The sequence below is a fragment of the Molossus molossus genome, unplaced genomic scaffold, assembly GCF_014108415.1.
Source record: "Molossus molossus isolate mMolMol1 unplaced genomic scaffold, mMolMol1.p scaffold_m16_p_9, whole genome shotgun sequence".
NCBI lineage: Eukaryota > Metazoa > Chordata > Mammalia > Chiroptera > Molossidae > Molossus > Molossus molossus.
The window spans coordinates 9,507,770-9,796,127 of record NW_023425403.1 but is presented as its reverse complement, the minus strand read 5'-3'; the positions used below and the strand labels follow the sequence as shown (position 1 = coordinate 9,796,127).

Genomic DNA, 288,358 nt, shown 5'->3' with positions numbered 1-288,358 from the left:
CCAAAGTATGTCAGGTCAGTGATAGAAGGGTCTCCCCACCCCTGTCCACCCTACAACTTTGGCCTCAGAGGGTACACAGGGTGCACTGTAAATGGAAGGATGCTTCTGAGACGTTGTTTGGCTTGGGACGCATTTGCACCCGTTTTTACTTTTGCTCGATATCCTTTTGCTAGTATTTTATTTAGAATTTGTGCATCTGTTGTAAACGATACTGGTCTTGTGTGTGTGAAGGCATGGCAAGATATTTGCCAGATGTTGGCCCGAGGGCTATGTTACAGGACTAAAGAGGATCACTCACCTGCACACATCAAAGCCCGATCAAATGGGAACAGGGGTTTGCAGCCAAGAAAGGAAGTGAAGGAAGTGTTTATTATTGAGGAAATGGCACCAAGCCCGGAGTCACAGGTGAGTTGGGGTTGCCGGCTCTGCTGATGGGTTGGGGCCAGAGTAGGGAGTAGTTGATCATTGTATCAGGTCCTGATGTCAGCCAGGGCATTGTTCTGTCTGGTGTTGTGAGGGTGTGGTCTGCAGGGTCCGTCCAGCTTTCATGGGCCTGAGCCGAAACACAGGTGTTTGTTATCGTTAGCTTGACCAAAACTCTGCTTCTGTGGTCAACAGACCTGAGGCTTGGTTCATACCGACTAGTATCTGATGTCCTAAGGGCTGAATGATCACGGAAGGGAGTGGATGGGCAGAAAGGAGAAAGGGTCACGTTAAAGAACTGGAGTTTCTGCGCGGTTACAGTTATAAGACTTCAGGAAATAAACCAGGAAGCTTTGTTTTGTTTTTTCTTTCTGTGCACTGGAGCAGTCACAAAGCATAAACTGTTAGTAATCGCCTCTCGATCTGGATTCAGTGAGTTTGTGCAAAAACAGCTCTGAAAAGGAGCAATTAGAAATACTGCTTGGGGGTGGTCTTCTGGCCTGGCAGACAGACCAGCCTGTTTCCAGATGTTCACGGCATGAAACAGACTGTGTCTCTACCTTCCCAGCTGGCTGCAGAGGGGACCCTGCACTGACCCCCAGCTCGCTTGTCAGAGTTTTGCAGAACCCTCCACTATGTGTCCAAGCCACCTCCCCGACCGAGCGCTCTCGGGGCTGCACCCTGGCAGGCAGAGGAGCTCTGCGGGGCGATGGAGACCCGGCCTCCCAGGCCTTTGACTTGCTTCGTTTGCCAGGGTTGGGGGAAGGGGTGACACTGCCTCGGGGGCGGCAGCATCCGTGTGTGGAGGGCATGTTGCATTGTGCAAGTGCGGAGTTTCATTGCTGGCTTTAAAAATAATGTTCACAGCCTGTCTTTAAAACGGGGTGGGGGGGGGCCTATAAGATGCCAGGCAATTAGACTGAATCTAGCTTTCTTTATCTTCGCAGAAGAGGCGCTTTCATTTGAAAGGTTTTATCACCAGCAGGTTGACAGGCTGCTGTAGTCACCGGCTCCATCTCGAGTGGCTGGAAAGTAATAAAAACCTCTCCCTGTTTTATAGCTGCACCTGCACCCTCTGGGTCCGCGAGCTACGTGCTGTGCGGGTGACGAGAATACACGGAGGGAAGAATAAGAAGCCCCGACCACTGGCGATCACCACCCTCCAGTCTCTTCTCACCTAGAACCTGATTTTATATGTAATATATACATAAAATATGTAATATATGATATGAAAAATATATATGAGCGAGAGGACGTGCGTTTCATTTGCTAAATAAACACTGCGCACTACAGGACATTGAAAAAAGAAATAGAGGAAGATATAAAAAAGTGGAAGCACATACCCTGTTCATGGATTGGAAGAATTAACATCATTAAAATGTCCATACTACCCAAAGCAATCTATAGATTCAATGCAATCCCCATCAAAATACCAACGACATATTTCATAGAACTAGAACAAATACTTCAAAAGTTCATCTGTGCTATAAACCAAAAGAGACCCCGAATAGCCACAGCAATCTTGAAAAAGAAGGACAAAGTAGGTGGGATCACATTACCAGATTTCAGGTTATACTACAAAGCCACTGTAATCAAAACAGCCTGGTACTGGCACAAGAACAGGCATATAGACCAGTGGAACAGAACAGAGAACCCAGAAATGGACCCAAGGCAATACGCTCAATTAATATTTGACAAAGGTGGCAAGAGCATACAATGGAGTAAAGACAGCCTCTTTAATAAATGGTGTTGGGAAAATTGGACAGCTACATGCAAAAAAATGAAACTAGACCATCAACTTACACCATACACAAAAATAAACTCAAAATGGATAAAAGACTTAAATGTGACCCGTGAATCCATAAAAATTCTAGAAGAAAATGTAGGCAACAAAATTTCGCACATCATACGGAGCAGAATTTTCACTGATACATCACCTAAGGCAACAGAGTCAAAGGAAAAAATCAACACATGGGATTACATGAAACTAAAAACCTTCTTCACAGCAAAAGAAACAACCATCAAAATGGAAAGGCAACCCACTATATGGGAGAGCATCATTGCCGATACATCAGATAAGGGGATAATTTCCAATATTTATAGAGTGCTCATACAACTCAACAAAAGGAAGACAAAGAACCCAACTAAAAAATGGGCAGAGGACCTAAAGAGACACCTCTCCAAATAGGACATACAAATGGCCAAGAGACATATGAAGAAATGCTCAACATCACTAATCATCAGAGAGATGCAAATTAAAACAACTTTGAGGTATCACCTCACACCTGTAAGAATGGCCGCCATCAACAAATCATCAAACAACAAGTGTTGGTGAGGGTGTGGAGAAAAGGGGACTCTAGTACACTGCTGGTGGGAATGCAGACTGGTGCAGCCACTATGGAAAACACTATGGTGTTACCTCAAAAAATTAAAAATTGAATTGCCATTTGACCCAGTTATCCCACTTCTAGGACTATACCCTAAGAAGCCTGAAACACCAATCAGAAAGAATATATGTACCCCCATGTTCATAGCAGCACTATTTACAATAGCTAAGATCTGGAAACAGCCCAAGTGTCCATCAGTAGACGAATGGATAAAAAGCTGTGGTACATGTACACAATGGAGTACTATGCAGCTGTAAGAAAGAAAGATCTCTTATCCTTTGAGACAACATGGAGAGACCTGGAAAGTATTATCCTAAGTGAAATAAGTCAAGCAGAAAAAGACAAATACCACATGGTCTCACTTATTTGTGGAATATAATGAACATAACAATCTGAGGAATAGGGTAGACCCAGAGACGTAGAAGTAGGGTACAGACTGACAACCCTCAGAAGAGGGGGTGGGGGGGGTAGGGAAGAGATAAACCACAGAACTTATATGCATGTATGCATGACCAATGGACACGGACAACAAAGTCGGGGATGGGGAGGAGGGTGTCAATGGGGTAAAAAAGGAGAAACATCTGTAACAAAAAAAAGAAAAGAAAAGAAAAAAAAAAACACTGCGCATATGGACATTTTATTGAAATCACATAAAGGTTTCTCTTTCTAAATTTCACCTCTGGGTTGATCAATTAAGTGCCATTCTGACATGGTTTTAAACGACCAGATGAAGAATTGTCATCCGATTATAAGGTGGACGGAATAGTACTGACGGAAATAATTGCTTTTCCACAGATGGTCCTGCCGTTTTGTGATGAGACCTACAAATTCAGTGTCAGTGAGCCGTCCATAGGCAGCTCCCCTGGATCTCCATGGACAATGACCCACTTCTCTGAAACTCCACTTCCTCTGAACCGTGGAGATGCTGACAGCCAGGGACCGGGGTCCCCAGTGGGGACCCTGTGATCACCCTCCCAACGTAATAGCGCCCATTTAGTTCACCACCATCTTTCGATGGGCTTCAGGGTGAAGTGAATGTTCTTATTTTTTTCATGTAGTTCAAATGAAGAAACTATTAACAAAGTCTTGTGAATTAAGACAAAAAGTCTGAGCCGAGCTGCGACATGCAAGTGGCCCAGTGCTCTCCGGGCAAGCAGCATCCGAAGAGACCCTGGTGAAGGTCTGGTTCAAGGACCGGGCCAAACAGCCCGATGAGGTGCACGTGAGCACAGCACCGGCCCCAAACACTGACGACTGGGCTCTGTTCTGAGCTAGTGCAGATGTGTGGGGGTCCATTTCTTCAAGAAATACCAGCCGAGCACCTCCTGGGTTCCAGGCTTTCTTCTGAGGCAGAGAACAGCGCAGGCACCGGCCCCTGCTCTCGGGGTGCGTTGGTCCTAGCTGGGGGACAGACAATCCGTAAGATAGGGAGAACTTACAGGGTGTCAGATGGTGGTCTGTGCCGAGAAGGAAAAAAGGAGGGTAGGGAATGGGGCCTTGGGGGTGCAGGAAAGGCCTCATGGGAAGGAGACACGTGATAACGCCCTGAGGAAGGATCGCCTGGCCTGCGTGTGTATTGAGAGAGAGGAGCAGGCTGGGTACAAGCGGGAAGACCTGTGGGAGGCTGATGTGCTAATCTGGGGGCAAGAGGCGGGGGGTCTGGAGCAGGGTAGGGGCCACGGTGCAGAGAGGGGGTCGCAGGCATGCCTTACAGGTTAACCTGGCAGAATCGGCCCACAGGTCGGATGGAGGGCTGAGAAGCTAGACAAGAGGTTGACTATAAAATACACGGCGTGGGCCAAAGTAGGATGACAGTTGCGAGCATGCGAGACGGAGTTGATTCTTGTGTTATTATTTATTCGTTATTGTATTCTTTGCCATACACACAACTGTAAACCTACTTTTGCCCACCCCCGTATATGTTAATATAGTTTATATTATTTTAAAAGACACACACCTATATTTCTGTCGCCTGAGCCTCTTGGGGGGAAAAGCTGCTATTTCCTGGGAAGAGACTGTCCCAGGAGCAGGGACTTTGGGGGCAGGGGCAGTAGGGAGTTCACAGAAATGAATTCAGGGGTTTGAGTGTTTTACGTTTCAGGTGAACACTGGAAAACCGAGTGCAGAGGTGAGCAGGGGCTTGGGGCAGAGGTTTGGGAGAGTGTGAGCTTCAGGGAGGTGATAGAGAGTTGGAGCGATCAGACTGGTGACATCGCGTGAAGGACCAAATGTAGGTCAAAGGTCCATGGCTTCCTGAGCGTTTAAAGGAAAGATGGTGAAAATACAGTGAGAAAGGAGGGGCCAGAAGGGTGAAGCCACTGTGGCATCTGGAAGTCAAGGGAAGAATGTCTGTCAAGGAAGACAGGGCCATAACGGGCCCTCGGACGGCCGGTCACAGAGGATGAGGCTGAGCCTTGACCACTGTGTTTAACAGCACGGAGTCATTGGTGATCCAGAGTAGACCAGATGATTGTGTAAATGAAACCAAACACACGGAGGCAGAGGGAAGAGGCAGGTCACTTGCCTGTGATCCGCCCCCGCTCGCTGTCCCCTTCTGAGACCCAGCTCCGCAGACCCAGGCCACTCTCACGCTGACTCTGCCTCCCTGGGCTGGACGGGCCACGCGGTGGAGCGATGCCCCGAGAGGAAGGCCAGCGTTCGCCGCGATGATACCGGGCCGCTTCCTTGTCTCGGAGAGACCAGGTAACCCCTGTCCTCAAACCGTGAGCACCGAGCGAGCCAGTTGCCCGGATTCCTGAGGCTCAGGGGCTGGGTAGTATCCTTTGTCAAAGACATCCTGACGCCGCTACCACTGTGGCTGAGGTCGTTATTCTTTCCACGTTGAATGTACAAAATTCAGAATTTGTTTTGGCTCCGTACACTGGGGTTGACTATTAGCTGGATCACCCCCGGGACCAGGAAATCTCCAACCAAACCCTCTTAGGAAGGCTCTCTAGGATCCCTGCTTTAGGTCCGAGAACTACTCCTGAACCATGGACCTTAAAACATATTCATTAGAGTCTAGGTGACTTCAGTCTGATGAGCGGTAGCCTGTCGACTTTCGTTTTGTAGACTGGATTTTAGACTGCCGACAGCGGCGTGTGCTGAAGACGGCTCGGGGCCAGCTTGCCTCCAGCGTGGAGACGGCCCGTGGGGCCACGGCTGCTCTTCCGGGCACAGGGGCGGAAGCGACTCGGCCCTGCGTGTGCCAGTGCGTGTGCCGGGGCGTGTGCCGGGGCGTGTGCCGGTGCAGGCGCCTGGCGCTCTGCGGGGAACCATCCCAGAACTGCTCTGGCCCCCGCCCGTTGGCGTGACCACTTCCCAATGCAAAGGGAGTTTTATGAACAATTTACCCAGCAGGTTACATTAATATTTGCAAGATTCCGGAGGCTGGGAAGCACTGGGCAGTTCCTAGATGTGTCTTGTCAACACTGGATCTTTTCTAGTCATCTTGTGATCTCTCAGTAGTGAGCAGAAGTACTGAGTATCTTTCTCTTTTTTTTATAGAACCAATGGGCATCATGATCTGGTGAAAAATCGAAATTGGCAGAACCCTTAAAAAGAGCCAGGGAGAAACACATTGCTGCTTACACCTGCTGTTGAGCCCCGTCGGCTGTGGCCAGGTTGGCGACCTTGGGAAAAGCCCCTCTCCTGTCCGGGGCTGGCCCCTCTGCCAGGCGGTGCCAGCTGACCTGCCCTTACCCACCTCAGCACACTCCTGGGTCTGTCTCCTTCCAGCCTCTGCAGACAGCTGGGCTCCTTAGCCAGGTGCCCTCCTCCAGGGCTGGGGACGCCCTTCAGAGACTGCTGAGCAGGGCCGGCTCCGTCTGTCCACACCACGCTGCCAGGCTGCGCCTTCAGGAGAGGCGGAGGGGTGGGGTGGAAGCAGCCTAGGCTGTGGCGTCACCTGGCATCGCAAAGAACAGGCTCCAGGGACCAGCGGCAGAGTCCAGCTCGGTGTCTTCTTCGCTGTGTGAACGGAAGCACAAAGCTGACCCGTCACCCAGCCTCAGTTTCCTCGTCTGTGAGATGAAAATGTTTGCCCCAGAGGCTTGTGCGAGGACGGGGGAGATGATGCCATACAGCTTCGTGAAGTGCCAGCTCCACCCTCTTTGTCACACTCCATCCCTGTCCTCTCCCCCTGCTGTGGGCTGCTGGAGGTGGTGGGAGGGGGAGACAGGCAGAGCCACCAGGAGTGGCAGGAGGGAGAGACGGGATGGCTACCCCTGGGCACCGCAGGGCAGTGCCAGCTCCCGGCCAGAGCACTGCAGCCTCCGGGTCGCTGCCACTGCTGTTCACCAGGCCACGAGCTACTTTGTAACACGGCGCTTCCTGGAACTGGCATTTCCCAGAACAGTATTATCCAAAACAGAGGGACCTCTTCAGGGAGGTTTCTTTCAGAATGTGTCACCTGAATATCTGTGACCTTGTTTGTCCCAGCCCCCACCACAGGTGAGAAACCTAAGGTTAGACCTTAAATGCTCCAGGCCCCTGGCCCAACTAGCTCTCCGGTGGTTGAAAGACAGTCTGCGCTGAGGGCGCACCAGGAGCGAGTCGCTTAAACACTGCTGTCTGCTGAATTCAAGTCTCGGTCTGGGCCCCGAGAAGATGGATCTCGCACACAAAGAACCTCTGCTCCCAGAGCCCACACCCAGACCAGCGGGCACCTGGGCGCAGTGGGTGGGAACCACAACAGAAATTCAGGAATGGGCCACACCCAGCACAATAGGACAGTGTTGGCACAATCATTATGTAGTCCCACACTCAGTCTCCAGCGTCAGTGACCATACTTACCACCCCTGGAAGGTGTACTGTGTCCAGGTGCCTACTGCCTCACAGGACAATTAATTGAGGGGCTCATTATGTGTCTCATGCTGCTGTTCTCCCTGGTGGCTTTTCCCCCTTTGCCAATCCAACTGTTGGCTCTCTTGCCCCATGTTGGAGATTGTGGGAGATATTTCTCTTGGGGCATAAGACACAGTTTGAGGTCTTTGGAGAGGAGAGGTGGAAGGTGCCAGACTGATAGAGGTTTGGAGAAATTCCTCAAGGTTGGTGACAGAATAGAGATTTGAGAGGATTCTGCAGGTAATAAAAACAAGTGCTGTCCCATTACCCCCACCCCAAGCCCCCCTGGGAAGAGGAACTCAGAGGACTTGGCTGTCAGGTGTAGAGTCTGTAACAGGGGCCTGTGAATTAAACTGACAAACGACAGATTAACAAGAGAAAAGACATACAATTTAAAAATATTTAAGCCCTGGCTGGTTTGGCTCAGTGATAAGAGCTTCAGCTCATGGACCAAAGGGTTGCAGGTTTGATCTCTGGCCCTGATCGGGGTTGTGTGGGAGGCAGCCAATGTATGTCTCTCTCACATCAATGTTTCTCTCTCTCTCTCTCCTTTCCTTCCACTTTCTCTAAAAATCAATGGAAAAATATCCTCGGGTGAGGATTAACAATATATATATATATTTAAATTTATGTTCACATGGTTTCACAGAAAAGAAGTAAAAACCCAAAAGAAGTGATTAGACATGGGGCTTATATACCATTTTAACAAAGGAAGGTAAATTGTGGAGAAGTGGCTAAAGATAGGATTAGGGCTTGGAGGATGACACACTGGAACGGTGGTGAGGGAAATGGAGGGCAAGGGTGTAGTAAGGTTGGTGTATGTGGGCTCATCCTGGTGCTGGCCCTGCATCTCCTGTGAGCAGGGTTGATCTCCTTCCGGGACCAGAGTAGGGGCATTATCCCTGCTTCTAGGCAGTTAAGGGAAGGGCGGAGAACTCTTCCTGCGTTGGCTGGCTTTGCTTTCAGCTCAAAACAACCCTTACGCCAAAGTAGCGCACTTTGGGGTGGCATGTTCTGAACCCTTCAGGGGAGCTCACTAAGGAGGCCAGACCCTGCACCCAGGGGCTGACCGTCTTCAGGGACCAGGCTTGGGCACAGGTAGATCCTGGTAATGGCTCTGATGGACTAAAGGGAGAGGCCCAACCCTGGTTTTGTGGACACTACAGATATGCCAGGGATTCTTGTGTGACCTAGAGATGGGGAAGAGACCCCAAACATGACCGAGACTTAACTTCTCAACACACAGGCAAGTCGACTTGCGTGATTTAGACAAATTCTGAATGTGGCATTATTTTTACACTCCACATTTTAGAGTGAAATGTATGACCATTAAATATATATCATCTCATTCAAAACTCACAACACTCTTAAGTAGGTATTATCACCATTTTGCAGAGGACTAAGTAACTCAATTGCAGCTCTTAGGGTGGTGCTGCCTCCCTCCGCCCTCTACTTTGCATAATTGGTTATGGAGTTTTCATTTTTTGAATTTGGCTAAACCTTTATTTTGAAGCAGTTTCTCCTGAATTCCTTTATGAGCAATTGAATCCATCGTATAGCACCCCCTGTGTAGGTTCGTCTGGGCACCTCAGCCAGAGGGCACGTTTCCTTGGTGGAGAACCGGACGCTGTTTCTCCAACAGGAGGACCTGGGACCTTTGGGTGCCCCTCACACCGAACCACTAGTCACACACCCCTAAGCTCACTTGCTGTCAACCACGCAGGGAAGTGAATTTCTGGCTCAGTGTTATCTTAAAGCTTTTTTTTTTTTTAAAAGAAAAGAAAGACTCGTAAGAGAGGCCTTTGTGACAGTTGGGTGACCCCGACAGAAAAGCCTTTGATAACCCCCGGGAGAGCGTCAGGATTTCTCCTCTCTCACGGCCTGTGCGGACGGCTGCAGGTCAACCCTGGAACGAGGTGACCGCTCCCACCAGCATCAGTGACGCCCTAATCCTGTAGGAAGGAAGTGGGGTCTGGTTTCCACTGTTGCTATAAAAAAACCAAGGCTTTGTTTCTCAGGATTGCTCCTCTAATGGTTGGAACACAGGGCGGTTTGCTTTGGCAGGAAAATCACCTTCCGAAGAGAAAGGCTGATTTTACCGAGTCCCTGTGCGGGCGCGTGAGGTTCCGCGCTGATGCCACTGGGTGGCGCTGAAGGAGCCGGGATGGCGAGGCCCGGGCTTCCCGCTTCTGTGGGTCCAAACTGGACGCGCCAGTCACCCAGGCAATGAACACAGGTGAGCCAAGTGGGGCCAACCCCTCTCCCAAAGCCGCTTTTAATGGACAGTCGCTTTTTCTCCATCTTATCTAAAGAAGAAAAAAAAGATATTTAGAAAAGCTGTTTTTACTTGAAAATGCAAATGCTATTTTTATTGGTCTGCGAAAGACCATCTGCATAAGTGTGCAAATACAGCCCCTTGCAAATGCAGCGGCAAGGCAGGCCTTGGGGAGGGCTGAGGGAGGGTCCGCGTGCCTCCCCGGGCTTCCTCAGGTGCTGGTCCGCGGCCCATAACAACCCTTCCCAAAGCTTGACTGATGCCAGCATTGCGCCCACCGTGTTCCATGTTAAACAGCCGGCAAGCTCAAGTTCAAGTGGAGCACAGAGACCCCACCTCTTGCTAGGAGCGTAGGAGAATCAAAGAATTTGGGACCATGTTTTCCAGCAGCACAGCTAGGAAACTGGCTTTACCCACTCTCTTGCCTCCTTCCTCATCCTCCTTGTTAGTCTCCGCCTCCAGCCTTTAGATTGGGGTCAAGTGGGGACACTCACTGGACTTGAGCCCAGAAGGATATGGCCTCTTGCCCTTTGTCTTCCCACCCATCTTTAGGACTCCTGCCCTTCAGTCATGGGAGATGAAAGGAAGGCTACGTGGTCTGGACGTGGCCCCTCGGGGGTGCAGACGAGGGCAGGGAGACTACCTGCCGAGCTTCAAGCAGCCCAACACCTCCACCTGGGGGCCAGGGGAACGATCTGAGTGCCCACGAGAAGAGCTGGGCCAGTGAGCCCGTGTCCGAGCCCAGCCCCGTGCCCTGCACCACAGGAGGGCACCAGCGTCGTGGTTAGGGGCGGGTTGTCCTCACTGTATGAGTTTAAGCCTGTTTCTTGTTCTTCAACTGTGCTTCCAACGTCATAGAGGTCAACAGTCACCAGGCCCCGCCCGTCCAGGCGTTTTCCTCTGAGGTTGGTGACAGGAAATGAGATACGCCAACTACGGTGGGCATCTGTCTTCAGCAGCAGCCACTGATTTACCTTGCAAATGCTGCCACCGTGGGGGCGATGAGTCTCGCTCCAGACCCAGACCAGTTTTGAATTCACGACCGTGAGTGACATCCACGGCTGTTCTGTAGAGAGGAGAATGAGAGCGAGTCAGTGGGTGGCTCCTTCCCATTACGAAGGCGACGAAGGACATAAGTGTGCAAGTGCTGAGCCCTCAGGGTGAGATGCTCAGTGCCCACACCCACGGTGGCCTTTCACCACCAGTTTGCCCTGTTAGGTTCATTTTCTCGATACAATTCTTTCCTTTGCAAGCACTGAATTAACTTCTTTCACACATACATCCTTCTGCCTCCATCAGACCAGGGGTTCGGAGTGGCCTTCACCCATGGAAGATTGGGAAGGTACAGTGGACGAGGTGAATATTTATCTTAGCAAAGTTTCTACCCAAGTCTGGCCGGTGTGGCTCAGTGGCTGAGCATCGACCCTGCACCAAGAAGTCGCAGGTTTGATTCCCGGTCAGGGCACATGCCCAGGTTGCGGGCCCGATCCCCAGTGGGGGGCACGCAGGAGGCGGTCAATCGATGTTCTCTCTCATCGATGTTTCTATCTCTCTCTCTCTCCCCCTCTCCCTTCCTCTCTCTCTCAAGTCAATAAAGGGAAAAAAATTGATAAAAAAGAAAAGTTTCTATCCAAAAAGACAAAAGAGTCCGGGTTGTCCTTGGGAACCAGCTTGGGATTCAGGAACTGTTTCTTCGGGAAGCTCTTCCTTCTCCATCAAACGCCACCTGAGCTTGTGAAGAGCCCGCCAGAGGGTGCAGGCTCCTCAGCATCTCAGCCTGGAGGACTGGGGGTTCCCGGGAGTTCCAGCTGGTCCTGGCTGGCTGGCTAAGATGTAGATCACCAAGGAGGAAGGAAGGGGGAGCCCCAGGGGAAGACGGGCCGGAGCCGGAGGAGAGAGGAGTCGGTGGCTTGAGGCTCCTCCGGCGGTGGGAGAACACACACTCTAGAGTCCCACTGACCCGGCTTCAGCTTTCCGTCCCATTTTGCAGCAGCTTGGGCAAGATGCTCTTCACTGATTTTTGAGAGAGAGAGAGAGGCATCAGTCTGTTGTTCTACCAGTCCATGCATTCATCGGTTGACTTTTGTATGTGCCCTGAGCAGGGACAGAACCGCACCAAGATGCTCTTGAAACCTCAGTTTCAATATCTAAAAAGTGAGGATTAATATAACTACCCCAATGGAGTTGTTGTGAGAATGAAAAGAGGTGATGTCCATGGGAAGTAGGAAAAGACACTCTCAACAGTAATGACTGGGCAAGGGTGCATCTGGAGGGCAGGAATGGTCTGGTTGGAGCACAGGGCTTGTGTTGGGGAGGAGCAGGAGACCAGTGTCAAACAGGTGCAAGATTGGATGTGCCTCTTTCCAGACAAGTAATCTGAAACTTGGAGAACTGAAGTAACTTCTCAAGAGAACTCAGTGTTCACCATCTGAATATCTGGCTTTCTCAAAAATACGAGATCTTTGAGGGCAGAGACTGTCACTTCTACATCTTTGTAACCCCCTGCAAAACCCAGCGTATTATGTTGGTGCTCAGTTCCCACTTTTTGAATGGGGTGTTCTTCTCACTAAAGAAATTGGTAACTATACTGATGGTTTAGGACTAATATATAGTCCATTATCTAATCAGATCAAAACGCATCTGTCTCAGAGTGTTTAGGTGTAGACCTAGCTGAGTCAGGTGGCTGGAAGAAATGCCTCCGTAAAGAGCTCTAGGATTCTGCCCTGGCCGGTTTTCTCAGTGGTTAGAGCGTAGCCCACGGACCAAAAAGTCCCGGGTTTGATTCCGGCCAAGGGCACGTACCTCGGTTGCGGTTCCTCCCTGGCCCCGTTGGGGTCATGTGGGTGGCAACCACTTGATGTGTCTCTCTCACATCGATGTTTCTCTCTCTCTCTCGCTCCCACTCTGTCTGAATATAAATGTAAAAATATCCTCGGGTGAGGATTAAAAAAGAAAAAGAGCTCTAGGAATTTATCTGTCCTTGGCGCAGCCATTAGGGGAGGGAACCAAAAGAGAAAGAAACTGGAAAAAAATGATAATACCCGATGTTAGCAAAGATGTGGTTAAACAGGCACTCCGATGTGATTCTTATGACATTATAAATTGGCACACACCTGTAGGAAAGCAATTTGTGTTTAAAGAGCTCTGGCGGAAAGCAATTTGTGTTTAAAGAGCTCTGGCCTTTGCATCAATTATTCCACATGAGTAGATTTATTTTTAAATTAATGTCTGAATTAAAGGTGGGGGCCAAACAAGATGGGCATCTGCATGGAGATGACCTGTGGAGAATGTAGAGCCCAAGCGTCAATGTGTACGGGGGGAAGGGGCCAAGGTGTTAGCACCCACATGGGTGAAGGGACCCCCATGCAGGCAGCCGTGAGGCAGTGGCCAGCTCAGGGTATCGGGGTGCAAGCCGTAGTGGTGTGGGGTCAGCGTGCAGTGGGAGACTGGATATGTAGAGGGAGACCGATGAAATCAGTAAATATCGTGAGGGTAGAAGGAGTCAGTTCTTGCTACGGGAGAGAGCAGTTGTAACTACGGAGAGAGAAAACGCACGGAGCCTGGGTGTAGAGCTGAGATGGAGATATGGACCTGAACGCCTGGCTGCAGACTTCACAGTGAAGACGCTCTCCCTTTGCCTTCCTAATTCACATTTTAAAAAGTGTAAGTGAGGTTGAGCATCTTTTTCATTTGCTTATCATCGTCTTTTAGTTCCTTCTCTGTAAAATGCCTGTTTGTATCTTCTGCTTAAAGAGGCTTTAGAATATGTCAACTTAGCCATTCGTTCCCAGTAAGTATTATAAATATTTCTCCAGTTTTTTTGTTTTGTTTTTTGTTTGTTTGTTTGTTTTTGCTTTAAAGCCAAACAGATTTTAAGACTTTTTGTGTTAGGTCTGTCCGTTTCCCCCTTCTGTTTCCTGGGTGTGGTATCATGCGCAGAAACAGTTCCCTCTTCTCGATCCCTCTGGGACGAATCACCGATGGTTTTGTCGCGCACATTTCTGATTTCGCCCTTCACGTTTAGGGTCTGATCCCCTGGATACTCTGCTGGACCACATGCCGGGAAACTGGGAGCAGCCTGGCAGCCCTACTTCCCCCCCAGGGAAGGGGTGGAGCAAGTGGGAGGGGCGTGGCCCTGGAGTCGCTGTGTGAGCTTGGGCCCGTTCCTTCACCTCTCTGCGTCTCCATTCCCTTATCTATAAAATGGGATAACAATAGAACCCACTTCCCAGGTGTGAGGTAAGGAGTAAATGAGGTAACATCTAATGCTTAAAACTGTGCCTGGCCCAGAGCATATGCTTGGTAAGGCTTCAACACGTTACCATCCACCATGTGCCTATCTCTTAAGGACCTTCAAGATGACAGGCACAAATGAGGACCTCACTGTCCAGTGTCCCAGCGCCTGGGCAGTGGACTGGGCCGGGCAGGGCTGCCCCGTGGGCTGAGAAGCAGCCCCAGGCTCTGCCAGCCACATGGGAGGCCCAGGAGAGGCCGGCAGGGGGCAGGGGGGGCAGGGCTGCGAGAAGGGGGGCTGACGGCGCCGAGGAAGGCTTGAGCCACGGGAGCCGCCTCATCGCGGGCGTCTCTGGGCCACGAGAACCTTGTGATGTGGACTCCCTCCCCAGCTTGCTGGCTGACTCTCCGAGCGAGGTCTCTTGGGTGTCCACACAGCCTCTTTCCACTCGCGTCTCAGTAGGCTCCGTGCGCTTTTTTTTTTTTTTAATCCTCACCCGAGGATATTTTTCCATTTTTTGTACAGATAGAGTGGGAGGGGGAGAGAGAGAGAGAAACATTGACGTGAAGGTACACATCGAGTGGCTGCCACCCGCACGACCAACCAGGGCCGGGGACAAACTGCAACCGAAGTACGTGCCCTTAGCGGGAACCGAACCCGGGTCTCTCCGGACCGCAGGCCGACGCTCCAACCGCTGAGCCAAACTGGCCAGGGCTCCGTGCGCTTTTTTAATAAAGGAAATGCAACACGCACGCTCGCATCACACACACACACACTCTCTCTCTCTCTGTTTAAATAATTGACAAATGGAGAAGAAAGGATAGAGATTTCCTGGTTTTGGCTGGGTTGAAGCCAGCCACCTAAAGGACAGGGTGACGAGGGGCCACTGGAGGGCCCTGGGAGCAGGTCTGAGATGCTCGGGCCTCATTGTGGTGCTCAGGAGACCTTGGGGCATAGGGCGGGTGGCCCATGGCCAACTGCTGACCCTCCCTGCCAGTTTGGCTGCCCTGGGTCACAGCGGGGACCAGAGGCTCCATGTGAGGCCTTGTGGGTCAGTAGCCCTCAGCCTCCCCGCCTTCCTGTCACTCAGGCCGTGTGACCATGTTCCCAGCTGTGCTCACAGCCAGCACTCCAGCGTCTTGGCCTTCACCGCCAGCGGCCAGCCTGCACCCCCCCCCCCCCTCCCGTCTGGGTGGTCAAGTGCACCCTCCAGAGGCAGCGGAGCTGGGCTGGCAGGCTCTCCCCCAGGGGTCCCGCCCTAACTGCCCTCACGGCTCACGCCCTCTGGCTCAGCCCATCACAGAACCCACATTCCGGCCCCACTGGAGCCTTTATCCCTGCCCCCCTGCCCCCCTGCCCCCCGCCCCTCTGTCCTCTCTGCCAACCCTGTCTGCCCCTGCTCACGCCCTCCACCGCCTCTCCCTGTCCCAGCGTCCCCCCAGCAGGCACCCGGAAACAGTTCCAGGCTTGAGTGGAGGGGAGCACCCTCCCCACCTGGCCGCTCGGGTCCATCTGCCTCTGGCAGCTAAACTTTCCCCGAAACCTGTCCCCAAGCTTTAGCGGCTCACTCCTGCTGTGCGTATCCTCTAACCACCGTGTCATGACGGCAAACTGGCCGTTCCTGAGCCACGCTGGCTTCGCTCCCAGGCTCCGAGACCCTTGACGGCGAAGCTCGCATCTTGTTTCATTATTTTCATAAGATGTTTTAGTAATAGCTTACATGTCTGTTTCCAGGAACAAAGAGAACCTGATTAATCCCTAACTCCCTGACGTCGTTTCTTTACTTCCAAAGCATCCATTTTATTTCGTGTGTGTGTGTGTGTGTGTGTGTGTGTGTGTGTGTATTATATATTTAATCCTCACCCAAGCATCTTTTCCCATTGATTTGTAGATAGAGAAGGGACGGAGAGGGAGAGAGGGAGACAGAGAAAGAGAAACATTGATGTGAGAGGGATACACCGATTGGTTGCTCCCACATGACCCCAACAGGGGTTGGGGGTCAAACCTGCAACCCTGATGGGGAATTGAACCCACGACTCTTCGGTCTGTAGGCCGACGCTCTAACTGCTGAGCCACACCAGTCAGGGCCCATTTCTTGTATTTTATACCTCCCTTTCCTCCTGGGTCCTATTCCTAGATATTTGCTCGTGAGAAAACCCAATATTGTAAGGATTCACACTGGGAGTCCTGAACCCACAGGGATTCTCCAGCGATTTGTCTCTCTGTTTCAAGGGCACGACTCCTTGTTTATAAAAGGGATCTTGTCCAGCTCTTGAACATGTCAAGAGGGACACACCTAGGAGGATGGACACGGGGCCCGAAGCCCGTCATCCCACAGGCAGGACACCGGTCAGATGCCGTGCCTGCGATCAGTCCCAGCGGGCAGTGGCCGACAAGGAGAGCAGGAGGGAGTTTCTGTGACAGGAGGAAGGCCCTGCTGGGTGGCACTGCTTCCTTAGAACTCATTTTAATAGTTGCCTAAGGATATTGTCAACAAACTAAGAAAATAGAACAATGCATTTCAGAACCAAATATAAACTATTGGCTTAAGTAATTAAGAATTGCTTGTAGCAAGATATGATGAACCTGAGCCCTGGCGGGTAGCTCGGGTGGTTAGAGCATCGACCTGACGCGCCAGGTCACGGGTTCAATCCCCAGTCAGGGCACATGCAGGAATCCACCAATCAATACATAGATGGGTGGAACAATGAGTCGATGTTTCCCTCTCTCTCTAAAATTAATCAATAAAAATAAAAAAGGACATCGTTAGAGGAAAAAACAAAAGATACGATGAACCTGGACCAGGGCAGAGAACCGACTGATCTGAAAGGAGACGGTTAAGGCACAGGAAGTGGAAAGAGAAATGGGCAGGAAGTAGGAAGTGTCAGCTTCTTTAATCTGACACATTTTACCCAGGACAAATCTAACCTGTGCTTGGGGTAGATCTGGGTGTTAAAATGGACTTGAATATTATTTATAGGCTACCTGTCACGCGTCCTTTGAAACCCCATCCTGCCATAGGCCTGTGATATGGCGTCATGGAAAACCTTGCGTCAAGAATGGTGCTGCCTGCCCCACGCAGCCGGCCTGACATGCTGAAAGGCGGAGGATCGGGGGTCACCGGACTTCTCATCCTGAATGACAGCAGTTGTTGGTCGCCGGGCAGTTGCTGTCCTGTGAGGGGGGCTCATCTTCAATCTACAGGCTTCACTGGCCCTGTTGTTAAGCCAGTGTGCTCAGTGGTTTGTGTAAGCGGCCCGTAGGCCCTCACAGAGGTGTTCGAGAAGTTCCCCGGCACCCTTGCTCTAAGCAAAAACGTCCTTACGTAAGTGCTTCATTTAGCGTGGACCACCAGCGAGAACGTGGGCGACGGGAAAACAAAGGTGAAGCCAGGTCCTGTTACAGTGACATGAAATCTACAACCGGAAGTCCTTTTCAAAGCTGCGTGTCTACTCGTTCTGTGTTTGTGTGCTACGTACATGCTATCTCGTCTGTGTTTTAGAACTGTGTGAATATACTTGAACACACATTTGTATTTGTTTATAAGTCTTGCTTGCCAATCTGGAGGGTTGGTGTTAGGAGAAGGAGTTTCCAAATTTGAAAACAAGAATTTTGATATATTGTATGCTTTTGAAAAAAAAAAATCTCTATTTATGGCCAAGAGCTATGCTTTTATTGTGCGATCGAAATGAATCTTGGTTTTGTGGGCCAGGATAACACTAGGGTCATACTAGATTAAAATTCTCCATGTACTACTTTCTCCTTCCTGAGGGGCTTTATAAGAAGTGGGTATAATAAAGGCATTTCAAAAGTCTTAGTGATTCATGGCCTTGCTCCCAAGCCAAGAATCTAAGAGACCCTCAAATTTCACACCAGCCATTTGGAATGCAGGCCTTCCGTCTCCCTCTCGCCTTGGATACAGTCGTTTAGCTGCCTCGTGCTGCTGCCAGGACAGGGCTGAGCATCACTGAACTGCTGCCTGGGGATCGTGGCCTTTACCACGGGAGACGCTGGCCGGGCCAGGGCGGGAGAGGGGCTGTGTGGTTCTCAACGAGACAGGGGGAGGAACACTAACGAGATTGATGTCTTTCATCCATTATTTAGGAGGCTTTTTGTCAAACCTTTTTTATTGCTTCCCACTGACGTGAGAGACAGGCAAAATGCAGGTTGATTAGAACTTGGTGAACCATCAAAAATTAGTTCCGGGAAAGTCAGCAGGAAGGCATGCAGTGCACGGCGCTGGACATAAAAACTGTGACCCAGCGTGTCAGTGGAAACGATGACAAGCCAGAGGCTGCCAGTCCCGAGTTCTCCCAGGATCATGCACGTGGCGCGTCTCACGCCGGAGCCTCACCGTCGGGGAAGGGCAGCCACTGAGGAACTGGGACTGGGCAGCCCTGAAAAGGGCTGCTGCTCCCGCTGGCCTGTGGGGACTGGGTTTTCCTCCCGTCCCAGCACCACTGCGCCGCTGAGTCCTCCTCTGGGGACCTTAGCTCACCGACTTCTCACCCTGACCTCGAGGTGGGCACTGCTTTACTCTGCACTCTGTGGGTGAGGGACACTGAGGCACCGGGACGTTAACCTGTCCAAGGTCTTTTTCCTTTTGTTTTTGCTAATCCTCACCCGGGGATATTTTTTCATTAATTTTTAGAGAGAGTGAAGGGAGGGAGAGAGAGAGAGAGAAACATCACTGTGAGAGAGACACATGAATTGGTTCCCTCCCGCTCGATCCCAACTGGTGCAGGGGGTCAAACCTGCAACCCAGCTACTTGCCCTTGACTGGAATTGAACCCGGGACCCTTCGGTCCAAGGGCCGATGCTCTAACCACTAAGCCAAACCGGCCAGGGCCCAAGGTCATCTTACGTAGAAGACCCAGGCACTGGCCGCAGAGAACGGGAATCCCGGACGAGCCGCAGGAATGGCAGACATGGCCGGCGCTGGGGATAGACCTGCAGCTACAGGAGTGGGCTGGGCTCGCAGAGCGTGCTAGTTGGTCAGCACCACCCTGCTTGCAGAATCAGTTTTTCTCTCAGGTGAATTGTCTGTACATGGCCTTTGTCCATTTTCCAGTCCAGGGTTTATTGGCCACCTTAACAATCTATCTATTGTCTGCTCCCTCTGCCACGAGGGTGGGTGTTTCTGTCCATATTGTCTACTGCTGCACGCTCAGTACATAGACAGTGCCTAGCACATAGTAGGTGCTCAATAAATATTTGCAAACGAATGAAGGAACATTAACTCCTTGCCGGTCATTTTCTAGTTTGTTGTAGGGTATCTTAAATTAATTATGTGCCCAAGTTTTATATTTTTATGTAGTGACATGTATGGATCTTTTCGTTCATAAAAGATTATTTTAAAGTCCTTTCCCAGCCATGTGTCCTACAAATATTTAGCTTTTATTTTTCTAGTTTTCTTATTGTGACTTTTTTTTTAAACTGCTTTAATTCCCCTTGAATTTGTTTTCTCTTATGGTGAAAATAGTGTCCAGAAGTACTTTCCTTCCAAAGGGGTCTTCCATGTTTTTTCAGCACTATGTAGCAAATGAGCTCCCCTTCCATCCACTGGTGTGTCTGTGCACTGCTGTCTGGGTGTCACACCTGGAAATTACTGTGCATGTGTGTGTGTGTGTGTGTGTGTGTGTGTGTGTTTCACATATCATATACAGTTAAATGTCTTTTAATACATGTGGCCCTCATTATTCCTTTTAAAAATTGAATTGGTTGATATTATTATATGTTGTGACTACAGAATTCAACCTAAAAGTTCACGTGGGGTAACTGACGTGTTGTAATATTCGTCTGGAAACACGACTCGGGTGAGCTAGTGCTCTTAACCTGCACCGGGGTTTCCCAAGACGACCGCACGTAACGATGGCTGCCTTGCTCTCTTTCTGATGGTCCTGGAGCCCAAATCTGCTGGACTCAAAGCCCCGTCGCACGGCATTGTCCCCGGACTGTGGTCCAGACCCAGAAGCGGCTGAACTATGTGATTTGGGGGAAGTCACTTCATCTTTGGAAAATGAGAAGGGTTTCATTCGTTTCTCTGAAAGCAATGATCACAAAAATGATTTGAATGCTCAGTGCAGCCCAGACTTACTTGATTCCAGGGTTATCCCCCAAACTCAGCAACTTCTCAAAAGTGAGAGGTAACAGAGCGATGGGGGATGAAGCAGAGTCCAGGTGTGGGTGAGGAGCTGCTGCACCCACGTGCGTGCACCATGCTCGGTCTCCAGCTGCGAGCTGCCTGGGCCCGGTCAGACCTCAGTCACGACAGCGGAAAGTAGCTGCCCGGATCCCGTGTCTGCTGCTTCAGGCCCTGCAGCCCCAATTACGAATGAGCTCTTCTTATTATATTTCTTCGTACTTTCACTTTTAAAGCTTTATTTGCTTAAAAATTTTAAAAATTTATATGTATATATACGTGTGTGTGTGTGTGGTCTTTTTTTTTTTTTTCCTTTTGGCTGCCTTTTTTAAATTATGTTTTTCTAGGCTTTATTTGCTTTTTAAAATCACAGCCTCTTGTCCCCAGACATCAGTGTGTCCCGTACCCCTCACCTCTTGTTGGCTGCTCTCCTTACAAACGGAGGCAGCAGGACAGAGCCTGGTGTCCGGCACCAGCAGAAGCAGGAGTCTTGACCCAGAATCTAGCTGCCCACCACCAAGCTGTACACAGCGACACCTTGGTGGGGGAGAGCCCCAGTGTGGACGTGTGTGTCCGTGTATGCGTGTGTGTCTGTGCGTGTGTGTCCGTGTGTCCGTGTGTCAGTGTGCGTGTGTGTCCGTGTGCATGTGTGCGGATGAGCCCCCTCAGAGCAGTGCCTAGAACAGGAAGAACAAAGTTGCCAACGTTTACCATGCGATGATAAGAAGGCAAACCACATCCGTCAGGAAAGGAAAAGTTCACTGCAACAGATAAGGGTCCAGGAGATGAAACTGATCCCACGCTGATAAAGCCACAGGCACGACCACGGCCGCTGTCCTCCTGGTAAGAGCTCAACATTTCTGACAGGCAGACTGAGGGGCAAATGCTTAGCCATAGTTCTCTCTCAGAGTGGGGAGGTGTAGACTAAAAGGCAGGGGAATCCACTTCGACCAAGGCTTTTACTCTACAGTTTATTTACTCGTGAGAAGGAAGAACATAATTTGCCAGAAAAGCCAGAAAGAGAGCAAGGCAGGAAGAGAGGAAAGAGGAAAACAATGAAATTGTGGGCTGGGCTGGTAAGCTTAGAGAGAAAGTGATGTAAAGGAGAAGAGATTTAAATGCTAAATGCCAGGCCATCCAGCTGGGGAGAAATAACACTCAGGAAACACGTAACTGCTCACTGTAGACGTGAACCCGCAATACGGCTGCTGCAGCAAAGACTGGCCCCTCCTTGGCTGTGCGTAGGGAGGGTCCCTCAGGAAACAAGTGGGAATAAAGTTGCTTCGAACAGCTTTTGTCTGGCACTAATTTTCGCATGAAACGCTAACGCAGACTTGCAGAAAGAAAGGAATGCCCTAAAAACGACATAAAACAGTGTTGAGACCTGGCCAGGTAGCTCAGTTGGTTGCAGCATCGACCTGATGGGCCAAGGTTGCAGGTTGGATCCGCGTCAGGGCACCTACAAGAATCAACAAAATACATCTGTAACAAAAATAAATAAATTAAAACAAAATCCACCAGACTTCCGGTCAAGATGACAGGTAGGTAAACGCGGTATCGCGTCCTCCCACAACCACATCAAAGTTACAACTAAGCTACAGAACAACCACCATTCAAAACCGCGAGAAGAAGAAATCGAAAACCTGTTTGAAACAATAATGGCAGAAAACTTTCCTAACTTGGTGAAGGAAACAGACATACAAGTCCAGGAAGCACAGAGAGTCCCAAACAAGATGAACCCCAAGAGGCCCACACCAAGACACATCATCATCAAAATGCAAAAGGTTCAAGACAAAGAGAGAATCTTAAAAGCAGCAAGAGAAAGGTAGCTAGTTACCTCCAAGGGAGTTCCCATTAGGCTGTCAGCTGATTTCTCAAAAGAAACTTTGCAGGCCAGAAGGGAGTGGCAAGAAATATTCAGAGTGATGAAAACCAAGAACCTACAACCAAGATTACTCTATCCTGCAAAGCTGTCATTTAGAATCGATGGCCATATAAAGAGTTTCCCAGACAAGAAAAAGTTAAAGGAGTTCATCACTACCAAACCGTTATTATATGAAATGATGAAGGGTCTTTTTGAAGAAAAAGATAAAATATATGAACAAACAAAATGGCAATGAATACATATCTATCAACAATGGAATCTACAAACAAAATGAACAGGCAGAACAGAAACATTCTCATAGATACAGAGAACATTTTGTTGGTTGCCAGTTGGGAAGGGGGTTGGGGGAATGGGTGAAAAAGGTGAAGGGATTAAGAAGTACAAATTCATTGCTAGACTGACAAACCTCAAAGGGAAAGGGGTTGGGGGGTGGGAAGAAATAAACCAAAGAACTTATATGCATAACCAATGGGCACAGACAATAGTGTGGGAAAAGGTGGGAGGGGGACGGGAGGGGGGAGGAGGGGGGTCAATGGGGGAAAAATGTGGAACATCTGTGATACATTCTACATTCAACAATAAAGATTAAAAAAAATAAAATAAAATCCACCAAATAAATGGACTGACAAATGGATCTCTCTCTCTCCCTTTCTCTCCTTTTCTCTCTGAAATCAATCAATAAATATAACATTTTTTTAAAAGCAGCGTTGACTGCCGAGAGCAGGGCGCCTGGGATCCTGCGGGCACCCTGGGTGGCAGGTGCCCTGGCGCAATCAGGTCCCGTTTGCGGTAAAGACCTCGAGTCCAGTGGGGCCCCCGTTTCTCTCCGGCTGGCGGCTTGGCGAGAACTCAGCCCACCTTGAGCATGCCCAGCCCTTGGGCGGCGACGGATGTCTGTCTGATGGCCCTTTCATCGTGGGGCACTCTACCCGTCCCTTGTAAGCTTTATTTTCCTGTTTTTATTTAGTCACAGTCATTAAGAAAAATTATCCTGAAAGACATTGTAATATGAATGTTGCGATAACACAGGGGCCAAGTGATATTCTAAACTTAGAATCTTGCTTACCTTCTCCAGAAGATACGTTAACCACAATCACGAAAGGTGTGGTGCGCTGGACTTATCGGAACAGACCTCTGCGGCTTCATCTCAAAGGCCTGAGGCTCCGGGTCACTCTGACCACGGCCGCACCCACGCTGCCCCTCCCCAGGAGTTTCCCCAAGTCTGTGGGAAGGAACAGGGCGAGGACCCCTCAGCTTTTCCGCGTGTCCACAGCACTGTTCCCGTTCTCTCAACAGCGGTTCGTTCTGTGGGCATTCTGAGTGGGAAAGTTCTGGTAGGAAGGGACTAACACCTTGTAGGCTATTAGCAACCCTGACCCCAAACATGAAATGCTAGTTTGTAACAACCAAATGCAACTACAAAATGCTCCTGTACATGTTCAAACACGCCTGGGGGGACGTGCTGCTCCTGGTTGGCAACTGGGGAGCTGACACTAGACACTGCCCGTGGCGGGAGGAGGCGAAACCCCCCAACGTCAGTGGGGTCCTCCAAAGCCAGACTTGTGGAGACAGCCTGACGGCCGAGGGTCGCCCCTATGATTATCGGGTCATGGTGCACACGCTTCTAGCAAAATGCCGAGGCTAAATAGGCATCCATAAACAGTTGCTGATTAATTGCCATGTCTTGCTTATTATCATCCACTCACTGAGACCAGAAATTTTACACCCTCCGTGTTGTGAAAGCCCGAGGTGGACGTAATACAATGCTGGGCTACCAATACGTGCTCAGGAAATATTAATTACAATTGATGAAAGTGGTGACTGCTTTAATTTAGATGCAAACAACCAAAAAGAGCTAAATGCCTCTTGCACTGGGAGAGACCCACTGATACCGCCTTACAATGGATGACTTGTCCTTCCGTCTCTGGCACCTAAACCTCGGTGCCTCGGGTCACCGAGCAGTTGTGTGGGTGGATGAGAGGCTTTCTTGGGCTTTGTCCAGAGAGCTGGGGCATTTGCAGCAGAGCCAGACTTTAAAATATGGAAACATTGGTAAATATGCCAAAGGAGAAGACAGAAACCAGGCCGGGTCAGGCCAGGCCAAAAGAGGGGGCATCAAAGAGACGGGAGGCCAGGAGGGTGGCCTGTGCAGCCAACATCAGAGGCGGACTTACTTCAAGCTGGCAGAGGGTTTGGGGTAGGGCTGGGGTCAGGGTGCTGCTTCCCTTCCCGGCCTCCACCCCCTGATCCCAATCTTGCTGAGTGCAGGCAAGATACAATCCGTGAGGGCAGCCAGGATCCAAGTTGCTGTCACTCTTAGTAAGTCAGAACCAGGGGTTCTCGCTCCTCGCCCGTGGGTAAGTCATGAGAGTTTTACCTCCCAGAGGGTCACTGAGGTATGCTGGGTAAATACACAGAGATTTCTGCCCAGCAACAGGAGTCCCAGGCAGGACAGCAGCGTTGTGGAGATTAATGCCACTCTGAGTTTTAAAACAAAGGACACGCCCTGGTTGTCGTGAGCAGTCACGCTTACCTGTGCATGTCTCCGAGGACTAGACAATCCGGTTCATTTGCAGAGTTGCAGATCGTACTCTCGTTTTGTTCAGCTTTTGTACGAAAGACAGTAACATTTGCCGATGGTGTAGACTTACTGGGTCTGCCTCTCCTCAAACATCTGGGAAGATTAAGCCGTTTGTTATAAAAAAATAAAATAAAGGGCGTGAAGGGTTGTGCTTTTAGGACAAGGTTTACCTAAAACACAGTCTCCTCCCCTTCAATTCACTTCCCCCCAAGTCCAAACGGCAATTCTTTTTAATTAGCCAAGAGTGTTAAATACAAAAGAAAGCTATGTTTTCTTATTCTTTCCCCAGTGAGCAGGATTCGAATCAGTAAATTCTGCCTGTTCCTCTTTCCCGGAGATGGAGTGACAAGGACCCAAGGCAGAGTACTTTCTGGATTTTAATGACTTTGCTAGAGGTCACACGGAGGGTCAAGTTTCAAAGACAAGCCACACAGCAATGGAAGGGCACACTACCGTCTGTGCCATGTCCTGATGCATTCATGTGCAAATTTCTGCCCCACGTGAATTCATAGGAAATGATATGCCGCTTGTCACTACCAAGTAGAATGAGGGCACCTACCTGAGATGACTAGCCCTCTTCCCTGACCTCTTAAATCAGGTTCTCTAGGTGGGCCCTGGGAGGGTCATCTGGGAGGATGAAATATCCAGGATTGCCCATGTATTTGTAGAAAAAGGAAAATGCTTGATGTTTTGTTGTTGTTGTTTTTCCTCTATTGATTTCAGAGAGAGGAAGGGAGAGGGAGAGAGAGATAGAAACATTCTTGAGAGAGAACATCAATTGGCCATCTCCTGCATGCCCCCCACTGGGTATTGGGCTCACAACCTGGGCATGTGTCCTGACCAAGAATCGAATCGGTGACCTCTTGGTGCATGGGCTGACGCTCAACCACTGAGCCACACCAGCCAGACAAATGCATAATGTTTTAAATTCAGTTTGTATTTCTACTAGGACCACAGGCCATTTTAGTCTTGGTTTTTCTAATGGTTTCCTTCTAATAAAATAGACTTGGCTTTGAGTCTTGGCTCTGCAATATATTAATTATGAGATTTGGGGAAAATTGTATAAACTCTCAAATTCTCATTTATAAAATGGAGTGTATTAATTTCTCCTCATCGGATTAGGTCAGCATAAAGGATAACGCGCATTAAAGCACCCAGCAGAGCGTCTTGGTACCTAGTAGAGGCTCATAATTGGCAGCGAGATTGATTTTTGTCCCCCAGCCATGACCTCCGACAGCGGAGGTGCCGCTGCCACGTGGGAAGGAACATCTCAGAAGCTTACAGCAAAGAGCTGCATTGTGGATGGGGACACTCTGCAGGGAACAGGTTTCTTGTTGCTTCACAGGCCCCTGGGGTCTGCACCGGACACCGGGAGAAAGCAGGTGAGACAACACCCTGAAGAACAGCCTGCTCAGGAGCAGTGCCAAAAAGGGGAGGTAGTGCCAGGAGAATGACCCCAGTTACCCTGTAATGGTGTACCACAAAAGGTTACCCCTTTCCCCGTGTGCCCCTGAATGAGGGGACTGTGTCACTCACAGATGAATTGGCAATGCTTGCCACAGTGCCTGGCACCATCGTAGGTGCTCAACACCGAGTGATGACTGATAACTGAATGAATGACCTCCCAGCCTCCCGAGGGCCCACCTTTGCATTTTCCTAGCCTCTGGGAAGCAGTGGGCATTTTGTAAGGCGCCAAGCCCCAGATTGGTTTTCTGAGGCCCTGCCTGAAACCCTTGCAGAAGTCACTCAAGGTGGTCCTTGGTAGCAGAGAGGAAGAGTGGATGATCCCAAGAGAAGGTTCGATGCAGCAAAATGGTTTTCTAAGTGCCTTTGGTGGTGCAATTCAAGAACGCTTTCCCGCCCTGGTCGGTTTGGCTCAGCGGTTAGAGCGTTGGCCTGCGGTCCAGGGAGACCCGGGTTCGGTTCCCGTTAAGGGCACGTACCTCATTTGCAGTTTGTCCCTGGTCCTGGTTGGTCATGTGGGTGGCAGCCACTCGATGTGTCCCTTTCACATCGATGTTTCTCTCTCTCTCTTTCCCTCCCACTCTATCTGAACAAAATATGAAAAAATGTCCTCGGGTGAGGATAAAAAAAAAAGAATGCTTTCCCTACAGAATGAATATGAACAGTAAATGTCCAGAATCTCGGAGAACATCTCGGAAAGCCAACTTCTCTGCCACCTTCGGCGTTCGGCATGGCCCTACCAGCGGAAGCCCCGTTAGCGTCACCCTTCCATTCTGTTGGCGGAACGCTGACTTGTTTGAGCCTTGGTTTCAAGACCATGTTGCAGTGGCTCCCTCGTTACCAACAGAGCCTGGATGTTTTTTCTTGGACTCATCCAAAACATTGGTAAGCCATTGCGTTATCTGCAGAAAGACTGCGAGAATACAGGACTATTGCAACAGTTTTATTTTAAGTGACTGCCTAACTTATTCTAAATAATTCCTTACAATGTACATGTATACATTAAAGAACCATTGGACAGGCCATTGACAATATTTGAAAAATACAAGCCTATAAGCAAGTTTACTAAAAATAGTGATTTGTAAGACCCTGCGGAGAGCTCGAACTTGAACAGTGGACTTGTGCCGTCCGTGAGGGAAGGCCAGCAGGCTCAGAAGCGTGTGGGCAGCTGAGGCACCAGCCGGGAAGGGGCTCCGCCAGGGTCCCTGCTGGGGAGCTGGCCAGGTGACCGGGCGGAACTCCCTCTGCAAAAGCCAGGAGCTTCCTGGAGAGAGACTCACCGCAGGAAGAGGGTGGGCCTGCGTGTCGTGGGAAGGGGCCTGTTCCTCCAAGCCAGGCTCAGTCTACTTCACACACACGTGTGTAGAGATTGAGGAGAGAAGGCTGGGGAACGGGAAGATGTTTCAGTACAGTCCCGGGGCGGAAGCAATGGGCTCTGAGGTTGCCTCCCCTTGGCACAGTTTACTGTTCCACAGGTTGGGAACCACGCACGTCCCGGACACCAGTGACATCACTGGCGAGGACCAGCCATGCCCTGTGGACCAGCGAGATACGGCATGGTGCCTGGTAGCACAGTGCTACCCCAGCAGGAAGTGCTAACGCTGGTGTTCTTCAGAGGGGCCAGCAGAGATCAACAAGTCACGCTGCGTCTGCATTCGTAGCAGAAGGACATGTGTGACTCGTGTGTCCCCAGACAAGCCTTGCCTCTAGTCCTAATCACCTTGGTCAAAGGATCCACTTTTATTACCTTAAAAACATTACCTACTGAATGTTTAAAAGCCTGGAGTGTCCAGGTCAGTAGCAATGACTGTAATTGCTCTTAAAAGAGTAATTGCTAGAGTGCCTCAGTTTTAATTTTCTATGGAGAAGATTCTTTTTCTTTACAAACTATTCAACACTAAAAACAGCATCTTAAGGACAACACGTTCCAGGAATTCCCTGCAGGGTCCTAAGTGCCTGGAGCTAGTGTTAAAAAGATCGTTAAGACAAGAGCATCTCTTTCTTCCCTGAAGCGCCTGGTAATTTGTGTTTAAAGACCCAGGCTGTAGCAGAGTTAATATTTACAGTGAGGTAATATATTATTTACACGGACTCCAGACACCAAAACATCTATAAATTCACACGTAGTTAACCTCTCTCTGCTCCTTCCTTTCTTTACTTATTAAGTCAATTCAAGACCTGGTCTATTACCACACATAAAGTTCTTCCGATAATTTTACCCGCAAGCCCTTTAAAAGGAAAATAAAAAAGCAAAGGACTTGCCAAATCCTCATTTATGATGAGGAAACTTTGCACGCGTCAGAAGTGGGTTCTGGGTAAGGTAAATGATACAAACGTGAAAGCAAACTACATTATTGCCATTTTGTCCTTTGGAGTCAAATAAATTTCAGAGGAGGAGAGGGATGCCAGGGGGTGAAGTCTTCCTCCAGGACCGATCAAGCTACTCCCGAGCATTTCCAGGGAGAAAAGCAGGTGTATGCCTATGAACAAAGCTCATCCACAAGGCACATTATGCTGCTTAACAACGTGTGCCGAAATCAAATAATTACACGTTGCACAAGGATGCTTAAGCAAGAGTTCTCAACCAGTCATGGGATCCCACACCTACTATGTCCTTTTCTGTCCTCCTGCAGCAGCTCAGGGACTCCAGGTGCAGGCCGCATGAGTGCCCAGGTGTCTGGGGAGCCTCAAGATTTCACCCAGGCTTAAATCAGCTCAGGCTGCACGATCCACTTACCTCTCGGGGACAAGAACCAAGAGAATCTCACTTAATGACACAGCGATGAGGAAATGAAAGTGGGTGGTAATTAGGAAGGCCGGTTGGGCTCACAGTAGCAAATAATGTAACACTAGAGGAGTCCTCATCAGAACTTGTACCCGAATGTTTATAGAATCACTGTCTGTAAGAGCCAAAACATGTTAACAACTCAAATGGATACATGAAATGTGGTATGTACACACAATGAAATATTATTCAGCAATAAAAGTAAATGAAGTGCTGACATCTGCTACTACATGGATGAATCACTATCATCAGGAATGAAAGAGGAGTTATCACTACAGACCCTACGAACATTAAAAGAATAATAAGGTAATATTATGAACAATTTTATGCCAACAAATTTAACAATTTAAATGAAATTAGACAAACTCCTTGAATAACTTAGAAAAACTGACACAGGATAAAATAGGAGATTTGAATAGCCCAATATATATTAAGGAAATTAAATTTGTTATTAAAAATTATGAAGAAAACTCCAGGCTCGTATTGTTTCACTGGTGAATTCTATCCAATAGTTAAGAAAAAGATAATTTTTTTGAAAAAGATAGTTGGAGGAAACACTTCTAACTTATTTTGTGAGATTAGCATAGCCCTAATTATAAAATTCAACACACGTTACAAAAAAAAATTAGAGCCCAATATCTCTCATGAATATAGACACAAAAATCTTTGACAAGTTATTAGCTGATCAAATCAAGCAATATATAAAAAGGGTAAATATCATGACCAGGTAGGTTTTTGTCTCAGGAGTGCAAAGTTGATTTACTATTAAAAAATCTATTTGTATAATTTATTATGTTTGTGGAATAGAAGAAAGACACCATGTGATTATTTTAATAGATGCAAAAGAAGTATCTAGAAAAAAATTCAATACTCGTGATAAAACAGAAAACCAAACACTATCAACCAAATAGGGAGAAAAGGGAACTCTATCAAACTGATACAGAGAATCTATAAAAAACTTGAGCTAATATAACAATAGTGAAATAGTGACTGCTTTCCCCCTAAGATTAGAATCAAAATAGGGATGTCCATTCTCTTCACTTTTATCCAAGGCCCTAGCCCTTGCAATCAGGTAAGAAAAAGAAACAAAAGGCATAAAGATCAGAAAGAGAACTAAAATTATCTGTTTACAGATGCAGATGGTAGTTGCTTTTTGGGATACAAAATTACAAATAATCCATATGAATTCAAGTACAGTCTGTGGGAATCCTTTGCTGAGGCTTCTAAATCAGTGGCTAGCTGGTGCTCAGGCCTTTGAGGCTTCAATGCCCGCCCTGCTTGGGCACTGTCCTCCTACTACAGAGGAGCTGCATGTGTGTGTGCTCAGGTCCTGGCCATCATGGAAAGGGAAATGTTTGTTCTTTTCCCCATCTGGAGCAGTGTAATGACTGCTCCAGGTAGATAGTGTCAGAATTGAGTTGAACTGGTGTCTGAGAATTGAGTTGATGATGTGGACAACTTCTTCCTCACACTGGAGTAATTGGTGATCAGAATCTTAGTTGGTGTCAGAACCCTCAACACACCATGCACACACCACACACACACACACACGCATACACACACGCACCATCACCTGCAGCCCCACCAGCACCTACAGGGTTGGAGAGACATCCCTTGGCCATAGTCATTCAATTTTTCTGAATTCCCCGAAAATGTTTTTTGATATTGATGGTGGCTTCTCTTTCATTGTTGGTGATGGGAGAAAAATCATCAGAAATATTTTATTAATGACGCCGTTGTTCTGAATCTTATACTAAAAATATTCACCCAAAACAAAACCAGCACAAAAAATTAAAATGTACTGGGAAGTATCTTTCTTTTTGGGCCTGCTAGCTGATTTTTATTTTGAATGGATTCTGCTTAATTTTCCTCGGCATCCGGGAGTCGCTGTTGACAGAGGAGCAGCTGATAACCTAGTGTTCCCATTGCGACCTTTCCCTCATTTTCTCTGACTACATTTTTCTTTCCAGTTCATGTCCTGGGCTTTTAGCTCTGTCTCTTCAATGGCCTCAATCCCATCAATTGTCCCCCCACAGTTCTTTTACTGTAACTCTCTTATTTCTGAAATGTTCACTGCTCAGGGTTTCACACATCTTATGTCCCCAAAGCGATCATGACCAACAGTCCTTCCCTCCTGTCCTCGCCTTACTGAGGGGCCAGGAGTGTGTCCCCGCAGACCCTGCCTGGAGCTGACGGCGAGCTCAGAGCTCCCAAAGCCTGATTCATTTTCTTTCCAGTGAACCAATCTGTTTGCCCAGACGATTCTGCATTTCAGTTCTCATCATCCAAGAGAGGCCAGTACGTTTAAAGTAGAAGAATTCTTCATTGGAAATAGTCTTTTCTTCTCCTAGAGACATCACCGGAGGATATCAATTTTTTAAAGAAAATGTAAACAATAATCTAGGAAGGAAGTCGCTCTTATAGATTTTATGCCCTCAGTTTTCTGCCGCATTTGGAGGGCTCACATTCACCCCTCCCCTGATGATGGGAAAATCCCAATGAACAAAAAAGCAAACATTCCCCATGTCTTCAATAATATCTAAAAACCGTGTAATTTTGTTCTATTCCTGACGCATTTCGATGGTTTCATTGGTTAATGGATCTTATTGAATTATTGAGCAAAAGCCTTAAATAAAAATATCAAAGTGTCCTTTATCTTACTCATCCTCAGCCAGGGGACAGGCCAACCTTGCGGTCACTTCTCTCTCTGAACACGAACACCGGCTGATTATTCTCGCTGTGCTCATTCGAGCCGCCAGGGCCGAGGACCCCCCGGTGCTCTCCTGCCTGCACACCCCACGGGCCGGCCAGGCGTCCTGGGGGGATGCGTCCTTTCCCTAGTCCTGACCTCCAGTCCTTTGCTTTTCCACATCACACACTGCAGTGCTCTGACCATATTCTGATGCTCTGTGGAGACCCCAGAACCAGGCCAATGCTTTGGTTCACAAACAGTCTTCCGTGGTCTTCCACAGTATCTAAACTCATGTAACCGATCGTACTCCCGACTGTTGGACGGTTTCGTGGCTCAAGGCTCTTGCGGCTGAACTGCTGAACCCTTACAGCTTGCAGAGAAGGAAGCTCCTCCTCGGAGGTGTCGGAGAGAGCAGAAATCTGGCAGCGACCCGGGGAAGCAGGCCTGTGCGAACCACCAGCCTGGAAAATTCAGTTTTCAATCCTATTTTTTCGTGGTTATGTCCCAAGCTGGTTAACAGCTGCTAAAGCAGGTTGAGGATTGAGGTGACTTGAATTACTATGGTTGAGAGTTAGTTTTTGCAGTACACGCATAATCGCTATCTAATATCTGTGTTTGTTCCTGAAAGATTGTGTAAATTCAATTTTGGTCATTGCATAATTTTCTCATTTACTTCTACTATACCTTTTAGGATGCTTTACCTCGGCGCCTAATTATCTTTAAAAGGTAGTTATTTCCAACGTTTCTCTTTCTGTTTTTCAGTTCAGAGGCTTCTGATAAGTAGCTATTATCCTCTTAATACTGTTGACAAAGGCCTTGGAAGCGGCACTTGTAATAAGGCAATGATTTTATAAGGCCTTAATTTATTTCTTCTAACCAGATTTCTCACGTTGGAGTTTCTTGAAGCAGAGCACACCTCCACTGAGCAGCCACGGCAAGTCTGACTGCACCACGCGCACTAGGAGGCGCTACCTTCGAGGGTGGCCTCTCTTCTGGTTATCTGTTGCTCAGTGGCTTGAAACAACGGTGTATCCTTATCGCTGAAGCTTCCTGGCTCGGCTGGATGATCTCTGTGATTTGCCGGGGTGGGGGTGGGGGTCTCTCATGCAGCTGCAATCGGATGTTGACTGCAGTCCCACGAAGGCACTTGCCTGGACATCCAGAGGCTTCCGTGGGCACCTGCTGGCGCGGAGGATGAGAGACGGAAAGAGCTGGGGGCTGGCTGGCGCTTCCCGGTCCCCAGAGCCTCTCTCCAGGGCTAACACGGGCCTCCCTGCGACGCAGCCATCTCGGGGCAGCGCTTCTCTCTGGCTGTGGCTTCCCCAGGAGCAAGCCGCCCAACGGGGTCGCTAGATGCCGCGAGGGTTCCTCCGCCTGGAAACTCACCCAGGGCCACGTAGGGTGCCGGCGAGGGGCTGGCCGCAGGCAGGGCACTGACAGCTCACCCAGAGCCAGGGGAGGGGAGGACGAAGTAAGGGGTCGGTGGGAGATGTCGGTGGCACTTCTGGCTCTTCTCTGATTATTTCCATGAGATTCACAGAACAGTTTTGGGGGTCTGGGAAGGGGACTACAGCATGTTTTCAAATAATGTGAGTGATGTTGTTTAGTTGCAACTTTGATAGAAAAAAATCAGTTTCCATTGGGGATCACTGTGTGCATGGGGTTTGCGTGTTCTCCCCATGTCTGCGTGGGTTTTTCCTCCCACATCCACCCATGTGCACCTGAGCTGAGTTAGGGTAACTACCTGGCCCCAGTGTGAGTGAGTGTGCATGCGGCGTAATTGGCTCTGCAGTGGGAGGGCATCATCTCGTCTGCGGCGGGTCCGGCCTGGTGCCCTGAGCTGCTGGGAGAGGTTCTGACCCCTCCTGGTCCTGAACTGGAATAAGCAGGCTGAAAAGAAGGATCTTATTTGCTTTAACTCATCTTTCTACAGTGTATGTATAGCTCACGTTTATTCCAGTGTTTAACATTAGACGTGTTTTAAGATGTTAAGTGAATGCCCTGGCCAGTGTGGCTCAGTTGGTTGAGCATCGTGCCATGCACGGATTCCCTGTCAGGGCACATGCAGGGGTTGCAGGCCCCACCTCCAGCAGGGAGAGTCCAGGGGGCAGCCAACTGATGTTTTCTCTCATCCATGTCTCTCTCTCTCTCTCTCTCTCTCTCTCTCTCTCTCTCTCTCTCTTCCTCTCTCTCTCAAAAATCAGTAAAAACATATTTTTTTACAAAGATGTTAAGTGAGCACTTACTGTATTTGCAGAACAGCCATGAAGGAGGCAGAGCGAAGGCAAGCTCAGGAGGCAGGGCCCCAGCAACACCTGGGCTGCGGGAGGTCCCTGACCAGAGCTGTAGTGTTGGCAGAGACTCAGGCACGATGAGGGTAGGAGGCGGCAAGTCAGTTCAAGGAGAGGAAGAGGAGGGAAACAGAACTGGGGCGTACAAGGGACAGCCCCTGACAGGGACTAGGGTCCCAGCTGGTTGGAGGAAGGGGAGGGGTCATGAACGGGTAAAGGAAACAGAGTGGAGGGGTCGAATAAGGCCTCAGGCCACTGGAAGGTTCCGATCCAGGTCGTGAAGTAGAACCGGCCCACAGGGGAGGGTGTGAGCACCGGCATCCCTGCACCCTGGTGGCCATAGGCCTGGAGGGTTGGGAGAATGTAAGGGGGAGGAGTCACTGGTCCACCTCCACCTACTCAGGGTGTGGATCTGGGTCCCCGCCACCCACGGTCCTCTCTTCTGCCAGAGGAACAATGTCCCTGCCAACCCAGGCCACCCTTGATTCCACCTTCAGGTTTCAGCCCTGAAGACTTGCTCCTGGAAGGCTGTCCCGCCCCCTATCGGCGTTGGGGGTCCTGGCATGCCGGAATTCTCCTGTCCCTCTGGAGTCATCACACTGTTATCGCTGTCTGCTCACGTCTCAGTGGTGCCGACATGACCAAGAAGGCAAGGCCTCCATTCTGTTGTTCGCAGTGGTATCCGCAGTGCTTACAATCCCTCCAGCACACATGCACCCAGTCAAAAGGCACTGCCTGGAGGATGAGCCCCCACCCCGCCACAGAGCCCCCACCCCTCTTTCCTGCAGCTGAGGACTCAGGCTGACGGGCTCCGCGTTGCACAGACAGTGAGGTGCAGACAGGTACCAGGGTCTCCGACTTCCCCTTTCTCGCCTTCATCACTCTCCGGCCGCTGGCCCTCCAAACCCAATGAGCACACTTGGCAGGAGGGTTCTGTTCTCCGCTTTGCTGCTATGGACCAAGTTTCGGGTCCAAACGGCACTTATGCTGGTGGTGACCTCTGGTCTCTGACGTGTATTCTGACCTTTGGTGACAGGGAGCATGGCTTCCTGCCTCTGCATTTGATGGGAGGGCAAGTGACAGTGAGCTTTCAGCAGTTCGGGAGCTGGCTCTGGGCTGGCTGCGGTCAGCGTGCCGGTTGTGACGATGTCGCTGCTGTCCGTGTGCTCGGAGGGGTTAACAACGGGAACGTTTTTAGTCTAAAAATAAAAGTCAATAAACAAGCAGTCAGGATTGTCAAGCTACAATAACTCGCACACAATTGGATCTTTTTCTGAATCCCAGCAATCTGTTTCTAGCGCTGACAATAAACACTGAGCCGTGGCTGGGATTGTCCCCGGCCCCTCCCAGCCCTGGCGGTCTGCAGGGCAGTGTTGGCTGGCGGGGCCCCTGCAGCCCTGGTTGGGATTGTCCCCGGCCCCTCCCAGCCCTGGCGGTCTGCAGGGCAGTGTTGGCTGGCGGGGCCCCTGCAGCCCTGGTTGGGATTGTCCCCGGCCCCTCCCAGCCCTGGCGGTCTGCAGGGCAGTGTTCCCTGGCGGGGCCCCTGCAGCCCTGGTTGGGATTGTCCCCGGCCCCTCCCAGCCCTGGCAGTCTGCAGGGCAGTGTTGGCTGGCGGGGCCCCTGCAGCGGCTGGCCCAGGCTTAGGCCCGACTTGGCATCGATGTCCTCCGAGCTCCGCGTCCTCGTGCTTCCTGCGCAGACACCCCCACTTTCCTAACCCGATCACCCGTGAAAAATTCATTTACGAAAACACAAGGGGAAAAAATCAATAATACCGGAACGGTATTGAAATTAATTAAAAATCGGAGACATGGCCTTTCAGGTGTGGTTTGCGGCTGTCGGCATCAAGTCCGCTTAGGACAGCCTCTGTATTTTCTCACTGGGCCCTGTAGCAGAGGGTGTCTTGCATCGAAAGAACAAAGCTCTACTATAATTAAATCAAAGGATGGTATTATTCTCCCCTGAAATGTAAACATTCAGGGAGAGCTACGGTAAAAACAGTCGTTGGAGGTCCCTCTCTGTGTTACCAAAGGCTGGTTCCATCTGGTGGCAGCCCCTGGGGTCAGGGTTAAGCATAGTTTCTTGATGCAGTCTCAAGAGGTCTGGCCACGTCTCAGCTTGTCACTCTGCTGTGGGTTGAGAAAAGAATATTATTGTGTGGAGAGAGGAGAAATCTCCTGGAGTCATGGGGCTTTGGTTCCCCTGCTAGTCCTCACTGTGCTCAGGGGTGAGCTCCTCCAGCCCCCTCCCCCCAAAGAAGAAGTCTGGCCTGAGCACCCACTTAAGTCCCTTTCATTGGTGTCTCTCAGTACAGAGGAGACACGTTGGCATTTTCGAAAGGGCATCGACAAAGGAAGGCCAAAAGGAAACAGCCACAGAAAATGGCACTAGTATGTGAAAGTCAGATTTCCCAAAGACATATTTCTGATCCTTCACAGGACAATGCAAATCCTCGGGCCCCAGGACTGTCCTCGTGGGACGGATGCCCTCTTAATTCAGGTCACCGAGGAACCGGCCTCCCTTTGGGACTGACGAAAGCCCCCTCACAGGTGTTCTGCTACTGAGGTCTGGTTTTCCAGGTGAGAGATTCACCATATAGACCCTGGACTGATACCATGAACTGTTCACCCTTGGAGGGACCTCCCAATCCCAGCTACTGGAAAATGACTTTCCAAGTCTGCAGGTCCACTAATGTAACAATGACAGAAATATGTAAAAATATATATGATCTTCATATAATTATATACACACATTGTATCCTCAGACACAAAGCCTTGCACAGATGAGGAGCCCAATAAATATTAGCTGAGCAGATGAATGAAAGGCTCTCTATTTCCCAGATTACTTATAAAACAGAAATGGTTGACACGCCTGCAGCCCACAAATGGTTAAGTAAGCCTGTTGTGGGATTTACCAAGAGTCCGCAGGTTCTTCTAGACTGCATCATTACCTAAGTTTTTTACCCCTTTCTTTCTCTCTTTCCATCCACCCAAAGCCTTGTGCGTGGATGCATTTTGTGCTGAATCAAGAACAGATACACATCAGTGAGAAGGCCTCATCAGAGCTCCCCAAAGCAGTGGTGGGTATTCAGAGAAAGTCGGGCTGAGAGCAGCCTCTGAGTGGACGAAAACACGAGGGCCGGCTGCCAAGGAGCACAGTGAATCAGGGAGGCCTGGGCGAAGGAGGACACGGGGGACCATCTTCAACTTTTGAACAATTTGCTTGAGGTATGAAATTTAAGCCTATCTTTGGGAAATTAAGCAGTTAGCATTCTGAAACCATAGACACATGAGGGTAAAGTTGCTAAATGTCTTTTTACAAATGGACAATGAAAAAGTAACCAGAAACTTGTATATGTGACGAGTTGCTATGACCACGACCATGAGAAGTAGTTTTAGCCATTGGGATCGGCAACGAGGAAGAAGAATGTGGGTTCACAGAGGTGCCTGTGGAAGTGGGGACACAGGTACCTCAAACCTGCTGGCGGAGGCTGCGTTCACACGGCTTCTGGGGAAGAGATGGACTAAGGTGTGGCAAGAGACTTCAGAAAAGTGCATTTCCTTTGAACCAAGATATTCTGTACTTCCCCCATGAAAACACCCCACTTTATTTGAGTTCCTTTTTAAATACCTAATACATTCTCTACCAGATTGACAACTCTGGAGGCAGGACTATCTTGATCATCACTGTATTCCCAGCATCTAGAGAGATGTATGATACTAGGCACTCAATCCCCGTGTTAATGAATTAGTGAATACTTCCCTCTTCTAGTATGAATCCCTGGGAAACAACCGGACAGCTATGCAGAAATGTTGGTCAAAGGCCCTTTATCTCTTCATGGCTTCTAAAATGTCTAAAAATGTTTAATCATTTAGCTTAATTAAATAAATTAAGGGAATCAACCCAATAGAATACTGTGTAACCATTTAAAATGATGATCTGTATTGATTGACATGAAAAATATTCACAATACAGAGCTATAGAAAAATAAAACCGGTTACGCCAACTATACACTATTACAGAATTTTTATAAAATAAGAAACTATGTGATAGGAAATATGGTGTTTTTATTTTTCTCTAGGTTTCTGTATTGTTTGACAAAAATAATTTTTGTTTTAAAAATTCCGTTTATACTCCGGCCGGTGTGGCTCGGTGGTTGAGCGTCGACCCATGCACCATGAGCTTGCTGGTTCAATTCTCAGTCAGGACACATGCCCAGGTTGTGGGCTCGATCCCCAGTGGAGGGCAGAGGGCATGCAAGAGGCGGCCAGCAATTTTCTCTCTCATTGATGTTTCTCTCTCTCTCTCTCAAAATCAATAAAAAAAAAAATTTTTTTTTAAAAATTTTGTTTATAGTGTGAAAAGCCAAGAAAACCACTTCCATTAGAAAACAATGCAATTGTTCATTCCCACTTAGCCTTTCTCCATACAGGGGGCAATTCTGGGCACATTTGCAAAGGGAGGAAAAATGGCTTCAATAAGAGAACACAAGAAACTAGCACCTCATTAACTGTAGGAATTAAAAAGAAGGGATTGTGTGCAATGAAAGCATGCTCTAGTAGAGAAACAAACAAACAAAAAACCTGAAAAGGCACCTGGCCGGTTAGAGCGTTGGCCTGCAGTCCTGAGAGACCCGGGTTCGGTTCCTTCTAAGGGCACGTACCTCCATTGCAGTTTGTCCCTGGTCCTGGTTTGGTTGTGTGGGTGGCAGCCACTTTATGTGTCCCTTTCACATCGATCTCTCTCTCTCTCTCTCTTCCTCTCTTTTCCTTCCACTCTATCTGAACAAAAGAAATGGAAAAATGTCCTCAGGTGAGGATAAAAAAAAAACAAAAAAACTGAAAAGGCATTTTTATTTTATTTATTTATTGTTTTATCCTCACTCGAGGACATTTTTTGCATTTATCTTCAGAAAGAGCGGGAGGGAGAGATGGAGGAAGAGAGAGAGAGACACACATCGATGTGAGAGAGACTGATTGCCACCCACACAATCCCAACCAGGGCCGGGGACAAATTGCAACCGAGGTACGCGCCCTTAGCGGGAACCGAACCCGGGTCTCTCAGGACCGCAGGCCGACGCTCTAACCGCTGAGTCAAACCGGCCAGGGCTGAAAAGGCGTTTTTAAAAAGCCGAAGAAATAAGAATGCACCTTGGGCCATAGGTTAACGTGGTGCCCAGTGGAGACTCGGAAGGGCAGGTCTGGAACGGACGAATCACCAAGTCCTTTCTTTTCATCCACACACATAATCACGCCTAATTGTCACCCTACTTGTTCCAGCCTTCAGCAATTATTCCTTTCCTTTAAAATCCAAAACTCATTTGAGACCCTAGGCTGTGGTCTGGCTATAGAACATTCACGGCCTCCCCGAGATTCCTGGTGACCCCCTAGACTTGGGAGTTGAGCGTGTAGCTGGTGTTCCCAGCTCCCTGCGTTCCTGACGCGGGGTGACCTGGGCGTCTTCTCGCTTCCGAAGGCAGCTCTCTGTTCCCACAGCGTGTTTCCACCCCGAACATGGCTTTCTCTCTCTCATTTCCCAAAAGGCTAATAGGACCAGAATCTGATGGCTGTTTAGGGCCCAGAAGAGTCCTACAGCACTGCGCAGAAGAGGCAACAGCTTGCAACTAAGTATCAAACATCACAGCTTCCCAGTCCCTTCTCGGTCCTAGGTCCTCGCCAACCAGGACCTACTCGCTGGCTGCCCCTCGTGTGTGCGCTTCCTCTTCTATTCTAGAGCCTTCTCTTTCCATATTCCAGGATCACAAAGCTATTTCCTCTGGCACTGCCCGAGGACCAGGCCTGTGCCTGCCTTACTTTATTTAAAATTTTTTTTATGAATTTATTTTTGTTACAGATGTTTCTCCTTTTTCCCCCCTAAACACCCTCCTCCCCATCCTGCCCCCCACCCTCCCAGCATCGTTGTCTGTGTCCACTGGTTACTCATATATGCATAGAAGTTCCTTGGTTCATCTCATCCATCCCCCGTCCCTTTACGCTGAGGTTACTCAGTCTGAACCATACTCCTTTCTGTGTCTCTGGGTCTATTATGTTCATCAGCTTATTTTGCTCATTATATCCCACAAATAAGTGAGCTAATGTGGCATTTTTCTTTCCCTGATTTCCCCTTACTTTATTAAGCAGAGCAATTCATTCTCCCTCTGGCCGCCCTCCCCTGCCCAATCCCAGCCCTCCTAGACTGGACAGCGGCTTCATCTCCCCTGACCAAAGGGCCCAGACTTGTTTCCTTAGGCATATGTACCACCCACCTTGAGTGATGCTTTTTCTTCCTAGGATATGAGAATTCGATAGTAATTTAATTTTTTAAATAGTAATTTCTCCTCACTAAATAGACATAGATACTAGTCAGGAGCCTCTAGCTGCACGGGCATTTGTTACATTTCTGTATTTCTGGATATACATGTTTATACCTATACATTTTCAGTTTTAAAAATAAATAGGCACTGGTACATGCTTTACGAATCTGTTCCCATCTCTGTTGTACATGCTTTAGAGGCAGGGCAGCAAAACGAGAATGCATGGGAAGGTGTGTGGGGTTTGGCACAGACATTTTGTAAGAGATCTCAGAGCAGCTATGTGTGAGAATATCTGCAGAGTGGGGTCTACGCCCATGGAGAGCAGAGCTTTGGGGCCTCCTGAGGGCTCGGCCAGAGAGGTTTTAGCCGCCTGTTCCCGGCAGATGGTCCCCTGGAAGTTCTCCACTCAGCCAGGCTCTGCCTCACTAACCTCGCGTGGACAGGGCACCTCTGGACCAGAGGAAAGACGGTGTCCTTGCAGTGGCTCCAGGGTGCAGTTAGGGTTTCTCCTCGGCTTATTCCAAGCGATGAATAATTTAGGGTTGCATTTTAACCCCTGGTCTCCATTGACTATGCCACATACCTCTGCTTCCCTCCCTCGATGTGTCTTTGGTCACCCTGGAAACAGATAAGAAAGTATCTGGCATTGAGACCAAGCCTCGGCATTCAAGAAACACTGCTGAGCCCTGGCCGGTTTGGCTCAGCGGTTGGAGCGTTGGCCCGTGGACCAGAGAGTCCCAGGTTCGGTTCCCACTAAGGGCACGTACCTCCGTTGCAGTTTGTCCCCGGCCCCAGTTGGGGTTGTGCAGGAGGCAGCCACTCGATGAGTCTTTTTTGCGTCGATGTTTCTCTCTCTCTCTCTCTCTCTTCCTCTCTCTCCCTCCCACTCTATCTGAACAAAAATGGAAAAATGTCCTCAGGTGAGGATAAAGAAAAAAGCAACACCGCTGAGATTGCCCAGGGACACCACAAGCCTTGGCTGGACCAGTGGAAACACTGTCTCAAGTCCTGTCCAGGAAGCATTATGGACCTGTTGTTGGTAATCACGCTCTGAATGGCCATCTGTAGCAACAGCCAGAGGGCCGGCTAATGGCCCCATTTAGAACAGCCATTTAGTCCCATAAATACATCTCCTCAAATAAACCCTCTGATTACCCTGGCACAGCCGGCTGCTTTGCCTGAAATGCCGCAAAATGCCCCACCGTGGGTCCGACCACGTCAGGGACCTCAGATGAAGAAACACAATCGGTGGGCCCTTTTTAGAAACGATTGCACAAAACGAGAAAACAAATGGGGAAAACATTTCGCAGGAGTATTTATTATCTAGCCAGCTGCCCGCAAGAAACCATTACTGCTCAGGAAAAATCGGCCACAATTCAAGACCCAGACAAGGGTTACCGCAAATACTTCTGAGATGACTAAAGAAAAACACACGTTTTCTTTCAGATAGACTGCAGATAGTGGTGGGCAGTGGATGCTGGCTTGTTAACCCTTCAGGGCTCGGCTCGTTTAAAACCCCTTAGGGCAGCGGTTCACAACCTGTGGGTCGCCTAAGACCATCGGAAAACACATATTTCTGATGGTCTTAGGAACCCAGACCCCGCTCCTCTGTCCGTCTCCAGGCGGGTCCGCCCACGTGCAGATGCGCCCACAGACAACACGAGGACTGTATTAAAGGGCCGCGGCACCAGGAAGGTGGAGAACCACTGCTTTAGGGCCTCCCTTTGGCTTTTAGGATAGAGTTCAAATTCCTAGGATGGAGGAAAAGACCCTTCCTGGTTCAGTTTTGTCCTCTCTGCCCTTGGTAGTCCTCCACGGCCTGCTTGGACCCAGAACCACCAGAAAACGCCTCTGTGCTCTGGGCTTTTCTCTCCTGGCCTGTCCCTACCTTTCTTCACCCTGTCGAACATAGTGTCACTAGGAATCCGGTGTGCAGGTCATTCCCTCTGGGCCGTTGTCCTGGAGTCTCTTCCACCGTCCTGACTTGGATGTCCATCCTCCTGGTTCCCGGGCACAGAAGGCTGCCCTGGTCACCCTGTGCGGTTTTCTCGTCCCTCTTCTGGGAGGCTGCAAGAAAGGCCTGGGTCCCTGGTGCTGGGGCATAGTAGGTGCTTGGCAAGCATTTCTTCACTAATAAGAGACATGTATGTCTACTTCCCACCCTGTACGGGCACTGCTCCCAGGTCTCGCACTCCTCCCCGCAGCCTGATGGTGTGGGGACCAGAAGCAGCCTCCCTTCCCAGGGGGGAAACCAAGGCACAGAACACTGAGCCACATCCCCAGGCCAGTCATACAGTCAGGAAGTGTTGGGATCAGGATTTGAATCCAGGCCGTTGGACTCTGTGCCCCAGCCCCCTGCCTTAAAAAAAAATAGTTCATTGCCCTGGCCGGTTTGGCTCAGCTGTTAGAGCGTCACCCATGGACCAATAAGTCACGGGTTCGATTCTGATCAAGGGCACAGACATCGGTTGTGGTTCGTCTCCGGCCCTGGTCAGAGTCATGCGGGAGGTAGCCAGTCAATGTGTCTTTCTCACATCGATGTTTCTCTCTCTATCTCTGTCTGTCTCTCTCTCCCTCCTCCCTCCCACTCTATCTGAAGATAAATGGGAAAATGTCTTTGAGTAAACATTTTAAAAAAAGAAAAAAATAGTCTATTGAATTTAGAGAGAAAGGAAGGGAGAGGAAGAGAGAGGAACATCCACATGAGAGCACACATCGATTGGCTGCCTCCTGCACGTCCCCTACCAAGGATCTAACCCGAAACCCGGGCATGAGCCCTTAACTGGGAATGGAACCAGCGACCTCCTGATACATGGGACGATGTCCAACCGACTGAGCCACACAGGCCAGGGCTGATCCTCTGTTTTCAAATACCATGCTGGGCTGAGGGGAGAAATGGATGAAGGAGTATATGATGGGGAAACAGCTTTCTGATGTTATTCTTGAGAGTGGGGGAGGGGAGCTGAAGCGGATCCATGGGTGCACACACCAGCCAGCTCCGTGCTCTCTGAGCAGGGCCTTCTGTGGGGCCTGTGGGGAGACAGGGAGGGGCAGCTGCTCTTACAGATCTCGCTCCTTTGACTTCTTGCCATTTTGTTCCCTTTGAGGGTAAATAATTATAGATTATAGGAGTCGTATAGATTGTTACGAATAATAAGCTCCATTTTTCTTTATTACTCCTACTTAGACATAATATCTTAGAAAAAAGTCCCATCCCTCCAGCCCAGACATCTTCAGACTGAAACTGCTCCAGACCCTTCCCAAAGGCACCCGTGCATGGACTGAGACAGGCTCGCCCGGCCGCCACTCAGACTGGGCGGGGAGGACCGAGAGGCGGCGAGGATGGAGGGCAGGAGCCAGCCCAGGAAATGAGGCGGCAGCTGGGCTCCTCTGGTTTCTGTAGAGCAGCTGTGGCTGCTCCTTCTGGCAGGGCTGAGGGCAGACCTGCAGACCATGACCTGTGGACATTTCTAGGGCCTCTGCCCCCAGAACAGTGCTTGGGGCTTAGTAGGTCCATGGTAAGTGTTTGTTTGCCTGTGGAAGGTAAGAGGGAAGAGAGAAAGGAAGAAAGGGGTAAAGGGAGGAGGGAAGGAAGGAAGGAGGGAGGACGGGAGAAAGGAAAGTAAGGAGGAAGGGAGGAAGGAGGAGGGAGGAAGGAAGGAAGGAAGGAAAAAGGAAGGAAAGGAAAGGAAGGAAAGGAGGGAGGAAGGGAGGAAGGAAGGAAGGAAGGAAGGAAGGAAGGAAGGAAGGAAGGAAGGAAGGAAGGAAGAAGGAGGAGGAGGAGGAGGGAGGGGGAGGAGGGAGGGAGGAGGAAGGAAGGAAGGAAGGAAGGAAGGAGGAAGGAAGGAAGGAAGGAGGAAGGAGGAGGGAGGAAGGAAGGAAGGAAGGAAGGAAGGAAGGAAGGAAGGAAGGGCCAGGAGAACACAGATTTGGGTATTGAAGAGGTGAGAGTTAGACTGGGAAAAAGAAGAGCCATAGCTCTTGGTTAACTCACACCTGAGGGTGGGGGTGGTCTTTGGCGGGGGGTGGTTTTTATTTTTAACTTTTATTTCAACATCTCTTTCCTATAGCCTGATTTCTTTTAGGTCTTTGATACATGCTTATGGTCTTGTGTGCAGGACTTAGATTTTGTGAATAAACACATTTCTACCTCGGGATTTTTTTTTTGAGGCCTGATTGACATGCAGTGCCTTGGGGTTTTAAACAGCCCTGTGAGGTCTCAGCAGCTTCAGGGCGGACCCCCTCATCTCAACTCTTCTCTGTGCTCGCCCAGCACCTCATGGTTCAGATCTGCTTGTGAAACTTGACATGTGAGGTGAGTTTACAAAGGCGTGTTTTCGTTTCGGACAGAACTGTTTTTAAACAGCAGAGAATGAGTCTGAGACTCCGGCGCAGGTCACGGCGTGAGCTCAGGGCAATGCAGTTCCCACATCTCGGCACAAAGGCCGCCCGGTGGGATTAGATCTCGGCCTTGCAGAGTTGCTCGTTTTGTGTTTTTCCTGATTGGCCCAGATAAATGGTGGTGACGCACCTGACTGATCATTTCCTCACAATGATGTCAGCTCAATGAGAGATCTCATGGCCGAGACCCAGGAAATATCATAACTCACTCAAGATAAAGTCAACGTCACGGAGAAAATCACACACCCTATAGCTAGAAGCACCGTCCGTTTTCGGCGTGTTCTTCAATCAGAGCTTCCGAACAGTGCGCGCTCTGTTCGCAGGTTTGCTGCACTGGCCTCGGACGGCCGCGGCCAAGCACTCACTCACGTGCGCTGCCTTCGCCTCGAGACTGAAACTCCGTGACTGGAATCACCCTCCGGCGACCTAAACCGTTCATCACAGACTATTTCAGACAAGCCCCTGATAACCCTGCTGGTGAGGGGGCACCGGCTTGTCTTGCCTTTAAGATGCTTTTCCGCCTGGGAATCTCCAGTCACCGTCAGCAGCACGTTTCTTCTGTCCCCACGGTCACAGTGGACAGCGTTGAATCTGGCAGCCAAACCTGGGACCTCTGTCTGTGGGTCTCCTTATTCATCCAACAGGCTGATTAGAACTGGCGCGGGGCATACCCAACGGGTGTCCTCCTGACGGGAGCGTAGGTGCATAGAGTACATCTGGAGAGCCATTTTGTACCATGTATCAAAAGCTTTAGAATGAAATCATTAATAAAGAATTCCTATGAAATGCTAATTCATTATAATTAACATTAGATGCTAATAGTAAATAAATTACTAATAATTTGAAATAATTTGGTCGAATAAATGTTTGTCTAGAAATGTATTTTTTTTTATTATTTATTTATTTATTTTTATCCTCACCCGAGGACATTTTTTTTTTTTTTTGATATTTTGTTCAGATAGAGTGGGAGGGAGAGAGAGACAGAAACATCGATGTGAAAGGGACACATCAAGTGGCTGCCACCCACACAACCCAACCAGGGCCGGGGACAAACTGTAACCGAGGTATGTGCCCTTAGTGGGAACTGAACCTGGGTCTCTCTAGACCACAGGCCAACACTCTAACCACTGAGCAAACTGGCCAGGGCTAGAAATGTATTTTAAATAATTATGGCTATGTCAAATGATTTGACCATAGAGATGTTCACTGAGACATTTCTTATAAAAGCAAGAAACTAGAACCGCCAAAATGCATAATAATAAAAAATTTATTAAATTCTTTCATGGATTATAAATACTTTTGGAGGGGGTTAATCCCTACCAAAGGATATTTTTCCATTGATTTGTAGATAGAGTGGAAGGGAGGGAGGGGGAGAGAGAGAAACATCAATATGAGAGAGACACATCATTGGTTGCCTCTTGAACAACTGCTACCAGGGCCTGGGATCAAACCTGCAATCAAGGTATGTGCCTTTGACTGGGAATCAAACCAATACCCTTCAATCCTCAGACTGATGCTTTAACCACTGAGCCAAACCAGCCAGGGCTGGAGATGAATGTTTATGGCACAACTACACAGTGAACTACTAGTGTGACCATTGAGCATGATGGTGGAAAGGGGGGTTTAAGGCATGAAATCAGTCAGGATCCTGCACAGGGATCATCTAAGGAAGGCTTCTTTACAAGAGAGCTAAGTATGCAGGTGGGAGTCGTGACAGGAGCCACAGGGGAGAGGGCAGGAACCCAGGCGACAGCCGAAGAGTATTACCAGTCCTGGACCCCAAGGGGCATGGAGTGGGACAGATGAGCAAAATGTGTAACCAGAGAGGGCTGTGCAGAACCCAGAGAGGGGCCATGCCAGTGGTCAGGGACCTTCCAGAGCGGAGGCCAGGAGAATAAAGACTCTCCTCCCTTTCTCTGATTTCCAGCCCAGGCTCCTACTGGTGGCACTAGAAACAACCACAAAGGTGATGGGCCCTGCGGATGGCACTCAGAGGAGAGCAGGTCTCCAGGGGCAGCAGAGGTATCAGTTTCCGTGGCTGCCCTAACAAATCACCACAAATTTTGTGGCTTGAAACAGACCTTTATTCTCTCTGAGCCAAGGCATCCTAAATCAAGGTGCCTGCAGCATTAGTTCCTTCAGTGGGCTCTGAAGGAGAATCCGCTCCATGCCGGTCACCTAGCTTCCGGTGGCTGCCAGCAATTCTTGGCAATCCTTGGCTTGTAGACACATCACTCAAATCTATGCTCTGTCCTCACGTGGCGTTCTCTATGTTTCTCCTCCCTTCTCTATCTGTCTTTCTCTTTTTTTTTTTTTTATCCTCACCCGAGGACATTTTTCCATTTTTTGTTTAGATAGAGTGAGAGGGAAAGAGAGGAAGAGAAAGAGAGAAAAACATCGACATGAAAGGAACCCCTAGAGTGGCTGCCTCCCGCGCGGGGGACAAACTGCAACCGAGGTACATGCCCTTAGTGGGAACCGAACCTGGGTCTCTCTGGACCGCAGGCCGAAGCTCTAACCGCTCAGCAAACCGGCCAGGGCCTCACTCTTTCTTATGACGATATTTGTCAGTGGATTTCAGGCTCACCCAGACAATCCAGGACGATCTCATATTGAAACCCTTAAATCAATCACATCTGCAAAGACCCTTTTCCCAAATAAGATAAGACTCACAGGACTGGGCGGACCTGTGTTTTGGGAGGGGGACACTGTTCCACCGACTTCAGGCCGGCAGATGATGCCTGGCACCGCCATGGAAAGGTGCCCACGTAGACACAGAGGCACAGGGCCAAGAGAGCCTGGCGAAGGTGAGTTCTCACCCGTCTTCTGTAAGGAAACCATACGTATGTGAGTCTAGGCAGAAAAGGGTAACCGGACGTGCGTGCCCAGGAGTGTTCAGAACAGCTCTCCTTCCGTGGGAATTTAAGGATGACTTTTCCTTTTTATTTATCTAAGGTTTCTACATTAAAAAAAGATGGCACTGTATTACTTTTGTAATATGAATACACAAGCACGGGGCAGGGTGGGGGAGAGAAAGACCGAATGACCGATACCTGGTGATGACATGCTGCGCATGACAGAATGGAGGGACTTTGCCATGTACCCACATATAATAAATGTAATAAAGCCCAGTGCAATCACACTGTACGACATAACTTGACCCGTGCTGTCTCCTGACAGCATGAAAGGAAAAGGTATTCCCGCTCCATTTGTAAAGCCCCAAAGCAACCCTGCTGATGTCCGTGGGGTCTTTAACCGTTGGTTTCTGTCCCATCACAACAAAGAAAAGAGGCCGCATTCTGACTTCGAGAGAAGGGACTGAATTGTATCTGCTTACAAAAGCCGGCGCCGGGATGGTGGGTCACCCTGCCCACAGGTACGGAGATGCTCCGACATCCACCTGGCCTAAACCACAGCAGGGTGAGACCCTTCCCCGCCTGGGTCTGCGTCCTGGAACGAGGCTGTGACACTCAGCGTGCCTCCGTGGTCGGGTGGGGTCTCTAAGTGCTCCCAGCAGAGCCCGAGCCCCTTCACTGGGGCGTCTCGGGACATATTCCGCCCTTTTCACAACCTCTCACCAAGACCCGGGCTCCGGCTCCTTTGGCTGTCTCTGCCTCACTGGTCAGAATATCTCTGGCCAGCCAACCTTTGTGCGGGTGTGGTGGAACCGTTAAATTTTCTGCTTTGTATTTCCTTCACCATGGGGATAGATAAAGTAATTGTCCTAACTATGATTTGCAAGGTCAAAGGGAAGCTCTTTCTACTTCTGCATGGCTTTGCGGATTGGAGAAGCTGGGGGCCTCATGCATTAAAGAAACAGGTGCAAACATGGAAAAGCTGGGGTGTCTCTGAGCTGGCGGGAAGAAAAGGGAGTTGTTCTGAGCTCTAGGTGGGGATCTGAAATCCCCGGCGGGCCAGCTTACCTCCGTGACAGCCTGCAAAGGCCCACACCCCAGCAGCGGGGTCAGCTTCTCCCAAGGTGTGTTCTGTTTGCATGCGTGGCCATCGTGATTGAGAACCATCTCTTCATGGGTAAAAGTATTTCATTACCCATTAGAACAGGAAGGCATTCGGAAGTTATTTTAGTTTCTGTACTCCCCCTGCCTCATGTAAAATGAAAAAGAAATGGTTTTAAAAGTCTTCCATTTGAGCGGAAGGGCCACTTACCTTGCTCCCTGGAAGTCCCCGTGAAGAGGGTTGCAAAGCGTCTCCCACAAAATATGTCCATGCAGAACCTGTGAATGTGCCCTTATTTAGAAAATCGACTTTGCAGATGTAAACTAAGGATCTCAAGATGAGATCGTCCTGGATTATCAGGTGGGCCCTACGTCCAATGACAACTGTCTTTACAAAAAGAGGAGACCCAGGCTGAAGAGAAGACACGGAGGAGGAGGCCAGGTGAAGTCAGAGGCACAAAGGGGGGCAATGCCCACAGCCCCCAGGAGCTGGAGAGACTCGGAATACAGTCTCCCCTAGAGCCTCCAGTGGGAGCACAACCCACAGCCTGACCTCAGGCTTCTGGGCCCTGAACTGGGAGAGAATAAATTCCTAACATAAGCCATTCGGTTTGCGGTGTTTTTTCCTAGGAAACAAATACACAGATCTTGGCCCTTATCCATCCTCGTGTTTCTCAGATCACCTGGTGGCCCTGGAGGCAGTAATCTGACACCTGCCCGTCATTCTAGAGAGCACTTTTCCACCAAAAAAACAGAGGCTGTTTTGGAATGGGCACCCTCGTTGCATTTCAACTTGGCCTCTTGAATGTGCTTCTTCTGTTTCCGAATCTCAGTTTCCTTCTCTCCTTTCCTCTCAGACACTTCCCACTCTCCGGTACCCCTGGACTTCTGACACCTGGAGATCTCCAACAGCCGAGAGGCTCTGAGAGCCGGGCCCCGTGCTTCGAGTCCTCCTCGCGACCCAGGGTCAGGCTGTCGCCTGCGTCTCCATGACAGAGCTCCTCTTCCATCCTTCGCCCTCTCGTAGAACCTGGGTGGTACTCGATCACTCTCTGTGCAAGGGGGCGGGGTCCCTCTCCTAAGAAGCTTAGCCGAACTCTTTCACTGCTGATTTCTACGGGTTTGGGGGGAGCTCTCCTAGTTTCATGATGAGTGGATTTCCTGTCATCTCCCTGGCTTCATAGGGCTTTGCAGGTTGGCTTTGCAGGTTGGCTGTCAGTTCAATAGAAAACAGAAAGGGGGAAGCTAAGGAATTCAACTCGAGCCCGATGGGCGGGAGGTGAGGCAGACGAGGCAGAAGTGGACGGGAGCCTGGAGCCAGGAGGCAGCGGCTTGACCGCGGGGTGAGGTCACTGAGCCTAGTCCGCCCTGCGGGGAGTGCGCGTCTCACGCGTCCCTGTTATGTGTGCCGATACGCCTCTTTTTTCCTTTTTCTGATGAAGGTGAATCATGGTAGGCTTTTGTGACTTACAACTGAAAGAGTCCTGATTCCTCAAACAAAGTTACCAATGACATTCCGATTGTTAACTTTCTTGCTGAAGCCCCTCATAACTGGGAAGCCATGAGGGCAGGTTCTTGTCATCAGGAGTAGAACATATTTCAGTTTATCTCATACACCCGGAGCAAGCCACCTAAAAGAAGCTCAGTAAATGATGAACAACAACATGACGGCCAATCCATTTCCTTTCGTGGCTGGTCTCAACTGAGAAATTAGTCTGCCGAATGGTGGGCACATTTTTACCTGCCCCACATCACCAGAGAGCAAATGACAGGCACAAGCCACATGCTGCACAGAACTTGACATTTTCAAAAAGCGTTAACACGAGATAACCGGAGTGAAACCCACCGGGCACGCAAACGGGGCCTGCCCTGCGTTCCCCTGATGACTTTGAACACCTGCCATCCTGGGTATCCTCACACTAGCTCAGATGATTGAGTGTGTGGCTCCTGAGCGTCCTCGTAGTTCAGAACCAACCCTGCTCTCCTTGTTCTGTTACATCGAGACAGGCCCACACAGGCCACGGTCCAAGCCTTTTGCTTCTGCTGTTCTTTGGGCCCCTACTCCCTGATCTGGTCTTTCTCCCCACTTTCCTCTACAGTGCGTTCCCCCTGTTTCCACACATCTCATTCATTCACTCATCACTCATTCAGCTCACGTGTGCGTGTCGCCCATGTGTCGGGCACATTCTAGGTGCTGAGTTCACGGCAGTGAACAAAGCAAACCAAGGTGTCTCTGTACTCATGGTGCTTACACCCTCACTGGGAGGGGGCCGTGAAGCAGTAACTAAGCACGTCCACGACGGGCGGACACGTGGTGGAGAAAGAGCAGGGAGAGTCTGGGAAGGCTTGGGAAGGCTGCAGTTTTGAAGAGGGCAGCGAGGGAAGATCTTACTAGGGGGCGCTATTTGAGAAAAGCCTTGAGGATGAGGGAGTGACCCACATGAATCTCTGAAGGAAGGGTTTTCTAGGAAGAGGGACTTGCAAGTTGCAGAGGCCCTGAGGTGGCCAGAATTCGGGGGGAAAGTCACAGGAGAAAGGTTTGGGAGGAAGTGCGTCCAGCCACAGTGTCTCCTAAGGACTGGGAAGCAGTTAAAGAGTTTTGAACAGAAATGGCTTTAAACATTTTGATAGGCTTTATTTTTTTATGGAGCAGGTTTAGAAAATTGAGAAGACAGTTTAGAGCCCACACCCCGTCTCCCCCTGTCGCTAACAACTTACGTTAGTTCGATGCATTTGTCATCACGAATACATCAAGATTGACGTGTTATGATTCTAAACATGCAGTTTGCTTAGATTCCCACAGCGCCGGTCCCACTCAGGATGTCGCCTGTCACCAGCTGCCATGTCTCTTAGGTTCCTCTTGCTGTGGCAGTTTCTAGGATCTTCCTTGGTCTTGCTGGCCTGGACAGCCTGCGGAGTGGACATCGGGTCCTTTGGGGGATGCCCACTGTTTGCGATCCATCTTGAGTTTTCATCGGGTGCGTCTGCCTACAGGTGAGAACAGACTGAGGGGGCGGGGAGGAGGGCAGGCGTTCGGTTCGCCGCTCAGGAAGGCGAGGAGGAAGCCAGGGCGAGGGGTGTGTGAGCTGTGCGTGCGGGTGAAGGTAGGGCTGTGGGGCTGGCTCACAGGTGGGCAGGGTGCGAGGAAAGACAGAAGGCAAAGCTGCAGCCGCCTCTGGGCCTGAGAAACGGGAAGGGCGGGGTTCAGGAAATGGAGAAGCCCGTGGGAGGAGGGCGATCGGGCATCAGGGAGATCATGGCCATTGAGGTACCTGGAGGCCACCTAATAGGGGACGTTGAAAAGCAGCTGGATATGTGGACCTGGGCTTCTGGAGAGACTACCAAGGTGAGACGTGAAGTTGGGAGACGTTAAAATGTAGGGATGCTTCGAAAGCCGGGGATTAGATGTGATTACCAAATGCAGAACTGAGTCCTGGAGCATCCCAGTGTTGAGAGAAAAGAACCAGGAAGAGGCGGAACTCATTTCCTAGGGCTGCCATAGCAAGGTATCCCCAGGTGGGTGGGTTTAAAGCAACAGACATGTACGGTCTCACAGTCTGGAGGCTAGAAGTTGAAATCCACGTGTCAGCTGGGTTGGGTCCTTCAGCAGGCTGTTCAGGAAGAGTCTGTTTGATGCTTTTCCCCAGCTTCTGCTGAAGGCAAGTCATCCTCGACATTCTTGTCCTGTAGATGCGTCACTCCAATCTCTTCCTCCGTCGTCACTTGCCTTCTCTACCTGTAAGGACACAAGTCATATTAAATGAGGGCTCCATAGTTAAATTATGTACAATCGTATGACCTCATCTGAATTAATAACATTTGCAACCAACCATTTCCAAATAATGTCACATTCTGAGGTGCTGGGGGTTAGGATTTCAACATATCTTTTATTGGGTACCCAACTTACCCCATAAGAGACCGAGAAGGAGCTGCCAAAGGAATGAGCTGGTTGGAATGTAAGTGAAGAAAGTGATTCGGGGGAGGAGCCAGCTGCTGCTGCTGCTAGGTCAGCGGAGAAGAGGGAATTATCCATTTCAGGGGACCGGCGGGGACAAAGGCCTGATTAGCATGGGTTCAAGAGAGAGAAGGCAGAGAGACTGGGGTTAGCAAGGACAGACGAGTCTTTGTAGAGTTTGCTGTAAGGGGAAGGAGAGAGATGGAGGGGTTCTGAAGCAAGATGTGGGGTCCACAGAGGGTTTTGTTGTTCAGCAGGAGAAGTTACGGCATGTTGACGGGCAAAGACAGTGAAGAGGGAAAAGTGATGATGATGATGATGATAGAAAGGGAGAGAATTGCTAGAGGGTTTGGGATGGAGGGGTCAAGGGAAGAGTTGGCTCAGAAAGGGCAGCGACAGTCCCAGCATCCTAACAGGAGGGAGGCAGAGTGGAGATGCTGTGCATTTCCAGTAGACAGGTGAGATGCACCTGGGGAGGTGTGGCGACGCAGCACGGACCGGTTCTCTTCCGATTGCTTCGACTCACCCAGTGAACCAGGAAGCAAATTCCTGTGATTCTTCCGCAGCCCCGTGGATCGGCATGGCAGGCGGGAAGGACCAGAATAGTGAAAAGATTTCCTTTGAGTCCATTGGTTGGGGGACAAACCAAATTAGGGTTCAGGTTTCCTGAATCTCAAGGACAGGGCTTTTTACACCGCACCCCCCTGCCTGTGCCCACCAAAAGAGAATATTCAGCCTGGAGCTCTCCCTGCTGCCCACCAGCCTGGTGGATGGACCCTCTGGCCCTTCGGGGAGCCCTCGGATGGAGGATGCCACCGCAGTCAGTGAGCTTTGGCCCACAGGATGCTCTCGGGCACTTCACTCTCACCAGCCGAGTTGTGTGGTTGCCTAAAATTAGTGGTGTTTCTGTCCATGCCCGTCTATGCCATTTTTCCTTGGCATTGATCTGTAATGTTCTTAAATCTCCCGTAAACTGATTAAATATGAGTGGGAATCAAATTTGTCAATATGAAAACTAGTTGGAATGCTTTGGAAAAATTGACAAAAGTGAATAGCTCAAAACTGCTCTTAGATTTTAAAATTGAGACCACTTTATTTAATTTTTTAAAAATATGTTTTCATTGATTTTTAGAGACAGAGGAAGGGAGAGAGAGATAGAAACATCGATGTGAGAGAGACACATAGATCGGCTGTCTCCTGCACGCCCCCTACTGGGGATCGAGCCCACAACCCGGGTATGTGCCCTGACTGGGAACCCAACCGGGACCTCTCAGTCCGTGGGATGATGCTCAGTCCACTGAGCCACACCGGCCGGGCAGAATTGAAACAACTGTAAAAGATTAGGGGAAAGTCGTGGAATCTAGATGTCTTCTGCACCTGGAAGTTCCAGCGCCTTCAGTGTTTACTCCACTTTAACGAAACCAAGAGTGGAATTGGTGGGCGCTGCGTTCAGGTGCGGTTCCTGCCCAGACGTCGACGAGATGCTCTGGCCATGGACCCCTTCTCGTGGAACAGCCTGGCCTGACGTCACAAGGTACATGGACGAGTGGATCTTTCTGTCTTTGAAAGTAAAATAAGATGGTTAGGTGACCCTGTATTACTTTTCATGCTTCACCACCTTAAGAGACTGATTTCATTCAACGACTGACTACCAATGCTGACTCTGTCTGATGACAGGGCTCCTATGCTGCTCAGCAAATCACTGGTCCTTTGTCTCCCTCCTGAATGGGCCTGTGCACCCATCAGCAGTGGCCGCGGGCTCACATGCCTCCCTCTTAACCATCCTTGGCCGTCATTCGCCTCTTGAGTCAAACCCACACGCTCTTCGACATTGAGGTGATAGAGTCAGATGCTCACAGGGGCAGGCAGCTAACGTGAATGAGTCAAGTGGGCTAGTTGTAAGAAAACACACTGCGTGCCATTTTAAATGTATAAGCATCCTCTCTCCACCGATGAATCAATATACTCTTTTGTTTTTCCTTTTTAAAATGGGCACATGTGCTCTTCCCGTGCTGCTTCTGTGTTTCCGCTTTGGCTGAAGACACGGGGACCCAGCAGGGACAGATCCAGGTGTGGTCAGGCCTGAAGCAGATATAATTTTGAGGGTCTACTTTCCAAAAGGAATGGCAACATGAAGCACACTCATGAGCGTCTGAATTTGCTCTCTGCCGTGCTGAGCCGCACAAATGGGATACGAGGTAACTTAGATGAGGTCCTTTGGCCCACTGACGAACTGTGCGGCTTTGTCACTGGAGACACTTGTTTCTTCAGGTCATTTCACGGTGTTCGAACAATTTTCCCTGTTGTTCTGTCTGGAGCTGCTGGGCTTCCTCACAGGGAAAGATGTGACAGGTACACTGAGACTAGACGTGGTACGTGGGTCACACAAAACACGCAACTTCACGCACGGAGGTGCTTTCTGCTCGAAGAGCTGCCGGGGCTCTGTGCCCTCAAACACAGGAACTTGGATAAATTCCGTTTCACACCATTTCCCCCCAGAAGAACCATGGCCCATCGCAGTGGTGTACTGTATTATGAACTATATTTCAAAAAGGAGAGACCTTGCACTTGGACCCGGTGTCGATCGGAGCCGAATCCTCTGCTGAGAATTTTGTGCATCTGAAGAGCGGGAGGATTTTCCAGGGACCAGCTTTCGGCCCTGGCCGCCTCGGCCCCGTGTCTCCTCACCCCGCTGCACATCTCTGACGCGAGCCCTTGCGGGCCACGTCCGTACTGCCACCAGCCGCGGGCCAGCTGCTCCGGCCACGGCGCGGGGTGAGCCGGCACACGCCAGAGCGCTGCTAGGAGCATCCCACCGGGGGACGGCGGCCAGCAGCCTGGCTGGGAAATAACTGAGGGCCACCTAAACATTTCCACTAACCTCAGTTGAATGCACCCCAACTAATTTTGTCTTTAGTTGAATCCCCCCAGAAGGTGATGCTCCAATGCTGGGCGCTTGATGGGAGGGAAGGGGATGAAAGAGACCGTGGTCTTCACCGGTCGCAGTGACAGTATCTAACTCTTGCAAATTTTACCAAAAAAAAAGACTGTGTGAACAACTCGCTGGGCCCCCTCCCAGGGTCGGGAGCACACCTGTGCGCATGGGGGCCTGAAGTGGGATTTCCTCAGCATCCTGGGAACCTGCAGAGAGGGTGCCTACCAGGAGGCCACTGGGGAATGCTGCCCGTGGCAGCCACAGGCTCGGCCTCCTCCTCCCAGCCCGCCCAGCGACAAGAGCGTGGACCAGAGGAACTGACAAAAGTAACCAGCTCTGCTTTCCCTGTTTCCCAAGAGGCTTTGGAACCTTCATTGCCTGGCCATTGGCCACAGAAATCAGCAGCAACGGCGGCCATTGGTGCCGCAGGACAGACGTCAAGACGGGACGGGAGGGAGGGTCTTGAAAGCAGTCCGGGCGCCGTGCTCCCCTCCGCCCTCCTCGGTCCCAGGGTGAGCCTGTCTTCTCCCCAAGTTGCTTATTTAAGACTAGACTAGAGGAAAGGAGTTGCTTGGTGGGACGAAAGCACACAGGCGTGGTCGGCCGGGTCCGAGGTGCCCTTGACTCTGCCTGGGGCTCGTCCATCCCTCTCCCCTCCTTAGTGTCCCAAGGGGCACCCAGACTAGAGCCTGGCCTTCAGCCTGGATGGGCACTGCCTACAGAATGGCTGGTACTGTGCGGCAACGTAATCTGAGGCTCTGCGGGAGCAAAGGATCATAAAAGCAAACCAAAAAGTGGGACGACAGGTACCAGTCAAAGCAGAACTATTGGAACAGATGGACTAAGACTTTAAATACTTATTATTTATATTTATTTTATTAGAAAAGGAAGCTATTGGCAATATAGAACAGGAATAAGAAGGCATTACTTTAAAAGATCTAAATAAAACTGTTAGGTATGAAAACTTTTCCAGTTGAAATAAAGAACACAGCAGCCGCGGACGGAGGGCTGGGTGTCAGACCAGGGGCAGTGGAGGAGCCATGAGAAGCTGTCCACTCACGTCCACAGCCCAGCTGGTGGCAGCCACGGGGCAGGGTGGCCCTCTGCTATCGTAAAAACTTCTGAATCTGCAGCAGAAGCCAGAAATCTTGTTTAAAAAATGTGGATCCTCAGCAATTTTAAATGTTGTCTTGGTTTTTAAGAAATACGAGGCGAGTCCAACAAAACACCACAGTATCCGCCTATGGACTCCTGGTTTGCATATTCTTAGGCGCAGAGCCATGAACTTCTGATCAACCCGGTGGATTCGTCACGTGGGAGGTGCTCAAGTCTCCGTGATAATTCTTCTCACCGAGGATCAACTAGAGCATGAATAACTGAAGGTGGGATTAGCCACACACCCAACATACAATAGACGACCATTACTTAACACCTAGTATGTGACAGGTGCTTGCATATATTATTCCCTCTAATCCGCACACAACCTGAAAGGGAGAACGAGTAATTATCCCCACGTCGCGCGGGCGGAGGCTTGGGGAGGCCGAGCAGAGCTGTGCGGGCAGGTGCTGCAGCATACCGAGGCCTGCGCCCGGTCGGACGCGAACAGCAAACCGACCGTGGCCAGACCATCTGCAAAAAGAGAACTCTGCCCACAGCAAGCAGTCCAGGAAGCCAGCCTGCTCCCTCTACGTCGGACTGGTCTAGGAAGCCAAACAATGACCCCTGGGCCAAGCAGCCCCCAAAGGCTGGGACTTGCTCAGTAACTGACGGCTTCTCAAATGTTTATCTCTGCTTCTGACTGAGGACCAGCCAGAGAGAGCCCAGTGCGCACCCCAACCACACAGGACTCCTGGCTACTAGTTCGGTGGCCGCAGCTCCCTGGGGCCAGCAGCCTCCACCCAGGCCCACCCGAGCCTTCCCACCCCTCTGCCCACAAGTCTCCGCCCAGGGCGGCCATGGCTGCCGACGCCCTCGCCTGTTCTCCATTTACTTCCATAGGCCGCAGGTGGACGCCGGGTGGTTTGAAATTTTAATCCTCTCCAGCACAAAGTAAATATAAATATCATGGAGACATCCCTTGGTTTAAAAAGAACTCTCTCTATATATATTCATATGCGTGTATCCATACTGCACACAATCGTTACTGCTAGGCAGACAAAGCCGTTTCTTTCCCTTGTTATAAATCCTGAGGAAACTGGGCCTCCGCTGTCATGTCAGCTAAAACCGTCACTCAGGTGGCCTTAAACGATTAGTGAAGCTGTTTTCTCTAACAGGAAGTCAGGGGGTGGGGCAGCTTGGGACAGCTGGCTTGGTGGGTTCCACTTCCACCAAGCGCCCAGGTTCTTTCCATCCCCTCCTCCTGCCTTCCTCCCTGTCAGCTTCCTCCTCCTAGCTGAGCATCATGCCCAGACTCAGAAAGGGTCCGCCTCTGTCTGTGGATCTCCTTGAGGCCAGAGGAAGCGTTTCCCAGAAGCCCTTGCTGCTTCCTCCACTGCCGTTGGCCAGACTTGCCGTGTTCGCTCTGGATCCAAGCCCCAGGAGGGCTGGGCTTACTCAGTCCAGACCGGCTGCGATGAGGTCGGTCCGCCTCCTGTAGGCACATCGGTGTCGTTGGGGAGGGGTGGTTCGCCGAACAAACACTGAGTAGACTGGGTAAAAACTGGTTTACATCGAGAGAGATTGATCACACTGAAGGAAAGTGAAATGTGTAACTAGATGATTTAATTTCTGTTCCCTCATCTGGAGGAAAAGGGGATCTTGAAGATAGAAAGCATATTTCTTTTCACAATTCAGTTGTCCTGATTAATAGTGACATGGCTAACATTTTTTAAACATAAAAAGAAGTGTATACTTTCTATTCAGTATTTCTACTTGCTTTTGTGGGTATTCTTCTAAGCCAAGATTTAGAGATCTGTTTTCTTTTTTAACTACTTCTGAAACTCCCATACCGAACATTTATTTAATCACTCCTCTATTGATGGAGAGTTAGATGAGGCCTGATGTTTTCCCTTTTAAACAGTAATTCTGCAGTGAACGTGTTTGACGGGCCCTTCTTATGTAAGATTGGCGTCAGCCAATTCCTAGAAGTAGAATTGCAGGAACAAATGGCGTGTATGATTTAAATTTGAGGAGTACTTCCAACATCTTCTGATCCTGAGAGGGACTTAGGAAAGTTACTTAGAGGAACAACGGTGGGAGTCAGCTTGGGGCTCCCTGGGGAAATGTATCCTTCTGCAAAAATCAGAGCATTGTAAGTTGAAATTTCAGTGCATCATCATGGAGTCTATTTACAGAGTTTAGACTTTCAGAATCCAAAACTGGGATTTTTAATACGATAACAATATAGAAATTTTAAATTAAATTGAAAAATTTCACAATATTCAGGACAGAATGAATGTGCCTGTAGGACCAACCTCTGCAAGAGTCTTTGGCACACAAGCAACTAAAAAGAATAGATAAATAGGTCTTCATCAAATTACAAGCTTTTGTGCTTTGAAGGACACCATTAAGAAAGTGAACTGAGGACTTCCGGTCAGGATGGCGGGTAGGTAAGCGTGGTCTCGCCTCCTCCCACAACCACACCAAAGTTACAACTACACTACAGAACAATCATCATTCAGAACCCCCTGAACTCAAGCTGGATGGAAGTCCTACAACTACGGAATTAAAGCAGCAGCCACATCAAGACTGGTAGGAGGGGCGGAGGGGATGGGCTGGGCCCACAATCACGTGTGGCAGATAAAAATCAGGAGGACACCTCGGCTGGGAAGGACCTCCTTGAGGACTGATGGGGTCCCCGTCCCACAGCAGGCACCCCGCTCAGGGTTCCAGTGCCAGGAAGAGAGTCCCCATCACTTCTGGCTGGAAAACCAGCGGGCACTGAGGCTCAGGGAGGCTGAAGCGGCTGGAGCCCCAGGCAGCTCCTTAAAGGGCCCGCACACGGACTTATCGGACTCTCTCCCTCTAAGCTTGGAGGGGAGGCAGCTCGAGGGGCGCCAGAGACATACAGGGAAGAACTGAGCTGTTTGGCACTGGAGCGAGGGCTGGAGAGGGGGCTTTCTCCGGGACACAGGTGCTATCAGAGGCCTTTGTTCCTTTGGTGAGCCCTTCCCTGGGGGGCAGACAGTCGCCATACCTGGGATTCCAGCAACCTGGCTCACACTGGTAGCCCCGCCCTGGTGATTCCCTGAGGCCCCACCCCACCCAACTTTCAGGCCCACCCAAGCTGTTGCCAGTTGCTTAACCATAGGATTGGCTTGTCTTGGATCCTGCTTCAGGTTTTCCTAAATTCTTTCAAACAAGCAGCATCTGGTTTCAGCTAGCCCCATACCTCTCATTAAGCAATGCATATAAACAAACACAGGGAGGCAGCCAAAATGAGGAGACAAAGAAACAGGTCCCACATGAAAGAATAGAACAAAACCCCAGGAAAAGATCTAAGCAAAATGAAGATAAGCAACCTAACAGATGCTGAGTTCAAAATACTGCTTATTAGGATGCTCAATGAACTTAGTGAGAACCTCAGTGAACTTAGAGAGGGCCTCAAGAGCATAAAAAAGGACCAGTCAGAAATGAAGGAGGCATTAACTGAAAAAAAGAATAATTTACACAGATTCAATAGTAGAGTACGTAAAGCCAAGAAGCAAACTATTGATTTGGAATATAAGGAAGCAAAAAACGCCCAATCGGAACAGCAAAAAGAAAAAAGAATCCAAAAAAATGAGGATAGTGTAAGGAGCCTCTGGGACAACTTCAAGCGTGCCAACATTCGCATCTTGGGGGTGCCAGAAGGAGAAGAGCGAGAACAAGAAATCAAAAACCTATTTGAAACAATAATGGCAGAAAACTTCCCTAACTTGGGGAAGGAAACAGACATAAGTCCAGGAAGCACAGAGAGTCCCAAACAAGATGAACCCCAAGAGGCCCACACCAAGACACATCATCATCAAAATGCAAAAGGTTCAAGACCAAGAGAATCTTAAAAGCAGCAAGAGAAAAGCAGTTACCTACAAAGGAGTTCCCATAAGACTGTCAGCTGATTTCTCAAAAGAAACTTTGCAGGCCAGAAGGGAGTAGCAAGAAATATTCAGAGTGATGAAAAGCAAGAACCTATAACCAAGATTACTCTATCCTGCAAAGCTGTCATTTAGAATAGATGGCCATATAAAGAGTTTCCCAGAGAAGAAAAAGTTAAAGGAGTTCATCACCACCAAACCGTTATTATATGAAATGATGAAGGGTCTTCTTGAAAAAAAAAAGATAAAAAATATGAACAAACAAAATGGCAATGAATACATACCTATCAACAATTGAATCTACCAACAAGATGAACAGGCAGAACAGAAACATTCTCATAGATACAGAGAACATTTTGTTGGTTGCCAGTTGGGAGGGAGTAGGGAGAATGGGTGAAAAACGTGAAGAGATTAAGAAGTACAAATTCATTGCTAGACTGACAAACCTCAAAGGGAAAGGGGTTGGGAGGTGGGAAGAAAAACAAAAGAACTTATATGCATAACCAATGGACACAGACAATAGTATGAGAAAAGGCAGGAGGGGGGGCGGGAGTGGGGAGGAGGGGGTCAATGAGGGGAAAATGAGGAGCATCTGTAATACATTCAACAATAAAGATTAAAAAAAATAAAGAACAAAAGAAAGTGAAAAGACAACCCACCAAATGGGAGAAAATATTTGCATATCATGTATCTGATGAAGGATGTGTATCTAGAACACATGAAGAACTCTCAACTCATTAATAAAAGCAACCTGATTGCTTTTATTCATTAAAAAAGGTCAAAGGATCTGAAGAGACTTTTCTCCAAAGAAGATACACAAGTGGCCAAGGAAACACATGAAAAGATGCTCAACATCAGTCATCATGCAGATCAAGACTAAACGAGATACTACTTCACACTCACTAGATGGCTAGAATAAAAGACAGATGATAGCAAGTCTAGATAAGGACCTAGAGAAATGCGAACACTCACACACTTCTGGTGGGAATCTGAAATGGTGCAGCCACTTTGGAACACAGCCTAGGGGTTCCTCGAAAGGTTAAACATAGAGTTACCACATGACCCAGAATTTCTACGTGTGTCCACCCAAAAACTTGTATAGGAATGTTTATAGCAGCCCCAAAGTGAAACACCCAAATGTGTACCAGCTGACTGGTAAATAGTCCATACATTAGAACAGATGCGGCCACTAACGGAAATGAAGCGCTAACAGATGCTGCTACGTGGACGAAGCTGGGAAACTCTGCCGTGAAAGACCATGTACCGTGTGACTCCATCCACGAGAAATCTCCAGAACAGGCAGATCCACAGAGATGAAAGTAGATTCGTGGTCGTCTAGGCTGAGGGGTGCTGGGAAATTAAGGGGTGACTGATGGCTAAAGGGTATGGGTTTTATTTTCGGGGTGATGAAGGTGTTTTAAAATTGATTGTGGTGGTAACTGCCTAACTGTGAATAGATTAGAAACCACTGGATCGTACTCTTCATTTATTTATTTAAAATACATTTTTATTGATTTTTTTAGAGAGAGAGGAGGGGAGAGAGAGAGAAACATCGATGTGAGAGAGAAACACGGATCGGCTGCCTCCTGCTTGTCCCTCACTGGGGATCGAGCCCGAAACCTGGGCATGTGCCCTGACCAGGAATCGAACCAGGACCTCTCAGTCCATGGGATGGCGCTCAATCCACTGAGCCACTTTGGCCGGGCTGGATCGTACACCTTAAATAGGTGAGTTGTATGGCATATGAATTGTATCAATAAAGCTGTTAACAATAAAATAGTCTTTGGTTTGGAATCCAATAGTCATTCAATGAAGACAAGGGAGAACTGGTGTTGGCTATTTTCTGAAAGCCTATTTTTAGCAGGATTGGTGCCCATAAGCTCCTTAGCTGATAGGCCCTAAATATCCGAAATATCAGGTTGTGGCTCATTTACTTCCCTGTGCATAACTTCTTTACACCTGGGCACAGCGGAGGCCAGCCCAGCCGGCCCAGTTGTCCCGGGGGGGAGGGGACATGCCAGCATTCTCAGTCAAATGGAAACTTTTCTGCCTTCGCCTTGTCAATCCCTGCACATGTGATGCAGAGATGAGACGAGCACCGGGCTGGCTGCCCGCAGGGCTCGGGGGAAAGAGACGCAGGAGTTTGGGGAGAGGCAGGGGTGCCAGGACCTCGTGTAAGCTGGAGACCAAGCCACTTCCCAGACGGCCGCCTTAGTCCTCGCTCCTTTCCGTTATCTTCTGCAGACCACCCTTACGCTTTAAAAAATATGCTTACACTCAGACGTGCCTGGTGCTTTTACACGCCGTCATCGCTTAAGTATTCAGATCCGGACGCCTTGACGTGGTCCGTGTTCTTGAGGTTGCTAATGGCTGTGGGGTAGTTCATGTCACTGCACATCTTCCCTGGCTGTTTCCCTTACTGTTGGGGTCTGGGCTACTTCCAGGTGTAGTCTGTGTTAAATTGTAGCTGCTGTGTGTATACTTGTACATATTAGTGGTTTTTTCCTTCGGAATTATTTTCTTGTAGCACATCCCCCAGAGTGGAATTACTGGGTCACACAGTTCTGTAGCTCTGGTTACATGTCCAATTCTTCTCAAGAAAGAGAAGAACCACGCACAGGCCACCCGCAGTGTACGAATGTGCTTATTTCCCTTAAGTCTTGCCAACATTGTCCTTTATTCTTTTAAAAAATTGTGCTGGCTTAATAGCTGGGAGGTTGTTTTAAGTGGCATTTCTGTCATTGCTGGGGGTTTGGAATTTATCAGCTTGACATGGGGCCAGATGTCCACAGGTCTGTGTAAGGATCCCAGCACAAAAGAATGCAGCCAGCCGCACCCAGGGGACAGAGAGGGGTCACCTTGGAGGCAGGCCCACCAGTGCCCAGTGTCCTTGTCCCACATGGGTGAGGCACACATTTGGAGCTTGGCCACTGCAGACTCCACGCACTTTGTCTCTGGGGGTAGACTCCAAGAATTCTTGGTACTGGTCTGGACCTGCAAACTCTCCCCCAGGGGACTCTTAGTGTGATGAGTTTGCTTCTTTAAATTTTCTTCTCCACACCTGAGGATATTTTTTCTTTTGTTTTTTAGAGAGAGTGGAAGGAAGGGAGGGAGAGAGGGAGACAGAGAGAGAGAAACACCGATGTGAGAGAGACACATAGATTGCTTGCCTCCTGCATGTGCCCTGACGGGGCTGGGGATGAACCTGCAACCCAGGTACGTGCCCTTGACCAGGAATCGAACCTGTGACCCTTCGATGCACAGGCCCATACTCTAACTGCTGAGCCACACCAGCCATGGCTGCGTTTGCTTTTCATGAACGCGTGGACGGAAATGCTCTGTGGCCTTGGAGGGGTGCTCTGGGAAGCCACGTGGGCCCTGGGAGCGTGGCTCAGTCCTGCTGCTCCCCACTGCAGAAAGAGAAGATCTCACCTGTCCGTGAGCTGAGGCCGAGGCCCTAGTGCAGCTGACATCTCCCTCCAGCCAGTGATCACCCTCCACCCACTTGGAGCTGATGGAGCTCACTGAGCCTGGAGGTCCTCGCAGACAGAGGCACAACTTAACCCGGAGGGCACTCAGTTGGGCGGCCCGTCACAGGAGGCTGCTTTGGTCTGGGCACGTTCTTGACTGTGGAGATTCTCGAGGTCAGCCGAGATGGTCCTGCAGGGACAGCCGTCCACACGCTGCGAGGTCTTTGCCTCCCAGCCTCCAGACCCTCCGTTTTCTCCACCTGGATGCCTTCCTCCTGCTCACTGCTCTTGCAAATGCCTGTCACTTAGCTCTCACCTCTTCTGGGACCTCCGGTCTGGGTGAGAAGCGGCTCTGCTGGTTTCAGAGCATCCTGTCCTGGACCCTGGCGGCCGTGACCACGTCTGAGCCATCCCAAATACCAGGTACGGTGCCTGGTGCTCGGCTCAACTTGTTGAAAGAATGAAAGAAAGGAAGGAGGGAAGAAGGGAAGGAAGGAAGGAGGGAAGGAAGGAAGGAAGGAAGAAAAGATGGTATGAAAGGATGCATTAATTAACCCTGGTACTTACAGCAATCAGGATTGAACCAGGCGTCTGTGAGAGCCAGGACAGTGAACCCTCAGGCTCCAGAGTGAGGGAAGGGCTCTGGGGTCTGGTCCCCACGGAGCCTGCAGCCCTAGTAAAACTGGGATCATTGCTTCCAAACACATTTCAGGCTCCATCTTTGTTAGGTGATCTCAAAATCCCTTTATGGAATGAGGCCAGCAAATAAAAAATAAACAAACATGATCAATTAAAACGTTGTTGTGAGGAAGCAGCTTTCCCTTTCTTTTATGTTGATCAGCAAAGTCCTTACAAAATATCACACGTGTATCGCAGTCCACATTGGGTCTCTGGGTCCCCTCATTGCCACGCCCCATCCAGTTTTGTTCGCAGACATGAATGAGCACCTACAAAGTTCTGGACACACCACACCGGGGAACAGGGTGGGGCAGGGATCCTGGGGTGGGGATGGGTATAGAAATTCCCATCTGAGGCAGCTGCAAGGAATGTAGCAACCAAACAAATGCAGGAAAGGTGACCAGGGCAGAGACGTGAGCAGGAAGCCAGGTCTGCAAACAAGCGGGGATACCCAGGTGGCTCCAGCCCAGGCTCTGGAGAATTTAGGGCAGAGAGGACAGGGCATGGGCGTCTGGGCAAGGGGAGGCCGCGGGGTCAGGGCCTTGTTGTGCGTGGCCATGGCGAAATGGCCTCAGAAGAAACAAATGTGTTTTGAGTTGAGAAAGCTTCCAGAAGGGAATAGAACACATCATTGTCTTCAAGGACTTCCTGAATCATCCAGTCAGCGGGGAAGGCAGATGCAGAAACAGGTCCCTTGCCATAGCACACAGATCCAGCTGGTGAAGACAAATACCATTCCCCTCCGAGACAATGCAGACTTTTGACAAAGACTGTACATACGTTAACAATGCCTCCTTATCCAGTGACTGAGGTAGGCTGCACGTTCTCCGCGTAGCCAAAGAGTTTGCTTACTGTGTTTTTGATATCGGAGGTCATTGCAGAAACCAATCTTCTCATGTAATCTTCCAAAGTTTAAAGTTGCACGTACTCTGTGAAAGAGAGATCAGCCAGTACAACTAAAAATTCTTGCAACAATGCTGTTTTGCAATTTATAATTGTCTTAGTTGAGTGCAGGTTCTTTAGAAAAGCAAGTTCGGTGGGATCTGAATGATAAACTAATCAATAAACACAAAGTCCCTTGATTCTACTATTTTGCCTCTACCACTTATAATTAAATTTTATTTCATTTATTTTTTTAGTCTGTCACATAATTAAAGACAACAGCAACTATTCCTTCTCACATAGCCTTATCATTCAAAGTCCATTCATTCTGGGTCTTTTGAGCCTCAAATGAATGACACATTAATACTATATCTCATATTTTGTAATATCTCTGTGACATTAAATTAGTCCCTGGCTGTTAAAGGCCTACTGCTACTTTTATTTCCTTTTGTTTGTCCACAGCAGATCTTTAAATTTGCAAAGAAGATGTCCCCTACACTGACCTGCAGGGCTCCAATTTCCTCCGCTGTTCCGAGGACATTTCTACCTTCCTCTTCATAGAGCGAGAGGGAGGAAGACAGAGAAACATCGATGTGAGAGAGACACATCGCGTGGCTGCCACCCACACGACCCCAACCGGGGCCGGGGACAAACTGCAACCGAGGTACGTGCCCTTAGCGGGAACCGAACCCGGGTCTCTCCGGACCGCAGGCCGACGCTCTAACCGCTGAGCCAAACCGGCCAGGGCTTCTCTGCTGTAATTAAAGACTCAAGTAACAACTGCACAGATTCCACAGCAAAGTAAAACCTACTTCTCTCTTCCTTTTTGTAAGGGCTGTGGAGCCGCCCGGAAGCTGACGTTGCACCTTCACAAACACATTTCAGGTTTGCAGGGTCCTGTTTGCTGGACCGGCCGGCCCAGCGGGCACAGCTCAGACGAGGACGGTTGTTCCCAGGGCCTGACAGCTGGAGCCGCACCTTTCATAAGAAAATACCAAGGAGTAAGATAAAGGATTCCAACCTCAGTCACTCTCCACAGGCAGGGAACAAACACTGCACGTTAGTTTCCCCGTCCGGCCTCACTTCCAGCTGAATGCCACATGCCTGGTGACGGACGGACGCTTTCCCAGACCCGTTCTTCCTTCCCCTCCCGCCTCCCCCCTCTGGTGCACCTCCTTTCCTCTCCCCCTGGCCTCGGGACCCCCTTACCTCGGAGGTTGGTTACCATGTGGGTGTCTGGTCTTCTCTGTAAGATAGTCCACTGTCTGTTCAGGAGGGGCCGCATCCACCGCCCCCTGAATTCACAGCACACAGCACACATGCACTGGATTAATTAATGAGTACATTTTTTTTTTAATCCTCACCCAAGGATATTTTTCCATTTATCTTCAGGTAGAGAGAGAGTGAGAGGAAGGGAGGGAGAGAGGGAGAAACATCAACGTGAGAGGGACACATCAACTGGTTGCCTCCTGCATGACCCTGACCAGGGCCAGGGATGAACTGCAACCCAGGTACGTGCCCTTGGCTGGAATCGAACCCAGAACTCATTGGTCCAGGGGCCGATGCTCTACCGCTGAGCCAAACCTGCCAGCATGAGGAGCGCATCCTTGACTGTGAAATGTTACTCCGAACTCCGGAGGACCCCATGTGGCCATCTTTGTGTGAGGCAGACCTCCTACTCAGTGACCTCCACGTGCCTCGTTCTCAGGAAATGTCGGGTGAAAGAATGAATGGTAGGAACGGCAAGGTCACCACACAAACTTCACGAGCCCCGAGGTCACGCTGTGTCCCCTGGGCCGCTCATCTGGACCAGAACAGATGGGGCAGATGTGGTAACACCGCCGAGATTTTGTTTTACTCTCTGTTTGAAATCCACAGATAAATCTATTTTTGTTGTTGTTGTTATTTTTGTTTTCATTTTCTTTCTCTTTTTTTCCCTAAGAAGTTTAATTTTTGTTTTGTTTTGTTTTTTGGTTAATCCTCACACAAGTATATTTTTTTCATTGCTTTTTAGACAGATTGGAAAGGAGGGAGAGGAAGAGAGAGAAACATCCACATAAGAGAGGCATATTGATCGGTTGCCTCCCACATGAGCCTGACCTGGGTAAGGATTGAACCCGCAACCCAGGTATGTGCCCTTGACTGGAATCGAACCCAAGACATTCTATCTGCGGGGCAGTGCTTTAACCACTGAGCCAAACCGGCCAGAGCTAAGTTTAATTTTAATTTTTCAATCACACTTTACTTTCAATATTATTGGTTTCAGGCATAAGCACAGTCGTTAGACAAGCATAGACTTTACAGTGTCCACCCCAATATTTTCAGAACCTACCTGGCACTGTGCATAATTATTACATTATTGACTATATTCCCTATGCTGTGCTCGACATCCCCTCCACAGATAAATCTCTCCATGCCACCCCACTCCCCACCCCCAAGTCCCTTTCCAAGGTTGAAAATCCTTAGTGTGGCCTGACTCATTCACTCACTCACTCACTCATTCATTCATTCACTCACTCATTCATTCATTCATTCACTCACTCACCCATTCATTCGTTCACTCATTCATTCACTCACTCACTCATTCATTCACTCACTCACTCATTCGTTCACATTCATTCACTCATTCATTCATTCACTCACTCGCTCATTCATTCATTCACTCATTCATTCATTCACTCACTCACTCACTCATTCATTCAATAGAGCACCTAATATCTGCAGAGATGTGTCCCCGGAGGCTCCTGAGATACAGAGGGGAAAAGGCAGACGGACTCCTGCCCACAGGGAGCTCACACTCTGGTGAGGAGAGGAAGACAAAGAACACAAGCACGTCAGACCCCTAGTGGCTGGAGGAGGTGGGGCAGGAGGAGCTCACCCGGCTGGGCCAAGTATTTGTGCACGGGGAGTCCGCGAACTCCCAGAAAAACATTCTTTAAAATGGGAACTGAAAACAATTACATTTTCTACTAATTTCTAACTGCAATTTAGCATTTCCTTTCATTACGAATGTAGACAGCACACCGTAGTGGCTTAGCAGTGCCGGTGGTTTGACACCAATGGACACCACAGATAAGTAGGTATCACATTGTGGTTGTTGCAGGCTTGCTAAAGCAGTTACAGAGTCACCATTTGGCGACTAAGTAGTTACATAGTCTCACTGCTAGAACTTTATATAATGTGTTAATAAAGAACACATCTATTACGCTTCAAAAACATTTTGGTAATGATTTCAATGGGATTTGTTCATTTGTTTTATGCATTTAAAAGCATTATTCTGAAAAGGAATCCATGGGCCTCATGCAATGGCACAAAGGGTCAATGGCTCAAAAAAATTTGGGACACCCTGAGCCCAGCTCTCCCTGGTGGCTGCCACCGGCTTCTCCAGCCTGGGAATCTGCTATGGCCTCTGGCCTCTGGCCTCTGGCCCTCTCACATTCTGTTCCTTCTGCGTGCAGCGCCTGGTCCCCCTTTCTGCCCTGCTGGTTCCCACTGTGCTTTCATGGACAGGAAACATCACTCCCTCCAGGAAGGCTCCCTGACTGGGCAGCCCCAGCGTAGGGGGGACCCAGCAAATGTTCAGGTATTTCTCTCTGCCCCCCAGCCCCTCACCTCTCTCTCTCTCTGTTCCCCTCACCCCACCCTTATTACACTGCATTTAATTGTTTGTCTGTCTCCCTGAGGGGTCTGTGAGCTACTTGACTGTGAGGACACCTCTCTCCATCTTTGATACCCTGTGCCTCATTTGCTTGACATGCTTATTGTAGGCATCAACTCGGGGATATGTGATGTTGGAATAAATGGGTGGGTGGGTGGGTGGGTGGGTGGATGGATGGATGGATGGATGGATGAGTCGGTGGATAGATGAATGAAAGGATAGATGAATGGATGGGTGGGTGGGTGGGTGGATGGATGGATGGATGGATGAAAAGATTTGAGGCAGATGCAAAATTTCTCACATTTACAATCTCTTCAATCAAATTTTCTCCTCTTAGAAATAAAATTTTCCCTCTAGATGAGACTGATGGAAATCTCTGTGTTAATAATACCTATAGCCCTCCTCCCAAAGCAGGATCCCAGAGAAACTTGGCAAGAAACCCTGACTCTGGATCCAGCCTCCCAACCTCAGCCACAGGTGGAGCAGGTGGGCTGGTGGCCACAGGAACCACAGTTGATGACCAGGGTATCTGATCCTCTTAATCTGAAGGCAAGTGAGACAGTCACACAAAACAGCCATGGATGGCACAGCGGGGAGAGGGCCAGCCGGTGAGAGAACCATTCACTCGTGTCTGAGGAGAAAGAACAGGTTTCACCAGCAGGCCAGCCAAGCCAAGCCTGCGGCCAAGCCTGTGCCAAGCCTGCTGCCAAGCCGTTTCCAGTGGCACAAACCCCGACTTCAGAAGAATCCAATCGCATAAAGACTCTGGAAAAGGCACCTGCTTCGGCCGGTGTACAATCACCGATACCCCAGCACAGAAGAGAGCAGTTTCACGCCATCCGCTGAGCTGGGATTGAAAGACAAAATACAAAATTCAAACAGTAACATTTATCGAGAGCCTCCGGTGTGTGCCTTGATTTCCGTCACTATCTCCACTCCTCTCGGTCACCTTGTGCATGCTGGTGTGACTATATATCACCGTTTTACAGCTTGAGGGACCGGGGATCAGAGACGTGGAGGAAGTGGTCTCGAATTACACAGGTGTTTGCGGCAGAGTCAGGGTTCGAGCCCAGGGCTTCCAGGTTCCAAAGCTGTTCCAGAGCCCAAGCTGTTCCGCTGCCTTCAAATAGTCTTTGATTCATGGAACCGTTCATTCCCTTTGGAGGAAAAAATTCCATGTCGTAATTCTGAGACGAGATCATTTTTATGAGTATAAGGTGGGGTTTCAGAGGCTCATTATGTTGACTGGGTGAAGCAGTGTCCCCATGGGAACCGCCGGGAGCTTCATTCTGCCGGACTCCGTGACCTGGACTCTGGCCCACCCCCTCCCTGCAGCCAGGTGGCCTCGGAGTGGGGAGCAGGCGCATTCACAGGTACCGAAGACTCTACGAAAGACAAGGCCGTGACAAAGAACACAGCTGGGCTACAGGGATTTCCTCTGCAAGGGCATTTAGAGAGAAATCTCCCCCAAGCCTCTTAGCACGCTGTCTTTGGGAAGCCAGGGTGACACTACCTGTTTGGACAACAAAGGGCCGGTGTTTGGGGAGCCCTGTGCTTGGCAGCGGCAGGTGCGTTAGCGGGAGGCCCAGGGCAGGCTCAGCCTCCGTTAGACAGCGCCCGCGAGGCGTCGAGTTGGAGCCTCCGTCCTCCCGCGCCCAGGCTGGCCCCAAAGTCTCGGAGACACAGTCGGCTGCGAGGATCGGTCCTCAGGAGGACTCACTGATCTGGAAGGTGGTTCCCGCCTCTCCCCGGTGTGTCGTCACCCCGCCAGACCCGCACACGGATGCTTATAGGTATTTAACTCGTGTGACTGCTTTCCCACGAGGCTCTGGTGTGGGCGCCGATTCTGTATTTCCAGGCCAAGTCTCGTAGACTCCACGCTCCACGAGGGTCGGGACCGTGACTGCACTGGCACTAGATGCTCAATAAACACTTGCTGGACAAGTGGCTGAGAACGCTGCAGAATGGGCAGGTCTGAGGGGCTGCCCAGTTCCAGGGGTGACGATTCCACTGCATTCCGGTAAGTGGCACCCCCCAAGCTGTGCAGCGGGTGGTACAGACCTCAGGCCCCCAGCGAAACTGGGCGCAGGCAGTGGTGTAAAATCACATTTCACCTTTTGTTCCCCAAATTCTTCATTTCCCACCTGCTGGCCGGAGCTGCCTTGTTCCCAGAGTCCTCAGGCTGATGCTTGCTCTAGCAAGCAGGGCCGGAACCCCTCCGTTAACGACGTCCAGCGCTCCCTGAGTGGGGGACTGACACGCTGACCACGCGGAGCCCCAAACCTTCCTGAGGGACTAGTCAGGAGTCTACTCCTGCTGCTCACAGTCAGCCACAGAATCCAGAACCTGTAAGGAGATGCCCCCGGCACTGCCCTGGGGGGTAGCAGTCCCAACAAGCTCACGAGCCTGGAGGCTGGAAGAGTCCTGTGCATGTGTCCCCATGGAGCCTCTCAACTTAATGACACCCACTTGGCCCTTTGCTTCCCTTGTTTTTCATCTTCTCCGTGAGTGATTTCATCCCAGTCCAGGGCTTCCGCTAATGTCCACCGATCTCCATCTCCAACTCCATCTCCAACTGCAGCTTCTCCCTGAGCCCATGAAGCCAGAGGGGGACCACAACACGTCCAAGACGGACCTCTGTCCCCTGTCGCCACCCTCCTGCCTGTCCTCACCTGGGCTCCTCCATGTCCCCTCTTGGTTAAGGTCGTCACAGTCCACACACTGATACTGAACTATTTTCTCTTTGTCCTGTGGGTCACCAGGTTCTGGAGACTCTACCTTCACGAGCTCCTCCTGCCTCTCCATGTTGGCGGCCCCTGCCCAGATTAGCCCTCACGGCCTCGCCCTCACCACTGAAGAACCTTCTGACCCGTCTCTGCCTCCAGCTCATTCTCAACTCAGACCTGATGATGTCAACCTCTCGCTTCAGGTCGTTCTCGGCTCCCTCTCCCTGCAGCACCCAGCGCACCTCCTTCACCGGCAATGCGGGGTCAGGCCTGGCCACACAGAGGCGCCTTCTCGGTGCCCCTCTCCCGCCACCTCTCAGCCGCCACAGGAAGCTGGTCACATCCCCAGACCGGGGTCCTCCCTGCGGGCTCCTGCACCCACGCCTGCTTGTCCACGGGTGCTTCTCTCTCGGCCACCTCTGGGCTCCCCCCGCCCCCTCCCGACGCGGCATTCCTCAGGGCCCTGCATGGCCGTGCCTTGTCCTTGTGCCTTTAAACACCACCTGAAGGCCAACGCCTCCCGACCGAGGTCTCCAGCTCGGATCTCTGAGCACCAGACACCTCACCAGCCCCCGACTCCCACCCCTGTCCCAGTGGCTGACAGGGTCTCGAATGCAACTCAACCCAAAGAACTGATTCTGCTCATCCTTCTCCCTTCTCGGGTCTTTCCCATTTCACTTCGCGTTGCTGCTCAGACAGGCTGAGCCTCCCTCGGTGGATGGATGCTCTTCAGTCAGTTTCTTTCGAGGCTCTCCTGGGTAAGACTCCACACCAACGCCTCTGCCCGTGCTGACCGGTGCTGGACCGGGGCAGGGAGCTGGGGAACAAGAGTCTGCTCTATACCTGCCTGGAGAGCCCAGCCGGTTACCAGCCAGACCCCGGGGCCGTTCGGGGAGCCGCACTCTTCCGTGCTCAGTAAACCGCTTCTGTTTTGCCTCCTCTACTGATTTCTGTCTTGCAGGGGAGGGAGGTGGGGGAGGGAGAAGAACCCTTTTGCCAGTGTCATCCAGAGGCTGAAGCCAAGGTCCTGAGTGTCACCATCTGCTCCCCCTCTCCACTGGTCATCAGCAGGTGCTACCCACTTAGCCTCCAGAGAAACTACGTTAAAGGCTCCCACTTCTCGTCATTTCCACCAACCCCTCCCCAGACTGAGCTACGTCACCTCCAGGGCGGCAGCCCCTGTGCTAACCATTCCTCCCAACAGCCACACGCTGTTCCCGACACATAGGAGCAGGTCAGTGCCCCAAGCTGCAGTGAAGGGAGGCAGTCCAATGCCACCCAGCCCCTGTCTACACCCTGCCCCTGTCTACACCCTGCCCGTCTACACCCAGCCCCTGTCTACACCCAGCCCCTGACTACACCCTGTCCCTGTCTACACCCTGCCCCTGTCTACACCCTGCCCATCTACACCCAGCCCCTGTCTACACCCAGCCCCTGTCTACACCCAGCCCCTGACTACACCCTGCCCCTGTCTACACCCTGCCCCTGTCTACACCCTGCCCCTGTCTACACCCAGCCCGTCTACACCCAGCCCCTGTCTACACCCTGCCCCTGTCTACACCCTGCCCGTCTACACCCAGGCCCTGTCTACACCCTGCCCCTGACTATACCCTGCCCCTGTCTACACCCTGCCCCTGACTACACCCAGCCCCTGTCTACACCCTGCCCCTGTCTACACCCTGCCCCTGTCTACACCAAGCCCCTGTCTACACCCAGCCCCCGTCTACACCCAGCCCCTGTCTACACCCTGCGGCCTATGTGGGGTGGTCCCTGCCCCTCCCGAGCCTCACCTGGTCCCCACTTCACCTTGCTCACAGCTTTCCCATGACACCCCTTTACTTGGTTCCCAAAACACGTCAAGCATGTTCCCATCTAGCTTTGAACTTGTAGTCCCTCTTCCTAGAGTGGTCCCCCAGGTCTTTAATTGATTTTCATGTTGGTTAGTCATCAGTTCACATGGTACTTTCACAGAGAGACCGATATCATCCTTCAAAAACAAATTTTATTGGACTCTGGGACTATGTCATCCTGTCCTCTCCACTTGTCTGTTAGCTGTCTCCCCACCTGAGGGCGAGGACTATGCACGTCAGTCACTCTCACCTCTGGGCCTAGCACGGTGCCTCGTATGGAGTAGCTGCTCAATAAACCGTTGTCGAATAACTGAATGACTGTTTCTAGTGTCACCTCCTGCCAGCCCCTTGCCCACCTCATCTTCCCACTGGCTGTTCGCCAGGGTCCTGGAAGAGGGGCCACCTCTATGGTTCTGCCCCTGCTGCTGCCAACTCTGCCCTGAGTCAGGCTCTCCCAGCCCTCCGCCCCCTCCCCAGTTCCTAGCACAGCTCCCAGGACATGGCAAGTGCTCAGTTACTGTGTGCAAAGGGTCTGGCCTCTCATCCGGAGAACAGACAAATACTCTGAAAGCCAGGGTACCAGCTGCGGCGGTGCATTCCTGCCAGAACCCGGCAGCGGGGGACGGAGAGAGCCCGGAATCGGAGCCTAGAGGCCAGGTCTGCATCTTGAGCTGGTCCTGAACAGGTGAGGGGGGGCTCCAGGCCTCAGCTCCCTGTGAAATGAAGCCACTGTGGTGCCTGGGGTGTCATCTACCTTTGGAATCCCATAAGGTGCCCAGGCTGTTCCTGAATTACAGTGATTGTCTCTTCTGGTGCCTGGAAGTGGACAGCCGCCAGGTGTGTGAGCCTACGTTAATATTTAGAAAGGGTTTACAAAGAAAGAACCAGTTAATCCTGAGATAGAGGGTTTTTCATTTCTGTTTGTGTAGCAGGTGGAGACCGTGTCCCTGGCTGGGACCTCCCATTTTCCTTCCTGCAGCGACCTCAGGGCACGGAGCGGCCGCTGACTCTGGTCTGAGGCCCGTGCTCAGTGAATGGGGGGGGGGGGGGGCATAGCGGGCAAAGCCTCCGGACTAAAAGGGACAGGTGAGCGTGACAATGGCCAGAGACAACTTTTTCAGCATAAAATGATTACGCTCTGGACTTTGGTGTTCGGCAGTCTTGGACTCAATTCTCTGCTGTATGTACAGGAGCTAACTGGCTTATTTAAGCCTCCGATTCTTTATCTGTTAAATGGAGGGAATGAGAGTGTCTGCATCAGAGGGTTCTTGTGAGGATAAGATAACACAGATACAGCCCTCATCCTGATGCTGGAAAGCAGTCCGAGCTCAAATGCTGGCCGTTCTCGTCATACTTGACTCTCTCTCGGGCCCATGCGTGGCTGCTGCCTGACAAGACCTTCCCTTCACTACCCAGAGCTGAGAGCTCACCTTCGTTTTCAAGCATTGGTCCTTTGAAGGGTCGGGAGAAAATCTCAGCTGGGGCCTCAGACGACAGACACCTCAGATGGCGAGGCGGTCAGAAACACTCCCTGCCCCACACCTGGGTGTGCAATAGGGTTTCAAAGCTGCTGGAGACCCACAGTTCTCCAAGCCAGGACACAGGCCAGAGCCGGTCAGTACTGGCCGGGGTTCCCCACCGGAACCAGAGGGACTGTGGGAGGCGATGCACCCTGGGCGCACACTCGGACGCGCCTCTGGTCTGGGAGTTGGAGGGCAGCGACCGCTGACTCCCGGGAGGGGTCCCCAGACTCCGCTGGCCGCTGGAGCTCAGCTCCCGGCTGCAGAGAGCAGGGCTGGGCCGGGCTGGATCCGCCAACCCCTCTACTCCGCCACCTCTGGATCTCCGCCGCTTTGCTCAAGGTGACCTCTCTGAAACATGGATGTGTCTCTTACGCCTTTCTGTTCCAATCCCCCAAACACCACCTGCCGGAAGACGCTCAGGCCTCCAGATATTGAGGACATCGGTGGTTTAAAGAATTTGTTTTAAACCTCACAGCACGTACCAGTGACTTGAATTGCTGGGTTTGATTTACAAGTACAAGGCAGTCTAATAGCTGAGCACCCCTGAAACGTTCATCCGTGTTTTGGGGAGAAGGGAAAACAAAACATTCGGTCCTTGCCCACTGGAGTGAAAAAGAAAAAAAGGTGGGTGGGTTGGGGGGGGACATCAGAGACTGTGAGGAAGAATATACCAACAAATGTGAACTGACGCTGCTCCACAAACGGAGGGTTTTCCTCCTGACCTGACACGTTCTGTTCAGGACATTCTGGGGGTGAATGGATTAAAGCAAGTTAACTTTTTTTCTATTCTAACATTGATTTTTTTTCTTCTTATGAGACTCCCACATGGTTTGTAGAAAATATAATAAAAATGAAGGGAAAAACACCTCCGTCTTCATCACCTTGTGAACACTTGGTGACCCGCCAGCCGTCCTGTCTGGCCCCAGACCTAGAATATGGCCATCTCGACACCTTCTGCAACAGGACCCTCTTGTTTGCCAGCTCGAGACGTTTGGGTGGTTGACCGAGTTCTTTCTTTCCGAGTTCGTTGCTCATGCTCAGACATACCAGGCATTCTATACTTACACTCACCGTCGCTTAGAAGGACCCATCTCATCCACTTATTCGACAAGTATTTGTTGAGCACACAGTAGACACAAGGCGTTGCGCTATGGGGGTGGGGAAGGCAACAGCAGGTCTGGTTCTGCTTGCTGAGCTCATAGCGTCAATCGTGAGAACTACTATTCAGCAGGACAAGACCTATTAAGAAAAACGGAATAAACTGTGGATTTTCTATTCATCAAAAATCTGTGCTTGGCAGGAGGGGCCCGTCTTTGCACCCACATCCGAGTGGCAGGGAGGCCTGCAGCCCCGACAGGTGGACCGAAGGGCGATGCCTCCCGCTCCGCTCGTGAGGGGAGGCAGGGACTTGGTTTTTCTCCGTTAGTTGCCCCCGCCCTCTCTCACGGCAGCGCTGCTTCTAGTGTCTCACGAGTCAATGGATGTTTCTCCTACAAAGTTCCAAGCCAACTACCTCTTCGCGTGCTCAGCGCAAGGACCAGGGGAGACTCGGGCCGGCTGCTGGAGGGAGGCTGGGAGCCGGGCTCCGGGCGCGCCCACTGATCCCCGGACGCGCACTGATCTCCAGAGGCTCGGGGACTTCTTAAGGATAATTTTGACAACACGGAATTTGTGTGTTTAACGTTCTCAAAAGATATTTTGTGCCCCTGCCCCTATCTCTCCACCCCCCTCCCTGTGCACCTTGCCCTACAAGGCCACCATCACCAGCTGAAGGGGCGAGGGCCACAGCAGGCCATGCCAGGGGCCACCGGCCACTCAGCAGCAGTCAGGCTAAGGTGTGGCTTCGGGTGGCCTTGTCTGCGTGGCTTTTGTATTTTAGATGATCCAAAGAAGCTCATTACTGGAGCCACCAGGGATGCACGACGACTGTGCCACCCCCTTGCTTACAGTCCTTCGAAGGTTCTAAATGATCCGTGTTCCAAACCCCAGCTGCTTCAGCTGCGCGCAGCCGCGCCCCACAGCCTCGCTTTCTGTGGGCTCCTCCCTCCGCCTCCCAAGGCCGGATGTTGAAACCCTTTCCCGCGCGTCATCTCTCAGGACCAACCTTTTCTGTCAAGTCACCTTTGCCTGCCTCCCGAAATAGCCACCCCAGTGCCCCGTGGATGAGAATATGGAACATACCATCTTACTAGGGTTGGTCTCGCCTGCGAGCAGGTCTTTGAGCCCCGCGCGCCTCACCCACTGGCAGAGTAGGGATCTGAACGCAGGAGGCTGCTTTGCTGAGCGCCTGGGGACACCCTTCTCTGGTGGCAGCCTGGTCCCGCAGAAAGGGCGGACAGGCCGCTGAAGGCAGCAGCATAGGCTGGCAGTGGCAGGATGTGTGCCAAACCCGTCAAAGTCTGCATAACCCGGAGAGTTTGGTGTGACCGTCAACTTAACCTTAAGCGTGAAAGCGCAGCGCCAAGGAGAGAGAGAGGCCACCTTTTCCAGGAAATGCCTGCACGCCTCCCCTGGAATCTAGATGTGGTCCATGGCTTCATGAACGGGGCGATCGGATTTACTTTTTGTGCCAGATTTATTTTCCAAAAATGACCACAATAATATCTCCAGTCCCACCAGCTCTTCTAGAGCCTTGCCATTTCCTCTCCTCGGGTGGGGCCTCTTCTATGAGGGGATGGCTGGAGAGATTCCTGGTGACTTCCAAGACAAGGTCATACAAGGTGGCTCAGCCTCAGCTGACCCCACTGTGCGCAGAGGCGGATTGTCCCCACGGAGTCTCCCCCAAACTGCGGATTCACAAGCAACATACAGATAGATACATGACCACTGGTTAAAGTGACTAAATTTGGGGTGGTTCATTTGGGGACGTTTATCAGCCCTTGCCCTGGACTGAGAGGTTTCTCAGGATGAGTGGCTTTGGGTGAACTGGGACGGCTGGTCCCCTGAACTTTCGGTCTATCAGATATGTCTGTGATCTACTGACCTCTCGAGCCCTGTTTAAGAGGGTTCCTCTTCTCTGTATTTAGACTAAAGTTCCGGAGACAGATAATGTAGCCATGTGGTCCATGTTGAACACTGTGGTGGCAATAGTATGTGTGTTCTGGCTAAATCCGCCCTCCCAACCCCACTGGCCCAAGCAGGCAGCCCGCACACTGAAATGTGGAGGAGGGAGCCGGGGTGGGGATGTGGGTAGGGCTTTGTGCTCTCCAGGCTCAGGGTCCTTGTGCGGGGGCACCTCTGCCTGGGGCACCCCCACCTGCTCTTCTCATTCGTTTGGATTCTCTCGTTTTCTCGTGGTCTCATCCCACTGGAACACAAGCCCCACGGGCCCGGGAAGGGCCTGCACCCACAGGTCCCGGTGTGTCTTCAGGCCTTCAGCAGTCACGACCTGGCCAGAGGAGGTGCTCAAACACTTTTTAATGCTGAAAGAATAAGTGAGTTGAGAGGGCACCCAGGGTTATTCGGGTTCAGCTGTCACCACGGCGGAAACTTCTTCCATGAGAGCCCCGACAGGTGAGCACTGCCCTTAAACTCCTGTGGGACGGAGACCTCACCACCTCACAGAGCAGCCTGTTGCCTTCCATTCTTTTTTTTTTAAATTTTATCCTCACCCGAGGACATTTTTCCATTTTTTGTTCAGGTAGAGTGGGAGGGAGAGAGAGGAACAGAGAGAGAGAGAAACATCGATGTGAAAGGAACACATCGAGTGGCTGCCACCCGCACGACCAACCAGGGCCGGGGACAAACTGCAACCGAAGTACGTGCCCTTAGCGGGAACCGAACCCGGGTCTCTCCAGACCGCAGGCCGACGCTCCAACCGCTGAGCCAAACCGGCCAGGGCTTGTTGCCTTCCATTCTTAGTGAACGATTTCGAGGTGACAGGAAGAGTCATCTTTCTGTAACTTAGCTGTTGCTCTCCGGAGTTTTCCCCATCCCCCCCGTCTCCTGGAAGGGGAGTGCTGGCTTCCGTTATCCCCCCACCACCCCCGGTGACAAGGCGCCAGGCGGGTCTCTAGCCCTTCCCGGACCCTATGTCTTTGTGCAAACTGCAACAATTTCTTATTTGAGTCACAGAGGCCAGCAGCATGTCCAAGGGATTCTGCAAATCTGTAAAAGTTAAGAGAGAATTCATCTTCGAAATGGTTCAGAAGGCTGAAGCCATCACTGTTCATAGAACCTGACCCCTCTGCTGAACTTGGAGAGCAGGATGGGGCTCTGTGGACCTGCTGAGTGACACCGCAAAGGGTCGCCTCGGATGCTGGACTAACAGCCGGCGGGCGCTGGGTGATGGTCTGCTGGGGCAGGGTTTCCCAGGCGGCGGCTCTCTGAAGGGTTCCCCGCAGGCCGTCAGATCCTGCCTCCTCGCTGTGGGTGCGGGCGCCCCGGGGCCCTGTGTAGAGTTGTTGACCGGGCAGGACCTGGAGCAGCCCTGGGAACCTGGCATGGGGCCTCTCGTCCTGGTCTGCGGTATGTTCTCAAGGTGTGGCCTAAATAAAAAGCCCAGCCAGGTGAAGCCTCAAAGGTCTGCCCCCTGTGGCTCTTTTGTCCTGAGCTGGGGAGTCTTCATGGTGAGGCTGCTTTGTCTTGTGACAGAAAACAGGCAGAAAATACCTCTGGGAGATGAAAATGCTTCACCTCAAGTCCTTCACGGACGGAGGGCATCTCCCAGTGAACCCAGAGCTCCCCAGACGCCCCCTTCCTTCCTGAGGACCTTGGGCAAGGGCCTCCGTTGTTTCCATTTTAATTAACCCAGTGAACCAGCATCTACCTTTCAAAGGAATCCGAGGGCACCGCTCCTGCCAAGTCCCGGCTGAGTCCCTGTGACACTCGGGAACGGCAGCCAGGCTCTGTGTAGGTTGAGGAGAGTCCGAGGAGAGTGGAGATTATAGCGAAAGTCTGCCTTTCTTTACAGGGCTTGTGTTGCATCCTGAAATCTCAGGTTCAGCTATTACAATGAAGTCCTGTTATAGACAGAGCTGGCCTTTTATCACCACTTAAAATCTAATTAATCCATATTGAAACACAAAGATTTCTGTTGTCTTTTAGGGTGAGGGGTCATAGAGGCCTCTTTGTTCATCCTTACTTCGACGTAGAACCATCAAGCATTGGGATGTAACTTTACCAAGCAAATCGGAAGGCAACAGTTCAAGTCCTTATCGGAAAGTCTAACTCATGGTTTTCACAGAGCCTTCGTCCTTTACATGAAACACTATATTCAAGAAGAACAAAAACGCATTTCAGAGTGCCCAGGCAGTTAATGCCCAAAGCGTATATTCCGGCAGCATAGACCCAAGACCAGCACACCGCTGTCCACCACAAAAAGACGGTGACTCCTATAGGGGTGGCAAAAGTCACAAGGATTGTTGCAATGGCTTTAGTCTTGAGAGTAGTAATGCAATTCGTCGGACTTCTATTGTCTTTGCTGGGATGGGTTTTATCCATTATTACAACTTATCTGCCCCATTGGAAAAACCTCAACCTGGACTTAAATGAAATGGAAAACTGGACCATGGGACTCTGGCAAGCCTGCGTCATCCAGGAAGAAGTGGGGACGCAATGCAAGGACTTCGATTCTTTCCTGGCTCTGCCTGCCGAACTCAGGGTCTCCAGGATTTTAATGTTCCTGTCCAATGGGCTGGGATTTCTGGGCCTGCTGGTCTCTGGGTTTGGGCTGGACTGCTTGAGACTTGGAGAGAGGCAGCAAGAGCTCAAGAAGCGGCTGCTAATGCTGGGAGGCGCCCTGTTCTGGACAGCGGGCATCGCAGCCCTGGTGCCGGTCTCCTGGGTCGCCCACATGACCGTCCAGGAGTTCTGGGATGAGACGATCCCAGAGATTGTGCCCAGGTGGGAGTTTGGGGAAGCCCTCTTCATCGGCTGGTTTGCTGGGTTTTCTCTCCTCCTAGGAGGGTGTCTGCTAAGCTGTGCAGCCTGCTCCACCCCAGCTCCTCTGGCTTCGGGCCACTGCGCAGAGGCAGAAACACAGACTCAGTGTCCATACCTGGAAAATGGGGCTGCAGATCCGAAAGTGTGACTTTGACAAGGCCAGAGAGACTTATTTTCTGCACTAACTGTGATGTAGGGGTTTATAGGAGAAAGTGGCATTTGTTAGGTAACTAAATCTGTGCTGCTCACATTTTCTCATTTAATAGTTACTTTTCTATCCTAGATACGCCCTTCCCCCAAAAAACATCTGGAGAAGAGGCTATCTTAGATCTAAAAGAAAATCACTATGTTAAGCATTACATAGGTATGAGCAAAAAATGTCATTGATCTGGTTATTTAAATCAAAATGTGGTGGTGGGTTGTCCAATATAGTATGCATTAAGGCTTAATGTGTTTGTTTTACATTAGAAACTTGTTTGTTGGTAGCTGGAAATAATAATTACTTTGTTTCCTAAAGAGAAAAACTAACAACTGGAATCTTTTGAGCATTCTGCATTGGCAAAGCCAGAGGTTAAGCTTATCCCAAAGTGTAATTTCCACAACAATGACTTTGTTCTTCTTTGATCAGAGGTGGTTTGTATTTGGGAAATTACAAGGCGCCCTGTGTGAGTGGCGGTTTTATGAGGCTTAAAGGTTTTCAGTACATCAGGATGCTCTCAGGTTTGAAATACTGGCCAATCTCTTCTTGCTCTTCCCTGAAAACCTTTGTGTTTAACAAGATAAACAATTTAAAAATTTTGCTTAATATTGAGAGAGTGACAGTTCACTTGCCCTAATAAAAACTTTCCTTTGTTAATTAGAATTACAAACTTGGGAATGAATATACTTCAGTGTTGCAGCTAAAGAGGTGTTGATTCTAATCTACAAAGTCTTATTGCTTAGCTTTTCTACAGCATAGGAAGCATATTTAAGCAAAGAAAAAAAAACAAGTGTTTATGCACCTGTGTATGAATTTGGCAGAAAGAAATGTAGGTAAACAGCCCTGATATTTTGTTTAATATTGTTTCCTATGTTGTGTGGTATACATAGCCGAAGGAATTTTTAAAAAGTAAATCTGATTTAAAATCTGGAGAAACTTCTGATAACACTGATTTGGTTAAGAAGTACTTTCCTTGAACCGGTTTTTAAAAAAATGGTAACACTCGGTGTTATCACAACCCAGGTGAAACCATCACAGGTGAGAGCTGGACAGGTGCGATTAGCAAGACGGGGCCGTAGGAGCTGAACCCACACTGTCCAGGAAACATTCTGCATTTAGACTCCTTAGTTCTTTAACACGTTAGAAAGGTTGGGAATAACACGAAAGCTGTTTAGACGTTAACAATGAAAGGAGGATTATTACTGCCTAATGTTATTTCAGGGACAAACTGCTTACTAGAAAATTGATCTTGGCCACTCCTTGGCATTACTGGTTCGCAGAATTAGTTCCCTTTCCTTTTCTGAAACCCATTCAACATGGAATCAAACAATAGCAGCTCTGGCAAGAATCCTCTTATACACACAATGAAAAACTATTTCTGAGCTCCGCAGGGATAACACGAGCCTGTCACTCTCCACAGCAACTGCAGGACAGCGGCCAGTCTGCCCAGCGCTCACGGGGCTTGATAATGGCTTTAGCATTTAGAGCTGTGGCACAATTAGCTGGAATGTCATTATCTTTGCTGGGATGGGTTTTATCCTGTCTTACAAACTACCTGCCACAATGGAAAAACCTCAACCTGGACTTAAATGAAATGGAAAACTGGACCATGGGACTCTGGCAAGCCTGCGTCATCCAGGAAGAAGTGGGGACGCAATGCAAGGACTTCGATTCTTTCCTGGCTCTGCCTGCCGAACTCAGGGTCTCCAGGATTTTAATGTTCCTGTCCAATGGGCTGGGATTTCTGGGCCTGCTGGTCTCTGGGTTTGGGCTGGACTGCTTGAGACTTGGAGAGAGGCAGCAAGAGCTCAAGAAGCGGCTGCTAATGCTGGGAGGCGTCCTGTTCTGGACAGCGGGCATCGCAGCCCTGGTGCCAGTCTCCTGGGTCGCCCACATGACCGTCCAGGAGTTCTGGGATGAGACGATCCCAGAGATTGTGCCCAGGTGGGAGTTTGGGGAAGCCCTCTTCATCGGCTGGTTTGCTGGGTTTTTTCTCCTCCTAGGAGGGTGTCTGCTAAGCTGTGCAGCCTGCTCCACCCCAGCTCCTCTGGCTTCGGGCCACTGCGCAGAGGCAGAAATGCAATATCTCCATCAACACCTGAAGATGAGAAACACTCACCTGAAAACCTAAGCCAGGAGGGATCAGTGGCATCCAATCCTCAGGAGATGCTTGCTCAACCCCGGAATGGGTAGGATTTTCTGCTACACAGTCACCCCGTCACTGTGCTTACGACTTTCTAAAATGCATTTTCCCCTGTGGCTATTAGCTCCTTAAACTATGATTTCTTTCTAAAATGATAAACTACTTTTCTACTCTGAGACTAAAACCAATCAAGACTTAATAGTAATCATATGCATCTCTGTGGATGCGTTTTCTCAATTTTAAAACAGATTCAGCGATTGCACAGAACTGGTAAATAAAACATTCTATCAGTACTTACGTATCTCGGTGTCATTCATAGACATGAATCATTCTAGCAACTGGAAATGTTACTGCTAATCACTTACATCTTTCAAGTGTTTAAGATCACCTGCTATACAGAAGCAGTCTCGGTGCATATTTAAAATGTATGCCATCTGATTATATTTTTTAAATTGCTGGCTTTGAAAGCTTGAGAGGTGAGAGACGTGGACACATCATGTCTTTAATCAGAAACCTCAGGGCCTCCATGGAGCCTTCCCACGAGTGGGCCACACTCCTTCGTGCCTCTGTACCGTGAGGAGCAGAGGCCAGTCTTGTGTATTGGAAGGTGCACATAAAATCTACCCACAAGTGTGCTTTTGCATGTGTCCTGTGCTCTGCAGATGGCCACCACCCCCACGCCCTGCAGGGGGCGCTGCAGGTCAGGTCTGGGGTGCGTGGGCAGAGAACCTCCCGGGCACCCTGGCCCAGGTTGCAGAGACACTGCAGGGTAGGGGGCGCTGGCTGAGTTCATATTCTGGAGCCTGTGTTTTACTTGCACAGTAAAAATATTCTGCCGTAAGAAAAAAATCAGCAATAAATATCCAACCAAGAAGTATTCACAACAGATTGCTGGCTTGGGGAATTCTTCATGAAAGATTTTATATTTGCTCGGTACATGGTTCAAGCAAACTCTTGTGTTTGAGCCAATCAGGGAAATTACCTGAACAAATGACACAAATAAAGTCTTAGGTAATATGTATCTTTGTTGGAAAAAAACAAAACAAAAACAAACCACTGAACTTTTTCCCACCCACAAACACATGAAAAGTGCAGAAACCACTTAACCTATGTGATGTATTTGCACACTTTTACAAACAAGACAAATTAAAACAAACATATTCAGAATTTAACCTGATTAAATATTTAGTTCAGTCCTGAGCTTTTGATATTCAATACAATATAGATAAAGTAATAGCAAAAAAAAAAAAAAGATTTTAAATTTAGTTGATTTGCATGTGACAGAGATTCAGCTAAACTTTGTTCATTTGGCTAGCAATATGCTCTTTGTACCTGGAACACTTAGATTCTGATATACAAAATTGTAGTAACATAGTGATAATTCAAACTTGAGAACTAAATATTACATTCTTTTTACCCTGTGCAGAATAAATTCTACTTTTAAAAAATAGCATTTATAATATTAAAATTCATATTGTCCATATGGTTTTGTAATCAAGTTATTAAAATGTTTGTCACTGCGAATCATTTGGGTTAGTACAAATATGACAGGATTATTAAAAGCTGCCTATAAATACATAACACTATTGCTGATTTTTAAAGTGTGGAAAAGGATTATATTAAAATACATTTCTCTCTCATGTTAGAAATGAACAAATTTTGTAAAATAAAACTGAAAGCAATCTTGGTCACAACTGTTAATTACCAGCCTGAGACAGATTTTATTCTTTTATACTTGTCTGAAACTTTTTGTATCACAAAAAGCTAGCAACTAATCTGATGAAGATTTATAAAGCTGTAAATATTCCAATATAGCCTCTTCTATGTCAAACATTTAAAATGGCCAGAACCGAACTATATATTAAACAGAACATAAATAAGACCGTAAATAAATAAATGAAGAAAATAAAATCGTACGGTACAACTACACATAATTCTATAAACATTTTCATGGTCAAACTAAGAAGCTGAAAATAGCTGACCTTCATTTCACTCTACATTAAATAAACTTCTGTCTTTCACATTTGACCTTGACGAGGATGAATGGTATTCTTTTTCTAGTTTTCCGCAGTCATCTGATGGAATGAACTAGACAGCCCAAAGGACTGTGCTCAGTCAATCCACAAGGCTGGTCCTGCTCAGAGTAATGTCACGTCCAGTTATAGTGTCAAAGACATTTGCGTATAAATGCGGGACACTCAGAAGAAAATAAAGTTCTAGGCTCAGACACTGTTTCATTTGAATTTTGATTCTGATAAAATGAACTTTCTTAAATATGTGTAGTTACTTTCAAGAAAATAATTCTCGCTAATGAGGATTCTAACTTAGAAACAGAACTTCTGTGTGTGTTTTTAAAGGGGCCCATTCCTTTAAGATGATTTTTGCATTTCCTTTTTTTTTTTTGGTATGTGTCCCTAGCAGGAACCGAACCTGGGACTCTCTGGTCCGCAGGCCGATGCTCCAACCGCTGAGCCAAACCGGCCAGGGCTAATTTTTGCATTTCTAAAAAAAAAAAAATTAGTTTGTTATAAAGATGGCTTACCAAAAATGACCTCTCCCAGTATTATAGAGTAATAAGTATTATTTAAATTGCATAAAACTATTTATTTTAAAAGCCTTTATGCTGGTTGAGCTAGACGGGTTTCTTTTAGGAAGCACTTGGGTTGGGGAAGCTCAAGTTCTACCCTGGAAGACAGGACAGGTAGCCAGGCCACAGCCCTGAGCGTGTCCATCTGCAATGGCTTTTGTGTCTTAGCCTGTACTTCGAATTAATACTCTCCCCGGGCACACCTTCCTCTTTGCCTCCCAACTCCTTACCACAAATTACAGGTAGAATCCCCCAAATGAGAACTGCAAAGTAACAGCTACTAAATGTTACAAATATGTTTAATAAAGGATTAAAAAATTTTTTGGCAACTTTGATTCGATCAAGATACCTTCCTCTGTCCCTGGTTTCACCGAGGGCTGGTGCGTTCCCTCCAGGTCATCAGACGCCTGTCCTGAGCGTGGGGCCGCCGCCCTCACCTCGGACAAAACGTCACTGTGCGGGCCGGACTCACGCTGAGCGCTGAGCCCACGCGGGCCGAGCGGGCGGGTCCCAGTGGAACGCGGGTCACCCTTGTCACCCGCTGGTCCCAGTGCCCAGATACTCTCTCGTTTGCATTCCTAGGTGCTTGAAATCAGCATTTTGTTTTTGTTTTCTTTAGACAAACAAAAAAGGAGAAAAAATAAACTGTTGTTCCAACACAGGTGACGGTAGTGAACGCAGCAGCTGCCTCAGGGGACCTGGGCTCTGCGAGGGGCGAAGGCTATCGCTGGCGCCTAGGGCAAGGGCTGCTCGTCCAGAACACCCCGTGGGCCCCCTGCTCCCGGTCCAGGGCACCCCGTGGGCCCCCCACTCCTGGTCCAGGGCACCCCGTGGGCCCCCCGCTCCCGGTCCAGGGCCCCCCGTGGGTCCCCCCGCTCCTGGTCCAGGGCACCCTGTGGGCCCGCCCCCGCTCCTGGTCCAGGACACCCCGTGGGTCCCCCCACTCTTGGTCCAGGGCACCCCGTGGGGCCCCCCGCTCCTGAACACCCTGTGGCCCCCCGCTCCGGTCCAGGACACCCCGTGGGTCCCCCGCTCCCGGTCCAGGGCAGCCCGTGGGCCCCCCCCCCGCTCCCGGTCCAGGGCACCCCGTGGGCCCCCCTGCTCCCGGTCCAGGACACCCTGTGGGCCCGCCCCCGCTCCCGGGCACCCCGTGGGCCCCCCTGCTCCCGGTCCAGGGCACCCCGTGGGTCCCCCGCTCCCGGTCCAGGGCACCCCGTGGGTCCCCCGCTCCCGGTCCAGGGCACCCCGTGGGTCCCCCGCTCCCGGTCCAGGGCACCCCGTGGGTCCCCCGCTCCCGGTCCAGGGCACCCCGTGGGTCCCCCGCTCCCGGTCCAGGGCACCCCGTGGGCCGTGCCAGTGCCGCTCGCTCAGGGAAACGGGAGAGGCAAAGCCCCGCTGCGGTTCTCTCGCAACAGTCTGTCCAACCGGACACACCCCGGGTCCTGCCTCGACCCCGTGTCTACAAAATGAAGCCCACGGGCAGTACACACATACTGTACATCTGTGTGCCGGGCTATCCCGTTGGTTACCTGACTCTTGTTGTTGCTTTTTTGTATAAGAATTACATTCAAGGTACTTTACAAATTAACATGTCGAAATTCCAATGTGAAATAAAAGCTCTTTAAGAGTTGACAGTTATAGTACACCCCACCCCCAAACCCGATGTCCAGTCTTCCTCCCTAAGAGCGACCAGGGGAGAGCCCGCTTCTCCCGGGGGCTCACACGTCGTCAGCCGGCAGGGTCGGGATGCTTATCCTCGCTCGGGTGAAGTAGGCGATCTTCTCCCTGGCGTCGGGGGGAAGGAACCCACTTCACTGCGATGTCGAAAACACCCCGCGACCACGGGGATAGTCCCCGACCCCTGGAGTGCCCCGCGAGCCCCGACAGGAGCTCTGTGCTGAGAGAGAACCCCACTTAAATCAGGGGCCTCTGCCCTTCACAGCAGAGGCAAAGGAGACTCTGGCTCGTGTCGGCCACCCACAGACCACGGCAGTGACGGTGCCCCTTGCTGCAGTCCCAGCATTAGGCCATCAGGTAAACCAGCAGGGGTCAGCCCAGGGAGGGCGTTTCTAACCCAGGCAGGAGAGGACCCAGGAGGGCTGAAACCCTAGGAAAGTCAGGGACCTCACAGAAAGTTACGTGACACGGGGAAACTCGAACATCAGGACCAGGACTGGGCGCTGAGGAGCAATGACCAGATGAAGGGAGGAGCAGACCCGGGGGAAGGGAGAAGCTGCAGGTGAGTGACTGAAGGGTTTCCGGAGGTGGGGGAGGGTTCGACAGTAAGGGCTCAGGATCGTAGTTACCAGCGACAGGGCCAGTGTGTCCACTTTCCCTACAGAATCTTCACCTCAGAGATACGAGCCCATCGACACACCAGTACTGGGCACGTGTCTCAAACGGGGACACGCTGTCAGCCGAGAGCACGTGCTGACCCACCTGAGAACGTGACCGTCTAGCCGGGGAGGCAGTGCGGGCCAGAACCAGGAGCTGAGGTGGACAGACCCGGGAAGAGACAGAGAAAAGGAAGAGTGGAAGAATGACGGGGATCGAAACGAGAGTTGTTTTTGTGGTGTAGTGCCCTTGTGATTTGTTCAATTCCGGGAGGGATAAAAATAAGAATTAAAAAAGGCACATGGGTGTGGTCGTGATGTCACTGAAGACCAGGAGGGCAGGGCAGAAAACTGGGGACCCCTGCTGGACCACTTACCGCAAATGGGTTTCTGTGGCTCACTCGGTGTCATTTAAATGCACATCAAATTCCTGATTTCTCACTTCCCCTGACATACCAGAAAGCCAGGGGGCACTGGGCTCTTGGTTCCAAGGGACGTAAACAGCTGGGAGAGTCGCCCACAGGCCAGACCTGCGCTCCCCATTCTCACCACCCGGCCGGCCCCGCCCACTCATCCTTACCACCGGCCTGGGATGGAACCGGGTTGTGTGCTCAGGGGCATGGGGGTGTCTCTAAATATTTTGGGTTTTAGCAGGCAGCTGGGGGCGTGCCACACTGGACTTGCGTGCCTCAGCTCACAGCACCAGAGGGGACGGGATTCCTCTCACAGGGGAGTGAACCCAAGGAGCAGCTTTCTCTGTCACCAGAGGGAGCTGCAGCCTCGTGACAGCAGGGGAGGCCGGGCTCTTCACTGTGAGCTCCCCTGTTCAGTCTGAAGCCCACGATGCCTCCACTTCCTTCCCTCCATCCTGGGCTCACTCAGTCGGCACCGACCTCCAGCTCCTTCCTCGGGCTCCTGGCACCCAGGCCGGCATCTCCTCCTCTGTCCCCACTCCTCCCCGTCTGTCCCCACCCCTCCCCACCTGTCCCCACTTCTTCCCGTCTGTCCCCACCCCTCCCCGTCTGTCCCTACTTCTTCCCGTCTGTCCCCACCCCTCCCCATCTGTCCCACTCCTCCTCGTCTGCCCCACCCCTCCTGGTCTGTCCCCACTCCTCCCCGTCTGTCCCTACTTCTTCCCGTCTGTCCCCACCCCTCCCCGTCTGTCCCACCCCTCCCCATCCCCACTTCTTCCGGTCTGTCCCCACACCTCCCCGTCTGTCCCCACACCTCCCCATCTGTCCCACATCTCCTCCAGACTAACAGCATTCTACAGACTCCTCCATGTGACACACACACACACACACACACGCGCATCCAAACCGACAACCAACCAGTAAAACAAAACCCTTTCTGGTGCCTCCTCTCACTCATCTGAAATGGCCACGGGTGGCACCAATGGCTCCTGACCACCCAGTTGGGGGGGTGGTGATTTTCGGTCCTCTGCTTTCCTGGTGCATCGTCAGAACCTGCAGCCCCCAGCCCTCCAGCCCCAGGACCACATTCTCTCCCGGTCTCCTTGGACCTCTCGGCCCTTCCTCCCACAGCTTTTCGGTTACGTGTCCCGGTCAGCGGTGGACACCCACAGGGCCTCCTGTCCTGGCTGCCTTTTCTCATCTTCTGGGATGTCTGACTGTTCACACTGACGGAACCGCCACGTGTGAGACGAAGACCCCCATCTTCATCTCCCATCCTGACCTTACTCCTGGCTTTGGGTCTGGACTTCTACTTGCCCACTGGCCACAGCTGCCTGGGCTGTCCTAAGGCGGAGCTCGCTGTCCTCGCGATGGCCCGCTGCTCCTCCAGCACCTCGGTCCCCCGCGCTCGCCCGCCCTCGCGCCCCACCCCAAGCTGGCCTCCTGTCCCAGTGCTGCACGGCCCACCTCGGCCACACCCTCCGTGTCACCCCGCACAAAATCTATCCCCTTCACGTGCTCTTGTGCTTGGAGACCCTGCCGGCTCCCTCCCCACCTACACCCCCAGGCGAGCGCCGGCGGCACGTGGCACGCCAGGCTGTGTGGCCTGAGCCCCGCCTGCCCACAGGCTCAGCCGCTGGCGCCCGACCCGAAGCTGGGCCTGTCCTTTGGTGCCTGTCTGTGCCGGTCCTCCTGCCCTGAGGCCCTTCTCCGGCCCACCACCCGAGGCCTGAAAGACCTGCCCACGCCCCTGCCACGGTCCAAGCACCACCTCGCAGGACCTCTGCTGGCTTCTGCCCACCCCAGCCCTGTCACCTGAGGGCCCAGTGTGGCCGTGGCTTACGGTGGCACCCGAGGAATGGCTGTCGAATGAGTGAACAGGAAAACCCTGACGTAAATGCCTTCTGTACGTTTTTGTATTTTGCCTCGAGATGTGTCCATGAGATGCGGTAACTGCTTCTACGAGCGGGGACACCTGGGTCCTCAGGAGCCAGGCAGCTGCCCGTGGAGTCTGTGCCCCCAGCAAGGGGCTCACGGAAAGCTATTGGTCCCGTCTGGGAGGGAAGGGTTGGGTGTCTGCACCCTGATACTAGCGGCCCGCGCACTCTGAGGTGAGTTCCAACCCAGCGGTGACCCGGGCGGGGCCGCTTACCTGAAGGACTGCACCTGCCGAGGCACCTTCCGGCTCTGCTCCCGCAGCCGACACACATCCTTGGAGACCTGCCGCATCAATTTCTCCGCATTCAAACCTTGCTTCTGTTCTTCTTTGGACTGCTCAGCCTGGCCAGGAAATAAGAACAAAACCCAAAGCACACGAATTAGAAATGCCCGGACATGCTAGGTGCCCTCAAAGACGGCAAACAGGAGGGCAGCCTCAGTGTCACCATCGGGACACGCCGTGCCACTCTCGGGCTGAGCCACAACGGGGCTGGCACGGGCTCGTTTACGGGATCCCACCGCAAGTACCTTATTACTCAGGCAGCGTGTGATCCGTTCAGTACACCTGGAAAACCTTAGAACCCTCAAAAGAAAACTAGAATCTGAGAGCACTGTGTTCTAGAAATGCCTACTGCTAACATTTTGGCGAACACACTTTCAACCCCTTATTCATCTTTTCAACCCTTTTTTCTATCTATCTTAGTCATTTACAAAGCTGTTCATTGACACAGAATTTACATACCAAAAAAAGTACACATAAATGTATAGCTCGGAGAACTTGTACAGACTGAACACACCCAGGTCACCAGCACCAGATGAAGAAATGGAACACCCCCAACTCTTGCACCCCCAGGCCCCCTTCAGTGATCAGCCCAGGCGTTACCAGCACCTGCCCCCAACAGCAGGGCCACTTTGGCTTCTTCTGTCTACAGAAATGCAGCAGGTACTCTTCAGGGCCTGACTTCTGCTCAGCGTTGTGCTCGTGAGAATCTCACGCACCAGCGCATGTAGGTGTAACCTGGTGTACTCACTGCCGTATAATATTCCACGGTGTGAGTTCATCATGATTTGTTATCTGGGCTATTGTCTATGGAGTCAGGTATTTTACATGAATGCATTTAAAAATAAATGTAGAATAATAGATACTATGTTGAGCCCTGGCCAGTTTGGCTCAGCGGTTGGAGTGTTGGCCCGTGGTCCAGAGAGGCCTGGGTTCGGTTCCCGCTAAGGGCATGTACCTCGGTTGCAGTTTGTCCCTGGCCCTGGTTGGTCGTGCAGGGGGCAGCCACTCGATGTGTCCCTTTCACATCGATGTTTCCCTCCCTCTCTTTCCCTCCCACTCTATCTGAACAAAAATGGAAAAATGGCCTCAGGTGAGGATAAATAAATAAATAAAATAAATTAAAAAATAAATACTATGTTGACTGTTCCCTTTTATTCTTCCAACCAACAAGTACGTGTTGGTGGTCTTCCTTCTGAAGAAAGGCGGCACACGTTCGTGAAGAGCACACACGCTCTGGGGCCTTCCTGCCTGGGGTCCCAGTCCGTCTCTGGCATTCACCAGCTAGGTGAATTTTGCCAGGCTGCTTGCCATCCTATGCCATAACTTCCTCATCTGTAAACTGGGAATAAGTACTTGTTTCAAAAGGTTGTTGTAGTTTAAATTAGTTAATATACATAAAGTACTCAGAGCAGTACCCAAACACATCATTAAATCCATGATTTTAGTGTTTAGCTATTAGTTTAAAAAAAACCATAAGCCAACCCTGACCAGTCTGGCTCATCGGTTGGAGTGTCTATCCACAGACCAAGGAGTCAAAGGTTCGATTCCAGTCAAGGGCACGTACCTTGGTTGTGGTTCGGTCCCCAGCCCTGGTCGGGGTCGTGCGGGAGGCAACCAGTTGATGTGGCTCTCACATCGATGTCTCTCTCTCTCTCTCCCTCACACTCTATCTGAAGATAAGTGGAAAAATATCCTCGGGTGAGAATTAAAAACACACACAAACGACATGCCAGGCACTGTCCCGGGAGCCAGGGGTAGAGCTGTGAACAGGAGAGAAAACAGACCAAAGGCCCCGGGATGCAGATGGTAAGAAACCACGTCCCAGAGCATCCGGCAGAGAGTAGAGTAGCAGGTGAGAGTCACAGCACGGAAGCTTCCAGAGCGATGCTGGGGTCACTGTTTCCCCAGTGCCCCTGGTTAGAACTAGGAGGGAGAGTGAAGAGGAAAGTTACCCAGAACCAGCATCCAACATTTCGCCCAGAATTCCTGTTCTTACAGCAGCTTTGCAAACACACACCAAAGCCAGCGCACCTGCTTACGAGGTCTCACTGTCTGCCCGACAGGGACACTGACTGTTCAGACAACCACTTCCCTCCACTGTGCATGACGTCTGAAGGCGCCGCTCCACGGAGGGCCAAGCGCCCTGCCACAGGGCGTCCCCCCGACTTCGGCATGATCATCCCCGGCAGGGGCCTCTGCTTTTATCACCATCAGGACTTTGTCTGCCCCCTTCCTCTCCCTGTTTTGAAAGATTTTCGGTAGAAAAGGGGTCTATACATGTCAAGTAACAATTCTCTCGACTATTTGGTAATTGATGAGATAGTTAGCTGTCGCTTACAGTCTCTGAATTTATGTAACTTAAACCAAAAGGGACAAATGTGATGTTTTGTTTCCCTTGTGAAGTCTTGTATTTAGTAAATGGATGGTTTTTCGCTAGGTCACAGGTAAGGAACTACTGACTTAGCGAACACAAAGAAATTATTTCTGCCATGTCATGAACATCCAATGAGCACATCACTAACTACACTGAAGTACTGTGCCATTCTAATACCTGCTACCTTAGGACCAAACCATTCTTTTTTAAAAAATATTTTTCAATACTCACCCAAGGAAATGTTTATTGATTTTAGAGAGAAGAAGGGGGGGTGATAGAGGTAGAGAGAGAGAGAGAGAGAGAGAGAGAGAGAGAGAGCGCAATCAAATTCCCCTCATATGTGCCCCAACAGGGACTGAACCTGCAACCTAGATATGTGCCCTGACCGGGAATCGAACCCACGACCTTTAAGTGTACAGGACAACCTCTAACTGAGCCACAGAGGCTAGGGAGACCAACCAATCTTAAACTGGCCATCTGCTTATTGACTTGAACAATGGACAGATCAGCACAAGCCAGAGAAGGAAGGTATGTGCTGGATATACTCAGGTAAGAAAATCTGACCCAGTTGCCCCAACAAAGTGTACTTTATCAGACCAGATATACAACAGGCCCCAGGGATCCACCCAGTCGTTTGTCTCTTCCACATGAACGACACCGTGGTGGTCTGTGTCCCCTGGGAAGCACTGATACGGTCTCATGGCCACTGATATTTTCAACGGCCAGCATTTTTGTGGTGACTATAGAATCACTTCGAAACTTGGCTGTTTGCTGCCCAACAAGACTGACCGTGGGACACGGGGAGACCGTCCTCCTGATGACCGAGAAGATGCTTCACTGACGCCTACACTGGTCTCTGTGTTAATACTTATGTCTGTGCCTCTATCTTTCTCCAAAAACCCGAGTGATGCAATACATCCTAGTGTCTGTCCGTCGTTAATCATCAATAGCAGTCAACTCATCGATGAACAGCTCACTGCAGGCAGTGGTATTTTACTGAACGAGGTCTATTATTATCTTTGATGTACTCGTTTTCTTAGCAGATTCCAACTTTTAAAAAGGTTAACATCTGTATTAAGTTTTAAAAGAAGTGCAGCATCCCAGAACTCAGGTGTTTTGAAGGGGAGGTACGCTCAGGAAGAAACAGGAGGTTCGGCCTTGTCGGCTCCTTGGGAACACTCCAGCCTGGCCGGACACACCTCTCCCCTCCCACCCAACCAGTCACGAAGGGCAGCCTGGGTCCCGAGGATCGGGGAGAGTGCGACCAGCCTTCAGCTTGTGCCAGCGGCCTGCCCTGCCGAAGGGCCCGGCGATTCTCTGTGACATTAGGAAGCCAAGAGAGAAGGAACACGGCCCGGTCCCGCTGACAGCCCTCCAGCTCCCTCTGCGTCCCTGGGGCTTGGACAGCACACGAGGACACTCACTCTGACTCCATTTTAATTCCAGCTACAAAAAAGACATTCAGCCACCAAGGGGCAGGGTTATGGGATGTGACCCAGACACCTGACAGCCCCCCCAACAGGGAGGCAAATCCAGGATGCGCCGCTGGCTTCACTAAACTGCTTTTCTGGGAATTTTCTATTGTTTGTGGCAATTGGCAGGCTCTCTGCTCGCCGTGAGGCATTTTTTGAGCATCCTCCTGAAAATCTCACAGATTCACGGGGGACGGAGGGCCACCCGGAGTGCGGGCTGGGCGTCCGCATGTGCACGGGGAAGGGAGTGTGGAAATGAAGACCAGCGGAGAGCGAAGTCAACGGTCATCAGCAACTCCTGTGACCACCGTGAAGATGCACAGTGAAGCCATCCCCATTTTCCCAGAGCTGGCTGTCACACACTTCAGAGGTGACAAAGTAAAGCAGGAACTCCAATAGCCTATACGTATATACAAAGTTGGCAAAAATAAAGATAAAGACATCTGTACTCAGGGAAATCGACTGTTTTTAAAACAGTACAAATGCACCTTGTTTTTCAAGCCTTTTCTTCCCCGTTGCCTATGCCACGGGGCCACCAGGCCGAAGGGAACAAAGACGGAGGGGCAGTGGCTTGGTGCTTCCTACAGGTCGATAAAGACCTGCCCTGCGTCACCTGCGTCAAACTGAACTGTGACACCTGTGGGATAGCTGGAGGCATCTCCTCTCCCCTGGGACTCAGAATATCAAAGCACTCCACCTGCCCCGGAGGTTCGGTTCCTTGGGCCGTGCAGCCTTCAAGGTCCACACGTCAGCCCGGACCTCACCTATACTGAACGCATCCGGTCTGCTCTCCAACAGGCCGCAGAACTTGACAACCAGAAGCGCGCTTGGTGGCCATCTGATCCAAACCTCTTATTCTAGGCCGTAAATAACATCCTACTTGAGCACGACAGGAAGGCGCAGATGTGCACACTTTTTACAGCGTTTTTAAAGGCTGGTTTGTTTTTATTGCATTACTGTTTATTTGCTAAGAAGGAGGAAGGAGCTGTGAAGGAACAGGACGGGGAAGGGTAATGGCGAGATGCTGGCAGAAACGGCGGGGAGCTGGCTCCCAGTCTCTGGGTTATACCCCCTTCCTTTTCACCTAGACCCCGAACAAGGGCCTCCAGCGTGGGCATCACTGGGCTAGCGAGAGTTCTGGCCTCGTGTTGTGAAAAAAAGACAGCATTTTGTACGTGGTCGCAAGTCCCCTAACATGGGAGTTTCGTGCTGGACTGTTAATAACATCCGCATGTGGTGGTCACAGTGATGGTTTAGGTCAACAGCGGGACACAGACTAAGGCAAATACCTCAGGCTGTAATGACCCTTACTTATTTAGTTACATCTGTCTTCATGTTTAGTTTGGCTAGAGTTTTCTTCTTTTTTTTTAACTTATCTTTATTGTTGAATGTATTACAGATGCTCCTCATTTTTCCCCCACTGACCCCCTCCTCCCCATTCCCGCCCCCCTCCTGCCTTTCCCCACACTGCTGTCTGTGCCCATTGGTTATGCATATATGCATATTAAGTTCTTTGGTTTATTTCTTCCCACTCCCCAATCCACTTCCCTTCCAGGTTTGTCAGTCTAACCACCAATTTGTACTTCTTAATCCCTTCACCTTTTGCACTCATTCTCCCAACCCCCCTTCCATCTGACAACCAACAATTTCTCTGTATCTGTGACAATGTTTCTGTTCTGCTTGTTCATTTTGTTTGTAGATTCAATTGTTGATAGATATGTATTCGTTGCCATTTTGTTTGTTCATATTTTTTATCTTTTTCTTCAAGAAGACCCTTCAACATTTCATATAATAACGGTTTGGAGGTGATGAACTTCTTTAGCTTTTCCTTGTCTGGGAAACTCTTTATATGGCCATCAATTCTAAATGACAGCTTTGCAGGATAGAGTAATCTTGGTTGTAGGTTCTTGCTTTTCATCACTCTGAATATTTCTTGTCACTCCCTTCTGGCCTGCAAAGTTTCTTTCGAGATATCGGCTGACAATCTTATGGGAAAAACTCCCTTGTAGGTAACTAACTGCTTTTCTCTTTCTACTTTTAAGATTGTCTTGAACCTTTTGCATTTTGATGATGATGTGTCTTGGTGTGGGCCTCTTGGGGTTCATCTTGTTAGGGACTCTCTGTGCTTCCTGGATGTGTATGTCTGTTTCCTTCTCCAAGTTAGGAAAGTTTTCTGCCATTATTGTTTCAACAGGTTTTCAATTTCTTGTTCTCACTCTTCTCCTTCTGGCACTCCCAAGATGCGAATGTTGGCACGCTTAAAGTTGTCCCAGAGGCTCCTTACACTATCCTCATTTTTTTGGATTCTTTTTTCTTTTTGCTGTTCCAATTGGGTGTTTTTTGCTTCCTTATATTCCAAATCAATGGTTTGCTTCTTGGCTTTACCTACTCTACTATTGAATCTATGTAAATTATTCTTTATTTCAGTAGGTGCCTCCTTAATTTCTGACTGTGCATTCTTCATTTCTGACTGGTCCTTTTTTATGCTCTTGAGGCCCTCACTAAGTTCACTGAGGTTCCCACTAAGTTCATTGAGCATCCTTATAAGCAGTGTTTTGAACTCAGCATCTGTTAGGTTGCTTATCTCCATTTCGTTTAGTTCTTTTCCTGGGGTTTTGTTCTGTTCTTTCATTTGGGACCTGTTTCTTTGTCTCCTCATTTTGGCTGCCTCCCTGTGTTTATTTCTATGTATTACTTAACGAGAGGTAAGGGGCTAGCTGAGACCAGATGCTGCTCATTTGAGAGAATTTAGGAAAAACCTGAAGCAGGATCCCAGACAGGCCAATCCTATGGTTAAGCAAGTGGCAACAGCTTGGGTGGACCTGCAAGTTGGGTGGCGCGGGGCCTCAGGGAGTCACCAGTGTGAGCCAGGTTGCTGGGGTCCCAGATATGGCGGCTGTCTGCCCCAGGGAAGGGTTCACCAAAGGAACAAAGGCCTCTGACAGCACGTTTATACAAGAGAAAGCCGCTTCCCCATATGACTCTGGTGCGTTTCAAGCTGCCTCCCCCACGCTGGAGCCTGGAGGGACCGAGTCTAAGTAAGTCTATGCGCGCGCCCTTTAAGGAGCTGCCTGGGGCTCCAGCCTCCTCAGCCACCCTCAACCTCAGTTCCAGCTGGTTTTACAAACAGAAGTTATGGGGATTCTCTTCCTGGCACTGGGACCCTGAGCGGGATGCCTGGTGTGGGAAGGGGACCCCTCAGTCCTCAGGGAGGACCTTCCCAGCCGAGGTGTCCTCCTGATTTTTATCCGCCACACGTGGGTGTGGGGCCAGCCCATCCCCTCCGCCCGCCTACCAGTCTGGATGTGGCTGCTGCTTTCATATCGTAGTTGTAGGACGTCCATTCAGCCTGATGTCAGGCAGTTCTGAGTGATGGTTGTGCTGTAGTTTAGCTGTAACTTGGATGTGGTTGTGGGAGGAGGCGACACTGGGTTTACCTTCCCGCCACCTTGACCGGAGGTCGGCTGGGGTTTTCCTGAGAACACTTCCTCTCACTCTGAAACCTCCCTTGACCTGCCCACTGCCTTGGGGCCAGCTCTCTGAGGAGCCTGGGGGACTCCTGACGGCACAACTCGAGTCTCCCCTCATGTCCTCGCTGAGCCTCCAGCCCCTGCCACAGGTCCTCCTGTTGAAATAAAAAAATGTGCCGAGACTGCCCAGCCCAGGGCTGTGCACCGGTGGACAGTGCCTTCTCCGTCTGTGGGCAGCCGCGTGGCTTCCAGGGGCTGGTCCCGTGGCTCATGCAGCCGCTCCCTTCCTCCCCCGCTGTCTGCCCCTGGGCCGCAGGGCCACGCGTCAGGCTCCACGGTGACAGGAGAAACCCGCGGGGCTCTCTTCCTCGGAACCTTGCTGAGCACCCGAGTAGGAAACCAGCTCTGTGCTGAGTCATCAGGTAACACAGATCAGAAACCCTCATCAAGACAGAAACAAATTTCTAAGCAAAATCAATGCAACTTACGTAAGGATGATTATAACCATCAGCAGAAACCTGCTATGAGGCCAGAATCACGCCTAAGCAGGTATCATTTAATGACTAAACAACTGCAAATTAATATAAAAATACAGGACGGCTTCACAGAAAAAGGATTCCTAAGTGTTACTCTTCTAAGGACACATCCAAAGCTGGAACAAGACCTGCTGACATCCCCCATCGGGCAGGACTCAGAAGGTCCTGGCCCTTGAACCTTTGCGTTCTTGATGAAACTGGGGAAGCCCAGGGCCCAGAAGTATCGGGGCGAGTCGGTGGAAGCAGCTGTTCCCTTGTCTGAGTGAGTGTTGCTATGTGGGGGACGAAGACCTGCTCTGTGAGCAAAACACATCCCAGGTGGCACCGAAGTCACCTCCACTGGCCAGGGAGCCTGGCTTCTGCAGAGGAGCTGGGGGGCTGAGGTTCTTTAGAAAGCAAAGCCCTGCCCACCTGGGGCAGCATTTCCAAGGAGCGGTTGGCTCCGGGAAAGGCAGCAGCAAGCAGCGATTTCAGCCAGCACCCCTCGTGGGTTTGCAAGAGGGGCAAGGGGAAAATGCCACTCATGTCACACAAATGGTTGCCTGGTGACAGAGATGACACTTTTCAAAGAGAAAGAGAATTTAGGTCAACTTCATATTATGCCTGATGTTCCCATGACTACTTCGGTCACTATGGATGCTGTGACAGGTACGAGAACCAGCTGGGGCAGCCAGGGATCTCGGTAGCCTGGGAGGTGCGGCGAGACGCTTTCTCCTTTTCACCGCCTTTAACTCCTAGGTCATGACTGTGACCATCACGTGGGATGCTGGGCACCGGACAGCACAAACCTCCCGTTTCGGAACAGTCCGTCAGAGCTGAGGCTCATGCACCAAACTGTGTGTTACACAGTCCCTGGGAAACCCTAACTGACTGGGTCCGGTAACATCCCTGGACTGTAGTATTCCTGGAGCTGAGCCCCACCAGGGCACAGCCTGGACCAAGGGTGCCCACCGTGTGGCTATGCTTAACCCCGCGGGCAGGTGCCCGGCTCTCCTGGGGCCACCACCATGCCCACCGGCCAGCCTCTCATCGCTCTATCTGCTGCGTTCTCTCTTCACCGGCGAGTCCAGGGGAAAGCCTTCATTCTAGGGGCAGGCACAGTTTTGATAAAATCGTCCTGTCTGGTAAGCAAGATGAACAGTCTAGTCTTCAAGGAGGCAGATTCACTACCAGGCACTGTGGCTGGAGGAAGCCGAGCTGGCCTGGGCCTGCGCAGGCGGGAGGAAGGCTCTCTGGGATGGGGAGGGGGGGTTGCATCGAGAGGCTCCTCTTCTTCACAGGGAACCAGTTTCCCCAGGAAACCCCTCCTGGAATTTTCTGCAGCTGAGCGCGCACACACATTCTCGACTGGCTCAATGAGGACAAACGGTGGAAACGAACAGTGTGCATGGACATCAGTGTCCACGCCAGCTCTGAGCAGCGTGCCTGCGTGGGCCTGAGAGCTACCTCCCGGGCTGCTGGCTTCTACACTCCTTCCGCTTTCCACCTTCTGGGGTGAAGGACGTCTTCAATGGAGAATGAAAATAAGCAGCACCCTAAAAACTTCAAACCTCACATGATCCGTCAACACCAGCAAAAACCTTAGCAGAATTCTACAGCGAAAGATTAAAAATGCCACTTAGGACAACAGTATCCTTATGATACTTTCCCCTTTGAAAGGCCGTCTCAGTCCTGTTGCTTCCCCTCGGTGTTAGACGTGAGCTTGGGTCTGGCCCGAGCTCCTCGCACTGCATTTGTGGAAACTAACCCTGGGACCTGGAGGAGCCCCCCCTCTGGTGGATGTCACACACAGCACCACAAGGCTTCCTGAAGAGCTCATCTTCGGAACCCCCAGGGTCCCCGCCTCCCTTAGATGCCCAAGGCTCTCCCAGCCCCGCCCTTCTCTCCAACCAGGAAGGAGCAGACCAGGCGCTGGAGCCGCCGAAACCCAAACAGGACTATGCCTCCCACACTTGCTCCTGTGAGGCTCCGACCTCTACTTCTGACACGGAACCTACCTGGAGTTGATGTCCGTACCAGAGGCGGGGATCCAGTGCCATCTCTTCCCAGCTTCACTGGTCCAGCGGTCCCTCCTTCAGTCGCCGGCTGACAGGCTGTCCCCGTCACAGAGCATCGCTCTGCCGGCCAGGCGTCCTCTCTGGCTCCCTGCTTGTGCCCTTGACCCGTCTCTCGACTCTCCCGCCAGCTCCACTGTGCATCTGCCTCAGCAGCTTCACAAACGCCGACTCCCTGCAGCCAGGTCCCTCCCTGGCTTTCTTCCCCACGGGTGTTCTTGGTTCTGCAGTTCCACGAAAACCACGCGGGCCTCCTGCTTGGAACTGCAGACGCCGGGCCACCCTTCAGGGAGAAATGAGCATCCCCACAACACTGATTCTTCCCCTACGCTGAGGGCTGGCAAAGGAGCCTGCCGTCTGTCTGCCTAGTTTCACGAGAGCACAGCCGTGACTTCACGGCGCTCTGGCTGCGTCTGCTCCCTGCAGGCGTGAGCAGTGGCCGCGGGGCCCGCTCACTGCGGCCCTGTCACAGAGAAGGTGCGCCGACCTCCCCGTGGAGGCGGGGTGCTGCAGGAGTTTAGGGGTTCCCACATTTCTCCTCACGGCACTGTGATTTTCCCTATGTTGTACTGCACGTTTGGTTCAATTTGTTCTTTGACACTGTTATAAATAACATCTTACTTAAACTGACCAGTTGTTTCTGGTTAGTGGAGAGCAACGCCACAGAGTTCTTTAGATATGATTCTTCTATGTACACATCTTGCTAAACTCTTATTCTTTGTAATAACATGCAGATTTTCTAATGGACATAATCGTGTTATCGGCAAATGGTCACTGCCTTTTGTATCTCCTTTCCAACCTCTGTTTCTACTTTTTTCTTACCGTCGGCGAGAATTCCTAGTATTTCAGCAGTGAACAGAGTTGAGTGTCTTGCGCCTGATTTTTAAAAGAACAATTCCAGTGCTCACCTCTTCCGGACCACATCTGCTTCCCCTCCTCTTCATCGGGTTAAAGAAATTCTCGTCTTCTTAACTTGCTCACAGCTTCAACGTGAATGACTACTGACTCTTATCGATATTTTTCCTGCATCTGTTGAGTTGATCAAACGGGTCTTCTTCTTAATGTGTTAAAAAAATTAATTATACGAATAGATTTTTCTAATATTAAAAAATCCTCACGCAATTCAACACAAAGTGTAGTATCTTCCAAGTGTATTACTGGATTCTACTTACTAATGTTTTAGTTCAGATGTTTGCATTTATCTTCATAAACGGAACTGACCACCTGTGATTTTTCTTTTGATAAGGTCGTTGTCTAGTTTCGGTGTTAGGGATGATGGTCACACAGAATGCGTTGTGATGTGTTCTCTCTTTTTCTAGTGTCTGGTAGCATTTGTATAAAACGGAGAGAATCTGCTCTTCGAAAGTTTGGTGGAACTTACATATAAGACATCTAGACCTTCTGTTTTCTCTGGGGAGAGATTATTAGTCTCTGCTCTCATTTCCTTAAGCAGTATAGGGGGAAAAAGGTATTGGATTTTAGATTTTCCCCCCCTTCTTTCATCAGTTGGAGTATATTTTCCTAGATATTTTTCCAAATTGTGGGCTTATCTTTTTTAAATTTTATTTTTCAATAACAGTTTACATTCAATATTATTTTGCACTATTTCAGGTGTACAGCATAGTGGTTAGATAATCATACACTTTCCATAGTGTTCCCGCCAATATTTCCAGTACCCACCTGGCACAATATATAGTTATTACAAAATTATTGTATATTCCCCACGCTGTACTTTACATCCTGTGACTATTTTGTAACTTCCTATCTACTTCTCAATCCCTTCGCCATTTTTATCTGGTCCCTCAACACCGCTCCCCTCTGACAACTGATATAACCATCAGTCTGTTCTCTGTGTCTATAAGTCTATTTCAGTTTGTTTGTTCATTTATTTTGTTCTTTCCACAAATACTACGGCAGGGTTGTTTGCAACAGCCAAGAAGTGGGCATATATATATGTTTTTCAATCCTCGCCCAAGGATATTTTTCCATTTATCTTCAGATAGAGTGTGAGGGAAGGAGGGAGGGAGAGAGAAGGGGTGGAGGAGAGAGAGAGACACACTGGCTGGTTGCCTCCCACACGACCCCAACCAGTTCCGGGACCAAACCACAATGGAGGTATGTGCCCTTGACCGGAATCTAACCCAGGACTCTTTGGTCTGCAGGCCGACACTCTCACCACTGAGCCAAACCAATCAGGGCACGGGCATATCTTTTTGATAGTATTCAAATATTCTTTAAATTTCAAGTTGACCTGTAGTTCTGCCCCTCTTTACTTTGATAATTTTTTTTGTATCTTCTCTTCTGTCAGCTTTGTTCATTTTTAGTTTTTTTTTCCTCAAAGAACAAAGTTTTCACTTTATTGAGCTTGTCTCTATGCAGTGGACATTAGCTATCTTTGATTAGATTAGCCAGAGAGACCTACACAACAAGCAGTTTGTGGATGACCCTTACCAATGTGATATTAAATGAAACAAAAGTCCCAAGTTTTTATAATTATGCATACACAGAATCCCAGAATTTCATATTAGGAAAAATTAAAAACAAAGAAACAACCAAAAAAACCCTAAAGATGTCAAGTTCTGCTTTATCTATAGTTGTAAAACTCTAATCTTTGAAATCCTTTGACCCATAAGAGTCAAAAGACGGTCATGCTTCTTCATGATATTCAAGTTGGTCAGTGTCAACCAAGAATTTGAAATTACTGCTCATGTTGAGGTGAGACTCAAGAGAGTGAAAATGATGATGATGGCTATTAGGGTCACAAACATAAGAGTAGATCACTTCAGCCTTTAACGCGATCTCCCATTTTGCAGAGACAGCCACGCTGTGGCTCTGCTGTCCACAGGCTCTTGTCCCTGGGCCCTCCGCTGGAGCCACACTGTTATCGCTGGGCCCCTGCCCGCTGGCCTCTTCACCCCTCACTTGGGACCAAGTTCCAGTACCCACTTTCCAGACCAGGTTAAATGCCACTTCCTCCATGAAGCCTCTCCTGGTCTCCCCAGGAAGTGATTTCTCTTCCTCAAGAGAAAGGTGGCTCATCTCCTTGATCAAACCACAAGTTCTTTAAGGGCACGGCAGTGTCTAATTATTCCGTTATCCACCATAGTGTCAAATATAAGATCTACAACTCCCCACTGAACAGACATTTACTGAGATCCTATTGTGTGTGAAGGTGGGATTATAGTACAGACATGTAATACATTTTGTTCCTTACGCTTTTTTAAATTGGTTTCAGACAGAGGAAGGGAGAGGGAGAGAGAAACACTGATGAGAGTAATGCATTGAATGACAGATCGGCTGCCTCCTGCATGCCCTCTACTGCACCCTGGGCATGTGCCCTGACCGCGAATTGAACCAGTGACCTCTTGGTGCATGGACAATGCTCAACCACTGAGCCACACCGGCCGGGTCTTAAACTCTCTTTAAAAATTATTGGTATCATGTGATCTCACTTATTTGTGGAATATAATGACCAGGGTGGGCTGATGAATGAAGTGGACCCAGAGACATAGAAAGGAGTATGGTTCAGACTGACAAACCTCGTAATAGGGGGGCGTGGGGGGGGGGGAAGGATGAGATTAACCAAAGAACTTATATGCATGTATGTGTAACCAGTGGACATAGACAACAATGCTGGGGTGTGTGTGGAGGGAGCAGGAAGGGGAGGAGAGGGTCTAGGGGGGGAAAAGGAGAAACATCTGTAACAAAAATCAATTAATAAAAATTAGAAAAAAAATTATTGGCATCAGCTTGACTGCTGAAGTTCACATGTTAAGTTCCTGAGTTCCATCTAGAATTAGTAGCTAGTCAGTGAAATGACTCAAAGTTCCCCTGAAGTACCATACACTGTATGATTAAAAATAACTTTGGGCCAAAAAGAGAAGCTTCTATTATGGGCAAGAGTTTCTACTAGTTTAAGGAAGTGACTAATCTATTTCAGATTTCCATCCAAAAGGGTTGAAAAAAATTTGTTTGTTATTTGTAATATTGCAGCTATGTGGGAAATTCTATTTGTACATTACACATGCCCCATACTAAAATGTGAATTCTAATCTTGAGAGGACAAATTAATGTCATCAATGTGCAGCGTCTTGAAATTTTTGGCCATATTTAGGAGGCAGAAGAATGGAAATACTCCTTTAAAAACCCCATTGTGAAGTCGGTGACTGCTGCCTATCCTGCAAGGCCATGTGCGCGGCGGGAGGCGAGAGGGTGCGTGAGGGGCCTTCGCCGACGGTAACCAAGAACCGAAAACTCGGGAGCATCGAAACGAGCATCACGTCCACGACGACGTGATGGACGGATCCTGAAGACCCACGAGAAACTTCTATCACAAGTTATCACTCACGTTCAAAGGCTACACTGTGTTTATCTGCCAAGGCTCATGCTGAGCAGAAGGGACCCACCCCCTCGCCGCCATGGTCCCCTCCTGTTGGACGCCAGCGGCCACCAGAGCGGCAGCGGCGGGTGGGGTGGGGTGGGGGACCTCTGGCCTGCCCCTTGGGGCGGCAGCACCACTCTGACCTCTCTGAATCGGGGTTGGAAAGGCCTCAGGAGAAATGCGCTCTGAGCACCATACGCGGTGCGGGGCCAGGGGCGAAGAGCTGAGGGGACAGGTGTGAGCTGGTGTCCCCCACACACAGCTCTGCAGGGATGGCTCTCCCAAGACCTCAGAGCTGAGGGGCACCTGAACACGTACCTGCTTCTCCGCTTGCTTCAGGAGCTTCTGGAACCTCTCGTCCTCCAGCACCCCCGGCGGAAGGTCCGTCTGCCCCCGAGCTTTCAGCTCCTCCAGCTTCTGCCTCAGGCCCCTGAGGGCCTGCAGCTCGTCGTTGAGGCGGCTCTGGCGGGTGAGCGAGGCCTGCAGGTCCAGCTCCAGGTCCAGCGACGTGCGCACGGGGCACTCGGGAGCTGCTCGTCTAAGGACCGGCTGGCACGCGGCCTGGCGGTCGGAGAACAAACACAGCTGCGTCACGCCGCAGCCACCTCTGCCTGTCCTGCTCCCTGGCGGTCGGCGGGGGCGCGTCCTCGCTCCCCTGGGCGAGGCGTCGCCAGCCCAGGGACAGGTCAGCGGGAGTGACGCGGGTCACCTGCAGGTGTGTGCTCTGTGCGTTTCTGTCGCCTGCTGCAGGGACGGCCAAGATCCAGAGACAGGCCCCGAGTGAGGACAGGGAGCAGGGCGGGCAGCCGTACCGCAATGAGCAAGTCGCAAGGAACAACCTTTACTGCTTCAAACCTCGGACCCCTCCGGTCGCCACCACCTGACCACACAAAGGCCGCCCTCCCTGCACCCCGAGAAACGCACATTTCCTCCACCTCAGGACGCGGCCGTCCCCAGAGCGCACACCTTCCGCTGTTACTCCGCACGTGCCCGGCGGAAGGCGGAGCTCAGCCCCGGACTGTCCCCTCCCCAGTCAGCGCTGCCTCCCATGGTCTAACGTGACCTTTCACCCCGCATCCCCGGTATCCTTCCTGCAGCCAGTCTTATCCGTTATCGAGAAATAATCTCAATGAGTAGGGGTGAATGTCTGCTGGGGGGTTGCCGGCAAAACCCTAGACGAGAAGACACAATGTGTGACCTTGGGATGTCATTAAAGGATGGCAGGAGACGCCGAGAAGCGACTTCTGTGCCGCAGGTCAGGGAAGGGAGTCGGTCAGCTTGGGTCGGAAGGGCCTGGGGAAAGGGATTCAGACGGGCCGGGAAGGACGCGTACGCGGGCAGGAGGGCACTGCCGGCACAGGGGACGGGAAAGGAGGCTGCTGAGAACAGCTGGGACCGTCCCACACGAGAGAGGGGATGCAAGCGGGAGGAGTATTCCAGCCTGAAGATCTGGACAATGGGGTGCTCACGACAGACGAGAGGGGGGCCTGTCTGCCTCTCTCCTCATCGCAGAGCCTCACCCACACCTGAAGAGCTTTCCCCGTGGCCTGCTCGTCCAGCACCCTGCTGTCCATTCTCCAGTGTCCGCCACACTCTCATCAGGTCCCCTTCATTCAACCTCTGCTCCAACAGACATTACAGCAGTCACCCAGACACGCAGTCTGACTGTATTACTCATTTTTCAAAACCAGGTAGCCTTCCTAGTCGTCATGCGCATGGAGCCCTCCTCAGGACTCCAGTGCCCGGTAGCCGGCCAGTAAGTGCTTAAAGTGGCTCACTGACCTGTAGGGTCGGCCAGTTCCTGTGGTGTAAATACTCCTGCCATAACCGTTTCCAAGCCTAAGTGGGAGGTCACCGAACCGGAAAGAGATGTGCACCATCGGCTCTCGGGAGCAGCTGAGGGGCTCCCCCACGGACCCCGGGCCTGGCACTTTGCTTCTCTCTCCAGTCGGGTAAACCTCTTACTCACCTTCTCCCTTACACCACTGCCCCTTGTTCATGGTAAACCCAACTCAGAATACCACTGCCCATCACTTCTACCAAACCCCTGTTCACCGCAACAGCCACTTAGCAACCACCTCCTGCACGTTTCAGGATTACCCTCTGGCTCCACCAGCTCTAAGAGCTGAGTTCACCATGACTGGCTGCTACCCAGCTCCACTCAGTTCGTAAACACTCCTGGTTACAATTTCCCTGAAGGGGGCTCCCCTCCTCTGAAAGTACGTGCTGCTGAGAAAGGCAGGTGACACAGAAGGACGGTCACTTTTAGAGGATCAAGTTTGATAATCTGGAAGATCCACACCTCAAAATTCCCTGAAAATGCTGGTGTTAAGTAATGGTAGTGCATTCACCTTTAAAAAAAATAAAACATGCTTATCGCTGTCAGGCAACGAGGACGTGAAACCAGGGGACCCAAGGTTCCTGATCATACAGCAGTACTGAGCCAGAGTCCCCAGTAGAGCCGACGACTCCAGCTTACCTTCCCAGTCTTCACCCCCAGTCTCCCCCCCCACCCAGCGCCTAAGCTCTGCCGAGCCTGGTCACTCCTGTCCCTTGAATGTGTCTTCCTGCCCCCGCCCCCGCCCCGGTGCCTGGTGTCATTTCACTCCACCTACCCACAGCACCTGTATCCAGCCCCCACCCCCAGCCAAGCTGTCCTCTCTTCTGAAGTGTCATCCAGGTGTCAAGGCCGCAGACCTCTCCCATGAGGCCTTTCCACCCCCCAGCAGCAGAGCCCCTGCCCTCCTGCCTGCCACACCTTCCCGGTCCCTGCTTCTGGTCCCTGCTTCCCCGGCCTCTTCCAGACTAGAACACCTGCGGAGCTTAGCACCGAGTGCTTCGTGTGCTTACTGAGGATGCTTTAAGCTGAAATAAAAGAGCTAGTAAGTTATCACTAAGACAAAGTATTAGTGAGCAAGTAACTTCCCATTAGCATTTCAGCTGTTGGTAAGTAAACAGGACTTTCTGAACTACGTGAACTGGTCAACCTTCTCATTTATGTAAATACTCTCTCAGATGTACCCCTGAAGGTCACCAGAGACCGTGGCCCCCTGGGGCAGCCGACTGGAGCTGGCACGCCCGCCGTCAGAGGAGGGCGCTACGCTTTCCCACGACAGCTCAGAAGCCAGGCGTGGTGGGGAACACCGTGGCCCTCAGTAGGCACCGGGCCACCCACTCAGCCGCCCCTTCTCCAGCGATACTGCGGGCTAACTTCCTGCCTTCCTGAGCCGGGGTCCGAACCCGTGACGAAGGGTGCTCTCAGGCACGTCCTCTCTCCATCTCCGCAGCTGACACAACGTGCGTCTCCGTCATCACGCGGCCTCCCGCGGAAGCCCGAGGCTGGGAGCAGTAGTGCTCAGCAGTTCTGGTGCTTCCGCCGGGCAGCCGCGGCTCTGGTGGGCCTGGGCGGCGCCGCTGCTGGGGAATACGTACCCTTTTGGCCCTCAGACTGCGCCGTTCAGCGGAGTTTCTCACAAACAGAGACTTCTTGGCCAGGGTTGAGCTGTCACTGTCACTTCGATTTAACTGGCGATAGAGGACAAAAAAGAAAGGAAACACTGCATGACCGAGTGCTAGTGGGAGCTGGCGACGGAGTCCAACAGATAAAGCCGTGGTGGCAACAGTTTCTCTCTTAAAGAAGATTCTCCCTGGGCAGGCTCTCCCTGTGCCCTGCTTTCTTAAATACCTTAATGTTCATAAATAATTTAAACACTCGCCTTTTGCCCTGGCCAGTCTGGCTCAGCGGTTAGAGCATCGGCCTGCAGTCCAGAGAGACCCGGGCTCAATTCCCGCTAAGGGCGCACACCTCGGTTGCAGTTTGTCCCCAGCCCTGGTTGGGTCATGCAGGTGGCAACCACTCAATGTGGCCCTTTCACGTCAATGTTTCTCTTCCTCTCTCTCTCTCCCTCTCTATCTGAACAAAAAATGGAAAAATGTCCTTGGGTGAGGATTAAAAAAAATAAACACTTGCCTTTTGGTGGCCGCTCTCCGAAGTCATGGGCTAAGAGAATTATACACACTCTGAAATAAAGTGGTCCCTTGTATTTTCAGCTATTCTGCAATATTCCTTGTTAAAAGAAAGGCTGATGTACAGAGCTCAGAATCAGAGTTAAGACGCAGTTTGCACAAACTAGAAAAGTCTCACCCCAGAGAGCCCATCCTCACTCCCTCGCCGGCTTCAGGTCTTTGTGGAATGTCACCTTATCAAAGAAGCCTACTCTGAACCCTACCATTCCCAACCCTTGTTTTCACAGCCTTGGTCTCCATCCAAGACATCGTGTCAACTGCTTATTGGCTGGCTCGACTCCCAAGAATGCAGGTTCTGCAAGGGCAGAGCTTGGCTCTCTTGTTCACAGACAAATCCCAAGCAGTATCTAGAAATATGCTCAATAGCAGGTGTTTAATAAAAACGTGTGGAATCGAATGAATACATTTTAATGTATTTTCTAATTCATTTTATAGTAGTAAACCTATATTACTATAAATCATAGCCCTGGCCAGTTTGGCTTAGCGGTTAGAGTATCAGCCCGTGAACTGGAGAGTCCTGGGTTTGGTTCCCACTAAGGGCACATACCTCAGCTGCAGTTTGTCCCTGGCCCTGGTTGGGGTCGTGTGGGTGGCAGCCACTCGATGTGTCTCTCTCACATTGATGTTTCTCTCTCTCTCTTCCCCCCTCCCCTCCCACTCTATCGGAAGATACATGCAAAAATGTCCTCGGGTAAGGATTAAAAAAAATAATAATAAAATAAATAAATAAATCATAGATACTACTGGAAATAGATTTGGGTAAATTGGTGCGAATCCACAACCACTCTCCCCAGAACCACGAACCTGACTCTCTGTCTAGAGCCATTACTAAATGATAAGTTTGTTCTAAAACCCAATTCACTTTTGTTGGTCCAGCTAACATGGTGAGTGGTACACAGCAGAGATCTACAAAGTAGTAAATCTTGCCCTGGCCAGTTTGGCTCAGCGGTTAGAGCGTCGGCCTGCAATCCAGAGAGACCCGGGTTCGGTTCCTGCTAAGGGCACGTACCTCGGTTGCAGTTTGTCCCCGGCCCTGGTTGGTCGTGTGGGTGGCAGCCACTCGATGTGTCCCTTCACGTCGATGTTTCTCTCTCTCTCTCCCTTCCTCTCTCTCCCTCCCACTCTGTCTGTACAAAAAAAAAATGGAAAAATATCCTCGGGTGAGGATAAAAAAAAAAAAATACAAAGTAGTAAATCTCAAGTCACTTTAAGTTTCTAAAGATGGACTGAAGTCCAGATATACTTAGCAGCCAGGCCTCTAATTTCACTCATTTGCCAAATAAATGAAACTTGAGCTAGTGAGACATTACATTTAGAAAAAGGGGGAAAATAACCCCCAAACCCAAACTAAAAAGAACCACAAGAGTGTGATATTTATGTGTATTTTATAAAAGCATTTCTAGCCGTGCGTATCTGCAGTCGGAATGTGAGGTTCCCCACTGCACAGGCATGCACAGGCCCCGCAGGGAGCATCCCTTACCCGGCAGATGTACTGGCTGCGCTCCCCCGGGGAGAAGGTCTGCGAGCGCACGATCACGCTGCTCCTCACCAGGGGGCGCTGCCGCGCGCTCAGCCCGCCGCGCTCTTTGGGCCGAACCGCCACGCTGGCGTCCTCGGCCTCATCCGTGTTTGTCTCTTTATCGACCTGGAACAGAAGGCCTTCGTCAGCAGCTGATACACATGGATACATTTACGCCCCGTACTTCTAAGAAATGTCTAACTTTGCCACAGAGACTCATCTGGCACGGGGGCAGGTGCACTCCCGGTGGGAACCCCAGGGCCACCCCACGCCGAGGGCTCAGGCCTAAAGCGTGTTTAGTTCACAGAGGCCAGCAGGCTCTGCAGACAGCCTCACGTGGGCGTGTCTCACCATTAAACATCATTCAACTGATTCTCTTTTTTCCCTCAGGATCAATGATAAAAGTAATTAAATATATGAAACTGAAAATACACTACAAAGTTATAGGTTTCATAGAATACACAATTACACATATACATCCAAATGAAGTCTTCCGTCAGGGTACATGTGGCATCCTTCTTCTTGGGAATAAAGGACTGAAATTGTCTAAACTTGTTACAACGTCCCAAGTTTGCTGGCCTCCTCAAAGCTTGAAAATAGTTCCCCCCGACATGTCTGTCACTTAACTAGCAAAGTCAAGTGCTTAATAACTTGGCCGGCGCCTGTGCCTGAACTGGGTCACCTGCCACCTTCCAGAAGAGATGTCGATCAGAGCACCATCTGACCAAGGTGAACCTGAAATGTTTACTGCATGTTTGAAATGGAAAGACACTCACAACATTTCTGAAACTTCATACAATCAGGTAGTATCCTGGTGTTATCCAGGAAATTCTGAAAATGCTTTTAATAAACATTCACAGAACAGTTACCAAGGTCTACTTAGCACTACTTCTTATATACAAGTTAAGTGGAGAAGGAATAGTTGGGCCCATTTAAAAACTCGAAGCGTTCCCAAGGCCTGCTCCCATGGATGCCAGTCACGGTCAGCTTCCACACGCAGTCGTAGTATGGAATTACACCTGAAGGGACACACCTCGTCGACGGGTGCCCAGGAGAGCTGTGCCACAGGCAGTCGCTGGAAACACTCACCAGCGTGGGCACTGCAGGAGGCGGCTGACTTCCCAGGCCTCTGGCACAGCTGTTTCCTCCCCTACTGGTGTCTTCATTAGTCCCAGGCACACTCGGGCACGAGCTCAAGTCTTCTGTTTGGCTACCGCCCTCCGGCAAGGTAACAGCAGCCTCTTCTTCGGCCACTATTTCATCGGAGGCCTCTCTCAGCATTGTTAGCCTTCGGTGAAGTAAAACAAGACACGCTGTGAGTCGAGCCAGCGTGCCCAAGAACAGTGCCACCTGGGCACGGTCACCGGTCATCGGGGCAAGGAACAACAGACACATCACGATTCAAGCCATTTGTACTAAAACGACTGTGAAAAATAAAATGATCTCTAGCGATCTACAGCAAAATCACCCTAGTTAGGTACTAAAAAGTTAGATTCCTGAAATTTGACCTAATTCCTAGAGATTAAAATAGAAGTAGACTGAAAATCAAATATAAAGTTTAGCTCTGGCTATTAAAAATATCGTCCCTCACTCTAATAGAACCTGGTGTTAGTTGTTCATTTCTTGTGAAATTAATCATACAGGGGAAGAGAGGGACTCTGCTCAGAGTGAACAGAGACATGAATAAGTATCAACTGTGCTGTGCTCACGGTCCAGCAGGGTCAGATCCTGTGGGAAGGGAGTTTTACTGCTGAAATAACAGAACACTCTTCGGGCCAGGGGACCTTGCCTTCAACAGAAGCCACGGCATGGGCTTGGGTGGCATTACAGGTGGGGCATCACAACGGATTCTATTTTGTGTAAACTCTATTGGCAGGAACGCAAGAGCACCGTTGTGGTTTGGAGTCCCTCACGCTTTGTGGAGTTCCCTAGCCTTAGAATGCAAACACTGTCTTTACCAACTAGAAGTTGAGCTTTAACTGTGATCGGGGACATACTGTCAAAGTGGCCTAGACTAGTAATTAAACGCTAGTCATGAAATGAAGAAGAGGGAACCAGCAAGAAATACTGGGAGTTATACATTCCTTTCTGCTACATGCTGAGTGTTATTTTTGAAATGTGTGTGAAACAGATTGCATTTTACATACACAAGGAAGGCTTATTCTCTAAAGATACTTTGACGAAACATCATCACTCTCATGTTTTTATTTATTTATTTATCTTTGCGGTGCTCTGATTTTTATTCATGATGAAGGGCTTTTGATAAGAACAAAGCACATCTGTACTTTTTACATCAGCATAGTAAGCTGTGCCTTCCAAATGTCCATGCTCCTGTTATTTATGATATATCCTGTCATTCTAATTTTTAAAAAGTTTTATATGCACACATACACAAAAATGTATGTTATATATGTATATGCACATGTATTAATAGTAGTTCAATCAAAACTAACAGTAAAAGCAACTATATATAAAGTTCACTCAAATAATTTTACGTGTATACTTAAAAAATAGATGCAGCCACTAAAATCTGATTTTAGAGAAAACAGTACAAACCAGGTAAGATATTGTGCTTCATACATACATGAATCTAGACCACAGCTATAATAACCTATCCTCACCCCCTTTTTTTAAAAGGATGGGGTATGAATAATCAGCAGAGAACAACAACAAAACAAAGGCGAACGTGGAGAGAAATGATGACTCAGAAGGTGTTTCCTAAACATCTGCTTTGACTGGCCAAAGCCTCGACGGTACTTCTGATAGTTTAAAGGAAAAGAGAGCCGGTTTTAAAACTTATCTGTAAATCTACAAAAACTACCACACCTTTCAAAATAGGCGGTTTACACTTAAAGTTTAAAAAGCTCAGGAAATGGTGTTTAAAATTACCGAAGAACAAGAGTCTCAGTCATGTGTTAACTTCACCCACCATCTCGTCATTACCTCCTTCAGCTCTCGAATGACCAAGGACAGCTGTTCCTCTGGGGACAGCTCCTTGAGGCTGCCCTGCCCACTGTGATTCCAGAATGAGATCTGAACCCGTCAAGGTTTCCCCGAAAGTTTCTTATGAGGAACTAAATGCATCCCCTTTGAGTTCCCAACAGCAAAAGGAGGAGAGTGTTTTACCAATCTCCATCCGGACCCCTTTGCTCTTCTCCCTGCCCTGGTTCCTCGTCTTCTTCCTGGGCCAATTCCTGTTCCACAGCCAGCAGCTCAGCCGACGTTCTTGCAAGTAAGGCTGACACTGCGTCCTGGAGAATGTAAGACATGCGGCAGTTAACAGCATACCCTTCCAGAAATAACTCAAAAACTCATCAGATGGGGACTTCCGGTTGTGAAAAAGAAGCTAGTACGAGACCCAGTTCTCCTGCTGAGAATATGAAAGGTGAATAAAATATAATTAAAAGGGAAAAACAAACAAACAAAACCTCCAGCTGTTTTAAAGCATGAGGAGCCACGAAGGCAATCGGGACTAGAGGACCAAGGTCCAAGGCAGAAGGGAAATGCAAGGAGGTGAGCGACCATCACTGCCACTCTTTTCCCTTGGGGGCATTCAGTTCTAGAGGTGAGGCACGCAGACCGAACAGACAGTGGCTGCCCAGACGGTGGCAGTGTTGGTGGAATGCAGAGAGGAAACCTGGGTGGAGAATTACCATGCAGTCAGCACGTAAGGGACCAAAGAAGATGACTCTAACGTAAGCCCAATTTTCTGCACAGTATTACAATCGAGGCATTTGCTATTCCTAAGCTGCAAATGTGCAGTGAGAAGCTGAGAAACAAAGCCAAAACCAGTTAGCGGGAGGCTAAACCAGTAAGTAGGTATCTTGGTCATCTCATCATCCTAGGGAGAGAAAAACCGGAATTCAGATCCTCCAAATGATCCAGGTGATCTGCCCACATTGTAATATTCCTTCCAGGAGAATACTGCATCCTCTCTGCAGAAAGCTATCAGCCAGAGCCTCTATAATTCTTTTTTTTTTTTTAATCCTCACCCAAGGATATCTTTCCATAGATTTTTTTTTTTTTTTGCTAGAGTGGAAGGGAGGGAGAGAGAGAGAAACATTGATGTGAGAGAGGCGCACCTGATTGCTTCCCACATGACCCAGACCAGGGCCCGGGATCAAACCACAACCGAAGTATGTGCCTTTGACTGGAATTGAACCTATGACTCTTTAGTCTGTGGGCTGACGCTCCAACCGCTAAGCCAAACTGGCCAGGGCTATAATTCTTCATACATAACATCCAGTATTCCACTGACAACAGGACCTAGTGACTGAAAGCTAAGAGAAACAACAGACAAAAGAGACAGACCCACAGCCGATCCATATATTCTACATAGAGAAAAAATTCAAAATTTTACAATTCAAATGTTTAGGAACTCCCATGAAATGATGGAGAATTTCACTAGAATAAACACACATACAAATCACATTAGCATATCAGAGTGAAATTGCTGAAAATCAAAGAAAAAGAGGAAATTTTACAAGTGGTGAAAGGGAAAAAAGAGGCATTTCCTCTTAAAGATCAATACCTGCAAAATCTAAAAACATTTATTCATAAAGATATAGGTATCCCCACCTTCACTGCAGCATTATTCACATAACCAAGACAAGGACAACCTGTGTCCTTTGACAGGTGACTGGACAAAGAAGATGTGATACATGCATACAATGGAATACTATTCATTCACGAACCTAAGAAACACTACAAAACACCTGGCCCAGCAGAAAATACATTCTTCTCAAATGCACATGGAATATTCTCTAGGATAGATCATATGCTAGACCATAAACAAGCCTCAATAAATTTAAAAGGACTGAAATAATACAAAATATGTCCTTTGACCACATTGTAATAAAATTATAATTCAATAACAGAAAGAAATAGGAAATTAACACTTTCATAAATAACCAATGAGTCAAAGAAGTCACAAGGAAAATTACAAAACACTGTGACATGAGTGAAAATTAAAACACAATATGGTAAATTTGAGATACCACTGAAGTGGTGCTCAGAGGGAAACCTGTAGCTGTCAGGACCTATAATAAAAAAGGGGAAAAGATTTCAAACCAGTAACCTCACCTCCTACATGGAAAAGAAGCTAAATAAACCTAAAGCAATCAAAGGACTAGACTAGACTATAAACTAATGAAACAGAGAATAGAGAACTATTAGAGAAAATCGATGAAAATAAAAATTGGTACTTTGAGAAGGTCAAAAAAGCTGATAAACCTTTAGAGAAACTGACCAAGAAAAATAGCCTAAAGGCTTAAATTACTAATATCAGCAATGAGAGAGGGGACGTCACGATCAACTTTACAAAGATAAAATGGATTACAAGGGAACACTATGAACAACTGTGTACCAACAAACCAGATAATCTCATTGCAAAGGGCAAGATCCTAGACAGACACAGACCCAAATTGACGCACACACACAAATTCCGAATAGACTTATAACACGTAAAGAGACTGAATTATTACAGAAAAAACTTCTCACAAAGAAGAATCCCAGCCCAGATGGTTTCAGTGGTGAATCCTACCAAACACTTAAAGAATTCATATCAATTCTTCTCCAGCTCTTCCAAAAGGTAGAAGAGGAGGGAACACTTCCTAACTCATTCAAAGAGGCCAGAATTACCCTGATATCAAAACCAAACAAAGATCTCACAAGAAAATGATGAATATAGACAAAAAAGTCCTCAAGAAAAATAAAAAAGAAAACTAAATCTAATAACATGTAAAAAGGATTATACACCATGACCAAGAGGAGATGTATTCTAAGAATGCAAGATTGACTTCACATCTAAAAGTCAATAAGACCATCCGCCCTGGCCAGTTTGGCTCAGCGATTAGAGCGTCAGCCTGTGGCCCGGAGAGACCCGGGTTCAGTTCCAGCTAAGGGCATATACCTCAGTTGCAGTTTGTTCCCGGCCCTGGTTGGGTTTTTGGGTGGCAACCACTCGACGTGTCCCTTTCACGTCGATGTTTCTCTCTCTCTCTCTCTCTCTCTCTCCCTCCCACTCTACCTGAACAAAAAATAAAAAAAATGTCCTCGGGTGAGGATAAAAATAAATAAATAAATAAAAGTCAATAAGACCATCCAAATAGGATATAGGACAGAAAACATATGATCATCTCAATAGACGCTGAAAAGCTCCTGTCAAATCCAATAACCTTTCATGGTTAAAAACACTCAGCCAACTGGGAAGACGACTTCCTCAGTCTGATAAAGGACATCTACAAAATATCCACAGCGAAAACCACAGCAGCGAGAAACTGACCACTTCCCTGCGAAGGTGAGCACGAGACAGGATGCCTGCTCTCACCACGTCCTCAATATTGAACTGGAAAGTCTCGCCGGGGAAAACAGGCAAGAATAAGAAGTACAAAGCAACTGGAGAGGAAGAAGTAAAGTAACTCTGTTTTCAGAAGGTATAATCTTATACATAGAAAATCCTAAGGAATCCACTAAAAATTTATTAGAACTAATAAATGAGTTTGGCAAGGTTGCAAGATACAAGATAAATTAATTATGCAATGAATAGTCTGAATATGCAATTAAGAATATAGTTCTATTTACAAGAGTATCAAATAATAAAATTAGCCCAGGCCGGTTTGGCTCAGCGGTTGGAGCGTTGGCCTGAGGACCGGAGAGACCCGGGTTCGGTTCCCGCTAAGGGCGCATACCTTGGTTGCAGTTTGTCCCCAGCCCTGGCTGGGGTCATGTGGGTGGCAGCCACTTGATGTGTCCCTCTCACATCAATGTTTCTCTCTCTCTCTCTCTTCCCCCTTCCCTCCCTCCAGCTCTATCTGAAGATAAATGCAAAAATGTCCTCGGTGAGGATTAAAAAACAGAAAAAGAATAAAATTAACAAAAGCAATGTAAACTTGGACTCTGAAAACTACAAACCATTGTTGAAATTAAGGAAGACCTAAATAAATGGGAAGACACCCTGTATTCATGGATCAGAAGATTTGACACTGTTAAGATGACAATACCTCCAAACTGACCTACTGACTCAATGCAATTTCTATCAAAATCCTAGCTGTCTTTTTTGGAAATTGACAAACTGGTACTAAAATTCATATGGAAAATGTAAAGGACCCTGAACAGCCCAAACCATCTTGAAAAAGAAAACCAAAGATGGTGACTCATCCTTTCTGATTTCAAAATAACTACTAAACTACAGTAATCAAAGCAGTGTTGCACTGGCATAAATACAGACATTAGATTAATGGAACAGAATTCAGAGTCCAGAATATAAATGCTCACACCTATGGTCAATTGATTTTCAGCAAGGGTGCCAAGATTATTCAATGGGGGAAAGAATGGTGTTGGGGCAATTGTGTGCCCATGTACAAAAGAATGAACTAAGACCCATTCTTTTTTTTTCTTTCTTTGGTACGTGCCCCTATCGGGAACTGAACCCAGGACTCTCTGGTCCGCAGGCTGATGCTCCAACCGCTGAGCCAAACCGGCCAGGGCTGGACCCATTATTTATGTCACACATAAAAACAAGTGAATCAGAGACCTAAAAATGAAACTAAACTTTGAAACTCCCAGAAGAAAACACAGGAGTAAATCTTTGTGATGTTAGGTTTAGCAAAGCCTTCTTAGATATAACATCAATAATACAAGCGATAAAAGAAAAAAACAGACAAATTGACTTTTATCACAATTTAAAACTTTACTGCAATCGAAACCATCAAGAAAGTGAAAGGATAACCCATAGAATGAGAGAAAATATTTGCAAATTATTTACTGGGTAAGAGACATATCAGAAATATATGAGGAACTCTCATAACTCAAAAATAAAAAGATAAAATAACTCATTTAAAAAATAAACTAAGGAGCTAAATAGAGAGTTCTCAAAAAAAAAAAAAAAAAGATATACTAATGACCAACAAGCCCATGAAAATATGCTCAGCATCATTAGTCATTAGGGAAGTGTGAATGAAAACCACAGAGATACCACTTCACACCCACTAGTATGTCTAGAATAAAAAAGACAGATTACGCCCGGCCGGTGTGGCTCAGTGGTTGACATGGATCCAGGCACCAAGAGGTTGCTGTTCGATTCCCGGTCAGGGCACGTGCCCAGGTTGTGGGCCTGATCCCCAGTGGGGGGCGTGCAGGAAGCGGCCAATCGGTGTTCTCTCTCATTGATGTTTCTCTCTCCCTCTCCTTCTCCCTTTCTCTCTCTAAAACTGATAAAGAAAAAATGTTTTTATTTATTTATTTTTTAAAAGACATTAACAACATGGGCAAGGGTGTGGGAGTCTGGAATCCACATACATTGTTGGTGAGAATTTCCACTTCGGAAAACAGTTTGGCAGTTCCTCGAAACATTAAACGTGGAATTACATGACCCAACAACTTCACTCCCAGGTAGGCACTCAAGAGAAATGAATACACATGTCCATATAAACTCTTGTATACAATGTTCACAGCAGCATTATTAATAGTAAAAAAGTATGAACAGCCCTAATGCCCATTAGCTGATGAACAGATACATAAAATGTAGTATATACTTACAGAGGAATATTATTTGGAAACAACAAGGGATGAGGTACTAATACATGCTATTGCATGGATATATGTTGAAAACATCATGCTAAGTGAAAGAAGACAGTCACAAAAGAACAAATATGGTATTACTCCATGTATGTGGAATGTCCTTAATAAGCAAATTTATACAGACAGAAAGATCAGTGGCTGTCTTGTGTGAACGGGGTCAGGGAGAACCGGGAGTGACTGCTAGCTAAAGGGTACGGGCTTCCTTTTGGGATGATGACAATATTCTAATATTAGATTTTGGTGATGGTTGCACAAGTCTGTGAATAAACTAAAAACTATTGAATCGTGTGCTTCAAATGGGCGAACTGTACCCTTTAAATGGGTGAACTGTATGGAATGTGAATTATATTGCATACAGCTGTTAAAAATACTCACACACAGGGGGACCATTATTAAAGCATTCCTAAAGCCTCGCTGAGTTCTACCAGAAACCCGGGCGTGTGGTATGAGCTCTACCAATCCATCCATTTCCCTTTCCCACCGACCACAATGCCCACTGTAGGCTCCTGCACTCAGAGGATCAACTGAGCACGGCCGCTTTAATTATGACCCAAGCTTAGTAAAATCTTTCCTCGTAGAGAATCTAAAATAAATCTGAACTCAGTAACAACATCCACAGATGCCAAATGGTGATAAACGGCCTCATGTTACGCCCCTTTGTAAAATGTTCTGAAGCGCTGAAATATGACTATTGTTACAACACACTTTTTAATAGAATTATTTGTGGAGATTGATGTTACAAAGGGAAACCGAGACACTGTTGAGGCTTAATGATTTTTGACCTTTGCAAAAATACAACAGTTTTAAATGTGCTCCCTGGCCATGAATACAATGTATAAAAGTATCAACTCAATTCAAAAGGTGTTACATGGTCGCATAAAGCAATGAAGCCTCTCCATCAGTTTACTTTTATGGAAGGAAGTGTGAGCAGAAACAAGTGATTCTTTTACAAACTGTACTTGAAACAGAGCTGGAAGTGATCTTTATTTCTGTTGTAGGAAGCTGGGAGAAAAGGAAGGATGGCAAAAGTGAATAAAAACACGTTGGTATCCCAGCATTCTATACCCCGTGTTATTTTATTAAGTCACAAAGACTTTCTTCTCTAATTCTGACTCACCAAATCTATAGGATCCACGAATGGCTGGTTTGGTTGAAATACAGAATCCTCATTTTCTTCTTCATTCTTTTTGGAAGGCATTTGCTTAGAAGGCAGCAAGTTATACCACAGAGTGAAAATCTCACTGGAAAACGGTAAATCAGCCAGACTGATCTGAGTCCCAGCCTATGTGAAGTGAGGAAAAAAAAAAGAGAGAGAAAATAAAGTGTTTACATTCATACTTGCTCCTGATATAAGTAAGATTATTGAACAAACTTGTTGTAGGGTAAAAAAAAGTGATATCCATGATATAAAAGCATTAGTAGATGTTTTTTAAACCTGAAGATGTTTTATATTTTCAGGTGTGACTAAATAAGAAATGACCCCAATCTAAAAGCCAGCTCGGAGTTGTTCTGTGAGATACTGTTTAGCCAAAACCTAATGACTAAGCATGTAACATTCTGTACGTGTAAATGATTTTTAAATAAAAAGTTGAAACAAAAATTAAAAAAACAAATGGCTAAGTGCAAACCATAATACATCTTATAATATGCGATGGGTGATATGATTATTATTTACAAAAATCCATTGTCCACTGAAAAATTTAAAAACAAACAAATAAAAACTCCACTGTGGTTCTTAAATGAGAAATTACTGAAAGTTTTCTTTGGATAAGTAAGTTATAAGAACGTAAAAAACAAATAAATAAAGGTTAAAAACTTTCAGATGCCACCAAATCACACATAGCATCCAGAATCTAAAGTAAACTGTATCATTTTACAAGACTATCAATGAACATATTTATTAGTGTATGGAGCTGCTGACAGTATATCTATTATATACTAAGTCTTTCTGTCAACCTAATGAGTCTATTATCTTTGCTTCTTTATAACTTTCTTTATTGTCAGGCAATATCAGATATTTTATATATAGTAAAAAAATATTAATAAGAGATCTTTTACTCTTTTCAACTTTGTGCATCATGAAACATGTGTTTTTGTGTTTGTTACTGTACTGCAGAGAAAAGTTTGGTTACAGACTGACTGTTTTCTTTCTTTCTTTTTTTTCCCTTTATTGATTTTAGAGAGAGAGGAAGGGAGAGGGAGAGAGAGATAGAAACATCGATGAGAGAGAACATCGATTGGCTGCCTCCTGCATGCCCCCCACTGGGGATCGGGCCCACAACCTGGGCATATGTCCTGACTGGGAATCGAACCAGTGACCTCTTGGTGCAGGGGTCCATGCTCAACCACAGAGCCACACCGGCCGGGCCCACTTTTTATTTTTAACACATTTCAATACGGTATTTTACTGGTGTGAAATGGTTTTCCGCTTATGACGTACAATGTGAGTTACACTCACTATTAGCTGTATGAGGTCTTTCGCATTTAAGCATCACATTGCGCCCTGGCCGGTTTGGCTCAGTGGTTAGAGCGTCGGCCTGCGGTCCGGAGAGACCCGGGTTCGGTTCCCGCTAAGGGCACGTACTTCGGTTGCAGTTTGTCCCCGGCCCTGGTTGGTCGTGCGGTGGCAGCCACTCGATGTGTTCCTTCACGTCGATGTTTCTCTCTCTCTGTCTCTTCCTCTCTCTCCCTCCCACTCTATCTGTACAAAAAATGGAAAAATGTCCTCGGGTGAGGATAAAAAAAAAAAAAGCATCACATCACCCTAAACAGCAACGCGTACGTGTCCCCAGGGCTCCGCCACTGTGGAAAATGAGCTGAAGAAAGGAACTATATACTCCGTATTCTGCCCAGTTTCCATTTGTAAGTGTGAATTCTGTGTGGGGATGTCTCATTTGGTAGCTGGGTGAACACATTACCTCTCTCAGCAGTTCTTTATCTAAAGCAGGGCTAATCATACCCTTTTCATAGACAGTGGTGAGGATTTAATGAGCTGTATGCCAAGCACCCAGCATAAGACTGGTACTGAGGATAAACATACTCTGTGGCGACAGAACAGAGGTCAAAGTGCTTCTTCACCCAAAGGGTAAAAACGAAAAGTAGATTTTACAAAAAACCACCACGTATAGGCAGATGTTAAAGGTCTGGAATAAGAGAATGAAAACCCGAAATCCCTCCTGCAGAGGAAACCAAAACACCGCTGGGTGTGCTGAGGCACTGGGCAGATCTGCGGTGACAGGGCTGGTGACCGCGACCCGACCCCCTCGAACCCTGCGATGGGAGCGCCCCAGGCCAGGGGCCAGGAACCCACCAGGCACCCCTCTCTCCGGTGAGTGCTCACACAGCACAGGTCCACCCACAGCGTCTTCTGCTGCAAGGCCGTCAGGGAAATGGCCACGCGGAACATGTCATTGAACAGAAGGGATTCCGTGGCCGGATGGACTTTCGTTCGAAACAGACAGCTGACATCTGCTGAGGAGGGGAGCAGAGCAACCCTGAGGTACCTGCAGAGGACGAGAGAGCGGAACGGGTCTCAGGCTCTTCAGCGACGCTGGATTCATAGTGACCGTCTGAAAGTGTCTGCGGAGGAAAGAAATACAGCCAAGGACATGACAGGACGCGAAGGGGAGCGTAGCCCGTGGGACAAACCAATCGAACGTCCCACCTGCCCGTGGCAGTCACCTCCAAAGTAAGTGACCTCTGAGCCGGGCCTGGGAAGGTAGGGATACCCTAGGTGACCATGTCCAAGTATTTAATGAGAGACGTCAATAATCGTGTCCCAGGAATGGAACGTGTCATCCTAGTCGAGAAAGGGCTGAGGAGCATGTTGTGACAAGAATGCAAAACAGATGAAATTCAACAGTCCAGAAGTATCACTGTCTAGCATCACAGAAGTATCCGGAATGAGGAACTGTCTTAAGAGACCTCTGCTTTGCAAAATTCAGAAGAGTTAGCGAAAAGAATAACTTCTAAGGCTACTTTAAAGAGAATTTTCTGAGCACACGTTATATGAGGACTCGGAATTCTTGGAACCCGCATGAGATTTTGTCTTTTAAATCCCAGGAAGGGCAGGCCCGTTGCACCTGCCCGCCCCTCACCAGGCCCGCCGGGCTCACGTCTGAGGGCGTCTTCCTCCAGGACGGAAGCTGAGCGCACATGCGGCGGGAGGGGGTCGCATCCTTTCTGGATCTATATAAACACTGACCATGGAGATGCTGCGCTAACCCTAGTGGACCTGGCCGCGGCCGGGAAGGCCGTAGACTCAGCAGAAACTGTTCTCTGCCTTCACGGAAAAGCCGCATCAGGCTGGATGGAGGGAGGAGCCTGCTCCCCCAGACGTCAGCTGTACCCTGTACCAGCGGCCTCACTGCCCCTTACGGGACCCTGCAATGTCGCCCGTGAACCCAGGCTGTTCATGGCTGGGAGCTAACAGCACAGGGAAGGGGGGGCTTCTCTCCAAGCTGAGTCGGGAGCCCCTCACAGGAACACGGGGCCGTGCTGACCAGCACGCACACCTGCTGCTTGTAAATCACAATCAGGAAGTGAGCTTGGAGAGAGGAAAGGAAGGACTGTTCTGAGGCCGTGTCCCCTCGTCTTCAGCAGCGCCGTGGTCTGGGCGAGGGGTCCCTGAGAGGCTCGAGATCGAGGTTCTGCGTCGCAGGAAGTTTCAGACCCCAGACGGGCCCCTGCACAATGCTGGGGAGCAGCGCCTGCCGTCCTCACTGCTGAGCCTGGTCCTGACCTACCCTGGCTGCCACCACACCTCCAGAGGGCACCTGTTTGTGACTTCGACGGGGTACGTGGGAGGGACAGTCATTGGTTTGCAGCGGTAACGTCTGGGGATGCCCGCCCTGCAGTGAGTTTAAAGAAAGGACGCGTCTGGAGGAGTTCTGTAGTTTCTCCTGAACCTGTGGCTGGCTCTCCCTGTTCGCAGATGCCATCCCCGGCAGACCTGTCCTCTCCCGATGTGCCGCCCGCGCACTCCCGACGTCCCACACGGCCCCAGCCCTACCGCGGAGCCGGCCTTCCCTGGGCTCTGCCGCGGGCTCCTGGCCTCAGGCCGGAGGCAGGCTCCGGGGTGATCTAGCCACTCCCCCACGTGCCTCCCTTCCTTGCTGGTGGCCTAAGAATGTGGATCCCCCAGAACTCGACTCCAGGAGGTCCGGAGCCCACTCCCCTCTGGGAGCCCTCCTCCCCTCCAGCTTGGGTGATCAACAGCCGCCAGCTCTGCCCACTAGGCAATCTCCCTGAGGTCTGCTTCTTAGATCCGCCTTCTATTCTGACAATTTTTAGAAGATCAGGATGTGAACTTAAAAGAAAAATTAAAAACAAAGAGGAAACCCACAGGAAAAACATCCAGAATTCCTATGTCTACTCTATTAAACGTCCTTCTCATTGAGGAACATACGGTATCATGAAGGAGAACATCAACCTGGCTGGGTAGAGTCTTGAGGGTCACCCCCCAGGAGCTCTTTTTATTTAAAATGTTTAATCCTCACCCGAGGATATGCTTTATTAATCTGAGAGAGGAGGGAGGCAGGGAGACAGAGAGAAACATTGATGTGAGAGAGAAATATGGATCAGTTGCCTCCCGCATGCTCCCCAAGTAGGGATCAAATCTGCAACCCAGGTATGTGCCCTGACCAGGAATTGAACCCACAACCTTTTGGTGCATAGGACGATGCTCCAACCAACTGAATCACCTGGCCAGGGCCCCAGCAGCTCTTCCTTATTCCCAGGCCCTTGTCCCGGCACAGTCAACGCATCATTAAGTGCAGGGTGCACTCAGAGTCCGGGGACTCTAACTCAGACACGCTCAGGTGGAACCTGGGTTCTCCCTGCTAGTTTACAGCCACGGGCCCTTGAGAGAGTCCAAGACCCCGACTCCAGGGAGTGTGAAGGGTGATGAGATCTCTGGAGATACCTGCCAGGAAACTATAAACCGCGCGGCGTTATGCCGCCACTCCCTTGGGATTCATGGTTTCATGATGTGAAATGAAGTGAAACAACTTTAGGAAGCTACTGGGAGCAGTGTGAAGAGGCAAGGACGAGCCTGGACCGACCACAGCCCCCGCGCTGCTGCAGCCCCGTGTCCAGCCCGCAGTCCGGCCCCCGTCGCCATCATGCCCGAGAGCAAGGCTGAAGGGGATGCTAAGCAAAGGGGATAAAGCCAAGGCGAAGGACGAACCTCAGAGAAGATCCGCCAGGTTTTCAGCTAAACCTGCTCCTCCAAAGCCAAAGCCCAAGCTAAAAGGGCCCCTGCAAAGCAGGGAGAGAAGGTATCCAAAGGGAAAATGGGAAGAGTGGGTGCTGGCAAGAACGGAGATGCCCAACAGACGGCCTGGAGCTGCAGGTGCTGAAGACGCCACATGAAGTGTGCATTTCTGATGCTGTGTATTTCTGGTGACTGCACAGTTGGAAATTTTTTTTTTTTTTATCAAGTTTTATAAAAATGCAGAATTTTGTTTTACTTTGTTTAAGCTATGTGGTTAGCACACAGAACACTTCATTGCTGTTTGGGTGGGGTTAGGACATACAGTACTAATGGAATGTCTCCAAAGCTGGGCGGACATGGGGAAAAACACCTCTCTCTTCTGGTTTTGAGAGACTTGCTCTTGGTTCCTGGGAGGAGGGACCCCTGGATGTTGACCCACGGTAGCCACCTTGGCGCAAACACCTTGAGGTGTGGGAATACTAAAATCCGTTTCTATGTCCCTCTCCCTCCAGGCAGAGACTTGGCTCCCTGAAGCCCAGAGACCTGCTGGGACAGTGTGCTGGGCCATCTGGACTGTCCAGTGTCGCCACTGAGATGGCGTCCCTCTAGGGAGCAGCAGTTCCTTTTGTAGACTGTGGATCTACAGGGGATAATTCTGTCATTTTCATTTCATTCCCTGAAAGTCGGGGTCGGCTCGTGAGAAGCTGTTAAACAACATGCGTAATGTGAAATGTCAACCCCCACTCGAAACTCTCCCTGTTCGGAGCAGCAGATGGAGGCTCCGCTGGGCTTCACAGTGGCTTTCTGGTTTGGGAGGCCCACTGAAGGGAGCTGGAAAGTTGTTGCCTACTGTTAACGTCTGCCCATGTCCTGCCTGAAACACTATGACTGTTTATGAAAAGTATCCTTAGTAAAGCTGGATACAGTTTGGCTTGGGGAAAAAAAAAAAAAAAAGAAACTACTGGTCATAGGGAAGCGAATGTTTGATGATAAAAACATGATAGTCTTACACGCAGCATGATGTTTCCAATGTTGCACTGATAAAACTTAGTCTCTGCATTTCATGTAAACGATGAGAAAATCCCTCCAAGCCCATGCTAAGTAGTCGAGACTCAGCAATGACAAAAATTTTAATTGTATTTTAAACACTCATGCCCCACCCCAGCATGATACAGAATTTCTGGTTGAAAGGAAGATAAATAAAACATCTTGGTTCCTATTGTTAATAAGGAATTGCTGAGCAACAGCTGAAACCCGGAGTGCGATTGCACATTCTCCCTTTCGTGTCTGTACCCACGGTGGCTAAGGCGTGACCAGCCTGCTACGTTTCCACACCTTCACGGGACGGACGACTGGACTGCAGTGTAAAATGACCATGTGGATAATTGTAAGCCCCTGATTTGCTGTTCGCTGGTTTTACTTACACTTTTGAAGTATGAGGTATCAGGAAGGCGTGAAGATTTCGGAGCTGTGCTATAATCACCGTGAAACTTGACCTTTTTGCATCATATCTGTCAAAAGAGAAGCTGATGAAGGAGGGAAGAGCCCAGGCGGGCACTGCGCAGCGGTCCAGGCCCCCCACAGCCCGGCCCTTACCTGAGTCCAATCTGCACCTGGGCAGTCTCCACGACAGCGGCGTCCTCTTCACTGTAGGCGACATCTTCGGCTTCACCGGGCCTGGGAACCGGGCGGGGGCGCAGGAGAACAGCTTACTAATGGGTTCTCCACAGCTACAGTGACTGTCTGCCGCGTGATCAGTTTGCATGAAAGCCCGACCTAGCACCCTGCACGTCCCCGTGGGGCTCAGGGACACGCACCCTGAGATCTCTCCGCTTTGTCAAGGGGAGTCTGTCTCTGACCCATCAGGGGAAAGACTTTCTGATGCCCGACCTCCCTGAGCCTCCCTGGGGTACACCGCACCCCCGGACACAGGCCAGGCTCCCCGAAACACTCGAGAAGCTTGTGCCGAGCAGGTGGTGGCCAACATCTCCTTCACGTCTGAAGTCTCAGAGAGGCTCGTCACCTCCCTGGCCGGAGGCGCGTTTTCGGCACTGAGAGGTTCAGGCTCACATTTCAACGCCGCAGCCCTGACGGCGGCAGAGCATCCCAGGCTGTGGCCACTCGCAGCCACGGAGGCTGTGGGTGACGGGAGAGCCCTCCTGTGGAAAGGAACCCTTACTGTTTCACAAACGCTTCATAGACGCCGCTGTCTCCAGCCACCGACTCGTCGGACACGGCTGCCGACACACACGCCGTTCTCTCCCCGAGCAGGTGGGCACCTCTCCGTTTTGGTAACGACTTTTCCACATCTGAGGAGGGAAGAGGGGCAGCACTAAGGAGGATTTCTTTTTTTTTTTCTTTTCTTTTTTGGGTACATGCCCCTAGCAGGAACCGATCCGGGACTCTCTGGTCCGCAGGCCAACGCTCCAACCGCTGAGCCAAACCAGCCAGGGCTAAGGAGGATTTCTTATCAGGACACGTTACATACTAAATACACACACAGTTTCCTTCTGAGAGACCCAAACTGAAAGTCCCCCTGAGCGGCAAGGATGTTACTCTTCACACCAACAGGTGTGGACGACTTGAGTTATTCTGGTCATTATTGGATGAAGAACAAGGTTCCCTTGTCCTGCACTATTCTGAGGGAAGGATGCACACACTGTCCCTGGCCCCCTGCCTCTGTGCTTCAGGTGTTCACTGCAGTTACCACTCCCGCGGGGGAGCTACCTGCCTCCTCTAGTGAGAGGTATTTCTAGCTCCCCAGCGGCAGGCAGGTGCCTCTCCGGCTGTCCCGCCCTCCGCGTGCCCTCGCCTACCTCTCCCGTAGAAGTTAGAGGAAGAGGAGTCTTTCACTTGAAGAATTCCTCACCAGCTAATGCCATTAGAAACAAAACAAAAACATCTGTGCTACTGAATCTGTAGCACCAAGTACCACTTCACTGCTGTCTCTAACTCACACCCACACAGCTGCACCCTGCAGTGGGCAAGGGGCTGTTTCCCGCGGTGCTGCTGTGTACAAGCCTGTGGAGTCTGCATCCTCCGGCGGGTGAGCGGGGATCCGCATTGGTATGCATTTCGCCCCTTCTGAGTCGTGACTTTACATCTCGTGAAGATGTTTAAGTGCTAAGGCTTCAGATTCCGACACTGATTGCCGGCAGCGGTGGGTCTGCTTTCTCCTGGAGGATGAAGTGCCTTCTCCCCGCCCACCCCTAGCACGGGGTGAGGGTGATGGCATGATTTATTGATCACCCCCGGGAATAACCATAGCAACCTGAGAATGACTTTGACAATGACAGAGACGGACTGTGGAAGGACTTGGGAATTATTCTAGTTTAGCGTCTGTCACCCAGCAGGGATTGGTGCTGGAGAGCAAAGTGTATGCAAGGAGCTGGGCTTCACCTGCATGAGACTCCAGGGCACAGAGAGATGGACAGTGTCACTGCCCCCGAGTCACTGCACCCACATGGAGGTCAGACACCCCCTGAATAGACCAAGTGTCGGTGACATGACCCGAAGAGAATTAGTCTCTACGATAAAATATATGTCTTGACTTGTTTTCACACATGAAACTGAATACTACTTGCAAACAAAGTTCTCCAATATATTTTTCCCTTAGAGTGACATTTAAAAAAATTTTTTAATTGATTTTTAGAGAGGAGAGAGAGAGGGGGAGAGAGAGAAACATCCATCAGCTGCCTCCTGAACACCCCAACTGGGGGTCGAGCTGACAACCCAGCCATGTGCCCTGACCGGGAATTGAACCAACGACCCTTTGCTGGACAGGATGATGCCCCACTAACTAAGCCACACTGGCCAGAGGCCTTGGGGTGACATTTAAACTTTTAAAATGCATAGTTGCCCTGGCCGTTTGCTCCGTGGTTAGAGCGTCAGCCCTCAGACCAAGGGCACATACCTTGGTTGTGATTTGTCCCCAGCCCTGGTTGGGGTCGGGTGGAGGCAGCCACTCAACGTGTCCCTTTCACATTGATGCTTCTCTCTCTCTCTCTCTCCTTCCCACTCTACTGAACAAAAATAGAAAAATGTCCTCGAGTGAGGATAAAAAAATAAAATAAAATTTATAGTGATGATTTGTTTTGTGAAATTAACATACATACATACAATTAATTAATTATATGTTTCACGGAAGCTTCAGAGACACGATTCGCAGGCAGAGGCTTCTCAGACAGACACAGTAACAGACCCCAGAGTCGGGAGTAAGGCAGCAGGGACCTCAGGGCTTCGGGACCCCCCCCCCACCGTGGGACAGACCTTGGGTGATGTTCTCACTAATCCTCCCCCTTCAACAGCATCTGGCATCGCTGACTGGCCCACCAAGTGGACTCAGTGTTGAGAAGTGGTCACGAGAGAATACTCCAAACACATGAAGAGCAAACACAGCTTTGAAATGGTCAAGGAATGTAAGCCCCTCCAGCCCGAAGCACAGCAGGACAGCACGGAAGCGCTCCCCTTCTCCTGTCTCCTCTCACGAATCCGGTGGTTTAGGGCAGGAGCCGGCTCGCAGCGTCACTACTCCGTCACACGATCCGATCATCTCCAGGGACCCCGCTAGGCCCTGGATGTTATGGCATAACCCTCCCAGGACCCTGTGAAGCAGAGACTGCATCACCCCCGTTCTCCAGATGAGAAACAGCTGGAGAGACCGGGTAACATGCAGGCCAGACCCGGCCAGTGAACGGGGTAGCCAACAGCTAGTGCAGGGGCGGGGCCAGGGGCGGGGCCCAGGGGCGGAGCTGGCGGCGCACAGGCTGTGCTCCTGGACCAGAGGGAGGCTGGGCTCTCTCAGCCACCAGGAAGGCCCCATTCCCGGCCACTCCCTGGCGGTCAAGCGTCTCAGTGACACGTTACTTGAGCTCTAGCACCGCCAGGCAGCAGCGCACACACCACACAGGTGTGTCCTGCGCCTGCCTCGGCCCTGCCCCAGGCCACTGGCAGGCAGGGTCTCAGGCCTCAGAATCTGAAACCACACAAGCAAGTTGGATTCTTCGACCTCTTTGAATATCTGAGTTGGCCAATTAAGTAATACTTAGAATTCCTAGGACCATAAATACAACTTAAATATGCTTCTTGAGCCCTGGCCAGTTTGGCTCAGTGTTAGAGCATCGACCCATGGACCAGTGAGTCACGGGTTTGATTCCGGTCAAGGGAATGTACCGCAGTTGTGGTCTGTCCCTGGCCCTGTCGGGTTGTGCGGGAGGCAACCGGTCAAAGTGGCTCTAATACATCAATGTTTCTCTCTTTCCCCGTCCCTTCCACTCTGTCTAATGATAAACAGAAAAATATCCTCGGGTGAGGAATTAAAATATATATATATATATATATGTATATATATATATATATATATATATGTATATACACACACACACACTTCTTGAAACAGGAAGAAAATGCTTGCTAAGAGGCAGGCCCATCCTCTCCTGTGTCTCGGAGGCACAGGAAAGCGCAGATCTGACCGGGCTCCCGGAAGCCACACTGCAGCTGGTATTCCTACTGCGTTTCGGGCCAGCGATCCAACAGACCGCCTCCTCGGACCGCAGCTGTGACCGTGTGCCCACAGGGTACACCTTGTCCTCTTTACCACTGCATCTCATGTAGAACAGCTTCTGCTCCGCAAAGGAAAGCAATTACAGAAAAAAGAACTTCCCTCTGCAACTAGGAACGAGGCCAGCAGATGGCAGGGTGACACTGTCCGCTGGAGAGGCGTCGGCAATTAGGCGCGGGGCGAGGGGAGTTTGGCATGAAACAAAATTTGTATTTGTATGGAATTCCCTAAGAAACTGAAACACTGAACCCTGGTACTAATTAGCTGGCATGCTAATTGCTTTGGTTTTCATCTGTTTTAGGCCAACTTGAAAAAGAAAGCCCCTTTCTTTGCCTTGTTCTTCCAGGACCAGAATCCGTTTGAAAGTACGAAGTGTGTCCACAGAGCATGTTCCCGGGCACTGCCATGCAGAGGGCATCGCCCCGGCAGACCGGATGCTGAATGATTAAATTATCACAGAGGGAAGGAGATTCTTATTTGATAAAGAAAAAATGTCTAGGGATATCATTTAAAGACTCCTCAGATGAGCCAAAACAAAGAGGGCCGCGGAAAGAGACGGGGCACTAGCACCGTTTGTTTAAAGGGAAAAGGCAGCCCTCCTATCGTTCCCCTTGAAACCGATCTTTCCCCTTGAAACCGCTGCGGGAACACAGGCCGGCGACGCCCACGCTTACCTGCAGCTCCTTCGTAGAACGGCTCCCTGGTGCATTCCTGGAGGTCTTTGTCCTCTAGCAGAGACTGGGACGTGCCTCCGGCATCGGGGTCCAGCAGTATCTGGTTTTCTCCGAGGCTCATGTCTACAAAGTGGCTGCTCAATTCACAGTCGTCAAAGTCGGCGGTGAACTGATGGAGAGGGACGTCGGGGGAAGACATGGGACACGTGCCTTCTGATACCAAGGGTGAGCCCGGAGGGGACAAGGAGGACAGGGAGGACCTTGAGGACAGGGATGTCACGGACTTGGGGGCCTCGGTCAGCGGGGGAGCGTGGCCTGTGGCTGCGACTGCCGCCCTGCAGGGGCCACTCTGGCCGGGCTGGCTGGGAGACTTGACCACTTCGTTTTCATGGATGGTGGTGATGGGTCCGGAAGGAATGTAACCGCCCTTTTCTTGCAGAAGGAAGTCCAGTTTATACTGATAGTCCGAGTCCATCTGGTCGCCCTGACTGGTGTAGCAGAGCTCGCTGGAACTGAGGGAGTTGAGCGACCCTCTGCTGGAGGTGTTCAGGGACCCCCGACTGGATGCCAGGGAACCCAGGCTGCTCCCAGACGACATGGACAGGGTGCTGGCGGAGAGGCTTTGGGAAGAAAAGCGCACGTGGTGAAGGTGGCGTCACACAGAAAACCCAAGCACAGCCCCTGGAGCCTCCTCAGACCCCCGGCGAGGCCACGGAACCCTCCGCGACGCAGACACCAGCCCGCGGTTACCCCAGCTGGTGCTAGGTTCTTCAGGAACATTTTCAACCTGGCTCTCAAAATTCTCTTTAAGCAATGATCCTACTCTTACTAAAAATCACCCCCCTTTTGCAAAAGTTACCAAAAAAGAGGGACTCAAATACCTATTGATAATCTACCCGCACGGGTCTCCAGAAGCAACCGTGCAATTTAAAATGTAGGCGGGAGTAAATAGTACAAAGTGTCAGCGCAGTCACGTTGCTTAACAAATGAAACTTTCTAGTTGCGAGAAGCAAGGCTCCTTGCAGAGCGGGGCTTACACAGCCGGGTCAGCCGTTCCTCCCTGGGTGCATGTCAACAGGGAGTACGTTCCCGGACGAATCGGCCCACCCTCCCCTCTTAAAAGACAGGCTGCAGCGGAGAAAGCAGGTCATTTTCCTCCGTTTGTACTGAAGCTAAAATACACCTGCTTCCCACACCATATTTCGAATGTTTTCCAAATGTGACCTTGAGGACCGTGAAAGAAAAATCTAGGCACCTTGAGGTTTGGTCATTCGGGTTTTAATTGCACTAGTATAACCATGCTCTCTTCTTCTAAATGGCTGGACCCAAGGAGAAAAGTAATCGACGACCGAGAAAAACATGCCTGAACGTAGTCAAGAAAAACTCACTCACCTTTTGAGTTGTGAATGCAGGTAAGTAGTTAATCTGGTAGTTTCTTCAAGTTTCCGGAGCAGCTCTTTCCTTCGCTCTTCCAGTTTCAACCTGGGAAAACACACGGAAACGGCGTGACGCTACTTTCAAGCGATTGTGCGAAAGCGTGGAAACTGCATCCTTATCGTACAAACGTGACAGGCCACGAGGGGCGATGCCAACGAGACTGACAGAGAAAACAGAGCCCCAGCCAGGAGCAGAGGGGGCAGGAGCGTCCACGGCCGTGCTTTGACGATACCACATCTCAGCCTAACTGAGAATGTTTTAAATTCGGTTTTCTGAAGTTTTCTTTCTTTTTTTTTTTTTTTTATCCTCACCCGAGGACATTTTTCCATTTTTTGTTCAGATAGAGCGGGAAGGAGAGAGAGGAAGAGAGAGAGAGAGAAACATCGACGTGAAAGGGACACATCGAGTGGCTGCCACCCGCACAACCAACCAGGGCCGGGGACAAACTGCAACCGAGGTACGTGCCCTTAGCGGGAACCGAACCCGGGTCTCTCTGTACCACAGGCCGACGCTCCAACCGCTGAGCCAAAACGGCCAGGGCTGAAGTTTTCTGAAATGGGTGAGAAACCTCATGTTCTTATGAATTACAGGAAGACAGTGAGAAGGAAAAGACACTAACCAAGATCACAGAAGCCCACGGGCCCGTGACTGGGCTTACATTACTGAAACATGGATGGTGGTGACATAATCCTCAGTAATAACAGAGGATTATAAAAGATCGTCATAGGTACTGAATTTGGTACAGACTGTGCCAAATAACAACTGGTGATTAAAAATTCCAATCTTAATTTGATGAGAAGTTGAGTGATGAAGCAATGAATTAGTCCGAAGTGTTTATGCAAGAAAAAGACAAAACGTGATTCCCCCTCCTGTCTACAGTACGTTTCATCACCAACACAAGATCATCATGAAATTTTGTCCATTGAACTTCAACTGCACGAGTGTTTGAGGCTTTTAGAAATTGGAGTACTATGCAACTGTGCACTTGAATAAGTCATTTGAAAATGCAACTCGGAGCCTGCATGAGGGTGGTCTATCTCAACTCAGGGTCTTCTGACGCCATGGAAACGAACCCATCCGAGTGGGCGGTGAGCAGCAGAAGGGGACCCAGGCCACGGACTCTAGGCTTGGACTTGCCGTGCTGGGTGTGTACCCTCGGGAAAACCACTCAGTCCAGGTCTCTGCTTTCTCGTCTGTACAACGGTGAGCACACTCCTACTGAGTCTGCCGGCTGAGGCTGCGGAGAAAGGCAAGTGGAGCGTGTGTGTGAAGATTCAGCTGACATCAAACCAAACCTTCCTGGTTCAAAGCTTCATACGCCCTGCAAGGTGGTGATATAAAAATGAGCTACTCTTCTTTGAAGAGAAAGAAAATTTCCCTAATTTTCAGCTCCTTTGAAATGTTATGTATGTTTTAGGCAGTGAAAAAACATGCCCATATTTTATTTATAGGTATCTAGCCTTTGATGTGTCACCAGCACAATTTCATTATATGTTAAAATAAAAAAAGTAATTCTTGTCATTTTGTTTAGTACTTCAAAGGGTGATAAGTTCTTAATTCACAGCTCTCAAAGGTGTATTTTGAAAAGGAGTACAGTCTGTATTTTTAAAAATCTCTTAAACATAAATAAAACTCAACAAGAAAAAATATTACTACAAAACAGATGAAAGGAATAAAGGTCTGGAGAAAGCCCCCAATCTCCTAAAAGTCATGTCTTCTAAAACAGAGGAAGCACATTCTAATGAAGTTTTAGAACTAAATAGCACACACACAAGTGAGGGCTTTTCCAGTGTGTTAGTGTGTTGCATGCTGAAATGTAAAATCCCATCCCAGTCACACGCGATGGCCCCCTCACTGCCCTTCCCTGGCCATGGCTCAGGTGCCGCCCTCGGGCCTTTTCACGGTTACTGTGTTCGGTCCGCATGTTCCCCAGTAGGACCCCAGCTCCTGGGAGGCAGGCATCGTCTTCTCTCTAGCGCTCCCTTCTGGCGGGTGTCTAAGCTACACCTTCGGGGAGCAGCAACACGAAGCACTAGGGGTCGCAGATTCAGTCAAGCACTCTGACTGTTCTCTGATGGAATCAGCAAGTCTCTCCCAGTGGGGCTGGAAGTCTTCCTCAGATTCTAGGTTCCTTCATAGAAAGGAACCTTCCCAACTTCCTCGGGACCAGGAGTTATTAGAAGAAATTGCTCAGACATCAGCCCCTTCAGGAGGGTGCATACCTACCAGGATCTTCTCAACCTATCCCTGAAGGATTCCTCCCCGGTCCTGCTGCTCCACGCCGTCCATTCAGCTGCCCTCTGCAGACCAGGTAGGCCCCTCGCACCCTGCTCCCTGCCCTTGGTGCCCTGAGGCAGAGAAGCCCCTGCCTGCCCTCTTCTGATTCAGACCATCCAGCACGTTCCACGTAAGGACATTTTCAGGTCAGCTATTGAATAGCAAGTTCCTTTTACATTAAAAAATATAAATGACACTCATACACCCACCTACTTGCTTTAAAATTTTTCTAATGGCAAAATTTTTCTCATCTTGTACAGTCACATGCCACTTAGTGATGGAGACAGTCTGAGAAATGTACTGCTTTTCACTGTTGTGCAAACACTGCCAAGGGCCCTTACACAAACCTCGACGGTGCCGCCCACTGCACGCCTCGGCTGTACAGTGCCGCCCACTGCTCCTGGCTACAGCCCGCACTGCATGCTACCGCCCAAAACACACGGTGCCGCCCACTGCACGCCTCGGCTGTACAGTACCGCCCACTGCTCCTGGCTACAGCCCGCACTGCGTGCTACCGCCCAAAACACACGGTGCCGCCCACTGCACACCTCGGCCTTACAGTGCCGCCCACTGCTCCTGGCTACAGCCCGCACTGCGTGCTACCGCCCAAAACACACGGTGCCGCCCACTGCACGCCTCGGCTGTACAGTACCGCCCACTGCTCCTGGCTACAGCCCGCACTGCGTGCTACCGCCCAAAACACACGGTGCCGCCCACTGCACACCTCAGCTGTACAGTGCCGCCCACTGCTCCTGGCTACAGCCCGCACTGCGTGCTACCGCCCAAAACACACGGTGCCGCCCACTGCACACCTCGGCCTTACAGTGCCGCCCACTGCTCCTGGCTACAGCCCGCACTGCGTGCTACCGCCCAAAACACACGGTGCCGCCCACTGCACACCTCAGCTGTACAGTGCCGCCCACTGCTCCTGGCTACAGCCCGCACTGCATGCTACCGCCCAAAACACACGGTGCCGTCCACTGCACACCTCAGCTGTACAGTGCCGCCCATTGCTCCTGGCTACAGCCCGCACTGCGTGCTACCCCCCAAAACACACGGTGCCGCCCACTGCACACCTCGGCCTTACAGTGCCGCCCACTGCTCCTGGCTACAGCCCGCACTGCGTGCTACCGCCCAAAACACACGGTGCCGTCCACTGCACACCTCAGCTGTACAGTGCCGCCCACTGCTCCTGGCTACAGCCCGCACTGCGTGCTACCGCCCAAAACACACGGTGCCGCCCACTGCACACCTCAGCTGTACAGTGCCGCCCACTGCTCCTGGCTACAGCCCGCACTGCGTGCTACCGCCCAAAACACACAGAAAATGCTGCCATCAGGAGACACAATGAACATGAGGTGGAAGAGGCTGCTGAAGACGCAGCACGGCCCGCTGTTTCCCGTGTAAGTGCTCTTTTCTGAAGTGGTCTAAAAATGTTGGCTCTTAACAGCAAAGTTTTATTTATTTATTTTTATCCTCACCCGAGGACAGTTTTGCATTTGTCTTCAGATAGACCAAGAGGGAGAGAGGGAGGAGGGGGAGAGAGAGAAACATCGATGAGAGAGAAACACATCAACTGGTTGCCACCCGCATGACCCCAACTGGGGCCGGGGATGAACAGCAACCGAGGACGCACCCTTAGCAGGAACCGAACCTGGGACTCTCTGGTCCGCAGGCCGACACTCTAACTGCTAAGCCAAACTGGCCAGGTCAACAGCAAACTTTTAAAAGTACTCTTTCAAGAGTACACTCAAATATAACAATAAAAAAGTATAGTATGGTGCCCAGCTGGTGTGGCTCAGTGGACTGAGCATCATCCCATGGACTGAGAGGTCCTGGTTTGGTTCCTGGTCAGGGCACATGCCCGGGTTGTGGGTCCGATCCCCAGTAGGGGGAGCGCAGGAGGCAGCTGATGGATATGTCTTGCTCACATTGATGTTTCTCTCTCTCTCTCCCTTCCTCTCTAAAAAGAAAATCAATAGCCCTGGCCGGTTTGGCTCAGCGGTTAGAGCGTCGGCCTGCGGTCCTGAGAGACCCGGGTTCGGTTCCTGCTAAGGGCACGTACCTCGGTTGCAGTTTGTCCCCGGCCCTGGTTGGTTGTGCGGGTGGTGGCCACTCGATGTGTTCCTTTCACATCGATGTTTCTCTCTCTCTCTCTGTTCCTCTCTCTCCCTCCCACTCTACCTGAACAAAAAAAAAAATTGAAAAATGTCCTCGGGTGAGGAAAAAAAAAAAAAATCAATAAAAACATTTTTAAAGAGTAGAGTATGGTGAATAAGTAAACCAGTAGCACAGTCACTTATCACCATTACCAAGTGTTATGACCGCACACAATGTGTGTGCTGCCCTTGTACATGACAAGCACATCATCTGCCCACATCGGCATCACTGCGCACACACGAGTAACACACTGTCCCACAACCTCACGATGGCTATGGCGTCACGAGGGGATAGAAATTTTTCAGCTACATTATAATTTTGGGGACCATTGTATATGTGGTCCATTGTTGACTATAATGTCCTCATGTGGTGCATGACTATAATTAAGAAGTAATTAAGACATCTTGGCAGGATGTAAGATAAAATCTCTAAGATTTGTGAGAAAGTAGGGAACAATGTTCAGATCTTATCCGTTATGGAAACGCAGAGTTGCAGGCGTCTCAATAACCGTATGAAACGAATATCAAAGATGTGTAAACAGCCCCACACTGCATGACTTCTTTTCCTGGGAGAGCAATTTCTCTCTTGGAGCCCTGGATGAGGGGCTCTCTCTCCAGTGGGCTTTGCACCACTAGGTGGCGAGCTCGGTCACCGCGCCCGGGACTTCGCGACACTGCAGGACAGAGCTGGCAGAGGTCACACATAGTGGCTGAAAATTCACCCGAGTTTCTGACAGTTATCATATGTGCGCAAACAAATGTAGGAACAAAGTATATTTTTAATGTTTGTCATCCGTCATTTCTAAGCTCTAGCTCTAATAGAAAAGACAAAACATCATGCCTGAAAAGCTGATTAACGCAAACAAATGCCTGTTTTGTCTCCTAGAACACATCCAAGGGCCATTTACAGGCCCTTCCCGGACCCGCCGACAGGGCAGAGCAGCTGAGACAGGCTCACGCTTCAGACAGGTATGAGCGTGGACATTTATTAAGTGCCACACATCACACGAAATATCACCGGAGTTTTATACACAGGCCACAAGGCTGCCCACTTCTTCACAGTTGCTGATGGAGACCAAACGTCTATCCTAGAAATTTAAGTTATCCAAACCCATACCCACCACCTCAAGGTAATTCAGGAAACAGCTGAAGCCTGCCTCACACCCTCACGGGCTGCCCCTTTCGGTCTGTCGGACGAATCCTTACCTGGCCAGCCTTGCTCACATACACCTTAGGCTGGGCCTCTGATCTGCTCCTCTGGATGTCAGAGCAGGCGGGGAGGGCGCGGAGGGGCCGGTGAGGGTGCGGAGATGTCTTTAAGAGACGAGGGAACATCATCGCCTTGTGATGCTCTTCCGTGCTCCCTATAGCTGCGGGGCCCTGGCGGCATCATCTCGACCAGCATCCTCATTCCCAACAGTCAGCTCTCCCAAAGTGCACACTCAGGGTGCAAGTCCAGTGTCACCTCCTAACCTGGGAGGTCGGGAGGTTTTCCCCTCCACCGTCGTCCCCACACTCAACATATGTTTGCTATTACGTAGACAAGTGACCTTGCACATTCATAGAGCACAAGGAATGAGAAGGCGAGACACCAAGAAGTTACACAAAACAAAAGCAACTGGAGGTGGCTGGGAGCTGTGTCAGTACCAGGTCACTTGGAGTTACACGAATGTGAGCTGCTTTCCTGCCGTTCTGGGGGGCTGCTCCTCACCTGTCAGCCTGGGGGTGTGCAGTGGTCCCAAAGGGCCACCTGGTCTATGGCTGACAGGTGTCGACCGCATCAGCTGCTCGGTGCAGACGTGCACCTGTCCAACTGACACCCAGAAGGTCCAGCCTCACGTCCAGCTGATCTGATTACAGAACTGGATTTTTAAGACTGAATGATCAATACACCCATTCCCACAGAGATCGGAAAATTGCTTCAAATGTTTTCCTTGATAATTCACCTATATCAGAGGAGGGTTTCACTGGAAAAACACCCAAGTGAGCATTCTGTGGCCTGGTAAGACGTTAAAGGGAGCACGCCACCCTTCCCTGGTGAAATGAAAAGTAATACACTTGTCAGTAATACAACCCAGAACAGGGAGCGTCAGTTGCTCAAACAGCCCAGATACTTTTTCTTCTCGGGGTGCCACTGTTTACAGCTATTGTCATCGGCGCAGTCGGTGATGCCCTGCATCCTGGCTGGGTGTCAGCGGTCCTGACTACTCAGCATCTGCCACGTGTTGTCTTGTTCTAACAGACCAGAGGAGCCCAGGGGCACGAGGGACCGGAGCCGGTGCGCTCGACCGTCCACAGAAGAAAGCCCGCTACGAACAGATGCCGCAGACCAGGGAAGGGGCGTCCGGGTGCCGCTGGGACACACCGCAGGTTTCTGCGCCCGCCCCAGGAGGACACCAACCTCTCGGCGAGAGCCCGGCTGGGGGCACCCCGGACAGCCAGCAGCTCCTCCTCCAGCCGCTGCCGGTCGGCGTCCAGGCGCTCCAGCTCGTCGCGAGTGCGTTTCTGCGGAGTGACAAACTGCAGCTCTTTCAAAAGTTCTTCTTTCTCGTGAATCAGCATCAGCTTCTCCTTCTCAATGTCCAGCGCCCCGGGCCAGGCCTCACTGTCCAGTTTCGACAATTCGATTTTTAGGTTGGCCATGCTGAAACAGATGAGAGAGGTGTGTGAACTCAGAACTCCCGGGGAAAGGAAACAGGCCGGGGAAGTCGGGGGGCAGCTGCTGACTTCCCCGTGAGCCTCGCCGGAAGGCGTGTGACCCCGGTATGAGAGCAAGACGGCAGCCCGCACCCCCGTCTCTGGGCCTGACTCTGGACTCAGCTGTCGCCCACGACATTGTCTCACCTTTACAGTCTGAGTGAGCACACCCCTCTCTGACAAAAGGGTGAAGAGCAAAGCACACAGAAGCCCCAAAGCAGAGCTCTGGGAACCCTGGTCAGGTCGGCCCTGATGTGCGACTTGCCTGCGTAGGTGACAGGAAGGAGACCCGGAGAGCTACCATTATAAACATAAGTGCCCTGGCCGGTTTGGCTCAGCGGTTTGATCCCCGGCCCCAGTCAGGGTCGTGCAGGAGGCAACCAATCAATGTGTCTCTCTCACATGAATGTTTCTCTCTCTCCGTCCCCTCTCCCTTCCATTCGATCCAAAAATCAATGGAAAGATATTCTCTGGTGAGGATTAACAACAAAAAGGTAAAAGATGCCTGAAATGCCACTATTACAGATGTCAGGCCTGTAGGTGAAACCGCTGTCCTTCGGGTGGGCTGGGCAGCAAGAAGGACACAAGCCAATCAGGGAAGGCAGAGGGAGAAGCGCGGCGGAGTGGCCAACCGGAGTGCGACAGGCAACCCATCAAGGCTCCACCATCACCAAGACAAGGGGGCAAGGCCTAGCTTCCTCCGCTGGCGACCTCCGTCCCTGTGCCCTGGAATCCTCGTCCCTCCGCGGTGTCTGCCCCGTGCATGGAGCAGCGCCGTGGGCATCACTGCCTTCCACCCGGGTCTGCTCTGCACACGGCGCAGGCAGCACCTGGTGGCCCCGGCAGCGCAGGCACCGAAGCGCGGGGACCGGGATGGGAGGGGGAGGAAGCAGCAGCAGCAAAGGGAAACTTGACTGGTTTCATCACTTCACTCGGCCCCAGATTTCCCTCTGTCTGGAGCTTCCCACTGGATGGTCGAGGGACTCCTGATTCCCTAGGACAGCTCTGACCTCCGGGATCAAACAGCTGCGCGGGGGCACTGCGGGGGGGGGGGGGGGGGGGCAGGGGATAATCCTGTTTCTCCCTTTTGCTGGAAGAAGTTGCAGAAAGGAAGAAAAAGGTGAACAAAAACGCCATCAGGACAAAGATGAAAGCAGCCCCCACTCCTGTGCTGCAAGTCTCTTGGTTTAAAGTGCAGCTGCCTCCTTCCACTGGCTCTGCGCACACGTGTGCTCCGGCTCTCGCCCAGCACCGGCATCTACGATGGGCGCAACACCAGCTATTCTTCACTGCAACCACAAAGCCATGCAACGGTCTCAACGTACTGGAAAATTAATCATCAAAATGCTAAATAAGCATGATATCATCAGCTTCATTAAGCACATAAAACAAAGGCTGGAGGAGAACACAGACTTCAGAGAGACACAACCTGCCTCTCTACTTATTCAGAATCAAGGGAGAAAAAGCATTTTCAACAAATGCACCAACCGTTGAGATTTACCTCTCATCAGCATCGCTAGTAATTTTAAAATGAAACCCCGGCTTAGGTGGTAGAGCAACGCAACCATATGGGATAGAACCAGCGGCTTAAGTTTTGATGTGACCGAGCTAACCCACTGAGCTGGGGGCCACGACACCATGAAGGGAATGCACCCGGCTTGTGTGACCAAGCATCAGGCAGGTCCTGGATTTTACTCGGAAAGGGTGCACCACATGTGGGGAACAAAAGAGGAAGGCTCTGGGAACACATCGAGGAGTGCCGTCCAAGCTCCCGGGGGAGTGACCCGGTGGGCACCAGAGTAAAGCGGACGCTCCAGCTGCCCCAGGGGAATCGAGGGGAGCCCCAGAGAACCCAGAGCACGAGGCCCGGCTCTCAGATTAGTTCTGAGTGTGGCCGTTCTTCTCCAGAGAAGCCAGCACAGACCGGGCTTGGTTTACTGCAGAACCAGGAGTTCCAACTGCTACAGGCCTGGCGCACCCACCACCAGCGGGCTGCACAGCCCCTACCACAGGCTTCCATGTCCCGGGGCCATAAACCCCAGGACGACCCTCAAGCCCGGGCACCAAGAAGCAGACGACAAAGAACACAAAACGTTCCCTAACCTCGGAAAATTCACAACCTATCTGAAAAATGTATAGGTATTAAAATTAGTCCAGTAAGATGTTGTCTGGAGACAGATTGACTTGCTGAAGCCACTCACATGGTTAGTGATTGGTGCAGTGAAGCCTGGGGCTCTTTCAGGACGTCGAAGACCAAACCATGTTAGTAACAGAGGCAAATACTGTATTTAGGCAGATCAAAGAATTGCTTTGTTAAAGCCAGATCACCTCTAAGAAGTCTGGCTAACTACTTAAAAATTATCATCATCACTAATAACAATGGATACACTTCAGTATCTCCCCAATGATCATCATCACCAACAACAAGGGATACACTTCAGTATCTCCCCAGTGGTCCTCCTTGTGGTAGGAAGCCAGGACTCTTGCAGGTTCTCAGCGGAGCTTCATGTTCGCCAGGAGCAACGTGATAAATTTCGCTGTCCCTTGCAGAATGATAATGCAGTCCGCCCCCCCATGTCTTTCTAAATGATATATCAATAGCATTTTTAAAGTCATAAAAGGAAAACAATGACATCAGACGTATTAGTATGACTCTCCCTCAAGATAAGCAAGGTGTCCTGCACTATGGGAACACGTTGAGACTGCCTACGAGACGAGAATAATGACGTCTTCCCCACGCAGAGTCACTCGGGCGGAAAGACAGTGCAGGACATCACAGGAGCTCGCGAGGTAAAGCAGAGAAACAAGAATCCCTCTTCCTTCCCCTGGAAGTAAGTCACAGGCCATACACCTCAGCATCTTCAACAACGTTAAACAAAGTCTTCCCCTGGCTGGTTTGGCTCAGCGGTTAGAGCATCGGCCTGAGGACCAAAGAGTTCTGGGTTCGATTCCGGCCGAGGGCATGTACCTGTTGTGGTTCGTTCCGGCCCCAGTTGGGGTCATGCAAGTGGCAACCAATTGATGTGTCTCTCTCACACTGATGTTTATCCCTCTCTCTCTCCCCCTCCCACTCTGTCTGAAGATAAATGTAAAACATATCCTGAGGTGAGGATTAAAAAAACAACACTGGGACCTCTTAGTTCATGAGATGACACTCAATCCACTGAGCCACACCAGCTGGGCTTAAAGCTTAAAAAAAAAAAGGTACTGGCTGGTATGGCTCAGCAGATAGAGCATCGGCCTGTGGACCAAAGAGTCCCAAGTTCAATTCCGGCCAAAGGCACGTGCTTTGGTTGTGATTCATCCTCAGCCCCAGTTGGGGTTGTGTGGGTGGTGGCTAGTCGATGTTTCTCTCTCTCTCTCTTCCTCCCTCTCACCCTCCAGCTCTATCTGAAGATTATGTAAAAATATCCTCAGGTGAGGATTAAAAAAAAAAATCAATAACAGGAGTCTTCCCCTCAAACAAAGGAACATGCTTAAGGCTATTCCCCTGAGACCCGTGAGCTGCTATCAAGTCCTACACCTGAGCCTCTGTGGTGTTTCCATCTCTGCACTTCTCAGTGTACATATTGTACAAGCTCAACCTTCTTTCTTCCAGAAGAGGGGGATGGATCACTTCATGCCCACACTATGAATTCTCACGTTCTTCAGCTTTGGGGGCGGGGGGAGCAGCGGGTAGAGAGGGGACCGCAGCCCTTCCGTCTACGAAACCCGGGGCAACCTCCGCAAGAACGCGAGGGGAGCACCCCACAGACGTCACCAAGGAGCGAGGAGGAACTACGGAGAAGCCACACTGCCGGAGCCCACTGACCACCCGACGCACAGCTGCCCCGTGGTACCTTCTTTTGGCTTCTTCATACTGTAGACTCAGCCTGACCTTTTCAGCTAAATTTGATCTACTTCTCACTCCGATCTAGTGGAAAACAAAAGGGGGAAAAGTCCGTTAAGTCTGCCCGTGGAGGAAGAGAGCCTGTCTGGGTTCTGGGAAGCGGAAGCTCCTGGGAAGCGGAGGAGCCGGTTCTGACTGGACAGCGCCCCCGAGCGGGCACTCCAGGTGGTCGAGGCTGGGTGGGGGCAAACATCTTTCAGTTCGAGCCTGTCTGTCTTTCAAAGACTTTAACATCCTTTTCTCTACACATTAAATTCAAGACCAAAAAAATATCAGCTAAACGTTTCTGGTATCCAAGAGTTTATGAAGGGTGTACAGGTCAATAAAATTTATGAACTGGAACTAATTTCTTTGACACTGTGAGCCAAAATGTCCATCCTTTAGCTTTCAACTGCATAAAATAGGAACTAAATAACTTCAAAAATTAATTTTTCAAACAGGTAGGCCCCAATGTTGACCTCTAGCTGTTGTACTTTCACATAATTCAAAGGAGCATAAGTGAACGTGAAAATTACTGGGAATTCATTGCAAATCGGCTCGCGGCACCCCAAACGGGACCACACACGTCCGTGGGAAATCAAGGCCCGTCGAGGACAGCGCGGTGTCAGCCCTTGCCCACGCGCGACTTACATCTCCGGAAATGCTGGTCTGTGACCCGGCATCAAGGGTCTGTCTGGAGAGGGATAAATGCGACTCCACAGGACTGGATCTCAGGTCTGGCTCAGATCTGCCAATGCTCTGGTCCAAGTGAAACCGCTCCTGCAGCTTAGCAAGACTCTGTTCAGAAAATACGAAGGACTTCATCAAGCTTAACATGTAAGCGGGCACAACTCCCCCACCAGGTAGAATTACACTGAAAGAACTAATCTTAACAGAAAAAAACAATGGCTTCATTTTAACACGTACACAGCACTTGAAATTATTGAAAAGTAAGAGTAGACTGCAGCTCTGCACATACGTGCAGCTGTGGAGGTATGTGACGGCGTGTGAAACAGGCTATCTCATCTTCCCAAGACAGCCTGGGAACTTTTCACCCTGTGGATAATGGTATCTTGACATTTAACCTGTGTATTTCTGATTTTTAAAAATTGCATTCAAAAGAAGTCTCTGTTGCCCTGAACAGTTGGGCTCAGCGGTCAGAGCGCCGGCCAGCGAAGGGTCCCAGGTCGAGTCCTGGTCAAGGGCACGTAGGGTTGCAGGTTCAATCACCAACCCGTCAGGGTTGTGTGGGAGGCAACCAGCTGATGTGTCTCTCTCACATCTATGTTTCTCTCTCTCTCTCTCCCTCCCTCCCTCCCTTCTACTCTACCTGAAAATCAATAGAAAAATATCCTCGAGTGGGGATTAACAACAACAACAAAGTCTCTGTTTTAATAAGAACCACTCGCTTTATGCAGCAGAAATGATGGCAACCTGGAGTACCTAGAGTGCCATCTCACTTGGACTGAGCGAGAAAACTTTGTACTTAGCCGGCATCTACCAGGACCCTTGAGGTTCTGTAGCCCACAGTAATGTGAGCGATGAGGAAGCCGAGCCTGTCTGTACGTGACCTGAGACGGACGATGTGAGCAAGTGAGCGTCTGAAGAAGGAAAAGGTGTAGCTACACAGCCTCCAAGGACCAAGCAAACTCACAGAACATGAATACAAATGGTAAGAAACTCATAACTTTAAGAAGAGCCAGGATTTAATCCTGGTATTTAAAATTCTCATAAGAAAAAAATTAGAACTATCAGAGAACTTATATATATATTTTTACCTAATGTTCTCGATTTTCTTTCAAAAGGATATTTAGCCCTGGCCAGTTTGGTCCAGCAGTTAGAGCGTCGGCCTGCGGTCCGGAGAGACCCGGGTTCGGTTCCCGCTAAGGGCACGTACTTCGGTTGCAGTTTGTCCCCGGCCCTGGTTGGTCGTGCGGGTGGCAGCCACTCGATGTGTCCCTTCACGTTGATGTTTCTCTCTCTCCCTTCCTCTCTCTGTACAAAAAATGGAAAAATATCCTCGGGTGAGGATAAAAAATAAAATAAAATAAATAAATAATAATTTTTAAAAAAAGGATATTTATACAAAATGTATATACAAGAGGGATAAAACTGAAATGGTCACATCAAATAATACCTCACAGAAAAGAACCAAGAAATCGTTCAGTGACATTGAGCATGTCTTTTCAATTTTTTCATCTGTATAGTGAAAAGATTAGTATTTTTCAGTACTAATGTGATGATAATGAACTCAATCAATTTAGGTCGTGACTAGTATGTTTTTGAAAGAAATAGAAGGGACCAGAAAATACAATCAGGGTACTTTACTAGTATTAAAAGCAGGCATATTTCTGTGAAATTTGTTTTGTATCTATAGTAAAGATATTTGTGTGTTAGTGGGATTTATTTATTTATTTATTTATTTTATTTATTTTAATACCTGAGGATTTTTTTTTCCCATTTAGAGTGGGGAAGAGAGAGAGAGAAACATCGATGTAAGGAACACATTGACTGGTTGCCTCCCACACGACCCGACCAGGGCCAGGGACGAACTGCAACCGAAGTTTGTGCCCTTGACTGGAATCAAACCCGAGAGTCATTGGTCCGCTAGCCGATGCTCTAACCGCTGAGCTAAACTGGCCAGGGCTGTTATTGGGTTTTGTCGTAAAATATAGAGGCTTGAAAGTCACAGATGTCTACTGTCCCTGTCAGCTTTATTGTTGATTTCTGTATCTACTCACTGATTATTTTATATACTTTAGTAATTAAAAAGGAATCTAATGTTTTAATTTAATCTAGCCTGTGTATAAACCCAAAGTTTACGGAAAGAATCAAAGATGACCTAAAATTGCTGATTTACAAGATTCTACTGTAAAATTGTTGAAGTTCCAGTAACTTTTTTCAAAGGACCCGTATCACTTGCATTTCAGGAGCTATTGATCTAATCAGCAGGATCATTGTGAAACAAAAGCAAAATATATCTAAATAAAGTCTTGTATGTGCTGTATTGTGTTAACACCATATGCCTGGAGCAAGACTAGCGGGGTCTGAATTCAGTCCTGCCATTACCAGCGGTGCGACTTTAAGTAACAGCTTTCCTGGGCTGTGAGTTCCTTGTCTGTAAATTGGGGATAATAACAGTGCCTATCTTTAGGGTTGTTGTGAGACTTAACAGAATATTTCTATGTAAGGCGTGCAGAAGATTGCCTGGCACAGAGCCAAATACTCCTAAGTATTCGTTATTATTACTGTTGTCTTTCTTATTTGATCCCTCCCTGCAAATTATTTCAAAATTGCCAAAATGCAAAAGTCTATGAGTTCAAGAATATTTACCTATATTCAACTAGCATTTTGCTAACTGACATGAAGTAGGTGAATACAGTATTTAAATATAGGCGTCCTATTAAGAATGCAAACATCATCATTGGCTCTAACAATTCCCCCAAAAACACATTTCCTCACTCAGTTAGGGGAAGAACTCCACATATCTGCAATACAAAGAATTCTCAGTCTTTGTGATAATCATGGGATGGGAAGAGGAGGAAGGGATACACTCTTCACAAGAACACTTGTCTATATCTGCTAACGAGAAATGTTCAGAATGCTTATCACTGAATAGTTGTTTTTTGTTGTTTCCTCACACGAGGCTGAGTCACTGGGGGCTGAGACCTGCATGTTGAGGTTGCAGGTGTAATGAGGGGCTCTCCTGCCCCTGGGGTGACCACACAGCTCTCCCCCGCTGGGTCAGCATTCCCCAATGGCACTTACAACCACCTGCGTGGGAGACCCTTTTCTGAGATCCTCACATAAGATCCCCCTCCCCTCAAGGCATATCTTCTACTTCCTGATGACAGGTGACATGTATCACTGTTAGATAAACCTGCTTATCAGGGTCCCGCGTGAGGTTCTCAGTGACCTGCCGGGTGCACAGGGATGCTAATCTCCTCGTGTGGGATCCAGGATCCATCACCCACTGGCGCAAAGGCCACCCAAAGCCTGCCTTCAGAAAAGCACATCAGGACCTTGGAACCAATCTGTTCTCCTCCCAGGTGTGGTTACTGCCGTGACAATCTGCGATGGGACCAGATTCCGTGTGAATGGAGGGGATGATAAAGGGCCATCCGACTAATGGGGAAATTCTGCCTCAAGGAGAGTTCCTGGGGCCCCAGAAGGTAGTGACTCAACAGAATTTCCCATGACATACCTGCATCAGATCTTGTTTTTCTTTCTCTCCTGAGCTAATAGCCTTTCTTATAGATTTCAGTTCCGTCAGAATGGCTTTGGCTTCATTAAGTTCATAGCCACTCTGGCCTCCAGACATCTTTTTATCAATTCTGTTTAAAGCAAAAAAAAAGAGAGAGAGAGAAGGAAAAATAAATCAAAGAATGACCGAGTACACGTTAGGAGGAACAGGTCTGGGTTGTCTCTGCTGGCTGGCTGCTTTAGTCCTTGACTCCTGCACGCCAACATCATCCTTTTGAGGTGCAAGTTTCTCCTCTGGTGTCTTCCAATCACTTCTAGCTGAGACTCCTCCCGTCCCACCCTGCACAGGCCCTTTCTAATCACTTTCAGCCCAGCCTTTTTGCCTCCAGTCTGCTCGGGCGATCCCACTGCTGGCAGAACTCAAACCTCAGCACAGGCTGACCGGATGCACCTGAGGAAGGTCCGGGACGCTAGGAAGTGATTCACCAGAGGGCAACCGCAGGGACTCCAGGGCTCATCACTGCAGCCGAATCTCACCTGCAGACCGAATCTCACCTGCAGACCGTCTGCGGGACCCCGCCCACTGCCTGCAGCCTGGCAGGCTTTTGCTAAACGTAGTGATTATCATTCACACCAGTGAGTGCCCTCCGATATTTGGACTGTGTGGTTAGCTTCTCCTTTCTTTTAAACATACGAGATGTATTTGTTCTATTTTTATAACGGTTATGCATCAGGGTAAAACTGCTCGCCTTCCTGAGTGAGTTCAGACCCAGGAACAACACAGATGTGCCCATTTGTCAGCTGCAGTGAACAAAGAGGTCTTCACTGAGCCGACTTATTCCCCTGCAGAGCAGCTCACCAAATGTCTGTACAGTTCACCTCTGTTAGAGGGATTATGGACCTGATTGCGTTTGAAGGGCTGAACCAAATTACCCAATTCTTCTTAAACAATGGTTTAACAGCTCTTCACGCACTCTCCTGGTTCTCCCCACCACCTGCCCAGGGTTCAGTGAACAGTGAGCTTCCCAGGAGGTGCTGGCTAACCCTCCGCCCATCAGCCCACAGCTCGCCTTCCCTGACACAGTCCTGGTCTTACCCAGAGAAGCCGCCTACTAAATCACAGGAAACCGGCTCTGAGCTCATTTGGTTTAAAACATTTAACAATGTCTATGTACTTCACTGTGACAGGTATATTCTGAAAACAACAACACAATGCTATCTTCTTCTCTCTTCCGGAGTTGACTCAAACAAGTGCGGTGTGCAGATGACACATTTCCCAAGTGCTCGTTTAGTAAATATCGATGCTGCTGGTCAAGCAATAAAGTCTTAAGGAACCTAAGACAATAAGTTTCATCATAAGCCTTTTTGATAATAAAGTGCATTAATGAAACCGCTAATAGAGCACACACAGTGTTTAGAGTGGGAAGGGACACTCACGATCTATCAGTCACTTCCTCCAAATGGAGAAACTGAGGCCAGAAAGAGGTGCAAATTTAGCCCCTGAATTGCCTAAACACTCAGCTAGTCAGGTGACTATCTTCAAACTGATACTCTGGCTTGGGATTTCACAACTATTACACTTAAAATATTTGACAAAAACACTGGAAGCCTTTGAATACTGGTTAATTCCATTTATTTGGAAAGGGGTTTATCAGTGAAATTGTTGAGTCCTTAATAGTTAAGGCAAAAGATTTATTTTGATTTTGTTAAAAATCTGTGCGATTTCATGCATTAGCTAGTACTACAGGTATCTCAAACTATGTCAAAGTGAATTTCTAAAGCCCAGGTAATTTTTCCCTATGTGGGTAAAACCTTCAGAATTGAACAGCAAAACACATCTTCAATCCAGAAATGAAGGTTAACACTTGGAAATGAAAACGCAGGTGAGCCGTTTTCAGGAATAAACTTTGCCATTTAAAAAGAAAAGCAGAACTACTTCAAGACTGCTCATTTGGATTTCAGAGAGCTTTAAAGAGAGAGGCTAATTTCCTGGCTCACCCGAAAGTTAAATGTGACCAGAACCAGTGGCCTCAGCCCTGTGTTCCGGGAGCCCATCTGGCCTCCCCTCCCCAGCGCCTGCTCCTGTGCGCCCCTCCGCTCCAACGCTCTCTCCTCCTTTACCTCCATCTCTCTCTTTCCTCCTCCGCTTTTCACCTTCCACTTTTTTATCTTTCGACCCTGACAATATAAAATATTAGCACGATTTGCTGATTTTTAAAACAAAAGTAGTTTTTTTATTCTTAATTTGAGAAACACCATTTTATATTTTTCCCTAAAAACGTTTTTTTAAAAAGGTTTTGATTTGTGTGCACCCTATCACTAATTCCTACCTATATCTTAGTCTCTTCTGAAAGGTAGGAGACCGCCATGTGCTGCCCTCCCTGAAAAGTCAGTACCCCAGCCCAGCTTTCTGGGAAGCTGCACACGCTTGGCTCCTGGGCGGCTCAGCGTTTCTCCTTTTCCGGTTCTGAGTGACCACTGGAGGCGGCAAAGTGGGACGCGCCTCTCCCTGGTGGCCACCTACTCACACGCTACACTGCTGCTCAGGCCAGGTCCCCCTTGGGGCCACAGAGTAAATGAAATGAGTAGCTCGCAGAGTAAAACCACATCCACTCATCTGGCATAAACAACTGTACCAAGTAAAAGGAAAGGGGAGTTTCGGTTACATTGTCACTCCAGATTCAGCAAAAACGTTGCACTCTGTTGTGAACGCGGGGAAGGCTGGAAAGCCCGCAGGATTCTGCTGACAGCTTTTCCTGAAACTACTTTCTGTCATGGCCCCAAGGAAAAGTCCCTTCACCGTAACAGGGATGTGGTTTCTTGAAAAGTACGGTCTCCGGGTTCGGTAGCCCGGTGGTCAGGGCTGGACCGAGAGCGGCTTTGCTGTGTGAGGGGGAGAGACCACAGAGGCCTCTGGTGTTAGGTATCATATCTTCCTGCTCTCGGTTGGAGGGATCAGCATCACCGCAAGAGAATGCCTGAATTTTCACAACAAATGGCTATTGTTTTCTTGTGGAATGTTATTGACAGATTCTTAAACATGCCTTAGATTCCTATAAAAACTGCTCACAAGCAAACTGCTCTGAAACAATAGGGCATTGTCACATCAATAGAACCAAAACAGCGAGTTTGGCTAACCTTTAATCCCCGTGGTGACGCGCGTTATAATTTCACGTGTCTCAAGGACGTGTAAGGTATGGCTGAATGTTGTGGGGGGCTCTTCAGAATCTGCTCTCTCTCTGCTCCGGCCACAAAGGCCTCCTTTGTGCTCCACTATGTTGAGACACAATTACTAAATGACATGTTTGTGTCACCCTAGGTCTGCCCAGGTTTTAGGGGGGCTCTGCAACCAACTGGACCTCTTAGAGCATAGCTATATTTAATTAAGCACCACCTGGGGAGTCATAAAATATACCTGGGGTGCAGACTAGAAACAGGAGTGTCTTTAAGGGCTACTCAGATGATTCTCACACGGGGTCACATTTGAGAACCGCTAGGTTGGGAGCATCTGAGAGCATCCCGGTCGGGACTACAGGAGGTGAGTAGGCAAACAGAAGAGTGAGCCATCAAACCAAGGTCTGAGAGTCAAGTCACATGACTGGTGGTCAAGAGTGGCTGGGTATCCAGATGTGACTCGTCATCCAAACAGACAGAACACTCAGCGTGTCTGCCCGAGCAGCAGACACGTGGGATCTCTAGAAGGGGTGTCGCCTTGCTAGCTTGGACGGCTGCTGAGGGGAATTTGGGGAAGAACAGGAACCCTGCCTGGTCGGGAAATCCCTATGGATACTGCCCACAGTCAGTGGCACGGGCCCTGCATCAGAGGAAGGAGGTCAAAGCAGCCGAGGGCCTTTCAGAGGACAAGGCCCGCAAGCCTCTCGCAGTCACGGGGCCGAGAGCCACCGGCCCCCTTTGCACTGGCGGCCCCGCGGTGGGGACCAGGACAGCTGGCAAGTCTTGGAGAGCCTGTCAGGGTTCAGCTAGGCCAGGCCTCAGCAGCAGGGAGAACAGTGGCTTCCCGGGGCTGGGAACGGGGCACTGATTTCTCGTTCCTGCTGCCCTATGTCTTCACATCTTCCCTCAGCCCAGCCCCGCCCCGCCCCGCCCAGCCCCACCCAGCCCAGCCCAGCCCGAGCTGTGCCAGTGGCCCATCCGACTTTAGCCTGGACCTGGACAGGACAGAGGGCACCTGGGAAGGGAGGAACTCACTCACGCTCCTCTGCTGACCGTCCCTCGCTCCCTGAGATCAGCCACGGAGAGACTCCAGGTCACGCCTGGGGTGACAGAGGCAGAGGGCACCTCCAGCCGGGCCCCAGGACACACTCAGCGCAGCTGGGAGAACGTGGGGAGGCCCTCCCCTGGCCGTCTCTCAGCCCCACCCTCAATCTTAGAGCAGCTGGCACGTGCCAGGAGACAAATTGGTTTTTCACTCTGGCTTCTTTGGCCCTCCGATGATTAATAAAAACTTCAGCTCTTTTCAAAGTAGATAGATTTTCCCAAGTTTTTGATTTGTTGGTTGACTGCTTTTTTGTTTTTTAGTGCAGAGCTTTGAGCTTTTACCTGCATGTTTCTTGGAGAAATTTCATATGTAATCTGTACTTGGATTTTCTTTGTATTAGTTACGGGGCTATGAATTAGTCTCAAGTCAATTTCCGTATGGTTATACTCACTGTTGCAACGTTTCAAAGCCTTGTTCTTTGTACAGCAATTCCTGCTTCATCTGTGAGAGTTCTCGCTTCAGCTTTTTAACCTTTTGTGAGAAATGAATGTAAATATAAATGTTTGTAAATAATTAGCAACACTGTTTGAAAAGATCATCCATTAGTAAACTATTAAACACATAAACACAGCCCTTAGTTGAACATTCACTCTGGTAGTTTCTCCTTGACATAAATTCCATGACAGGTAGATTAACTATGTTTAAATTATCGGTGATGAATACTATGACTGATGTGAACCCTCCTCATGTTATTTCGCAACATTCCTCCAAGCTCAACATCACTTGTGTGCGGTTTGTGATCAGCAGCCAGGCGGGGGGGGGGGGGGGGGGGGGGGGGTGGGGCGGGGGGGGGCAGGGCTTCAATCCCAGGTATCATTCACTCTAGCCCTGCGCACCCTGCAGAGCCTGCCCGGGTGCCCGCTGCTCCCTCTGGCTGGAGCGCTCTCCCCTCAGACCTTCCACCACCATCCACTTGTCACTCAGGTCTCAGCTCACACGGTACCTTCTCAAAAAGGACTCCTCCAGCCACCCCGCCCATGCCACCACACTGCTCTATTTAGTTCGTAGTATTTTTCAAAAGCTAAACTTTTCCATGTGCTAGTTTACTGCCTGATCCCCACGGGAAAGTGAGCCACACCACACCAGCTGTGCTCCAAGCTCCCAGAACAGTACCAGGCAACCAGTGGGTGATCAACAAATATCTGATGTCAAACTGATAAAAAATATTTTTCTCCTATTGCCGAATACATTCCTTGGTAACAGCGATACTGAGATCTGATGGGTCAGGACACCAGCAGAGGCCGGGTTTCATCTCCACGCAGCCCCTGAAACGGGGCTCCGCGTGTTAGGTTACAGCCTGCAGTTGGAGCACGTTCTGTCATACAGTATTGCAGTGGCTCCGGAACCTCGACTTCCTGTTCGCTCCACCCTTTCCACAAGTATCGACTGGCTCTCCACTATGCAAGGCCCCGGGTCCGCAGCGGGAATGAAACAGGCGTGATCTTGGCTCTCAATGGGCTCTTCTTTTTTTAAAAAGAAAAAACTTTATAATTGTCCACACTTTCGTGGCTGCTTATGTTTTCTTTTTTTATATTTTATATTTTTCCCAACACGATTTATCCCGGCCACCCCCTCTTCCACCTCCCCCCACTGCCGTCACCACACTGTTGTCCATGAGTTCTCTTTCTCTCTCAATCCCTCCAGCGCCCACACTCCCCTCAGTGGTTTTATGGGGGAGCAGATACTGAGCAAATAATCACCCAGTGAAATGCTCAGGACACTTCAAGCACGGCAGGGGCAGGGGACCTGATTCGGTCTGCGGTCTCGGACAGAGCCTGCCTGGGGAAATGACAGGTGAGCTGAGGTCAGTGGGGCTTCCCATGGTGGAAAGGGTTCTCAGGAGGTAGAGCACTGGACAACACCTCACCCATGGGGGCGGGGAGCTCAGCACACCTCTGGCTCACAGAGGCGGCGGGGCTGGGAAGGAAGCCTGGTGGCCCAGAGGCTTGAAGCTCTGCCGAGCATGTTTACTTCCCTTCCCAAGGGGAACGCTGAAGGGTGACCTGCCTGAGATTTTAAAAGATCACTGTGAGGACTCTGGGTGAGTGGACCAGAGGGGCCACTGCACCGCACTGTGGGCTGGTGAGTGGGCGGGGCCATGGAGGCAGTGCCCAGAGCCAGAGCACCGTGGAGGCAGAACCCTCGGCCCTGGTGAGGGACTCAGTGTGGAGGATGAAGGAGAAGATGTGTCAAAGATCTCATGAGTCCAGGGCTTTCTTTAAGACATTGTTCGGATACCCGTGAGACTTCAAAGGCAATTGGAATATTTGAACTTGGTGTTCAAAAGAAGTGTCTGCGCCAGAGACACAGCACCGAGAATCACTGACATACAGATGATACGTTGAATGCATGACAAAATGGGGTCACCGGAGAGAGTATGTATTGAAAGAAGACAGCTCAGGAATGTGCCTTGCCATCTTCATCTTTAGAAACTGGCTACAAGGAGAGACAAAACCTGCTGTGAAGTGGTGGCAAAGGCCACGGGGACCCTGAGGAGGAAAGGGGTGCTCACGGCCTGGGGTGAGGGCAGACCTCATGGAGGAGGAGAATCTGACCTGGACGTGGAAGGTGCTGTGATTCATGAAGAGCGATGAGCTCACTCACAGGGTATCACAGACACTTCAATTTTAGCGTTGGGCTAATATGTCGAAAAAGCCATCAAGAATCAATAGCTCATTCCACATGTACTTCTACTGTGACAGCACTTCCGAGAGCTTTGGACCAAAACGACTAACATTTTATTTTGAAGCAATAACAAGAGTTATTCCAAAAATTAATAGCAACTCAAACAGCTGGGTGGAAACCTGTCTTTACTTTTGAAAACAAAGTTGATAAAAACAATGGTGAGGGGGACATCTGTAATACTCTAAACAATAAAGATTAAAACACACACACACACACACACACACACACACACACACACACACAATGGTGATAGTGAGCCCATTAAGAGCAACTGAATTAAAACAATTAGTAATCTCATTGACATAAAATAGCACTCTACTCAAACTCATTTGGACGGCGATGACACACCAATTTAATTTCTTTTCAAAAATTATCATTTAAAATCTAAAATTAACATTTGACAATTCAGAATCTCTCGAAGTGATGTGAGTGACATTTTATTGTATGTGTATGGTTCTTGGAGAACCAACTGACATCTTTAGCTACTAGAGGACCACTGTTTCTACTCTTCCATTCTCCAACCCACCCTCAGGATGTGAAAACAAATATCCTTGGATCCCAGATAGAGGATGAAGCTAATGTTGACCTGAAAATTTAGCACAATGTGACTTTACTAGGAAGCAATGAGCTAAAATTCATGAGCACTCTATGTATTCCAGACGTTGTAATCAACAGAAATACCTATTTTCAATCCTCACAGCTCCTCCCTTACGTAGACCCAGTTTGATTCTTCTTCTATCGCTGAGGAATCCCGGGCCTAAAGAGAGTAAGTAAGTGAGCGGCTGAAGGTTTCACTACTAAGCAGCAGAGAACAGTCTGGAACCCAGGAGGATACTTTTAAAATTATAATTATAAAAGCTGCAGTTAAAATGGCATGATACTGCATATGAAATCAAAGACAAATGAGAATTATAGCAAAATGACCTAAACAACATCCATGGCCCTTATTTTAGTTCGGAAACTTTATTGTTCCTAGATCCCCCCACCCCCAGCTGAAGGCATGAATAGCCCCACAGGCCCTGGAACCTGCGTTACTGACTTTCCGCAGCCGGAGCCAGCCCCCAGCTGTACAGACCTTTCCTAAGGAACGAAGTCTCGCAGCCCAGGACGCCGAGGGGCAGGCGCGAGAGCCGTGTCTTTCGCAATTCCTGGCTTTCTGTGCTGACTACACTGAAGCAACTGACATTTCAAATTGATTTTCAAGTTACTTCTGAAAACCAGGAAGTCGCTGTGTTTAAGTGTGACACGCATGACTGGGCATCATAACGCTTCTTACCATCTCCTACAATCCGAGTGTAATAACTTTTATTTCAGAAGAAGGAGAAAGATGATAATGAAGGGAAAGTGAATTCCAGAAACCTGTGCACCCTGGAAGGATCCCAAGACAGGCAGGTTTCATGAGTCTGCCCTACAAGTGAACCCTGCAACATTAAAGCCATAATGAGCAAAATGGCATTTTGCTAATGACTCCCTTCCCTGTTCCCCGTGTTCCCCATTGTCTTGCCTGGAGCTCCTTAGGCAAGTCAACAAAGGGCGACTGTCAACCTGCTCCTTCTGGAGAGCCTCCCTCCACTGCAGCGCCACATCACTAATAAGCCTCACCTTTACAGAAAACGAGAAATCAGCTCTGGACAGTCACAGGATTAATAATGAAAACATTTCTGACCTGCCTAAGGAAGACAGGAAAATAGAATCCCAGATGCTTTCAGAACCCTTTGTGATGACTCACAAATTAAGTCATCAACAACAGAAAGGAAAAAAAAAAACAAAGCCAATGAGAAATATTATATGAAACATTGATGAAATAGACTACCTTGAGACACAAATAACAGACAAAAACATGGAGCGCCAATGCTAGATCTCCACAAGTAATGCCAATAAAACAGTAGGTTGCCACAGGGTTCAGCACAGCCTGGAGGAAGGTCTCCTTTGCGCGTGCACCATGTGCACTTGAAAATGATATGCATCTTGTTATCTTTAGATGGTATGTTCTACAAATGTTAATCTGATCAGGCTGCTTGATGGTACTGTTCACAACTTCAACAACTGTGCTGATTTTGTCTGTAACATTCTATCAATTACTGAGAGAGGAGTACTGATATAGCCAACTATAAATGTAAATTTGTATTTCTCTTTTCAGCTCTATTGGTCTTCTCTTTCAGGTATTTAAAGCTGTTATTATGTGTATAAATCTTTAGGGTTATGTGTATATATCATTATTTCCTTTAATGAACTGAGTTATTAGTAGAAAATTCCTAGTAATATCCTAGTTCTAACATTTACTTTGATATTAATATAAGTACTACTTTCCTTGCATTTGTATTTTCATAGCATATGTTTTTCATTCCTCTAATTTTTAACCTATCTGGGGATTTATATTTAAGATAGGTCTGTTGTAGCCTTAAGAGAATCGGTTCTTATTTTAACCATCCTGACCATGTCTGCCTTTTAATTGGAGCATTTAGACCATTTATATTTAGTGAAATTATTGATACAGTTGAGTTTAAATCTATTATCTTTGTATTTGTTTACCAATTGTCACATGTGTTCTTTTGTCCTTTCTACTTCTTTACCTGCCTCCTTTTGGATGGCCTGCATTTTTTATTCCATTTTATCTCCACTACTGGTAATACCTCTGTATTTTCTGCGTGGTTATTCTGGGCAGGTATCAGCAAATGACAACTTGTGGGTCAAACGCACACTGTGATCTAATTTTTTATGGCTCATGTCTAAAGAACGGTTTTCAGGTTTTTAATAATTTTCACCAAAAAGTAAAAAAAAAAAAATCTACGACAAACTGTATGTGGCCTGCTATATTCGTTTTCTGTTACTGCAGAATAAATTATCACAAAATTAAGACATCCCCAGGTCTGGCTGGGTTCTCTGTTCACGGGGTCGAAGAACTGAGCCTGCGGTGCCAGCCAGGCCGAGGCTCACGCGGAGGCGGGGGCACCCGCTCAGCTCCACTCCCGCTGCCTCGCTCCGGCAGAACTCAGTCCCCGCGGCTGCAGGTAGGACTGCGATCCAGTTTCCTTCCTGGCAAACAGCGCGGGTCAGGCTCAGGTCCCTTCCATGTGGGCTTCTCCATCTTGAACACAGAAACGGAGCACTGAACGCTCCTCATGCTTTGTGTGCTTTTTATTTGTTTTTGTTCATCCTCACCCAAGGAGCTGCCTCCCGTACCCTGACTAGGGCTGGGGATCGAACCTGCAACCCAGGAACGTGCCCTTGACCAGGAATCAAACCCAGGACCATTCAGGTTGGTGAGCCGACACTAACACTGAGCCAATCCGGCCAGGGCACTCCTCCTGCTTTGAGCATCTGACTTCCTCCTCCAGCCAGCCAGAGAAACGCTGTTTAAAGCTCATGTGGTCACCTCCGGCCCACCAGCATGACCTCCCACCTTCAAGTTACCTGTGCCATACAGCACAGCCGATCACTGGAGCAACACCCATCACATTCAGCCTAGCGGTTACAGTGGGCGGAGGGAAACTTGGGAGGTACCGCAGACTGCTGCTGACCATGTCAGCAAAACTCACAACGCTTACTATTTGGCCCTTTGTAGAGAAAGTTTGGCCACTCCCGCTCTAGTGTATAAAATAGACAGTCCACCTGCAAATGATATATTCCTTTATATACTGCCTTACGACAATATCCTTCCGTTTTCCCCATCCTTTGAGATATCTTATATTTTGTTCCTAAATATATTATAAACCCCACAACATATTTTTATAAGCAATGGTATTTAAAGAGACTTTAAAGTATTAAGAAGTCTTCTATTCACACACGTATTTACTATCACTTACATTTTTCATTATTTTATATAGATTCAAATTTTCCCTCTGCCTGAAGAAATTCCCTTTAACACTTAATATACTACAGTTCTGTAGGCAATCAATTCTCACAGCGTTTGTCTGAAAAAGTCTTTATTTTGCTTTCATGTAAAAAAAATTCTAGTAAAATATACATATAATAAAATTTACCCTTTAACCACTTTTAAACGTAAAATTTAGTGGCATTAAGTGCAACTATCATTACTGGTCATCTCTAAAATTTTTCATTGCCCCAAATGGAAACTCGGTACCCACTACACAGCGACTCTCCATTCTCCCCGCCCCCAGCCCCTGGTAACAATATTTCTACTTTCTGTCTCTATGAAGTTGCCTATTCTAGGAACCCCACATAAGTGGGACCATACAGTATCTGTCCTTCTGAGTCAGGCTTACTTTACTTAGCATAGAGCTTTCAAAGTTAATCCAGGTTGTAACATGTATCAGAACGTCAATCTTTTTAAAGGCTGAGGGATATTCCACTGCATGTACACAGGCAGAGCTTGTCACTGTGCCTGCTTCACTGTGCTTCGCCGATACCACATTTTCATCAACGTCGAGGCAGGACCTTCCATCAGCAAAAAAGAAAAAAAGAAAAAAGGCAACTCACAGAAGGCTCAGTTGGTGGTGAGCATTTTTTAGTAATAAAGTATTTTTACATTAAAGTATATGTTGTTTTTTTAGATATAATGCTATTGCACACTTAATAGCCTATTGTATAGTATAAACCTAACTTTTATATGTACTGGGAAACTAAAAATTTCACGTGACTCACTTTATTGCAGTATTTGCTTTCCTGTGGTGGTCTGGAACCGAACCTGCAGTATTTCCAAGGCATGCCTGGTACCATATTTTATTTATCCATTTACCTATTGATGGATATATAGGCTGTGAAATACCTAATTTTATGTGTCAACTTAGAGGGTGATTTTGGATGAGATTAACTTTTATATTAGGGCCCTGGCCGGTTTGGCTCAGCGGTTAGAGCGTCGGCCTGCGGTCTAGAGAGACCTGGGTTCGGTTCCCACTAGGGGCACGTACCTCGGTTGCAGTTTGTCCCCGGCCCTGGTTGGTCGTGCGGGTGGCAGCCACTCGATGTGTCCCTTCACATCGATGTTTCTCTCTCTCTCTTCCTCTCTCTCCCTCCCGTTCTATCTGAACAAAAAATGGAAAAATGTCCTCGGGTGAGGATAAAAAACAAAAAAACTTTTATATTAGGGAACTGTGAGTACACAGCTTTACCTCCATAACGTGGTGGGCCTCACCCAATCAGCTGATGGCCTGATTAGAACAAACCTCGCCAAGAAACAGGATTCTCTAGAAAACTGCCTTCCGGCCTCATCTGCACCCTGGGTCTCCCGGGTCTCTGCCCCCTGGCTTGGACAGGAGCCCATCACTGGCTGGCCCACACCGCAGACTTGGGCTTGCCGGTCTCCATGTTCACGTGCACCGAGTGTTATAATAACCCTCTTTATATGTGTACAAACACACGTCCTGCTGGTTTTGCCTCTTGGAGAACCCTGTAATACAGGCTGTTTCCACTCTTTGGCTATTATGAGTAAAGCTGCTACGAACATGGTGTATCAGAATCCGTCTGAGGCCCTGCTCTTGATGGTTGTGGGCATACGTAGAAGTAGGGTTGCTAAATCACACGGTAATTCTGTTTAACTTTCTGAGCAATGGCGTGCTGATTTCCACAGCGGTTGTAGCACTTTCCATTCCTACCATCGATGCTCAGGGTTCCGACGTCTCCACATCCTCATCAACACTTGTTCCTTTCTGCCACTTCTGTTTTGTAATAGCCACCCTGATGGGTTGAGACGTGCTCAGTGACTAGTACCATCTTTTCTAAGCTTATTGGTCACTTGAATATCTTCTCTGTCCCCACTACTGAGGTCTCTACCCGATGTCCCATGTCTGATGAGGGCCCTCCATTCTGGCTGGCGGAAGCACACACCATCCCCAGCCCCTTGTGAGCTCTGAGAACTGTCTGTTCTTCTGCTTTCGTCCCCCGCCTTGTCGTATTTTATACCATGCTTACTCAGCAGCCAAAGACCGGAGCAGGTCTCCTTAGAATTCTCCAGAGCTGGCTCCTGCTCTCTTCCACTTCCTGAACTTGGCCCTGCTGTCCTTCCGCTCAGGCACACAGCTAGACCCTGCACGGCCGACCGTGTGACCTCAGGCTCACCTCCCTGCTCCCTTCCACTGGGGATTCTACTGCCTATTATCCAATGTCTGCAAACGGTGGTTTTATGGAGCATGTTCAGTTCTCCAACAGTCTGTTGCTCGAGAGCAATCCGTATAGCAGCTGGTCCTTCCTGGGCCAAAACAGAGCCAGTCGCCTTGTTTAAAAGAGATTCATGTGATTCCAACAGGCTGGATTTTAGGTAGCACATCTCCCTGTTGGACCCAGTTCATCAATCTCTCTTCCTCTCTCTGCAGGCACAAGATCTAAATTTAGGGTCCAATTGGCTAATCTCAACCATACAACTCAATTCACCTAGATCCTGAAGGAACTCTCTCGGACTCTGATTCTTGGATTGAGTAGAAGCTGTAGTGCTCTGTCCACCACCCTCAACTCTAGAGCTAACTATGTGCATGAAAATGCTGAAGACTGAAAAATGTCTTTAGGATAAGTAGTTGTTACTTTTTTCTCTCACTACTTCATTGTCATGGCCTCAGGAGATCGTTTCTCCCAGAATTTAATGTGAACACATTAGGTCAATGTATTTATTGTATGTATGTGAAGGAAAAGTATCAAAATATTAGGAAGTGTTGGTTTAAATGTAGTCATTAAAATATCTTTATCTCCTACAGTTCCACAGAGCTAACTTCCATAGCCTTTTAAAAAGTGAGAAAATGACTTTTGCAGGCTTTACAGAATCATTTCAAATTGATCATTTAGGAATCATTATTTTTTTTATTCATGTCTTCTTAGACTATACATTTTCTTATAGGAGAAGTTAGCAGCATTTAGCTTTGTAAAATGCCATGAGCATTATGGATACTACGGTGTATATGAATTAGAGTGGAGGAGACTGGAAGTCATGGCCAGAGAAATTGACATGGTAGATTACACAGGCAGGAAAAACTAAGTATCTCCTCCCAACAGCACAGTCAGTAAAGGATTTCTTCTATTATTTAACTTGCACTATGGTACCATCAAAGCTAGAAAAGGAGACTAAATCATTAGGGAAAGAGAGAAACAAAACATTATTAAATCAACAAATGTGATCAAGTGTTATAGTTTTACTCTACTCAAAGTCTGAGGATGCTTGGGGTCAGGGGAGCACTACTGTGCTTCGAATTTTAAGTATTTCCAGGCACTGGCATGTCATCACAGAGACAACCGGGTTCTCACACTGGACAAAGCATCACTCTCATTTTCTCGTCCAGTCTTGCCTTCTTTCCTTTAGTGAATGGGAGTCAAGCCGTGTCATTCTTCATGTCGTTCAAAATTTGCTATGGTATACCATTTCCTAACCCAACACCAACTACAACACAAACTCATGTCTGAGTAGTGAGCTTCTAAAAGAAGCATCATGTCTAATGCACACCTTGGTGTCTCATATCAGCATTGCTCCATCACCTTCAACACCTTGAAAGCAGGTAAGTCACAGAGGAAAGAACTCAGGATAGAAGCTCAGTTTTAAATGCACCGTGTCTACAAAGATATCACTCGTGTGTCGTCAAGAAACAATAGTTGTTTGTAGTCATTTACACTCTCAGAAGATATATTTCTTTTCATTTGAAGACACTACTATGATTTTTGTCTGTTAGTTAGATCAGTCATTAAAGTGTCATAATTTGATGTGCACATGAATGGACTCTATTTACAATTACAAACTAAACTTTAAATTCAACTGTAATTCTTTGAAATCTGTGCACATGATTACATATAGGTGAGATTGTGGGTGATTTTTCTAAGTCCTCCATCATTGCTGAAAATAATTCAAAGTGAATTCATACTAACAGTGTGTGAGTCAATATATTTGAGAATATAGGAGCGTTATCACATTGTTGACATTGTAATAATAGCAGTGCCCACTAACCAGCCATGTGTTTAGAAGGGAGTACAAACAATTTTACCAAAGAGATCTTTCTTTTCTTTTTTTTCAAAGTTAGAAGTTGGCTCAGAACATGTGCTTTGGTGCTCAATAAATTTCTCAAATACATTAGTATTTCTCAAGATTTTCTTTGTGTCCCAGACAAAGGTGTGGCGAAGGCAGGGGGACGAAAGCGGGGAGGAGGGGCCAATAGGGGGAAAGGAGAAAATCTGTAAAACTTAAAACAGCAAAGATAATAAAACAAGAAAAATAAAGGGATTGTGAGAGCTCCATCAACAGTCAATGAGAATGACTGATATTGATGGCCTTTCAAAACTCCATCACTGAGCTAATGATTTCCTGGTGTGTGTGTGTGTGGAGAGGGGTTGGGAGGGGGTGCATGTAAAGATTTTCTATTATACTTTCAACATTTTTTCAGTTTAATTAAAATAGTAAAAACTTAATCGATTCACCAAAGATTTTCTCCACCAAATATCACCCCTATTTATAGTAGGGGGTATACGATTTTTAAAATATCAGTTGCATTTAAAATTTAGTTTGAATATTCCAGTCCCAGCCCAAGAAGACTATGGGACTATGGTCTAAGCATCTATCATGAATAAATAAAATAATACATTTTGCAGTAAAAATTTTTATATTCTTCTCAAAAAATTTTTTCTCTTCAGATAAGGAGTTAATTTCCAAAATATATAGAGTGCTCATACAACTCAACAAAAGGAAGACAAAGAACCCAATTAAAAAATGGGCAGAGCACCTAAAGAGACACCGCTCCAAAAAGGACATACAAATGGCCAAGAAACATATGAAGAAATGCTCAACATCACTAATCATCAGAGAGATGCAAATTAAAACAACAATGAGGTATCACCTCACACCTGTCAGAATGGCCGCCATCAACAAATCATCAAACAACAAGTGTTGGCGAGGGTGTGGAGAAAAGGGGACTCTAGTACACTGCTGGTGGGAATGCAGACTGGTGCAGCCACTATGGAAAACAGTATGGTGTTACCTCAAAAAGTTAAAAATTGAACTTCCATTTGACCCAGTGATCCCACTTCTAGGAGCATATCCTAAGAAGCCTGAAACACCAATCAGAAAGAATATATGTACCCTTATGTTCATAGCAGCACTATTTATAATCACTAAGATCTGGAAACAACCCAAGTGTCCATCAGTAGATGAGTGGATAAAAAAGCTGTGGTACATGTACACAATGGAATACTATGCAGTTATAAGAAAGTAAGATCTCTTATTTGAGATGGCATAAAAGGACCTGGAGTGTATTATCCTAAGTGAAACAAGCCAAGCAGAGAAAGACAAACATCACATGATCTCACTTATTTGTGGAATATAATGAACTAAACAAACTGATGAACAAAACTGACCCAGAGACATAGAGGTGGGGTACAGACTGACAAGCCTCAGGGAGGGGGGTTTGGGAGAGAAGAGATAAACCACAGAACTTACATGCATGTATGCATGACCAATGGACATAGACAACAAAGTTGGGGATGGGGCAGGGGGGATGGGGAGGAGGGTATCAATGGGGGAAAGGAGAAATATCTGTAACAAAAATAAATAAAAAAATTTTTTCTCAAACAATTAAATACCACCTTTAAAAGTTATGCATATAATAAAAAAGCATTAATTTATTCACTTCACCATTTCAACAACTAGAAATAGGATGTCAAAAAGTTACTGTTACCTTATTTGACCAAGGAGGAAGCTGAAACCTAATGATCACCAATACCTATGACCATAACATAAAATAATATAAACAGATGTTTTAGACATCAGTTCCTAAATGCCTGGTTCCCACATACTTGACCCACTAACTCTAATTCAGTAAAAAAAAAAAAAATGAAGCCACCTGCTACTACTGTTGCAAGATAATGGAGTATTGCACTAGTGTTTGGCTTTGTCTAAAAATATTGTTACTGTGACCAAAACTGCAGGCTGGTACTAAGAGACACCAATCAATGAGGGGTTAGTGCATTCACAAGCTGCTATTTCCACGGCCTTGCTCTGTGAATGGGACTAGCATACACAGCAATTTCCACAGGGGAGACAAGCCAAAAAAAGGCCAGTTTACCAAAATCCACGAGACTCTGCCAAGTCACCCACCCACTCCTGAAAGTGCGACCCGGCCACGCTGTGCACGAACAGCAGAGAGAGTGCCGCACCTGCTCCCGGCGTTCACACCACGACGCGAAACCCACCGCAGCCACAGAGCACAGTGGCCGATGTGCTAAGGCAGCGCTTCTGTGGTGAGAGTCACCCGACAGGGGTGTTCAACACGCAGGAGAGAAGGGAGCCACTCTGACCCCGTGTTCGTTATTCCCGTGCCTATGTCCTCGCTGTGAGGAAAGCATCTCCTTGCGGGCACTCCTGTCTGACGCCCAGCGATGAAATATATCAATGAAATACAGGCTTCTGATGGTGAGGGCAGGGCAGGCCTGGCATAAATCAGCTTTAGCTCAGATCTGGCTGCATCAGGGGACCGGCCTGGGGAGTGTGCACACCTGGGATCTCCTGGAATCTCCCCGAATGAGGTGGGGCTCCCTTTCCTTCCAAAAGGCTTGGTATAAAAACATCCTGCAGGTTTTGTTTCCAAATCCCTCCCTTGGTCTGCACCTTCCCTGTAGGGGGATTCACACGAACAAACCCCAGCCCGTGCGGTTATTCCCTCCGCGTGTGTCGTACATACAGAGGTGAGAACTGTGGAAAGTGGTTCAAATCCCAAAGGGCAATAAGAAGAAATAACTTCTTGAGATGCGCACAGCTAGCTCGAGTGTGGGGGTGACTAAGGGGAGGTTGTGACAAATACCTTCATTCCCTTGTTTGGACAAGGTACTAGTCAGTGGGTCACAGCAGTGTGCACACACAGGACAGGGACACAGCCACGAGGCATCCACCAAACCACCAGTGATGTTCTTGAGAAGCACAGGGATCAGGGCGGGTTGTGTCCGTGAGCCACTGGAGGACGCTTGTGTCGGGACGACACAGGACCCTCTGCCAATGACTACCGAAACTGGACCCGGGACCCAAACCGAAGAGAGGTTCCAGAGAGCAGAGACAGCCTTCACTCACGCTCTTTTTCTGAGAACACGTAGAAAAGCCGGGAGAAACAAACCCTGTTGAAGACACTGGTGAGCGAGAGTCCGCGTGGGAGACGGGAGCCCACGGTCACAGCCGCCGGGCGCTGCGCGAGGGTCTGCGTGCGGGAGGCGGGAGGTGCGGCCAGTGCGGCCCGGCTGCAGGGCCCTGGGGCTCGAAGCCCGGGGAGACCGTACGTCCAGCCTCAGCGGGCGGGAGGAGCCCGCACGAACCCCTCCGCCGGGACGTCGACTGCGATTGTGAAGAACTTCGCCTTAGAGAAAGGGAGCCCCGGGAACAGACCCACTCTTCAAAAGCCACGCAACTCAGGTTTCAGACGGCGCAAACCCGAATTAAAATTGTATGTTCCTGGCCCAACTTCCTATGAAAGCAAAAATAAATTCTCTCTGAAGGATGACAAGATCGCCCGAAACCTTAAATTATCTTTATACTTTTTCATACATAATATATGGCTCTTAATAAAAAGTGAGCAGCTGTAAAAAGTCAAATATTGACCCCAAATCAAAAGCCTTCTTCAGACCATACTGAAGAATCCAACATACAGGAAATCTAGGTATTATACTAATCAAGACATGGAATTTAAAAGTAACTATGATTATTTTGTTCAAAAAATATATATCAATGTTCAGAATTTGAGCAAGTATAAAAAACAATCAAGTAGAGATTTTAGAACTGAAAAAATTTGCAGTGGAAGGAAGCTGAAATCCATAATAAAAGATAAAAATATCCCCAGCTATTGCCCTGGCCGGTTTGGCTCAGCGGTTAGAGCGTCAGCCCGCAGACTAGAGTCGTAGGTTCGATTCTGGCCAAGGGCACATGTCTCGGCTATGGTTCGTCCCTGGCCCAGGTCAGGTCGTGCGGGAGAAAACCAGTCAATGTGACTCTATCACATCGATGTGTCTCTCTGTCTCCCTCTCTCTCTCCCTCCCTCCCACTCTATCTAATGATAAATGGAAAAGTATTCTCAGATGAGGAATAAAAAATATATATATATCCCCAACTATTTACAAATTAGCCCTGGCTGGTTTGGCTCGGCAGTTAGAGCGTCGGCCTGCTGTCCAGAGAGACCCGGGGTCGGTTCCCGCTAAGGGCACGTGCCTCGGTTGCAGTTTGTCCCCGGCCCTGGTTGGTCGTGCGGGTGGCAGCCACTCGATGTGTCCCTTTCACATCGACGTTTCTCTGTCTCTCTCTCTCTCTCTCCCTCCCACTCTGTCTGAACAAAAAAATGGAAAAATGTCCTTGGGTGAGGATAAAAATTAAATAAAATAAATTTTTAAAAAACCGAGCATTTTAGGCAAAAGCCATGTGCAGAAAGTAATTTAGAGCCTTAAGAGCAGATTAGAAAGTAAAAAAGCCCCAAATTATTTGTAAGTATTTACTAAAGTTGAAGCTATAAATAATTTTTGACACAGCAATTTCGTTCCTAGTTGCATAACAAAAATGTGTACATAGGTGCCCCAAAAGACATGTTTAATAGACATGTATATTAAGGCATAATTTTTAATTACCAGAAACTGGAATAAGCTGTAATATACATCAATAGAAGAGAAAGAATTTATGTATGTACCCCAAAGCAGAATGCTTTACAGCAATAAAAGTTTATGGGGATGAATCTCAAAATGTTGTTGAGCAAACGAAGCCATCAAATGATACACATGGTGGCACCCCAGTTTTACAAAGTTCGAAGCAGGTGAAAAACTAACCTAGTGTTGATGAGGCCAGTGTTTCCTTCAGAGAGAAGGATGATGACCAGGAGGGGATACAATGTGGACTTCTGGGGTCATGGTAACCATCTATTTCATGCTGTAGGCAATGGTCACATGGAGTATTTACTTGGAGAACAGTCTTTATGACTCAAAAAATGAAAGATAAACAAGCTCTGGCCTTAACAGCGGTTTGGGCAAAGAGATTCGGGGTAAAGATCAGGAGACCACCCATGAGGAGGTGTGAGAGACTAGGCGAGTTCTAGAAAGGAAGGAGCTGGTGACAGGAATCTGGGCGTCTTTAAATATCAGGCCGTCTGAGGAATGAGTAACCAGGCTCGATGCGGAAAGACGTATTTCAGCTTGATAAGGGAGAGCAGGCTATCGAGACCCAAGTTTTGATTCAATATACTTAACTGCAAATAAGAAAACCAATGCAACACACTCAGTCTCAACCACAAGGACACTCTCAATCCCGGAACAAGTCTAACAAGTGGAAACACCAGCCATCGGGATGGAACGGACACGGCAGGCGACCACGCACACCCCTGCCCCACCTTCACAGCCCAGGCACTGGTTCAACGTGGAAGCACAAGAAGAAATCTTACCCTTAATCGCGTCGTGGAGATCTCGGCTTTTAAAATATCAGGATCATATTTAGTACTAGATGAAGATCCTGAGAACACTTTCAAAGAGAAAAAAGAAAAACAAAGTTGCATAACTAGTTCTCAGCTCAGAATTTACAAACTCTAAAAACAACCAGAGTCACATGCTTCTGTGGATACTTACTTAATCATCTCTTTATTGTCATTCATCAGACACCTAAATATAAAAAGTAATCTTCAAACCTTCATAATTTTTTTAAAACCAAATAAAGACACATGTCATAAAGACCAGAGTACTTCATTTTCTTCTGCATTTTATAGCAACGTATAAAATCTCAGAGGTCCTTACTGCAGACAGTTATCGGAGTTTTGCATTATCCAGAAACTAAGAATTCCCAGTGGAACTTCTGGGCCCACCATGCTGCTTCTTTAAACAAAGCGAGCCCCAGAAGGTCAGTTTTTAGACGAGGAAGAGCTAAGTCAACTCAGTGGTCAACAGAAACATCATTCTAGCTAATGGTTCCCGTTCCTCCCCACTACAAATTGTGTCAAGTGTAGCAAAAGGGCTAAATTATGCGCCTTGATCGGAAAGGGTAAAAATGGACTCATAAATGGATACAAGGCAATGAGGCAGCGGGAGGGGCAACCGTGAGGGGACTTGGACCTGGGACGGGTCGAGGGGCTTTACTAAGTACCTCCCCACCTCCCTGCCGAGGAAGGAACAGGGCCCCAAATGAAACTCCACAGACACCCAGGTGGCCGTCTGCCATCTCAGTTTGGCCCCCAACTTCACAGTGAAGCCACCTGGACTTACAGCTTGTGTGAGAACTCGACTTGTCCTTGTAGGCATCATTCAGTCGCACGTATTCATCGAGGGCCAGAGCCAGCCTTCGCTCCTTCACGTGGTACAGCTCCTTCTGTGTCCTGAGGGCATCCCGGGCCACGGACAGGTAGTCCTTGAGCATTTTCTCCTGCTCCCCCCTCCATTGTTTCCTTGGGTCTTCGATCTGTGTGGTTTCTGAAAATACACGAGGTGGGTTATCCTTTTAGAATCTAATTATAGTTTTATTGTTATTATTATTGTTGTTGTTGTTTTTAAGCTTTAAAAAAGTAGCTAGCTTTAATTCTTATAGCCTCTATGAAATTTAGTAGTATTTGCAAAGCGACTTCTCCGGGAACTGGATCCAGTTTTTGCTTTATTTTGCCCAGTCTCCTCCCCTTTCAGGTACCTGTCCACACCTGGTTCTCCCTGTGACTGCATCGGGCACACCTGCTGGAGTGAAAGCGTCCGCAGCTGGGATGGTCCTGCCTTCAGAGTTCTCTGGCTCCCCAGGCCCCACAGAGTAAAAGCCCAGCCATCTGTGCCAGCATTCAAGGCCCGCATGACCCGAACCCACGACGTTCCACGGCGCACACCTCCATTCACATGCCGCGCTGCCTCTACATCAGTGGACCAGCCCTGGCCCTGAACGGCGAGGTGTCCACGTCGGTGAGTCAGAAACCCAGAGTGCAGACAGAAACAGTTCATACAGCTACTGCATGTCTGTTGACTCTAATAACACGGGGGCTTATAGTTTGTATTTCCTTCTCTCTGCATTTTTCTAACAATTAATGTTTTTTGTATTTTACAAAAATAATCAGTCCACGGTGGGTTAGAAATTTAAACACAAACCAACAAGAAAGCCGGGTCCCAGGCTGAGGAGAACTCGGGAAGGCGTGGCTCTTGCTTCTGCACACCCAGGTGACACAAGGTGGGGCCCAGGCCATGGTGGGTTTCAAGGCCCCTCAGTGACTGCAGTGAGCAGCCCAGACTGAAGCCAAGCTCTGCCCAGCTGGCACACCGCTCCCCATGGAATGAGTCAAAGCTCAAACTTCCCTTCCTGGCTCATCTCTCCAGTCACTGGTTAAGAGAAGGGGAGCTTTCTTTATACTGCTATGTATTTTGAACACTAATCTTTAAAGATGTAAATATTTCAATGTGTATAAGAAGAATATCTCATGCAATTGTGGGGAGACACATGCTAGAGTTGATGTCTAAAGAAGAGATCGGGAGAGACAGCCCTGGACGGACAGCCCCTCCAGCCAAGAATCTTCAAGGACATCACCTGTGGGGCAGCCACGTGGTGAAATGGAGAACAGGCAGAGACCGGCCAATGAGAGTCTAAACTTCTCCAACTTAAATTCATTATAACTCAGGTCTTTGGCTATCCAAACATGTAATATTTATATTCCCTTCTGATACTTATATATATGACTGCAACCTGATTCAAATACAGAACTCATGCTCTAACAAACAGAACATTATGGTCTTCAAAAAGTGTTCCTAACTGTGGATGATCCCCAGTGATGCTCCCCTCCGAGTATCACACCCTTGAGTCAGGGCTAGACCTCGTGACTTGTTCCTACTGAACAGGCAGAGACTAAGTGATGGGGCACCTCCTGAGACGAAGCCACAAAGGGCTGTGACAGCCATGTCGCTCTCTCCCTCTCCGGCTCTCGGTTTTTGTTTTTTTTTCTCCAACGAAGCGAACTGCCATGTTTTGAGCCCTCCTGTGGAGAGGTCCATGTGGCAAGGAATGGGGGGCCACTGGCCCGCAGCCAAGGAGGAATGGAACCCTGCCAGCGACCACGAGAGCGCTGGGAGCAGACCCTCTCCAGTCACGCGTGGGCCGGCTGCAGCCTGGCCAGCTCCCTGAGCACCGCCGGGAACGTCCCTGAGCCAGAGGACCCAGCTAAGCCCTGCTTGGAGTCATGACCCACAGAAACCATGAGATAGATAATAAACATGTTTTAAGCCACTAAGTTTTGGGGTAATTTGTTATATTGAGATATATAACTAACAAATGAACCAGATAAAGAGATAACAAATTGAAAGCGTGCAGGATATACTTGAACAGTTTATAAGTTATAACAGTTATGCTAAGTTTGTACGTCCAGTTCCCTCTCAAAATTTACTTCCCTACATATTTGGGACAGGTATACTTTCAACAAAATACCTGTCAACAACCAACTCACCCCAAAACATTGATGGGTGCTTCAGTGAAGTGTAATAGTAATAATAATAATAATAATGATGATACTATCAGCATTGGTTTGGGGAGGTCAGCAGAAATGCTCTAGCAGACTGGCTTAACCACTGTGCGGACAGAGATTCAGCAGGACCGGATGCTTCTGTGTCCTTTGTTCTGTTAGTGCGACAGTGGTTCCTTCCACATCCCACTATACTTCCTCATCCCCCAGTCCTCTGAGAGGGACCAACCTGTGGCTTCTCAACATCAGGTTCAAACAGAGAACTCATCTTGTCACCAATGGTGTGCCACAGGAAGGCTCTAAGCAAGAGCATGAAAGGATCTTAATTGTGCCCAGCCAGTGTGGCTGGGTGTGGCTCAGCGGACTGCGCGTCGTCCATGGACTGAGAGGTCCTGGTTCGATTCCTAGTCAGGGCACATGCCCGGATCGTGAGCTCGATTCCCCGTTAGGGGGCGTGCAGGAGGCAGCCGACCCATGCTTCTCTCTCACATCGATGTTTCTATCTCTCTCTCCCTAAAAAAGAAAATCAATGAAAACACTTTTTTTTTTTTTAAAAGAAAGCTCTTAGCTATATTTTAGGAAGATCATCTCCTAAATATTCGAGGTCCTGCTATCAAGAGTTGGTATGGCCCTGGCCGGTTTGGCTCAGTGGTTAGAGAGTCGGCCTGCGGTCCTGAGAGACCCGGGTTCGGTTCCCGCTAAGGGCGCGTACCTCGGTTGCAGTTTGTCCCCGGCCCTGGTCGGTTGTGCGGGTGGCAGCCACTCGATGTGTCCCTTCACGTCGATGTTTCTCTCTCTCTCTCTGTTCCTCTCTCTCCCTCCCACTCTACCTGAACAAAAAATGGAAAAATGTCCTCGGGTGAGGAAAAAAAAAAAGAATTGGTATGATTGATCATACAGGGTTTTTTCATGGCAAATTACACATTAAGTTAAAAAAAAAAAAAGTAGTTTACAAAACTGTATGTATACTATAATCCCACTTAAGGTATAAAATAGATTTAAAATTGTGTGTGTGTATGTGTATCAATATGGAAAAGTCTGGAAGAGTACACAATAACAACAGGTTTAGGATACTTAGTTATCTCTAGGTTGTATAAATATGCGTAACTTTTTTCTTTCTTTTACTTACCTACATTTTCTACTTTTCTCCTATGCACACCTATTACTTTTATAAAATATGTGGGTTTTTTTGTTTGATTTTAATCCTTACCTGAGGACATGCTTAGAGAAAAAAAGAGAGAGAGAGAGAGAGAGAGAGAGAGAGAGAGAGAGAGACACATCAATGTGAGAGGAACATTGATCAGTCATCTTCTGTCTGCGCCCCGACAGGGAATCGAACCCGCAACCCTTTGGTGGACGGGACGTTGTTCAACCAACTGAGCCACTCAGCCAGGCAAAATGTGTTTTTTAAAGGGAAAGAACAGCCCTGGCCGGTTTGGCTCAGCAGTTAGAGCGTCCGCCTGTGGTCCGGAGAGACCCGGGTTCGGTTCCCGCTAAGGGCACGTACCTCGGTTGCAATTTGTCCCCGGTCCTGGTTGGGGTCATGTGGGTGGCAGCCACTCGATGTGTCCTTTTCACATCGATGTTTCCCTCTCTCTCTTCCTCTCTCTCCCTCCCACTCTGTCTGTACAAAAAATGGAAAAATGTCCTCAGGTGAGGATTAAAAAAAAAAATTAAAAAATAAAGGGAAAGAACAAAAGGCACAAGGCGATGAGAGTCTGAACGAGCAGAGTGGGGGTGGAAAAGGGGCTGACGGACCAAATTTGAGGTTATATGATAGAGAGAGAAAAAAAATCACAATTGACAAGATGGTTCTGAATTTTTCAATTCAGTAACCAAGCGGAGTGTAACATTTCAAAAAACCATAAAATCAAAGGGAAAACTGAAGAATTTTGTACCTTCTCGTTATGAAGTTTTGATGGCAAAATAGGGAGCAGTGTCCTACACGGGGCTGTTTGACAAGAGCAGGAGAAGCAGAGCCAGAAATGCGGACAGACGGACGGACGTGCTCCTGAAGATCAAGGACAGCTGCCGGCCTGAGGGCGCACACCTTAGGGAAGGACAGTAGAGGGGCTCAGAAGAACGGGAGGCCACCGAGGAGAGCGACAGCGTGAAGTAAGGAAAAGGACAGGTTCAAGAAGAAAGGCACAGTCTCCTGCATCAACTTGACACCCAGGCAGAAGGATGGATGATGGAGAAGAGCCCCTGAATTCTACGACGACGGGACATCGGTGACTTTTCACACGACTAAGAGCTGTCAATGCGAGGACCACCGGAAGACATGTTACTTGCATATTTTAAGTATGTAAACTTTTCTTTATAAAACACCTTAACAGTTTACCCTCCCAGGATCATGTGAAGGATGAAACAGGACCCACACTCGCTTCCTCTCCTCTGCAAGGAACAGCCCCACGGATACCCTCCACATCTGAGTGGCCATCAAACCTGAACCCGGCTGCTTCAACGTGAGTGCAGAGGAGCTGGTGCAGGGCACACCGCCCAAGCCCCCCCGTGACACCCCAAAACCACGGACAGAAGTCAGAAAACACGAAGAGCAAGACTAAAAATAAGCCAAAAGGCTGTGAAGGAACTCGGCACCCACGGAACACTCATGTGGCATCAGTCCAGCCTCTGCTGTCCATGTTGCCTGCACCTCCTGGCTTTCCCAAACCCCATGCACCCCCTCTTCCTTGCCAGGGGCGGCACAAGAAAGCTCCATGCTCCCCGGAGGAGCCCCAGGAACGAGCCGCAGCCCCACGACAGGCAACGGCAGCCGTCACAGGCTGGTCTTCCCCCCACTGTGTCCTACGACAGGCAGGGGTGGGACGTCCTCAGGGGTGAGGCTACGCGGCTATTAGCCAGAAGGCCAGAAAAGGGGGCTCCGGGCAGCAGAGAGGAGCGGGGCAGAGAGAAGGGAAGTATCTACATTTGTTGCCCATTTTTAAATGTAGTTGTCTTTTCAATGCTGGTTTGCAGGAGTTGTTCACACGTTCTGGGTATGGGCTCCCTGTCAGATACACGTACTATAAATATCCACCCATGACACTGTCTGTATTCAGCAGTATACTCTTTAAGATATGTCGAGCGAAGACCCTCTTCACAAAATCAAGCCCACTCTGTGTACAGGAAGTTCTGGACCAGGCAGAACCAGGCTGTGATGACAGAAGCTGGAGCACTTGGCAGCACTGGTTGGGGGGACGTACCAGGGGCATGAGCAAATTCTGTATCTTAACCAAAATGGCATTTGTCAAAATTCACTGAAATACACACTTAAAATCTGTGCATTTTCTAATATGTAAATGAGACCTCCATTACTAAAGACAAGACAGAAAAATTAGGATATAACTCTGACCTTGCCAAAAAGTTCTTCTAGTTTTAGTAATAATATCAAAACCTTAAAAACACTACTTCATAATCACCATCTGGTTAGTTACCATCCTCCACCATTATCATACCCCCCTCTACACACCCCCACTCAAAGGTGAGGTCCGTCATAAAACACTTAGGGTTTATTATAACTATCACTGTCCAGGTCAAAGCTTTTACTTGTAGATATTTAATGGTATTACAGAGAAATAGCATTAAATGGCCACACATTTTTTATTTCATTTTTTTATTAAAATAACGAGAAAATAATGCTGAAACTATACAATGTGAAGACACAACATATGTGTGGACCAGCTGTTATGAGAAGATAATACCGTCTGCTCTCTAAACTGCTTCGCAGGACTGTCTTTAAGATTAATGAGATGATGGAGCAGACCCTTCTAGCGGGAGAACCACTGGCTGAGGGTACCCGGGCACTCGGGCACAGTGATCCATCCATCAGGCCTCGCACACGTCACTGCCCTACCGCAAAATGGCAGACCTAAAAGTTTATATTCTGATCATTAAGATTTTAAATATTCAGACCGGTGCTTTCTGAAACATAATTTATACTTGAAATACACTTTAATTTCTTCAGAAACACAGAGAAAGCTTCTAGTCTGTGAGTTAAACAATAAAGCTCTTCCTTCCTCCAACTCTGAAGAGTTTACCGCAGCACTGGGTACTCAGGATAAAGAAACCGAGATGCAGTCATTGGCCTCATGGCGCTCACACAATTTAGTGAGAGAAACAAACAAATAGAACATTTAATATGACAAGTGATTTTTAATTTTTTTTTTTTATCCTCACCCAAGGACATTTTTACATTCATCTTCAGACAGAGCAGGAGGGAGAGAGGGAAACATCAGTGTGAGAGACACATTGACTGGCTGCCACCCACACGACCCCAAACAGGGCCGAGGACAAACTGCAACCGAGGCACGTGCCCCCAGCGGGACTTGAACCCGGGACTCTCTGGTCCGCAGGCTGACGCTCTAACCGCTGAGCCAAACCAGCCAGGGCAACAATTGGTCTTTAAACATCCCTAAGTACCCGGAGCTACAGAAATACAGGGACAGGGCACCTATGCCGAATGCGGGCGGGGACTGCAAGGGGGAGGGCTGCAAGGCGGAGGACTGTAAGGGGGAGGGCTGCAAGGGGGAGGGCTGCAAGGAGGAGGGCTGCAAGGCGGAGGGCTGCAAGGGGGAGGGCTGCAAGGAGGAGGGCTGCAAGGCGGAGGGCTGCAAGGGGGAGGGCTGCAAGGGGGAGGGCTGCAAGGAGGAGGGCTGCAAGGCGGAGGGCTGCAAGGGGGAGGCCTGCAAGGTGCAGGGCCTTTGGGAAGTAGCGGGGCCTGAGCAGAAGGAGGTGGCAGCTGGCCAAGAGGGAGGGCCTGGGGGCTGGGCAGGGTGCTTGGGGCTAAAACCAACAAATGCACAGAAAGGCAGAAGGCCAAGGAAGCACAGGGCACAGCTGGAGTGTCCTCTGGTGCAGGGCAGGGCAGGGCAGGGGTGAAAATGCAGGCCAGTGGGGGCAGACTGCAGAGACTTACAGTAAGGAATGAGGTACATGACCTGGAACTCGGGACAAGAAGTCAGAGACAGATTGGTCAGCCATCAGCCTCGAGGAAGTAACCGAAGTCACCATCCAAGATCTGCACGGTGAAAACGGAAGACTGTTCCAGAAGTCCTACTACCTGGTACAGCTGAAGAAGGGACAGGCAAGACCAGGGGCAGCCAGGGATGTAAAAAAATTCCAACGGAGGGTGTCATCACGTCCAAAGGAGCAAAGAGCCGGAGTGACAGGGACTCTGTCGGATCAGAAGACTAGACTCCAGTGCTTTCTGGACTCCCTCATCTGTGGGGCTCAGGTGACCTTGGCAAGAGCAAGTTCATCCCTGTGAAACGAGGGTGCACAATGGCGGAAGGGAAGTCCCCGCAGACGGCCCCGGCACGTCCCCAGGGAAGGAAAGGGACGGCCACAGCACGTCAGGGGCTGGGCTGAAAGTGGTTTTGAGTGGGAGTGAGTGGGAGGAAAGGAGGAAGTGGGGGACATTGTTTTATTTGTCTCTCCTTTGGTAGTTTTGGTTTGGTTTTACATTGAGAGTTTCCAGTGTTTAAAGACTAAGACAAAAGGACCCTAGAGACAGAAATACAGAAATGGTGGAGAAAAGTTTAAAACCAGGGAAGAATAGGAGGAGAGAAGGATGGGATATAAAAGTTATTAAGAGGCATTTGGGGGGGCGTGAGAAGAACACCTCTTCTTCTGAGACAGGAGAGAAAGCCCTGAGGGTGGGCTTAGAACCCGGGAGTCCCTGCGCAGGTGTCGGAGGGACATGAGGACATCGCTTTTCTCACTTCGATGCCATGAGAGCTTGTTTCTGTGGGATCAAGACAGGCAGGTTTGTTCCTGGTTTCCCAAATGTTATTTAAGGGGAAAAAAACCTGAACTTTTATACATACAAAATAAGAATAAAAGTGAGATTTAAATAGTTATCATCTTCAGACATTCCACTGCATTGTTTATGACCTAAAAATGAATTATGATCATTTAAAATGAACTTACTGCCCGGGCCAGTTTGGCTCAGTGGTTAGAGCATCGGCCTGCAGACCAGAGAGTCCCGGGTTTGGTTCCCGCTAAGGTTGCAGTTTGTCCCCGGCCCGGTTGTGTTGTGTGAGTGGCAGCCACTCGACGTGTCTCTCTCACATCAATGTTTCTCTCTCTCTCTTCCTCCCTCTGTCCCTCTCGCTCTATCTGAAGATAAATGCAAAAATATCCTCGGGTGAGGATAAAAAATAATAATAATAAAATAAAAAAATAAAATGAACTTAATTTTAACAAAATCAGTCCCTTGCACCATAATATTAAAACATTTGGTTGTTAAATGTTTTAATAAACATTTAAAGCAATAAACCTAGTATATAAATAATAACACTGTATCATAAAGGGGTTACTATGAAATATAAAGATAAAAGCTCACTGTAAAATGCACAATTATGAATTCTTCATGAAATCTGTAGAACCCTTTAGGGAGAGATTCTATCTCAACAAAAAAGGTCACATGTCTTCTGATCACATGAAAACGCAGCAGGATGAACGTCGACTCAGCACTGTACTTGTGTTGAACTACGATCTGCACAGGGCTGGTTCCCACACTATGGCAGCACGTGGTCACTGAAAAACCAGGGAGCACGGAGCCCCTCTCTGCTCTCCCGTGAGAACCGGGCGCAGCTCTCAGTGACCCCCACGCCGCCTGCCCCCCAAGGCAGATGGCACTCACCCACTGGCTTCTCAGCAGCCCTGGCTCGGGCACCACCCGCCAGCGAGGGCGTCTTACTGTCCTGTCCCACCCTGCCTGTCCCCAGGCGCAGCGCCTCGTTTCGGTGTGAATTGCTGGCGTGCACCCTTCACCCCAACCTGACTTCCACTGGAGCCTCGCGTGGGTTCACCCGCCCGGCCGCGGGCCACGGCCTCGGCCTCTGCGGTCGCAGCACCCCTGGAGCCGGTCCCAGCTGCCCTGGGAAACGCATGTCTGCCCAGCTGAAGACAGACCCTGACGGAACCAGGGCAGGGTATTTTCACAAACTTGATATGTGATGTGAACATACTTTACATAGCTAACATTCTGAGATTTCTAAAAGATCACTGCTATTAATATGGGCTCTTTGTGCCTCTCAAAAAATGTTATCTCATGAGCATCAAATCAAATAATTTTCCATAATGATATTCCTAAAGATACAAAATGGTACTATATTATATAAAATTTTAATGTAAGAATAGACATAAGAGAATTTAAATAATAGAGTATAAATTGATTATGTATTACCACAAAATCTATAAAATTAAAATAATTATTTTTAAGTGCAATAAGCAAAATGAGTATCAGTGAGTGTTACATGCAACCATCTGAACAAACTTTTAAAGGGGTAAATAGCTAAATAGAAATACAAACACATATACACACATACATAAAGAAGTGTAGAGAAATACTTCGAGTCTGTGTTCCAAAAGCTGCTCCTGGCCACGGCGGTCCCCAGGGCAGCCTCGCGTGTCAGGGTGGGACAGATTTAAAAAAAAATTTTTTTTTTTTTTTTTGCGTTTATCTTCAGATAAAGCAGGAGGGAGAGAGGGAGGATGAGAGAGAGAGAAACATCGATGCGAGAGAGACACATCAACTGGTCGTCACCCACCCGACCCCAACCGGGGCGGGAGACAATCGGCAACCAAGGCACGTGCCCTTAGCGGGAACCGAACCCGGGTCTCTCAGGACCACCAGCCGACGCTCTAACCGCTGAGCCACGCCGGCCAGGGCCAGCGTGGGACAGATGTAAAAGCTAGGTGAGTGGGAGGTGTTCCCCTTCCAACCACGAAGGCATCGGCAAACAGAAACCAGACGAGGGTGTAGGGCTTTTCCACAGCTACAGTCCCTCTTCCTGAGCCGGCAGTGAGCCACAGTCCCTCCCTCCACCCCAGAGCCAGGCACACATGCACACGTACACACACGTACACGCATGCACACGTACACACGTGCACACACATGCACACGTACACACGCGCACACACATGCACACGTACACACGCGCGCACACACACGCACGCACACCCGACGCACCACTAGACCAGACTGCGCCAGTGCCCGCCTCCCGCCATGGCACGGACAGAAAGGGAGGAGCCCCACCTGAAGGTGCGTGGTCCTGGGAAGAGGAGGCCTGGCAGGTGTCTAGACCTGCCCTGAGGGGAACACACCCTGCCAGGCAGGCAGGCAGACAGACAGACAGACAGACAGAGGCCTTTCTCTCTCTCTGCCCCCATAGGCCCAACACCACACACACGCCCCAAATTCCACATTGGGCATTTTGGTTAAATGAAGACATTCCCTTGGCAAAATGTTCACTCTTTCATGCAACTCTAGATTTGGGGGGATTACTTTCCTTTTTTTTTTTTATCCTCACCCGAGGGCATTTTTGCCTTTATCTTCAGATAGAGTGGGAGGCGGAGAGAGAGAAACATCGATGTGAGACAGACACATTTACTGGTTGCCACCCACATGACCCCAACCAGGGCTGGGGACAAACCACAACTGAGGCACGTGCCCTTAGCTGGAACCAAACCCGGGACTCTCTGGTCCGCGGGCCAGTGCGCCAACCGCTGAGCCAAACCGGCCAGGGCGGATTACTTTTCTGATAGGGTTGCTGTCACGGGAAAGGAACACTTACTGTTGATGTGATCGATGTAGTAGACACCAATCTGCGGGTCAAACCCGGCTTCCCAGCCCCACGGCAGCTCATCCCCGACACAGTCGGCGAACGACAAGGGCTTCGTTAACCTGCAAGAAACCAGAACAGATGATGCCCGGGCGGGTTCCCATCAAACCGCACGGTCACACGCCAGCACCCCACCCCAAGCTGTGTCCAGGCTACGTTTCCTGGGGTTCCTCACTGTTTCTAGAGTCTGCACCTACTGTGTTGAAATATTAAAGACAAAAAAAAAAAAAGAGGAGAAAATACAGAGATGAGTATCCAAAAAGGTAGCAATAAGTCATCATATACCCTTTTGAACGTTCACAGCTGGAGACTGGGAGATAAAATGTTACGACAAATCAGCGAGGCCATCTTAAACAGGGAGCACACCAGGCTGAGCGGGAAGAGGGCTGGGATCGAGCTCCGTCTAGCTCCACAGTTCAACAGACACCCCATCAGAAAGAAAACTCTATCCCTGGTTTGAAGGCTGGCTTCAGGGAAATCACCCCAGCAGCACCTCTAAGACAAGATGCACACCAGGCCACACTAACCTCGGCTCTTACATGAATTACCGAACACTCAGTGGTGACGTCCACTGTGAGTTCTTCTTGAGAAGAGATACAAACATCTTTTTTTTATAAGTATCTTGCACATGATAGTCACTCAACAAGATTTTAATGGAACCAAACACATACAGTATTTATACATCAATGTGATCTCACCTGTTGAAACTACCTAATAGTTTCTCTTTAAGTTTTAAAACTAATAGGGAAACTACAGTTTCCTAACAGAGGGCAGATTTCAGACTTAATGATGGGTGCATTCCTGTCTCGCTTCCTTGATTTTGGCCTCTGAGATTTCCCTGGGCTGTCGGACAGTGAACACTGCGGATTCGTGAGGCCCTGTTGCAGAATGGCCAACAGCAGCGAACATATCTTCTAATTTAACGGGCAGGCACCCAGCACGGTTCCTACATACAAGTGACCTGGAATCCCTTCAGCTACGCGAATCAGCACCCACTGTCTCATGGTTCCACTGCAATGCAGGGCACCCCCAGAATCGCATCATCCATCAGTCACCCTCAGAAAGCTGGCAGAACAAGGAATGAGGGAAACCCTTTCTTCCCAGACCTCACCGCCGCAGCCCTCCTCCAAGGACACAGACGCCAACGGGTGAAAGGCAGGGAGGGTCCCCCTCCGTCTCCCCTCAGAGGTCTGTCATGATGATGGCTCCGAGCTGTGCCCTCAGAGCCAGGCCAGCCACACAAGCAGCCTCCTCATGACACCACCTCCCCGAGCACCTCTCTCAACCTCAGCTTCCTTCTCTAAGTGGTGATCACACCCCGTCCTCCCCTACACTTGGACTGCCTCCCAAGACGAACAGGAGGACAAAAGGGGGTTCCTTTAGAGCAGGGTCTGGGATGTGGTAAGCAGGCACGTGGACTGCCTCCTGTACTCTCCAGTGGCACCGGCTCCAAGTATATTCTCACAACCAGCAGCATCAATATCTAGGGACGGGTTAGCAATAACAACACGTCCGGGACACAACAGAAGGCCTGCAGAATCGGGGGCTCTAGGGCCCAGCCAGGAATGTTTAACCTGCCTCTCCAGGTAATCCTGGGCATCTGGGAACCACTGGCTCAGCGGCTCAGAGCTTGCAGCCTGGCATCGGAGTGACCTGGGTCAAGCCTGTTCTGCCACTTACTTGTCGCAGGACCCCGGTCAGGTCTGTAACCTCGAAAGCCCCTGTTTCCCAATCTATTTCCTAAAACTGGGGGAGGGGGTTTAAATGAGAACCAAACAGTGTAATGCCTGACAAACGATAAGCTTCAATATATACTAGACAAGTGAAAACCTCAGACACGTTGAGCACTGTGCTCACACAAGGCAACTTGACATCGCTACTTGGTAAACCTGGAGTCAATTTGAACTCAATCTGAGTCAAAAAAAAAAAAGAGCTTTTAGTATTGTGCTCAAATTCCACGTTCTATAAACTGCCCAGGAAACTTGAGTTTTCTCTTGACAAAGGAATTCGACACTGTATCCGAAACCCCACACCGTCGGCAGTGGCCTCGTCTCCACACCGTCCACAAGACCGAGCTGCGACCACCTCCATAAAGCTGGTTAGATCACGTTCCTGGGCCAGGATGCTTCCCGTGTTATTCTGGTTGAGGATTCCTTCCTAACTCCTTCAGCAAGCTGTCTAAAAGGTACATGCCTCCTAAAAGAAGGGCAAAGAGGACACGGAGATGGTGAGTGTTAGGTTAAATCCCAGTACCAAATGGATAGGACGCGAACGTATTTAATATTCCTGGCGCCAGAAGTCACAAAAGCTTCGGGACATCTATAATTACAAGTTATGGAAACGTGATCATACTTGGAAAGAACCCAGTTTTTCCCATTAATTGTTCAGCAGTAATAAGCATTTTTTTACCTGTCACTGTTCTAGGACTAGAATTACATCTCTAAGATACATGTAATTGCGAACTCAGTTAAAAAATTCAGTCATTTCCGTTCCTGGGAAGTTTCACATAAAACTTTCTTCACGGTGTCACTTCCAAAATCATCTTAATACTTTTTCTGCATCTGGATAAATACGTATCTTTTCTCCACACTCTTATCATTTTTTTGTTGCTGTTGTTCAGATAGAGGGGGAGGGAGAGAGAGGAAGGGAGAGAGAGAAACATCGACGTGAAAGGGACACATCGAGTGGCTGCCACCCACACAACCGAACTGGGGCCAGGGACAAACTGCAACCGAGGTACGTGCCCTTAGTGGAAATCGAACCCGGGTCTCTCTGGACCACAGGCCGATGCTCTAACCGCTGAGCCAAACCGGCCAGGGCTCCACACTCTATCATGAAGTAAATCTACTAAATAAAAATTTATAAATGTCAGTGTTTTAGGATTTAATTCTTATCCAAATTACAAGATATAAATAGCGTAACACTCTCAGGTACCAAACAACATCCAGCTATCCCAATAAGGGAACATATTACTATGATATACTAAGAAGAAACACAAAACAAAAAGAAATAACAGATGTATTCCAAAATGAAAAACACTATGAATGAGAACAAACACAGCAAACAGAGTGAGCAGAGTTAGCTTCTCAGCTTCCTCTTGTTTTGCACAGAGGATCTCTGAAGTACTCCATCTTCCTTTGATGTAAAGGTAGTAACAATGGATGGAGTTTGTTTTTACTGGTTTCCCACAAAGCAGCGACATCCTGCAAAAAGCCTAAAGTGAACAAGGGTCTTTCAGCAAAATTCCAGAGATGACTATTTGTTTAAAAGAGTCTTCTTGGGCACCGTGACTGATGCAAAGAAAATGGTAATTTACTGCAACACTTTGCCAAAGTTTACGCATAAAATTGTAACTTTTTGTGGCATTTCCTCTCCTTCTGGGCATTGTATCATTCTTTTACACAGTCTGTCATTTGGTATTATCGTCACGTCAGGGACAGGAGACGCCACGTGTGCACACGTTCACTCTTCATCACGCAGGATGGCGAATACTCTGTGTGGGCCACACAAACCCAGGGAAGCTGCGTTTGCACTAACTGCACTACACGGAAGAGCACCTGCCATAGTCAGGTTAATAAGCTCTTGCCACAGTCCAGCCCTCCCGGCGGTGTGGTGAGCATGCGTGTGAAAAGTCCGGTCAGTTCCTTTCACTCGGGAGCATCTTGCTGTCGCCGTTCGGCCAGTCAGCTCCGAGTACGGTCCTGTCTGATCACTACAGAACTGCCCACGTGAACCCACTCAATTGTTCCGAGAGAACAGGGGAGACAGAAGGATGGGGTTCGCCGTCCGAATTGTCTACAGGAGGGGAAAACACCAAAAATCTCTCTGTAGTTCTGAAAGAACTTAATCTTAATTTATAAGGATGTCGTTTAATCCCCTCAAGACGACTTCTGTCTGTTTCTGCCACTGTTGTAGCCAGGAAAACCAGCCCCGCAAAGGAGCAAAACGGGGAGAAGAGAGAGAGAGAGAGGTACAGTCTTTGAGAGAAATTATATAGACCAAGTACCAAGGTTAGTTCTGTGTCTTGGAGGAAATAAAGTCTTTCAAAGGAATCATTGCCCGGTCGGTGTGGCTCAGTGGTGGAGCGTTGACCCTGCAGCAGGGGGTCAGCGGTTTGATTTCCGGTCAGGGCACATGCCCAGGTTGTGGGCCCGATCCCCAGTGAGGGGCGTGCAGGAGGCGGCCAGTGGATGTTCTCTCTCATCGATGTTTCTCTCTGTCCTTCTCCCTTCCTCCCTCTCTCTAATATCAATAAAGAAAAAATATTCTTTGAAAAAAGGAATCGCATTAGGTAGAAGTGCAGTTAGGAAAACCCCTGCCTGGTGCAGTGATGCAGAGGAGGCTGCTCCCCAAGGCTTAAAGGACTCATGTCCGTAGCTGTAAGTCTCATCGCCGACCATCGGAGCAGACTGGTTTCCTCAGATTCAGTGTCTGTCATCCTCGCTGGCCTGGGTCTGGTCTTCCTGTGCCTTCACCCCGTCCACGTGATGGGCTGTCAGGTGCCTGGGCACAATGATCTTGTTTCCCGGCCAAACGCCCCACCCCTCTCCCCATCCCGCAGGTCCTCCCCACTCAGACACCCGCAGCCCTGCCCTTCTTCCCACCCGTGTCCCCGCCCTGCAGTCCACTCCTCTCCCCATCCCGCAGGTCCTCCCCACTCAGACACCCGCAGCCCTGCCCTTCTTCCCACCCGTGTCCCCGCCCTGCAGTCCACTCCTCTCCCCATCCCGCAGGTCCTCCCCACTCAGACACCCGCAGCCCTGCCCTTCTTCCCACCTGTGTCCCCGCCCTGCAGTCCACTCCTCTCCCCATCCCGCAGGTCCACCCCACTCAGACACCCGCAGTCCTGCCCTTCTTCCCATGTCCCTGCCCTGCAATCCACTCCTCTCCCCTCCCGCAGGTCCACCCCACTCAGACACCCGCAGCCCTGCCCTTCTTCCCACCCGTGTCCAGCCCTGCAGTCCACTCCTCTCCCCATCCCGCAGGTCCCTCCCCACTCAGACACCCGCAGTCCTGCCCTTCTTCCCACCCGTGTCCCACCCTGCAGTCCACCCCTCTCCCCCTCCCGCAGGTCCCTCCCCACTCAGACACCCGCAGTCCTGCCCTTCTTCCCACCCGTGTCCCGCCCTGCAGTCCACCCCTCTCCCCATCCCGCAGGTCCTCCCCACTCAGACACCCGCAGCCCTGCCCTTCTTCCCACCCGTGTCCCGCCCTGCAGTCCACCCCTCTCCCCATCCCGCAGGTCCTCCCCACTCAGACACCCGCAGCCCTGCCCTTCTTCCCACCTGTGTCCCCGCCCTGCAGTCCACTCCTCTCCCCATCCCGCAGGTCCACCCCACTCAGACACCCGCAGTCCTGCCCTTCTTCCCATGTCCCTGCCCTGCAATCCACTCCTCTCCCCTCCCGCAGGTCCACCCCACTCAGACACCCGCAGCCCTGCCCTTCTTCCCACCCGTGTCCAGCCCTGCAGTCCACTCCTCTCCCCATCCCGCAGGTCCCTCCCCACTCAGACACCCGCAGTCCTGCCCTTCTTCCCACCCGTGTCCCGCCCTGCAGTCCACCCCTCTCCCCCTCCCGCAGGTCCCTCCCCACTCAGACACCCGCAGTCCTGCCCTTCTTCCCACCCGTGTCCCGCCCTGCAGTCCACCCCTCTCCCCATCCCGCAGGTCCCTCCCCACTCAGATCGACTTGGTCCCTGACCCTGAAAGTCCTTCCTCCGATCGTCTGGCTTCTCAGCTCATTCATCCCTAAGCGTTCCCTCATTCCAACCCGGACGTTCTACACCTGGAGGACTTCAGATGACCTCCCTGATGCCACCCACCTGAAATCTACGGTTACTCACGAACACTCTTCTGAGAGGCAGCTCTGTGGGCGATTCGCTCCGGGAAAGCACCTCGCTTGTGCTGCTACTGATACGAGGCCACAGACACATCGCGGGCAACAACGTCAATGCTCACACTATTCTGTTGTAAAACGTCCATTTCACATACAGTCACTATACTAGTAATATAAAACGTTGACCAAGTGTGACCACGCAGCTTCGACACATATAAACGTGTGAGCGGAACCCTCATACAACTCTGCGAAGTGGATACCATTATCGTGAGTATCTGAATGGCCCTGCAGGGAGAGAAGCTTACTCATCACCAAGTAAACATGTGATTAAGCAGCCCACACCTCTCTCTAGTGAACATCGGTAGTTTACTGTCACTGCTGTTACCGAACGCAGGGTTCCACTACCGACGACACTGCTCGGATTTGACCGCCCACTGTTTCTGGAAGACGTGGCTCGAGGGGGGCTCCTTTGACGAGTTCTTAGGGTGAAGACAGGGGCTGCACGCTGTGTCCACGGCCTCCGCCCTCCCAACCTTCACAACACGGCTCAGGACAGCGTGAAGGCCAGTCACACACCATGGGAAGAATACATATCAAAGACATGCAACTCTGAAATTCTTTAGAGATGTCACCAAAGATCAAAAGTAGCTTTTAAGAACTATTTCTCTTTTGGGCATGATTTGTAGACTGAGGAGCAACTTCTAAATAAAACTATATGATTTAGCCCTGGCCGGTTTGGCTCAGCGGTTGGAGTGTCGGCCTGCGGTCCAGAGAGACCCGGGTTCGGTTCCCGCTAAGGGCATGTACCTCGGTTGCGGTTTTTCCCCGGCCCTGGTTGGTCGTGCGGGTGGCAGCCACTCGATGTGTCCCTTTCACATCGATGTTTCCCTCTCTCTCTCTTCCTCTCTCTCCCTCCCACTCTGTCTGTACAAAAAATGGAAAAATGTCCTCGGATGAGGATTAAAAAAAAACTATATGATTTATACATAGGATTCTTAAACAGGAGGCTATAAAATGATTCAACTTAATTGTGTATATTATCTGACTATTTTAGTAAAAAAATAAAAATAATAAGTTGGTGCTCGTAAGGCCAAAGGGGTGGATTACCTCGGCCCAGCTCTGTAACGTGGGACTGGCCCGAGAGCGGAGCTTCAGAGTCGTGGTGTCAGACCTCAGCGTACACCCAGCTCGCCCGAAAGGCTCGGACACGGGTGGCTGGGCCTACCTGGGAGCCACGAACGTGCAGCTCTAACAAGTTCTCAAATGGATGCTCAGCTGGCCCCCAGGCCACGCTGAGACCCACTGGTTACAAGGCACAGTCTACAACCTGCCCGGTGATGGAGAAAGGGGAAACACACTCCATTTAAACAGAAAACTGCAGGCAAACGCCTGTGCTCCACACCGTCTCCATCATGAAAACTATGAACCATCTAGACAAAACCAAGGGCTGAATAGTTCTCAGATCTGGGCAGCTTCATTTCATTTTAAGTAAACATTTTTTCCCCGCAAGGGACATTTAAATAATTTTAAGCCTGGCCAGTGTGGCTCAGTGGCTGAGCATCGACCCATGCACTAAGAGGTCGGCAGTTCGATTCCCGGTCAGGGCACGTACCCAGGTTGTGGGCCCGATCCCCAGTGGGGGGCATGCAGGAGGTGGCCAATCGATGTTCTCTCTCATCGATGTTTCTATCTCTCTCTCTCCCTCTCCCTTCCTTTCTCTCTAAAATCAATACAGGGAAAACAAAAATTTTTTAAAATAATTTTAAAGTAAGTTCTTCAAATACAAGGCTTTCTTTTTCTTTCATTTTCTCACATATTTATGAAATAGTAACAAGTATCCAATATCATTAGTCACCAGGGAAACCCTAATTAAAACCACAATGAAGTACCCGTTCCCACTGGAGGCTATACTTAAAAAACAACCACATAAACTAGCCAGCGTTGATGTGGATGTGGAAAGATGGGAACCCTGTGTGCGGTGAGAATGTAAAACGGCGCAACTTCTGTAGAAAACACTTCGGCAGTGCCTCAACCAGCCAAATACAGCTGCCGTGCGACCCCACGATGCCACTCCTCCACATGTACCCAGAAGATCTGAAATAGTACCCAAACAAGTACACATTCGCACATGTCCACAGCAGCAGTTTTCACGACCGCCAAAAGGTAGCAGCAGCTCACATTTTTGTCAGTGGATGAACGAATAAGCTAAGTTTGGTATATACGTGCGATGGAACATTACGTAACCATAAAAAGAAATGAAGGATGTGTACCTGCCACAATGTGGACAACTCTCCAAATCACACCAATGAAAGATGCCAGACACGAAGGGTCCCATGTACACGTGGTATGACGTATGACTCCATGTACATGAAATACCCAGACTAGCTGGATCCATGAAGACAGAAGTAAATCAGTGGTTGCCAGGGGTAGAGAGGCAGGAAATGCAGAGAGACTACTTATTGGGCATTTTGAATGAAGGAAATGTCTTGGAACTAGCTAGACAGACAGAGGTGGTGGTTGCTTTGTGAATATACTGTGTCACTTTAAAGTCATTAATTTTGTGTTATGTGAATTTCACCTCAATAAACTTTTTTTTATAGTCATGTTAGGACAATGCTAACACTCCAAGTAAATAAAGTATTTCCACAGGAGGAAGCAAAAGAAAATAAAAATTATGGGAAAACAATCAACTTAGCTAAAATAAAAAGAAATGCCAAATAAAACAATAATCAGGCTTAATTTTAAGCCTACTCAACTGTCAAGCTTTGTTTTGTTTTGTCCTAATAATGATGAAACTTAGTTCTGGTAAGGATGTGAGTAATCAGATACTTTCATTTATTGCTGGTGATTTTGTAACTCGATACAATCCTTTTAAGAAACAATTTGGCATTATTAAAAAACCATTCAAATAGATTCTAGTTCAACTGGGAATGCTATTCTTATACAGTGTTCCTGAATCCTGTCCCACCTGACACCCACAGACTCAGCAGCCACCGGAGGCACCTTACCACACCTGTCTGTCCCACCAGCCTGTGCGCCTCTCCAGGGCAGGGCCCCGCCCTGCTGCTTCTCCAGCACAAAGCCTGCCTCCTGCACAGTCGGCATGTAATCAGTGTTGGCGGAATGGGTGCACATTAGAAAGGAAGACAGCAATGAAACAATTCTCCTGAGGAAGGACTGTCATTTATTTACTTTTATTTTCTATTTACATACATGATAGACGCACTTACTAACAACATGAAGGTTGATGTAAAGATGATAGTTGATAAATGTGTTTCCCGACAATGGGACAAGATAGGAGAACAATCTTTCAAGACTGCATCAAAATATCTGGTCCTATAATATTTTAGTTTATTACAATCACATTTAGGTGTCATAAATGAATAGCTAAATGAAAAACAGAGTCTTAGTTACAAAGAGGTAAAAGAGTTTTCTCAGGTGTTTCAATAATTCAGCAAGTTATTTTTTTTATCCTCACCCAAAAACATTTTTGTGTTTATCTTCAGATAGAGTGGGAGGGAGAGAGGGGCAAAGTGAGAGAGAGAAGCATCGATGTGAGAGAGACACATGGACTGGCTGCCACCCACATGACCCCATCCGAAGCCGGGGACAAAGTGCAGCCCAGGTACGTGCCCCTAGTGGGAACCGAACCCGGGACTCTTCACTGGCTGCCACTCTAACCGCTGAGCCAAACCGGCCAGGGCGCAAGTTGTCATTTTTTTAAACAGTGTTTTACCCTACGGAAGAAAACAGTGATCTGCAAACATTTTAACGTGAACCTCTTCTCTCTCCTAAGTGCCAAGAAATGTTTGCTTGTTGGATTATTTGGTTTTGTCAGATAGTTTGAGAATGTAAGTGGCTATGCCAGCAAAGAAGGTAGGAATGTTTGAGAGAGGAAGAGGGCTTAAAAGATTATTGTCTAAATAAATAAACAGAAATCCACCAAGACTGTCTCGTTCTCCTACTTGGGAGTTCAAACAACCCACAACCATCACGGATTTCAGCTCAGACAATAGCCGTTCCAGGCCTAGGACTGACAAAGCTTGAGCATCTGGAGAGGGTGCTCCAGCCAGAACAGCAAGGACCTCTCTCCTGTATTACTTTCATCAAATGTAAGGAACTGGAAGGTGGTTCTGAATGCCCATAACCTTATCACGTAGGGATGACCCCAGTTAACACTCTCTCATTCCAGGCCATCTATACACATACTACAGTTCTGAGCCCTGCTTTAAAAGACGCAAGTAATACATTCTCATTAAGAAGAATAGAGAAAACAGGATAAACTATTAGTAAAGTCCCTCCCTTCATTTCCCTTTAGAGTGATATATATTCCAATATTTTGGTATCGTTGCAGTCATCTATAAATTCACGTACTTTACAAAACATACAAATAGGCTCATACTGTGTGCATTTTCTACGACTTTATTCAGTTTGCAATACAAGTTAGAAATCTTTCAAAGAGCATATAGTGTACCTTAATCCTCTGACACCTACATACACTGAGTGGGTTACAGTCCACCATTCAACTAACCGCCAATTACTAGACATTAGCTTCAATTTCCTTCAAGAGAAATGAATGCTTCAATTAACATGCTTGTAAATATTTTCAGCTTTGCATTTTTTAGAATAAATTCCTGGCAGAGATAAATACATATACTTTTTATTATTTTAATTAAAAAAATTTTTTGTTATTATTATTTTTTTTTAATCCTCACCCAAGGGCAGTTTTCCATTTTTTGTTCAGATAGAGTGGGAGGGAGAGAGAGAGGGAGAGAGAAACACTGATGTGAAAGGGACACATCGAGTGGCTGCCTCCCGCACACCCAACCAGGGCCAGGGACAAATTGCGACCAAAGTACGTGCCCTTTTGTTATTCTCTTTTTAATCCTCACCAAGGATATTTTCTATTTATCTTCAGATAGAGTGGGAGGAAGAGAGAGAGAAACATCAATGTGAGAGAAACACATCAACTGATTGCCTCCCACATAACCCCAACCAGGGCCGGGGACGAACTATAACTGAGGTATGTGGTCTTGACTGAAATCGAACCCGCGACTTCTTGGTCTGTGGGCCAATGCTCTAACTGCTGAACCAAACTGGCCAGGGCGAATTTTATTTTTTTAATCCTCACCTGAGGATATGTTTTTACTGACTTCAGATAGAGAGAGGAAGGGAGGGAGAGAGAAATATTGATCGATTGCCTCCCGAACATGCCCGGCCCAAGGATCAAACCTGAAACCTAGGCGTGTTCCTAAACTGGGAATCAAACCCTCAACCATTCGGTGCAAGGGACCAACCGAGCCACTCCAACCAGAGCTCTAAGCTTTTTAAATTTAAAGTGTCCACACGCATTAGGGAGATGACAAAGACATATGGGCATTTACATTTTTTAATTCTGATAGAGTCCAGCCAGTGTGGCTCAGTGACTGAGTGTCGATCCATGCACCAAGAGGTCGCCGGTTCGATTCCCGGTCAGGTTGTGAGCCTGATCCCCAGTGGGGGGCATGCAGGAGGCGGCCGGTCGCAGTTCTCTCTCATCGGTGTTTCTCTCTCTCCCTCTCACTTCCTCTCTAAAATCAATAAAGGAAAAAAAATTTTTTTTAATTCTGATAGAATTAAATTCCTTCTCCGCGGGCTTTCCCAGCATGCACTCGCATCTACTCGTCCTGAGTGGGCATTTGCCCACACGCACCAGCCCTCCACCCTGCTGGAGAGGGAGGGGCAGCGCAGTACTGTGAGTGAGGTTCCTAACTTTTCTGTATGTTTATTTGCTTCTGTTGCAAATTGCGCTTTTTAAAATTGGGTGGTTTGTTCTTATAATTGATTTGTAGCAACTGTCCAGGTATTTTTGTATTAATCCTTTGTCAAGTTGCAAGTACTTTTTTCCTGGGGATATTACTTGTTCATGAACTGTGTTTATGCCGAAAAGAAGATAATGTTTGGAAGTGTTAGGAAACTGGCTGGCCAGTCAGGCGATAAAAGCTAGATCCTGTATCTTTCAGATAAATAAAAAGAATTATATGTGATAAATGAAACTAACTAACACCATGAAACCCGCTAGAAGCAAACATATGACTAGACTTCTGGGTTCCATTCCTTAACCCGGAGTTTCAAGTTGCAGTCATTTAGCACTCGCCACTGACAAGAAACATAATGAAAACGAAATCATGATATAATTATAGTGGATTGCTAGCAAGGCTTGCTTTCTTTGTTAAAAAGGCAACTAAATAAGGTGTTAGAAAGGTATTAAGAACATATTAGCACCCAACAGACTTTCTTATTGATCTGATTGGAAGAGTTGAAAGAAAAGTAAAATAGGAAAAAAACACATGACTAATAGTTACTTAACTTGATGCCCCGTCGCACCACACCCACCCGGACAAACATGGTCCTCAGCCAGTAAATGACCCCAGCAGGGGTGGACAACTGGGACACATTTTAATTTAGGAAAGGGGTGCACTGAACAGACCAGAGTGGGCTCCAAACCAGCAGCATCAGCATCACCTAGCAACTGGTTAGAGACGCAAATTATCAAGTTCCTCCCTAGAACGACTGAATCGGACACTCTGAGGGTGGGGCCACCTCTCCGGATCCCGATGTGGCACGGGGGAGAGCCAGTGGACGGAGACAGGCTGAAGCGCTGTTCCCCATTCCCGCCAGGGCGTAAGCAGCAGCGATCAGGGAGAATGGGGGCCGACCTGCTGCTGGGGAGGAGGGCTGCTGGCCCGGGAGCACCACAGCGTCTGAGGCTGCCCCGGAGGAGCAGGGGCTCCTGGTCACTGGATCCCTGAGCGGCAGCTGCACGATGACAAGTTGGGTGTTAGCAAAATGCATGCAGCACGGACGGGGTCCTTGAGAAAGCCTACGCTCCACGGCTTCGCGGTTCCGGAGGAGCCTGGGACACCAGCACGGGTGAGCAAAATGAGCAGGAACAATGAATTAGCTCCAAGAGGTGTTGCGTGTGAGGGGCCAGAGGGACACACAGGTAAAATATGGACTAAAATGTCCATTGGGAGAACAGAGCATGGATGAGATTAATGAGCCAGGCAAGGCCTTGGGGTGTGCCCACATTTAATGGGACAAAGGACCTAGGAGTAAAATGTTTGGAAAACTGAATTGCACTAGAAGGAAAAAACCCCACTTCTGGCTCCATGTTCTCATTTCTGCCAGTGAGAAGTAATCATCAAACTCCTGTCACCGAATCTCTCCTGAGTGCCTTCCATGCACTGGGTGGGACGTGTTCGGGGTGTTTCTAGTCCTCCGGCAGCTTGGCCGCAGGCAGCCGTGACCGTGCTCCAGGTGCTGTAAGCCATCCGTGGTACACAACGCCTGCCGAGTGGGAGCAGGATGTTTGGAAACAAACAAATGTCCAGTGTGGCCCCCTGGCCACCGGAAGGGGAAGCAGCGCGTGCAGGGAGGCAGCCCGTGTGCCGCGGGGGGCGGGCGCCTCACCACCAGGTGAGCCTGGCGACCAAGCACATCGGCTCCCTGGGGGAGGGCACCCGTTTTCTAACTTATACCCCAAGAAGCTCCACATCTGTTCAAACCACTAAACAGTCTAGGTTTAGCACATTCCCAACACCCCAGAAAGACCCCTGTGCCTGTTTAGACGCTGGATTGTTTTGCTTCTAGCTGGTACGAATGACGCTGTTAGGAACATTCACATCCAAGCCAAGCTCTTCCCTCCAAGCCTGGCTTTTCAGAGGGGAAGGTACCGGACTTCACACTCAGTGGTCCACAAATACTAAGGATCAGAGAAGAGAGAAAAACCAGCCAGTACCCACAAGACGCCCTGGTTAACAGCGGGAATTCAACAGACAAGCTGGCAAAGGCGGAAATACCACCTCACAGACCAGAAGCAGGGCCTCTGCCCTTCAGACACCAACTCCTGCAAACTCCACCTGGCGAGGGGCGGAAAACCCAGGAGGGGCGGAAAACCCAGGCGGCCTGACACGCTTTTCTGTGCGCCGCTCCCTCCGCCCAGCCCCCCCCCTCCTGGACCAAGTCCCCCCCCCTCCTGGACCACGGCTGGCTCCCTCCACTGGGCGCCTCTCCCTCTGCCCAGGCCGCAGCTCCCTCCACCTGCCCACCTGCCCGGGACCATCGCCCCCCCCCACCCCCCAGCCTGGACCATCGCCCCCCCCCAGCCTGGACCATCGCCCCCCCCCCCCGCCCCCCAGCCTGGACCATTGCCCCCCCCCAGCCTGGACCATCGCTCCCCCCGCCCCCCAGCCTGGACCATCGCCCCCCCCAGCCTGGACCATCGCCCCACCCCCAGCCTGGACCATCGCCCCCACCCCCAGCCTGGACCATCGCCCCCCCCACCCCCCAACCTGGACCATCGCCCCCCCCCGCCCCCCAGCCTGGACCATCGCCCCCCCCCCCAGCCTGGACCATCGCTCCCCCCGCCCCCCAGCCTGGACCATCGCCCCCCCCCCAGCCTGGACCATCGCCCCCACCCCCAGCCTGGACCATCGCCCCCCCACCCCCAGCCTGGACCATCGCTCCCCCCGCCCCCCAGCCTGGACCATCGCCTCCCCCTCCCCCCAGCCTGGCCCACCGCTCCCTCCACCTGCCCCGGGCCATGCCCCTCCCCCCCAGCCTGGACCATGGCTCCCTCCACCTGCCCCGATCCCCCTCACAGCTGTTCTGTAAGATTCAGCTTCCTCACAGGTGAGCCGAGCATCCTCTTCTGGGGCAGCATCCTGTCCCTGGGCTGCCACTACTTCGTGACACTGGATGAGCTCTGATTTGGGAGTTACTCTCCTGTTCACACCGCCTGCGTTCTTTAGTTTACTTGTCCACTCAGTGCGCCGAGTTTCCATGGCTTCCCATCTCGCTGGTGCACGGCATCAGCACGGTGCCTGGTGCTCCAGACACTTGTTAGAGAAAACAGATGCTGTCCAGCCAGACGGCTCTGGGGAGATCCAGGCTACGGAGAGCCAACATCCACCTGAGCATTCCATGGGGTGTCTGAGAGCCACGTCACGTGTACCTGGGATGAATCTCAGCGCATGCCCTCACCCCCAGCCAGCGCCCCCAGCCCGACTCCTTCCCCAGACTACCCCGTCTCAGAGAATTACATCGTCACCCCAGATGCTCACGTCACAACCCGGGAGGCAGTCGGTCTGGATGCTTCCCTGTCCATCACGCCCAAACACAATCCCTCATAAGTCCTGTAGGCTTGACCCCAGCACACGGCCTCAGCCACTGGCACCTCGAGCCTGCACCGCACCCCAACTTCCAGACAGGCGCTGCTTCTCCTCCTCCCTGCCGCCCATTCCACACAGCAGCTGATGATCTTTGGGGAAAGTTCTTTAAATATTTTTTTTTATATAAAAGTTAACAGTTCCCACACTCCCCTCTTCAAAAGTAGACGTTTGTCGCCCAGCTGGTGTGACTCAGTGGGTTGAACGTCCTCCCCTGAACTGTGAGTTCCCAGTTGGGACACATGCAGGCTCGGTCCCCAGTGGGGAGCCTGTGGGGGGCAGCTGATCCATGTGTGTCTCTCACCTCTGTGTTTCTGCCTCTCTCTCCCCCTTCCTCTCTACCTTAAAAAAATAAAAAATAAAAACGTTTTGTTTTTTTCCTAAGTGGATGTTTGTTGCAAGTCACTGAGGTTTGCAGGCTGCAGAGCTGACGGAGTCTGTGTGAAGGAATCACCGCCATGGGCTCACCCTGCTGAGTCCCTGATGTTATCCTGTCTGATTTCTCGTTTGTTTTAGCCTTTCTTCCTGCCACCCCACAGCCTGCCCTGCCCACCATGTGGTCCTCAGTGCCCAGCTCGCTGGTGCTCATCCACAAGTTCAGGGAAGGTCCTTTCTGCTGCCCACACATCTGTACTGATGACCCTGTCAGCCTCGTCAATCACGTTCAGGATACTGAGCTTTGCGCTGAAAAGCACCTCATCCTGGCCCTGAGTACAACTGACACACAAACCAAAAGAATTACAGATTTTTTTTTTTTAAAGTTCAAGGGTTGGAATTTGAAGAATCAAATAACAGAAAACTAAGCAATGTTCCTGGGCAGCCCAAGGAACAGCGCCAACCAGCCACAACCAATTCCATACCCAGCACTTGCTTTGCTGAGCGCACAACTGGATCCTTAGAACGTACGTGGAGACTTTCTCTGGCGGCATGTCCTTGTGTTGTCCAGCCCCTATTTTCCTCTGGCATAGCACCAGGCCCTCCAAGCACTAAACATTAGATGTATGGAATGCCAGGAATGTCTGATAACCACACTAACTTCAGAGATCAGCCCTGAGTCACAAACAAAAATGCATGCCCTTTGAGCTTCGACTCAAATGCAGCTTGAAGCAAACAAGAGTCATGAGGCCGAATGCTGGCACAGTGTGTGTGCATGGCGGGGAGAGGGGGGGAATGGGGAAGTGGGGGCGGACAAAGCTTTAAATATAGTTCTTCCTCAATGCGAAGATACATACTGTTTCACCTAAAATGTTAATGAATTGCAACTGCAAAGCTCTGCTTGGCTACCTTTTAGATTAGTAGCACCTGAATGGGAAAAACAACCCATTAAAATCACTTGCTGAAATAAAGTTCATCCTATTCCCATAAAGCTTCACTGAGATCTCCTTATCAGTTATTTATCCAGTTGTGGGTGCTGGTGCCCTTCATGATTAATTATGCCGAAACGAGAGAAGACACCAGGAGACTGGAAGCCGTGGCCCCCTCCAGGGAAACGTCAAGTGAAATCTGCACGCCGCAGTGGGCGGAGACCGTGTGCACGCGACACAGCAGCCGTCAGGGCGAGTGGCCCGTCTGAACGGAAGGCCGGGAGCAGAGGGGCCGGAGGCTGGAAGTGGGTCAAATACCTGTTGTGTCTGAATGCCCCAAAAGGAGATTCATAATCCTGGCAGCAAATCGGTGACAGGAACATAGAATGTTAAACCAATGGGAAAAAAGAGACAAGTATTAACTAGAGAGAAAACCGAAGGAAACTCAATTACAATACGTTAGATTGGTCCTCCAGAAACATTTACATAGTCATAAGCGTGTACATATTGAATACCGATTTCTTTTTTTTTTTATCCTCACCAGAGGACATTCTTGAATTTATCTTCAGATAGAACGGGAGGGAGAAAGGGGGGAAGAGAGAGAGAGAAACATCGATGTGAGAGAGACACACAGAGTGGCTGCCACCCACACAACCCCAACTGGGCCGAGGACAAACTGCAACCAAGGTACATGCCCCCAGAAGGAAATGAACCCGGGACTCTACGGTCCACAGGCCGACGCTCTAACTGCTGAGCCAAACCAGCCAGGGTGAATACCGATTTCTTCAGCAGGTGATACAATACCAAGGTGACGGTGGGGGGAGGTAGTGTGTGTGCATTGGGAAGGGCAGTGGGAAGGGCTGAGTCCACACCCAAGTCAGCTCTCAAACTCTGCAACTGAAAAATCAAAACATGTAAATGTGTTTAAAAAGGGGTAAATACCAAAAGAAACCATTCAGTATGTAAGTGTGGTTGGCTCTGGGGAGAGAAGCAGGTGTAAGAAAGAGGAGAGGGTCAGGAGACTGCTCTTTTGCCTTGGGAAACTATTTCGTGTTTATTAATCATCTACAGAGACAACTTGGATTAAAATGAAGTTGTAAGCCCTCCCATAAGTGTCCAATTTTAATTTCAAAAGTCAGAACACGGTCTCAGCTATCTCTGTTTACTGATTCAAATTTATCCCTGAAGAAACCTCATATACATTTCTAAAGTTACATTTGCTCACAACTCACGGGAAGTACACCTTTCGGTACACTAAAACACACACAGCCTAAAATGCGAAGATCTTACCAAAGTAGCCCTTTGGTATGAACTAAGTTGTAGCGAACCTTAACTAAAATAGAAAATACAAATAGTATACTTTCTTCTTGTCACATTCAGAACAGTGCTCAGAGATACCAGACAACAATGTGAAAAGTCTTCTGTCGAGGGTTAAAGCACAACATCAGTGCTTTTATTTTCGTTTCTGCCCTTGACCCAGTCTGAGGCCGCTGGGCGACTGCAGGGAGCTGTGCAGACCCCCACGCCGCTCCGCAGGAACCCGAGTGGTGCGGAGACCCAGTCTCAGAGGCTGCTGGGCGACTGCAGGGAGCTGTGCAGACCCCCACGCCGCTCCGCAGGAACCCGAGTGGTGCGGAGAAACGAAGGCCGTTTCCTCCTGGCTGCTTCTGAAACGGTGGCTTCGGGGGCGCTCCCATCAGCTACCCTCTCTCTTTGTTTCATAAAGCAGAAAAACAAAGTAACTTGGAGAAATTGCTCTCTTAAGAGGTCAATACGATGACCATTTCTCTGCCCTCATATTTCTAGCATGCTGGCAATAAACAGAATTAAATATCAGTGTCACCCTGGCCGGTTTGGCTCAGTGGTTAGAGCGTCGGCCCATGGACCAGAGAGTCCCGGGTTCAGTTCCCGCTAAGGGCACGTACCTCGGTCGCAATTTGTCCCCGGCCCCGGTTGGGGTCGTGTGGGTGGCAACCACTCGATGTGTCTCTCTCATGTGGATGTTTCTCTCTCTGTCTTCCTCCCTCTCTCCCTCCCACTCTATCTGAAGATAAATGCAAAAAGATTTTCAGGTGAGGATTAAAAAAACAAAGAAAAATCAGTATCGATGAAAAGTCATGTCAAAAAAAGTGCATTTCAACATCTGAGGCTCCACCTGCTCACCTTCAGGATGCTGTTTTATCTCCCCCACCCTGCCCTGGGCAGTTCCCACCCCTCCCCAAGACCCTCAGAAGTGCCCTGCCTTCCCTACCCACCCACACCGTCGGCTCCGCGACCAACACGCCAGGGCCTCAGAGCTGAGAAGCTTGCCCACGGGGCCCCCGCGTGTCAAGTACCTGCAGATACACTCAGGGGAGGGTGCCAATGTCTTCCTTCTAACACTCTGAGCCCGACCCCCAGAGTGGCTTTGAGTGTCTGCATCCTGACTCAGGTCTGAAGCCAGGCGACGGACGGAAGAGGACCCATCATTTCCTAACGCAGAATCATTCTCTGGCCGAGGGCACAGCAACGGTTCATCCACTGTTTCTGTCTCTGCAAGCTAATCGGCGTCTGGAATAACCCTGCAGCACTATTCTGCAGCGGCTTTACCTGCGTTTTGCCCAAAACATCTACTCTTCTCTAAGTAACTCGAAAACCTGTTTTCCAAAGGAAACAACATCATCCTTTGAAGTACACTCTACTTTTGAAGCTCAAATTGGTGCCCACGAGTTGATTTCATAGCAGCTTATCTACTTAGGTCAACATCTACCTGTTCAAAGTAAACTAGATCAGGCTCCAAAAGTGTTCCTGGGATGAAAATACAGCTCTAGATGATACGTTCATTTGATGATGCAACGGTCAGTTATTTAGTAATTCGCTGGTTTAAGAGAGGAAGTTGTAGCACTTGATTTATTTACACCAGGTCTTGAATCTCCAAAATTACTTACCTCTTTTAATGTAAATTCTACGTGACATAAACAAATTGGGTTTGTATGCATAAAGAGATCCATCCCACTGTTTGGGAATAGCATAGTAACTCCAAAATTGTATTCTCACACGCAAAACATACTTGTCAGTCTTCCCAAACCTTAACAGCTAGTGACACACCGATTTCACTGTGTATCAACAGTCATGACATGTAACGACAGTAAAATATAGTTCTCCCAAGCCCATGATTTGTAAACTTATACTTATTTGAGTAGTTTTGTTCCTTCTACAATTTCTAAATGGTTTTAAAAATACAAAGATTTTTTAAACATAAAGACTTAATGCTTTATGCTATAAAGAGATGAATTTCATATTGAAAGATAATCTTTAAAAACTCTTGTATTGCCCTGGCCGGTTTGGGTCAGCGGTTGGAGCATCCACCTGCGGTCCGGAGAGACCCGGGTTCGGTTCCCGCTAGGGGCATGTACCTCGGTTGCACTTTGTCCCCGGCCCTGGTTGGTCGTGCGGGTGGCAGCCACTCGATGTGTCCCTTTCACATCGATATTTCCCTCTCTCTCTCTCTCTCTCTCTCTCTCTCTCCCTCTCTCTCCCTCCCACTCTATCTGTGCAAAAGATGGAAGAATGTCCTCCGGTGAGGATAAAAATAAAAAAAATAAAAAAACTCTTGTATTTCTACACATGCCATAATTTAAAATCCCATTTCACTATGTGGAAATGGTATCCAATGTCCTTTTTAATTTTGTGCTTAACAATTTCTACCACAGCCAGTGTGCACTCTGACCCTCATGGGTGGGGGGTTGGTTTAACAAGCTCCCATCTTAATGTTTGCTCTCTCCAAGGAATTTCTAGGCACCAGACATTTAAAAAATAAACTTCAACATCCTTGAAGTAGAGCAGACCTTTTTACTTTATCACAACTAAGCCGCGACACAGAGACACGATATGACTGAGCCAAAGTTAATCATAGGGTCCCCCAAATGCAGCTCTGACGTGGAGTGCAATACCCATCACAAAGAAATCAGGGCACCTCGGTTCTTACCGGGCCTGGGCAACAGCTTGCCGGGAGAGCTTAAACGTTTAACAATCCCTTCGATCGCTGGTTCTCCTCATCTATAAAACGACAGGGTTTGATTCAAAGATCCAAAGCCAATTCATGCTCTGAAGCTTAATGATATTTTTAGATTCTGCAAAACTTCACCATAGAGTATGGTGAGTCACATCTTATTTTCCCACTGATGTACACAGAAATCTCAATGACCCTTAATTGGCAGTAGCCTCTGACCATTTTATTTTAAATCCATAAGAGCCATGCACTATGTCAGGCAAAAAATACAAGGGTCTTTTTAAATCTTAAAAAAAGAAAGATGTTGTTCACTGACTCCACTGCAACTACACAGAAGGTGTGTGGTCTGGCATCAGGGTACTCAACATCTGGCCTCAACTCGCCCTCCTCACCTTTAGTGACTCCCTTCCCTGTTCCAAAAACTTCACCGCAAATGTGCTTTTCCTAACCGCACCCACGTCTTCTCGTGGCCCGTGGTTTTGTTCACGGTGTCTTCACCTGGACTGCTCTGTCTCTCCAGAGTCAAGTTCACCTAGTCCTCAAAGACAGGGGCACCATGTCATTTATCATCCAAACTGGGACAATTCGACAGTGAAAGGGGATGTTCACTGGACAGGACAAGGGGCGCTAGCAGTAAGCTGGGCCTCACCCATGCAGGTGGGACACGTGACCACTCTATCCAGACCCCTACTGGAAACCACATCTACTGGAAAGAATCTCTCCCCCCCCTAAAGCCCTCCGCACCGTAGACCTGTATCTGCTGTTGACCCGTGTGTGCCTCTGCTGTGTATCTGAACTGTGTCCCCAGGCTTTGTCTCCCCAGCCAGTCTGAGTCACGAAACGATTCGGCATTGCATTCCCCGCAATGCCCAGCTTATAGTGGGAGGTGCTCAATGAATACCAGATGAGTGAATGAGCTCTTAGGTAAGTCCAACTCTCACATATAAAATTCGCTTCTTTCCAATCAGTGCACGCTTTTTTTTTTTGGCATTTATCTTGAGATAGAGCAAGAGGGAGAAGGAGAGAGAAACATCGATGTGAGAGAGACACATGGAGTGGTTGCCACCCACACGACCCCAACCGGGGCCGGGGACAAACTGCAAATGAGGTACGTGCCCTTAGCAGGAACCGAACCCGGGACTCTCTGGTCCGCGGGCCGACGCGCTAACCGCTGAGCCAAACCGGCCAGGGCAGCGTGTGCCTTTATAAAATCCACACCACAGTTACACAGAGAAGAACCCCACTCCCTGGCCACACCGAAGGGCCATCTCACTCAGAGATGGTCATAAACTGTGATGGCTTGTCCTGGTAGGAAACTTCCCGGGGGCGTCCGTCAAATCCATACAGAAGGGCACCTGTGCTGGGATGGAAGCTGCCCCACAACCGCCTGGCGCCTTGCTGACAGCGCCACGTCCACGCTCTGAAACAGGCCCTGCAGGAAGAACGCGTGCTTTCCACTCGGGAGGACACCCTCGGGAGGCCGCGCTCCACGCGAGGCGAGCTCCAGCTCTTCAGGGAGCTGGGACCCCGCGCAGTCCCCGGCCGGGCTCCGACCGCATCCCCAAGGGTCCTAGCTCTTCTCTGCAGACGCTGACCGCTTTCTAGGTACACATTCTAGACACCTTGGGGTCCAGATCCGTACTCACTGATCTCTGCATCCTCCGGCGCGCAGAGAATACCACACCCAGCACACACTCAACACATGCTGAACTCGTTTGTAAAAATCAGTGAGTGCATGACTTGAGGTTGTGCAGCACCGAGAAATAAGAATTCCCATGGCCGTGCGGATGCATGCTTCAGCTAGGTACTGATTCAAGCTGCTTCCGCCATATATTCTGACTCCTCAATGTGCAGAAAGCCTGGGGGGCACACAGGAGTCCCCATTTCACAAAACACAGTGGTTCACAGAAATGAAGACCCCAGTCCAGAATGAGCTGCTCAGTGATGCTGCCAGATCTCAGGTCCAGTCTGAACGGCGAGGCTGTCCTGGTCCTCACAGGAACCTGCAATGACCTGGACAGAGGTGACATTTACACAACAGATCGACAGGTCCAGGCACTCTCGTCCCTGAAGTCCACCGGCCACAACAGACACCTGCCCCACGTGTCCTATTAGTTTTCTGGAAACAAGAGGGGAAACGCTCGTTAGCTGCTTCTTCCAGCCACTGGCACAGACAGACCTGGCTGTGTCACAGTAGGGAAAACACAGAAAGAAACCTAAGTGAGTGGAAAAAAGGACTGAACACACGAGAAAACTGGAAGTAGAAAGCACAAGTGTTCTCACGGCAGGGTAGCCCTGTGCTCCTCACAAGCGCACACTGTTGCTACATAAACGTACTGAGTTTATTTTGGGGACAAAATAAATGAGGCACTTTATCATCCCGCATGTCCACCTGGAGATGGACTCTTTCATGAAAACAGAAAGTCTTACAGATTAAACAAAAAGCATTTTTTTAAAAAAATCAAACACGGATTTTTGTCCAAGTACATGTCATTATACCATGTGTTCCAACACCACAGACAGGGTTTGGATGGAAAAGGAAAACCTGTCCTCTGTGCCCGCTCTCAAGGCTCCTCCGTTACCTATACAGCGCCTGTGTTCTTTCCCTGGAACAGTAATTAAGTGTGAGCCCAGCAGGCTCCATTCCCATTTGCTAGTCGTCCGGAGGCATGAGAAGTATGTAGCATTTATATAACAGGAAATATCTACGAGCATTCTGCTGAGAGTTCCTTCCCCCACACCCCCTTCCACACCCATTCCTTAAACTGCCTTCAGAAAGGCCTGCTATGTTCTTTCAAAGTTAAACACGAGTTACAAATAGAAGGTGGTGGACCAGCCCTCCGTTTGCTGAGACACCACACCGCCCCTGAGGCTGCCCTGGCCCGGCTTCAACAGCTCCTCCGGCCTAGCACCTGACCCTTAATGCTCAAATATTTTCATGCCGTGCAGGTCAAATATGCTTTTCTGTTGTTATCAGGGTGGAATTTAGGAGGGAAAGAAGAAAGCTTACCAACTCGGCTTTCCATTCTCCACATACCAAACCCTCATCGAGAGGCCCTTCCAGCGTCTGCCCCGAATGTGCCGGCTCTCAAGTCGGGAGGGGCCCTTTCACCCCCACCCCCCACCCCGCACTGCCGGACCCACTGAGGTTTGAGTTCTCCTGGGCGGTTCCCCGGGAAATGTGAGGCTCCGAATCAGACGGAATGTGGAAGACACGCTGGGGAGTGTTTGCCTCTGGTGCAGCGAGCTGAAGGCGGCTGACAGTGCGTGGCTGGGTCCAACATTTACCAGCTCTCAGGGCCTCCGACAGCAGTACCTACGAGCAGTTAGCAGTGCTTCTGTTTATTAAAGGTCTGAAATTGCCCTTTCTGCAGGATATCACTGGTCAAAAACATCACTATGGTCATGAGAATGTGGATGTCACCACACCGGAGGCTGTCACTGGAGGTGGTAACCTGCCTGGTGTTTGTAAACATCTACCATGTCCCCAGAAGCCAGTCAGTGTCAGGAATGTCCGGAAGGTCTGGCCCCGCTGAGGAGCACCCTCATACCAGGTGGGTCAAGCTGGCCCAACCTGCTCTATTCTGGGACCCGCACCGCAGAAAGGGCTCACTTGTCTGTCAGCTCCAAGCCATACATAGCAGAGTCCTTCCCCACCAAAGTGGACTGGATTCGAGTTTCCCAAATTGCCTCGATTAAAAAAAGAAAGAGTGAAAAAAGGAATCCCTAACAGTTCTTGCTTTCTCTGGCTTTTGAAGATCAACCCCTAATCTCTTCTTTCTGATCCTGCTATGTTAAAAAAAGGCATAAATCACAAATGCAGAGGACACTACTGACCTGCAAGCTGAAGTCATCCACTTTCCCAGTCACAGGGAGCTCAAGGTCACTAAGTCTTACTACACAAATCTAGAGCAGAAGAGGAATCTCCTACATGGACCTGCTTCGTTGTTGCTCACAGAAATTATTTTGTCCAAACTGCAAGAGGGAACATCGTCCGCTCCATTTTCTCGTTACCCTAAAATACTCTAAACGTACCATTGTTGTTAAATTGAGTCAGTCCCAACTGAACAGAGTAATTCAGTAACTTGACTCAATTGTCCACAGGAACACTAATTTATTTCATCCGAGGTAATACGACCTGCAGCATCCACGCCAGCGCCCCGGCTCACCCTGCCACCTGCAGCGAGGACGGTCCTACGCAGGACGCAGGACGCAGGACGCAGGACGCAGGACGCAGGACGCAGGACGCAGGACGCAGGACGCAGGACGCAGGACGCAGGACGCAGGACGCAGGACGCAGGACGCAGGACGCAGGACGCAGGACGCAGGACGCAGGACGCAGGACGCAGGACGCAGGACGCAGGACGCAGGACGCAGGACGCAGGACGCAGGACGCAGGACGCAGGACGCAGGACGCAGGACGCAGGACGCAGGACGCAGGACGCAGGACGCAGGACGCAGGACGCAGGACGCAGGACGCAGGACGCAGGACGCAGGACGCAGGACGCAGGACGCAGGACGCAGGACGCAGGACGCAGGACGCAGGACGCAGGACGCAGGACGCAGGACGGCGTTCGCGATTACAAGGCCCCCGGGAGCTGGCGCAAACTCCTTTGTCTTATGGCCTAGACGATACCCAGTAGCTCCTCACAAGATAGAAAACATCTAAATTGATTTTAATAATTTTGAGGACCATCCACATACAATGATACAATCAAGACCAAGGATACGTCCGAAGTGACTTGGCGCTGACCTACAATGTGGGCCAATTCAGTTGAAACGAAAATAAAGCGACTAGAGACACATCCTAACTTACACTAGAGTCGGTCCCAAGCGCGCATGGGCTAGGTCGGCTGTTCAGTGCTCAGGTTACGCCCGTGGTGCGGCCCGAAGCAGATGATGGAAGCCTCTCGGCCTCGCCGGTTGCCTAACCCGAGCTCTCTGCAGCCCCCTCTGCTACACGACGCGGCTTTTGCTGCAGAACTGTCCTTCCAGCCTCTGTTCCTTCGGCGGCGCAGCCCTGCAGTCAGCGACACTCCCGCACCCCTCCCACGACACGCGCTCTGATGTCTGTGGCCACAGGACAGGTCTGCCTGCCTCTGGTCTCACTGTGACCACCTCGTGTCCTGTCCAGAGTGTTTCTCCTTTTGTTCCCTGAGGAAACGGCCTTACAGCCTCACGTCGACCCCCTCTGTCCCCAGGGCAAGGGGCTGGTACCCCAGGCTTTTCACTGCCTCTCACTCCAGTTACAGGGCTTCTCTGGGTGCAGCCGGCCCGTCTCACCACACACTACAGAGAAGAGCAACGCTCACGCTGGACACGAAGCCTCTCGGAGCACGGAGGAAAGATGGACACGTGTGGAAAGGCTCTGATCAGACTGTGGGGCTGGGACGGCACTCCAACCACACGCTCTAGAAACCAAAGACAACTCTGAACTAGATGAACCAGACCAGGCGAACAGCCGGGCTACGCAGGGGGGGGATGCAGAAGAGGTGGGTGATGCAATAGCACCTGCGTTTCCCAGCCAAGCGTGCAGCCCAGAAACGGCAGGGAGGATGAGGCAGAGGCCGGCAGGGCAGTGGAGGACAAGGTGCCACACAGTGATGGGCAGCACACACGTCGACGGGGACGCGAGTGAGAGTCCAGGACAGAGCTGGACACAGACCACGGGCACCCGACGGCAGCGCGGAGGGACGAGCGGCAGCGGAGGCCGAGCACGTCACGCCCACACACGCAGGCGCTCTGGCTCCGGAGTGAGGACCACAGGACAGAACACGGGTCCAGGTCGCGCAGGGATCTCAGCTTACAGAGAAGGCTGCAACTGTTCCATGAGCTTTGAAAACTTTTGTCAAATCATTAAAAGCTCTCTACCAATGTAGAGAGAAATGAAAAAATAGTAAAACTAATATTTATTTAGCATACTATAATTTAAACATAGAAACAGTGAAAATTTAAGTGTTTCCTTGTTTTAAACAAAAACACCACTTATCAAGAGTAGTTAGGTCCAGCCAGCGCGGCTCAGTGGTTGAGCGCTGACCCTGCACCAAGAGGTTGCTGGTTCAATTCCTGGTCAGGGCACATGCCCAGGTTGTGGGCCAAATCCCCAGTGGGGGGCATGCAGGAGGCGGCCGATCCATGTTCTCTCTCATCGATGTTTTTAATCTCTCCTGCTCACTTCCTCTCTCTCTAAAATCAATAAAGGAAAAAAAAAAAGAGTAGTTAGAACAGAGCTTATTACCATCTTCACATTGTATAACCTACGATATGAGTGAAAATCTTTTCTATACCTTCACGAACAGCCAACCTCCTAAGTCTGGACCAGCTGCCGACCTTGTACCCTGCACTTTCGATGCCATGAATTATCCCCAAGAGTCTCCTTAACGTGGAGATATGAGGTGGCATCACCTTCACTGGGACATCTTCAGACCTTTCGTCACAGCCCCTGGCATCTGACTGCACCAAGTTCCTGTGGCCACATACCTCCAGTCTCTCGAATGGTGGCGATGTCCGCATCCCCAAGGTCAACTGCAAGGTCACGTGCATGTGGTAAAAGTTTCTGCCATTATGCACACTCAGCCTCACTCTTACTTCCTGCTATGATGCTTGAATGTTTCCTAATGTAGGTCATATTTCTTTCAAAATGCGGCTACAAAAAAATACATGATCTGCAGCTGTGGCACCAATAGTCTCTCTGAGACTCCGTGTAAGAGAACAGGCTTCAGAGCAGCAAGAACTCCTTGGGTTACTGGCTCTATCAGTGAAGATGTATTTGCCAACAAAGAGTAAATTTCCATTCAAGTCCCCAGGAGAAACAGGGTGACCCAGAGCACCGTCTACCAGCGGTAGCTGCGCTTTAGTCGTTAAATGATTTGGCCTATCTCTGGAAAACACACAATCGGAACAAGTCCTGAAACAATGATACTGTAACCCATGATCTTATCTGTACCAAGTGACTGGTTGAAATGCATTTTGTGTGTGTGTGTGTGTGTGTGTGTTTTAATGCTCTAGGATGCTCAGACTGATAGATAATCATAGGTCTTAATTTAAAGTCACCCTTGTGCTGCCTCCTAATAAAAGAGTCACTCTGTGTTTGCCTCCGTCATAGCCACTTCAAGATTTTACATCTTTTGTGATTCAGTTTCCTGATGGGGCTGCTATTTTTTTTTTTTTTTTTTTTTGAGAGAAAAGAAAGAGAAAGGGTGAAGGAGACAGAGAAACATTGATCAGTTGCCTCCCATACACACCCTGACTGGGGATCAAACCTGCAACTGGGCATGTGCCCTAACCGGGAATCTAACGATGACCTTTCAATGCATGGGATGACACCCAACCAACTGAGCCACACCGGCCAGGCTGATGGAGCTGCTTTTCCACCTTTCTGATCAACACAAAATATTTGGTAACCATCATCATCATCACTGGTCTTAACTAATCCTGGATACAAATTTCTCAGCAGCATCCTTATCTGTACTACAGCTTCATCCAATTCATGCCAACTTCTGAATGATGAAACCAGTCTTTATGGACAGTATTTCTTCTCCATGTCCATGTAATTACCATTTTATCTCAATGTGGCAACTAACTTCGATATTCTGGCCTGAATAATAGTCAAACTGATTGGAATTTTTAAATTACAATCTTGAATCCAAAATAGAACTAAACACTCCATTTTTAACCACAATCAACTTTCTGTTCCTAGTACAATTCAAACCAGAAGATACTAAAGTCACTTTGCCTTGTTTCTGTATTCATAGGACTCATTCAACATGGTTTAAACCACAGCTTCATGCAGGCCTAGGACTCGTCATTTTCAAATCTTCTAATCACCTCCAATTTCACTTCTAGTGTGATCACTTTTCATTTCTTTGCTGCACTTTTATTTTTACTGGCCAATTCCCTCTTTCAATTACTCATTCTTGCAAAATCACGTGTGGGTTTCTCTCTGGGAGACAGAGGCGATTCTGCTGGTGCACACTTTGCTGTCTGGGCATGAACTCAGCAGGTGCACGGTGACCACTCGGGGGCTGAGCTGGAAAAGCACTGTGATTTGTCACTACCCTGATGCACACGTGTTACTTGTGTGGCGATTTGTGGGCTGAAACAAAGTTTGTCCTTTGTGTCATTACTCACAGTTAATACACTGTGGTAGCTGAAATCTGAACCATGCTGTGGGGGAACTGACATTACTCAAGTAAACGTGAGAAATAATGTATGTGCACATTGGAACCTTGCAAAGGGAGGGCTGCTTTATTTCACTCTGATCCCTACATAAAAATTGCCCCGGCCAATTAGGCTAAAGATTTTAAAATGTTATTAAAACAATGAAACTTCAGGGAAAAATAAAAGGAACCCTAAATGCAGAGAAATCACATATATATATATGTGTGTGTATATATATATATATATAAGGCATATGGAAACAGAAGAAGAGGGAAAAAGGAGGGGCTATAATAAAATTTGACTATAAAGTACATTAATTCACAAAATCAACATACTGTGATTGAAGTATTTTTGAGAAGAGATATTGTGTAAGAAGAAGTTGAGTAGCAGCAGGAATGGCAATTGTGTAAAGCCAAATCTCCCAACACATTCTTCCAACTAGAAAAAGACAAGTTTAAAAAGCAAGAACAAATAAAACTACAAAAACTCCTTAAATCAGAGTAACCTGAAGACTGGGGTGATCTCAAAGTGCCTGTAAGGAAGAAAATGAACATCCGATCCCAGTGAGCTACTGTCAGGGCTGCAACGCCGATTAGAACATGGTGAGAACTTGAGTTTGCTGATGTGCAATTTCATCTGCCAGAAACACTGGCTGAATGCGGAAAACTGCCCCCAGCCGAACCAGGCTGGTAGAAATACTACACACACACACACACCCCTCGCAAATCTCCCAGCGACCTCAGTTCACCCCAGGAGTCGGGAGCCACACCCCTCCACATCTGGTGTTACCACCTCCCTCTGATAAATATAGCTGGCAAGCTGCACTCCTTCTTATGGCCACGCCCACAAGCCAGCTCCAGGTATTTCCAAAGGTGAAGTGCCATATTTATTGGCGTATTTGTGTATTTCTAATGACTTCACAGGGGTGAAATGGTGCTACGGTTTTTATTAGGGTCACTTCTTTTTAATGTGCCAGTGATTGTTTAATGAGTGCTGTGTCCTGCTGGGGGCTGATCTGTGTCATCCCCCTTCCACACCACAAATTCCCATGTCATAGTCCTAACCCCAGCGCCTCAGTGTGACTATTTGGAGACAGAACCTTTAAAGAGGCAACTAAGGTGCACTGAGGTCATGCAGGTGGGCCCTAATGCAACATGGCTGGGGCCCTTCACAAGAAGAGGGCACTGGGCACCAGAGGAAAGACCATGTTGGCACCTCCGCAGAAGCCAGTCACTGCACCCACGGAGATCGGTCTCAGACGAGACCAACTCTGCTGGTGCCTTGATCTTGGACTTGTGGCCTCTGGTACTGTGAGGATATAAATTTCTGTTGTTTCAGGGCCCTGGCCTGTGGTATTTGTTATGGTGACCCATGCCCCCAAACCCATTTGCCCTGAGCTCTGTGGCTTTGTCGTATGTTTCTGCACAGCATGAGGGTTTCTGAGAATGCACAGGTAGCATCATAGCAGAATGACTGTATATCCCCTGGTCCTGCTGTAAATTGTCACAGGAATAAAGGTAGTACAGGAAAAACGGAGTGGTCCTAAAATTGCTCTAAAACCACTACCTAAACAAGAAAGTCCAGTCCGGCCAGTGTGGCTTAGTGGTTGAGCATCGACCCATGAACCAAGAGGTTGCCAGTTCGATTCCCGGTCAGAGCACATGCCCAGGTTGTAGGCCCGATCCCCAGTGGGGGGCATGCAGGAGGTGGTCAATCGATGTTCTCTCTCATCGATGTTTCTATCTCTCTCTCCCTCTCACTTCCTCTCTCTCTAAAATCAATAAAGGAAAACAAAAGAGAAAGTCCACCCTCGATGTGAAATCATGCGGCAGGGATCACAGCACGCTAGAAGGAAGAGATTTAAAAGGGCATCGCAGGCTCCAGGAGGCAGCCCCAGAAAGGCAGCGAGGTGGGGGACCAGGCAGAAAGGAAAGGAGAGGTGCTCTGTGGAGACTGCGTGGTGAGGAGAAAGCAAGGGGGAAGTCAGAAACCTGCAGGACGGTCACCTTTCCCACAATTGGGGGCACATAAATCCCTCCCCCTCCCCCACAAAAGCCATCCAGTGAAGCAGCCACACTAGAGAACCTTGTTAGGACACTGCAGACAACTCCTTAAATCAGAGAGCAAAGATAACATCACCAGCAATGGGACACACAGACCTCATGTACCCCGATACAATGCAGTGAGAAACATGCAGAATCACCTCTGGATGTTTCTAACAAAAATGCACAACCTGAGTGTAATCATGATTGATTAAACACAGAACAAACGCAAATTATAGACAATTCATTATACCAAATAATGGCCTGTACTCTTCAAAACTGTTAAATTCATGAAAGACAGAGAAACGTATTCCAGATTAAGGAGGAATAAAGAGACATTATAACAAGATAAAACCTGTGAGTCTGAATTGTATAGTGGACAGGGGAAAATGTTCCCCAAGGGACAGCATTAGGACAATTTAGTACAATTTGAATAAAGTACACAGTCTAAATCCTTGTACTGTGACTATGTAAGTGAATGTTCTTATTTTTAGAAAATGCAAATGAAAAGTATTTAGAAATAAAGGGTATTGTGTCTGCAACTTAATCTCAAATGGTTCAGAACAAAAATTAATGTGTATCAGGGAGTGAGTGTGTGTGTGTGTGTGAACGTGCATGTGAATGTGAGTGTGTGAACATGTGTGTACGTGTGTGAGTGTGTGTGAACATGTGTATGAGCATATGTGTCAGTGGGTGTGGAGCGAGAGGAAGTGAAAGGGGGGAGGAAGAGAGAGAATGATAAAGCAAACATGGTAAAATGTTAACATTTGAGGAATCAGGGTGAAGGGTGTATGGGGATAGATTCTTTGTATTCTTTTTGTAACTATTCTGTAATTATTTCAAAATAACAAGTTAAAAGAGAGAGGTAAATTTTGACTAGTCTTCTAATGTGGACTCTGGGTAAGTTCTTAGTTCATTGGCTGAGAAGAGCAAGGTCATGACAGAGTAGATGGGAGCATAATTAAGGAACAAAGGGAATTGGAAATTCACAAATACCATCACCACATCATCTTAAAATCTGAACTCGGACATTAAAACAAATAAATAAACTTGTAAAGTAATCATGCTGCTCATAATACAGGTTGGAAAACCTTGATTTAAATCACCAACCTCACCAGGTCGCTCTGCTTGAGTGTTCTTGGGCCAATGACTCTGCAAGTAGATTCTGGATTAACAGATACAGAGAAGGGCCAAGTGACATTTTCTTGAAGTACATCTTTTTTACTTTCCAGTGGATATAGTGCAAGCAACTGCTGACAGAGAGCACGGAGCAGCGGTTACAGCTTCATTCCAGCGGCAGCACCTGACCCAGGCGCATGATCACCCCCAGATCATCAGAGCATTGTCCAGACCAGTCTCCTGCCTCCAGTCACTCTCCCTCCCTTTCAACCCCTCCAGCTACACCTTCCAGACTCTTCATTCTAAAATACACCTCCCAACCCTGGCCGGTTTGGCTCAGGGGTCAGAGCGTCAGCCCTGGGCCTCGGACCAGAGTCTCAGGTTTGATTCCTGGTCAAGGGCATGCGGCAAGCAACCAATCGATGTGTCTCTCTCACCTCTTTCCCTCCCTCTCTCTCTCTCTCTCTCTGAAAAATCAGTGGAAAAATATCCTTGTGTGAGGATTAAAAAAAATAAACAAATAAAATACACCTTCCATGCCAATGCTACTTTGTCAAAACCCTTTGGAAGACCCTTACAAAGAATCAGGTTCAAATACCCTGAGTATCCAAGGTGTCCTACCATGTAGTCTACAGCTTCTTTTCCAAACTTGCTCTCTACTCTCCCTTCAGCCAAAACTAGCCGCTGCGTCTATGCCTGTGTCTGTGCCGACCACTACCACTCCCTGCTGACCCTCAAAGGCCACCTGGGAGCCCACCAAATCCATGAAGCCCGTCTGTCCTCACTTCAACCATCTCCCTCTCCTTGGAAGATGCAGTTAGGAGGGCTTGCTGCATGTACGAAAACTAGATGAAATGCACAGAAGCCCTGCAGAGTTCTGCTGTCTTTGAATTAAGGACCTAGTTCCTGCCCATCAACCCCCACTCCGCGCTTCTCAGCTCCAGCTTTGCAAGCACCGCAGTGCACACTCACGCCACCATGCGGCAGGAGAGCGCGGCTGCCACACTCCGGGCACATCAAGGGCCTGCCATTCTCACAGGAGCAGACCAAATGGTGCTGGAAGAGCTGGTGTCTGGGTCTGAGGGAGGCCAGAGCGCAGGTGAGGCGGCAGAGCAGGCTGAGCCCCGCCCACTGGAGGGCGAGATGCTTCCCGCACAGGCCACCGGCAGGGGAAAGTCTCCCCGCTGGGGAGGGGCTGGTGGTGAGTCAGCAAACAAGGCCACCACAGACAGAAGGGTGAACTCCATCCTGCTCAGGTCAAATTATTAAATTTTATAATTAGATACATGTAAATTCATTAGATGTTGCCACATCTCTAAGTGCAGCGGTATCAAAGGGTAGTTCCCCTGTGAAAGAGGTGACCGTGTGATTGTAGAAATGGAAATCCTGCCGGTGAGTGAAGAAATCCAGCGCTGGGTACCTCACGTGGGCCCGACCCTCCCCCTCTTTCAGGACAAGGGCTTTAAGGTCATCCAAGCTACTCCCTGGGGGCAATTATATATGGTGACCTACTGCAGTGATCATTCTGCAATATATACAGATATCGAACCATTATGTTATACACCTGAAACTAATATAATGATATAGATCGATTATATCTAAATGAAAAATAAAGTATTTTTCTTAAAAAGAAATACATTCTTGTGGTTTCAGTCCAATTCCACAGAATCAGAAGACGAGCTCCAAGAGGGAATTTTTAAAACGTGTTTTCCTCTTTGAAAGGTCTTTCAGATACAAAGAGATTAAAAAGCAGTTGTAATGACATTCTGCAACCCTCCCAGAGTCCCCAAGGATAAATTCCATCCTAAACTGAGACAGCTACCCCCTCTACTCCCCAACATGTTTCCATGTTGGCCAGTCATTCACCCCTTGTCCATCTGCCTGAACAGACGGAACCCTTTCCGGACAGACTGCCTACTATTATCACTCGATCTGCAGCTCCCAGCTCAATTTATAGGCGCAATAAATGTTTGTTAGGAGAATAAATGTTTATCTAGAAGAGTGAGATTATAGCAAAAGTAGTTGAACATTGTGATGTAAAACATTTCATCAAAAAGAAAGAATCTTCAGGAATGGTACATAACCCAAATACACAGTCTTCACAAGTCAAGGTGATCATACTAGTTAACGTATTTTTTAAAGTTTTATTTACTTATTTTAATTTATTTTTATTGTTGAAAGTATTACAGATGTTCCCCTACTTTGCCCCATTGACCCCCGGCTCCCATCGCCCCAGACCTTCGCCACACGACTGACTGTGTCCATTGGTTATGCACATTCCTATATAAGATCTTCAGTTTATCGCTTCCTGCCCCCACCCTTCCCTCTGAGGTTCATCATCTGTTCCATGCTTCCATGTCTCTAGACCTATTTTGTTCACCAGTTTATTTTGTTCATTAGATTCTACATATAAGTGAGATCGTGTGATACTTGTCTTTCTCTGACTGGTTTATTTTCCTTAGCATAATACTCTCCAGGTCCCTCCATGTCATCTCAAAGGGTAAGAGAGCCTTCTATCTTACAGCTGCATACATTTCATTGCATACATGTACCACAGCTTTTTTTCCACTCACCTGCCGATGGACACTTGGGCTGTTTCCAGACAACACATTCTGAGCAGCTATCTAATCATGTAATCCATGGCAACAGACCGTTGAGTTAGGTAAGCCTAGGACCTAACAAAGGAGGAAACAGACCCAGAGAGGGTAAGTAATTCGCCCCAAATCACACAGTCAGCAAGGGGCAGCGCCAGCATTCAAAGGCAGGCAGTCTCCAGAGTTCCCACTTCTGACTATTACAAAAACACAAATGATCGAAAAGGATTAAAAAAAATTCTAAGAATTAACCAAAAAGTATAAACTTTGGGTTAATTCTTAGGATGCTGTCTAATTTCAAATTATTAATTGATAATTTGGATTTTTTTTTTTTTTTGCTTTAAAAAGCTACCTTACAGTCACTGTTAAAATAAGGAGCCCATTGCCCTGGCCGGTTTGGCTCAGCGGTTAGAGCGTCGGCCCGTGGTCCAGTGAGATACATTGGTTGCAGTTTGTCCCTGGTCCCTGGGGTCGTGTGGGTGGCAGCCACTCCATGTGTCTCTCTCACGTCAATGTTTCTCTCTTTCTCTCTCTTCCCCCCTCTCTGCCTCCTGCTCTGCCTGAAGATAATGCAAAAAAAGTGTCCTCAAGTGAGGATAAAAACTAAAATAAGGAACCCATTAATTAAAACTATTTTTAGGGCAATAATATTTACTAAAAACTGACATTTCAATTATTAGTTTAATCAAAATAGCTTAATATAGTATGAATATTTTTCTTTAATAACAATTGTTTTTTTTAAATAGGCACACATTTTAAATGTTTAACTACTTTAGCAATACATCTAAATTATAGTATCTTTTAAAACCAAAATGAAATAAACACAAATGAAATAAAGCATTTTAGCTGGGTTTCCATGGAAACAATCTGGTCTCTGACTCAGTGTCCACAGGCCTCGTCCGGAGAGGTGATGCGGCCACAGGCCTTGGAGGCACTGCCTGAACCACAGCCAGTCTCCAGTGCTGTGACCCTGGGGGAGGGCTTACCCTGAGCTCTGTGAATAACACCAACAGCCTAAAGTTATTTTGAAGACAAAAATACATAATAGACGCACAACAGCAGACCTAAAAGGAGTAAATGTTAACTCTTTTCCTTTCTTGTAAGCGAAACAAGAACAGGTCACCTCCATCTCTGTGCACGGGGAACCAGGCCATGCTGACCCTTCCCAGAGCCCGACGGACAAGCACTGCGTTTCCAACCCCGCGTTCGCTTATGCAACTTTGAGGAAAACAGAAACAATTGCATTAACATATCCCAATTCTGGATTCCAACTTATATGGATGGCTTACATAAAAATACTTATTATAAAATTTCACCTTTGAAATTATTTCATTAACATTTTTTTTTAATTGACAGAAGATAGGGCCAGATGATAGTTAGTGATTTCATACAGCAAAATAAGATTTCCAGTCTGTCAACAAACAGGAATAGATCCAAAAACAGGGTGGCTCAAACGAAAAGGTACAGAGTCCATTCTCTGGGGAAAGGATTCACTGGCAGCAGCTGGGTACAATGATTTGCAGGCCAGGGCCACTGGTCCCCTGTCCAACCCAAGAGCCGACAGACCTATGGGATGGCCCCGTCCAGGCATGCTCAGATGGCGAGGGGACTCCCACAGCTAGGACACTCCCAGCATCCCCACATGAAGGGAAATCCCTCCTTACAGAAACAGTCCAGCTGACACATGAGTAGGAACGGCGGAATAAAATCATCGCTTTGCAATCCCCAACTAATTCATAGATCCAGTCACTGAGCATCAACGGCGCAAACACTGATGGCTTTGTCCATTTCACTGCGAAACATGTCAAACACTGTGTGCTTTCACCACCGAAATATCTACAGAGCGACAGCTCATCTGTATCTCCTGTGTGGGAGCACGTCTCTAGATCTGCTATCCATTTATAAGAAAAACACAAAATTACACCATGGCCATGCTATCTGAGAAAAGGGATGAAGAGAGAACCTGTGAATTAAAAAATCCTAGAGGACAATTTAAAAAAAAAAGAAAATCAATCCACGGTACTTGTAGCTTTACCGGGATAATTACTTTCACGAGAAGGGGTCATAGAAAGCTTCTGGGTGTCTGGCTAAGTTCTAGTGCCCCAGGTGGTGTTAGATGGGTATTCTCTTTACGGTAACTCATTAAGCTATGTTTTTGTTTCGCGTGGTGTGTGTGTGTGTGTGCATGTATGCATTCTACAATAATAAAGAGAGATTCAGTTTAGGCAACAGATTAGGTGTGTGCCGAGGTGCTCAAAGCATTCATAATAGAATCCTCCTCCCCTGCTCCATCCCAATTTGTTAAAAATAATTTTTGATTTAATACTTTTAAAGAAGTATTTGAAGAGATCATTATGAGAAAAAGTCAGAACTTTGCAGAGGTCCTTACGATTCCTTTACCATTTACTACTCTTTATTTTGAGTTACACGGCAGGAACACCATATAACCTTTATAACGCCTGGGGCTCCTAAAAGTTTGTGTTTGCCTCATCTTTCTTAAAACCTAAATCTCTCTCTTTAGTGTGGGGTGAGAAGGACGTCTGGTGAGTCTATTCTCAACGGCTCAGCTATACGAAATGCTTTTCAGATCTTTTCTTCTAACTCATTCAAGACACCCTGGTTTGGGAGAGAGGCAGCATCACACGGCTTAACAAAAGTCAGGTGTAGCTCCATGCTGGTTATCTAACAGTCAAATGGGAAGGAGTGCACAAAAGCTGTGTGATCATCTTCAATATGCTCAGTTAGAAATGTAAGACCTAGCCCTGGCCGGTTTAGTTCAGCGGTTGGAGCGTCGGCCTAAGGCTCAGAGAGTCCTGGGTTTGGTTCCTGCTAAGGGCAGGTACCAAAAAAAAAAATCTAAGACCTGGATCTAATCAAATAAAATTAAATGGGATTCTTATTTCAAGTTTATAAATTTCAATATTCATTAACAGCAATAGAAATCTGGGATAGGTCATTACCAGATGAAGCCTTGAAGAGTTTTGTGGATTCTTCCACAGTATTCTCCAGTAGCACTTTTTATCCCAAAAAACCACTCTCCTGACAAGCTCACACTTTCCTATGAAGGGAAATTGTACGTACCTAACATACTGTGAGCAGCCGCAGCCTCACACACCGCATGGACCTTTTATGCTCAGGGAGGTAAACCAGAGTTTAAGGGCATTTTTAGGAAGATCAGCTAACTGCAGATTTAACTATAATTTCACAGAGTTCTAAAATTTCTTATAGCCTCCTTTCATTTTTTTTTTACTACTCAAAACAAAAGGATTACTCAGTACGATCAACCTAAGTATTTATTTTATAAAGGCTGTTCCCATTCATATTGAACAATGAAATGGAATGAAATATATTCTCATGTACAAATCTATCCTTTACTAGAGAAAAAATATGTCTCACCTCACTGTTCTTATATTTGCCTTGATATACTTTTATGTTTGTCTTCACGACGTTTCAGAATACAGAACTTAAAAGAAATAAGTTATTTGCACAATCCTTTTTTTAAAAAACATTCCAAGTCTCTCCCAATAAAATTGAAATCCTAAATCCAAAACATGCCAGGAATTTCTGCACTCTCTTCAGATTGATCATAAACTTTAAAAAATTTCATTATTTCTCAACATTTTTATAATCCTGCTAAGCAAAAAGCTGAAGAGGTGTCGCCGACTTTAAATCTGATATCCACTTGCTACAACTGCCAGATTTTACGTCTTGGTGACCACCACCCGAGAATCCCAGTGCAATCTGCCTGTTGCTCACCACAGTGTGGGGGCTCCCCCGCCTCCCCAACTTCACCGCTGTGCAGTGGCTTATACAGATGAGTTACAGTAAGGACCTGGCATTCACTCAGAACGTCGGTCGGAACACAGCCGAGGTGTGTGGCTCTGGGCACAGTGCGTAGCCTCCGAGCACAGACCACCTCTCGGCGCCCGGCCCCTGCGACCGGGCGGGCTGTGGCCGGCCCTTGTCCAGCGCTGGCTGCGAGGGTCTTTCACAGCTTCGTCCGTTTCAAAGGCAGAAAACTGTTCTTCTTCCTCGTGTACTTTTTATTTCTACGTAAACATTTTGTTTTCCACTTTTTTTATTAGACACATGCATCTCTTCTATTTAGTGACTCTTTCTTAAAGCAAGCTGCTACAAGGCAGTCTTGATAAATCGATAAATATGTACTTTTTATTCATTCTGTTCAGATACTATTAGAACTACAGGATGGGGGAGGCAGCAGAAAAACAAAAAAAAGTACGTATCTTGATATCCAATCTTAAATAAGCATGGTATCAAAAGAAAAGATATCAAAAAGCAATTCAGTAGCACAGGGCAGGATACATTTAGGGGTGGAAAAAAATAACACTGATTACTCCGAAACCTCCTTCAACCCACTCGGAAACCCAGACCTAGAAAGCTTGGCCAAGGTCACAGAGCTGACTAGTCCACCAGACTCCCTGCTCCTTGGTCCCTCGGGCTAACATTGCTCCTACTGTACTGTTATCTCAGTTCAAACCCCTGTGAGAGACTGAACCTTTGCAGCACCATTATGGTCATCATTACCACAGTGATTCGACCTCTTCGATAAGCAAAGACTTTTCTGAATGAGAAAGCCACTCACCAGCCTGACACAGCCCACTGCACACTGACGTGGGACTTCCGATGTTTGGCTGCCAGTCCCCCACCCCTCTTTGTGTAGAGACTGCCCTGCCCCCTCCAATGTGGCTAAGCTCGGGACCCCTATGCCCAACCCACTCCCTAGCAAGCATGTGACCAGGACAGGCCAATCATATTCGGGTGCCCAAAGTGATGACTTTATACATTATGATTTCAATAATATAAAACATGCATGGCAACTAACTATAACTAGAACGTAACATGCAAACATTATTTTTCATTTATCTTTATTGTTGAAAGTATGACAGTTGTCCCCCCATCGACCCCCTCCACCCTGATCTCAACCTCCCACAGGCCCTCACCCCACTATTGTCTGTGTCCATGGGCAATGCATATATGCATATAAGTTCTTTGGTTAATCTCTTCCTGCCCCCCACCTTCCCTCTGAGATTTAACAGTCTGTTCCCTGCTTCCAAGTCTCTGGATCTATTTTGCTCATCAGTTTATTTTGTTCATTAGATTCCTCATATAAGTGAGATCATGTAGTACTTGTCTTTCTCTGACGCTTATTTCACTCAGCATAATAATCTCCAGGTCCATCCATGATACATCAAAGTGTAAGAGATCCTTCTTTTTTACAGCTGTAAACACTATTTTAAATACTGCATATATGGAGAATTTTTAAAAATTATCTTTAATGTTGAGAGTATTACAGACATTTCCCCCCCTTTTCTCCCCCACTGACCCCTCCACCCTGCCCCCCCCCCCCCCGGGCTTCACAGATAATTATTTTTAATTCTTCAGTACTGCTCATCTATCATCTTTTCAACAACAGTGAAAGAAAAAAAATGATTGTCATGCATATTTTCAAATAGCTTGGAAAATAAATATTGCCTGCAATTGTCCTTATTTACTTAAAAGCCACTTATATTCACTGACTATGAGGCAGTTGTGATCCTGAATGTTTTCTAATAACATACATTTAATCCCTAAAACGACCCTATGAAGAAACAGGCGAGAAACCTGCTTCAGGGCTATTGTCAGAGACCCACAGGCCAGGCCTGAAACCACAGTCTCGGCCACCAGGCCACTCTGACTCAAGACCGCCAGGGAATGCATGCCACTGCCCTCCCTCCACCCACGGGGCCCAGAGGGGAGCTGCAGCCCTGTGAGCATACTCCCCCACCTACGGCCGTTCTGCCCGGGCTAAGATTTCCATCCAATGTCAACAGCTACATTAAACCAAATCTAACCAGTCCTTAGACATTTGAGAAAAGTGCAGTGGTTTCAAGAATGTCCGAGATGCCTGGCCAGTGTGGCTCAGCGGTTGTGCATCAACCTATGTACCAAGAGGTCGCCGGTTTGATTCCTGGTCAGGGCACATGCCCAGGTTGTGGGCCCGGTCCCCAGTGGGGGGCATGCAGGAGGCGGCCATCAGTGTTGTCTCTCATCGATGTTTCTATCGCTCCCTCTTCCTTCCTCTCTCTCTAAAATCAATAAAGAAAAAAAAAAAAAGAATGCCCAAGATATTCCTGAGATGACACTTTTTTTCAATATTGAAAAATAATTATTTGTTTGCATATTATCTTCTAATTACAATGCATTATGCATTTACAGTAAATGGTGTTGCATGTACAATGAACATTATTAAACAAATCGTGTCCTGTTAGTATGAAAACAACTGAAACCAATATAACCTTTAATTAGTAAGACATTTCATGAATGAGTAACGACATCTGGGATCATACATTTTCTCTCTACGAAAATTTCAATTAGTTCTGGCAGCCATGGCCTTAATTATTACTTTCGAATATTAATTGTAACCTTCAAAAGAATGATTTAGCAATGCTCTAAGATTATGTACGCCAAACAGTTTTCTTCGCCTTAGTACATTTCAGCACTAGTTTCTTAGTAAAATACTCTCTAAACTGGTAAAATTTTTTCAATTTGCAATTGAAATTCCAAAACAGGATACTGAATTAAACACTAATGTTTCACAGTAAACCATTATTATTTATTCAAGTCAAAACGGCCACATTCCACAAAACTGCCACCCTCTATATCTCTGCAACCAATTCCACACATAGGCACACACACCAGAGGAAACCCCCTGACTCAGCCTAAAACCCGAGCAATGAAATCAATTCGCCAACTCTTGAAAAGAAACTTAGCCTTCTTACTTTTCAAACACTGAGTAACTCACACTAGGAAAACAAATTATTCAGAAGTTCTGAAGCCGCTCCAAGGGCACATCACCGCTCCCCGTTTCCGCGGGTTCGAATCCAGGCGCCCGGAGAAGATGCCTGAAAAGTTTGCTTTCATCTCCCTCCTCGCGCCTCTTCATTCAGTCCTTCCCTTAAGGATGTTCGTGCCAGGAACAGCCATTCATAATGCAAAGCCATCACGTAGCGCACAATCTGCGCCACTATTTTCAATCGTAGGAAACACTTTCCATATATTGCGTTTAGTAGTCTAGAAATTGAGTTTAACATAATTCGTGCCTGAAAGTGTTTGTATATTATTAAAAATAGATAAAACAAAAAGCGTGGTCACCAGAGTCCACTACTTCCAGCCAGTCCCCAGTTATCCACAAGTTGGCATGTACTCAACACGACTGAGCTAGCCAATGACCAGCTCTTGGGAAACGCTAGTCAATGGTGAGAAAGTTCGAGGTGGCCAAGAGCCGGGCCACGCAGGGGAAGGGTGCGGTGGCCTGGGGACCAGGAGTCAGCCACACCCATACTAACAAATATTCCAAGCCTGCCAAGTTAATTTTAATATTAACTCAATAAGCATACTTTTAAAAAGAAAATTAGCCTGCAAGTGACTGTCGCATTATGAATTCCAAAGCCAAGCGAGGGGACTTGGGGACGTGCCTGGCGCCCCCACCCCCACCCCGCGATTCCCTGCGACGGGGACAGGGAGTCTCATAGCTCCTTCTCAGGGGGACTGCATTTTCCTGGGCTTCACTTTACACTGCCCCTTCTGGGAAGAAAACGGCATTTGCTTGGTTTTTACTTCATATATAATTTATGGAAGGAAGTCGAACATTCTTGTGTTTCGCCTTACAGGATACTAGCAGCAAACCACCCAGCCCACACCCTAATCCCCTCGGGAGCATTAGCCCGCTGCTGCCGGCCAGCCAGCTCCGAGACCGCCTGGCTGCACTCCAGGTTCCTCCCACCGGGCAGGCCAGGGACTGTGCCTGGAGGCAAGGGCATTCAAATCCGCAGAACAGACATGGCATTTAAAACAGTATCTCAATAGGAAAACAGGCACAAATCTATTATTTAGAAGAACACAAAATTGGCATGAATCTTGAGAAGTAAACAAAAGGTTACACAGAAACGTTCCCTTTATGGAAAGATCTAAACACACACACACACACACACACACACACACCCCCTTGGGTTTATCCTCTTTGCATTAAGAACACTTTGGTGGCCCTGGCCAGTTTGGCTCAGCGGTTAGAGCGTCAGCCTGCGGTCCGGAGAGACCCGGGTTCGGTTCCCGCTAAGGGCACGTACCTCGGTTGCAGTTTGTCCCCGGCCCTGGTTGGTCGTGCGGGTGGCAGCCACTCGATGTGTCCCTTCACATCGATGTTTCTCTCTCTCTCCCCCTTCCTCTCTCTCCCTCCCACTCTATCTGTACAAAAAATGGAAAAATATCCTCGGGTAAGGATAAAAAAAAAGAACACTTTGGTGTAAAGTCGGAGAAGCACAACATGACTCCATTAGTGGGCATACACTGGACGGACTCAGAAAATGTCACAGCTAGCTTGATTTAAAAGGGGAGGAGGTGGCAAGCTGATCCCTTAACTGCAGTTTCCCACAGAGTACATTTGGGCAGAAAAAGTCCTGTTTATCGCAGTTATATCTGCACCATAATCACATGAATAACATCAATACTTCACATTTATTGAGCATTTCGAGGCAATATGACCCCAGACGGTGGGGGTGTTCCCCTGACACTACTTGCCAAAAATATTCCAACTAGTAGGCTCTGTGTTGTCATATTATATCCCCTCTGCCCAGAATGTTCTCTCAGGTCGTTCCCTGGCCCACACCTTTACCTTCCTACCGCTTTTCTCAACTAGCACCCACCCCACCAAGACTGCTTTCTCCATCACTCACCTTCCTGCACGCCTTCTCCGCGGCACAGACACTGTCCTGTGCGCTTCTTCATCTACCTGTCCAGCACGCGTCCCCTGCTCTAGTAACACTGTACAGGCAGCCCCTGGCTGGTGTGCTTCTCACCGCATTACCCAAGCCTACAGGCTGTGCCTGGCACACGGCAGGAAAACGCAACATTTGTTCAATGACCGACTATTGGACTGTATCGATTCGTTCATACATGTGTAAAGTGAAACATGAAGGTATCAGAGGTGTGCATCTACTTCATGACACGTGGAAAGATGTCCCCCACGGGTCTCCACAGCAATGTCACAGCAATATTCTAGCAACACGAGGCTACAGCACTGCCTACAGATGCCAAATACTGTGCAATATCCAGGTGAACCCAATCATTCTGGTGATAACTTTTTAAGAGATATTTTATTGACTTTTAGAGAGAGGAAGGAAGAGGGAGAGAGAAACATTGATGTGAGAGCTAAACATCAGTTTGCCACCCCCTGCACACCACCCACTGGGGATCGAACCTGCAACTCGGACACGTGCCTTGACCAGGAATCAAACCAGCAACCTTTTGGTACACAGGACGATGCCCAAGCAACAGAGTGACACCAGTCAGGGCAGTGATAACTTTTTAAAAAGCTGACACTCATTAGAAGGTAGTAGAGAACCTATTTAGGCACAGAACATGTTGTATTTGTTCCTCGGGGTGGTGGAGAGGTGTTATGGACTGAACTGGGTGACTCAGAAATTCATACGCTGAAGCAATGAACACAAATGTGACTGCTTTTGGAGAGGGAGGTCTGTGGGAGTTAATTAAAATTAAATGAGGTCATATGGGTGAGGCCCTCATCGGGTAGGACTGGTGGCCTTATAAAAATAGGAAGAGAGAGGTATCTTTCTGCCCATGCACACTCACCAAGAATGGCCATGTGGACACAGTGAGAAGGTGGCCATCTGCAAGATCTGAAGAGAGCCCTCACCAGAAATCAAAGCGGTCAGCACCTTGAGCTGGGGCTTCTTGCTTCTGGAGCGAGTGGTATTATGTTATGGCAGCCCAAACTAATTCATAGAGTGGAAACCACTTTATGATCCTTAGCCTTGAAATCCTGCCGAAACCCATTCCTCTTCCTCTGTATAATACTCCCTGCGTGGTCCCCGCAACCTGTCCATGCCCAGGAAGGAGGTGATCATTCTGGCTAGAATCCCCTCTTCAGCAACACAAGTCAGCAGCTCTAGAAAGGGTCTGGTGCTAGCTGTGTCTCTCTAAGCCCCAGTCAACCTGAAATGGGGACATTAACATCACACTTCATGGGGCTGAAGGGAGGATGAATTAGCCTACGGTAAATGTGTGGCGCAGAGTAAATGCTATGTAAAACTGGCTAATGTTATTAAGAAACACGATTATCCAATTTTACTTCCAAAATAACAATATGCTGTGGGTACAAACAGCACCCTCATTTCAGGAAACCGAGGCACAGAAAGGTCAGTTGTGACATAGAGGAGCCAATGTCTCATCAGTGAGTCTTCTGGACTCTTCCCGCAGGGACTGTCCCGGAGTGAAAACTCGGCCAACGTGTTGCTTTCATTACTACGGTCACACTATGATATTGTAAAGCAAGCAAAAGTGAGCATAAATCAAGGAAGCAATTTGTCTTCCCATTCCAGTGCTGTTCTTACCAGGTCTCGTCAATCATTTTATATAACGGTATACGCTTATTAAAAAGAATGCTTCTTTGTGTACGCTAAAAATAGTTACTATCCCAATATATTCTCCAAGTATCGAAAAGTTCTAAGTGAACGGTTCCTATTTGTGACTCCTGCGTGAGTCAACACCTTCCCCCGATGACAATGCAGCAAATGCGCTGTCACCTGTCTGCGGCAGCACCTGGCCACTGTCCCCTCTGAAGCAGTGACCTCCAGGCTTGTGTGGCCCCACCGCCTGCAGAGCACACGCTGCACACGCGCGCACACGCAGCTCTCACCACAGCCGTGCCCCCGGCCAGAGAGCCGGACGACTGGCCCTGCACCGCTCTGATCCCAATCCAACACCTCGGAATCAAGACCAATGAAAGGGCAGTCTGAAAATTCAGCATGATACTTCTAAACAGTTATGGGGAAAAGAAAAGAAAATAGCTGAAAATCACCAAATTTGTAAAACTGAATGATAAAGAAAACCTTGCATGGAAAAATAGGAGATTCAAATACAGCACCATGTAGATTTACTACCTAGTAAGTGCATTTTTAAAGAGAACAGACCCCAATCTAATGTGTTAAGCATCCCTTTTAAGAAGTTTTTTTTGGTTTTGTTTTTTTTGTTTTTTTTTAAGAAATCAGTAAAATTAACCCAAAGTAGAAGTATGGAAATAATGGGTGCAGAAATAATGAAACAGAAAACTAATCATAAGGAGAGTGAACAATGTCAATATAAAACTCTTTTCTTTGAAAAGAACAAAACTGGCTAACTCTAACAAAGACAGAGAAAATAAAGAATGAAAACACAGACAGCAGCAAAAATAAAGAGGAGGCATAGCTACTCACGTTAAACATACAAATTTATTCTGAATCACTTTATGCTAACAAATTTGGACATATGGATAAAATGAAAAAATTCTATAAAGCAGAATTCAACAGAACTGAATGAGAAGAAATAGAAAACCTGAATGGTTTCAGAAGCATTAAAGAAACTATATCAGCAATTAAAATGCCACGTGGGCCCATATGGTTTTACAGGCTTGTTTAACCAAACAGTCCAGAAAGTAGTAAGGCCAATATTATGTCAATTATTCAATGGTATAGAAAATGTGGGCACCTTCCTCAACTCAACTTATCATGATGCATAACCTTAATACCAAAATTTGACAAGAATGAGGAAGGACATCTATAGGTCACGTTCACTTATGGGCATAGATGTAAAACACAAAGCCAGAGACATTTCATTGGCATTAAGACATACATTTTAAGATATTTTAACATCTCTGAAACCAGAACACATTTTACAACCTAAAACCTCTTATAATCATTACTGGCCACCTAGAAAAAAGAAGAAAATTTAGCATCCATGGTACAGGAGTGTATCTCACATAAATGGCACTTTAAACCCTTTTCTGAGAGGCACTGGCAGACCAAACTCTGGCAATAATAATAATTCATAACCAACTTGGGCTTATCCCGGGAATATAAGGTTGGCTTAACATTAAAATGTCAATTAATGTAACTTGTGCCCTTCACGGGGGGAAAAATCATTTGTTATCTCAAAAAGAACAGAAACCCTTTTGACAAAATTCAACATCATTTTTTAAAAAAAGAAAAAACAGCCCACCCAGGGCGGCTCAGTGGATTGAGCGTAGTGCCACGGACTGAGAGGTCCCAGTTCGATTCCCGGTCAGGGCACATGCACGGGTTAAGGACTCGATCGTCAGTAGGGGGCGTGCAGGAGGCAGCTGATTAATGTATCTCACATAGATATTTCTATCTCTCCCTTCCTCTCTCTCTAAAAAATCAATTAAAACATGTTTTTAAAAAAAAAAAAAAACAGAACTCAGCATGCTAGGCACAGAAGGGAACTTCCTCAACCTGATAAAGGTGTCTACAGAATACCTACTTACATGGAAAGCATTTCCTGTAGGATTGAACAAAACAAAGATGCCCATTATTACTACTTCAATTCAGCACTGTAGTCCAAGTCCCAGTCAGCAGTATGGCAGGAAACAGAAGTAAGAGGATTGAGGATAAGCAAGGAGGACAAAGTGTCATTATTTGCAAGTGTCATCATTGTTTTCATCTGAACACTCTAGGAGATTTCCCCACCAAAGATTTGCTGTAAAACTATAATATTTAAGACAATGCGATAATGGCGAAAGAACTGAATAAACAGACTAACGAAATTGGATAGCAACACAAAAATAGACCCACACAGAGACTGACACTTGATACACAGAAACCGACGTGGAAGACAAATCACTGCTGCTCAGGGGGAAAGTTGGGCTTTCGATACATGGTGCTATGGTGACAAGTCAGAAATATAAAGGGAAGTGAAACTAGTCTTCTCCACACCCCACACTCAAAAACCAAGTCCTAGTGATCTGAAGACCCAACGTGAAGGGCAAACCTCTAAGGCTTTGCAAAGATAATGTAATAGAATACTCTATCACTTCAGGACATGGTCTTATGAAGATGGGCGGAGCTGACTATATCAACCTAAGAACTGCCATTCACCAAAAATTCCACGATGAGAATAAGAAAAATAAGCAACAAACTGGGAGAAGATCTTTGCAGCACATATAAGTCACAAGGACTTGTTTCTAAAATATATAAAGAACTCTTAAGAATCAATAAGAAACTAACAAACCACTAGAAAAATGAGCAACCACCACACACACACACACACACACACACAAATGCACTCACGAATTTCAAAGAAAAAGGAAACAAATGGCCTCAAAACATACAAAACTATGCTTACCCCCATTTATAACTAGGGAAGTGAAGAATCAAAACCACAGTGGGGCACCGGTTCCAACCCACCCAAATGAAAATAATTTAGAAGTCAGACAACATTAGTGTTGTCAAGAGTGTAGAGAACTGGATGGAGTGCTCCTGTGCTGCTAGAGAGTGTAAACTGCTTTATAAAATAACTTCCTGTTGAAAAGTTGGCTTTACATAGTAAACCTGCATCTGCAGCCATACAGCCCGACAAATCCACTCCCAGAGGGACACTCGGGAATCACACGTGCCCGAGGAGACCCGTGACAACGCTCAGAGCAGCACTGTCCACAATGGAAAACTGGGCACCAACAATGCCCACCCCCATATCTAAGGGGTGGACGGCTGCGGAGGAGTAATTATAAATGAGCAACAGTAAACTACATGGATAAATTCACAATTTTAATGGTGTGTTCACCTTCCTGTGTTCTCTTTATTATAATCCATGAATATGTCTCCCTATTGATTTGGATAGTCCTTGATTTCTTACATTAGTGTTTAGGTGCTTTAAAGATTACAGTTTCATGTACATTAAGTTTATACCTAAGTGTTTCATTTTTTAAAAGCTATTATAATGGTACTGTTTTATGTTATTTTTTAATTGAATTTATTGGGGTGACACTGGTGCACTAGACAATACAGGTGTTAAGCGTACAACTCAATAAAGCATCATCTGCACACTGCGTCACGCATGTGCCCACTGGCCCTAGCGGTTTCCTTCCGTCCTCTTTGGCCCCTTTGCCTCCACCTACCCACAGCCTCCTTCCCTCTGGCTATCACTACACTGTTGTCTGTCTTTATGTGTTTATATACATGCGTGCGTGTGTGTGTGCGTTTGCTTAACCCCTTCCCCTTCTTTCATCCAGGCCCCCCAAGCCCTCTCCCTGGTACTGTTTTAATTTTGGTTTTCCAATTGTCCTCTGCTAGTTTACAAAAAGACTGTTTTAATCCATGTTCATACTTCACCCTCAAGGAGGTTGAGCGTAACCACGGACTCCCCACATGTGGGCTGTACACAGTGACCTCCTTCTCAAGAGACAGAATGGTAAGGGGGAAGAGAAAAGTAACTTCATAAAATAAAATAAAACAGCCAAAAAAATGACAGGCACCACCTCAGCCAAATGAAGGTCAACATCAACAGCGATGGGTCCTACAGAAGCACCTGTGCTAATGGTGGCCGATGACCGGTTAGGGGGCCAACGACCGTTAGGTCAGTTGATCGTGTGGTTTAATGTGAAGACTGCATGTCTTCAGTTTCATTTGTATTCTCTGTGTTTCTAGAAAAGTGCTCTCTAACCCCACGCATGCTATATAGATCAACTAACAGGCTTTGTCAATATGCCCATCTCTCTGTGGTCAACGAGGTCGGTATCTCTTCTTCATGACTTTCAAATACACTAGGATTCAGCCCAAAGCATGATGTCCCCAGTAAGTGCAGCAGATAACAGCCTTCACTACAAGCCCTGCACCTACCACTGTGGTACAAAGATTACAAGAAGCAGAATTTCCTTATTCCACTCTCTGGGAACTTCCCAAAATATGTAACAATACAATAAGGGCTTTCAAAGAGGAAAAACTGCTCATTTGTTACCAGATCACTTAAAATACAACATTTGGCATCAGAATCAGATGCATACAATGATTGTACAGAACTTTAGTAGAGGAGGAAACTCTATTTCTGGCAACATTTACAAATCAAATACCTTTGTTAAAGGTTTTCCAAAGGCAAAACCTGTATTTCCACCACCCTTGTGTCTCCAGGCTCCTCCTGATACAAGATGATAACATACTGCATTGGAGCCTACAGTAAGGGAGAAAAAGTCTCAGCTTGAACTATGAAAAAGCAAATGTTGCACTGAAACATTTTCCCGTATTGGCTGCCACAGGGGCTGGGGAACTTTTACCAAAAGTCAGACTGAGAACAATAAGCCACCTTCCACTAAGAAACAGAAGGCAGCTTTGCTTCTGTTCTTTCTCTTCATGCAAATTACACCTCAGTTTGGCTTGAGCAGCTCCCAAGGAAAACAGGACCTCCAACCCTGATGAATCTCGATTCCCCTCGGTGCTCAGAAGACTGGGCCCCCAAACCTTAGACATCCCCCAGTAACACTACTCTTTCGCGGCCCCTTGGGTTTAAAATGTGCGTGTGTTTCCTCGAAGTTTTATTTACGATTTTCTACGTGACTCTTTCAGCATACAGACCACACTTTGTGACAGATGATTCCAAAATGATTAGCCTTGGATGCTGCCAACCCTCTCGCTTCCGGAACCATTGAGATTTGACCAAGGCCACTATGTTTGGAAAAGTCAGGGTCATTAAAGGTATAAACACCCTAAAATTCACCCTTTGGGGGGACAATTCTATTAATTCTGACAAGTGCACACTACTACACAGCTGCCACTCCAACCAAGAAGTAGCACGTTTCCATCTCTCCACAGGGCCTTCATCGGGGCTCTGCCCTCAGCAAGCCTCCTGCCCTGGCAACCACAGATCTGTCGCTGCTGATAGTTTTGCCTGTTCAATGTGGCGGCTACATTGAATGACACAGTATGTACCCCTTTGCATTTGGCTTCCTTCACCTGGCCCATGCTTTCTCAGTGTGAAGTGAGGGTGGCACTGTCCCCAAGGAAGTGAAAGCTGGTTCTTGGCAGGTGCAGGGACCTTAGATATTTCGATGGTTTTCAATGGTCTAGGTCCTCCAAAGGACTACAGTACATAAACAGATAAGCAATATATCTGTGGTATTAAAATGTCATTAGGAGAGGCCAGCTGGTGCGGTTCAGTGGTTGAGCACCAACCTATGCACCAGGAGGTTGCTGGTTCGATTCCTGGACAGGACACCTGCCCAGGTTGCGGGCTCGATCCCCAGTGGGGGACATGCAGGAGGCGGCCAATTGATGTTCTCTCTCATTGATGTTTCTATCTCTCTCTCCCTCCTTCTCCCTTCCTCTCTGGCTAAAGTCAATATGAGAAAATAAATAAATAAAAAATAAAATGTCGTGAGGAATGGGCAACTAGGAGGGAAAAATATGTAAAAGGGATGGGAGATGAATAATAAAAAAAATGATTAAGAAACAGTGACTTAGCACAATACATTTGCAATTCATCCATGTTGTTTTATGTATCAAGAGTCTGTTGTTTTTACTATTTATAGGATTTTGACATAGATGCGCCAGTTCGTTCATTCATTCAGTAATTGAGGGTCACGTGTTTTCATTTCTCGAGTAACACCTAGAAGTGGGATTGCTGGGCTGAGCGGTGAAGGCAGATTGCACTGCTCCCGGTGGCTGACCTGCACTGCATTCCCAGCAGTGATGTGTCGGAGTCCCAGGAGCACTCCATCACCCCAGCACTTGGTGTTATCAAGGATTTTACTTGTTTATTTATTTAGCCATCCCAATAGCTGTGTAGTAGTATCTCATTGTGGTTTTAATTTGCAGTTTCCTGGTGATGAATACTTTCTTGGCATCTTTCATGAATTTATTTTCTATTAATATATTTTCTTTGGTCAAAAGTCTGCCCAGCCTGGCCAGTGTGGCTCAGTCGTTGGGCATCGACCCTGCACCAAGAGGTCACCAGTTCGATGCCGCTCAGGGCACATGCCCAGGTTGTGGGCCCAATCCCCAGTGGGGGACATGCAGGAGGTGGCCAATCGATGTTCTCGCTCATCGATGTTTCCATCTCTCTCCCTCTCCCTTCCTCTCTCTCTAAAATGAATACAGAAAAAAAAAATTTTTTTAAGTCTTTTATTAGGGTGTCTGTCTTCACTATTACTGTGTTGTGAACAAGGGGTCAGTTTTCATATGGTTAAAATTTAAAATGTCTCAAAAAGTTAAGACTCTGACAAAGACGGCCACTACATAATATTGAAAGGATCTATCCAACAGGAAGATATAACCTTGATAAACATATATGCACCCAATATAGGAGCACCAAAATATATTAAAAATCTTCTGGAGGACTTCCAAGGAGAAATCGACAACAATACAATTATAGCAGGGGACTTCAACACCCCATTGACAGCACTGGATAGATCCTCTAGGCAAAAAATTAGCAAGGAAACAGAGACTCTAAATGAAGCACTAGACCAAATGGATTTAATAGATATCTACAGAGAATTACACCCCAAAACTACAGAATACACATTCTTCTCAAGTGCACATGGGACATTTTCAAAGATAGACCACATGATAGGACACAAACTAAATCTCTACAAGTTCAAGAAGATTGAAATCATATCAAGCATCTTCTCAGATCACAATGGCATGAAACTAGAAATCAATTGCACAAAGAACATGCAAAGACATTTCAACACATGGAGGCTAAATAGCATGTTATTAAACAATGAATGGGTCACCGAGGAGATCAAGGAAGAAATTAAAAACTTCCTGGAAACCAATGAAAATGAACACACAACAACACAAAATCTATGGGATGCAGCGAAAGCAGTTCTGAGAGGGAAGTTCATAGCACTACAGGCCTACCTCAAAAAACAAGAAAAATTTCTAATTGACTGTCTAACCTCACAACTTAAAGAATTAGAAAGCAAACAAAAAGAAAACCCCAGAGCAAGTAGAAGAAAGGAAATAGTAAAGATCAGAGCAGAAATAAATGACATAGAGACCAAAAAAACAATTCAAAGGATCAATGAAACAAAGAGCTGGTTTTTCGAAAAGATAAACAAGATAGATGGACCCTTAGCTAGACTCACCAAGAAACAAAGAGAGAGAACCCAAATACACAAAATCAGAAATGAAAGAGGAGAAGTAACAACCAACACCACGGAAATACAAAAGATCGTTAACAACTACTATGAACAACTATATGGCAACAAATTCGACAATCTCAGCGAAATGGACAAATTTCTAGAAACACACAGTCTCCCAAAACTATTCCCGGAAGAGATAGAAAACTTGAACAGACCAATAACAACTAAGGAAATTGAAGAGGTAATCAAGACTCTCCCAGCAAACAAAAGCCCAGGCCCAGATGGTTTCACGGGGGAGTTTTACCGAACATTCAAAAAAGAACTAACACCCATTCTCCTCAAACTATTTCAAAAAATTCAAGAAGAAGGAAGACTTCCAAACACGTTCTATGAGGCCAGCATAATTCTAATTCCAAAACCAGAAAAAGACACTACGAAGAAAGAAAACTACAGGCCAATATCCCTGATGAACATAGACGCCAAAATCCTAAACAAAATACTAGCAAATCGGATCCAGAAATACATCAAAAAAATTATTCACCATGACCAAGTGGGATTCATTCCAGGGATGCAAGGCTGGTACAATATTCGCAAATCAATAAACGTGATACACCACATAAACAAAATGAAGAATAAAAACCACATGATCATATCAATAGATGCTGAAAAAGCATTCGACAAAATCCAGCATCCATTTCTGATAAAAACGCTCAGCAATGTAGGAATAGAGGGATCATATCTCAACATAATAAAGGCCATATATGAAAGACCTACAGCCAACATCATACTCAATGGACAGAAACTAAAAACATTTCCATTAAGAACAGGAACAAGACAGGGATGTCCACTTTCGCCACTCTTATTTAACATTGTACTGGAAGTCTTAGCCACAGCAATCAGACATGAAGAAAAAATAAAAGGGATCCAAATTGGAAAGGAGGAAGTGAAACTGTCATTATTTGCAGATGACATGATATTGTACATAGAAAACCCTAAAGACTCCATCAAAAATCTATTAGACTTAATAAATGAGTTTGGCAAAGTAGCAGGATACAAAATTAACGTCAAGAAATCGACGGCATTCTTGTACATCAATGATGAACTCACAGAAAGAGAAACTGAAAAAACAATCCCATTTACCATCGCTCCAAAAAAATTACGATACCTAGGAATAAACTTAACCAAAGAAGTAAAAGACCTATTTGCAGAAAACTACAGGTCATTGAAAAAAGAAATAGAGGAAGATATAAAAAAGTGGAAGCACATACCCTGTTCATGGATTGGAAGAATTAACATAATTAAAATGTCCATACTACCCAAAGCAATCTATAGATTCAACGCAATCCCCATAAAAATACCAACGACATATTTCATAGAACTAGAACAAATACTTCAAAAGTTCATATGGAACCAAAAAAGACCCCGAATAGCCACAGCAATCTTGAAAAAGAAGAACAAAGTTGGAGGGATCACAATACCAGATATCAGGTTATACTACAAAGCGACTGTAACCAAAACAGCCTGGTACTGGCACAAGAACAGGCATATAGACCAGTGGAACAGAACTGAAAACCCAGAAATGGACCCAAGGCAATACGCTCAATTAATATTTGACAAAGGTGGCAAGAGCATACAGTGGAGCAAAGACAGCCTCTTTAATAAATGGTGTTGGGAAAATTGGACAGCTACATGCAAAAAAATGAAACTAGACCATCAACTTACACCATACACAAAAATAAATTCGAAATGGATAAAAGACTTAAATGTGACCCGTGAATCCATAAAAATTCTAGAAGAAAATGTAGGCAACAAAATTTTGGACATCATACGGAGCAGAATTTTCACTGATACATCACCTAAGGCAACAGAAATAAAGGAGAAAATGAACACATGGGACTACATCAAACTAAAAAGCTTCTGCACAGCAAAAGAAACAATCATCAAAATGGAAAGGCAACCCACTGTATGGGAGAACATCATTGCCAACGATGTATCAGATAAGGGGTTAATTTCCAGTATATACAGAGTGCTCATACAACTCAACAAAAGGAAGACAAAGAACCCGATTAAAAAATGGGCAGAGGAGCTGAATAGACACCTCTCCAAACAGGACATACAAATGGCCAAGAGACATATGAAGAAATGCTCAACATCACTAATCATCAGAGAGATGCAAATTAAAACAACTATGAGGTATCACCTCACACCTGTCAGAATGGCCGCCATCAACAAATCATCAAACAACAAGTGTTGGCGAGGGTGTGGAGAAAAGGGGACTCTAATACACTGCTGGTGGGAATGCAGACTGGTGCAGCCGCTATGGAAAACAATATGGTGCTACCTCAAAAAATTAAAAATTGAACTTCCATTCGACCCAGTGATCCCACTGCTGGGAATATACCCTAAGAAGCCTGAAACACCAATCAGGAAGAATATATGTACCCCCATGTTCATAGCAGCACTATTTACAATAGCTAAGATCTGGAAACAGCCCAAGTGTCCACCAGTAGACGAATGGATCAAAAAGCTGTGGTACATATACACAATGGAGTACTATGCAGCGGTAAGAAAGAAAGATCTCTTATCCTTTGAGACGACATGGAGGGACCTGGAAAGTATTATCCGAAGTGAAAGAAGCCAAGCAGAAAAAGACAAATACCACATGATCTCACTTATATACGGAATATAATGAACATAACAGTCTGAGGAATACAGTAGACCCAGACACATGGAAGTAGGGCACAGACTGACATCCCTCAGAAGAGGGGATGGGGGGTGGGGGGGTGGGAAGAGATAAACCACAGAACTTATATGCATGTATGCATGACCAATGGACATGGACAACTAAGCCGGGGACAGGGGGGAGGGGGGGTGGGGTGGGGTGTGCCAATGGGGTAAAAAGGTAAAATATCTGTAACAAAAAAATAAATAAATAAATAAAATTAAAAAAAAAAAAAAAAAAAAGTTAAGACTCTGAAAAGAGGGAATGTTTACCAAATAATAAGCTTAGCATCTACTACACTACTTTCATTATAAAACTATTATACTTTAACTACCACAGTATTCATAGTTCTTAAATAGTTAAATAATGTTTTTGTTTCCTGTACTGGCTTTTATTTATAAAATGTTTTTTGTTTTGTTTTGATTTGTTTCTTTGTGGGGTAGGGACAAAGCCTGTATAATCTTTTCAAGTTAATGCTTAGGTCAGAGTTGACAGCCATTGTACTAGGCCAAGGTCTCTGACATTTCTTTGACTGTAGACAATTTAAAGAACCTAAATTCCTCACAAGTCATTTCCTCCACCCACCATTTCTACTCTTTCATGGAAAAAGAACTTGTACTAACAGAAACGTGTGGCTATATAAGAAAAGTCTTGGAAGATGATTATATATTTTTTTTCCTGTTGAGCAATAAACATATGTACGGGACGTTTCAATTTTTAACCACAATTCATGCATGTCCGAAGTCCTGTTACTGGGAAAGCATGGGTGAAAAACAGCACTGCTGTAAACATGCATCACTACATTGAGTTAAAATAATGTGGAGGACTATAAAGATAATGACACTCTACTAACAAAAATTCATAATTAGAAAGCAAAAGAAGCAACTAGAAACAATGACTACCCCGAGACAATACTAAAAGTGAACAGCTTCCTGGACTCTGCCCGAGACGGTTATACAGGGTTCACTCAGTACGTGTCAAATGAACGAATGAGTGACTGGGAGAACACTGTGGAAGCCCAGCCATCTGTTAGGCTTTGGTCATAAGTAAGCTTCGCATAGTTGTGTGGCAGCCAACTTCTTGGCAAAATGCTGAATTAAATTCCTCAAAAAACTCTACCAATGTGCTAATTGTTGTTAACAAACAACAAATTGTAATTATCTCTACAAACTCATTCAGTAGGCTTTCATAACAACCTATAGACTTGTATGTCACTTTCTCAAAGACTAAGGACATGACTTTTTAAAGCATTTCCCACCACATCAACGTTTTGACCAGGTCGCTGACTGGGATGATTCAACCGTTCCCCAAAGTTCAATCACCCTGTTGTAAATGTGCATTCTTCTACACTAACATCGCCCAAATTTATATCTCAAGACTAACCCTCTCTCCTGAGACTACACTCCCGCAGTCAAACGACCACTCCTCATCTCCACCTGCATGTTTCTCAAATGCCTTGAACTCAACAGGTCCTTCCTTTAGTGTTAACCACTTGCTCAATGACATCATCACCTACTCAACTGCTCAAGCCTGAAAGGCTAAAAGTCATCCCTCTGTTTCACCCCTAATGTCCCACCAATCAACAGATCCTCTTGTTGCCTAGTGTCGAGTCTCTTTTACATATAGACACTTCATCCTTCTCCACTTCTGAACCAAGTGCACATCGCCCCTGCCCAACTAGTGAGAAGGTGTACCAGTCCTCTCCCACCTCTACAATATTGCCCCCATCTGTTTCCACTTCCCACAGACTGGTTAGAGAAACTAGAGCGCACATCTGCAATGGAATACTATGCAGTCATAAAAAATAATAATGAAATAGCTCTTTCGACACTGCCATGGAATGACATCCAACATATGTTAACTGGAAAAAGTAAGGTATGTAGTGCAGTCCATATAATATTTTACTATTTGTATAAAAAGGGGTGACAAAAATAAACAGCTATGCGTATTCCTGTATGTGCACAGAATACTTATGGGCGGGTAAACGGGAAATGGAAGTACAGATGTCTCCAGAGAAAGAAACTGGAGGAGAGAAGACAGAGGTAGGAAGGAGACAAATACCCTTTGTTATCTCTCAAAAATCAAGTTATGTGATAGTTTTACCTATTCAAAAATAAATAACATCAAAAGAAAAGAAAAAAATCTTGCTCTCGGGATAAACAACCAAGACCTTGATCTAGCCCCTGCTAATTCTCGTCTTGTGTCAAGTCACCTCCTCTCTCTCCCTCCTTCTCTCTCTCTCTCTCTCTCTCTCACACACACACACACATACACACACACACACACTTCCCTCTGAACCTGAAGGGACCAAGCTGCTCCTGCTCAGAGACCCTGCACATGCTCTCTCTTCTATCCCCCAAAGTGGTCCCACCCCACCCCCTTTCTAACTATTATCATCCTTCAGGTTTCCATTTACATGTCACTTCCTCAGCCCCCTGGAAAGCGTTCCCGACTCCCAGAGTAAGTAACAGGCCACAAAGCACACTGCACTTACACTCTGGACTTCTCTTCTTAATACCCACGATGCTTAAGACAAACTGCTCTGTGTCTGTGTGCTCATCCAGATCCACACAGCACGGTGACAGAGGCGGGTCTGTCTTACTGATCACACAGGAAAGGTGCCCAATGTGACTAGAGTGTGCACCTTCCGGGAGGGGAAGGTGACTGGTCGTGAATCTGTAACGATGCATCACACAATCCAGACACTCGGACACTGGTGGAACGAATGAATTAACAAACACATAGACAAATGAAGACACCTGGGTCTGGTCCCGCTCAGACACCTGCGGCTAGGTCACCTTTCTAAACCACATTTAGAAAATGGGAACAGTCACATCTGCCTCTTAGAGCTGCTGTAAAGGACTCAACAAGGCGTCACAGAATCATGCGTGTGCCAGTGCCCTGTGAAGCCAAGCAATGACCCAGGTCCCACGGCAAGAAATGAACAGACCCGGAGTTTGTATCCCTTGAAGTTTAAGGGATTGCTCTGCCATAAAGATGAAAAGAGACATGCTTTATTTACATATATAAAAAGAAAAGACTCACAGACATAAAAAGAAAAAGAAAGGTACTTCGGGCTAGATGGGTGTTACCGTGAACCGGACACCAGCAGCAGGGCTGCGGCCGGAGGGAGACTCCCCCAGGCAAGAGAAGGGCAGGCGCTGAAAGTGAAGAAAGGGCCAGAGACAAAGGGCTGGCCGCCCTGCACCCCAGCCCTGCACCCCGGGAATGAGAGGAGGGGCCGTGCCCCCTACAGAACGGACAGGTGCTGCTGCTGCCACAGAAGATCCAAGTCATGCAGAGCTGGGTCTGCCATAAACGCCCCCAAACGCCTGGAGGGCACCCTTCCCTGCGAAAGGCATGGGGCCGGGAGTAACAAATGGTTAAGCTAACTGGAATGAGAAAGTGACATCTGCACAGTACACGAACATCTGACGGACTGGTACAAATGGGTTCATCTAACCTGTATATTATCAAGACTCAGAAAAGGCAGCTACACAGACTCTTGCACCAGCAGTGACGGGAAGCACACCGCCTTGCAAGGCCGCACTGCACCTTCAACAGACGCAGGAACAGATCGTGGCTCACAAGGGAAAAGACACCTGTCCTCTTGCGGGTGTGTCCCTGGTTCCCTCGCTCCCACAGATGAGCTCTAAGCTTTCTTTCACACAACAGACCTTCAAACACTTGAAGATTACTGCAGTAGGTGACCACATGTTCCCCTTTGCCCAGGACAGCCTTAGTTCACGCCCAGCAACCCAGCATAAGTATTAACAGTGCTCTCTCTCACCCTCAGAGTCCTGGGTGGACAATAAATTATACGATCACCCAGTTGTGAGACACCTCCCCGCCCCCCAAATACTCTTCTTCAGGCTAAGCACGCACCTTCTCCCCATCCTCTAAGCCCTTAGCTTGAATGAGCTCCAGGTGACTGATATCCCGAAACCCACTGTAAATATAATCTAGGTATAATATCACAGGAAAATCAGGATTTATTCTTCTGATCATATAAGAGCCCCTTTATCATTTTCAGAAATCAGTCACACTGTTTACTTATGTTGAGCCCAAATTATCAATTGAACTTTTCAGTCCTATCCCCTGGAATTTCCACCAGGCAATACTGTTCTTATATAATAAACTTTGAGATTCTAATGCAAGGCCTTACGTTGTTACATTAAATTCCATTTGGTTCATTACTTCAACCAAGTCTTCAATACATTAGGATACTGACTGTCATATACTTTATCTTGCCCAGCTTTCTCCTATCTGCAGGTCTGATAAACATTCATTTTCCTCTAGGATAGTTATAAAAAAGACTGAACTTGGAGCTATTATCAAAATCTTAAGACAAGCCCAAAAAAATCCCTTTCCAGGTTCCACTGATCCTTCATGGACACCTTAGGGTAAGTCACTAAGTCACTACTCTGCCTGACTAAATGCTTAACAAGTACATCCTTCATGTTCTTCATAAGATATAAAGTATCTTTAGATATACAGTTGTCCCCTTATCCGCAGGGAATACATTCCAAGATCCCCAGTGGATTCCTGAAACCATGGATAGTACCATCCCTATATACACTATATTTTTTTCCAATACATCATACCTATAATAAAGTTTAATTTATAAGTTAGGCACAGTAAGAGATTAACATAACAACTAATAATAAAACAGAATAACTATAATAATATACCTTAATAAAAGTCACGTGGCCCAGCCAGTGTGGCTCAGCGGTTGAGCGTTGACCGGTGCACCAAGAGGTTGCTGGTTCGATTCCCGGGCAGGGCACGTGCCCAGGTTGTGGACCCAGTCCCCAGTGGGGGGCGTGCAGGAGGCAGCCAATCCATGTTCTCTCTCATCGATGTTTCTATCTCTCCTCCTCTCCCTTCCTCTCTCTCTCTAAAATCAATAAAGAAAAATGAGTAAGTTATTATTTTGAAAGTCCTGTGAATGTGGCCGCTTCTCTCTCTCTGTGCCTGATAACTGAGCCAGCTAAGTGACGAACGGCGGGTCCTGCGAACAGAGCGGACACACTGGACGGAGGGATGACTCGCAGCGCAGCAGGACAGCAGGAGATTTCATCACGCCACACCAAATGGTGTGCAATCTAAAAGTTCTTCGTTGTTTATTTCTAGAATTTTCCCTTTAACATTTTCAAGTCGCAGTTGCCTGCAGGTAACAGAGACCATGGGCCGCGAAGCCGCAGCTACGGGAGGACTACCTGCTTGGCCGACTGCCAGAGACCGTCTCGCAACATGTTCTTTTGGAGATAACATCTGGATGTCACTGTGGAAACACCATGGCTGGGCCGGGTGATACGAAGGTAACAAGGAACATGGCTCCTCTCTACACAGAATTTTGAAAAACACTCATTTTTAAAGAGTCAGAAGACCCCCATTTAAACAATAATAATAATAAAACCGAATGGCGTGCCCAAAGCTTAGGGTGGAGAGCGAGGAGGACGTCTTACAGCAGGAGCCGAGCAGAGACACTCCATGAGGGAGGAGGAACCGAAGAGACCCGACCCGGACCACGGAGCTGACAGTGTCCCCGTGGCCCTGGGAGGCACACTGGCCCGCTGAGGAAAGGTGAGAGTTTGGCCTGGAAGATGTTCAAAGGTCATGGGAAAAAATATTCCTATTGACTTGAAGATTAAAATGTATAAAACAATTCCTTTTAAGAAAAAACTAGAAGAAAAATAGATGAGTATTTTCATAATCTTCACACAGAGAACACCTCTCTAGGCATTTCATAAAACCCAGAAGGATAAAGGAAAAGGCTGGAAATTTTGATTAAATAAAAATTCAGAACAATCAACCCTGTACCTAATTCAAAATGCAACTAATCTGACAGTGTGGTGGTGAGCGACAGAGAAGACAGAGAAGGCTGGCATAGAGTCTGCTCCCTCATCATCATCCTCTCCCCTTTCTCACACAAGAGTGAAAAGAGACGAGTGTGGGCCTACAAAGGCGGCAGAAGACCTTCCAAATCACTCTTCATACTCACCAAACAGGTTTGATGGAAAAGTTAATCCGTCCTTGACCTGAAAATATTAACGTAAGCGCTGGAAAGCTCTGAGGACATGGCATCCATTTCGCCTGCAACAGCCCCTCTGCTATTCCTAAGAACCCTCGAGTTCCACGGGCCTTGGAATGACCAGAGTGGGCAGCAGGAACATCACCGCCCACCACCCACTCACCCACTCAGGACTGAATATTCTGAGAAGCCCCATGATGCCTGCAGAAAAACAGGGCTCACTGCATCTGTCCCCCACCTCCCCCATAATAGGATCCCCGAGGATTAAATCTAGCAACACGCTCCCAGCAGCGTCCTGACCTCTGAATACAGAATCCTGCACGGGCAGCACCAGTCTCCGCTCTCCAGCCATCCACACCAACAGCTGGTTCTCACCCAGCTCTGGTCAAAGGTGGACCAGAGTTATCTGAAGACTTTTAATGGGCAAGGTGCTGCCTTCTTGGTTACTCAGGACAAGCAGGCTCACAGGGACTGTCTCTGCAGAGGAAGAAACAGTGGACAGGCGGGGTCTGCACAGGGTGGAAGGCAAGCCAGGGCCCAGGGCAGACGACGTGAGGAGGCTCTGGCCCTGGGGCCCTGGGGCCCTGCAATGCCATAGCCACCAGGTCCGGCCCAAGCAGGAGGAGTGCCTCCTGCCACCCCGCGCCCTCAGCCTCACCCTGTGGGGTGCCCGGCCCACTCCAGTCCAGCCTGCAAGGGAGGGTGCCAACACTCTCAGTTCGCCAAGGGGATGCGCTCATCAGAGGGTCCTGAAGGCCTTCCACTGCAGTCCCGCTGGGCGTGTGGGAGGGGGCTTCTCTCCTGATCTGCAGGGAGGGACGTGGGAGTGAGCATGGGCTCTGCGGGCCTCCGATGATGGAACCACACCCACAGATCAGAGGAAACTCAGGCAAGAAGTGTCCGGTTTTCTACTTTGATATTTTCTAAAAATGTCTAAAAAGGCACCCTGAGTTGAGCGTGCAAAGGTTTCAATAGGCCTAATTATGTGCGGGTGGCCGAAGGAAGCAAGAAAACTGAACAATATTATGAAATTTTAGACTAATATTAGGTGATGCCAGACTAGCATAAATAGCTCTCATTTTAATTTTCTTTCACAACTGAATACATAAACAACTGCCTTAAATCAAATAAGTATATGATTGAAGGGGAGGTTTCATCACGTTTTTCACTAATTTTAGCATTTCAATTTTTTTAGCGTTCATTTGTATAAACTAACAAATTATTTTAAATATTTCCATAATTATACTTTACCATATATATTCATGTTAAATATAACAATAATACAATAATCATGAAAACAGTTCTTCCCAGACAGGAAGCTGTCAGGGAGCACCTGTGGGTAACTACAAGTGTCGATCAGATCCTCTGACCTCAGCATCCGAAGGCAGTGTGCATGGTGCCCTTGAACTGGGCGTCACTTGCAAACAGAACTGGCAGAACTTGAGGACGCACCTGCCCCTCCGCTCCAGGAAACACACCTGCCCCGCGTGAGAGCTTCCAGCCCTGAGCGGAGGACTGCAAGGGAAGGGCTGCAGTTCGAGGCTGGCCTTACCCCTCCCCGGTGCCCAACACAGCAAGTGCGGTCGTGATCACCGTGTCATCGCCAAACGCATGGCAGGGGGGCAGCACTGCGGACATTTTCTACCTTGGCACAATCTCTTTGAGCAAACATTTCATCAGGAAAAGTTACCGTGTCTACTCATTTCTATGCTTTCGTGGAGACGTGTGTGCTATCACAGGTTCTGAATTCTGGCATAAAGAGGCACTAAGACCAAATATTAATGAATGAGTACAAAGTAACGATGAAAGTGTAACATATCAGAAGCTCTGATACAACTAAAGCAGTGATCAGTGACTGGTAAGGAAGGAAAAAGTTTTCCTCAACCCTCTAGGGTCCCTGGTTGGGACTGAAAATTAAACTGGCAAAGACAGATTAACAGGGGAAGAGCAAAGTTCACTTAATGTATTTATCCATAAATGTTACGTGATACCGGAGCCTTCCTAAGGAAAGGAGACCAAAAGAAAGTTAGACCAGTGTATATTTAAGCTAGGTTTGGTGAAGAGCGGACAGTCAGGCAGGAATATTTTGGGATAATGTGTCCTGAACCCCATCAGATCAAGAGAATATTTATAATATTTAGCTGCTAATATCAATAAATAATAATGAAAATAAATTAAGGAATCTCAAGTAGTTACAAAAATGAAAAAGCAGAAGAAATGAAAAAAGATAAAAACTACTAAGTTAGAAAAATAGTAGTTAATAAAAATAAATTGAAGAGTTGGTTGCTTTAAAAAGAAATGCTCAAGTAACTGAGCAAGCAGGTAACCTAAACTAGAAAGAAAAAAAGAAAAAGCACAAATACACTAAGTAATCAATGAGAACAGAAAAACAACCACGGATACAGTAGAAAAGAAAAGAGCATTAAGAGATTATCTTGTCCAGTAAATTGAAAACACTGATGATTTTCCTGGAGATTTAAACACCATATTGATCCCAGAAGACAGGGACAATCTAATCAGCCATATAGACACCAAAAGGTGTAGCTTTCCAAAAACTAACCTCCCTGAGAAAGTGTGAGATCAAGTCAGTTTCATGTGAACTCTACCAAACTACAAGAAACGTGCAATTCAATGATACATAAACTGGTCCATGAAAAAGAATAAAAGCTTCCAAATTATTTTTAGGAAATCAGTGTACCTTAAAACCACAAGCTGATCAAGGGAGCATCAAAAGAGGAGAAAAAAATTAGACTATTATCATGAATATAAATATAAAAATCCTAAATAAAATATTAGCAAACAGAATCCAGCAATACATTTTTTAAATGACCAAAATTCAAAACTAGGAAATTCATTATATTAACAGCGTAAAGCACCAACTATCTGTACACAGTGAAAAGACACATGAAAGAATTCAAAAATGTATTTTTAACATATATAATAAAAAAAAGACAGAGACAAATGAACACCATGTCTACAACACCAAGATTTAGGTAATGCTTTTCCATTCTTGTGTGCAGATTTAAAAATACAATGAAATAGCCCTGGCAGGTTTGGCTCAGCAGTTAGAGAGTCAGCCTGCAGTCCAGAGAGACCTGGGTTCGGTTCCCGCTAAGGGCACGTACCTCGATTGCAGTTTGTCCCCGGCCCTGGTTGGTCGTGCGGGTGGCAGCCACTCGATGTGTCCCTTTCACGTTGATGTTTCTCTCTCTCTCTCTCCCTCCCACTCTACCTGAACAAAATATCAAAAAATGTCCTCGGATGAGGATAAAAAGTAAAAATAAAATAAAAATACAAAGAAATATAGATGTGTTTTAGGACAGACCCCCTACACCCTTCCCTCCTCAGAGGGAATTACTACGCTGATGTCAGAGTAGATCACTGCTGCTTTTGAATCTTGACCTCACACACTTGTGTTCATAAATGTCTACTCTAGGTATGTGGGTTTTTAAATTTTTTACATGAATAATATGTGTATCATGTAAATACTTCTGAAACTTGCTTTGTTTCTCTAAACACCATCCTCAAGGTTGATCTGTGTTGATATATGTAGGAAGAGTCCAGTTTGTTTATTTTAACTGCTGTAATTTTTATTGGTTATATGCAACGCTGCCCTCCCCCCTCTTTTGTCTTTTAATTTCATTTATGCCTTTTGTTAAGTCAGAGTTTTTCTGGAGTCAAATGTATCCCTGCTACTAGGTCATACAGATACCCACCTGCCTATAACTTTCTAATAGCTTAAATCTGTTTTTCCATGTGGATTTTCCACAATTCTTGCATATGGGAAAGTATAGAGATCCAAATTCCATTTTTTAAAATATATGGCCTACTGTACTAGCACCGTTTACTGAATAATCCATTCTTGTCCTACAGATTTTGTAACTTGACCAATTTGTAAATAATGTTTACAAATCAAGAATAAAAATAGCCCTGGCCGGTTTGGCTCAGCAGTTGGAGCATCGGCCCGCGGACCAGAGAGACCCGGGTTCGGTTCCCGTTAAGGGCATGTACCTCGGTTGCTGTTTGTCCCTGGCCCCAGCTGGGGTTGTGCAGGAGGCAGTGACTTGATGTGTCCCTTTCACGTCAGTCAATGTTTCTTTCTCTTTCGCTCTCTCTCTCTCTCTCTCTCCCCCTCCCACTCTATCTGAACAAAAATGGAAAAATGTCCTCGGGTGAGGATGAAAAAAAATAATAAAAATAGCAACTACCCAACAACAAAAAGTAAAGAATATGAAGGCCTAGTTCACAGAAAAGTCTTTTTCCACAACCTGCAGTCTCACCCCCCAGAAGTAACCACTAATAAAGATTCCTTGTTCCAAACCATTCCGGTTGACAAAGGTCGGACTATGTGAGTGTATCAGTGAGTACATGCATGTTTTAACTCAAAGGAAATCACAGTAGAGATCTTTGTATCTCAGCACCCATACATCTTTCTTTATCAATTCATACTATAGCATTCTATGAGTGAAGATTATTTAACATGAATAAAGGTGTTTGTTTTATCAATAAAATCTATATATACACACACCCTTTCAGGCAGCTAACCTTGGAAATTCTAACATAACTGGTTTTCCAACTAAATGAATCTTCATTTTCCTCTTCAAGACCAGAAAAGGAAAATCAACTTTCCTGTTTCTTCAATCCCCAAATTATTCATTAATTTAGAAGGATTTATTATCTTAAAGTAGTAAAAACATCCCTTTTTTACTTACAAAGGTAACTTTTCATCTCCACAGCTAGGACATCACCTCTGATATCTTGATGATATCAGATGATTTCCATTTCCACTGTGACTTTCTCTAACACCCATCAACACATTCAAGTTTGTCAGATGGACTGCTTAAGATACATCACTATCGCTATGGATGAATATCAGAATAAAGAGTATGGAAGTTAAGGATGGTCCTTGGAACAAGAACTGAGAAGCGTGGGAAGGAAAGGAACTTAGTCTACAGGAGGCATAGTCTTCTATGATTTACAAGTAAAAACTCTCTTGAATGGTTCAATGAATGTCCATCTCAAATACTACATGCTTAATTTAAGTTCCCACTCTTATCCCAGAATATCTTTTAGAACTAACACTAGAACTGTGTTTAAAACTAAAGTTTGACTCTCGCAGTACTCTCGGCAGACCCGGACCTGTCTCTCGCTTCAACGGTGTTTGGAAACAGACCCAGGGACGCCCCTTCTTCCAGCCTCCGACCACCCTCCAACCTCTTTCCAGTTGCCACATTGGAACCATCTCAGCCATTCTCAGCCTCCAAGACCAGCCAACACCGTTTTTTGAGCTTATTTCAATGTCAAGCAACCATGAGCTCCCAAATTCGTCAAAACTATTCCACGCAGGTGGAGGCTGCGGTCAGCCACCTGGCCACCCTGCACCTTTGGGCCTCCTACACCTACCTCTCTCTGGGCTTCTATTTCCACCGTGACGATGTGGCCCTGGGGGGCGTGGGCCACTTCTCAGAGAGTTGGGCCCAGGAGAACGGAGGGTGCTGAGCATCTCTTGAAGATGCAAAACCAGCATGTTGGCTGTGCCCTCTTCCTAAGACGACAGAAGTCTTCCCAAGATGAGGGGGTGAAATCGGATGCCATGGAAGTAAGCCACTGTGGTCCGAGAGAACCAGGCCATTTGGATCCGCAGGCCCTGGGCTCTGCCTGCACAGACCACCTCTGTGACTTGCTGGAGAACCACTTCCTGGATGAGCAGGTGGAACTTATCAAGATGGGCACAGGGACACCTGACTCCCCTCCACAGGTTGGCCAGCCCCAGGCTGGGCTGGGCGAGTGTCTTTCAAAGGCTCACCCAGGCCTTCCAGGGGCCCCTGTCTGTCCCCCTGGTTTCTGGCTTTGCCTGAGCCCCTCTCCGCAACCACTAGGCAGCCTGTTAACCACCCCGAAGCCCTGTTTCATGCCTTGGACCAAAGGATACAATAAAGCTTTCTGCAGGGGAAAAACAAAACAAAACCCAGCAACAACAAAACCCTGATATTTAAACAAAAAATATAAAAATCTAATTTAAATTTTCAAAATTAAAATTAAGACTCATTCAAAAGAAATCCCCGTTTTCCAATATACCAAGTTCAGGGCCACACAGAGACGCCAGAGTGAGAAGGGGCCTGACACCCTCCTGAAGGGTGGGCTCCGAGGGTTCTGCAGCCTTCAGCGAGTGCCGCTTCCTCCCTGCACACGGTGTGAGGGCTGGCACCTCGGCTCGGCCGTGGGAGAGGCAGGCATGCGGGAAGAAGACAGGGGCCGCTCTGGGCAGGGTCCTGTGCTCTCAGAGGGAGAATGAATGACATTACCACCGAAGTCCCCAAAGCAGCCCACTCCCAGACCTCGCGCCTCCAACTGAGGAGCCGGTCTCCATGTCCAGCCCCAGCGCCTCCGGGGAGTGAATGGGTGGGGATCCACGGCAGCTGTGACAGCAGCGCCAGGGCAGCGCTGTTTCCATCGAAGGCACCACCCTGTGTCCTTGGGCCCCGCCCCGATCTAGGCGATCTAGGTGCACGCTCAGTGCAGACGGCCCAGAGGAGGGGATCGAGGACGGCGACAGAACCCAGCAGCGTCGGCAGTGGTACAGCTGAGACTGAAGGGGGTGGGAGGCAAAGCAGCGAATGACGGCAGGGCGAAGACGTCTTTAAGGAGATAGTGTTGTGTGGGGAGGACAAGAGACAAGTTCTCAGGAAGAACAACAGTGGGGAGTTCGGATGAGTCGGGACCCTTCTGAGCGACGGCACCCTGCCTCTCTCCGGCCACAGCGGCAAACCCGCGGGACTCATCGCTGGCCGGGCACTGCCCAGGGGACTCTCTCCTCCAGGGAACAGCGTTGTAGGGGTGTTCGTCAATGTGTTGGATGATTATTCGTTTCTACTGCACTCCTCCCTTCACCACATGATGGTGGCCATCGCAACAAGGTATTTTATAGGCTGAACGTTCACAACACTAAATGATAACTTTTTTAAAAATCTGCTAAAAGTCATATATGTATTTGTCCACATTTCCCTAAAAAAGAAAGGTTAACTTGAACAACGGTTGCTCATAGCAACACAGGAACAAAAGATTTTTCACATGCATAATCTAAGCATTTAATTAAAATTCACAAACTTGGATCTCAAACCAAGCCAAAAGTAGCAATGTCAGAATACTAGGTTCCCAGATGCAAGCAGACACACAATACATTGTTGCAGACCCTCGTGTCAGGGATGAGGAGGTACAAGTTAAATGACTGCTGTAGAGCCCTGGCCAGTTTGGCTCAGTGGTTGGACCGTCGGCCTGCGGACCAGAGTCCCAGGTTCGGTTTCTGCTAGGGGCACGCACCAAAAAAAAAAAAAATTGCTGTAGAATGGCAGTTTTAGTGACTGCTTGTATTCTTCCAAGTAAGTCTCATGGCATGAGTAAATCAAACAGAAATACACCGCCCCCCCCTCCCTCTTAGCTTCTGTCACTTCCCATTTATGAAGGCTGGAGCCTGCATCCAAATCTACGCAATTTAAAGCAAACTATAACATGGCAATTTACAGAGATTATTTTTTCCCCAAGACATAAACTCAACTACAAGAGTCCAGGTAAAAAAGAATTTCAATCAAAATTATTTCAATCTATAATTTACACATTTGTGGTGAAACCAAGGTATTCTCGGACAAGAGATGGTCCACTAGGGTTTAAATCAATCCTTAATAATCAGTCTGCCCATCCTCAGGCGGGAGGGGGCCTCGAGGGCACAGACAATGTAGGTGGCACACTTAGGGAAGGCAGGTTCCGTAGAAGCTGTGATGGGAGGAGGCTTAGGTACAGGTCACGGGTTTTTGGGACCAGGATACAAGGATAACGATGTCTAGCACGTCAGATCTCAGCCCCTGGGGAAACTGACAGCACTGGAAGGTGGCAGAAGTGATAAGATCAAGTCAGGCTTGACTGGAGCACCTAACTTGCATGAGATGTGGCACTGGGTGTCCTGGGAGGGGCACCAAGAAACAACTGTGTGCATGACTGAACCAAGGGAGACTGCCAACTGGTCTGGGAATTCTGAAAAAGTAATAGTTCAATTTAAAGATTCAACACAGCACATATGATTTGGTTTTAAACAAGTACCATGAGAATTAAGGCACTGGGAGGCCGGGGGTGACCAAAGTGTTCAGGGAGGCTTCAAGTGTTACAACTTCACTAATACCGAAAGGGTGGCTACGATGTCCGAACTCCAAACAGGTGCCAGGAGCCCCTGAGCAGGGCTGGAGGTAGTACATGGTGACAAGCACGGCTCCGAGGTCAGACAGACATGGCTGCATTCTGTCACCACTGCTTGGCGGTTCTGTGCGCTCAGACACGGCACTTAACCTTTTAAGCCTCATTTCCTAAAACGGAGGTAAAGCACTACCTATCAAAGGTTCCACTCAGTCGGTAAATATTTACTAAGAGTGTGCACAGGGCTAGACGCTGAAATACAACAGAGAACGAGACAGACCCAGAGCCTGAGATGATATATACGAAGGGCTCAACAGATGGTACTTGTATCATCATCACCATCTTCTTCTTCTTCTTCATCGTTAGCACTGTGGTGGAAAGTATAAGATATGTTCCAGAGAGAACAAATAAACCATCTTAGAGGAAGCAAGGTTTCACACAAAAGTACGGGCATGCCTCAGGGCTCAGTCCTGGGACCTCTTCTCTTCCTTCTCTCCCAGGGATCTCAGCCCATCCCATGATTCTAAAATTCTATCTGTAGCCCTGGCTGGTTTGGCTCAGCAGTTAGAGCATCTGCACGGAGACCAAGGGCACGGACCTCGGTTGCAGTTCAGTCCCCGGCCCTGGTCAGGGTCGTGCAGGAGGCAACCAATTGATGTTTCTCTCTCACATCAATGTTCCTCTCCCCACCTCCCCCATTCTATCTGAAGATAAATGGAGACGTATCCTCCGGTGAGTATTAAAAAAATTAATAATACTCTGTGTAGACCTAAACTTAGTATCTGACACAGCTCTGAGCTGTCTCCCAAACGCGCCTCGCTATCCGCTGCCCACTCAATGCATCTCAGACCCGCAAACCAGGACCAACCAACCATATTCCTCCCTGGGTCCTTCCCCATCAGAACATCAGCAAATCCTTGATCTGTCTCTTCCCCTCATGCCTCACAGATCCAAAGCATGAGGAAGGTCTTCGTTTTGCCTCAGAAACACAGCACCATCCATCCACTGCTCTCCGAAGCCAAAGCCTTCCTTCCCCCTACAGATCGGATGCCCCCAGACAGTCACTGCGCCAGCCGCTGCGGCTCCTTCCCCGCAGGGCATGTAGCCCTCGCTGAGAAATGGTAGCCTCTGTCACACACACAGGCCCCCTCATTCCTCCATTCGGCTTAAAACTCCCCAGTGGTGACCTGCCTGTCCCTTTACCACTCCGCCTCGCCCTGAGGCCCTCCTGCCCCTGCGTGTCGGCCGCTCCAGCTGCCGTTCAGTCCCTCGAACACACCACCCTGCCTGGCACTGTAGGGCAGCACTGACGGAAATGTTCTGTTCTGGGCATGGGGCTGGTGACACTGAGAAATCAATGTTCATTTACTTTGGACTAATTTAAATAGCCACACGCTCCGAGAGGCTATCATGCTGGACAGCGCAGGGCTGGCCTTTCGTCTGCTGGACTAGGCTCCTCCCAGATCGCCAGTGGGTGGCTCTTTGCTATCCTCTGTCTCGGCTCAGTCAGCTCCTTCCAAAGGCCTTTCCTGATCCCCCCACCCACGCAGCTCCCACTAACACCATGATCACATGACCTTGTTTATTTCAATCAAAACACATTCACTACTGTTTGTGATTTGTCTTCCCCAAACTAGAAAATTCAGGAAAGTAGGGACCTTGTCTATTTCATTCAATGCTATGTCCCCAAGATGTATGTGCTTGGCATACAGTGTCTTCCTTGAATATTTGATGAATGAATGAATGAATCAATCAATCAATGAAGAGGGAAAGAGGGAGGGACTGACTGGGGGTCAACTTTGTAAAAGCAGGCTGGGGGCAGACTGTACAGCTGCTGGAGGAAGGCAAGTGTCCCCCAAATACTTACACCTCATTCACAGGGGTCCAGCTTCTGCAGCGTTCTAAGCGCTGTGGGCACCGGCAGGCTGCAGAGACCCAGTCACAGGGCTCATGCAAAGCAGGTCCATCCTCAATGACTGAGACCAGCCTTGTGAGAACATCAGTGATGCAGACACACAGGTGCTCCTCACACAAGAGACATCAGGGAAGCCCTAGAGTCGATCTACATGCACCCAAGGTGTGCCTTCACAGGGAAGACAGAACCGGAAGGGGCCCGAGACAACCCAGTTAGCTGGATCTGCAATACAGCCCAGGCGTTAGGGTACGTTACATGTGCAGCCAACTTAAATACCGGCTTACAGCCATGCTGTGCTACGAGAAATGTCATTAGCAGGAAAGGAGAAAGGGAGGCAATGAAGGAGAAAGTAAAGGGTGTGTTTCTAACCAGTTCAAACACCGTGATAACCAGAAGGGAAAGAACACACAGTGTGGGCAGAATGACTGACCAGCCTAAATGGACAAACCTGGACTTAATAGCTGACAAAGCTGATAACCCAGGGATACCATGTACAATATGGATTCCACACATTCATTATTGTCACAATGTCAAGAAAAAGACTGGCATTTTAACTTACCTCTACTAAAATTTATAAAACAAGGAAAACTTTGCAGTGAACTTTTGCACTAAATGAAACTGCATGCTCTTCGAATCTTTTGCAAGCAACGCTGTCTACCCTGACTAAATCCCAAGGCCACTTAATAAAATTACCTTCTCATAGAATGGAGCCGTGTCAGCAAAGTACACAGCACACTCCACAGTCTACCGCTAGGCTGGAGTTTCAGTCGGGAGTTGACAGCGCACATCTCTGCACGTCAGTGTTTATTCCGCTATCGGTGCACATTCAGAGCCGGTGACCACTGCGACCCAGGCCACCCCAGAGGAAACAGCCCTGCAGAAGCTGCATGCAGCACCAGGAAGGAAGGCCTCTCTGCCTGCCAAATCGGCACACACTCGTTTCACAGAAATGCCAGCGACACTTTTTAGCTAAAAGTCAGTCGCTATTTTAGTAATCAAAATAATGTCTACATTAAATTCCCTACCTCCAGCCCCAGGGAGACCAAAGCAGGTTAAATGCACACCTCTGTTCACAGTCTCCGTTGGGGCCTCTGTGACTAGCTATGAATGTTAGGGAGGGAGGACCCCCCCCCACAAGCCTCACTTGGTTCTTACAGCAACACTGCCCACTTCCCAGCGGCTCCACAAAGGTGCACTGCCCCCCACCCCCGCCCCTCGGAACCAGGATTCTTTACTGCACAGGAAACATTATTCAGAGTTACACAATTTTAGCTTTTCACAGCATCTTTGGAAGACTCTTAATTGAACAGGTAACGCTTTGTGGAGATGACACATGGAGTTATTTTCTACTTGATCATCATCACCAACTTTGTGATTTTATAGATACGATCCACATGTCACAGGATAGTCAGTGTTTCCAACGATCAAAACAGATCACTGTAAAACTTACATCACCAACAGTAAACTAAACAAACAACACCTCCAGAAGTTCGTCTGTGCCTGTTCTCCTCGTGTGCCAGCTTTGACAGAGAATGGGTGTGTGACACTGGGTACCACGCTGCTTCACGAGGAGGGAAGCAATGCCACAGTCAGCACCCACGTGTGATCCAACTCTGGGCTACAGCGCCTGCAGTCCAGGCGGTTTGGGCAATAAGTAAGTGACCAATGATCACTGACAAACATGCCATTTTACATATATGACTAACATTTCCTTCACATGTTTATATAAAACATTTTAAAGACATTATCATCTCACTTTATAGCAGAGGTTGGCAAAATTTTTCTGTAAAGGGCCAGAGAATAAACATTTTAGGCTTAACAGGTCACGTAAAATCTCTGTCACATATTCGTCTTTGCTTCAGTTTGTTTATAACCCTTGAGTGATGCAAACCCCGTCCTTGGAGGGCCATGCAGAACGAGGCTGTGGGCCGGGATGCGGCCCTCAGGCCCAGTCGCCCACCCTTGCTTTTCAAGGGCACCACAAAACCATAGTTACACAGAACGCTCACGTTTTGACTCAAGAAAAGAACACTTCCAACTGTTTTGTGTGGGTCTTTTTCTGTAATTAAAAAAAAAACCAAAAAGCTATTTTTAGAACAGTTTTAGATTTACAGAAAAAAATGCAGTGACCAGAGTTTCTACGCCACACCCGATATCCCCTACTGCAATGGCACACAAAACCGATGAACTTATACTGACACATGGTTAACGAATGGCCATACTCTTTTCAGATGTCCTTAGCTTTTACCTGCGTCCTCTGTCCGTTCTAGGATCCAACCCAGGACACTACAGTATATGTACTTATCACACTTCCTTGGGCTCCTCTCAGATGGGACGGGTTCTCAGACTTGTGATAATGATGACAGTTTTAAAGAGTGCTGGTCAGATGTTTGGTTGAACGTCCCTCTACTGAGATTTGGTGGGCGTTCTCCTCATGGTTACATGGGGGTTATGATGGTTCGGGGGAAGAAAGCCCACAAAGAAAAGGTACCACTGTCATCACGTCAAGGGGACATCAATATTATGTTAGTGATGACATTAACCTTGATCACCTGGCTAAGACTGTGTTTGTTAGGTTTCTTCCAACTTTTTTTTTTAAATAATTAATAAAACTGAATTTAATTCTCACCATTTAAAACTAGCTAAAAGAGAATCATCAAATCATTATGTGTAAATGCACATTATGATTCATTATCTATGTGATTCACATCTATGCTTCATAAAATATATAATATTTGACATGAAGACAAAACTTAACCTGTACTTTGTCAATATATTCAACTTTTAAGTTCTCTTAACTCTTCTCCCCAGGTCTATCACAAAGAGGGAGGTAACCAAGAACTGAATTAAAAGTCCATCTAAAGAAAACGAAATGCACAATGCTCAGACTTTCTTTCACTTTTTAGATGATGATTATGCAAACTTGATTGTAAGCAACCTGAGCCAGGATGAATCTTATCAGCTTTTTATCTCCCCGAGTCCAGGGTAACTCGCTGGCTGACAATAAAAACTATTGATTAATTTATCTCTACAACTTCAGTGTTAAAATAATCCAGAGCACCCAGACAAGGAAGAGCAATGTGAGACTCAAGAGAACTAATTTCTCTTACTTGACTTTCTCTTGGTCAAGTAGTAAGCGAGGGGACACAGAAAGATGGGGACCGTGTCAAGGTCTGAAAAACTAGCTCAGAGGGGAAGGCTGGGGTCAAATGAAGGCCATCAAAACACTCTGCAGAGAGAAATGCAAATCTAAACCACAGGAAGACACTGCCTCATGCCCACTAGAAATGCTTTTTAAAAAAGAGAAAATAACAAGTGTTGGTGAGGAACTGGAACCCTCAGACACTCCTGGTGGGATATAGTAAAACGGTACGGCCGCTTTGGAAAACAGTTTGGCAGATCCTCAAAAAGTAAATACAGAGTTACCATAGGACCCAGCAATTCTACTTCCAGGTATATTTCTAAGAGAACTGAAACACATATTCATACAAGATTACTCAGAAATGTTCATGCAGCGTTATTCCTAATAGCCCCAAAATGGAAACAAGCCAAATGCCAATCAGCGGAGGAATGGATAAACAAAGAGCGGTATATCCATACAATAGCAAGTTATCCAAAGTCATACAAAGGAATGAAATACTGACACGTGCTACAACATGGATGAACCTTGAAAATATTATGCTAAGTGACAGAAGGCAGACACAATAATTATGATTCCATTTACATGAAATGTCCAGAATAGGCAAAACCATAGAGACAGTAAATAGATTAGTGGTTGCCAAAGGCAGCAAGGGTGGGAAAGAATGGAGGATGAGCTCATAGGGGGTATGAGGTTTCTTTCTGAAGTAACAAAAATGTTCAGGAATTCCCAGCAGGTATGGCTCAGTGGATTGAGTATTGTCCTGTAGATTGAGAGGTCCCCAGTTCAATTCCCAGTCAGGGCACATGCCCAGGTTGCAGGCTCGATCCCCATTAGGGGGTGTGCAGGAGGCAGCCGATAGATGTTTCTCTCCCACTTCAATGTTTTATCTCTCTCTCTCTCTCTCTCTCTCTCTCTCCTAAAATCAATTAAAAAAAAACATATTTTTAAAAATGTTCAAAAACGCCCTAGATGGTGTTGCCCAGTGATTAGTTAGAGTGTCATCCTGATATGCCAAGGTTGTGGGTTAGATTCCTGGTCAGGGCACATACAAGAATCAACCAATGAATGCATAAATAAGAGGAACAACAAATCAATGTTTCTTTCTTTCTTTCTTTCTTTCTTTCTTTCTTTCTTTCTTTCCTTTCTCTCTCTCTCTTTCTTTCTTTCTCCCTTTCTTTCATTCTTTCTCTCTCTCTTTCTTCCTTTCTTTCTCTCTCCCTCCCCACTCCCCTGTCTAAAATCAATTTTAAAAAACACTGAAGAGCCCTGGCCGGTTTGGCTCAGCGGTTAGAGCGTCGGCCTGCGGTCCGGAGAGACCCGGGTTCGGTTCCCGCTAAGGGCGCGTACCTCCGTTGCAGTTTGTCCCCGGCCCTGGTCGGTTGTGCGGGTGGCAGCCACTCAATGTGTTCCTTTCACATCGATGTTTCTCTCTCTCTCTCTGTTCCTCTCTCTCCCTCCCACTCTACCTGAACAAAAAATGGAAAAATGTCCTCGGGTGAGGATAAAAAAAAAAAAAAAAAACAACACTGAAGAGCCCGGCCAGTGTGGCTCAGTGGTTGAGCATCGACCCATGCACCAAGAGGTCCCCAGTTCAATTCCCAGGTGGGGCACATGTCCAGGTTGTGGGCCCAATCCCCTGTTGAACCCATGCAGGAGGCGGCCAATCAATGTTCTCTCGCTCTCTCTTTTTTTCTATCCTCACCCAAGAACATTTTTGCACCTCATATAGAGCAGGAGGGAGAGAAAGATAGAAACATCGATGCGAGAGAGACACATCAACTGGTTGCCACCCACACAACCCCTACCAGGGCCGGGGACAAACTGCAACCAAGGTACATGTCCTTAGCGGGAACCGAACGCGGCTCTCTCTGGACCACAGGCCAACGCTCTAACCTCTGAGCCAAATCGGCCAGAGCCAATGTTATCTCTTATTGATGTTTCTATTTCTCTCTCGCCCTCTCCCTCTCCCTTCCTCTTTCTAAAAAAAAAAAAAAAAAAAAAAAAAATCAATAAAGGAATAAAATACTGAAGACATTGGAAACATTCTGAACCTCTAGATTTGGTAAATCATTTTAAACTCACAACTTACAAACACACTATACCTTTAAAAACCCCTTTCCTATTCTATAAACTTCTAATAATAATTATTCTAAGTATTCTAACAGGAGCTTCCGAAATGGATAAAAGGGCTAGTATACAATTCTAACAGGAAATCAGTTCAACCAATATCAATCAAGTTCACAGGACTGGCGCATACACAGACTGGGGTCCTATCTCAAGGAATTTAGGACGATCAGCTTCCTACCCTGTCAGTAACTCCCAGGTCAGGAAAGGAAGCTGGCCACGCCCCTCCGAGCGTCCGCACCCCTTTCCCACAGACCTTTACTCAGGGCCATTTACAGGGCAGGCTCCAGCTCCCGCAGGCAGGGCTTCCCCACGAGTGGAAACAGCGCCGCATGAAGGCCACACGCACAACGCTGACTGTGCGGCTCCTCACTTAATGACCTGCAGCTGAAAAAAACTTGCCTATAAATAACAGTCTTTCTTGAAAAAGCAAGTATTGCCCTGAGTCCTCCAACCACATTAAACTGCAACCGATGGACTGGTAACGCCAGGGAAGAGGTCTTAGTCATACTAATGAAGCGACAACTCTCACTCCAACAAGCTTTATAGCAAGCTGCTGAAAGCAAGAAATATTTCTTTGGGAATTTTTGGAAGACAGCAGAGTTTAGTTTAAGTAAGGGTTTCCCAGAGTGATTTTCTTTAAATCCTTCCTTTAACAATCTCCACACTTCAAATACCGTAATCACTCAAATAATTCACAACCACTTGGCACCCAAACTCAGAGCTGGCTGCAGGAGTGACTGCCAGCATCCCTGATGACGGCACTTGTGACATAGACTTTAAGGGCTGACTTTGTTTTCTTTGCTCTTATAAGCAATTCACAGCCTTATACTATTAGTCAAAATGTAGTAGCTTATTTCTCTAATTAAAAAAAATTTTTTTTTTCTTTATTGATTTTGGAGAGAGAGAGAGAGAACATCCATTGGCCGCCTCCTGCAAGCCCCCCACTGGCAATCTAGCCCACAACCTGGGCATGTGCCCTGAATGGGAATCGAACCGGTGACCTCTTGGTGCAGGGGTTGATGCTCAACCACTGAGCCACACCAGCTGGGCTCTCTCATTACTTTTAATCTAACTGGAAAACCGATGGTCTCCAACTGCTGGTGGCTACAGGTATATTTTTTGAAAGTCCAACAGTAAGACACTGGGAACAAGAGAGTAGCTCAATTCATATTTCTTCATTTATTTAACAACTTTCTTTAATTGACCTAACTGATATTCAGTTAATACTACCATACACAAGGATACAGAAAGCGGTAATGAGAAATCAGGTAGGTCCCTTGAGTTTACACTCTGGTAGGTTTAGCAAACTTCCTTGCTTTGACTTTGAAAGTTCCTCATATCCTAACCATGTGCCACAAACTGGGCGAGAGTGCCCAAAGGGACTTGGTCATCCTGGACACCAGCCGACATCCTCCTCCTCCTCCTCACCGTCACTCTCCCTGTCCCCAGGACTTCTTCCCTTAGGTAAGGAAGTACAGGTTGCTCATCTGACATTAGCCATAAACCAAAGATTACAGTCTATCAGCACGTTTTAATGTAAAGTCACTTTGTGTGGCGGCAAATCTTTTAAGTTCAAGTACACAAAGTTATGGTCTAGTCAGGTAATATTCAATCCAAGAATAGAAAATGAGCAGAATTCTCCCGGGAGTTTGTAAAAGCATTCACCCTGTCTACCTTAACCCCTTACTCCTGCAAGAGGCAATGAATCCACCCAACCTTTTCTCCTATGTTGAATATCGTCTTTTTTTTTTTTTTTAAGCACCAGACCATTTGGCCATGGTCTATGGCCAACCATAAACACCAAGTGGTGTGGTCAAAGGGTGTCCCTGGTGAGCACAATAGAGGTGAATGAGGGAGCAGACCTACAGAATAACACTCCTAGATGAGTGGCCCATGGGGAAGTGAGGAGGGAGAGGACAGAAATTAAGAACAGGGAGATTTCCCCAGGATTAGTGAGGGGGAGGGGAGGGCAAAGTCAAGACTGTTACAGTAAAATTATAATTTATTCAGGGATGAGACAGATCTTAACTTGTCCTCCAAATAGAACTTCTAGCATGCCCAAGAATACATGAGTTTCCAGTTCTATCTGGACCTGTGCTGTGGTTCAACGTGGTCCACTTGATGGGTCCCCAACAACCCACGCTTCGAAGGCATTCATGCACCAGACCCTACGTGTGGCTAACTCAGGGATCACAGAATCATAAAAAGTTGACAAGGACCTTAAAGATCAATCAAGACTGGTCAATCAGCCTGAAAAATCAACACGGGCAGAGAGGTTCTACTCAACCGGAAGACTCCTGGGCATGCCCAGGTGCCCAGGCAGTCTGGGAAGGAAAGGGCACCGGATCAAGAGTCGGACGACCAGTCTTCAAATCCTGGCTCCACATTCACCAGCAAGAGCAATCTCTCCATGACTCAATGTCCTTACCTGTAACTGGAAGATAGTAACAGCACCTACCTCATAGAACTAATGGGAGGATAAAATGAGATCACAGCTAAAGAGCTTAGCACAGAGGCTGTCACACAATCAACGCTGAGTAAATATGTACTAGTGTATCTACTATTTCAGGGGTAACCTGAACTACCCAAATTGGAATGACAACACTACAGCTACTACTATTTGGCTGGGCCCTAATTATGGGCCCCCAAACACTCCTGTGGGGTAAGTGGTATTATCTTCATTTTAGGGATTCAGAAACTCATTTAAGCTAACTCGATTAACTGATGGAGCAATAAAAACTCTAATCATGTCCGCAAAGTGTGCATTATTTCATCTACCTTCAAAAATGGAACGTTTTTAAATTAATACTTAAGTATTTTAAAATCGCAATTTATTGAATGAAATAATGTTCTTATAAAATCCCCACTGTTCCCCTATTAAGAGTGCATAATCATTTATATAATCAGAAATATCTCTCAAATTCTGAGACTATCAAAAACACAAAATTATTTTTCTTAACATAAATATGACCAGATAAGTCATCATGATCATTTTAATTAAATGGTTTTAGTGTTCAAAAGTACTACAGACTCACAGTACATCAAGTCACTTCTTTCAGGATTTGTAATTTGATCCTGCAGAAGCATGGGCACACTCCAACTGGCCTAGGTAACATCTCTTTCCATATGTTTGGTAAGTGTGTAACAAAATTTGCTAGAATTAACAGTTACTCTGAATACCCTCTCCCAACATCTCTCACACTATTTAGCAAGAACTGCAGACACTTCATTGTACTAAAAGAAAACACATATATGTCAACGTTCACTCTGATCTCAAGGAATATCTTTTAAAACCTGGATACTGAGATCCGGAAATAAGCAGTCACATTTATAAATACTTAAAGATCAAACAGCTTTAAGAAAACTGGAATGATAAGTCATCTTCGTCAGAACCCCATCAAATGAACTGGTTACCCAGTTTCTTGAAAACACAGTGCATAATTGTTAATCTAGTAATTAAAATAACAGACATGCTTAACTTGTTTAAGAAGTAGTAATATGGATAAGCCAAGCCATATAATTAATTTCCCTTCACTTTCTATTTGCTTTACCCAGGCATTACATATTCTTATAGTTCTTGTTGGTAAACACAAGTGAAATGATACAATAAAAGATGAAAATGGAAGTAGAAGAAAGCCTGAAATGCCTAAATATTTCAAGAATTCATTGCTATTTCAACAACCTGAAACTCCAAGTATCAGAAAGCAGAAATAATTCCCACACAACTGTAAAGGTCAAATAATTATACAGGTGCCTTAAAAGACACTGTTGGGTGCACACCATCATCACTGTCATTTACTATCTGTTAAGTAGTTTCAAAGTGCAATAACTGGCTTGGAGCGTGGAGTTTATGACAGCTCTGTCTGGAAAGACTGTGAAGGTGTGATGCTTGTCCTAACTTTCCTCAGGCCAGCAACAGGCAGCCCGGCTGTGGCAAGGAGCTTCAGCACAGGTGTCTTTTCTCATTTCAGGAGGGAAACCTAAACCGACACCTTCATGGATAATTGAATAAGGATTGTTCCATAAATTTATAATGTAATTTATGACTTTCTATAATTGCTCTTTAATAGCTTCCAAAAAACAATATTCATAGGATAAGAGTAACTGGGAATATAAAGTATTAAAGTATTTCAGCTTCAAATTGAGAAAAGGAAAATGTTTCATAGAATCACCTAGAAAAGGTTATAAATAAACCCCTAAGGCCACACTCCAATAAAAACCTGGAAAAAAGTTTCAGAAATGATAAATGTTGGAGTTATCCCTAATAATATATGTATTATCCAAACTTATAATTAGGAATACCTCCTTAATGGACTACTTACAGACTTACAATTAGGAATATCTCCTATTATTATAATAATAATTCTAACTATAAAAAAAACTTTCCTTTTAAGGATTAAAAAAAAAATGAGATAGAGGAATAACATTGTGGACATTCAGCTAAACTGCAGCTCCTGTACTTCTCAGACAAAGATTGTGTCATGCTTCTCTGCACCTCCCAGCAAGAAATCATGCTAAGCTCAAGTCAGAGCTCCCTCCTCGAGAACCAAGGTTCAGTTCCAGTGTTCACTTCACCACTTCTTACTTCCAAAACCAATCTGCCTTCTCAGGGTCTGGGAGTCAGTTCAAGTTTTCAGGTAAAGACTAACAATAGGCAGTAAAACCCCAAACAAATGTTTCTAAATCTGTGGGGCAAAGCCAATTACACCCACCACCAGGGCCCAGAAAGGAAGGGCGCCGGGACTCCCCTCAGTGCCATGACCTCGGGGCCTGACCCGTCAAGAACGAACTCCCAGTCCAGGTTGGAAGCCAAGGACCGCCAGGGCGATGCCCCAGGTGGCCTGGACGGCTGCCTTCCCACCTTGCACTTAGGCCTCCTGCGGGACCCCCAGCTGATCCCCGCCCGCCAGGCCCAATTGCCCTCCAGTCTCAATTCGGCCAAATGTAGGCGATGGTGAGCTGGGAACAGTGCTCAGGTGGCCCCTCTGGGTCCGTTAACCAAACACGGAGTGCCAGACCAAGAAGCCAATTCCACCAGTCCCTCGGGACCCGCAGTGTCCAAAGGTCCTGGGGGGCGCCGGGAAGTGGGTGGGCGAAGGGGCCCTGGAACAGGCGGCTCCAACCGGCCCCCTCCAAAGTGCCTGGCCGGCTGACGCAGCCCGACTTGGGCAGACCTTCCCGCGCCTCCTTCCCGGACCCCTCCCCGCACCCCGGGGCCGTCGACGCCCCACGCCCCCCGCGCCGCGGGCGCCGCCGCTCGGCCGAGTCTCCCGGACAACAGCCGCCGCCGCGCTTCCGAGGCGGATCCCCGCGCCCACCGCGGCCCGGATGCCCACCTGTCCCGGGGGTCGATCCAGCTGGTCCTCCTGGTGTTGTGGTCGATGTAGAAGACCTTGCCGTCGTAGTCCCGGGCCTCCTCCCAGCCCCGGGGTAGCGGCAGCTGCCCGCTCCCGGCCCTCCTAGGCATGGTCGGCGGCCTCGCCGGCGAGCGGCGCCTCCATAGGGACCGGGCGCGGGACGCGGCGGGAACGCGACTGTCCGGCCCGGCGCCCGCACCCGACGCGGGCGCCGGCGAGGGGCTGCCGGGTGCAGGGCGCGGCGGGGCCACGCGCGGGGGGCGCCTCGGGAATCAGTCCAGGAATCCGCCGGGGATCAGTCCACCATGTCTGCGTCGGAGCCGGAGATCGAACCCTCCTCCTCCTCCTCGCGGCCGCCGCCGCTGCCTCCGCCTCTTCCTCCTCCTCCTCCCCGTCCCCCTGTGGCCGCCGAGGGTCGCGGCGCCCAGGCTGCCAGAGCCGCCGCCGTCTGGGCTCGGATCCGGGAAGCTCGGCGGAGCGGCGGCTGCGGCGGCGACGGGCCTCCTCATTTGCATGCGATTAGCATGCGCCCCGCCCGGGCCCGCCCCGCCGCCCCGCCCCTCGCCGGACTCATCTGCATGCACATTCCTCGCCGCCACATTCCAGGGCTTAACCCTGCAGCTCCCGGGGGCCGCTGAACGAGCTGGGGAGCCGGGCCCAGCCGGGAGGGGGAGGGGCGCGGGGTCCCGGTGGGAGGGCGAGGGCCTGGAATGCGCTGCTCGCTCCCTCCCCCTGACCCCAAATATCTCTCCGGCCAAACGTCTCGGGTGTTTAGACTTTGGGGACGGGAAAGACAGCCAAAGAGAAGTCTCCGCACCCTGCTCAGCCCCTTTCCGACTTCTAGGGAAAGCGCAGGACTTTGGAGAGGAAAGGGGTGGGGGAAGCTCGCTCTCCGCGGAAGGAAAGGCCCAGCAAACACCGAGGGCACAAAGGCTCCCCCACGCCGCGCCCTGAGCCCCTTCGGACCTCAGGGCGGTCCCAGGCGGTGGCGAAGTGTGAAAAGCACGGAAAGCGTGTCCGTGGCGCGTCGGGGCGGCGTCGCCCCCCTGGGCCTCTGCAGGGCGCCTGGCCCTCGGTGACCTCAGCCGAGAGGCCGCGGGCCTCGCGGCGGAAAGCGAAGGCGGGCCCACGGTCCCAGAGCGCCGCGACACGCCTGCCCCAGTGGCCCGCGGGGGAAACTCCAACCTGACCCGAGAAGCGATTGGGCCACCCCCATCTCCTGGGGCCGCGGTCGCCACTCGAGCCTCCCCGCCGGGCCGGGCGCTCTACCCGGGGGCCGGCCGACCGGCCACCAGAGCCCCCTCTGACGCTGGCCTCCGCTGCTGGGTTTAGGACGGTTGGACGTGGACATGTCCGGTATCCAGTCCCTTCCGTCCAGTCCTCGCCCCGGGAAGTCCCCCGCCCCGAGGCCCGCTAAGGCCAAGACGGTGGGGCGACACGCAGGAGCAAGCCCACGGCGGCCCGCAGCCAGGCTCTCCTAGGCCCTGCTTGCCGCTTGAAGGGACGTGGGTCCTCTCTCCTGCCACGAGCTTTGATTTATTCAGCAGCTACTAAGTACTGGTCGGCACTGAGAAGCGGCCAGACGTCGTGCCGCGGGAGGACTGGCAGGGCCTGGATACAGGGCATTCACTGCCCCCAGCCCCTTGGTCCGGGAGGGGGCCTCCCAGTCAGTCCTCACTCTCCTCTGCAGCCGGCGCTGCGCCACCGTCGCCCACTCGTATTCTTCCGAGCTCAGTCATTCCCCTCTTGGTGTGATATCGCTTGATCCTGCCAGTTCATAGGTAATGACTGCACACCTTGTGCAGGGTACAGGGCTGGGCAGGGGTTTTCAGGGGGTTGGGCAACATCTCCCCTCCGGGATTCACCGACCCCGTCGTGCGGAATGACGCTGGGTCCCCAGGCTGTCGGGGCCTGTGTGGTCAACCCCCAAGGTGCAGGAGGGTGGTCCTGGAGAGCACGCCCAAGGGCCAGGCTTGGAGCAGCTTCATTGCCGGACGGAACCTGCCACCTCTGGCGAGGGTCTTGGAAGAGGCTGTATTTGCCCTTGGAGCTGTCTCAGCCGGGCAGGAACTTTAAACCACTAGAAACTCTGGAGAGCTGGGAGCCCTGGGAGGAGGGGGGAAGAGAGTTACCCAAGGCGAATTAGGTAATTTGATTGTTTGGGGCCAGAGCTTTTACACCCAGGAAGCTATGCTTGTCCCTTAGGAAAGAGAAGTCTCCGTCTTCTGGGCCAGGGTTCTGCCCACTCCATTCATCAAGAAGTGATCACACAGGCAAGCTCCCCTAGTCCCGGGTGAGAGAGACATCCTTGTAGGTAATCTTAAGGTTGGACTTCTGAATGCCATGAAAAAAAGTGCGAGCTGTCTAAAATTAATCTCTCACACTGAAGGAATGTGCTTTATTTTGGACTCCTCTAAATTGGCCCACTTGCATTGGCAACATTTACTTTATGGTATACTAGTAACACCATCAGCAACCCAACCGAACCATTCTGGTTTATTCCTTGCTTTCGGGCTCCCCACCCCCAACAATGACAAAACATGGATTATACTAAAATGTCCACATACTACTACTGTTTGTTTTTTTAAGTAACATACTTCTCTGTTGTCACAATTTGATTTGTTTCACTGGGATCAATAACAGCACAATACTTCTTGGTGTAAATTCAAATTTGATTAGCTTTCAGCTAAACATTTTTACCCCACTTCTGAAACCACTGAGGAATCCCACATAGCACACAGCGGTATATGGCATTTATTGTTCTGTAAATCCCGAGACTTCAAAAAGGGATGCTAAATAGACAAACAAAATTCTAAAGCAATTAAGAGATGAGCTCACTTCTCTCCCTCTGGTTGGCACAGTAAACATTTGGTCACACAAAAGCGGTTAAATGACAGAAAGGAAAGTCACTGCTCTGGAGGCCTCTTTGTCTTGATCAAGTTTGAACTCTGCTGTTCTAAGTTCACACATCCCTATGGACAATTCCTAGTGATCAAGACAATGAAGTTTCATTTCATTTATTTGCTTATCTGTAAAAATAAAATCAGTATAAAGATGATTCCTTTTTGATAGTTGGATACATTTCTATTTGATTTGGGCTTCAGTTGATCATTGGTAAAGGAGGATGACGTAGTCTGCTGTCCCAGATGCCGGGTAGTCTGTGGAACCATACACTAGCCACCGAAAGTCTGTTTTCTGGCCTTCAATTCCCTTATCTCCTGGCTTTCCATTTCCTCCGCTAATTCTTCGTGGGGATGAACCGCCATTAAACAAAACTCTCCCTTGGTCAATGTCCAAATCCTGGGTCGCAGGTAAATTAGAGATATCAGAAATGGGAGTGGAGAATGAAAATTATTTCAAAAGGCAATTTACTTATGTCTATCCAGGTTTAAGATGTATGTATAATCCAGCAATCCCAATGCTACAATTTTACCTATGGCTATTAAAGTTTCTCAAGATATGCAAGGATGTTCACTGTAGCGTGTTTGCTAATAACAAAACTGGAGAAACCACCAGTGTCCCTCAGTAAGGGACTGATTAAATGAATTATGGTACATCCATACTCAGCAGACAGCTAAAAAGCATTAGATAAACATATCTGTGCTGATAAGGAAAGATGTCCAGGATATAGTGAGTGAAAAAAGCAGGTGAAAAAAACACTTGTTCACATCACTGGAGGTAGGGCCAGTCATTAAATGTAAATAACACAGACTCCTACATGATTCTTGGTGTCAAAAGAAGAATTCTGACAGTGAAATAACGGAGTTGTTGTAGTGAATGGGGGCTGTCGGGACTGTCGGGGAGGTCCCACCAAAGAAGTAATACACGAGGAAAGTGATCATTAAAGAAAAGGGATGGGGTAGAGATGACACAGACACGATGCCAAAGCAGACAGGCATGGCAGGGTGTACATGGAGAAAGGCTTGGCTGTACAGAGCTCAGAAATGAATCTGGCAAGAAAGAGCCCAAGACTGGCTGGAGCCATCTGGTTAGGAGGCTGGCGTATGATAGTGTAGGTATGAGATAGATAAAGGTCTGGATTAGAAATAAGGTTAGACAGGGGTTGGGGGTGGGGTGGGGGATGAAAAGGAATGATCTGGCAAGAATTTGCTACTGATTAGATTAAGAAGAGAGGTGAATAGACCAGAAGGAGGAATCTGGCATGATTCCAAGATTTTAAAGAGAGACTCAAATAGCTGAAATAAACGAGGAAGTCCAAAGGGGGATCTGATATGGGCTTTGCTTTTGGAAATTAGAGATACCCAGCAGAAAGCTAAAGGTCAGGACTCAAGCTCCAACAAAAGGTCAGGACTGCAAATATGTGATTGGATGTCACCCATCCAAAAACCAGTGGAGGGCTGAGGATTCAGGACGCATTCTTGGAAGGGAAACATCAGCGCATGTGACATAGAATTAAGCACCCCATCTATAACTCTGTTTTTTGACCGAAAACACTTTAGTTATTTGATATGAGTTAGTTTATTTCTTTCTCAAATGTGGTCTCTATTTTCAAGGATGAGTGTAAGAATTAGTTACAAGTGTGTAAACCATCTCTGAATGAATTCTTGTGATAACCTTTATAGCTAGACTAGTGAATCGACTCGTGTAGGACAAGATGAACTGATTTTCAATATTTTAATACCCCTGTTTCCTCAAGGAGATCAGGGGTTATATAAACTGGAACATGTGTATAAAGAGAACATTTCCTTTTTCCAAGTCAAAGTGTTGCCATTTTTTGTTTTTGTTTTTATTCTTCCTTAACCAAACTGGTTAAAATAAATAGCATCTCTAATTACTGTAAATAGGTAACCCTAATCCACAAGTCATAACTCTTAATGTCTAGACAGTCCTTAAGAAGACAGGCATGTGAGCTTTAAGAGTTCCCAGTTCTGGGCCAAACCAGAAACCTTGATTACCATAACAACTTCCCCTCCAGTTAATTATTATACCAACACCTTAGGCAACAACAATCATTCCAATTCAGTAATCAACTGCATCACACACATTGGTTTTACCTTATTCACTGCAGATAGGAGACCCACGCTGAGCAAATTCTGTGGTTGCTCAAAAGATATTGAACATTTAAAATCTGTCTTATTAGTGAAAAGGAGCAAAAGCTCAAATGCCATTTTGAGGCTCTCTGAGGGCACTTCTTTTATACCCTGTGGTATAGACTCTTAGAGTAAACATTCATGTACATCCTCTCTCATGTGATGAAATAATAAGAGGTTTTAGTTTCCTTTTACCATTTTTAATTTGCATTTTTCCAATTCCAATTTACAGTCTGTGAAAAACTCATCTCTATCTTTTAAAATAATTTTATATCTTCTTTCCTATCCTCTGGATTTTCCATTAAAATTTTTTATTTCTACTCTTTATCAGTCTATCGCTTTTCCCTATTTCATCTTCTCTCTTCCTCTCAGTTCTTTTTTTTTTTTTTTTTTTTTTGCATTTATCCTCAGAGCAGAAGTGGGAGAGGGAGGAAGAGAGAGAGAGAAACATTGATGTGACAGAGATACATTGAGTGGTTGTCACCAACACGACCCAACCAGGGCTTGGGACAAACTGCAACCAGGGTATATGCCCATAGGGGGGAACCAAACCCCGGCTTCTCTAGTCCACGGGCCGACCCTCTAACCACGGAGTCAAACCACCAGCGCTTTCCTCTCAGTTCCTGGTTCCCTAATGTTGACTCAATGCTGTGCATTTAGCTTTATGGAGTTTAGCTAAATTATAATCTCCCAAATTTATCTGATTTGGGGATATTCAAATGGAATGGGGTGTGTTTTATGTAACAAAACATGCTCAACAAAATATATTTTGCCAATAAGCGTATGGAAAGATACTCAACATCATCAATAACCAGTGAAATGAAAACTGAAACCACACCACATACTCACACAGCCACTACTAGATTGGCAACATTTTTTTTTTTTTTTATCCTCACCCAAGGACATTTTTTGACATTTTGTTCAGATAGAGTAGGAGGGAGGGAGAGAGAGAGAAACGTCGACGTGAAAGGGACACATCGAGTGGTTGCCACCTGCACGACCCAACCAGGGCCGGGACAAACCGCAACCGAGGTACATGCCCCAGCGGGAACCAAACCCAGGTCTCTCCAGACCGCAGGCCAATGCTCCAACCACTGAGCCAAACCGGCCAGGGCTTGGCAACATTTTTAACGTTTAATCATGTCAAGTATTGGCAAGAATGTGGAGCAACAGGAATTCTCATCGATGGTAGGTGGGAATACAAATTGGTACAGCCACAATTTGGCCTTATTTAGGAAAATTGAGGATCCATATTCTATGACCTAGTGATTCCCCTCTTAGAAATATCTCTAGAGAAACCCACACATGTGTATCAGATCCATGTCCAAGAATGTTTGTAGCAGCCCCAAACTGAAGCATGCAAATGTTCAACAAAGACTGTTGTGGATAACTAAATTGTAGTGTCATTAGACAACAGAGTACAAAGTAGCAATGATACAAGAATGAACTACAGTGACACAAACCCCTTGGGTGACCCTTTATAAACATAATATTGGGTAAAAGAAACAAAAAAAAATGTGTAAGTATGATTTCATTCATACAAAGTTCACAAAAACAGGTAAAACCAAATGTATTGGTTTTTGCATACACAAGAAGTAAAAGTATAAAGAAAAACAAAGAGCCCTGGCCAGTTTGGCTCAGCAGTCAGAGCATCACCCGTGGACCAATGAGTCAAGGATTTGAGTCGAGGATTCGATTCCGGTCAAGGGCACGTACCTCGGTGGCAGTTCATCCCTGTCATGTGGGAGGCAACCAACTGATGTGTCCCTCTCACGTTGACGTTTCTCTCTCTCTCTCTCTCTCTCTCTCTCTCTCCTCCCCCCCTCTATCTGGAGATAAATAGAAAAATATTCTCATGTGAGGATTAAAAAAAAATTTTTTTTTAAAGAGAAACAAGGAAATAATTACCACAAAGATCAAGATACTTCTAAAGAGAGAGATGAAGTCAAACTTGAGAAACAGGACGTCGGGTGGGGAATTCTGATAATGTTCTAGTTTTGTTTCTAACCTGTTCACTTTGTATTTACTTATTAAGCTGTATGTGCATATTTTATACACTTTTCTGTATATTTTCCTCTTCTCTTTGTTTCTGTGTGTCTCTGTCTCTCTCTTACACACACACACACACACACATAGAAATACTATAGTTTTATCTTGAATGTGAGGGCTACCCAACCCCTATCCCAGCACCTGGAAAACCTGCTTTAATGGACGGATGAAAATTTACATATAAATAGCTCATTTAATGTGTGAATGCAAAAGCTGCACTAAAGGTTATTCTTTTTCAAGTAGACTGAGTTCCCTTTTTATTTATTTGAAAAATTGGGTGCATATATACAAATAAAATTCAATTATGATAATTCTATAAAACAAAGCTATATCCTTCAAATTTTTTTCTCTGCCAGAACTTTAAAAAACCATAGTAAATTGTGCACAACAATAATTCTCCACATCAAATGCCCTATCTGGTTGCTAAACATATTCCATTTTAAAACAACCTGAAATCTATTCCACTGACACCCTATGGCGGGGGGGGAGGGGGGGGGTGGAGTAGAGGGCAGCTAGGCCAGTGGGGGCCAACTCCCCTGAACTGCACGGAGCAGTTATTGTAGCTCTTACCCTTTAGCTCATCTCAACTCTTTCTGCATAAAACATCCAAATCACCTCTTCCAGGAGTTACCTAATCCATCAAATCACAGAATGAAACCAAGTTCTGACTCATTCGTTTGACATCTGCGCACTGATTATGAACAGGGCTCTGAAGGCTATAGGGTGAATAAGAATAAGATTCCTGTCCAGCAGGTGTGGCTCATTGGTTGAGCATCGACCCAAGGTCACTAGTTTGAGTCCTGGTGCTGGCACATGCCCAGGTTGTGGGCCAAATCCCCAGTGGGGGGCATGCAGGAAGAGGCCAGTTGATGTTCTCTCTCATTGATGTTTCTATCTCTCTCTCCCTCTCCCTCCCTCTGTCTCTCAAATCAATAAAGCAAAAAATATTTTTTAAAAGAATAAAATCCCTGCCACATTGCAGTACTGATTCTCAATATTTGGGTATTCCATGCACTGTGCCGTTTTTTATTTTTAAATATCTGTAAATGTGTTGGTGTAATATTGTTATTCTAATATTTTTAAAAGAAGAATTTACTTCTTGAGACAAACCCAAGAAAGTTAGACTCTACTTTTTATTTTGAAAAAATGTGAAAACTACAGAAAAATTGAAAGCATAGTAAACTGAGCACATATGTAAGTGTCTTCCAGATTCAACGGGAGATAATAACATTTTGGCACATTGCCTTTTCTGTCTATAGATAGAGATATTGTTTTTAATCAACTACTAATTTACAGACATCATATTGACTCCTAAATACTTCAATACATATCTCCTAAAAATAAGGACATTCTCCCACACAACCACAGTATTGTCATTACACCTAACACATTCAAATTGACATAATAAATATTATCTAATATACAGTCCTTGCTAAAATTTGCACAATTTCCCCAAGATGTCCTCTTTGGCTATTGTTTGTTTGTTTAAAACAGGGTTCAGTCAAGGACAACATATTGTACTTGTCCTGTCTCTTTAGTATTCTTTCTTCTTGAACATGCCTCTGGTTTTTTAAAAAAATCTTTCATGACAATGACATGGAGTGAAGCCAGCAGTTTTGCACACTGTCCCCTAGTCTGGTTTTAGATGAGTTCCTCATGATTCTATTCATATTAAAACTTGTCAAGGAGCCCTGGCCGGTTTGGCTCAGCGGTTAGAGCGTCGGCCTGCGGTCCGGAGAGACCCGGGTTCAGTTCCCGCTAAGGGCACGTACCTCAGTTGCAGTTTGTCCCCGGCCCTGGTTGGGTCGGGTGGCAGCCACTCGATATGTCCCTTTCACATCGATGTTTCTCTCTCTCTCTCTTCCTCTCTCTCCCTTCTACTCTATCTGAACAAAAAATGGAAAAATATCCTTGGGTGAGGACTAAAAAAAAAAAAACTTGTCAAGGGAACTCCATGGTTGGATTGTACACCTTTTCTCTTCATCTCAGGAGGTGTGTGATGTCAGTATTGTCTCATCATTGATGATGCTCGATTCGATCCCTCATTTAAAGTGACATTTGGTACCATTTTGAAGTTACTTGGAGACTACCTGAACACCCTTTTCCCCAACAAATCTTTCACCCAATGGATTCGGCATTTATTGAAGATCCGTATTTACATACAGCAAATATTACATCGGTAGTTCCAAATGGTGATATATTTTTTTTTTTTTGGTACGTGCCCTTAGCGGAAACCTAACCCAGGACTCTCTGGTCCGCAGGCCAACGCTCCAACCGCTAAGCCAAACCGGTCAGGGCCAAATGGTGATTTTTTTGCCGACACTTACCAACCAGCATTTTTATGTGAATAACTTCATTTCTTTCCCCATCATTATTTTTTCTGATGATTAGGGACTCATGAATTATTTTTTATTCGGTGTGTTATTATCCATTGCCACCAGTTTTTAGTGTGATAAAACACACATCACATAAACTTGACCATTTTAACCAATTTAAAGGTACAGCTCAGTGGCATTAAGGACATTCACACTGGTGTGCCACCGTCACCGTCATCCATCTCCAGAAGTTTTCATCTTCCCAACTGAACTCTGTACCCATTAAACACTAACTCCCCATTTTTCCTTCCCCCAATTCCTGTAAACTGCTGCCTTTTTTTTAGTGCTCTGATTGTCTCAGATTCGGCCCATGGGACCTCCCTCCGTCTGTTTCCTGTGTCCTCTGACATGTCCCCATCATGCTTGGGGCACTTCCTTGTTTTCTGGCACAAGAGGATATTCCAAGCTCTTTACAGTTTCCCCATCCCAGAGCTAGATTCAGCCACTTCTCTAAGGAGCCCCTGTCCTTCTAGTGGGGCCTGATGCTGAGGAAAAATCTGCGCATCCAGGTGAACCTACCTGTCCTGGAACGGCAGCTGGCTGTCTTAGTAGACACTTGCACATGTCACTTATCTAATGGATCAAAGCCATGGGTTCACATGAATTCCCTCGATTCAAATCCAACATTAATTCTAGTTTTGCTTCCTTTCCATATTGGTAACTTCCTTCTCAAACAGGGAAACATGAACTCTCCTTATCCTTAGTGTACTTATGTATTTAATCAATACCCCTGAATGTAACCAACCTCCCGTGGCTGCCACTGTGCCCTCCCAGCGGGGTGTGTTCTCACCTCCTCTCACCCGCTCACCTCACACCTGGCCCACCCCCTCCCAGAAGCCTTTCTTACCCTCAGTGGGCTCCGAACCTGGTGCTGGGTCACATGGTTGTGTAGGAGCCCTCCTCACTCCTCGAGCTCCATCACCCCCTACCAGGGCACCTGTCCTCTCAAGGAGGATCCCCATTTTCACCCTGCTTGTCTTATTCCCCACCTGTGTGCACTTGTCATACCCTCCCGGGCTCTGATCTGCCACAGCAGGCTGCCTCTGTGTGTGGATGCTCCGTACCTGACTCTCCATGCCAGTCAGGGCAGCATTTCTTCAACTTTATTGGACATAAGGATTTCTTGAGGACCTGGTTAAAAATGCAGATCGCCAGGTCCCACACCCAGAGATGCTGATTCCGTTGGTTGAAATGAGACGCTGAATTTCCACATTTCCAACAGGAACCCTACGCTGCGTCCGATGCACGTGGTCTGAGTGACAATGTGAGAAACACCGTGTTCATCTGGAATTACTGGATCAAAGGATAAGCACGCTGACGATTTGACATGCATTGCGGAGCTGTCTGCCTGCAAAGTTGTGCGGTCCCAGCAGCAGTGACAGCAGAGTTCCGCCCCAAGCCTGCCTGCGACGTGTACTCCCGGTGCGTTTGCACACGTGCTGCTCAGAGTGTGGGATGGTCCTCTTCCCTGGACCTCAGTTTCCTCACGGGAAATTAGAATCTTGGGTTAAATCAGTGTTTCTGAACTTGCCTGATGGTGCACATGGCTTGGAACTCTGGTTAAAAATTCAGATGTGCAGGCTCAGGTCTATTGGACCAAACACTCCAGGAGAAGGGAGCGAGGATCTGTGTGTTTACCATAAACCAGAGCTTCTCTTATGTAAGTTCTGCATTACTCCTTTGATTAAGTTTTGTGCCCGGCCTGTGTGGCTCAGTGGTTGAGCATTGACCCGTGCACCAGGAGGTCGCTGGTTCAATTCCCGGTCAGGGCACATGCCCAGGATATGGGCCCAATCCCCAGTGGGGGGCATGCAGAAGGCGGCCGATCGATGTTCTCTCCCATCAATGTTTCTATCTCTCCCTCTCCCTTCCTCTCTCTCTCAAATTAATAAGAAAAAAATTTTTTTAAAAAGTTCTGTAAAAATTGCCATGATGGACTCCGAATGTTCTCTGGTTCGATAATATGTTGACTTTTGCCTAGCTTTACAAGACCTTATTTAATTACAAACCAAGGGCTGTGAACTTTAAAAGAAAATGTGTGGGATGTATACAGAACAGCTGTGATGCTCAGAGGAATTAGGTATGAATGATATAGTCAGCACATATCTTTTATATCTTTGTTGAGGTTAAATATTTTAGGTGTTTTTTTTTTTTAATCTTCACCTGAGGACATTTTTTTATATTTTTTGTTCAGATAGAGTGGGAGAGAGAGAGAGAGAGAAACATCGACGTGAGAGAGACACATTGAGTGGCTGCCTCCCACACTACCAACCAGGGCCAGGGACAAACTGCAACCGAGGTACGTGCCCTTAGTGGGAACTGAACCCAGGTCTCTCCAGTCCGCAGGCTGACGCTTTAACCACTGAGCCAAACTGGCCAGAGCTATTTTTATATTTTTAAAGAAACTGCCACCGCAAAGATTTAAAATATTCCCCAAAGGCCAAGGTTGCACGCCGGCACACCTGTGTTGCTTTCACATTGGGAATATTGAAGTGATGGAATACTACATAATAAAATAAAAACTTCAAACCCAAAGAAAGATCAGACTTCAATGAAAAACAAAAAAAAAACAAAAGTCAAGTTTTTCAGCAGAAAGGAAATGAGTCCAGCAGAAAACAATATACTGATGAAAAGGGGTTGAAAGTAGACCCCGTGCCGACCCGCGGAAGGAATGATGTGTAACTTAGAGAAGTTAACAGGTTTGCCACAGAGGGAAGCGCTGATCTGTGGGGAGCAAACATTAAACTAAAGATTTCCCACACGAAATGATTTTTCTCTATGCCTTGTATTGATTTATAAATCATATTCACAAACACTCTTAAAACTCAAAGTCATCAGGTTCTTGTTGGCTCTTAGATACTTTGGTCAAATCAACCTTCTGGCGTAGACTTGTTTTTCCAAGTTAATCATTGAGCACGTGCCATGAGGCAGGTACCGCTCCAATGGCCGTACTTATAATAAACTCCTTTCATCGGCCCATCTACCCCGTGGCGTGTGCACTCCCATCAGGAGCTTCTGACCCAAGGTCACACACTGATCGGTGAGGAAGCGGGGACCCGAACCCAAGGAGGCTGGCTCCAGTGCCCGTGTTCCTGCCACGTCGGGGCAGAGCAGTGGTTCACGTGGACAGTTATTGTGAGCAGTACATTGACTCTTTGCTTTCTGTGTTCGTTCAAAATTGAGTCATTATTATTAGCAAAGGTCTAGGTAGACCTAAGCCAGATTTCTTGCTGTCAAAAAATTTTAAAAACTGCTCTGGCCAGTTTGGCTCAGTGGTTAGAGCGTCGGCCTGGGGACCAATGAGTCGCGGGTTCTATTCTGGTCAAGAGCACGTAGCCCAGTGGCAGTTTGTCCCCAGCCCTGGTCGGGTCATACGGGAGGTCACGGGTCGATGTATCCTTCTCCCATTGATGTTTCTGTCTGTCTGTCTCTCTCTCTCTCTCACTCCTTCCTTCCCTCCCACTCTATCAGATGATAGAAAAATATCCTAAGGTGAGGAATAAAACAAAGAAAAAAAATTGTTTTAAGTTACAAATAAGCAAGAGGGGGGTCTTGAATGCACCTTGGTACTAGATAAGTGTGGGAGACATCAGCATGGGCGCCTGCTTAGTTTAATATAGGCAGGTAGACAAATAGATAATTTGAAAAATGGGTATACTCTTGAGTTTGTATACACACATGCATTTCTTAGTTTGTCTTTTTAGAGGGCCTAGAAATGATGACACCTCGGTAGCAAGGGCTATTCCCAGACCTTGGCTTCTAATATTGTTCCCCGATAAAAGGAGGCAGGGGGCAGGGGTCCTTGGGGAAATGGCTGCGGGGAGCGCAGGGACACACAGACGAGCCCGCAGCACGAGTTGTGCTGGAAAGGAAAGACGTGTGCAGAGGCCAAGACGATGGGGAGACGGCAGGGGGCACGGGAGACCCGTCAGACTGCGTGTCTTTGTTCTGTGTTTGTCTCTGGCGCCCAGGAATCACAGGGCCAAGCTGACCAAAAGCGGCTCCCTGTGATCCAGCTTCTATGGGTGTGTGAAAATCACATCGCAAACCCTCCAACCTGTCCCAATCTGTACCCCAAGTAGGATCTGTTATTCAACTCTCACATGCCAACCCAGTATTTCCCAGCCCGCAATCGGCCCATGAATCATTCAGAGTGGCCCACGCTGTCTTCCCTGCTCTGCCCGCTGTCCCACGGGGACCCCAGCGAGGGCGTGTCTGTGCCTTCCTCTCGCTCCTGCGCCCGGTGCTTCCCCGTGGCTCTGCGTGGCGTGGCGTGGTGTGGGGCGGCATGACCCTTTGCTCAGGAACTGTAAGTCCCAGTTCTTTCCGTGGCAGCCTCTCCACGGAGCACCCAGGCGCCGCGGTCCACGGAACTCGCGGGTGCGTGGTAACACACTAACCTGCGGCAGCCTGCGGTGGCCCAAGCTGGAATGACCAGAGCAGCAACATACAGAATACATTTTTGGATTATAAACCAACATAAAATAAATATACATGAGTCCAGTAATAAGTAAATGATTGGATAAATAAATAAATACATGCGGAGAAGGAACAATCTTCCTTATGGAAGAGTTCCAAGTAATTCGTGGGATGTGTCTCCCCCGGGAGGTGAGGCCCAATCCCCTCCCTCCTGAGTATGGCTGGAGTTAAGGACTCATTTTAAACAACAGAGCTGGGAAAACCAGTGGAGAAATCTGGCAACACTAACTGAGTGATCAAGGTTAATAGTGCTAGTGATGTCAGGTTGATAGAGTGTGCTCCTGACATGATGTGATGAGAAGGCCATTCTGTCCTGTGATGTGTTTGCACAAAATCCTTAACCCCAGTATAATCATGAGAAAAACATCAGGCAAGCCCAGAGGGAGGGGCATTCTACAAAGCAGGCCGTGAAACACAAGGCACGACTGAGGAACTGGCACAGGCCCGAGTGGACTAAGGAGACACGAGGACTAAATGCTATCTCGTTGGATCCTGAAGCAGAAAGAACATTGATGAAGTCTGAATAAAGTCAGGAACTTAGTAAACAGCGGTGCGTCGATGTCAGTTTCTTAGTGTGGCAAATGGACCATGATTTTATAAGATTTTCGCAGGAAGGCAGATGGGGTGACGAATGTGAATGGTCTGCACTACAACTTTTCTATAAATTGAAAATTATTCCAAAGTCTAGGTGACTAATTGGGACTTAGGTAGACCTAAGACCACTTCTTTCTGTCAGATCAAATATTGTATTGGGATGGGCAATCAAGTGATGTGAAATCTCACTTTATGGAGATGTCTTCAAATGAGCAAAGACAGTATTGTGCTGAACAAAATAAGCCAGTCAGGGAAAGACAAGTACCCCCATGATCTCACTTATTTATGAATGATAATGAACAAAGTAAGTTGATGATCAAAATAGACCCAGAGACATGGAAGTGGGGAACAGACTCAGAGGAAGGGGTGGGATGCAAAGAGATAAACCAAAGAACTTACATGCATATATGCACAGCCGACAGACCCAGACAATAGTGTGGGGAAGCAGGAGGGGGGTGGCAGTGGGGAGGAGGGGGTCACGGGAGGAAAAAAGGGGAAACATCTGTAATACTTTCAACAGTAAAGATAAAACAAATCGATGAGCAAAGACAATCCTGCCATTTCCAGCTGCCAGGTTGGGCCACCCCTAGGGCAAGAGGTTGCACCATTTTCCATCTTGAGGTTTTTTTTCCAGATCTATGATTCCAATTTGAGAGGAATTTTTAAAAACGTGTTTTTATTGATTTCAGAGAGAGAAAGGCAGAGGGAGAGAGAGATAGAAACATCTCAATGAAAGACAAACATCCATCAGCCCCCTCCTGTAATCCCCCTGGTGGGGGTCGAGCCCGAAACCAGGGCATGTGCCTTGTTTGGGTCTCGAATCTGACTCCCTGGTGCAACCAACTGAGCCACACCAGCTGGGCCCAACTTGATAGGAATTTAATGTAATTAATTTAATTCATGAGTCAATTTATAACATTGGCTATTAGTGTATGAATGCCAGAAAATATGTTATATAGTCTATTTTGAACTATTGTATATTTTTTATGCAACAAGTTTATTGTATAATATAATCAAACCTCTTAAAATAATGTTCTTTGGTACAAACAAGAAAAATTACAATTTTTAAAAACACAGACAAAATTTTTAAGCTGTAGTAATTCTAACTAATTTTGTTTGTTTTTCTAGTTTATGTGGACAGATAATGCCTCTCAGATATCCAGTATTCGTGTTTTGTGCAAGACACTGCAGAACCTTTGGGGACCTGGCAATAGTCACAGGTTAAATGCTCAGAAATTATCATTCTGAAGACCAGATACATTACATTACCTAAGATACACAAATAAGGTGTGTGTAAAGGTCTATGCAAAAATGTAATGCAACCCATCTGTGCACAATCCTCAGCTAAAAGTTCTTGATGGTCCTCAAAAGCTCTGTGTAATATAGAGGAACTAGAGCTCAACCATGTAGACAGCCAGCTAGCAGAGGAAACAGGCGGACTCGGAACTGTCATAAAGGCCAGGAGATTCTGCTGGCTGCTTTGGCTCTTATATTGCAGTTCGCATGAAAAGTCCATTCTTCTGCCATTGTAGTTGTGAGCTGCACGGCCTGATGCTTTTTCCTTCTTTCACACTGACCTGTAAAAGTTTATACCACAGATCACAGAATAATGATTTATAAAGCATTCACTTCAAAATAAAGATGGGATATTGAGCACCGTAAAACTAATTTGGGCTCAATGCCCAGAGAAATCGCATATTGAGATGTCCTTGACTTAAATATATTCATTAGAGCTACCTAATAGCTAAACCTCTTGGTGGCTTTCTATTGAACTCCATGAAGGCAGAGAAATGTATCTTAGGACCAGTAGTGATTTACATTGAAGTGTAGAAACATCCATAATACAGTGTTTTATATGTGAATACACATAGGCAATATACACGTGTATTTGCAAACACTCAGTAAAAGTCATGGTCACCTGATCACTGTTGGCTTCGAAACCATCTGGCTGGTCTTTGGTTTTTTAGTGAAACAGCTACAAAGTTCACTCCTATCTTTTGCTCTGATTTCTCAATGCAAAAAAAAAAAAAAGTATGTTGACAAGTGACAACAAAAAGTATGTTGACAGCAGGGGCTCTTCTGTTATCAGAGAGCACTCTTGGCCTCTTTTGAAAAATCCAAGGTGAAAGTTGGAAGAGTCTCCCTACAAAGGGGTGAAGCAACCTCCTACCTATTGGCCAAGTCCAGCGTTTGGCTCCCCCCTGGGGCTCTGGGGATCTGCACGCCTGTGCTGTGCTGGCTTCATGAGAATCAGTAACTCGCCTGGCTGGAAGTCTCTGCAGGTGTGCAGGCCAGGACCGTGCAGGTGCAGGTGTAAAGAGCTGCTCAAGGATGTGGGGGAATAACCCAGTCCAAAGGAGTGACTCCAAATCTCACCACCCTGGTACAAGAAGAGAGCTTGGCTGTTGCTTCAGAACCTGCTGAGCTTCTTCCCTTTTTATTTTTCTCTTTCTTTTTTTTTTTTTTTTATCCTCACCCGAGGATATTTTTCCATTTTTTGTACAGATAGAGTGGGAGGGAAAGAGAGAGAGAAACATCGACGTGAAGGGACACATCGAGTGGCTGCCACCCGCACGACCAACCAGGGCCGGGGACAAACTGGAAAGAGAGAGAGAAACATCGACGTGAAGGGACACATCGAGTGGCTGCCACCCGCACGACCAACCAGGGCCGGGGACAAACTGCAACCGAAGTACGTGCCCTTAGCGGGAACCGAACCCGGGTCTCTCCGGACCGCAGGCCGACGCTCTAACCGCTGAGCCAAACTGGCCAGGGCTATTTTTCTCTTTCAATGAACAGAGAGGTAGTAGACATATGCATCAATATGGAGATACGTGTGTGTGTTCCTTTCTCTTACTCTTTTTCTGATTGAATTTCTTTTTGTGAACATGTGCCCAGCAACTTTTCTTAGGAGCAGTAGATGAAGCCACAGTGATCCAGGGGAAAAGCTTGGACTTTGGGGGTTAGAAAGCTCTTGGCTGGATTCCTGGCCACACCGCATACTAGCTAGGTGACCCTACAATCACTTCACTGTGAGCTCCAATTTTCTTATCTGTTACATGCGAATGAAAGCATTTCTCTCACGGAATTGCAGTGAGCGTTAATATACTGCCTAAAAGTGTCTAACATCGGGTAGTACCATTCAGAATTAGTTCACTTTCCCTTCTTCTTCCTCTTCTGGCCTCTAACAGTCTTGGCTCTTTGCTATCTCTCTCTGTTTATCTTCTTACCCCAACAGATAATTTGCATTCTCTTGGAAAGGAGGTTTTTTTTTTTTTTTTTATCCTCACCCGAGGACATTTTTCGATATTTTGTTCAGATAGAGTGAAAGGGAGGAGAGAGAGAGAAACATCGACGTGAAGGGGACACATTGAGTGGTTGTCACCCGCATGACCCAACCAGGGCCGGGGACAAACTGCAACCAAGGTACATGCCCTTAGCGGGAACTGAACCTGGGTCTCTCTGGACCGCAGGCCGACGCTCTAACCGGGGAGCCATATCGGCCAGGGCAAGGCAGTATGTTTTTAAATATTTTGTCCTTGGTGTACAAATTTAAAAATTCTACATTGTAATTTAGAAGTCTTCTGATTTTAAACTTTTCTATGTCTGACAATAAATGTTTAAAAACTGTAATGGACTTTCTTTATTCCTAACGTCTGGACCCTCTTCCTAAGCTTGGGTACAGCCTCGTGTGGCCACCTTGACGCCCCCTGCTGGAGCAACCAGAAGAAAAATACAGGTGGTGCCTCAACTTAGCTCAGCCAATCAGATGCTCCCAATGTGGTCCTTAAGTGGCCTCAGCCAATCAGATGCTCCCAATGTGGTACTTAACTGGGCTCAGCCAATCAAATGCTCCCAATGGGGTGTGACCATAAGATGAATGATGCACAGAAGCAAGGAGAGTGAAGGCAGCTGTCTGCAGAGAGGTCTGGTGCCAAGGGTCCGTTGTGCCTGCGGTGGGCCAGGCATTCAACAGTGGCCACAGCTCAGGGCTAAGATCACAGAAGAGGCCCTTTTCATCCTCAGGCAATTTCATCCAGACTCTTGTGGTTTCTTGTTACAGACTGCTCCCCTGTTGAGGATTCAAGAGGTGAAGTGTGTCTGAGACCTTTCTGGAGCCATTTTTGCTCTTTTGTGCTGTTGTCTCGGGAATCTCCTAGATAAAAGCGACAGGCTAGTGAGCTTCTCTTAGGACCCTGACTGGGGAGTGCTGCTGGAAATTGTATTGTTATCTGTTCCTCCCACATCTTTACTTCCGTGTGCACGTTGAGAGCATGTGTGTGTATCTCAGTGTGTTTCTTTCTCCTCAGTCTTCACATGTGAAAGTCTAACCTGGAGTCAAAAGAGTTCACAAAGTGATCTCTGATTCAAACCAATAAAATCTAAACCATGGAAAACCCAGGAATAAAAGATGCCTGTACCGCCCTGGCCGGTTTGGCTCAGCGGTTAGAGTGTCGACCTGCGGTCCAGAGAGACTGGGTTCGGTTCCCGCTAAGGGCATGTACCTCAGTTGCAGTTTGTCCCCGGCCCTGGTTGGTCGTGTGGGTGGCAACCACTCGACGTGTCCCTTTCACGTCGATGTTTCTCTCTCTCCCTCTCTCCTCTCCCCCCCCCCCCCCACTCTATCTGAACAAAAAATGGAAAAATGTCCTCGGGTGAGGGAGAAAAAAAAAAAGGATGCCTGTACCTACCACAGTGTTTTAAAATCTTTATTTTAGGCACATAAATGCAATGGTGACTATATTCTTACTGCATTTTACAGTACTTTTGGGGATGACAACCCCAAGGCAAGAAGCACATTTAAATACATCTACAGTTATAATAGATAGAATGCATTTGAAGTCATAATAGAGTTGCCTTCTTTGCATTTTTCAACCTGAGGCATTTTAACCATCTACTAGTTAATGCTTCTTTTCCTTCCCGCTCAAACTGCTGCGCCTAGCCACCAGAAGTCACCTCCGCCTCCAGAGAAAGCCTGCGGCCAGTGTCAGCTCGTGGGAAAAGGCTCTCTTCCCTTAGGGTTCAGCAACATCACACTTCTTCAGGTCTCTGCCGACAGTGAACTAAGGAATCCCTGACCCCAGTCCCTGTGTAGAAGGCGAGCTCATGGGACCTGCAGGCTGTGTGACCCCGGGCAAGTGATCTCTTGGTGCCTTTGTTTCTACCTCTGGAAAAACAGGTGATGATTGTAACAGCACCAACCTCACAGGGTTGTTGTGAATATCGTCTGAGTTAATACATCTGAGACTCTCACAACCTGGCCCAGCTTATCGTATGTGCTCCGTAAGGGGTAGCAGCGATCCTTAGAATGCATGTCCCTTAGTTCACCAGTGAGGAATTTGCAGGCCAAACTGTGTCCACCTCAACTTCATATGTTGAAGTCCTGACCTCCAGTACCTCAGAATGTGCTTGTATTTGGAGCTAGAACCTTGAAAGATGTGATTAGGTAAAATGAGGACATATGGGTAGGCCTTCATCCAATATGACTAGTGTCCTTATGAGAGGAGATTGGGACACAGACACACACTGAGGAAGGGCCATGTGAAGACACAGGGACAAAGTGGCCGTCTATGAGCCGAGGAGAGAGGCCTTCGGAGGAAACCAACCTCGCCAACACCTGATCTTGGACTTCCAGCCCGCAGAAAAGAAATTTCTGTCATTTAAGCCACCTGGTCTGTGGCATCAATCCTCCGATGCTTGTTCTGACAGCCCCCGCAAACCAATGCACAGTCCAATCTCGAGCTGTCCTTGAAACTAGCTCCGACCTTGGGTTCCGTCCTTGAAGCCTACTGATTCTCCTCTCAGGATGCTCAAGCTTTCCCACTGATTCCCCCGCCACTTTCTCGGCCCCACATTTCAACACATGTCTGTGGACTTCTCCACAGTTCTGTCTTGCAAATCACTCCCCAACCAAACCCACTGTCTTTTCATCTATACTTTTCCCTCCTTAATTATCTTTTTAGTGACCCAACCTATGAAATTGCTCAGCTATTATTTCCTTCCTTCATCCCTCCGTTGTCCCCATAACCGATGTCCCACAGGCTCCCTGACTTTTGTCCTTCTCCCTTCCCAGTCACTGCAAAGCCGGGAGGCACTGTCATTGGCCCAATATTTTGCATTACTTTCTACTCCCCCCTTTCGTTTTAGACCTCATCCTCTGAGGAGTTATGTTCCTAAATCACAAAGGGCATTCTTTTCCTCTCCAAATATCTTAGTAGTTCTTTGTTGCGTAATTTAAAAACTTAACCCCAAATTACTTCCATTGGCTTTCATGATTTTCTGTGATCCTTTCTTTTCAACTTCAAGGGATATTAAAAAAAAAAAAAATCTACAAAATCACCGAATACTTTACATTGCTGCCATATCAGACTATTTCGGAATCAGTGCAGGTTATCAACTCCGAACATCAATCATTTATATTCTGCAAATATATTGCCTTTGACTTCCCTTCAAAGTAGGTCCCATGGTAGGTAAATGGAACACAGGAGAACCTGATATGTTTTATAAATGCTATTTTTAACTTTATAGACCTTCACCACATCTTTTTTGTTTTTCTATCCCCCCACCCCGTCTTATTGAGAGATGTTTTACATGCATCACTGTATAAGTTTAAGGTGTACAGCATAATGATTCGATTTACATATATCATAAAATGATTATTGCGACACAGTTGGTTAACATTCATCATCACATACAGGTAGAAAAAAAGAAAAAGATTTTTCTTATAATGAGAACTTTTAGAATTCACTCTATTAACAACGTTCATACGTCGTACAATGCTGCCAGCTCCAGGCATTACTCTGCACGGCACACCCCTGGAACTTACTTATCTCGGAACTGCAAGTGCTACCTTTGACCTCCTACCTCCAACTCCCATCCCCCAAACCCCGCCTCCGATAACCGCAATCTGATCTCTCTCTTTTTTAGTTAGTTTGTTTTTTAAATTCCACATGTAAGTGAGATCATACAGTATTTGTCTTTTCTGTTGATTTATTTCACTTAGCATGATGACCTCAAGGTCCATCCGTGTTGTCACAAATGGCATGATTTCCTCATTTTTTTTAGCAGCTTACATGGATTTCTTCAACTTTTAAAGGCTAAAAAATATTCTCTGATATATCACAACTTCGTTTTTGGTTTCTTTTTAAAATTTTTATTATTTTATTGTTGACAGTGTTATAAATGTCCCTCAATTTTTCCTCCTTTTACCCCCCTGCTCCCAGCCCCTGGCCCACCCCGGGCCTTTTCCACACTATTGTCTGTGTCCATTGGCTATGCATATATGTATGTAAGTTCTTTGGTTAATCTCTTCCTGTCTCCCCCCACTCCCTCTGAGATGTATTGGTCTGTTCCATGCCTTCATGCCTCTGGACGTATTTTGTTTGTCTGTTTATTATGTTCATTAGATTCCACTTATAAATGAGATCATGTGGTACTTGTCTTTCTCTGACTGGCTTATTCCACTCAGCATAATACTCTCCAGGTCCATCATGCTGTCACAAAGGGTAAAAGATCCTTATTTTTCACAGCTGCATAGTATTCCATTGTGTAAATGTACCACAGCTATTTTATCCACTCATCTACTAATGGGCACTAGGGCTGTTTCCAGATCTTGTTAATTGTAAATAGTGCTGCTATGAACAAAGGGTGCATACATTCTTTCTGATTGGTGTTTTGGGCTTACAACTTCTTTGTCCATTCATCTGTCAATGAACACCTAGGTTGATTCCATGTCTTACCTGTTGTAAACAATGCTACAGAGAACATGGGGATACAGATATTTCTCTGAGATAGTGATTTTTTTCTTCAGATATATTCCCAGAAGTGGAATTACTGTATCATATGATAGTTCTATTTTTAATTTTCTGAGAAATCTCCATACTGTTTTCCATAGTGGCCGCACCAAGTCACATTCCCACCAACAATGCAGGAGGGTTCCCGTCTCTCCACATCCTCGCCAACACTTGTTATCTCTTGTCTTTTTTACTATGGCTATCCTAACAGGCCTGAGGTGATATTTCATTGTGGTTTTGACCTCTTATCCACAGTAATCCACAGAGCAGAGGGTAATACTTTGTGACCCTGCACCCTCTCCTTCAGATGGCCAATGCCTGGTACCACTCTTTGGAAAGTGCCAGGAGGGCAAGACCCAGGTTCATTGCTATCAAATGCCTTTCCAGTGAGGCTAAAGCCTCTTGCATAAATGTTACAACTCTTGCAAGAAATCCCAGCTAATCATGGACAGGAAAGGGAAACCTCACTTCTATCTTGTTCTTGGCGGATCCAAGATCCACGGTGTCCCAGCAGCAGATGTTCCGTAGACAGAGAGCCCGGTCTCAGTAGAGAAGAGGAAGTCTGTGTGAGGAATGCAAGTTTGGAGCTTTCTACATGGGGGACAAACACAAGTGTGCTGAGCGGAGGGGGGCAGGGCGGGGGGCTGCACTGTCAGCGTGCACCTGGACAAAGGAGAGTTCAGGAGAGCAATCCCCAGACCATGCAAGTTTCCTTGATGGGAAGAGTGACCCCAATCTAGCGATCAGTGCTTAGACAAATGTGAGATTAAAGGGGGGGGGGGGGGGGCATATCTCTCAGTTATGTTTTCTGTTCTTAAGAGTTTATCCAAATCATGGTCAACACATTCTGAGAACAATTTATTTTACTTTCTACTTGCTTTAAACTTTTAAACTACTTTGGTATTGTTCTCTAGCATGGGCAGAGAGAAGGTTCTGTAAAAAAAGGTTTCTTTGGGGACTATTAAATATAGTTTTTTAATCTGTTTCACCTGATTTTTATTTTAGTAATACCCGGAGGAATATTCATGTATGAATCAGCCTGAAATAATGAAGCTCGGAATAATTGTATTTTGGGGAAATAGGTCAGTTCACAGCTACCATTAACAAGGTAACATTTTGTAGCAATAGTTCTTTGGGAATGTTGGTGATCAAGATTATTGCTATGTTACCCACTCCATGTGTTTTTAATTTTATGTTAATGTTTAGAAATATAGAAATGTGGTTGGAGAAGGGCAATTTTTGAAGAACAATGACTTCAGGTTAAAATATGTGGGGAGTTTGGGGCCAAAGTTCCATCAATAAGATTACTTCAGCCTTACTTCACCGAATTTGAGACAGTCCATACAGATTCTACCCAACTTACGAATACTTGACCAGTGACATCCCTGTACAAAAATCCACATTTGAAGGCCTGCTTCTCCTCCCCCAGTCCCCTGGGTTTTACCTAGGACACCTGAGGGGGTCTTATGATAGTGCTGGCACCTAGTGGTCAAAGGGCTAACTAACATCTACCCCCAAACAATTTTTTCCAGGGCATCCTACGTCCAATTCAGATGGCTGCGGCTCTGTTCATAAGCATTCACTGAGCTTACATGTGGCCAGGCATTGTGATAATGACTCCGGCGCAGACCTGCCTCCAGCTACGTTTCCTTTGCTGTTTTACCATTTACCATTTAGGTTACTTAATCGCAGGCTATTGTTTTCTTGGGAACAGACTCATTCTATTGCCCGCTCCCTGCCCTCTTTTCCTCTCTCAATTCTTTCTCGGTTTCCTTAGAAGTGGTTATTTCCCTTCTCTTTCTTTCTTAGGTTCCATTTGTGCACCAACAATGACACTAGTCGTGACTTAAAGTGAAAATGTTATGCTGTTAGACATTGTTCCAAGAAAAAAAAAATTTTATATATTTTTATTTTTCTGTGGACTTTGAAAAGCCTCAAAAGGGCCCAGAGTGCCACAAAAGGCTCTTTTTGTCTCCCTCATTGTGTCTACGATCACCTTTTCCCACTTTTCCTGATGCACCAACATTCAAGCAAAAGATTTACACTTCTTTTCCTCTTTCTATTTCCTAATAATCGTAAATGTTGCTTTGAGCTGCCTTTCCTCATAAGTATTGACCATTTACGTTCATTGTGGGTTAAATCTTGAGATGATTGGTAAACATAATCACCATTGATAAAATTGTGCTTGAGAAAATTATTTTGAATTCCAGCAAGCAACCAAAGGCTCTTGAATGCAGTACACTTCAACACGAACATTTTCTGCAATTAAAAAACTTAAATTAGGGGCTATTTTGTTTATACTAGAAAAAGCTTTACTACTTCGTAGATTAGCTTATCATGGAATCTCTAAATAAAATGATCTCCAGAATGCATATAAATTGTGATTCAATTGCAAAACATTTAGAAATAGAAGTAGTTATAAATCCAGTGGGGATAAACACAGATCAAGCTGGTAAGAATCAAAGAATTTGGTAAGAATTACACCATTTCAGAGTTCTGCTAGTTTCACTAAGGACACATATCTGAAATATCCTTATTTGCTATAAAAAGAAATAGGAAAGACTAATTCTATTTTGTAAAAATGTAACTGTGAAATAAATTCCTAGAATTCCCGATGGAATTGCTAAATCAAAGGGTGTGTACCTTTGTGATTTTGATAGATATTGCCAAATTTCCCTCTATAGAGATTATATTGCTTATGTTTCTAACACTTTTTAATCATCAAAGACATCGTGTTGGCGGTTTACCCCGTCACCGTGCATTAGATTTATTCAAGCACTTTAGGCTTCTTTGCTCTTCTTTCCTTCGTCCTCTCTGGCCCCCCTCAGGGGGTCATGTTTCCTTTTAATAGAACATCCTTTAGAATTTCCTTAGTGAGTTTCTGCTGGTGGTAAACTCTCTGTTTTGTTTGTCTGAAAATGCCTTTATTTGCCTTCCTTCCTGACATAATTCCAGGCTGACAATTACTTTTTCCATCACGTTAAAAATCTCATCCTTTGTCTTGCCGCTTCCTGTGTTGCTAAGGAGTCAGGCCCAGTGACTGTCACTCCTTCCAGGGGAGTTCATGTTTTCCCCTCTGGCTGCTTTACATTTTTTCTCTTTGGATTTTTAAAACAATTGTTATTGTTTTAAGGTTTTCTGCTTTTTTGTTGTGTGTGTGTTTGTTTTTGTTAATCCTCACCCGAGGATATTTTTCCATCTACTCTTAAGAATGGAAGGTGGGGAGGGAGGGAGAGAGAGAGAAACACCGATGCTGGGATCAAACTTGCAACCAAGGTACAGGCCCTTGACCGGGAATGGTACCCTTGACTCTTGGGGCTGAGGGCTGATGCTCTAACCACAGAGCAACCTGGCCAGGGCTGTTTCAAGGTTTTAAAAAAGTTTTCTTTTGCTTTAGTTTCAGTTGATGTGTCTAGATGTGATTTTTTTTTTCCTGCTATGGATTTGATGAGCTTCTTAAATCTGTGGATGTGTCTATCAGTTATTATAATTTCAAATAGTGTCTCTTACTCATTCTGTTTATTCTGTTTCTAGATTCTCATTAAATATATATTAGACCTTCTTATTCTATCTTCTATGTCTTTGACCCTCTTTTCTGTCTTCTGTGACTCATTCTAGATAATTTCTTCTCACCAACACCCAGCCCCGTAATTTTCTCTTTAGCTCTTGTCTAGCTGTTAAACTGTATTTGAGTAATTAATTTCAGAGACTGAGTTTTTCCATTTTAGAAGTTCCATTTGTTTCTTTGTCAACGTAATGCTTATGGTTTC

At 47.9% G+C, this 288,358-nt stretch overlaps 3 protein-coding genes across 4 annotated transcripts; 2 read left to right on the top strand and 1 right to left on the bottom strand.

Annotated features, from left to right (window-relative positions):
• The first annotated feature begins 80,734 nt into the window (after window positions 1-80,734).
• Window positions 80,735-81,397, top strand: LOC118622921 (putative claudin-24). The gene has a single exon (XM_036250511.1). It carries the CDS (start codon window positions 80,735-80,737, stop codon window positions 81,395-81,397), a length of 663 nt encoding a protein of 220 aa, XP_036106404.1.
• Window positions 81,398-82,916: 1,519 nt separating this feature from the next.
• On the top strand, window positions 82,917-83,579 carry LOC118623004 (claudin-22-like). Its single transcript, XM_036250585.1, has one exon. The coding sequence runs from the start codon at window positions 82,917-82,919 to the stop codon at window positions 83,577-83,579; it is 663 nt and encodes a 220-aa protein (XP_036106478.1).
• A 4,205-nt stretch (window positions 83,580-87,784) lies between these two features.
• Window positions 87,785-262,368, bottom strand: WWC2 (WW and C2 domain containing 2). Of its 2 annotated transcripts, none has more exons than XM_036250517.1 (23): window positions 262,227-262,368; window positions 180,542-180,651; window positions 169,747-169,950; window positions 168,936-169,012; window positions 153,317-153,396; window positions 148,648-148,777; window positions 145,095-145,241; window positions 144,415-144,488; window positions 140,280-140,522; window positions 133,398-133,487; window positions 132,006-132,625; window positions 127,951-128,080; window positions 127,368-127,448; window positions 127,196-127,282; window positions 122,868-123,060; window positions 120,675-120,839; window positions 114,104-114,228; window positions 112,067-112,265; window positions 110,939-111,103; window positions 108,865-108,957; window positions 105,751-105,993; window positions 91,077-91,204; window positions 87,785-87,963 (listed from the first exon to the last, which is right to left on the bottom strand). In XM_036250517.1, exons 1-23 carry the CDS (start codon window positions 262,355-262,357, stop codon window positions 87,897-87,899), a joined length of 3,582 nt encoding a protein of 1,193 aa, XP_036106410.1. In that variant the 5' UTR covers window positions 262,358-262,368; the 3' UTR covers window positions 87,785-87,896. The 2 variants fall into 2 exon arrangements, with proteins under 2 accessions (XP_036106410.1, XP_036106411.1); XM_036250518.1 differs by lacking the exon at window positions 262,227-262,368 and adding an exon at window positions 241,493-241,660.
• Window positions 262,369-288,358: the final 25,990 nt, after the last annotated feature.

Bases quoted from the DNA above. Each gene is read 5' to 3' on its own strand.
- LOC118622921 (XM_036250511.1), top strand. From the start codon at position 80,735: ATGGCTTTAGTCTTGAGAGTAGTAATGCAATTCGTCGGACTTCTATTG.
- WWC2 (XM_036250517.1), bottom strand. From the start codon at position 262,357: ATGCCTAGGAGGGCCGGGAGCGGGCAGCTGCCGCTACCCCGGGGCTGG. The intron at 153,397-168,935 runs GTAAGATTTCTT...TTCTCACAAAAG, and splicing joins TCTCCACGACGCGATTAAGG to GTTAAAAAGCTGAAGCGAGA. The intron at 140,523-144,414 runs GTACCACGGGGC...CATCTGTTTCAG, and splicing joins TATGAAGAAGCCAAAAGAAG to CATGGCCAACCTAAAAATCG.
- LOC118623004 (XM_036250585.1), top strand. From the start codon at position 82,917: ATGGCTTTAGCATTTAGAGCTGTGGCACAATTAGCTGGAATGTCATTA.